The following is a 209,020-nucleotide window of genomic DNA, read 5'->3' as shown; positions in this document are numbered from 1 at the left end:
TCAGTGGTACTTCAACTCTTAACTCACACACATCCCAGTCTCCATTATGTGCTACTGTAATTACAGTACTAGTAGTGTTGGCCAATTCTACTGAAAATGGTGAAAGCCAAAATATATTAGCATCCCTGGTCATATGCATTAAGTTGACCACAGCAGGAAGTTATTAGTTGTACAATATTCAGTGATCAATGCATTCAGGTGTAAAGTTTAAGCTCTTGTAAGAGTTCCCACGGGGGTTAGGCTTCAGATTGTGTCCAGTATTTAAACAGCAGCTGCAGTGAAAGTCGTTTTCGTAGGGTTAAAATATTTACTTACTGATCCAAAAAGACCCCAATGCCTCGGGTACTAAACCAGTAGACTTTAAAAGCGGATCTAGATGCAGCGGATGGCTCTTAAAGCAAAGTGCGCAGCTCCATAATGGAGCACATCGGCTCTGCTGCTCTGCCTTGTTTCCTGGCGTAATGCTGCAGCTCGGTGTCGCTCTGTGTGAAGACCAGAGGATCACTGAACTGCAGCTGATCTCTGTGATTAATGGATGAGCTTGTGTTGTGCTTCACGTGCTGCGAACTACTCAAAGTATGAACTGTTTTAATGTCATATTTTTAATCCAGTCTGAAAGAACTGACCCGCGTGTGCATGGCTTTGAGTTTTAACATCCGGATATTGTTTATTTACCCCCGCCTTCATCCCACCCCACTGCCCCTCCTCCCCCTCTCTAACAGCTGTAGATGCTCCGTATGTGCAGCTCCTGTGTGGACACGCGCTCTGGTGTGGAAGCTCGGGAGCGTGCACGCGGCTTCATAGCGACGTCATGACGTCCCCGCTGCTGTCCTAATCTTTGCTTCCGGTGTTATGGCCGCTCGCAGAGAAGGGTGACAGTAATGTGGGAGACTAAAGAGATGGGCGCGTGTGTTTAGGCAGGTGTGTTTGGGATGGCGGTGACGCAGCTGTTCCGGCTGGTTATTTGTCGGGCGGCGGCTCGTGCGACAGTTCTCGCGCACAGGAGGTACAGCCAGGTGCGCGAGCTTGTTATTACTGCAGTACAGTACGCAGAGCTAACCATTAGCCACCAGGACATTATGTGAGCTGTCTGCTGACTACTGCAGCTGCTGTTTGTCAGATGTGGGAATGTTTAGTGCTTCGATATTTAAACTATTTGTTTATTTAAAACGTATTTCTCTGCAGAGTTCATGTCCAATATTTTCAGGTATATAAGATAAGATTTGGCACTTCATTTTTTTTTTTTTTTTTTTGGACAGCACTGTTTATGAGTGACATGGACCCAACCATGTCATCTACTTCTTTCTTCCTGCTCCCTCTCTCATTTTGGGGATGTGGTTCACTAAAAGAGTAAAGTCACAATATTCTTGACTATCTCCAAATGGATAACTTGGAGGGGGTTTGATAGTCAGTATTTCATATGTAACTTACATTTATTTATTATTTCATTAATTTTATATCAGAGTAATTAAACTTAAAAGATTGAGGCATCAGTTTACCTTAAAGGAACCATTAGGCCGAGAAAGACAACACAGATACTTTATCTCATTGCTTCATCACAATATTTATATCGGTGGATCAATATACTCTATTAGGTACACTTAAATAAAACTAATTCTGTATAATACAACAGTAACCCCTCCCTTCACAAAGGTCATAATCAGTTATTGTTGAAACTCTGAACTTCATGGTCATTTTGGAGGATGTGGTGCTGTTGAATTCAATTTTATTTGTATAGCACCAATTCATAACAGAAGTTATCTCAGGACACTTTTCAAATATCTGTGTAATATATCTCTCTATATGTCTAGCCCGTACTCCTTTATAAAATGATTTACAATTGTATTGCACCTCCTGTCCTTCACATCATTTCCATTTTAACCTTTATCTGCATCTTTCCCGTCCGGCTGCAGGTGTGCCCATCGTTATCTGAGCGACTGCAGGTCTTTGAGTCCCTCAAGGAAAAACGAGGCACTAGGAGCAGAGCTGGAGCCACAGAAACGCCCCTCCGTATACGACTGTCTGACGGCCGCACAGTGAAGGGAACAGCTGGTGTTACCACACCTCTCTTTGTCGCCCAGAGTGTCCGGTAAACAGCTAATGCGTACAGGAATGTGTTCTCATGTTTGTTTGTTTGTTTGTTTGTTTGTACTCAAGTGGTCTGTCCTTGCAGGGTGAAAGGAGCTCTGGTCAGTACAGTGAATGGGGAGCTGTGGGAGCTTGGACGGCCTCTAGAGGCAGACTGTGAACTACAACTTCTGGGGTTTGACACAGCTGAGGGTAGACAGGTAATTCCACCTTCTTCATCTTCTTCTTTTTACAATGTTTTTGTGTTCTTTCAGTTTATTTGAAATATACAATGATTGCATGTGCTTTCTAATTCACATCCTTTAAGATGGATCATAATATTCTAAAAGATTATGTCTTTTTCTTTCTTTCTTTCTTTCTTCCTTGACTTCAGTGGAAAACATCATGAGGTCAAGGAAGGAAGTATTTAGAGAGTTTCACTAGCTGTTATTTAGATGTTTTCAGGTCATTTAATTCTAATTCCTAATCCAAAAGGACTTTTCAAAACACACTTTACATCTCTCCACACACCCAACCTACTCTGTCTTTCTTAGGCAGCATGGAGGACAGGAGCGTGTGTCCTGGGCGGAGTGTTGGAGAAGGTATTTGGTGCCGAGGTTTGCAGAGAAGGAGCGTCAGAGTTCGGGCTTTACGTTGACCATCTGCTGGACAATAGGTGAGATATTCCTCTGACTGTCGCTCACACAGGACTGGAAATGTGTCCAGGTCTGTCTGGCATTGACCCACAACAATGTACTCTGTGGAAGCTGTCCAAATATAATCTGGCCTGTGGACTACTTTTACTTGTTCTTTAAGAATTATTGACCTACATAAAAAAACTTTTTTTGGATAATATTTGGCATCGGTTGCTTGGCTCTCCTTCCTTGAAGTGTGTCCGTCCTGACCTTGTTTTGTTTTTCCTCAGATGCCTTCTTTGCAACCCTGTTAACATTTATTTTATACTTCTCTGCTCTTTCACTTTTTATCTATACATTGTTCTGTGCTGCTGCATCAGTGACCCCTTTTCCCTTACAAGGTTATTAAAAGTTAATCTCATACAATCTCCATAGAGCCCCTGACCTGTTTCCTTCACCATAATCATCTTGAAGCTTGTAGTTCTTTTGTCACACACTGTGTCTCTCAGCCATAGATTCTTCTGCTTTAAATTTACCCAAATCTTCCCTTCTCACACACACTCTCTCTCTCCTACACACACACACACACACACACACACTCACTCACTCACTCACTCACTCACTCACTCACTCACTCACACACACCACACACACACACACACACACACACACACACACACACACACACACACACACACACAGCGCCCTGTCTCTGAGTGACATTGAGGAGAGATGTAAACAGGCCGCAGCCCTCAAACTTCCCCTGTCCCGACTGGAGCTGAATACAGAAGAGGTCCGAGAGCTCTTCCAGGTCAGCAATACTAATGACTCTGTTCTAACAATACACCATGACGCAAAAATATGTTCCTTGTTGGAAATTTACAACATTTAAATATGGACATAAAAGAAAGAGAACAAGAGTAAACACAGTCTTCACTATATCCAGCATCCAACTGATAGTTAATTTCTTCCACCCAAGGAAAAACAGTCTTTGTAAATCACAGCGAGATTAACAATGAACAGAATAATATAGTATCACATATCTATCATTCTGAATTGCACTGTACTTGTAGCAGCTTGTGTAACCGTGTTTATATGTGTTAGCTTTGATAACATGTGAGTAGCAGTGATATTACTCACTGTGTAGGAGTGGCACCAGTTTATAGTCTGCCTGTGATATTTACTGCTGTCTCAGTGTTTACTTACTGAGGTCAGACCACTTCCTATTGTTCTGCTGTCCACATTGAACTGTGATATACTGTATATACAATTTGTGTGTGTTCTTGTTATAGAACAGTAAGCTGAGACTGCAGCTGGTTGAGGAGCAGATGGATGGCCCTACTGTCACTGTATACAGGCATGTATTAGTACACACACACACCTGATGTGGATTTACTTGCCTTCTAACCTCTCAACAACACATGAACCCAATCCTTTCTGTGTTACTCAGGTGTGGGGACAGCATAGCGGTGTGCAACGGCCCCCTCCTCCCACACACTGGCCTCCTCAAGGTCTTCAAGATGCTCCAGGTGTGTTCATTATTCTGTTCTCTGCCTGCCTCTTTGTGGTTTTATGTTCCCATTCTGTTCTCTCCTCTTGTTTTCTTGAATTTTTATTACAAAACTGTTCCAAAATGTTCCTTGTACGTTAGCCATTTTATCCAATTTCAGCTTGTGGACTGATCCCATGAGTCCCATGCAATCCTAATACTGTTTCATCTATACTGATACTGTTACATTATAATCAAATACGATCAGATCGGTAAAAAATGTTTTCTTTGGACTTATTTGGCACCGTCCGTCCTGTGGGGCGCATGCTGGGTAAATGGAATTTCCCTCGTCTTTATTGATCCAGAGCGAGGGAGGGGTTTCCATACTGGGCTGTCAGTGGGCAGAGTGGGATTGCATGGCAGCCAGGCTGGAAATATCAGCAGCAGGATGTTGTGTTTGTCAGAGGCCAGTTTCCTGTTCTCTGCCCTTACAAACACACTGCCATCCATCAGACGTGCTGTCACCCTTCCTCTTCTGGCTGACACTCACTCTCCCTTTCTCTTTTGTCACCTCTTTGTTTCTCTCATTTTCTCCCTCCCTCTCCTCCCCAACCTCTCCTTACTCCATACCTGCAACATCCCAGCTGTCGACCGTAAACCTGGCCAATCAGACAGAGTCCTCAGGTTTGGTGCGTCTCCTAGGTGTGGCCTTTCCAGGAGAGAAGGACAAGCAGGAGTGGGAGAGGGAGCAGGAGGAGGCGAGGAGGAGGGACCACAGACGCATCGGGACGGTGAGACAAAATCTAAATCAGGAGAGATGCATAAAATGATACTGAAAAGGTTTTCCGCTCATAAATCCCCATGTATACATGTGTTTGCATAGGACCAGGAGCTGTTCTTTTTTAATGACGTGAGTCCAGGCAGTTGCTTTTTCCTGCCTAAAGGAGCCCACATCTACAACACCCTCACTGACTTCATTAAGGTAAACATACACTCTGTGCACCGTCATCGATGGCCTGCAATAATCAGACTTATTTCTATATAAGAGCAATTTAAGAAGAGCACAATTACTTAAAAACAAGACAAAATTAGGTATAATTACAGTTTGAAGCGTTCTGTTTTACTTTTAAACATCATCAGTACCAAATAAAGTTGTTAGGAAACAATAACATATAAATACCAGCTGATTGCTGTGTTGCAAAAGCTTGAAACTTCAAACACGTCTCTCTGGATTTATAGAACTATTCATTCATATTCCCATTTAAATGCTATAAATCTCCCTGATTAATGACTGAAGACACACCCTCGACATTTCATCTATTCAAGTAGAGTAAAATATGTTTTTATTTTTTTTAAGAGAAGATAGAAAAAACATGGAACTTCAAACACCGCCCTAACACCACACAGACACAAGTGTGTCTGTACTTATGATTGGAAGAGAGAGTTTACAAATTATGAAATATAATATATATATATATATATATATATAGTATAAGAAACACCAAAACAAGGATCCCAAATAGACCTGCATATGTAACTAGTGTCATTAGTTCATTCTAATAGAATAACAATCATTGTATAACCCAATAGTTTGAGTTTTGAATTAGATTGTGAACTGTTGCCTTAATTATCAGAAAGTAACAGAATAAAAAAAGAAACCCTCCACAGTTATAGCTTCCACCTTTACCCTCTGTCACATTCAGTCTCCAGTGTTAGCACTGCAGCAACCACTTAAAATGAACTGAAACTTTATAACCCTCTTTAGTGCTGCTTATGCAACTGAGTTAACTAGATTATGCAAGCTCCAACTATGACCCCATTCCTTCACTGGGTTAGAAATATAACATTGTCCATGTCAACATATTTAACACACACAGACACCACATGTACATGCATTAACCTACAGTAACAATAAACGTGCTGTGTTGATTGTATCCTGGGGATCAGCCGTCAGGATATTGCTCTTGTTAGCCTTCAGTTATTGCACTGGCAGCGGTGACCCTGTCCTGCACTCATTGTCACACACATCCTTCCTTCCTTGCATCTTGAAGAGTGAATACCGAAGGCGAGGCTTTACCGAGGTCGTCACCCCAACTCTGTACAGCACTGCATTATGGGAGCGCTCGGGACACTGGGAGCACTACAGCGAGAACATGTTCACCGTGACATCGGAGGGCTCTCAGACCTACGCTCTCAAACCCATGAACTGTCCGGCACACTGGTGAAAACACACACACACACACACACACACACACACACACACACATACAAACATACACACACCCATCCTTGTGCTGTAGTGTCTTTATTGAGACTAAACATTGACTCACTGTCTTTTCTTGTGTTTAGTCTCATGTTCGAGCAGCGTGTTCGCTCGTGGAGGGAGCTTCCTCTGCGATGGGCCGATTTTGGGGCACTGCATCGCAATGAGCTCTCCGGAGCGCTGGGAGGACTCACTCGTGTTCGAAGGTTCTGCCAGGACGATGCTCACATCTTCTGCACACCTGAGCAGGTATACTTTTTGGGTTTTTTTGCAGATTTTTTTCTTTTTTAGATCCCTGCAGACTTCTTAAGGTGCTGTAAGTGGGGTAGAAACTGCGAATGGGACACATGTGGAGCCATATTACAGTGATTAGATGGGCTGTACAAATAACTCCTGAGAAATTCCAGGAGGCCTCAGCCTGCATGAATGAAGGTCTTTGTCCTGTTCAAACATTGCACCTCCATATGTGCATCTCTGTGGCTGCATACTCTGTGTAATCCTGATCCCCTACGTATAGTGCCCTGGAACCTTCCCAAGATACTGATTGCACTCCTACAGACCTACTGCTGGCATATGGTTGATTTACAGAGATCATAGCCACATGATTATCATCACTCTGTTAGCTTCTGAAATACTAATTCGATCTCTGGAGGTCTTTACAGTGAATACATTGTCAGATTTCTTTTTTTCCACCCTGGTTGGAGTTTAAACTCCTCTCTTGGTCTCACTATTTACATTGTTGTGTCCTCTTGTTGCCCTTGTCTTCAACTTTCTGTCATTATTTCTTTCCAGCTGGAAGAAGAGATTGTGGCATGTTTGGACTTTGTGAGGCGTGTGTATCAAGTGTTTGGGTTTTCCTTCCACTGTCTCCTGTCGACACGTCCTACACCCTGCCTAGGGGAGCCTGAACAGTGGGATAATGCTGAGCAGGTAAACACACATCCACATACTTTATCATATTGTGGTTAGCCAAAATCGTTGTCCTAGAGAGTCCCAGCTGTAAGCTGGACGCAGTTAATCACAGCTATAGAAAAAAATCTTTAAACAGTACGACATGTTGTAATGATTTCCACTTAAGCAGTCAGTTACATGAGTGGTACTTTCCAACAGGGATCTGCTACATGTCGGGCTGCTGGCTAGATGTATATCTCTAAATCCCCACGGACGCCTTTTAAATTGGCACAGAGGCAATTTAAGCTGATTCAATTGAGTGTAATTGAACATTATGGTTAAAAGCTCCCACAGTTCCCTCACACACACACACACACACACACACACACACACACACACACACACACACACACATAGAAAGACATGACGGTCATAATGTGGGTTAATGTATTTACATTATCTACTACGCTTGCTTACTTACTGTACTGTAATATATACTGTGTGTGTGTGTGTGTGTGTGTGTGTGTGTGTGTGTGTGTGTGAGAGAGCAGCAGTTGGAGAGAAGTCTGCAGCAGTTTGGTGAACGTTGGGAGTTGAACCCCGGAGACGGAGCCTTCTACGGCCCAAAGGTCAGTGGGAAGGGCAACATGCAGTGAAGGAAGCAGATTTCCACACCCAAATGTAAATATTGGTTATTGTATCTGTTAACAGCAGCCAAAACATGTTGGGTCCTCCACTCACTGTATTCACTTCACTAAAAGTCACTTTAAAGAAATAGATCAGCAGTTTGGGAAATACACTTCGCTTTGTGGCAGAGAGTTGGATAAGAAGATCGATATCACTGTCATGCTTGTATGGTAAATACTAAGCTATGGCCCGCAGCCTGTTAGCTTAGCACAAAGACTGGGAACAGGGGGAAACAGCTAGCCTTTGTCCATAGATTAAACAATCGGCCTACCAGTAATTAAAAAGATTATTGAATTACACATTATATCTAGTTTGTTTAATCTGTATGTAAGTATAAAAACAACATGTTGTGATGTTACAGGGCTGCTACGAGTTACTGTAGCTTCATGTTTAATGGACAGACCTGAAGGTGGTATCAATCCTCTTATCTAACTGAGAAGGAAAACCCATAAGCGTATAGCCCAAGTTGCAAAACTATGTTCTTGGATCAGTTTATTGGTGTCATGTCACAGATTAGAGAGTGACACAGACGTCTTTGTTTTCCTTTTTCTGGCTCTGCAGAGCCAAACCTGAATGATACAGTTCACACTGTACTGGAACACCAATAAAAACAGTAATGTGATGGCTGTTTATAGAAAATGTTTAGCTACTTGTGTTTTCATGAAAGTAGAAAGTGGCTTAACTTCAGAATGATATTCAGTTTTCTTAGAGGCGATTTCATTTTCACTTTAACTCGTGCAAGAAGTCAGTAAACATCAAGAGGAAGTCAGCTTCAGGGAGACGTTACCAGATGGAGTTCATGTGGAGGCACAGAGAGAGGAGGTAGGTCAAGTCAGGGCGGGGTTGATACACACCAACACGCTCCATGAAACAAACAAACATTTCTCTGAGCCATCTAGCTAGGGTGTGTTTGCCACAGTTAGTTAGATCAGCTTCTCTCGGAAAACCCATTTTGTAACTATTCCTGTCCACAAAAATGCAGACCTTCCCCAGCAGCGTCTGCGGTGTCAGAGCTCTGAACTGAGTCATACTAACACACTCCTACACGTTTCATCATAGATTGACATCCTGATCAAAGATGCCATTGGCAGACAGCACCAGTGTGCCACAATACAGTTGGATTTCCAGCTGCCAATCAGATTTGACCTTCAGTATGTTGGGTGAGTCAGACCTTTCTGCATTTGGCTCTCAAACTTTGAAGCAATCCTACATCTGTAGTGATTTAAGTCTGCACGTTGCCAGTTTTGTAGCATAGTCTTGTCTGTTTGATAAACCCCCCGTGCTTGCTGTGTATGAGGTCTGGTAATTGCTCAAGTTAACATGGCAGAAGACTTAATGTCATTGGGACCCAATTTGATCATGAAACATTAGTTTGTTATTGAATTTATTAGTTCAGGTAAGCACGCTCCCAGTTTTTGCCTCTTATTAGTCTGCCCTACTTCCCTCGTGGTCTCCTCAGATAATACTATACTATACTATACTATAATAAAATAAGTGTTTTTGATTACTTAAAACTCTCTGATATAACTATCTATAAATATCTAACGTTGATATTTATCATGATACATAACATTTGGAAAGGGATTAAGGAACCGTTTCTGCATGAAATAACCAAAGAGGAATGTCTGTTTTTGGCTCATCCAGCAAATACTTTTACAGATCAAAGTACTTTATCACAGTGATACAAAAATGAAAAAAAAAACTGTCTTGCCCACTGATTTGCAACATTGCATCATATTAAAGCAGCACTTAGATTTGGTATTTGTTGTAATTTGGCGCCCCCAGAATGCAATACTACTGTCGTAAATATGGACACGTGCATTTGCCATGATTACTTTACTTATGGTGAAAAGTTTTCTAGTCAACACCTTTGCTAACGCAGCCACACATCAAGCAGGTGCAACAACACAAGACATTACAAACCAGCTAATGTTACTTGTCCAACAGCAAGAAGCTCAGTGTTCATCTGCAGCTTTTTATTTCAGGAGGCTCTCGCCAACAACTAAAAACCCAGTCCAGGATTTATTCTTGTCCGGTGGCCTCTTGCTCGCTTACTCTTTTACTCTTCTTAGTTTCTGCCATCAGCGTCTTCTCAGGTCTTTGCCTCTGTCATTAACCATCTCCATTGACGCTACTGAGCCTTGTTAAATCACCTTCTCGCCTCGCTCCAGTTCTGGCACGCCGCCGGTGCCACGATATATTCATATTTACACCAACTGACATTATACATCGTTATATCTTCCAGCCCTCACTCCATTGATAACCCTTTTTATCTTATTCTACCTTATTCTCAGTCGAGATGGACAGTTGCACAGGCCGGTGATGATCCACAGAGCAGTGCTTGGATCCCTGGAGAGAATGATCGCTATACTGGCTGAAAACTTTGGAGGGAAATGGTGAGAAGACGTTGGTAATCACGTGGAGTCAGACGCATTTTATCAGGCTGGTATGATACTGTAGCAGTACCCAACTCATCACCTCTCTTTTTACTTCACCCAGGCCACTGTGGTTGTCCCCAATGCAAGTCATGGTAATTCCTGTGGGGGGCAACAGTGAGTCATACGGCAAACAGGTCAGTCTATGATGAAGATTTCCTTGTGGTTCATCAAGTGTGCTTTCTTTCAGATTTTTTTTCTTGTTCATCATTATTAATTTGCTCGTCGATGTGAGAATCTCAGTAAAGATACAATCTTAAGAGAAGTGCCTCTCCTCTGTTAAGGTGGTCCAGCAGTTCCATGAAGCTGGCTTCATGGTTGATTTGAATGACGATCAGGGAGCAACCTTAAACAAGAAGATTCGCTCTGCTCAGCTGGCCCAGTACAACTACATATTTGGTAAAGATGAATAAGAGGATGAAAACTGTGGATACTTATTACACTAAAGTCTGTTAAGTTTATGACAATAACTCAAACTCCCTGTTCATTGCTATTGATGTCACCATACCCGATTATGACTAACATTTTATTATTTTGTGTTTGTGCAGTGGTGGGGGATAAGGAGAGTGAAAGTGGAACAGTAAATGTGAGGAGCAGAGGGGGTAAACAGCTGGGTAGGAGGCCAACAGAAGAGGTGCTAACATCCCTCACACAGCTACGAGACACCAGGAGCAACCAAGACGAGTTTTAATGAAAAAATCCTGGAAATAATGAGTCACTGATGTAATAGATGTCTGTTTCTACATGTTCAAGCTGTTATACCTTGGCTTTGTCTGAAGAGGTGACTACTAATATTTGTAATAAAAGTATATAAAAGATTGTCCATGTTTCTCCCTTTTTGATTTGTCTATTAATGGCCTTTGCTGATAAATAAGTCCTAAAAAGTCCAGAGACGAGATTAAAGGCTATTTTAAGATCGCTATCTGTCTAATATCAGCATTACTCAGCTACAGTTGCAATTTGTTCGCTAAAACTCGTTAAATATGCTAACCTTCTGCTTACGCAAGTCTGTGTCATGATATCAGAATAGAAAACCAGGCATACCTTTAAAAGACTGGAAGAAAGGGAGGATACAGAGGGGGATTTGACTAAAATAGGAGAGGGAGCAGCGGTGTCAGGGCTGTGTGTGTTTTCATGTGTGTTTAGTGGAAACAGCCAAGTCAAGGTAAAGGCCAAAGGGATTGGAAGTTTTTCCTTTTTTAATTGAGAGAGGGCAGCGGGATGGAAAAGACATCAGTCACAACAATGACACAGGGCGAGGGAGGTGTCAGCTCTGAGAGAATAAACTTGACTGGACAAAAGCAGCCAGCTTCGACAAAGCCGGTTGCGAAACAGGTGGAGTGGATTGTGTGTTTTAGTTCTTCCGGAGATCGTTTAGTGGGCCAGAGGGGAAAGGTGAGGCAGGTCCAGGATGAGGCCTCTGCTGTAAGCCAGGCACAGGTCACCACGGCTTGAAAAAAAGTTCAGATTTGACTAAAAGTCAGACTCACAGATGCAATTGCGGATATTAACACTGAAGAATGGAGCTTGTTAATAGAGGAAATGCCAGTAAACCCTCTTAGAGAACGGGCTGTAGCTGCCAGTAATGCTAAGTGGGGGAATCACAGAAGACCTGAGGCTCAACAGTATAACGTCGAAGTCTCAGTTCACCCAAACAATAAAAACAAAAACATGTAGGTTATTTGGGCATGCAGATATTTTTGGATATATGCCAATGGTTTTCAGTTATCCATCAGATATTCTTGTTAATAGTTAACGTAATTTTGTTTCTTCTGTTTACAGTCATGCTGGTGGGTCTGTGAGGCTGTACTTAGGCACAGCATTGCTGATAGCTAAAACACCAGCAACAAGCTGATTACCATTTTAACCATGTTAGTTTAGCATGTTAGCAAGCTCTTACTTGCTAATTAGCACGGAACACAATGTACAGCTGAGGATGGGAATGTCATTAGTTTTGCAGGTCGTAAACCAAAGTATTGGACGATTTAAAATGTTGACCTGATGATGGCGCTAGATGAAAAATCAGGAGTCCACAGTTACAATTCATCCTGAGGAGGCTTTAAATGTCTGTAACAAATATAATTGTAATCCATGCAGTAGTTGTTGAGATGTTTCACATTGAACTAAACATTTCATCCTGCTGTTGGTGCCAGAGAAAAAATTTCAGGGGATCAGAAAAAGTCAGTAAAATTCATCCTCTGGGGAGAACAAATGTTTGTACAAATTTTCACGGCAATCCATCCAGTAGTTTGTAACAAGTCTGAGTTCCTCCAGCACACAAGACACGACAGTCTGCTCACAGACAACATCCTTTTATTTATGCTTCTCACACACGCTTTAACATAAATGCTCAAACTCCTTTTACTGTGCGCCTCCTCCGGTTGCCTGCCTTCTCTGGCACATGTTGCTTAAATCCCACAGTTGTATGAGTGTGTGGGCGACTGTGTGTGTGCAGCAGCAATCTGAGGTCCAGCACTACTGTATTTGAAGGGAGAGTCTAATTAGTCAACGAGCACCATCTTCGACATTCAATCAGCTCACCTGGCACTGCTCTCAGTAGCGCTCTCCACACCTCTCTCCCTCCTGCAGCTGAATGCCAACCAAGCCCTCCTCCACATAGTTAATTGAGATATTTCAGTGGACCCACTATCATTGCTAGACTGCCAAGGAGCCATACCACTAACTAAAAATGTAGCAGCTTCATATCTGTCCAGAAAAAGTGTGAACTGGGAACACACTGTAAATAGTTTTCACTGGCAAAGAAATAGTCCCTATAGAAACTGTTCACAGAGGTGGATCTAGAGGCCTGGCATGGTGTGGCAGCTGCCAAATCCCAAATTTAACACGTTAAGTTAGATTAATTAATTTAATGATCTGCTATGGCCACATGTTAGACTAGATATGTATTTGGAAAAATTATGTTAAAATTAAACAATTAATTGATTTCTATTCATGGCTTTACTAATGTTCCCCAAAAAAGTTATTATTGAGTTAAAATATCTTCATTTGGGGGCAAATATTGATATATGTCATTGTGATTAAATCAATGTATATTTCCCATTAAAGTCTCAATGCTGACCTTTTGCCACGCCATGAATATTACTCTAGTTCCACCCCTGACTGTTCACACTGATGTGTATGGGACTTCCAGAGTAATGTGGAGACTGATTTCGGAAATAGTTGTTACTGCTGTTCATGATACAAGTGCAGGCAGGAAAAGCCAAATATATCTGCAAGTCTAGATACCACAAGAAAAAAAAATCTGTTTTTGGTATTTGGATGTATTGCCCCTTTAAGACAACACCCCTCCTTGAGAAAACAGAACTTAGTGATTTATTCTCGATATCATACCATATTAGTATTTATAGTACTCCTTGTTGCAAGCCTGTGCTCTCACTCTGCTTTAGCTTTTGTGCGAAACAAGAAGATAAAATACGGCCCAGACGGCACAGCTACCAGCCAGCATTGCACAGTAGTTGCGTAGTAATGACACAGGCCATTAACTCGGTAAACACTGAAATCTTTGCTTAATAGATAACAATATCAGGCTCCCTTTACCTCCTCACTTTCCCACTGCTACTACCCTCTACCCTTACTATCTTTTACACACACACACACACACACACACACAAAGCAATCCTTCATCCAACTGGTGGAGTCGCACAGAGTTCATAGGAAATTATTTTTTGCTAAAGGCTTTTACCAAAAAACAAAGCTGCTGTGGGGGCAGTAAATAGTATAGAGAGAGACAATGAAGAGGATTCTTTTAAAGAGGCACAGATGGATATCTACAGCAGTGTAATATAAGAGAGAAGTCCTCATGGGAAAGCCATAAAGAACTGTCTATCTATTAAAAGTTCATGGCACTGAAAAAGTACTTTCTAAATCGTCTTCCTACTATGAGTGATGTGGATCTACTGCTGGAGTTAACAACAGTTCATTTCTCATTAAAAATATCTGTATTTCCCTTTTTTTCTCTCTACTCCTTGCTCTGTGTAATGTCACATACTTATATTCAGCAAACATTTGAATCTGATGGCAGTCGGTGGTTTCTTTGGTCACCATCAATTTGTGCTGCAGTTTTCATAATTGATTAATCTGCTCATTATTTTCTTGATGAATCGTTTTACCAGTAAAATGTCAGGAAGTAGAGAAAAACGCCCTTTGTAATTTCCCAAAGCCCAAAGTGACCTCTTCAGATGTGTTTTGTCCAGTGTACAGTCCAAAAACTTGAATACATTGATGACAAAGAAAAGCATCAAATAATCACATTTCTGAAGATGGAACAGAAAAATATTTGGTGTTTTTGCTTTGATGAGCAAAATAGTTGATACATTTTTTTGTGGATCAACTAATCAATTTATCGTTGCTGCTCAAATCTGATCAAAGCAGTGCAACTACACTGCTCGAAGCCACTAAATCCTACACACTAGATGTTTTCTTTCTTTGATATTTGGTTATTTCATTTATTTGATTTAATATCTGTGTTATGGAGAAGTCCTTAAGCCTTGTAATGTCAGAGGCTTTACACTGCAATGGCAGTAGGCAGAAGAGAATTAGGTAGAAGAGGTTTTTCCCAACAGGAAACAGCAGTCGGACTCCTAAAATGCGACAGATTTTGAGATCACTGTTGTCCTGGAAGTCCAGTTTTCCTGGAGGGAGGCAGGGTGACGGTGACCCAGGCAGGGAGGCAGAGCCAAACAGGCTGGCCGGAGGAAGATAAACAGGCTGCTCTGTATTGTTCTCCTGGTATCACTGAGAAACTGTCAGCCTGACTGATTGAAGGCTCAACCTCCCAAAATAGGCCCTGCGAGGCCGAGCTGCCTTTCCCTTCCACCCTGTTATAAATAACCCCTCTGTGTGTGTGTGTGTGTGTGTGTGTGTGTGTGTGTGTGTGTGTGTGTGTGTGTGTGTGTGTTTTAGAGTAGGGGCAAGAAAGAAAGAGCTTGAGTGTGTGTGAGCAGAGAGAAATGTGATCGCTCCTGAGGCAGCCTTAGAAAGTAAAGCCACTGAAAACAATAACAGGAGGTCTGTGGGGCTCAGAGCCAAACAGTGACAGGGACTCAGCGGTCAAGAAGACCCTCCACTGACGTCTTAACACACACACACACACACACACACACACACACACACACACACACACACACTAAAGGTACACCCACACCACATCTCTCTCCAATATTCAGACTGCATGATTTCAACTCATCTGTGCATGCGCCCATGCCTTTGTGTGTTTTAAGTCGGTAATGTTTGGATAGGGGCTTGTAAATTACCACCTGAGGGAATATCACTGGATCATTTGGGCTGTTTACTTTGTTCAACAGGTGTGCCGGGGGCAAATGTTTTTCATGCAAATATATGACAGCAGTGGAGCACTAGCACTCACACACACATAAAAACACAGTTCTATGCAGCTGGGTGGGGACTCATTTGCTTGTTTACAGTGCTGAGCGACAATCAAACAAAAAAGAATTCTTTCTTTTAAATGTAAAACAGCAGAATAAAGTTGTCAGAAAGCTTTCGACTTCGACCCCAAAAACTCAGCCCACCCGCACTGCCCAGGGTTTACAGGCTCGGCTCTTATTCCCCCTTGCCAACTCCTTCTCCGTCTCTCCTTTCCTTTCCCCTCCACTCTTCTGGGTCCAGTAACTCTGCTCAGCTCGGCCCAAACTCTCAGTTTATACAGAGAGTTTTTTGGGTATGTTGCTCCTTATTTGATCTGGCTGCTCTCTCCACCCGTCAGACCGTCTCTGCTTTTAATCCGCCAGTGTGCGGTTTACACCTTTGATTTAGACGTGTGCTTGCACTTGGCTTTAGATGAATTTAAAGTAATAGATGCTCCTGCATGCACACACTCACGCTGAGCTGGTGAATGTGCCAGGACGGGGAAGTTGCACTCACAAAGGCACACAGATAACTCATAACTCAGCACAGTAGTGTACAGTCTCTGCCTGGCCTCAGTCTGCTCCCAAGTATGTCTGCTATGCTCAACACACTGCTGACCTGATTTCCTATCCTGCTCTCATCAGAGCGGGATACCTAGAGAGGAGAGAGAGCAGACATAGAGGCCAGAGAGAGAAGCTTTTCTCCAATCAAGAGCCTCTGTGTGAAAGAGGTATTCGGTTTATTGTTCTAGCCAACCTGTTGAATCGCTCTCAGGAGGGAGGAGTTTATGGGTTCAAGGGAGGGTCAGAGGTCATGTTGACTCGCAGGCCAGTTTAGTAAGCGAGGAGAATAAACCAAACCCCTTTGTAAATTTACAAATATTTACAGTTGCCATTCTCCTCCTGCAGCAACTCACTGTAAAAAGTGTTTGTATGAGGAGGAGTGAAGAGAAGAGGGCTCGGGAGGCAACCATCAGTTTTGAATTTGCTTGCATGACTTTTTGCCAACCCATGTGGAAGACGCCCATGCTCTGATATCCCATACTGCTGCTTGTGTTGTTTAAATCTCGTAGGACTCAAAAAAAGAACCAAATCAGACTCAAGAAATCATGGGGCAGTAAAGAAAAGTCAGACAGAAAACCTGAGGGTGGGACTCAAAAGACTTCCAAGATGCAAGTTAACTATTTAAAACTGACAACCGATAGCAACAAAAGTAGATTTATTTCTGCTTTTTTAACAAGAAATGCCACATTTTGGATGAGGGAAGTCAAAATTATGTGATTTTACTGGAAACTATCAGGCATGGTCATCTATCACTGCACGATTGTGGAATAAATATTAGATTATTTGCAGACCAGAAGTTATTAAAGATAACATTTATTGCTTCTTTTCCAACTATGCTGCAGCTGTAATTGAAGCCACTGTTTTTCTCCAGAGAGAGTTCATTCAGAAATTCAGCCCTACGTGATCTACTGTTCATGTAGTATATTCTTTGCATGCTGAATAAACTTTCACTCCCTTTCCCTCATTGCTGTTGCAGAAACTAGTGCAGCCTTTGGCAGTAAGATGAGGAGAGGCTGACCTCAGACTCTGACCTCAGGTTGTTTTCAGGATTCCTGCTTTTGGAGGGTACTGTAACTTAAACCTGGCTGAGGGAAGGAGAGACAGACCGGTCAGTTCGTACAAGGCTAAGGGGCTGGGGGGTTGCTGGAGTACACGGCCAAATCCTTGACGTAGATGTGGCTCGGGGCATGTTTGAAATGTTGCAGGAGTTAATCATAAAACTAAGCTCTTTTATAATTGTTTCTCTATATGATTGATGTATAATTATTTCGCCTCAATGTCTTTGTACTTTAATATTTGTGGTAGAGTTTATTTGTAGTTGCATAACTATTTAACAGAAGCACAGCTTAAGCAGTTGTTTGTGTTGTGTGTTTTGCCTGTGTGTGTTTTTTTTGTGAGTACAGAATACTTCACAACTTCATCTGGTATCTTCTAAATATTAAAAAGTTGTATCCCATTACCTAGGACATATTGTGTTTGGATTAAAAATAGATTACTTATTTTTAAGGAAGTATAACTTGGGGTTGGGGTGAGGCTGAGAGAGAGCAGGGTTAGGGTGCAAGAGACAGGTATGGGTCTCATAACTATAGTTTAAACAATATTTTTTTTATGTATGCAACTATGCACACATGAAGTAAATTGTCTGAGATATAGATTGTATTTTGTAATAAATATATTCACATAGTGTTCAGACTTCAGATAATATTCAGGGAGAATTGTTTCTATTGAGGTTGGATTACAATTCAAGAATGGCGGTCCACTGCCCGGGGGCCCCAAATACCCAGGGGGCCCGGTACTCCCCAAATTCACCTTGTTTCATTTATTATTCATTAATTTGATTAAATGCAAATTTGTGTGGGAATATGCACTACTCAGGCACAGTATCGACTGAACTGACTGGGGCCTCTCTCAGAGTCCTCCATTATTATCCAGTCTTGCGTCTCTGTTGTGTAGACATTTGGGCCCCTCTACACAACAGTTGGTTGGGGCTCATGGTATGTTTCTGCCCCCGGGGACTGCCACAGTGGACTAATCTGGATATGTTTTATATTTGCTGAGGTACATAGAATACATAGAAAGGAACTTTTGTTTGGGTTTGTTATTGTTTATTAACAAATGAATATAAAGGTAGAACAATGGCACTTTTAAGATGTTAAAGGCGCATTCCACAAATAAAGTTCAGTTTACTCATCATGAGAGTCACCATTCAACAGCTGTGTATGTCTCTGACTGAGGGTGTGAAAAGGTTGTTTTGGCTTAAGCTTGATATTTAACATAAAGCCTGTGCTACAAACTGAAGGTAGGGAAGACTAATGACAGATGCTAATGAGTTGCACTACCCTCATCATGGGAAGTCCATTTTTAGCCACCGTAGCTATGGCAACTTTGGTCCAGACTGCAACATCCCAACAACTGGGCGGACTTCCATGAACTTCATGGTCCCTAGAGGATGCATCCTACTGACTTTGGTGAACCCCTGACTTTTCCTAGCACCACCATAAGGGTGATATTTGTGTTTTTAAGTTAAAAACTATTGGATGCATTTCCATGAAATTTAGTACAGACACTGGTGGTTCCCAGAGAGCACCAGTAACATGTAGTTCAGAGTGAAATGTCTCAAAAGCTGTTGATTGGATGAATGGATGCCATTTGTTTTCTTTACAGCCTCACAGAGCTGTTATCAGGGCTGTAGACACTTATTCTTGTTGGGAGTTAACCACAACTTTGATCAGTTATCAGATTTTGTGGGTTTTTTTGGATTGTTGCCGACTAAAATGCCTGATTTCAAGGCAGCTTTACAAAAGCAAATTATAATGCGTGTTGTTGGCAATGAAAGTGAAAATTACAAAAATAGTTTTAGATTTTTAACTTGTTTCAGTGAGAATAAAATCATTTGGAAAGGGTAGATGTGACGCTTCGCACACGCTTCTCAACAACAAGAAACATGCACGTGAGTTTGGTGACTCAACGCTTTGTGCAAGAAACTACGATGATTAATAAAATTTGCTGGAAAGTTGTGGTCATTGACAGAATTGCAGGGTCGTGCATAATTGGTTAAATTTGCGTTAATTGTTGTGATCACAACCTCCTGGAGGGACTGTTTTATACCTCAACTATATAAATAATCTGAAAGTAATGCACACATTACTGGTGGCTGTCAGATCCGTCATCACTGACCGAGATCTCCATGGATGAACAGGACAGGAATTCATCATCAGCACCAGTTAATTGAAACTCAGGCTGTGATACAACACACAGTAGTCTATAACCAATCGACCATAAACATACCAGAGCGCTTATTACCCAGCTGCGTCGTTCTGCTCTATCTCTTGTGGCCCAGTGTCGCCTGTGCCAAACATGGCTGCACTGTGCCAAGCCATACCATACATGCCTATTCACACAGATATAAATCCTGTTTGTTGTTATGTGTACACATGTGGCCCAGTGGCTTCCCTGAATGGGCAACAATTGCTCTTTGTTAGAATAATTGGAACAAGGTTATTTTAGCAATTTCGTCAGCCAATTAGGGTCCAACTGAGCCGACCCTTTCTCTCTCATCTCCTTGTCTCGCCATTGACGACTGTAACTCCTCATTAGAGCGCTCCACCTATCAGTCCCCTTATCTCCCTCTTTCACCCTTTCTTAACCCTCAGTTTGCCCTTTTCTTTTTAGTCTCCTCCATAATGATCTTCCCACCTGAGTTTCATCGATGACCTGTGCTTACAGTTTCACAGAAGTTAATGTCAAACTAAAAGGCTTTTAGTGAAAAAGTATCTCTCCTTGGTTCTCTCAGCCACATCAAGACCAGACTGTAAAGATGTCAGCCGTTTTATCCTCTGGCTCTCTGCACCCTTTTTAGAGTACACACGCCCTGCTTTGATCCGGACCCTGGCACAGGATTGGTGGAATGGAGCAAATATTGACTCCATCTGAGCCAGACAAATCACTCCCCCTTCCAGCGTTCTTTCTCTTTCACTCTCCTTTACACTTGCTCGGTTCCCATCTAATCTGCCATTACCTCTTTCTCTCACATTCTCTTTCATCCCCTTTCTGCCGCTGCCTCTCTTTTCACTCCCTTTGTGTCCCCGTCTTTCAGTCTCTCTCTCTCTTCCCTACTCGAGGCTTCTCGGGCTGTCAGTACTGTTGGGTCAGGACTCTCTTCTTAGGCTCAAACCTAGTTAGCTAGTTTGGATTTCACACTGTCCAAATTAATATGTGTCACCTTGGTGTGCTGTATGGTGACCTACGTGCTACTGCCTTAAGCCTGTAACATACTTTTGTATCTGTAAGTCTTCAAACATGCACAGACAGAAGTGTGAAGACACTCATGAAGGCATGTGCTAACATACTTTTATGTAACGTTCATATGTGCTGTAGCCGGCTGGCACATTTACGAGACCAGACAGAAACAGAAAGACTAATGTTTTAACACTTTTCTACTTGAATTTAAAAATAATCCCTCTTTGTGCTTTCGCCTTGTGGTTCTTTGTTTTGCTTCCACGTTGACGCAAACCCAGTGCTACTAGACCACAGATGTGGATTCTGTGTAGTTGAGATTTGAAGTTTGGAGTTAACCTTCTACAAAGATGCATGGAAATATCTCTGTGAAGCCACGCAGGGAAAGGTATTATGGGTAACCATAAGTTGCAGAGGTTCGGAGAGGAGCTGACGTCTCCTCCTGCCAAACCCCAACAATCCAGACCTGCGCATCAAGCATGGAAGGCAGTAACGAAGCAGAAAAACAAAGTTGTATGTATAAGTATAAAAGTGCAAATAACTCAGACTAAACCCCATTCATGTTTGCCAAAGTGCAGCCCGGAGAATCATGTTCCAGCCAGAGTTCAACCAAACTGTCCAGATTAAATTTTGAGCATATAATGGCGTTAGATAAAAATTCAGGGAATCATCAAAGTTATTTGGCAACATCCTCTGGGAACCATGAATGTCTGTACCAAAATGTTTGCCAATACATCCAGGAGATATTTTATTGGACAAGTAAAAACTTTGACCTGCTGGTAGTGCCAGAGGAAAATTCAGGGGATCAGTAAAGTTAATAGGATCCATGCTCGAGGCACCGTGAATGTCTAAATTTAATGGAAATACATAAAATAGCTGTCGAGTCATTTTGTTAAAAAAACGAAAATGTCAACAAAATCTACATCCTCTGGCATCCCAGAGTTGTTGTGACATTTCAGTCTGGACTAAACTGACTGGTGTAATGGCAACACCTCCCTCCCACACAAAGACAATTATACGCATCTTTGTCGAAGCATGTTTCAGTTTGACTCCTCTCTGTCTAAGTTTGAACTGAGCTCTTCTGTTATCATTACTGGACCAGTGTTACATGAACAGAGAGGCCTGTGGTCTTCACGATAACCATCAGACAGGTCTTCATACTAGTCCCCTCTGTTTGACCTCATTAAGTCACTCGCCGTCTCGCTGCTGTCTTCATGGGAGGCGGCCTGCAGAGGTTCAACACCCGAGATCCGACCTTCTGCTGATCTGAAGAAGCCTGGAGGCCTCATTAACTTTCACAGTAAACGGGTTGCGGGCCTACTGTGTCAGGGCCTGAGGCTGGGGTGTGTGTGTATTTTCTGGAGGCAGGGTGTTATACATGCAAGAGGGTTTTTCGAGTGATATATTTCTCCCACAGGGCCCCCAGCTACTCTGATCTGCGGTGCCATTACTCAGATCAACCATCCGAGACAAATAACAGATCAGCTGCTGCATACAGACCTCCCCGGACACACACAAACATACCACATCTCTGTGTTGTGGTGACTAGTTGATACAGACATTTTACTTATCAGAGTTGTGCGGTTGGTGGTGCATGTCGGCAGGCCAAACGTAAGTTATGGCTTCTCGGGGATCCAGAGACAGAGAGATATGGAAAGAGGGAGAAGAAAGAGACAGATAGAGGGAGGGAGGAGGGGAGCAGAGGGCTATAAGTGGTCACGGACCACTGGTGGCCATGGCAATGACCTCTGGCTAATTGTAGTTACTGATAGACATGCTGCTTAGAAGTACAGAGATATCCATTTCACTAATCACACACAAAATACACACACACCCTAAGCTGCTGCATATGTGTCTATGCATGTGCGTGAACCTCTGGAATCCACCCTCGTCATGCCTTTAACATTAACTTTTTTATTTTGACAGATCAAATCTTAAGCCTGCTCTGTAATATGGTTTAAGTCTTCAGTTGTTGGTTCGCAGTGGGCTTTGAAGTCACTAATCTCCATCACCATCGCTGCGTCCACGTTGTAGGATGCCTGTCCAAGAAAAGCAGCAGCCTGGCCCTGGGACATCTCAAGTCTGTGGGCGTGTTAATATGTGTTAGACCATAACTCACTACATACCCACCCTCCCCTCCATCAGCTTCTCTCACATTTCCACCATCTCGCCTCTCTTCTCAGAGGCAGCGGGGTGGGAAATGTTAATAAGGAGGTTCAAGAAGGATCAGAAATGTCCTTGAACAAGACCAACCAACTCTGGAGGTGTTGTTATGTTGATGAGCTGTGGTCTGAACTCCCACAGGATCAGTAGTAAATCATGTTTTTCGTATCATATTATTATAACTGCCTAATTATTCCCTCATGTATCCATATTTTATCTAACTCTATTCCTCTCATGCACTGCTTTCGGCCTGTTCCCTCTTTCTTCATCCTCTATTGTCTTCACTAATCATCCCATCTCAGCTCCCTCCTCTCCTCCCTGTTTTTTTTTATGATGACGCTTATGTTGTTTTTTTTGTATTTGTCACGCACACAACCGAGCCCCTCGTGGGCTTGAAAGACACAACTGTATAACATAAACCAGATCCAGAATGCAGCTCATACATTTTAAACAATGTTACAAGAGTCCAAAAATAAAGAAAACCAATTCACATGGTTTTTCAAATCAGATTTGCAGATGTTCATGTTCACAACAAAATGTACAAATGATTTGATCATAACCTACTAAATAAATCATAAGAAAGACTTCCTCCTTTCCTTCTTTTCTCTACTTTTGAGGCAAAGTTAGCCAACTTAAACACATTAAAATGAAAGACCCTTCCAGTTTTTACTGGGTTTGTTGAAGCATTTCATAAAAGCCTGACACTGACTCTTAGATCATCATAGTACGTACAATATAAAAGAAAATTGGACTCGCTTTTCACCTCTCTCAACTCACCCAGCTCACACAAACAGTACTCTTGAAAACAATACATTTGAATAGATAGCGGGAGTAAAAAAGTTCTTATTTGCACAACTTTGTGTGAGACTTTGGTTAATATGTGTGTATATGTCCTTAATTTTGGTTGGACAAGATATTTTCAAACAATTTTTCTTCAAACTTTGATAAAAGTTTACTTAACATCCCACCAGACGTCTTTTCCAGCAGACACAAACATATCAGCCTCTTCAAAAACTGAGTAAAGCTCTTCTTCTTCTTCTTTTTCTTTTTCCCCTCTCCACCTCTGTGTCACTCTTTACCTCCCACAATCCCCTGTGGGCTGCGCTCGGTTGGCATTGTTCTGTTTTAGAAAACTGCCCTGTCTGACTGGAAAGGTTAGTGGATTGCAACCAAATAAATATTGTGTGTACAAGTTGAAATCATGCAGTTTTCACATCTGCTTCAGACCGCAACCAAGAGGAGCTCACGGCCCACACACAAACACACAAACACACACACATCCACTCAGTCATTCCTGCTCAGAAGCGGCATGTCTCCTGGGTGCACTTATCTAAAATCCAAATTGGTGGAGCATGTCTGTTTTCATGAGTTGAACTGTGATTAAACAGTTATGAGAAAACACAGCAATGTTTATATCGTTCAGAAATATCTTCTGCAAAGCATCTGCATGCTGCCAGTAAGCGCAGCAATATTTCATCCATTCAAAGTTGAAAAAATAATAATTTTCCACTTTGTTGTAGAACAATTAGTGTTTGTATTGGCACCATAGTGAACCCATAATGCTTTGTACTTCCCCAACAAAGTGTCCCTGCTGCAGATGCTGCCAGCTCAGGGCTGCTTCCGACAATGAGTAGATCATTACTACTGATCAGTGTGACCTAGTACAATGGAGCATTCTTATGTTGGATTGTGCAACTAAGAAAGCGGCTCTGAGTTATTATAGCTTAGTCAGGGCCCATAGTGGTGCGTGTGTGTGTGTGTGTGTGAGAGAGAGAGAGAGAGAGAGAGAGAGAGAGAGAGAGAGAGAGGTTCATGCGTGTGAAAGAGAGTTGTGTAATCTGTCCATTTTGTGTCTCCTGTCTCCCCTGTCTCTCTCGACCCCCCCCCCCCCGCCCCCTGGCTGCCAGGCGTCACACCAGTTTATAATAAGGACCCAAAAAAAAAGTTGTCGAGTAAACGGACTGAAAGAGAGGAAGAAAAAAAAAACGGAACCCTTCCCACTCTCCAAAAATCACGGGGAGCGACTGTGACAGGAGGAAGGGGACAGAGAAAGCGAGAGAGGGCGAGGGAGAGAGAGAGAGAGAGAGAGAGAGAGAGAGAGAGAGAGAGCTGAAGAAGCCTTCGCAGGACTTCATCACATTTCTTTCAGGACTGTACGGACCGGAACGGAACACTAACCAATCACTAGACTGGACCGATAATCAATAGCGGTGATCAGCAGCGGAGTGAGAACTATTGTGGAGACTCTTGGGGGAGCATGCGGCTCAGTTTACTATTCAGGTAAAACTTTGACTTCTACAGCTGCAACCTGCTGCCTCTCTCAGTCTGCTTGTACACAACACCACATGGGGGTGGGAGGGGGGGTGTCGCATCTTTTTCTGAGCGGGCATGGTGTTTTTAAGTTTATGATTGAGGGAGAGATTTAAAAAATGAGAGAAAAAAAGTTGTTTTGTTTTGTGGCGAAGTTTTGGCTTTTACGCACGACGTCTTCTTGTTGCGCGCTGGGCGCTGTGCAGGATATATGATAGGAATTTACCCTAGGCATCTGGGTTTAGGTTAGAGTCCCTCTCTTTCTCCTCAGGGCGGATTTTTTTTTGTGAGTTTTTCCTCCTTGTTACATTTCTCTTTTGCTCTCTCTCTCTCTCTCTCTCTCTCTCTCTCTCTCTCTCTCTTTCCCCTGTCCCCGCGGAGTTTATTCTACAATGTGCCACTGTAGCGGCCAGGGAAACGTGGACGCGGGTAGGGGGTCGTTACTTCGGCCTGAGCGGCTCTGTTGTGTCGGACTGTGCGGGACCTTTGTCTGTGTTTTTCGGGGTAGTTATGCAGTCTGGTGTGGGGAAGCTTCCAGAGACCACGGTGGTGCACCACACTGGGAAGAAGGCAGCAATTACTCTGACTACATGTGGCCTGCGGACTGGTGATTGCGGTGATGGTTTGGTTCTCGTGGCGAGCGCTGAAATGTCCATCTTAGCGAACCGTTTAGTATCATGTTCAGGCTATTTTCTTGGCAGATATGGAGATGGTATTCCACTTGTTTCCAGTACACTTGTCTCTGCAGTTTTATGGAGACTGGTGTGCTAAACCACAGTTATAGACACAACAGCTGATTTAAGGAAATTCAGATTTTCTTTAAACAACTATTTATTTGAAACAATGAATCCTAAAGGAAAAAAAATAAGGCTTCAAATGTTCAATATCAGATTAAATTACTTTTTCAGATTCATTGCACGTTCTCCTGCTGTGTGTAATGCTTCCTAAAGTAGTTTCCTGTCAAATTTAAGGGCAGCAATCCAAAATTAAAGGAGACATTCAACACCATCCCACACCATAAACCACGTCCTTTGAACATCAAACCTCAAATAAAAAGTACCTCACTGTACAAGATGATTTTGGATGTTGTGACTGATTGCGCCTGAGAGTGTGGCTGTTGTGTGTGTGTGTGTGTGTGAATACCACATCCTCAGGGTGTGTGTAGTCACAGAGAGAGGCATGCAGAGGGAAAACAGACTTGCTGTTTAAACCCATTAGTTTGTTAGTGCCTCCCAGGCTTCCCCAGATTGATTGAGATGTTTGCCTGTGAACCCTGAAGGGAAAAAGAAACTTGTGTTCAAATCCCCCCTTTGAGTCCTCAGCCACCTGTAGTGGCAAAGAAAGTGGCATAATTGGTTGCTAAAGTACAGTTAGGTCACTGGAACATTTGAGAGGGTGTTCACTCAACACGTTTAACATTGTTTTTAAACCAAATGTACATTTTGGGAAAAGATTCAAGAAAGTTAAGGACCATTGGACAGAGAATAATGAAAGTCTCTGTAAGTTCACGCAACATATACCAATTTAATGTTTAGGTCATGGAACAGTTTTTTTACAAAAGCCCTTATTCAACCTGCTGGTTCTTAAAATCGTCTAGATCTGCCACTTCTTTCACGCTCTCTGTTCCTCATTCCTCCAGGCTCTATGTGCTGTGGGGCTTTGTGGTGGTCACGACCTCCGTGACCAAGGCTGCCAAGAGGAAGGTGAGTCATTAGCTCATTATAAGTCAGATTCACAGACAACAGCATCACTATAGAGGGGTGAAAGGTTATGACAATTAAAGGACATTTTATCACAGTGTGTCTTAAAATCCCGACAAGCCCATTATTGGAGGCTGCAAATGTTCATCCTGTCCAGACTATTTGAGAAACACTGGTTAAGAAAACACAAAGAGGGAATTTAGTGCTAAAAAAGACTGTAACTTTGGAAGATAAATAGATAACTTGAATTCAGTAACACAGACTGATGAAGCCTCATATCAGCTTCAGCTGAACTTTAAAACACATTTTTGTTATAGATAACACATTGTTTTCATGAACCACTGTTAACAGTGCACCAAATCTTCAGACAGACGCAGTTAGCGACTATCTGGTGAATAAAGTAAAGCATTTAGCAGCTAATGAGGCAGATATTTCTCTCAGAAGGAGGTAGAGACCAAAACAGAGCTAAAAGAGAGTGACTATTGGACTTCCAAATGAACGATGATGTTTATGACTCTGACAAAGACACAGAAGTGTCAAAATGTTAGTCTGTTTGCACAATTAAAGGCTGTGAATTAATCAGTGTGCTCCAGTCCTCCTTTGTTCTCACCAAGTTTGCTGTCCTTGAAAGTCTAAGAAGCACCTGATTCGGCTGCATTTGGCGGAAGATTGGGTGGAGAACCCCGTTTCTTTCTGAATGATAATTTTGCTCTAACTGCAACATGTGTAAATAAGCAAATGTTTGCTAACAACTTCACCCAAAAGCTTTGTGTTTATAACTTGTTTCTGCTGCCCGCTAGTGGCCAAAAAGTCAATTGGTGCAGGTTTAAGAAGATGAAGTTCAAAGGCAACTGAAGCTCATTGACTACAACCAGTACCATTATATACTGGACTTTATAATGGTTACACATTAACACTTAAATTAATACTTAATACACAACTGTATTAAGTATTAGTCTTAGTCAATCTTTGTGTCTGACTGATGTGGGTTGAATGTAGTTGTTCTTAGTAAATTGTTGACCCTGTTAGAAGAAGAAAATATACTTTAGGCAGACAGGAGTGGAGCTGTTGATGGCCAAAACACGTCTACATTTAAGTTGTTCCTAATATTTAAAACAATTAATTTTATTTCCTCCACTTGAGACTGGTTATGGCAGGAATATGGAGAGGAGGAATAATTACAGCATTAAAAGAATTTAAAAAATACTAACCTATCCTTTAAAGGGGCCCACAGCTGGAGAGGGCTCACAGTAATACCAGCATAAAAATTTCACAGCTCCACTCCAGTCTGGTTCAGGCCTGGTGGTACAGTGTCGCAGGAGTTTAACCAGTAGCTCCAGAGGTCAGCGACGGCTGCTGCAGGGTCACTGCACGGAGCTCATTAATGGTCCCAGTTATGTGGCAGCTGTGTATTTGATGTCACTCATTACAAAACACCACACCTCCCCTTCAGAAACACACACACTCACAGTCATTAGGCCTGTCTGCCCCCCCTCATCTCTCTTACCCCTTTCCCTTTCTCCCACCCTCCCGCCATTTTACCTCAGACAGAGACAGGAACTCTTTTAATTTGGATAATACAGTATCAGAGGACACAAACACACAAGTATGCCGCGTACACCTGTCCTCTCTCTCCACAACTACGCAATATCAGTTTGTACAGTATGTTTACTTGCATATTTCTGCCCGTGTACACACACATTTACACCCTCGGAGAGAGAGAGAAGGGAGAAGTGGAGCGCAGATTTATGTTTTGGTTCTTTCTGAATGGAAACTTTTGTTCAGCTCTCATGTTTGCTGCTCTGCCAACCAGGCCAATGCTTCAGTTATGAAATGAGAGGAGAAACATTTATCTACAGCCACAGAGGAAGACATCAAAGCCTGACCTGGCACCCACATACATGCACTCACACATATATATACAAACACACATGCGAAGCCAGCTCAGCCCCCAATCTTGTCGTTTTCTGCAGCGCATTTATATGACACCAAGTCAAATGAATTTAGCCATCTGCTCATAAGCTGCTGGCAGGTGACCGAGTCTCTTCTAAGCCTGAGTGAACTATGAAAAGTTCAGGATTTATATTTTGGCCTCAGAGGAAGGAAACTCACGAGACTGCAGCTCATCAGTGAACTCAGTTACTGTGAAGAAATAAGTCCTTCCAGGGATTTTGCAATGGCAACGTTTTTGTTAAGTACTTCTTCAAAATACTGCCAAAGCTTGCAGTTTTTACCTGTTTTTTTTTTTTTTTTTTACAGCAGAGATAGAGTTACAGTGAGTTGTAGTGCACTGGAACATTCAATTAAAGTACTTTTTTAACCAGTCTAGCTTAGTTAAACTCAAAAATTGTCCCAATGCCTCTATTCTTCCTTGTTCCATACAGAGAACTGAGCCATGAGTCAGATTTTCACAAAATTAAACAAAATCAAGAACTTCTCTTAGACGTGAAGTGAAAAGAGATACCATTAGTAAAATTTTTTGATGTTTCGAAACATTGTTTTATTTAGTCTATTCTATGGTAATGTTACTAATATAAAAAGAATACGATGAAGGTACTGAGGAACAGTTAGTGCCCTCACACAGGTTACACTATGAACAGATGACAGATAGAAAAGTAGTCGGCAACAAAGTAATTTATTAACAGGAAACTGTTCCAGATGGAGAATGTCAAACAACAATTGTTGAAAAATCAAACAAATAATCAGAACATTAAGTAAAATAATTATTAGTTTCACCCCTAATAATTATTTCAATCAAGTCTCTCCTCTTGTGTGTGTGTGTGTGTGTGTGTGTGTGTGTGTGTGTGTGCAACAGGTGGCAGGCCGACGGTCCAGGCAGGTGTTTGAGGCGGAGCCTGTGGAGGGCGTGTGGTCTGTCTGGGGGGAGTGGTCCGAATGCTCTCAGACCTGTGGCGTGGGCGTCTCACAGAGGAGCAGGAAGTGTTTATCTCCTCCACCTGCCCACACCCCTCCCGTGTCCCACTCTCCACCTAACTGGGCAGGTTATTTGCCCGGGGGCATCGGAGGTCCTGTCATCTCACCTGTGCGCCCCTACTACCCTCCTCGTTACCCCGGGCAACAGTCACCTTATCACTCCCCTTCGATCCCCACCAATCACAACCCAGGACTGTCGCTGTATCGGAATACCAACGCTGGGGGAGGAGGAGGAGGAGGAGGAGGAGGAGGAGGTGGAGGAGGAGCTCCTGTACCGGGACAGGCCAATCCATCCTCACCTCTTTACCAGCCAGAATTCCCCCCAACCAATCAAGACCATGTGTCCGTTTATCGATCGCCCTACCGCGCCCCTTCACACAGCTACAACCAGCCATCACGGATCATCAGGAGACCGACCAATCCGGGAGCAGTGAGGGCTGGAGGAGGCGGGAGCAGAAGGTCGGTCTCCCCCAATCGGGAGAATTTGCCTTCGAGGAGGTGAGGAAGACTGGACAGTTATAAAGCAAACTAACCAATTAGAGCCTAGTTTATCACAGCTATATAAATATCTGCATACATGCTGATAAATAAGAGGAAAGTTCAGTAAAGATATATTTGAGGTTGTGTAGAAACAGCCGATATATAGTCAACTAAAGCGATCTCACTACACAATCCATTCAATAGTTGTTCCGGAGCTTTCAATCATATCGCACAATCATCCTAAGCTAAAGGAGTTGCCAAAATGTAGATGTTCAAATTTCCTTTTTTTGTCTGAGCAATTTAAAAATGTTTAAGACAACATCGATGAGAAGTTTTGATGGTTAAGGTTAATTTTTAATCTCAGTCATTGTATAGTTTGTCTATCAGAGAGCACTGACAAGTTAATTTTTTTTTAACTGTAAAATGTCCCACTGTCCCAATTCTTCACTAATTAAAATTTACATTTACCTTATCATTGGTGTAAAAGCCAGCATCATTCAGGCCCTAAAAACAACAATTGTTAACATTTTCTTATCGATGAAAGTGTTTTTTATTTTAAAGTCAAAGTGGATAATACATACAAACACTGATTCAATCAATGTCCTGTTAACGGAAGTTTTTACATGTCCTTTGCTAAGCACCCTGAGCTGCTCTTTTCCAGGAAAATGACTCCACCACAGAGGAAGTGAGTTTTGCCTCGCTGGCAGTAGCAACAGCGGCTTGTTTAGAATAAATAGAAGAACTCAATTGTTGAGATGAGCCACCAGACAAAGAAAAGATTTGTACCTCATCACAAAGGGGAAGGTAAAAAAAATACCGGTGCTTAGGATTCATCCAGGTGCCATTAGTTAAAGTGCTGACTCTGTTTAGGCATTAGGGAGGGTTTGTTATGATGTTTCGAGTATTGGGTGTTGGAGTTATGCCCCACTGGTATCTGCTGTTTTATGACATCATTACTTCTGGTTTTTGTCACACAAACCAGCGCTGCATTACTCTGCCCGCTCACCACAGCCTGCTGGCTCCATGTCAGTTATAATTATGCTAGAACATGAGCTTTATCTGAAATTTATTCACGTCTTTCTGTTTTCTTCATCTCTTTCACTGACTCCTTCTGTTAATATTTCCCTCTAAATACTCCCTGTTTTTCTTCATCCTGTTTTTGTCTCTTCCTCTTTCACTCGTAGGTCTTCCAACATCCGTCCAGGTCAGTTTGGGTATGGCAGGGTCCCCTTCTCTCTGCCTCTGCATCGCCCCAACCGGCAGGCTCGCCACACTGCTAATGGTACTGACACTGCGACATCGGCCTCTGGACTAGCCGTCAGTGAAGACGACGCAGAGACTACCAGGAGAGCGGAAGAAGAGGCGCGGATTGATGGAGAAGACAGGGAGGCTGGAAGGGGTGAGGAAGAGGAGAAGGGCACTGACACACCTGCTGCTGAGGAGTTGCCCACAACGACAACCACAACTGGCAACCCCCACCGTCATCATGTTGACAGACCCTTGCACACCAGTACAGAACACGGGAGGGTGAGAGATCGCTCCTCATCGTCATCTCACCTACCCAACCGCCACCGGTTTGATTGGCACTCCGTCACTGCGCCACATCCTCCCGTCCCTCCTCTCTCTCGCCCAAACTCCCCCGCCGCGGCTTCACCTTTTTCCACTTCGCTCCATCGTCCCAGCCCCGTGCACAGAGACAGGGAGCTCCACCCAGGCTTCAGCCCACAGGTCCCACCCGCCGGCAACGTCTACCCCCTACAGCACCCGCACATCCCGCACATGGGAGTCGAATCAGGCAGGGATGGAGGAAGAGGAGCTCCTCAGGTCTACAGATGCCCTGGGCCGGAGAAGGAGTTCCGCAGGTGCTTCTCACAGGTAAGATCTTTACCCATAAACCCCAGAAACAACATTAATATTCCTCTTAATTTACTGGCTTCATGCCATTTTAATAATCTCAGTAATTTACTTTAATACCAGTTCTTCAGTGTGTTTTTCCCCTGCTCACTTCTACATGTAGCCTGCAGTCATCCTTGATTTATATGCACACCATGTGCTGAAGAGAGCAGTTAGGTGACCGTAAACTGAGGAGTTGAAGGTCAGCAGAGTGTATTTGATAGGTAGATCATTCCCGAGGTCCAACACTAGCTGGTTGTCTATGAGCACTCGGATGGAAACCTACCTCTGCTACTCCATGGTGTGGGTGTATTCTGGGTCACAACCAGAATACACACCTCTGTTGTGAAGCCATACACATGCCTGTTTGCGTTCAGTATGTTCGCGACTGATTACACATATCTGTGAGCATAAATATGTGTTTGTGTGTGTGTGTGTGTGTGTCAGTAGCACAGTGTGTATCGATGTAATGTCCTGTCTGGCTCGGGGCCTGCAGTGATGATTGGGGTTGCGACCCGCTCCATAGCTCTCAGTGCAGCACAGTGCGAGCATTATCGGTAGCAAAGTGTGCGTACGTGCTGCCAAAAACAGCAGCCAGAGACACAGACAGGCGGGTCGTGTCAGATGGGCGAACTCACCCTCAATACACAGGTGAGAAACTGAGGTCGACCTTGCAGTATCTCAGGTTTCACTGAGACAGGAATTCCACACTTGATTTCACTCAATTAAATGTGAAATAGAGAGTGAATATTGTGGCTAAAGAGGATTTTACAACAACACATTGAGTTTCTAATGTCCTTCAATTAATATAATGTAAAAATTCTGTATCTAAAACTGGGGAACATTAGCCATTTTTAGGCTGCAGCTGTCCTGGCAAAACACATGTGTGACACATTTCATATATGTCAAATCAAAATCAGCTGCATCGGTATTTCACTTGGCTAGCCTGCACATTTTCCACCTTTTGCAACAGCTGCTTCAAAAATGAACAGCAGGTTTTTTACATAACCTTCCACCATCTTTGCCATTTTTCAAACAATCAATCAATTCTTGTCCCCGGAGAGAGCGACAACAGGTGGAAAGTCACAGATTTCAGCTTGAATGTATGCAAGCACAAAGATTTAACAACTTCAACTGCAGCGCGTTCCTTTGCTCAATACGTGTGAAGTATCAACATCATTTAAAGACGAGAATCATCATTTAATCAACATTTCTGGAAGCGTTCCAGTGTTAGCTAGCCAGCTAATTGACTAATTGATTACAGTCCTTCCTGATCAGTTTTAGAAATAAATCATAATTTTGCAAATTTTACTCTTATTTGGGCAAAGAGCTTGTACAGCTGTATTAAACATGTTTATAGGAACAAACTAATTTACTGTTTTGGACTGAAACTCACAACAAAAATTTTAAATAAAACCCCGGCCTAAACAATATGACCTGACATTTTTCTTGGGCTTATCAGAGTGCTATTTAAAAAACACCAAAATGCAGGGGGTGATTATTCCTGCTTGAATTTCATGAAAATCGATTAGCCATGTGTGAGATATGGCCTGTGATGGATGGAGGGGCAGATGAATAAAATAAACTGAAGGAAACTGATCCGTAATCCCTTTTAAGATTTGATCATGGGGACAAAAATACCCAGAGTGACATGTGACCGGGGTATTTATGCCAGCAGGCCACTTGTAGCAGGTCTGTTTTAAGTGAGAGCATAGGGAGAGATGATAAGATTAAAGTTAACAACTTCCACGCACACACAGACACTTGCGCATTTTCCCTCTCACACGTTATTTCCACAACTGGCTCTTTACTGAGTGGAAGTAGAGACACTTGAGTTTGGGCCCGGGTTGGCACTCTTGGGTACTTGACTTTCATCTCTTAAGATAATTTGGCAGCCTCTCTTGCCCTCTTTCATCCCCCTCTCCCTTTTTCTGTCTCTGCCCGGCTGTGTGTGATAGTCCCCATGTTAAAACAGATTTAGTAGTTGGCAGAATACTCGCCCTGTGTGTGCCAACAGTGCTAATAGCAGTCCTGTGATGGCTGAGCCTGACTCATTGGGTTACATATTTACCCAACATTAGCCTCTGCGTTAGCCTTGTTTGCTCCTGCAGTAATATTGTCAGTCCACATTTTTATAAGTCTTTTCATTGCTTAAAAATAGGTTTAAGAGCTGATGAATGCAGGACTTTGCCCAGGCTTGTATGTACTGTATATGTGTGTGTGTGTGTGTGTGTGTGTGTGTGTGTGTGTGTGTGTGTGATTAGGGGGTGAGCCAGACGGAGTGTGACACATCCTATTATCTATTAGGTGTGTTTGTCATAACACACTGCGCCTGAGGCCCATCAAAAGTGTGATTGGCTTTGTGTATGGGTGTTTGTACTGTTGCTCAGAAGCAAGTGGGGAACCAGGGGAAGGACAAAGGAGAAGAAAGGGGGCAAAAGGGGAAGTGTGTGTGTGTATGAGTGTACAAGAGTGAGGTTGTAAAGGGAAGGTGGTAAAGGAAGTGACGCAGTTAAGTAGTAGTGAAAGAGAGTACTGTTTTTAGAAAATCTGCACACAGTAGTGGGAGGGTGAGCTAAAGGGCAAGGGGGGGAAGAAAAGGTGGAGAGCGAGTGGGGGAAAAAAGAAATGGAGTTGAAGGCTGGTGAGAATGAGCGTTTAGGTGTAGTATGGGAGGACGTAGACTCTCCTGGTGCTGCAGGAGACAGAGGGAGTAAAGTGAGGGAGGGTCAGCAGCAGCAACAGGCAGAGCCAAATGGAGAGAAAAAGATTCTACAGAAAGACAAGAAGAAGTTTGTGTCAGGGGAAGAGAGGGATTCTTGGAAAAGTGAGAGAGAGCGAGAGAGAGAGAGAGAGGGGTTGTGTGTGTGTGTGTGTGTGTGTGTGTGTGTGTGTGTGTGTGTGTGTGTGTGTGTGTGTGAGCAAACGCAGAGTGTAACAAGAGGAGAAGTTATTCTGTCAGAGGGAGAGGAGGGGTGGAAAAGGTGGAATTCAAGAAGAAGCTGCCTGAAAAAAAAATAGAGAGACACACCAGCTTGAAGCAGACATTTCACAGAAAGACGCCCTCCTCTTCCTGCCCTCTCCCTTTTTCAAGTCTTTCACCCCAAATTTCAGCGATTCTCAAAGCATTACCTCTCGTCTTAGCTCGTCTTTATGTCCTCTGCAGAGCAAATATTTACCAAGACTCACTAACAGTACATGCCTCTGCAACAGCAAGTGAGGCCACATCAGAAGCGTGTGGTTTTAAGATGCATGTGGGTTAGGACATGTCCTACTCACTTTCCTGAACCCTACTTGTACCCCATACTCTTCTTCTTCTCCTCTTCTTTTTGTCCTCTTTAGTTACAGTAGGTCCCTCTACCAGCCTGTTACTACTAGTATTACAATAGTACTACAACTAGTATGATCTCAGCTGAATAGAGCAGGTTGTAGGATATGGTTAGCAGTATTACATGATTAATATACTAAGACTGGATAATCAGACTTTAAAACTGATACCGTGTCTCTTCACGGATCTATCTGTTCTTCGCTTGCGAGGAGGAAGTTGATTTAAGGAACTCAGAAATCAGTAAAACCATCTCTTGTATCGTTTTCCTCACTGTGATTTTTGTGGTTGCTATGGCCACACCAGCTGCTACGGCCAGTTGTAAAAGTTGAACCTTCACTAGAGAGGTAGCCACACCCGTTCTCCGTGTCACCGCCACTGCCGTGTTTGCACTTAATACAATGGAGGCAGCAACTGCTCGCTGTTTTAAAGCACCGTCGCTGTCCAGCTGCCAGAATACCAAAAAAGAATTGTGAAAATGTTGATGTTTTCGTCTGAATCACCTTCAGTTATCGCAGTGAGACATAAGCAGTGTCCTACAGACTTTTCTCGCTCTGGGCTTTGAGTCACAGGCTACATTCATCCCAGGAATGGTACAATGGACAATACTTACGTATATAGCACCTTTCTAGTCTTGAAATAAACAGCCCTGTGTGACCTCTTTAAATGCCTTGTTTTTCTACAACCAGCAGTCCAAAACCCAAAAATATTTAGCTTAAATTGCCATTTTGTCACTATTTTTGCTTGAAATTTTGTATTTAATTGATTATTGAAATAATAAGCGCCCATAACCAGTTTCATTGTAATTTGTTGTTTTTTAGCTTGATGTGAACCTATATAAATGTAGGATATAACATTCACATTTGAAGAAACTGACCACTTCTGACCCCAAACTTAGGCTCTTGAGTAGACATAACAGCACACTACCACTGTAGAGCACACAGTAATACTTTTGTTGAAATAAAAATGTCATTGATCTCGCTCCCGTAGCCGAAACCTGAGGAGTTTTTGTTGTACCTACTAGACACGGTAATGTGACTTCAGGCTGCTGCAGTGAGAGTCTGATGATCTAATCACAGTCTGTCATTACACAGGCGTTGTTACGCAGGAAATATATTATTACAACTACCAGCACGGAGCAACACTCTCCAGCTCTAATGAATGTGTGCAGATCCTGCCACGCTTACTGTTGTTCTCATGAAGTGACAAACAGTCCCAGATGTGTTGGTTTATAGGCCTCATGCACACACACACGCAAGCCACACTGACTCATTCAGACTGATCTGTAACTTTCTTTGCTTCAGTACTTTAACAAGTAGAGTACCTGCTTTTCTAAGAAAACCAGGTACGCCTGCTTGTTAAAGTCTGTTTATATCAGCTCCTGTGTGCTCTGAGTTTCCCTCAGATCCTTCTTTCATGTTCTCTTTTCATCCCTTTCTGCCTTTCCTTTCACTCACTTTCCACCCCGTCTGTCGTTTCTTACCCTTTTAAAATTATTTAAATGAATAGGTCTCACAACAACAGACAAATAAGAGCAAGCTGAAATGCCCCAAAACAACTGCAACCAGAGGATAATGCACACAGTTTCTGCAACAATGAGTTCAATTCACAGTGCTGGGATTTTCCAATTTAAGATTAATTATTGAAATTGTACAATTTAAGATCCATTTGCTGAAGGTTCCTGGCAGAAGAAGCAACATTACTGTAAACAGTAAAAGCTCTTTCACATAGTTCACTGCAGGCTTTGGGAACTCCTCTTCTGATAAAAATGAATGAAGAGGAAAGCTGTTCACACTTCCCTCCTCACTCTCTGTTGTTATGAAAGTATGTGTTAAATCAAGAGTTATCACTTTGCATGAAAACTCTCTGGTTTGTAGAAATATAATGTGGGTTTGTAGAGCTGCTATATGGAAACTGGAACATGGAAAGATTGTCATTTTCAGTTCCTTCGAGCAAAGTTCTGGTTTCATTTATTGATCTTGTGGTTACAGTGTGTATCAAGTGTTTTCTTTTTTCTTCTTTTTCTTTTCTTTGCGTACAACAGTTAAGCTGTTTTGAGGCTCAAACTCAAATTTCTCCTGCAGTTAATTTTCTTGCCATTCGTTCCGCGCAGCACGGGGCCTCCTCCTTCAGTCGTTGCCTGTTGTTGATAGATGAGCAGTATTTCCACTGGAGGACTCCTGACCCCCTCGGGGTCAAGGCATAGAGCTGGGTGGTGCCCCTAAAGCACCGACACACGACCTCAGTCACAAGATTAACTGGAGAATGTTAATCGGCGAGGACAAACACATATATGAGCAAACGGACACACATATATTAACATATGTCATGGATTTGTGCGCATGCATACAGTGATTAGTCCTGCCATGGGGAGCGTGTTGATTTATGGCTGCAGGGGCCGGCGGTCAGTTGCTTTGTCTGTGTAATGTTGCAGTAATGCCTGAGGAATGACCGGCCAGCCTTAACCTGTATGTGTTATTGAGGCGATGCGGCCAGCTGTGCAGGCATAGACTTGCATGGAAAACGACTGAGCATTAAGCAGGATGACGAAGACGTGTCACCTGGGCTTTCCCAACGGAAACACACGTGGTGAAAGTTTCCTCATAATCTGTCCCTCCTCAAAACTCATTAGTCTTGTCTGCGTCGGCCGGGGTGTTTGTGTTTCACTTACGTGTTATGTGTGATCAAGACCTTGGCTTGTGCGTGTTTATATGTGTGTGGTATTTGTGTGTGTGCACAGAACGAAGCTTTCAGCCCTCAGGCGGTAACCCCCTCTCCCCTCCTTCACATTGCTCCTATATATTGCATACAGACCTTTTCTCTGCCCTCCTCCCAGGTAGTAAAACACATCTATAATTTTCACAGCTCCCGTACAAAAACACTTGACTGTCTTTTTTCCACCGGCTGTGTCCACTTTTCTTTCACCTGCTTCTCTGCTGCGATCCATCTTTACCTCCATTAGTCTGCTGCTCAGTGGCTGTCAGTTTTTTTTATCTTTCACTTCAGGCTTCTTTTATGTTTATTTACCAATCACAGGCCTTTCGATGGCTTTACGTTGTTGTTTTTCCTCCTGATTGTACTTAAGGAATGAGTGAGTAGTGATTGTAGTTAAAAGGAAAACCCTGGTTATATACAACTTAGTTTACTAGTTTTAGCTTTTTCTTATTCCCAATGTATTAATTGCTAAAATATTGGAACTCAACTAGTAACATACAGATACGGATTTTAAACAAACCCCCAGGTTAGCCAAACTTATTTGGAAGAGAAAACAAAGGCAAAAAGTAAAGTGATTTCCCAGAATGTCCATTGTAAACATCCATAACAGTTTACAGACGGACTTCTTGATTCAACTTAGATCAGTTTTCTTCTGCGGAGAGGAATTATTGCCAATATTGTGTTTATGCTCACTTTCGGTTTAACCTCTAAAGTGGTTCAGATAATCTGTCTCAACTGTTGGCTTGTTTACATCCCCCCTGATTGTCTGACCGCTCGTGTTTCTTGTCCCATTGGACTTCATTGTACTGATGCAATCGCAGTGTTCACAGTCATTACTTGAGTGAGCACAATTTTATCAAACCTGATTGATTACCACGTGAAGTGTTAATGATAACCAGAACTATAAAAACAAGACCAAAGTAAGAATAGACTAGACTGCAACTTTCCTTTAATCAATATTAACCAAAAAGAAAAAGTACCCAGAGGAGTTTAAAAACACAACAAGAAGAACAACTGAACATAATTTTTGTTAATTAAGTAATCAACTTTCCAGTAGTCATTATAAGTCATGATACTCTACAAAAAGGGATGGGTTTAGTTTCTTGTTTCTTTCTGCAATTGGACTACAATACATAGCCCAGCTTTATCTGTAAAAAGTCTTGGTGACTCTGTGGTTTAGATGCATACCATATAACCGTAATATCTCTGGTACGATTCCAGTCAGGGACCTCTGTTGCATGTCAAACCCCTCTCTTCCCTCATTTCCTGTCTGTATCTCTAGTGAAACTGAAAAAATAAAGTCAAACGGTCCAAAAATAATCTAAAAAAGACATCAAGAGATATTGCAAAATTCTTAGAAATCTTCTAGTATTATCTAGGCCTGATGGCAATGTGCTTAATAACCTCTCATGAGACAAAAGTAACATTTTAAAACTCTTTTAAAAACATTGAAAAAGGGCCACAGAACTGACAACCCATAGTATGCATAGTACCCATGTATCACAATTAAATGGAACCTGAAGCTGAAACTCTACGAGATGGAACAAATCACAGTGGATAGATATCAAGGAAGTTGGAAACTTCTGCAAAGACAATGATGGAAAGTGAAATGACGTCAGGACTGTACTGAATGTATGGAATGCATGAAGTGAAAATAAAACATAGGTTTAAAAAAAACATTTAAAAAGATGTTTTTGAAAGTTGCGAAGTGATTGAGTGGTTCTGACTCTGTTTGGAGTGTACTTGTGGTTTAAGTGTCTTGATTTCATCCACAGGCCCGGGCCCATCCTCGCTGCCTTTCTCTCCTTCCATCACCACCCTATTTTAAGTATTTTGCTTCTGTAAAAGCCATCACTCTTCTTTCTCCCCATTCCTTGGCCTATTCAATAACTGCCACTCTCCCTGTCACTCCACTCCTCCCCTCTTTCTGTTCAAGCTGCCCTTTGGCGGTTATGGGCAGACCCCTAACCCTGCCCCTCATAGTAAATGAGGGAACACCAAAAGTATACCAGTCCTTACAATAACACACAAATTCTCCTCCAGAGCCATTAAAACACCAGTGAACATGACTTCTCTCTTCTGCTTTTACTCTCACTTCACCTCCCTTCCCTCCTTCCTCCATTCAGTCCATTAGCCTCCCTCTGTTTTACACACCCTTAAACTCTTTCGGGAGGAGAATCAACTCGCCCTGTAGCATTCAGACGATAACCAACGCATGAATGCATAGGCTTGACTTCTTCTTGCGTTCTCTCTTGGCATTTCACATTCCTTTTTGGTCTTTTATGGAAGCTCTTTCTTTCTTTTTAACTGTACTGTAGCATCCCAAAGCTGCACGCACACACTGTCCTTGTATGTATGGTGGTCGTTGTCTGCTCATTGTTTATGGTCTTACAGGAACACACGTGCCTTCAGAGATACACAGAAACTATCCCGTTTAAAATGGGGCCCAACGTGTTTATGTCCTGCAGAAATATTTACAACCATTACCAACCACATTTCACACACACATCCGGGCAGATTTACACGGTTACTTGGAAACATCAGGTCACATACGTGCACTGACCTTCAAGCGCCCACATTCACTCATGTATTCAGTGAACATGAAACACACTCTGGTATAAAAGGCTTAAACCAGACTATAATATATCTCCCATAAATAACACAAAAATAAGTCTGTTTCAGCCGTGTGAAACTGTGGCGGAACGTACTACATAAAGTTTCATGGGTGGTTTCACACTTCGCCAGAACAGAACCAACAGATGATCCTTATGAGTGCCTTGTGACAAGATGGCCACATGCATTCCTTCACTCACACACACAACACAAGTCAAAGTGTGAAATTTAGTGCATGCTTTGACATTTATCCATGAGAGAGTTTTAGTTGCACTTTGTCGCCGAGGCTGGTTCACATGGGAAATGTCGATGAGTGTGTGTGTGTGTGTGTGTGTGTGTGTGTGTGTGTGTGTGTATGTGTGTGTGTGTGTGTATAAACTTGACAACTCCCTTGCTCTTGTCTCTCCCAGATGAGCGTCTAGGAACTTTCCAGCTGTTTGTGACAGCTGTGTGAGTGAAGAGAGATTGGGGGGAAATAAAAAAACAAAAGAGGAACGAATCAAAGAAACAGAGGAGTGAAAGACAAGAAGATTGTGGAGCTGACAAAGATTTGAGTTGCAAGGAAATCTGAGAGCTCCGTGTGCGGCATGCAAGAGTGTGTGTGTGTGTGTGTATGTGTGTTTGAACCAGCTGTACATCAGAGGGCTGTAAACTCAGTAGGTTTTTAACCAGACAGGATGGTTGTGGCTTCCCAGAGTAATGATACCCAGTAAGCTGAGTGTGTGTGCAGTGGTGGAAGTATTCAGATGTTGTACTTTAGTAAAAGTACCATAAGTAAAGTCTTACATTCATCATGAGGGGTGCAGACGTACAATCAGTAAACTGTACTTAAAAGTTTGATATATGTTTATTTGACGCTCTCATATCTGTCTGTTGAATATGAAGCTACCGCTAGCTGCCGGTTGGCGCAGCTTAGCATAAAGACTGGTAGCAGGGGGGAACAGCTAACCTGGCTCTGTCCAACAGTAATAAAATTGGGAGCGTACCTATGTTCCCCGGGTCCTATGTTCCCCGGGTTCTATGTTCCCTGCTTTGTATGGGACCGGGGAACCCTAACCCTAACCTTAGCAGGGAACATAGGACCCGGGGAACATAGGACCCGGGGAACATAGGGATGACCCCATAAAATCCACCTACCAGCACCTCTAAAGCTCATTAATAACACCTTAGAGGTGCTTGTAGGTAGATTTTATTACCCTATTACCAGGCTAACTGTTCCACTGTAAACTGTTCTGCAGGTATTTGGTCACAAACCACTAATTTCTTGCTTTATAATCTGATGGTGGAGCTAGACAAAAAGTCACGGGATCACCAAAGTTATCAGGATTCGTCGTCTGGTACCAAATTTCACGGCAATCCATCCAATAGTTGTTGAGATGTTTCAGTCTGTACCCAGTAGTGTACTGAGTGACCTGACAGACAGCCATTGCCATATAACCCCACTATGAGCAAGGCTTAAAAGTGCAATATTGTGTCTGTGTCTGTGAGTGTGTTTGTCCCACTGGACTGGGGCAATGCTCAGTGAATTATAGTCTGTACGGTATAAACCAGCAATGTCGTTTCTGCCTGATGTTTCAGCTGTTGTTTAAGTGCAGGTATGCTAAAACTCTTTCCAGTGTACGGCTCCATAAGGACTGCTTGAGCGAGCACAAGCTGGACATGTGCTCACACACTCGCACACACACACATACACGTGCTCACACAGTCACTCACATTCTGTGGTCATGCACTGAAAGCCATGGTGGATTTATGTGAGCAGCCGCTTCCAAAAAATCTATTATTTCCATATGGTTCTAATACACTTGTTGACTGCCAAAAGAAGCACAGAGACTATGTATGTGTATGTGTGTTTGTGTATTAGAGTATGGCGTGTTTGCGCTTACCTCTATGATCTCGAATTAATTCTCCCCGTCTTTATTTGCTGTTTTTCCTCTCCTTTTACTCACAACAGTCCACTCCACCCTTTCTTCTCCAGGGACTGGGAGAGAAACAACCATCGGTTTAATAGCTGGGTGATTTCATATTACTTCAATGTGTGGCACTGCATTTTAAACTTTTCTCTCTCTGTCTCTCTGTCTCTCTGTCTCTCGTGTTTCTGTCCTCCAGGTGTGTGGAGGAGGTGCATTGGAGTCCAGAGCAGAGCAGTGTGCAGCCTTTAACACCCAAGAGTTCATGGGTCGCCTCTACAACTGGGAACCTTTCACTGAGGGTGAGGACTGAGTTAACACACACTAACACACACGGTAGTATACGGTTTAACCACACAGTGCTTCAATGTGATAATAGGCTTATGGCAAATTAAATGCTAGGAGAAGGAGGGGGGGTTAAAAAGCATCAGTAAAATGTGTGTTTAAGTGAGTTAAATGTTGCTCTGGTATGAGTGTGTGTTGGCAGGCCTCCACTGCATGCCCAACCCACCACAATCCTTCTTCTCATTGGAGCAGGCCTATGGCTCATGTAGCATCGAGGGTGGTGAGAGTCGAGAGGAAAAGAGAATGACTGGAACTCAATCTGATTTTATTCTTTGCACAAAACACTCTCCCTCCTCTCTTTTTCCTCTCATTTGTCCAACATCTCCCTTCCTCTCCTGCCAAGCTTCTCCTCCCAGCTCTGACTAAGCACACAGATTCCTACTGAGTGAGATAAAGAAAAAGAGAAAGAGAGAGAGAGAGGTGAGAGGTGATGGGATGCAAGTGTTTTGTCACGTGACCACTGGGAGCAAAGGGAGACAACGTGGCCTGTGTGTTTGTGTGCATGTCTTTATTTCTCCATACTTAATGTGTGAGTGTGTCCGTGTGTGGTGGTGTGTGTTTGTTTACTTACTTGTTAAGTGTACAATAGTTCAGCGCAGTGTGTCTATTTATCTTTGTTTTCCGATGCTGGGGGGGAAAGACAGAGGGAGAGAGAAAACACTAAACAGATATTTGAGGAATTTGATGGAGAGAATATTACAAACATGGGGATTTTTGGGAGTGAGAGAACAGAGGAGGGAGAGAGAAAGAGAGTAGAGAGGAACACAGCTGTGAGATCATATCAGCAGTATTTTTCATTAGACTTATGCGTACAAGCTGCTGTGTATGTACAGTATGAGCTCATTGGCAAGTGTGTTCGTACTGTAGATGAATTAGCTTAATGGATCTGAGATGATATGTGGAAAAATGTGTGTGCATGTATGTTTGTGTATCTGTCTGTCTGTGCATTTGTGATTGCTGTTTCAGCTGGTTGTGAGAGTGTAGAGCTACTACATTAGTCTGGTTTTAGTCTGTCTTAAAACAATACACTCAAAATTAAAAACATAGTAACCCAATAAAGATGTTAGGAAGAATAACACAGGAAAAAAACAATGTTAAAGCTGCACTAAACAATATTCTATATTAACAATTAAGCAAAAAAGATTAACGTAAAAGGTTTGCTTATAGCGATGAACCCACAGAGAAATGTAACCCAACTCTGCACTTCCACTCTGCCCTATGGAGCATTTTAGTATCTTTGGGCTAATTGTTTTGGTGTTATGGGCCTCAAATTTACAGTTTTCACTGTCACGAATCTCATTAACCGCAATTACAGAAGCAGCAAGCAACTGTTTATGGCGAAAAAGTGCCAATTAACCCGCTTTACACTACATGGTCAGCAAAGTAACTTATTTCCATATTTTAATATAATCACATAACACAACTTTTAAACTATGGAGATAAGTTAAATTAACAGTTAATGTTTTTATTCTGTGTCAAGCATCAGTTGTTTTATTTTATAACACAAAATAGTGGTTTTGGGCCTTTTCCCGAACCTGCATTAATTTCCCCCAGCAAGTCCAAAGACATGCAGGTTGAAGTGGGCGATATGGATAATATGATGGTGTATGTAATTTTGTATTGCAACAATATATTGTGTGATATCCAACATTTCCCAAAATGTACACACAGATATTAAAGAGACAGCTATGAAATGGCAAAATGGTTGCCTGCGTATATGTGTTAGCCCTGTCACAAACAGGCAACATGCCTTTAACCAAGTATGAGTTGACCACACAAAGGATAAGCGTTTACAGATAATGGATGGATTACATAATTTATTTCCATTGCTTGTTTAAAAGGTCAGAGGCAGGGGCTCTGCTGGTAGATTCCCTGCCTTGCTCAAGACAACACAGAGTGAGTACAGTTTTGAGGATGCAGGCAGATCTAGACTATGTATGCTGCACATCTGTACCAGGAGTCATCACCAGGGTATCAACTAGAGTCTAACTGTCTGCATAAACACACACCACCCCCCGTCTCTGTGTGTTTGTGAGGGGAAAAAGAGTGGGAATACTTTATTTATCCTGAATTGAGCTTCTCTTAAATTCTCTCTATCTGCTGTGCATCCTTGCCCTCTGCTCTACTCTGGCTTATTTTAAACCACCGTGACCTTGAGATCTGCTGAGAAGAGGAGAGGACTGGAGAGAGAGAGAGAGAGAGAGAGAGAGAGAGAGGGGAAGGGAGGAAAAACAGAGAACTGATAGGGGGCTAAATCATGGTTCTGCCACTAGAAAGACAAGACTTGGTCATATTACTGCAAGCCACCAAATTGCAGATGTCACCTTTTGTTGGTGTCTGTCTCTTAAACACAGTACTGTACGTGTCAAAACTATATGCAGATGACATCAGCTGTGTCAGACACACTCGATCTGCTCTGGAGCTGATCCTTTTCCACTCTGCTAAGTAAACCCTATCGCACTGTTTACTCCAGTCCGGTCCCATTGGCTACAACCCAAACCTTCATATCTAGCTTCCCATCAACACACTGGAGGCTGCGAGGACCGAGGAGTGTGTGTGTGTTTTGAATGGTGTGTTAGTCATTTCTCTCCAGCTGCACTCATCTGTTTAGGACTTTGTACGGCGCTGCAAATATTTCCCGTTAGTATTTATGTTACACTGTGCAGTCAGCTCTTGCTACTTAGTGTGCAATCTTTTGCCTCCAAGGTGACAGCCCTGTTATGTATGTACTGCACAGTGTTGTGACCTATAGTTTGGAACTTGAAGCTTAAACTGTAAAGCTGCCACTGCAGTGATAAACCACAGAAGTGATAGTCCTGATTCATATTAGTGGTAATGTTTCCTCTCACAAGCTCTGCTCTCGATAAAAGTACCACTTTAATTCTGTAAGCGCTGCACGTGCAGGTGTTGTTTTACTTGAATATTCCCTTTTTTTCAGGCCTCATCCCCTCTCTGCGCACTCATCCTCCCCTCTTCCTGTCCCAATGCCTCTCTCTTTCTCTCTCCCTGTTGAAGTTTGTTTAGACGGAGAGATAGTGGGGAAGTATATTTAGACAACATATATTCCACTGTCTGAACACTAAGCTCAGAGAGGGAGAGAGGGAGAGAGAGACAGTGGAAGAGAAAGAGAGGCCAGAGATCGAGGTGAAGAGAGAAACAGAGAAGCACAGAGAAGTAGCAAGAGACAAATGAAAGATAAAGACCAAAAATAGACTCCAAGGTGATTAGGAGTTGGAGAGTGCTCGAACATGACTTCGGGGCAAGAAGAAGAGGAGATGGAGAATGAGGGAGATGAGGAGGGAGAATACAGAGAGAGTACATGAGTGGCAACACGTATCCCACTTTTAGCTCCCCCTCTCTTTTCTGTCACTGTCTCCAGTCTAATCTCTCAAAGATAACTATGACAGACGGAAAGAGAGAACCAGGGTGGAGAGAGAGAGGGTGGGAACACTGCCTCCCTTTCTCTTTCTCTTTCTAATTTTGTACTGTATATCTGTCTCTCTGCAAGTATCAGACAGTAGCAAAAGAATCATAACACATAACTGAAGACAGAAGTTTGGCTCATTTGTATGGTAGTCATCGACAGTGACTCATGCTTAATACACGTTATTGTACTGAAGTACTAACAAGACAATTGTGTGTTAATCAAAAATAGTTACATCAATAAAATCAATTGGTAAAATCAGTAAAAGCCTAATTTTTATCCCATATTTAAATATCAAGTACTTTAAAAGAACAGTTCATTTTATAATAAATACCATCAGAGTAAAGCAGATTAAGCTAAAAATAATAATTAATACATTTTTTAAGTACTCACTGATTCCTTTTTCTAAATGGAAGCAGTTTTGGTCCCACATTATTGAAATCAGAGACAGTAAGACTGCACTCCTTTATAACTGTGCTATCTCTCATAGGCACTAGATAGTTTCCATGTATGCTGATGACACATTGTTGTATGTTGGTCAAGCACTTTCTAATGTTTTATACTATGTGCTCGGTAAGTATCGTGCAGCAGATGTTTGCCAAAGCTGAAGGACCACCACTACATTTTCAAAGTATATTTCTAAGCAAATTGATGTACTACCACTATTACTAACCTTGTGAGGCAGCTGGACACGTACAGTCATGCGAGAATCTTTCTTCTGGTTCTGTGTAACTAAACATCTGGTGCATTCAGGTTAATGCATTACCTTTATTTCTCTACAAAGTTGTGGAAGATAAACATCCAGCCTGGGTCAATTGCTTCACGTGTATAACTTCCTGACCACTTCCAGCCACTTAGTGAGATAAAATACACTCTTCAATGTCTTAACGTATTTGGTCGGACAAACAACCATAAATCAGGATTTCTAACTTGTGAAGGCACAAACCTGTACGTGGTGTTTCGGTCCAAACTGTAGTGTCTTTGGTCGAGACTCACAATGTGGCTAATCCCTGATGCTGAGGTATTTTGGAAATATACTGAAGAAGATCCATAGGCCACTTTTTGTCATTAAGATAACATTTAATTCACTCTGCCTTCCCACTGAAATACTCCTTGTGTCATTTGCACCTTATCCTTCTGTTTTGGTGGTGTCCTGCTGAAATGGAAACCAACAAAACAATGAAATGGCATATGAATAGTCCAGTTTTACAAATCCTTCTCTAATGTCTGGAGATTTGCTATTTTTAATTACGATGACCTGTCCACTGCTTTATACCTGGCAAACCATTGTTGTACTTTATTTATAGAGATTCAAGGAACTTCAGAGATTCTGTGAAAGCATATGGAGTTCCCTTGAATTCACTACATACCTTTTCCGTTCTCTCTTGGACACACAAGGGGAAACCAGGGGTCTGGTATTTGACCTTTAGTCTTTGTTCTTGGCTATCTCCTATGGTCAAGAGGTCCTTCTCTTATGAGCCTCTTGACTTTGAAGATGGTAGGGGCTTTAGGTTACCTGCTGATGATGACTTATTTGAACTTGGAGAAGAAATATTTTCATGGTAAGACAATCTTCATTGTTATTATATGAAAATTAAGTAGTAATATTAGAAATGCACTTTTATTACTTACTTTTACAAAAGAAGGGTTTATGGAGAGAAATGCCTATTTTTCAAATTACAGCAAAGACAGGATAATATGACTGTACAATTGTTTATATTCATGTAGAACTTAATAGTGGGAACATTTCTGTCTTAAGAAATATGACACCATAGTAAGAAGTCACAATTTCAGAAGCACAGCATTTGTGCTTTTAACCCTTGAACTCCCAGTGACAGAAACCCCTCCCTTCCTTCTGCAACTAAATCTATGACCCCTTACTCATACTATGAGATCATGTCTATATAGCTCTATTTCACACACACACACCAGCTCTGCCAGACGCCTTTAACCCCTGTTACACCCCCCAATCTCCAAGCTCAAAGAGCAGTGATGAACAGCGGGGCCACTCACTGTCCCTTCCTGCCTTTATCACCCGTTCCGGAAATAGCAAGCTTGGCTCAGTCCGAAGTTCAAAAATACACCTACCAACACCTCTAAAGCTCAGTAAATAACACATTTTGTATCTTGTTTGTTTAATCCTTACAGAAACAAATGTGTAAAAATTACAATTTGTGGTTTTGAAAGTTAGAGGTTTCATGTAACATCTGTGTGACGACTGATTGATATCTTCTCATAGAAATAAAGTAAATATTTCCCAAGCACCATTTAAACATGCTTATTGTATTTCACCACGTACTCGTCTTACTTTCTCTACATTTTTTGCCTTTACCCCACCCCTATTCCCTTATGAGATCCTCTGTATTCTGCACTCATCTGCCTATTCTCTCAGTACTGAAAGGCAATTTCCTCTTTTACCTTGAAGCTGTCTTCTCTTTCTCTGATTCTTCCCTTCTGTTCTCTTCCCAACTACGTGTCTCACTGCTGTGTGCGCCCGTTAGGTTCCTCTCATAAATCAAACCTTCCTCAGGCTTATGTTTACACCTCTCTTCTGGGTATGTATCTCTTGGGAAGGTGCAGCAGTGAGTGCACTCGTACATCTGAGCAGCAGGGGAAATAGCTAATCACTCTGGTGCTGTCTGACAGTCAGGGGTTATATGGCCTTGCCTCGGTTTCCTGACCACATGGAAAGATGTTCAGCGCCCAGCTGGGTCTTCTCCACACCAGGCAGACGCACAAAGAAACTAAATACAGTCATACAGGAGATTTTACACACATTTATGACAAACATATACGTTGTGCAATAATCCTTCTATCCTCTCTATGTTGCAGTTGGTGCGGACAAGCAGTGCGAGCTGACCTGCAGACCTGCCGGCTACCGTTTCTATGTTCGTCAGGCCGAGCGCGTCAGAGACGGGACTCCCTGCTTTAACGTCAGCTCAAACGATGTGTGTGTAGAAGGACGGTGTCTGGTGAGTGCATTTAAATGTGTGAGATTTTAGCTTCAAGTCGCTCCTGTCTAAACGGGGGTAGACAAAGTCCAGAACCTGGCTCTCTTAGTCTCATGTCTGGAGTCTGATTTAAACCTGGCATTCACATTCAGACTGTCTCCAATCGTTTTGTTATTACCTTACGCTGGGCCTCTTTTCTCTGTTTCCTAAGTCTCATTTACACTCTTTCTGATTTTGCAGAAATCAGACCTTCTGTTTCTGGCAGGAATCTGGCCAGCGACATTTATGGCCAGCGACGATTTACTCAAACAACGCTGAAATAAACACTGGCACTGGATGTGAAATGTCAACTAGATTGGAATTAGCTATTCCTTGCCCTGCCCCCACCCTTCTTCCCTCATCTCTCTTGTTCTCCTACCCCACGTTTTTCCCCCTCATTGTCTGACCCATCACTCACATCTTTTTCCCTGTTTTTTTCTGCCAGACCGAGGGCTGCGATGGGGTGCTGGGCTCCGGCTCTGTGATTGACAAATGTGGAGTCTGTGGTGGGCGGGAAACCTCCTGTCGAAAGGTGACTGGAAGCTTCCAAAATGCCACGGTTCCCCTTGGTTACCATAAGATCCTTGACATCCCACCCGGAGCTACATTCATTAACATCACAGAGAGACGAGCCAGTCCTAATTACCTGGGTAATGACACAAACAAAAGCACGCGCACACACAGGCAATTTAGGGTTTCTCAAATAATAGTAGTTGCAGCTCCAGTAAAAGTGAGACGTTGGCGAGAGAATTGCAGATTTGGGAATGAGATTTGGCCTATGAGTATGTGTGTGCTGGCTTAGACTAAGACTGTGAATTTTGCAGCCTCACAGACTCCGTGTGGATAAAGCCAGTATTGTTAGAGGCCAAAAGGAACTGGTGAAGTGTGTATGTGTATGTGGGAGTGTTTGTCTTGCCAGCCCCCTGTTTGGTAACGAAACAGCACTCCAAAGGTTGTGTGTGTCTGTCTGAGTCTGTGTTTGTGATCATGGGGTTTGACACTATGTAGACTAAACAAGGTCAAAATAAGAAAAGAAAACTTGACTCAAGTCTAGCTTCATTCTTCTTGTCTGCCTTTCTGACAATCCACCCCCACCCCCTATTTCTCCAGCCATGAGGAGTGGCACTGGGGCTTCAGTGGTTAATGGGCGGTGGGCTGTGGACCCTCCAGGGGAGTACCAGGCAGGAGGGACTACCTTCTCCTACACCCGACCTAGAGCACAGGCAGAGGGGGAGGAGGAGAAGGGCGAGTCCCTCAGGGCTCCAGGACCCACCACCACACAGCTACAGCTATATGTAAGTATTGGACCACAGGAAGGCATTTATTCTAACCCTGTAAGCAAACATGAACCCGAGCATGACAAAATTAAGTTAATGATAAGAATCACATACATACATGGACACACATGTATACACAGTGTTTCACATCTCTATAACATTGCCGTAAGCCCAAGGCTATGCCCCCCTGCTCTGTGTCAAGATCCTCCAGATAGCCATCATCAGCTATAGTAAAGCTAAGCCTGAGCCACATCTGACTATACAAGGCTTAATAATAACGACTCTAACCACAGGCTAAGATCTTATTAAAGAACAGGAGTCATCTGCAGCTTTGCATCCAGTAGCTACAGGGCAGGAGGGGGGTAAAAATAGCAAGCATCCACCAAAGCCGGTGGTCGATCTCCTCTGGAATCACGTGCATTTTTAAGTCTTGGGATTTTCAAATAAGACATAAAAAGACTAAAAGTCTATAACTAGCCACGCCAGTAGCACCACAAGGCTGATCATTGCACACTGGAAACAGCTAGCCTCACTCTGTACAAAGGTAACACAATTTGTCTATCAGCACCTGTAAAGCTCAATATTAAACACATTATAACTTGTTTGTTTAATCTGAAAAAACAGTGTAAAAACAACACAACACAGTTTTACAGAGGGTTACATGTATCATACATACTACATTGACATGAACTGAGGTAACAAAGCTTGGGGGACCATGAACACTTCCATCAATTTAATGTCAGTCCATCCCGTTGGTATTGAGATATGTTGCTCTGGACCATCGACAGATTGAGAGACTGATTGTATTACATTGCCGTCTCTGGCATAAAATAGCAGATCACAATGTTGTTGCCAGGGGACTCCAGCTGATTAAGTTTAGATGACCTTGACTATGTTAAGTCTTGTAAGATAGGGCACAGAGCTTCATAGTAAGAGAGACATAGTGGCAAGCATACACCCTGCTGTGGTATCCTTGAACATGACACTGATTCCCTGCAAGGGCCATAAGGGCTAAACTGTAACTCATCCTGGTCTCTAACATAAACGTAACGTAAATCTTTAAAGCTATTTAAGAGTATTTCTTATCGTTTGCTGCTTTTCACCTAGTTCTGTCTGTTCTATCACCCTGTTTTACTCTCCAGATCATTTTCCACAAGGAGAACCCAGGCATCGACTATGAGTTTTATATCCCGGTGGAGAAGAAGGAGGCAGAGAGGGAGAGGCTGACAGAGAGAGAGAGGGAGACACCCAGAGAGGCACCCAGAGAGAGGCAGAGGGAGCGAGAGCCAGGGAGGGCACCCCTTCGCAGTACGTCCATCGCACTTCTGATTTCCCTTCTTCTGTTGTGCAGCCTTGTTTTCTGCATGTTCTGTACAGTAGCATGGAGACACTGCACTCTCGACAGTCATGTTCAGCACATACTTGAATCTTGTCAGTGGCAGAACTAAACCCTAAATCAAGATCTCAGCATTCATTCTTTCCAAATTACTCAAGGAAACACCACTGCAACCCATGTCCTTGGAGAATGATTGACGTGTTTATGGATTAGGATGGGTGTGGTTGTGGGCCAAGTGGGAGGGATTATTGTGGTGTGTTTGTGTGTTTGTATATGACCTAGATGGGAGGCTATCTGGTCCACATGTTCGCTGTCATGAGACCCTGACCTCATCATGACATCATTAGCCTCTGACTCATTGCCTTCCTCCTATTCTCAACATTTCAGCATTCATGTTTTGCCTCTTTCCTCCCTCTTTATCGCTCCTCTCTGCTCCTCCTCATGTCTGTTTCCCAATCTTCGCCTCTCTCTCCCACCTTTTCCTCTCTCTAATTTGTCCATCGATTATTTTCTTCTCTTGCAGGTCCTCTTACTGTATCAGTAGAAGACCCTCCTCCTGCTCCTCCTCCTATTTCGGTCCCTTCACTTCCCTCTTCCTCCTCGTCCTCGTCCTCTGTGTTTTCTCCCCCCTCCTCGGACCGGTGGACACCTGAGAGGTCACGTCCTCGAGGCTCTGCACCCAACAGGAATGCTCGGATCCCCCCTCGCACCGACCTACCTCTGGACACTCAGCCACCGTTTGTGTGGAGGAGAGGCGGACTCACCGACTGTTCTGCTTCCTGTGGCAAAGGTTAGATTCGGATTAGCCTTGCAGATCTTCATATTTGTGTCATTTTAAATGAATTGAAATTAAATACACAAAATGATATTTATTTAGTTGGATGGTGCGATGCCTCCCTCCTCTGGTTGGTAGGTGCAAGTACAAGAACATGGAGTTTATGTCATTCTCATTGTGTGGATTTATTTATCTCTCTCTCTCTCTGTAGGTACTCAGTACCGAGTCATTCTGTGTATAGACCGCCATACAGATGAGGAAGTCCCAGACAGGAAATGTGATTCTGCAGCCAAACCTGTCCCCGAGGAGGAGCCTTGTAACACACATCCCTGCCCACCATTGTGAGTAAATACACAGTTAACTTGAAGAGATCCCCATTATATAGACCTTATAAAGATTTATATTCCGTTCCAAAACTTCAGCTCTCCAGGAAGTGAAAGTAATGCATTTTCCTACAGAAGCCAGTGCAGCTTTCACACACAAATCACACTGCAGAATCTCCTTATGTAGTCATTGCTGACTTGATGATTAGACTCTGCAAACAGATTATTATGAAAGGAAACCAGTGGATGCCAGGGAGGTACCAAAACATGCTCACTGAAATCTAAAAGCCCATCATTTTTGGATAATAGTTGACTTCATTGTCAGGATACCACTGAAGTGAGCTGACATGTGCATCTAATACTGACACACAGTCTTGGATCTTATTGAAATAGTTGTCTGAAGGCGTATAATTATGTGTTATTTCACAGCTTCTCTCTCTCTTTCTCCCTCACTGTTTCTCTCAGCTGGGAGGCCAGTTCATGGTCTGAGTGCAGCGTTTCCTGTGGCCCCGGCGTGCAGCAGAGGCAGCTCCAGTGCAGGCAGAGCTTTGGGGACCGCTCCACCATGGTCCACCCACAGCGCTGTGCCAACCTCACACCACCAGAGTCCACACAGGCGTGTGAGCTCCGCCTCTGCTCCCACTGGGAGGTCAGCTCTGACTGGAGCACGGTAGGTCAACAACACCAGTGTGTCACTGGGAAATGGATTTGCTAATGGGGGTGCAGACATGATAAAAAGAGGCCAAGTCACAGAAACAAACACAGACTGAAAGAGAGAGAGAGTGGGTGGAGTTGGGTTAAAATAAACAAAACATTTTTGTGTATGAAGTTCTTTTTATTTTTGACATGGGACTTTGAAATTATGTGGCTCTGTGATAAATTTCAATTTTAGTTCCTTCATTAGGTTACCATATAACTATTTAAGTTCTTTTCAAGTTGGAGACTGCTGTAGGCACTGTGCCATGGGCTGGGTTGCAACAAACCATTTTTTAAGATCATGGTTAATTTAAGTTTTTCTATTAATCAGCTACATATGTTGAGTGAATAAAACATTTATAATAGATAATAATAACAAAAGCACACAATTCACAACAACCAACAACTGTTCTGCAGCCAATTGCTCTTTGGGAACAAATAAAGGATTTATTGATTGATAATCAGCTGTCAGCTAGTATTTTGCCCTTTCTTTCATCTGTTTAAACTCATTATTGTGTTTCCCCTCTCCATTTGTCATAGTGCTCCGTGGACTGTGGAGTTGGGAGGAGGACAAGGAGTGTGCGCTGCCTCAGCGACGAAGGCAGCATCGTAAACGACAAGGAGTGCAACTCCAGGGCTCGCCCACAGGGAAGTGAGGAGTGCAACATGGGTCCCTGTGTGACTAACTGGTACTTCACTGACTGGTCCAACACTGTGAGTAACACACATACACAGAAGTAAAGGAAGAAACATACACAGCACTTAACAGTAATCCTCAACATGATCTTCCACTTTGTCCCTCAGTGTTCGGCACAGTGTGGCCCAGGGGTGCAGAGGAGGGAGGTGGTGTGTCTGACTCGAGGAGGGGTCAGGGAGGGTGGAAGAGGAGGGGACTGTGTTGGGGACAAACCAGCAGAGATGAAGGCCTGCAATGGGGGTCCCTGTGTGGCAACAACCATGTGGTACAGCAGCCCCTGGACACAGGTAGGATGCAGGGAAAACAGATTCAAACCTCTTAGATTCTACAATTATAGACACTTTTATTGACACATAATAACTTTATTTAATACTTTATGTAGTCCTTTGTGTTATCTTGCATTTTATTAAATTCTTTTGCGTGTTTTTATTTTGTACATAAAGGTTTTCTATGTTTGTTTAGGAGTAAAAGGGCAGTCACAAACACAGCTATTGTATTCCTTGTAACTAGTTCTTGTTATTTTTCCAGTGTAATGTCCCATGTGGGAATGGAACTCAGCGACGAGACATCATTTGTGTCCAGAAGACAGGGAATGATTTTACTGTTGCATCAGCCAGTGAGTGTGCACATCTGGACAAGCCTGTCGCGGTCCAAGAGTGTGAGATGGGAGAGTGTCAGCCGCAGTGGTTCACAACAGAGTGGAGCGCGGTGAGAGACAAAGGGATAGGAATTGAGAATTAAATGTTGGAAAGAGAATATTAGAACTGTGTTTTTTTACACTCTCTCTCTCTGCCTTTGTTCTCAGTGCTCACGTTCTTGTGGAAAAGGCTTACAAATGAGGGAGGTACGGTGTCTAACACAAGATAAAAAGCACAGCCATGACTGTGATTTGCGCCCCAAACCTGAACAGGAGCAAATCTGCAACACAATTCCCTGCAGTCCACAAGTCTCAGGTTGGTTGTGTGTGACAGTGTGACAGCGTATTCATGTGTGTTCTCGGTCATTCTCCCTACCAACCTCTCTCCTCCTCGTCTCTGTTCGCAGACGAAAACTGCCGGGACAGACGTCATAACTGCGTGATGGTGGTTCAGGCCAGGCTGTGCGTCTACTCTTACTACAAGAGCGCCTGCTGTGCCTCGTGCACCCAGAGTGCTCAGCGTGCCAAGAGGCACTGACCAGCCAATCACAGACAGCCCAGGTGTGCAAGAAGTCATGGATCAGGTCAAAAGGGCTGATGACAAGTGTGTAGAAATGGACAGCCCAGAGTAGACATAATCCCTGTGACAGCCGTCAGAAAACATTCATTTTCTATTTCCTCCTGAATCTTCAGGTAAAACACTGTGAAAGCAGCCGGTTCCTTCTTCCAGTTCTCTGCCTACTCTTTTATATTGTCTTTTTAGAACCACAAATTCCACTGAGCTTGCTTGTTTACTTTGTGCATTAGCTTTAACAGGTTCACAGTGTGTCACACAGGGCTGAGTGATGCATTTGCGATGATTTAAACTCTTTTCTATAGCTGAGAGATTGTAATGGAAGGTTCTCACTGAGGACACGGCTGTGTTTCAACAGCAAATTTAGCCTTAAAAAGAAATTCTCTCTTATATACAGGATCTTAAAACAGATGACAGATCAACCATGCATACCACTAATTATTAAAATAAATGTGCTGAACAAATAATTACCATGTATGCTAGATAAACTGTGTATACTGAATACTGTGTGCTGAAGATCTACTGGAATAGATCTGCTGTGCTTCTGTACAATGCAGATGTCTCCCACTGCGCTACAGTGGCCCAACTAAGCTAGAAGGATTTCATTAACATATCGTATGTCTTTTTTTTCTTTTTGCCAAAAATATTTCCTCAAGTGTCCTCTTATTGTGCAGTTCAGTATTTGGACAGATGAACCAAAGGTGTGGGGGTTGAGCATGGCAATAGGTGACCAAATATATCAGAGCAGGAAGAGGTGAGATTCTTCCCAAACTAGAAGGATATAAGACAAAGATGTAAACAAGCAGCACGGAGTCTGTAGAGTTCTTCAACAATGTCACTTACATACATTGTTTTAAAGAAGGCTGTTGGAGTTAAAATCCACAGCTAGTTGCAGTTGTGTTTTTACTAAACTTAAGATGATGCTGCTGCTAAAAAACAGGAAAAAAAACACAACAAAATGAAAGAAATTCTAAAAATCAAAGTATCAAGTGATGAGACTGATGTTGTTCTGTATTTTTCTTATTGTCAACAAATCACACAATGTGTTAGTCTGTCAATACTTTCTGACTTCTCAACCATGTCTACTGATGACGTAAATCTTTAGTAATTTTCTAAAACAGCTTGGAAATACGGGGAATGTGGGAGGGAGAGGAGGGACGACAGGCAGCAAAGGACTCTACCAGGGGAGCTATCAGGGAGCCCCTGGCACTGTAGTTTTACAGTTAAAAAGACGTTTTTCCTTGCTGCCGTCACCAAGTGCTTGCTCATGGTGGGAACTGTTGGGTCTCTGTAAATAATTTTATAAGGAGTACGGTCTAGACCTGCCAGATAACTTTTGTTTTGAATTGGCGCTATACAAATTAAATTGAATTGAATTGAAATAGTTTTTAGCAAATGTTTGTTAGTCAAAGAACAGAAATTAGTGCATTTGTTTGGTACTTTTATTCTGCTGCATATTCTACTACATTAGTGATTATTTATTACATCAGAATTGACTCAACAATAAACTGTTCATGTTTATCTTATTGAAGAAACACATCATCAAGTGGAACAGTTTGGCTGAATTGTATCTTTTTAATAATGTTTGGAACTAGTGGACCAGCTGTATGACACTTTGGCTGGTTTTGGTCTTTTTATGTGATTTGTTTGACAATAAGAAAAATACAGAATCTCGCCTTTAACCATGAAGTCGGTGATGACACACAGGTTTGGAGATGTAAAATGATTCACTCCTGGCTGACCTAATTTTAGTGCTCTTGTCACCATGACAGTTGTGTTGAGGTATTAAAAGAACAACTTGATGTCCTCCCTGTTTTCTCACCTCAACTCAATATATATTTTATTATCATCCATCGTCTCCTTCTTTGGAGGGGATGATGGATCTGTGATCTATGAGAGTCGGTGAAGCCAGAATTAGGAAAACCTCATGGAGACTGAGAAAGCTGCTTTCTTATAACAGTTTTTTTTTTCTAAATATGATTTAGCTCAAGATATGGATCAAATGCAATCATTCTGCTTTGACCTGAAAGTAAATATTTTGCATTCTGAGGCCGCGACCTCTGTATATGTGTGTAAGTACTTTTTAAACTTTTCTCTCTTCTGCTCTTGTAAGTTTTTACTTTTTCTCTTTTTCTCTTCCCACACCTCCCAAGAAGAAACACACACACACACACACACACACACACAAAACACCCTCCCCACTCGAGGGTGAGGAGTCTGTATATTTGTCAGATATGTTTAATATCTATAATTTCTTTGAATAAGTAGGCGCTTATGTTTTATAACTGAGTAGATCAGAAGTGTTGTTGTAGACTGCATTTATTCACATCTAACTGTCATATAACTTGTATGTACTTGTGAATTGTGGATGTTTGCGTGTGTGATGTGTCTGTATGGTTGTGTGTTTTGCGATCATGGCTTTGAATGTGTCATTCTTGTCTCTAATCCCTCATAGTAAAAATTACTTTTTATATAAAAACAAAAAAAGGATAGTAATTTATCTATTATCTAAAGAACATGTAATTTATTTTCTGTTTTAAGAAGCTGTAGCGTATTTTCTTTGTTACCACCAGAGTTTATGAGATTTATGATACACAGACTTTTTTTTATTATCATGCAAAAACAAAAAACAGTGTGGAAAAACTATTATCTCAAAGCTGCATTTTAAATAAAATTGAAACAACAGAGAAGTAAATCAGTGTCATGTTTGCTTTTGTCCAGTGAATAAGGGTGATATGGCCAGTTTCCTCCAAACGATGGCGCCGTTGAGTCTCATATACATGAATGAACAGGCCCAGTTTTCCTCAGAAATGAGTAATCTGTAGAGTAAGTGTCTCTTTTTGGTGCCAAGGTTTCGCTTACAAGCTTGACTCTGTAGTTAAATAGATTTTTTAATTAATGAATGTATTCATTTATTTAACCAGGAAGTCTCTTGACATACATTATCTGTTTTTCAAGAGTCACTTGGGCAAAATGGCACCATAAAATGATTTAGTTCAGTAGTCAGATGAGAATGCACACAGTCGATTTACAACATTCACAAACAGCACAGTTAAAATAACAGGACCTAGTCTTTCCTGAAGCATTTTTTTATATAGAATATGATGTTTCAATGTCTGATTCAAAGACAAAATTTCAAAATCAAGTTTATTGTGCAGCGTGCATAATGCAAAAAGGGTCAGATATGTCTTACTGCAGGAGTAGGAGTATGTTGAGTAGCATCCTGTGCAGTATTAAGAGCGGTGGGATTGGATGCTAAGTACCAACTGACAGGGCCATTGAGATACTGGGGTCATGAGTCTCTCAGTTATATTTTCTGTTAATATTATTTTCCAAGGTCTTCACACTGTTTCAAAGCCTTATCCACACTTCTTTAAAATTCTGCTGGAGAAATACTAATTTGTCAAGACAACCAGTGATTTTAATGTACTTCTCACCATAAAAGCAGTCACATTTAGATATATTGAGTCTGAAAATACTGGGATCTGCCTATAAAATATACATCACCATAATGGCAAAGGCCATGCCAGGATTTCCAAGGCACTTGCCTGGTGGGACTTTATCTTATGGACAATGGGAACCATTTTCATGCATTTCCAGACCTGGGATATTGAAATAAAATATTTTTTACCTTAAAGAATCTGCTATCTTTAAATAGTTAGCTGCTGCTTTCAAACAAACAGGCCTATAAAATAGACCATTCTGAAACTTTATGAATATGGTAATAGTGTTACAGCCTCCCTCGCCATTGCTCTTGCACTTGCGTGCTATATAGCCGTTTCTTGTGCATCGTGCAGGGAGGCTTAACAGCTCCGGTGGCGTGCTGCCCGCTGCCTGCACACCGTTCACATCCTCAGGGCGCAGCGGGCCTTGCGTGCCTCCTCTGCCGGTGCTGGGTTTGTAAGAGAGCCCCTAGTGTGGCGGTATACATGCAAGAGCGTGTGTGTGTGTGTGTGTGTGTGTGTGTGTGTGCTCTGTGTGTGTGTGTGGGTGGGGGGTATATATGGTGGATGAATGTGGCGGGGGATGCTGGCTTACAGAGGGCACGAGGCAAGGCAGGCAGATGGTGACCTTTTGGAGTAAATTACCATGAACCCTATGACTCTCCTTTCACTCAATCTCTCCTCCCAAGACTCTCGACACACACACACACACACACACACACACACACACACACACACGAAAGACAATAAAAAATACTGTTATCTGGTTTGTTGTGCAATAACATTGGGGGCAGGCTTGTCTTTACATATCCCAGTGAAATAGCCCAATGTCGGCCGGTTTTCCAAAGTACATGCTGTAAAGTAGGCCAACTCCAACCCCGAGCTATCTCTCCTTCTCTCTGTCACACATTTTTTTACTCTGAGTGGGTGTGAGTGTGATTTCGGGCTCGGGCGTGAACAGCTGTAGTAGTCGTGACTGTCGTGCACGACGTCGGCGGCGCGCTTCGGCTTCACGTCAAGAGGCACCGTTTCAGCACCAAGGCCAGGGCTCGCGGCTAGAACAATAGGCGGTTCCGCGCACGGTGTCGCTCTTTAGGCGACGTCTACAAATATGTCACCGGCAAACCGCCGCGTAGGAAACGAAAAATTGCGCTACAAAATTAAAATTGTCTATTTGAACGTAGCACGTATGTCGCAAAGTGGAGGAGTGGTGGTTTTAAAGGCGGTTGGGTTAGTAAACGGCAGTGTTTTGTTTTGTTCTCGCGTGAGTACGGCGAGAAAATTTGTCAACGGTTCCTGGGATTTACGTCACGGGCTAGCAACCGCTCTGGCGAGAGGAGGAGGAGGAGGAGGAGGTGGAGGTGGAGGGGGGAGGGAGGGAGAGAAAGAGAGTAGAGGAGACACCGGCATAGGACGTGAAAAGCCATCCAGCCGTTGGACGGGTGAGACGCTACGAGACAACCAGAAAATAGGAAGAATAGTTAAGTTAGAGTAGCCTCCATTAACGGTTCGGAACAACGACGGCTGTTAAACGTTAAGTTCAAACGGTTGGATGTTACCCAAGATTTAAAGCAGCTGGTTAGCCCTGCTATCACTTTGTAATTAAATAGGAATTAAAAGTGGGTTTTTTCGTGAAAAGTGAAAAAACTATAAGCTCAGTTTGACTCTGGATTTTCCTCTCTTTTTTTTTGAGAGTCGAGAGGTTGGGTTGAATTTCAGTGGGACCGGTGACAAGCTGTGATTTCTTCTTTTTTTGAGCGGGACTCACCTGCTGGGACTTCTCTCCTCCAGACTCTAGACCGGCGGCAACACGGGGCTTTTGTAAAAGAAAAAGAAAAGAAAAAGAAAGAGACACACACACAGCTGAGCCTCTGAGTATCTGAACACCAGAGGAGGAGGAGAGGGAGAGTACGGCAGGCACAAAGAGCGGAGAGCATCCAGAGAGGGGAGGAAGAGGAGGACGGGACGGGAGAGAGAGAGAGAGAGAGCGGTGAGGACAACAACGGGGACCACAACAGAGAGCATCCCTCTTTAATATCTGATCTCCCCTCCATAAGCATCATCTGAAAACGGTAAGCTTTTTATATCAATGTTTGTGTTGTTTTTGTTCTGGTGTGTATATATGTGTGTGTATATATATATATATGTGTGTGTGTGTGTGTGTGTGTGTGTATGTGTACATTGAGATGGGGGGTGGGGGGGGATCGGACAAAGAGCAAGGGAGCCCCATGACATCCGTGTGTATGCTGTAACCTACAGCTGGCTAAACAAAGAAACCGCTCTATTGCAATGATTTACCCCCAATCACGCTGTTTCTTCTCTGCTTCATGTGTAGGGATCCTGAACGCTGTTTGTCCACCATAAAGGTAATGCATGCTTATAGATATTTTAGATTTATATATATATATATATATATATATTTAATTGGGAGAAAGGGGGGTGGTGGTTGTGATGGTGGTGGGGGAAAGTCCCGTTATTGTTTTTTGATTGGCTAATTAACATTTGCATAATTGTTTTACCAGAAGCAAGTGGAGCCCTTTGTCATCAGGCATGGGCAATAAATACTCAAAATAATCACGGATATAATCTTTATATTTATTTAGATTATTGGGGCATACATTTTAAAGCACATATTTAAATAAAACATTTTTTTTTTTTAATTCTTAATTTCTGTACCCTAACAACTATAAATATCCTAATACTATAATAAATTCAATTAATCTAATATCCTAAACATAAGCTTCGGAGGGAATACTACGAATATTAGAGTTTTAAAATACAAAGTGTAGTGTAAGTAAATTTGAACTCATTATTATATACCACAGACATACCAAAAGCCACTAAATGAATATTTTTAGAATCATTATTGTGACAAGTATTGTATTATTGTCCACTTCTCCGGCTGTAACCTAAAGACTCACCCAGCATCGGTTGCTCTTCTCCAGGGATACCTGCTCCTGATCTGTTTGCCCCTCAGCCCCTGCAGTACCCAGTCGTCCTCTCCACTCTGTCCTGATGAAGGAGGCAGACGCCATCAAGCTGTTTGTGGGGCAGATTCCCCGGAATCTGGAAGAGAAGGACCTGAAGCCTATCTTCGAGCAGTTTGGCAAGATCTATGAGCTAACTGTGATTAAGGACAAATACACTGGCATGCACAAAGGTAGGTCTCGCCATTATAACACATCCTAAACCTACACAGTCAAAAAAAAAAAAAGACAGATAGATGGACAGATTGCTGGATACTAGATAGATAGATGTGTGACAGTAAGGCAGATAGATGGGTGGATTTTCCAGCGCTGAGTGTCACATGTCACCATGGAAACTGTCACACCTGCTCTCATCTCCATCGCCTGTTAACACTGCAACGTGAGCTCATGAAGAAAGCCGAACAAACTCAGCTACTACACGTACCCCGTGAATCAAAAAAGTCTGCTTGTGCCAGAATTGACTAAGAAGAGTACTATATAAAGGTGTGATGAAGTTTAAAGTTTATAATATATGGTATATAGAGTTGAGAGCTTCTTAATGGTGTCAATGATTAGGAAGCTTTAAATATAGGCAATATTGGCCCCTTCTAACAATAGGTAATAAACTGCAGCAAACACACACACACACACACCCACCCACACACACACACACACACACACACACACACACACACACTGACCTGGGGTCCTGTGTGTTATGAGCCAGATTAGGCTGTATGCTCCAATCAGTGTAATGGGCCTGTAAGCCTGGGTGACACAGGGGAAAGAATCTGTTGTTTTGAGAATCCCCACGGCCACAGTAAGCCCTTCTTAAAAGCAATGAGATGGACCATAAGATGAATGTGTGTCTGTGTGTGTGTGTCGTGTCCCTTCTCTTATGTGCTCATATGTGTCTTGTCTTTCTTTGTGTATTTTTCTTCCATCTTACGGCATTATGTTGAGTCATTCTTCACATGTACACTCTGTGTGAATGTTTCCGTCCTAATCGTCAAATCTTGTCTTCTTTACTCTGAATCTACATTAGTCTGTCTGAGATGTCACCGGGATGCTAACCTGCTGCTAATCTTGTTGTCTTAGTGCTGGTGACAGGTGTAGTAAACAGCTCTGGCCAGCCAGCTCTGCTACCTACCCCTCCCTCACACACACAGACACAGGTACAGCACATAGGAAAACAGAGGGAGTGTATTTGGAGTGATCGTGAGGCATGCATAGTGGTTGGTATAGGGCAGGAACCTGACTGTGCCCAGCCTGTAAGGCCTTGTTAGCCCTGCGCACACGTCTGTGGTGCTGTCATGTGTGCTGACTCGTGCCGTGACGTTCTGAAATGTGCCGTGCCGTGGAGTGTCCCTCTCTGCTCTAGAGTGCATCATCATGGTGTTGTTAAGCTTAGTTTGCAGTGCATGAATATATATATTTTTCCATCCCCTCGCACTGTTAGCCTATAGTCATAATTCAGGATAGGTGACAAGTAACCAGGGAAGACATCAGAACAGGAGACATTTAAATGATTTAAATGGTGTGTGACAGTGTGTGTTTTTGTAGGGGGTGATACAGAGACAGATACAGAGAATGACAAATATTAGAGCTACTCGTTGACCTTTTCTACCTTTACTCCTTCCACTTCTTCTTCCCTCTTTCTCTGTCTCTCTCTGTCTGACAGGATGTGCGTTTCTGACGTACTGTGCGAGAGAGTCTGCACTGAAAGCCCAGAGCGCTCTACACGAGCAGAAAACACTACCCGGGGTAAGTACACATCCCAAACAGACACACACACACTCCTCCCCAGACAGCACACACTTATGCAACAGTACACACAAGCTTGCACATGCATTCATATTACAAAATCCCCCTTCCCCTACCTACATACACAGACACTGCCATCTACCTTGTATACACACACACACACCACACACACACACACACACACACACACACACACACACACACACACACACACACACACACACACACAGTGGCCACACATCAGTGTATGTCTGCTATTGGAGGTTCAGCTCCCATTAGTAACACAGTGACATAACTCAGCAGCCAGCAGGCGTCTTGCTGCTAAGGACAAACACTCCCTCTCACCGGAGACACATAGGGCACTCCGTGAGCATTATCATCTCCATTTCTCTATCTTTCTCTGTCTCTCCATCTCTCTGTCGGTCCCTCCGTTACCCTCCGGTGATAGCTCCCGCCTAGAGAGTGTGTGTAATTAATGTGGCCGTTCCCCTTTGTCTCATCCCAGTCTCCCTTAGTCTCTCTTGTGAGGGATCGTGTGATGCGGCTGGGCCGGGGTAGGACACTGTTCATTATGGATGGGGCACTGCGCGAGATCTGTGTCTGTCTCGTAGGCTGTACCTCTCTGTCGCTCCCTCTCTCTATTTTCTCTCTCTGACCTGGTTTCCTCTGCAGTTAAAAACAGATTTTTTTACAGTATCTGTTTTGGAACATTTTGCATTTATACCACATTTAATTTTTTTATGCCGAAAAGTAGTGTGCACTACTACCCAGCCAAGACAGAGTGCTGTGGAAGTATAGGATGTTTTGTGGAGATGACATTTTCCTAGCCTTATCTAAACTCTGATATGCAGCAGTTATAACAGAATGGTGAATGTACCTTCACCGTCTCTGAGCCTGTCTATATCTCATTCTCTCTGTGTCGCACTGCCACTGATCAGAGTTTCAGTTCTTGCACCTTCTCTGCAAGCTGGGGTGTTGATAAGATCTCTGTGAGAAAATGGTTGGAGGAGAGCCTGAAGAAAAGACGTTGGGGGAGGGGAAATATTCTGACACACACGAACACAAATCCCTGCATACATACATATTGCAACCATGCATGCTTTCTCCATGCAGCTGGGGAATTCGTACATACACACGTACAGCATGTCAGTAATGACATTAATCCAATTAGGGCCTACTAAGGAGTCTGACCTTTCTGAAAAAAAAATCACCTCTCCACAGTCTACTGTGTCTTGTCCATCTCTCTCCCTCTCTCCCTCTCTGCTGTCCTTTGTCCTTTGACTCACCCCCCTGACTCTTTTCACTGTGTTTTACCTTCTCCTTTCCTGTTTATGACCTCGATAACAAGCTCATTGCAGGAACAGATAGTTGCATCCAGATAAATTGTGATGAATATTCTGGACACACGGAGGAAACATTTGCCGGGAGGATACTCATTAGCGGTACAGATTTACTAAAGAGCCAGCACACAACAATCAGAAGCACCACTCCCCTGAGGAAGGACTAGTGCTGAAATGAGGGTGTGGCTGTCGTGTGCTGGGTTTTCAATAAGCTTGGACTGTTAATGAGCAACATTACTGTTTCTGCGTGTGGCTTTCCTCGATTCTGAGTATCTTGCCTTCCACTTTGAGGTTTATATGGAAGAGATATCTCTGTCTCTGTCCAGTTTGAGACATAAGTCTTCAGAGTAAAGTATTCACTAGAATTTGGAAAATGATTCAATGAAGATCTTTCAGAGTTCAGTGAAATGATTGATGAATAACAGTAAATGGAAGCTATGTACCTAGTTTTCACTAGTACTTTCCTTTCTTTAAAGCACTCAATGTTTCTCACTCTTTTGGTTAATCACTCTGGTATGTTGACTACTGTATGAGTTTGATATATTATTTTAAAAGATAAATCAAAATTAAATTTCTCCAAATCATTTCAAAGCATAATTTTGGTGGTTATATTTTAGCTTGAAGGCCACTACATGGTGCAACACGTCCCCTCACTGTGTCTTCTCCCAGGTTTAGCTCTGCTATCACTTTACACTACCTGTCTATACCCTTTCTCTATCCTGTGTGTCTTCCTCCTCCTTTTTCCCCCTCTCTGCCTATTGCCTTCTGTGACAGGATTCAGGAATGATTTCAGACGACTTCTCTGTCTCTTTCACACACACACTCCCATTGTCCCGTTCTTTTCTTTCCCTTAGAATTGCTTTTTCATCTCTTCCTTATTCCTCCTTTTATCCCCCCACAACTCTTCATGCTTTCCCTCATTCTATTTTATCTTTTTTTTCCTCAAATCCCCTCTGTCCTCTGTTCAACTCCTCCCCACACATCCCCCAGTTTCTCTGCACCAGTAGAATATTACAGAATGTTCTCTTTGCTACCCCCAACCCTTTCATCGCTCGCTCCTTTTCCCTCTCTAAAATCTCTTCATGGTATCCCACTTTCATCCCCTCTTTTCCCTTCCTGCTGTCTTATACTCATTTTTTTCCCTCACTGCACACTCACGCTTCCTCCTCGGATTCTCATTTCACAGTCATTTATGGTAACCCTTCTTCTAAGTCCTCCTCTCCACGTCAGTCCCTCTCTCTCTCTCTCCGTCTCCCTCTACCACCCCCCTCGCAGTTCCTCTACCCCTCTTCTCATTTCCCCTCCTCTTGATTAGTTGACCCTTTTGACCGTTTCACACCCCCATCTCCTCCCTCTCCCCGTCATCCCGGCTCCACTTGTTAAGCTGCGTGATTAGTTTCTCACAAACTCATTTTCATAGTCAGATCGTGGGCTCACCGTGGGGCAACGGGGGCTGAGGTGTGTGTCCATGTGTGTGTGTGCATGCGAGGGTGCTTGAATCTTGGGATCGCTCTTAATTGCGGGTACTGGCAGAACGTCAGGCACCTCATACAACTTTAATAGAACTGTAGCATCACACAGTCATATAGATGTGTTTCTCTTAAACCATGGCCAAGCAATTAAAAGGCTAGGTGACAAGTCCAGTTCTACAGAGTGCTCTTGCTTCTGTCTGTCACTCACTGATGGGATTTAACGCTAATTTAACACTTCTTACCAGCCAGTAGGGGACTGAAAGGAAGGCGACAAACACACAGATGCAGAGAAACTATACCTCAAATGTCCCCTGCTAGATTCAGCACAGGCTGTAGACATATAATGAGAAAAAGGACAGAGGGATTGAGAGAAAGAGAGAGAGAGAGAGAGAGAGAGAGAGAGAGATAGAGAGAGATGAACAGATGGCCTTATCAGAGTGTCCTGCGCCTTGTGTTTAATTTGGACACAGAGAGGGAAAGAGAAGCACAGAGGGAGCACGAGATGAAGAGAGGGAGAGGAAGAGAGTTACATTATATTAGTCACAGTGGCAGAAATTTAACAGTGGAACTTCTAGCAAGTCCCACTGTAGTGCACAGATGTTTTGGTGTATTAGATGTGGTACAGAGATTCCCACTGGAATGCATCCACATAGAAGCGCTCATGTTTTAGCTGTTGCATATCAGCGCTAATTTGCAATTGAAATTTTTAATTCTCAGTCACATTGGTGTGCAGGGGTTGCTCCAAATGGGAATAATGAATAAGATATGCAACGAGGTAAATCTGTGTCATTTTTGGTTTGATGCTTAATTAAAAGCATGTCCAATATTGCTAAGTGAGTGAATAGGACAGGAAAAATTACCAGGTAAATGATACAAATAAGAATCCATCAACAGCCATCAAAAAGTTACACCCATGTATTTCATTAATATATACATTAGACACATAGGAATATATGTTGAACCATAGGCTCTTGTCTTGTTAATACAGAGGGCTGGTGGCAGTAGGCCAACAGCATGTGTCCAAGCCCAAGGTCAGAGGTCAGGGCTCAGCCTCTACTCAACAAATTCAGGGTCGCTGTATAACTTTCTCTCCAGGAGAACCATTTGAAGAACATGACACCCTACAAGTGCAATGCATTTGACAGAATACTTATCTTTGGCACTTATAATGCCTTTGGATTGAATATTATAACATCATTAGCCACTATATAACCACTATAGCCACTTTAAAATGATATTCGTTCACAATCCCTATCTTATATCATTGACAGTTTCTCTGTATTTAAGTAAAGAGGAACAGCTACATTTTGTACTCCTGATAACAAAGAGGACTTAAACTATGTACATCCAAGTTTAGTCATTTTACATTGTCATTTATTTCTAGTTGTTCTCATAGCCTTCCTCACCTCAAGGACACTCAGACACACTGCACAGAAAGATTTTGCATACTCACATAGACCTTTCAAAAACGTACAAATACACACTTGTGCTCACACACACACACTGAATTCACAGTAATCATTCATACAAAACTGTCCTTGCTTTATCCTAACCGCCCCAATCCATCCTTCCTCCCTCTCTCTCTCTCTCTGTCTCTCTCTCAGGCCACACTTAACTCGCAGCCTGTTCAGATTTTAACCTCATACCTCCCTCCCCTCTCTATCTATCCATCGCTCTATCTCTCCCAAGGCTACTGCTGCTGTATTTCCTCCCCTATCTTTCCCCTCATCTTTTCCTTTTGTTCTTTGCGGTTGATATCTCTCTCTCCATTTAATCTGCACTCTCTTCTTCCTTCGTTTATCACTCCCTTCATCTTTGTTCTACTTCAAACACAAGTGTTCGTACATAGACACATACATGTATGCAATCACACACACAAAAACACTCAAGCACATCTGTTTGGTCACGCTGGCATCCGCAGATCTCAGTGTAGGTGAAATTAAAGTGTGATAAGCAGCTTACCAGGTGTGTGTTGTCATGCTTCACTGCTCTCCAGGCAGCACTCTGCTCCCTGTTCTTTGATTAGAGCCAAACTGAAGCCTACACACACACACACACACACACACACACACACACACACACACACAATTAGTCATACACACATTGTGCTTCCCATGACACACTTCATCCCTGATGAATTATTAAAAAGGCAGTAGAAGCGCCACAGGACAAGTAGTTAACAATAACTGATACAGCAGAAGATCGATACACTTATGAAAAATATAATAAAAGTTTATAGTAGTGATATTGATTTAATGCATATGGTATGACAGCCTTAAACCAATAAATTGGAATAGTTCCAGGTTTACTGCTGGATCATGCAAACATGACAGGAGCTGTTATGTATTTTATTGAGCGTGGACCGGAGAGAGAAAGAGTGAATTCGTTATTTATGTCCTTGGCTGAAAAGGCTATATTTATTTGCATGCACAGTATGGTCTCTATATAGCTCACTAGTAATTCCTGTGTTACTAGTGAGTATTACATCACTTAATTCTTAAAGGAAAGCCAAATATGTAATAGAAAAACATTGCTTATCACATGAAAAATGACATTTTGGTTCACAATCCAAACTAGCTTGTCCCTTTAGTATGTGCAGAGGGAATGACTGTGAAGTTAGGCACCATGTTTTTATGTGTCCATCATCCAGTGCTTGTAGTTTCTGTTAATCAGATCAACTCAGGACGTGTAATGTGTGCATGTTGTCTATGTTCTGTGTGTGTTTCCATGTGGAATCTAAGATGCCTGGCAGGCAGCCTCCCTATGGGGCAAAGCTATGATGAGCAATTATCCACTAGGGCGACTTTGTAGGCTAATTTAGCATATTTATGTGGTCAGCAGCACTGTTTACTATTCCCCTTCACTGCTTACTGCTGCACTTTCAATTTAGAACAGACCCCAGCTACCTCTCTCATTCTCTCTCTCTTTCTCTCTCTCTTTCATTTTCTCTCCGTCTCTTCCTTCTTTGCCATCCCCCTGCCTCTATCTCTCCCCGCCTGATGGGGTTTGTGATGTGTATCGCTCCCCCCTCCCTTGTGCTGCTTCTCTATTTTTATCCTCACTGTGTGTGGGATGGGAAGGGAGTAGAGGGACAGGTGTAGAACCAAGTGTGTGTGTGTGTGTGTGTGTGTGTGTGTGTGTGTGTGTGTGTGTGTGTGTGTGTGTGTGTGTGTGTGTGTGTGTGTGTGTGGAGTATAGTGAGAGGAGTATAGTGAGAGGAGCCAGAGAAAGTGATACAGAGGGGTGTTGGTGTGGGGTTGTGTACAGCTAAGACCAAGGGGGATTTAGCTTGTTTGTTTTAAACAAAAGTCCCTGCCGTGTGTGTGTATGTGCGTGCGTGTGTGTGTGTGTGTGTGTGTGTGTGTGTGTGTGTGTGTGTGTGTGTGTGTGTGTGTGTGTGTGTGTGTGTGTGTGTGCGTGCGTGTGTGTGTGTGTGTGTGTGTGTGTGTGTGTGTGTGTGTGTGTGTGTGTGTGTGTGTGTGTGTGTGTGTGCTTGTATGTGTGAATGCATTTGCCCATGCAACATGGACAGAGAAAGAGTGCCTGCCTCATATTTCACCACAAAATTGAGGCAGAATCTAATCATAGCCTCATAAAAGCCTGACCCTGGAGAGCGCCTGCCTCTTTAAGGCTTGACACACGCACACACACACACACACACACACACACACACACACAGAGGAACATTTGTATCTTTGCCAGTTTCAAAATTATGTTTGTGTGGACACATGATTACCAGGTTATGTGATTGTTCACTGCCAAATCTGTGTCTCTCAGATGCTGAGCTCTAAAGTAGCCCAAAGTTAAGTTGAGTCCATATCACACACCATCTGTTTTGTAAATCCAGCCAGCTACAAAAATCTGCAGGGCCTAGTTTTCACATTCATAGAATGAAAAGAACGGTTTAGTTGCAATTATGAGTCATCATTATTGCATCCGATGCTGGCCTGATACGTGCTTTGTACTCGCAACTTAAAGCTGGATTCAAATCTTAAGTGAAGCACAGCATGGGCGGCTTTAGTGCGGCCATTTAAATCCCGGATTCACACATGGCTTACTGCAAGCTGCACACTTAAGGTGATGAATTTGGAAATCAAGGCATGTCCAGTTATAAAATCTTCATATTTAAAATGGACTTTAAAGATAGATATTACACACTGACATATTTTAATTTGAGTGATTATTGTAAGCATTCAAGGAGGGTGTCTTTCATTTATGTATTTGGGGTTTTAAAGAAGAAAACAACTGCCAGAAAGCAGAGTGTGCCAAAAAATCACTTAAATGCACTGACCTTAACAGATGCCCAGATCTCAGCATTTGCACTTGGATAGGGGTTTGATCTTTGAGTAGTGTCACTGATGTCCAGTGCCAGATGATATGACAAACATCCCTCTTTTTTTCAGTTACTGTAACATTCACCCTTTAATTTCCATTGCCAAATACAGATCTTATTGTGCTTGGGAACAGGAAAAGATTTTACATTCAACTAAAAGATGATGCAGATGTAGCATTATTTAGTGTTTGCACACCTTAAATTGGTTGAATAGCATGAGCTCAGTTAACCAGTGAAGAGGACTGCCAGATTATGTATTAGTCAGAGTTGAATCCTTGATGCAGAAATTGACAAAAAGTCTTACATGTAATGTCACACTGTTTTCTTCTTTTCTATAAATTGGCTGTTACTCAACACAAATAGGTTACTGGAAACTAGATTTCAAGTGAAACAAACAAAAAAAAAACTCTGCAATATACATTATAAAAAGTCAGGGATGACAATGGCATGTTTCATCTGTGAGATTGTTGGACTAAATCCTACATCTTGCAATCCAGACACCTTGTCTCAGCATGTAAATTTATATGTTTGACTCTGCACTGAGATGGACGTATAGAGCAGGGCCCATGCGAGGGGGACTGAATGAGTGTGTGAATTCGACTGAATGAAAAAGGGGGGGTTAAGAGTGGTGGAGGAGGGCCATGAAGAGGTTTGGCATGAATAGGGGTGTATAGACAGGGAGGGGGTAGGGTGAGACAGGGGAGGAGCAGAGGAGGTCGGGTTAGAGAGAAGGAGGAAACAAGACAAAAGTTTGCCATAATGAGCGTGGAGGAAGGGGCAGACGGGTGGTGTGTGGAAGAAAGGGGTTTTTCTGGGTGGTGGAGGAGTGGGAGGGAGTCAGGGCGCACTTCTGTCAGTTTAAACAGAGACATCTGTCAGAGGGGGCCACTGGTGTGTGTCTGCATATGTGTGTGTGTGTGCGTATATATATGTGTGTGTATGTGATTAGTCGGGCAAAGGGATGACAGGACTTTAGCTGCACCTGGGGTGTAACCTCTGCTCTGAGGTCTCCTCTCTAACCACACTTCAACCTGCTGTCAAGATAATGGCCTTTTCACAATGACCATAGGGCAAAGCTGGAGCTTTATACCACCAAATCACACTAAATAGATCACCACACTTCATAAGGCTTTTTCCAACGACAGAGGATAGGAGAATAGGACAAGAGGGTTTGTGCAGCTTTACCGTCTTTGGTTTGTTGAGTTGGGCCTAATAATGCACTTTTAAGAAGGAATGTGGGCATGTGCAGAGTAAATTGAAAGGATCTGGATTTAATTTTCTTCTTCACTTTGTGTGTATGGTTTATAGCCATAGTCCTGTGTATGGAGTGTGTGAATGAGTGTAACTCAATATGAATACTAATATGCGATACTCAAACTACTTTCTTTAAACCATGAAGGGAAATATCAACAAGTAAAGATGTTACTAACTTAGTTAGTAGAAGACAACAGCAGGATAATTTAATACAAGGATCTTACTGTCTTAGAACTGATCAGCCAAATATTTATCATGTTGGTAAGAGTTCAGCCTAACATAGGACATTTTAGAAATTGTAAGTATGCCTTTGATGTTCCCCAATGGAATAGAAACAAGGGTATTTTTACTTTTGATTAAGCCTTTATAAGAACATACAGGTAATTTGCATATTTGTCTTTCCGTGATCCTGCACTGTAACTATCTGAGCATTCAAAAATGTGTCGCTGACGCTGTAGTGAATGTAATCTCAGTGAATATGAGACTTTTGCAATCATGAATTTGTATGGCTTTACGCAGCCTTTTTAATTCACCAGCTCATTTCCCAAAGGACTTACACTCCCTAAAATAGAAAGAAGGTCCAAGTGCATAGGTCTAACAGTTATCCGCTATAGTGCTGTTGGATTATGTTGGACTAAATCCAAAGGATCAAATTTCAGTGAGTGCTCCAGTGCTGCTTGCAGAATGTTCTCATTGGGGTTTGACAAAAACAGCATAATATTATAGGGATCAACAGGGTAGTTAGTTCTGCTTTATGCATGGTTTGATACTATTACTATGGAGAGTGATAAAGACAGACAGAGAAGGAGAGAGCGAAGAGAATATGTTGATAATCCATGCTCCAGTAGAGAGGCTGATGAAGGGTTAACTGACAGATAAAGTATTGAGTGGAGGAGAAGCAGGGCAGGCTTCTCAGGTGTGAAGAATGGAATGAGAGAGACAGAGGAAGGAGGGATGAGAGCAGGGGGATGGGCCGCTCAGGAGCTTGTATTATGGTTGCAGGCCCCCGTTGCCAGGCAACGGAGCTGAGCGAGATGCCAGGTTGCTAGGTAACCTGGGGGATGCAAAGCCTAGCGTGGTGTGATAGAGAAATGAGAGAGAGATGGGTTGGAGTTGTGCTGCTGGGCTGCTCCACCTTCCCGCTCACACTCTGTTTCTCACATCTGAATGTCTTCATCCAGCTGTGAATGAGAGCCGTAAACTCATCAGGGAGCCACAGTGTTGCATTTTGATATCCTGCCAGTTTTGTTGAAATGTAAACACACTTAGTATACAGTGCAGTATATAAAAAGAACGTTCTTCATGGACTATTTGTGCACGGATGATATACGCAATAGAGCTGATATATAGATGAAACATTGATCATGTGATCATTTTGGTTATCATTTTAAGTATGTAGATAGTACATTCGTTTGTAGGGCTGCAACTGATGATCATTTTCAATATCTATACTGTACCAATTGTTTGGTTTATAGAATGCCAGCAAATGACAAAATATCTAATGTGACAGATTAAAATTTCTTGGTTTTTACAACCTACTGGCATAGAAGAAAAATGGAAAATATACATGCTTGGGATTTTTTTCTTATTATTTCTTTTTAAGTCTATTGGTAAAATTGTTGCAGATTAATTCTGAATCAACTAATTGATTTAGCTGTTTCTGAAAGAATCAGAACATTCTAGCTGAATAAATGTCCCTACCTGCATCGGATCATCATAACCATACTATTGGCTCGCTGTTGTACTATTATTTGTCTTGTGTCAGTACGTTCTAAAAACACCAGCAGTCATACCCACAATTTGGGCTTACCATCATCAAGCTATCCAAGCAGAAATATTATAATATTTAATTTGTAAATATTGCTAGGATAAAACCATGTACATGTACAACAGTAGACTTTTCTATCCATACAGTATCTTTTTTACATGATTTTGCGCTAAATGTGTTTTTAGGTAGTCCAGTAAGTGTTTTGTAGTGTTAAAAATCAAGGCTGAATTATATTAAACATTCATGTAGTTTTGTGTAAAACAATGTTTTTTAGAGAGACAAATATGTGGTGAACAGTACGGCTATTTAGCTCAATTTTGGTTTTGCCAAATCAACATAAGGGTTCACTACACTGATGATAATGAGTTTGTAGGCCTGCAGGGCATGTTACAACAATGATGGAGAAAAAAATGAGTGGGGAAGTGAATGAGAGAGAGAGAGAGAGAGGGAGAGAGAGAGGAGGGAACGGATGGAAAAAGATAAAAAAGCAGAGATGCCCGTGTCATCAGGCAGGGTGTGTGGGGGATTATGGAGTTGAGAGTGGAAAGAGGGGAATTGAGGATGGGGGAGAGGGAGAAATAATGCTAGATCGTGGAGAAGGGATAAAAATAGTTTTCCTTTCTTGTGCACTCTGGAAATGGACATCTGAAATTGTGTGGATGGAGTGTTCCAGAGGGAGATTGAAGGGGGAAGGGTGTGTGTGCATTTGCGCGTGTGTGTATGTGAGGAAGGGAGATATGAATAGAAAGTGTTTGTGTGTCTGTACAAATACACACACACACACACACACACTTTGTTGTCATGCTGTGCACCATAATCAGTTTTATATTTGTGTTTGCTGGAACATTTATGGAATATTGCCCCCCAGTGTTTCGATGGCATAAAAAAAAAAAAAAATCAAAAGCCCAAAATGATAACATTGATTCAACACCATAGTTTAATCCATGTTCCAAATTGTGTATGTGCACACACATTTACATACGCACACTTCCCGCTACCCTCATGATGTAGTGCAATGGTTTGTTCCACTGATTTTGCGTAGGAGGGGGAGGGGGTAGAATACGATTTGATTGGATAATCCAAGGATTTAATATCCCCTAATCCTGGCACAATCCTCTCTGCATTACTGCAGGGAGTAAGATTAACTGTATGTTTGTAGTATGTGTTTGTTTCTGTGTGCGCAAAAGGGCGGGTTCTCTGGGAGTGGGGAAAAGTAGTGTATACTGGGTGTGTGTCTGTGTGAGTGTGCATATGTGAGTGACATGTACTGTGTGTGTATTTGTGTTGGCACCACAGCATGCAAATGGAGCTGTGTTTGCATGCAGGGTTTGGTCATGCGTGTATGAGTGGACGTGCCTCCACTGAGTGCGAGTGGTCATGCAAGGTCACACACGATCATATATCACATATCTCGTCCTCATGCATCGCCACGCTGCTGCTCACATATATATACGAATTTCGCATTCCTCAGAGATACAGAAACTCCATCTTTCAGCGAGGACTTCTTAGTATGCACCAGGACGGTTCAAACCACGCTACATTATAAAGCCAGCTCCTTGTACGTGCGCACGTTTGCAGATGGTTACTGTTGATTAAGTCTTAATTGGAACGTGAGTAATTAGAGGATAATTTGACTTGAAAGGAGCGTGTGGCTGTTCATGTGTGTTGGAGTAAAGGAATAGAGAGAGTGAGACAGAGTGGAGTACAGTGTGACTGACTAGCAGGGACTGTACTTTATTTGCATTTTTCTCTCAGGCTCAAGGGAATTTTAATTACTCTACTACAATATAGATTCAGTTCCTTCACCTTCTCCCTCTCCTTCACTCGCTTGGAGCCAAATCACACTTACTTCTTCCTGTGGATACTGCCCACATCTCTACATTATTCTCATAAATTTTCTGTCCTGTTCATTTCCTTGTTCTCATACATTTTTACTAATGCTCAATGTTCGTTTCACCCTTGTAACATTTACTCAGAGAGAGATGGAAAAGATGTCGAGCAGGATAGGATGAAGCCAGCAAAGCGCTCTCCAGCACAAATTCTTTGTTTACCCGAAGAGCACAGCAGTCGCCCTTGGCAACCAGCATCCTTGTTTACCTACCCAGTGTGCCGTCATATGATTGCCATGACAACGAGATGGTTGCCATGCCAATTTTCCGATGCCATTGTGTTGTCTTTGTAGAAGCAGTGTGCACCTCTCACCTGCTGTCTTGTGTTGAGTTTTGCTGGTTTTTCTCCATCTCCTCGGATCCTTCCTCTCATCTGTCTTCATGTATTATTTGACATTTATATTTTGTGGTTACTTTAAATGATTAAAAGGTCAGTGCAGTTCAAACACACACACACACAGAAACTGATAAGCATCGATTGATAAACTGTAGTTTGGAATCATTAGGTGCTTCTGTTCAGTCTGTTTTACAGTCACAGAGATGAGCTTGAATAGGACTAATGAAGGAAGAAATGGAAAAGGTGATGGATGGATAGAAGGATAGATAAAGGGTTAGTGGACACAAATCTTGCTACAATCAGCCTGCTCTACAACACAGCCTAAAATCAATGAACAAGACGGGACTGATCGATGAGTTGATAGTGCAAGATGGATGACAGCGTGGATGGACAGCAATAGCACCAGGGCTGGGATATGATGGATGGATGGATCGACAGATGGATGGATGAACGGATGGATGTATGGATGGATTAACTGTGTGAAAACTGTATGGGCGGTGTGTGTGTGTGTGTGTGTGTGTGTGTGTGTGTGTGTGTGTGTTTTCTGCAAGTTTATGTTTATGCTGACAGCTTGAGTCGATAAAGGTGTGGGGTTAAAAATGTACATCACTCCTTCCTCTACAAGACCTTGTGTGTCTGTGTGTGTGTCTGTGTTTTATGTGAACGTGCGTGCAGATGTGTGTTTGCATCTATGTGGGTTTGTGTCTGACTGTGTGTGATGGCCTTGCCTTAGATCAATAGCTTTGTGGTGACAGCTAAGAGCTGATTAATCAAATGTATGGACCAGTCTCTCTCTGCTCTGCCCTCTCCTCAATTACCAGCTTCATTACATTGCCTTAACACCCCACTGGGACCTTTCTCCATTCTTCCTTCTCATCCCCTCCCTTTCCCCTCCCTCCCCACCCCTTTTGTCATCTTCGTCCCTTCCCGTCCCCTTTTCCCATCCTCTGTTCTTCCCTCTGAGTGTTTTCTCTCCTCCCTTTGAGTAACATAGATGTAAAATACATGTAATTCAGCCACTATTGCTAGAAATCACATTTTGACTGGCAGTGAGACAAGGAATTAATTAGCACATTTTACGCTTTGTCGTAGCAGAGCGAGGAACTTCAAATCTGAGCCTGACTGATAACACTGTTTACTAAAAAAAAATATAAGGTGGTTGTTTTGATTTGCGGCATTACAAAGCTTGGATTGGAAAGTCCAGGAGGACTGTGTCTAAACCACAAGCATTTTTTTTCTTTCTTATTTTTTGGCTTTGCTTTTGGTATCAATGTCACTCCCTTCTTCAACCCCCCCATCTATTTTTCTTCTCTCTCTTCCTTGCACTTCTTCGCTCTTTTCATCGCCATCGTTTTGCAGCCCTTCTCCTCCCCCACCCCATCCCTCTGGCATTAACACTCTGTCTCATTGCCTCAGTGCTATGACTAAGCACTGTGTGTGTAGTATGTTTTTGTGTGTCTTTCTGTGTGTGTGTGTGTGTGTGTGTGTGTGTGTGTGTGTGTGTGTGTGTGTGTGTGTGTGTGACAGACCTGTGTGTCTATAGATAGTGTATGCATGGAAGGGCCATTCAGAACATGTGTGTCCATGCATGCATGTATTAGCACTCGAGGCGATGGATCTCTGTAGTCGTGACATTTTTTAGACAGAGCCAGAGTCACGACTGAATCACGCCTCACTCCTCCCTCTCCTCCCTCTCTTTCTCTTTCTATTCTTTTTGAATCATCCTCTCAGGGGCAGCTTTGCTTTCATCCACCCACTCTCTGTCTCTCTGTCTCACTCCTCATGTAATGCTTCTTTTTCCAGCAATTCCATTCACTCCCTGGGTTCCTCTTGGCCTTCCACCTGCCCTTTCAGTCGGTCGAAGTCAGTCGGGCTCCCCCAGGCCTCTCTCTCTGTGTCTCTTGCTCTCCATCCTTTTATTTTTAGCTGACCTGTTCCCTTCACACACTTGTCATCTCGTTCCACTACAATATATACACCCCCCCTTCTCGCTATCTCAATCTACTCTTGTCCCTCATCTAATCCGTGGTTCTTCTGTAATCCAGATCAACTGGCCTGCATTCTTAATCTCGTCACTTCTCAATCCCCCCTCCATTCTGTGTGTGTGTGCGTGTGTCCGTGTGTGTGTGTGTAACAGAGAGAGAAATCAGAGATAGTAAGGTTGAAAGAGAGCAGCAGAGTTCAGACGCACCTGTTACCTGCTAACCTTGATTTATCAGTGATTAAAAGACACATAACCCAACCCACACACACACACACACACACACACACCATCAGAGCAGTAATTAAAGTTTCAACATTTCTTTCAAAAGAATTGTAACAAAATAATTTATTAATACAGACAATGTTCTCCAATGCTATTTAATGGAGGCCAGTTGGTCCAAATAAGTTGATGTGTTTTGTATTGTTTAATATCTTCCACTAGTTTCTCATTTTACTTGTCACTATTTTGGACTAACCAACCCTGGCACATTTACAGAAATGTTTATTCATGTGCATTGCATTATAGAATAAAATGTTTACTGTAAGTGGAATCAATCCTAAAGAGATATCCTCTGCTTAGACAAATGGAGAGAGACTTGCTTATTTTGACCATCTGTGTTGATTGTTTTTCCTCAGATGAATCGGCCAATCCAGGTGAAACCAGCTGACAGCGAGGGCAGAGGAGGTGAGACATGCACTTAAACATAGTTAAACACACACACACACACACACACACACACACACACATTCAGTAAGACAGTAAGAAGGGTAGGTGTCAAGTTGGATCAGATAGAGTAGTCAACAGGGTGTGTTTGGCGGCTTACTTGGACTCATGCTTTCAGTAAATACACACATACACACAGACACACATTCAAATCACACTCCTTCCACTCCCCTTTTGCATTACCATTCTACAGTCAATACTGCCCCCTGGTGGACAAAAATGGTAGCTTCCATAGATAGATTGTCTTATTAACAGAGATGTGACAGAAGTTGATTTTCATTTTCTTCTTTCTCTGGTCTCCAGAGGATAGGAAGTTGTTTGTGGGCATGCTTGGAAAGCAACAGAGCGATGAGGACGTCAGAAGGCTGTTCGAGCCCTTCGGCAGTATAGATGAGTGTACTGTGTTGAGAGGACCCGACGGCACCAGCAAAGGTAAATTGCGTGTAGTACATATGCTCATGCGCACACGTAAACTACCATATTTCATGTAGTTGTATTTCTTATTTAATATATATATATATATATATATATATCTGTGTGCTGTAACTGACTCTGTTTTGTTCCAGGGTGTGCTTTTGTAAAATTCCAAGGACACACTGAAGCCCAGGCTGCCATCAACAGCTTGCACGGGAGCCGCACAATGCCTGTAAGTTGCATGCATGAAATTACAAATGATTGAAAACACACACACACAGCAAGCACACGCTACATAACATCTGTATGGTCTTCCAAAGACATGTATAAAAGTCACGTTGGAGAGCTTTGGTCGGGTCCTGGCATATCCTAGCTATAGTATATCCTGGGATAGGCCTGAGTCCCATTTGACTCATCAAAGGGATTAAATGGATAGAGAAAATTAATGAATTAATAAACATGGAGCCCAGTCCCATTAACACAAAAATAAAATAACATATAAGATCACTTGTAATTGCACTTGAAACTTAACGTCTGTCGCCATCTTTCACTACACAGGGAGCGTCGTCCAGTCTGGTGGTGAAGTTCGCTGACACAGAGAAGGAGCGGGGGCTGAGGAGGATGCAGCAGGTGGCCTCCCAGCTCGGCATCTTCAGCCCCATGACCCTCAACTTCCCCGCCTACAATGCCTACACACAGGCGGTCAATGCACAGGCAAGCAGTGCACGCATGCACAAACACTCGCTGCACTACACACGTACACACACTAAGTTTGTAAGGGGAGTGCTGTGCTTATGAAAGGATGTAATAAGTTTGAAGAGGCTATCAGTGGTCTAATTGGGGGTAATGTTATTACACAGACAACAGAACATACGTCATCTGGCATTAGCTTTCCCGCAACACACAACCATTAACCCACTGACTCAGGACATAATGGCCTTGTAATTAGATCTCTATTCATCTGTTCCTCCATCACTCCCTCTCTCTGTCCCTTCCTCTCATTTTTTCTGCCTCTTTGTCTCTCTCCCTCTCTTTTTCCCATATCCATTTAACTGTCTCTTTGTCTTCTCTCTCTCTCACTCTCTCTCTCCCTCACTTTTTTCCCCTCTTCCTCCTCCCCCTCTTTTTCTCCATCCCCTTCCTCTCTCTCTGTTTCCTTCCCTGTCTACAGCTTGTCCAACAGCAGGCCCTGGTTGCCCAGTCAGCGTACTTGTCTCCTGTGGCAACAGTTGCTGCCGTACAGATGCAGCAGATGGCAGCGCTCAATGCCAACGGAATCATTGCCACACCCATTACACCCATCACGCCGTCTTCGGGTAGGCTTACACATTTTTGTTTGTATTTTGTAAGATAATTGCATTAATGATTAATCATTTTTAAATGATTTTGAAAGGGTTGGAAACAGGTTTAGTTATGTAGACGCTTTAGTGAAAGAGCTGCAATGACAGAGACTCATTATCTGGGATGTGATCCTTGTTCCTAGGAACAAACACTCCACCAACTATTGCAGCAACGCCTGTGTCAGCTCTGCCACCAATAGGAGTGAATGGTTACAGCAGTGTGCCAGCCCCCACCAATGGGCAACAAGCAACAGAAGCACTATACACCAATGGTGTTCACCCATATCAAGGTATTTTGATAAAGACACAGACGTACAGACTACTGCAATACAGACATTAAACTAAACAGGGAAAGTCCAAGATTTATTAGCACATTGCTTTTGTTTTTTCATTCTCATTGTTTTTCTATTTTCTCACTCTCCAGCTCAGAGTCCTGCAGCCTTGGACCCTCTACAGCAGGCGTATGCAGGCATGCAACACTACACAGGTTGGTGTATGGTCAGATTAAAGTGCTGACCAGATGTAATTTTGGTCTGGATTATCTAAATAACCTCTAGCTAACTGCATAGTGTACAGTATACTCTATCTGTAACAAACCATCAAAGAGCTTACAACCACAGCACTCACTGGACACAGCAGATAAGGTTTAAGAGGCACTTTACTCTGTCAAAGACAGGCGTATGAGGCATGCAAACAAAATCAGCAGGCAGCTTAAATGCTCAACAACTCAAGATGACATGTGACAAATGCTCACTATATGTATGTACTACTGGGAAAATGAGCAAATAGGAAACAAGTGTACAGACAAGTCACTAGAACAGAAGAAGAAGCTCGCTGAATGACACCTTCTCCCTGTGTGTTGGGATGGTATATATATAGATATATATAAAATGGTTTCAGAAACTTATTGAATATCACTTCTGGTTCAGTAAGACACATTTAGCCTTGTTAATAATAGATGTCAGTGTCCATTTAATTGAGTTATCAGAAATGAATATTAATGTGCAGCTAAGGAGGCAGATCATGCAGTAGGTAAAATCAGTATCCTTATTTAACCTACTGAAAATGTGGAACAAAGACGTCCATGTGTCTGCTTACAGTTTGACGTCATCATTTCAAGGGTAGAAATGTTTCAAGGGCAATTGATTGATTTAATTTTGTTACGATTTATCTGATTATACTGTGACACAACACACACATTAATGGCTTCTAATAATGTATTCATGATTCATACCTATGGAGTAATGGGGGGCTGCAATGTGTGCATACAAGACTATGATCAGCACTGTCATTGTTTAGCAGACTTACTACATTCGACTGTTAAAGTTAATAGTTTTCACCTTCAGCAGGAGACATTTCAGTTCAAACAAAATGACTCTATTGGACACTGCCATGTTGCCACCTGTTGTTTTTAACCAATCAGATTTTGTTACTGTCTCTCCCAATAGCGGCGTATCCTGCTGCCTACGGATTGGTCGGACAGCCGTTCCCCCAGCAGCCAACACTGGTTGCCCAGCAACACCAGCAGCCCCAGCAACAGCAGCAGAGAGAAGGTGATGTGACTTCCTGTCTGTCTGGGGCCACACCCCTCTCTCCAATGATCCTATTTAAAGTTGTTTATCACAAGGTTTTTACAGCCTGAGATCATTTATCACACTCTGCCTAACGTCTATGTGTGTGTATGTGTGTGTGTCTGTCTCAGGTCCAGAGGGGTGTAACATCTTCATCTACCACCTGCCTCAGGAGTTCAGTGACTCTGAGATGCTGCAGATGTTCCTGCCCTTTGGCAATGTCATCTCGGCTAAGGTGTTTGTTGACCGTGCCACCAACCAGAGCAAATGCTTCGGTGAGACACAGAGATGGGGGAGAAAGAGGGAGGGAAAGGGGAGAGCAAATGTATTAGAGAAAAGGAAGGACAAATGAAAAAGAGAGGAGGTGACTTTGTGGAGGATAAGACAGTGTGTCAGATTAAATTTTGTATCTTGCTTAAGTTGAGACAAAGGAACGGCGCTGGGCGTGGAAGAAAGGTTCAATTAAAATAACAACTCTTCTTTTTCCTTCTCTTTCAGGATTCGTGAGTTTTGACAACCCAGCCAGTGCTCAGGCCTCCATCCAGGCCATGAATGGCTTCCAGATCGGCATGAAAAGACTGAAAGTGCAGCTCAAAAGGCCCAAAGATGCCAATCGCCCGTACTGAGTGACAACTGAGAGGAGGAAGAAGAAATAAAGAGAGGTGAGGTGGTGATGGTGGGTGACACGACAAGAAGAGAAGTGAGGTGTTGTATGTTGGGGGAGCAGGAGGATGATATTAGGCTAGTGAGAGAGAAAAAAACGTGGAGAAGGTAGCGTTAGCTTTGACACTGAGATGCTAATTGGTACTGGTACAAAGTTAAAAAGCTTAACATAACATATCAGTATATATACAGTAAGTTGGGTTACTCATATGAAAGAAAGCAAATTAATCAACTCAGGAAAAGTGAAAATACTAAAATATTGTATTCCTTTTTATTTTCTTTCACAATCTTATTTATTTTCTTTCCTGCTGTTTTGATCTTTTCCTGAAACGGCAACTTACCTCACCCAAGATCCTTCAGTCCAATCATAATTCACGAGGACCCCATCGCTATGGCAATGGTTGCCTAGTGACCGATAAAGCCCCGACCCCCCCTTCCTCTCGCATTGTTGTAAGTTGATTGGTTGGCCTGTGTTTGGGTTGCTGTGGCGATTGATTGCCTGTGTTGGTTGCCCTTGGCAATTTTTGTTCTGTCACCTCGAGCAACCAGCCATGCGTTGACCTGCATGTCCTGTTGCTGTAGTGACCACAGACTGTGTTTGGTGCATTGTGACTTTATTTTGTATTGACCTGTGCACATACTGATCAATAACTGTCAATAGCCAGGACTGTACTCAGAATCAATTGATTTAATTGGATATTTGATACACTTAATTATTGAATAGTCATTTGATAAATTCAGTAGCTCGTTATTTTTTTGCAGCTTTGTTTTTGATCAGTTTCTGTAGTGTTCTGTTTGGTGTCATTATTATTTGAACAAATTGTTTGGGTAAAGTAGTGAGCGTGGGCATCTATGTGTACATATGTGTCTGTGTTACACTGTTAGCGTGTAATACAGGAGTGCATAATCCTTGTTGTACTGGTGTCTGTATAGAGAGGTTTTCCAGAGGTTTCCATAGGTGACTGGTGGAGAAATGTAGAACAGCACTAGCTTACTGCAAAACATGAAATCATTTTTGATGGGAAAAATTAACACGCCATTATGTATTTATGCAACATACAACAATGGCAGGCCATGTTGGACAAGAAATGATAATGCAGTACAGGAGATAGAAGTTTAAATATGGCTTCAAAGTGGTCCAAAACATGGGCCATACAGGTTAGGACAGAAAAGAACAGAAAAGGCTGAGTTTAATGACAAAAGCACACTAATTTTGGGCGAGCATGCATTTTGTTGAGCTGTACTCTGATAGGCTGGGTTTTATATTCCTGGATTCTGATTTGTTACACTGTTTGATGTGGCACTTTAGTTTTTTGCTCCTTTGTTTCTCTTTCTTGGTCTCTTTTACATTTTCTATCACTGCTTTTGTGGTGTTCCCTTCCTCTTCCCTTCACCGATCCCCTCCTCCTCCGGTCCCCTTATCTCCTCCTACTTGTTCCCCCTTTCTCTGTCAAAGTCCTTCTTCGCTTCTCTTCATCCCAACCTCCTCTTTCTATCTCTCTAGCTCGTGTTTTGAGGTAAAGGGTATGTGGTTGTTATGGTGGAAAACCAAGTGCCTCTTGCTTATTGGAGAACAGCCTTCAACTATAGGAATTCTGGGAGAAATATAACACAGAGAGAATAGAGGATCTCTTTAGTTTCAGGTAAATTCAGTCCTTCACAAACCCTAACCTTTACCAAAGAGAAGAAAATGTGTAGCTGCTGTCAGGCCAGTGTGTGGACGCACAGTCACATGGCAGCACACATTATAAATAAAGGATTCTGTTTCTATTTCTAGACAAACCTTTACATAACAAATCCTTGTGAATAATAAGAAGGTCTCTTATGTCTAATAGACCTATCTGATAACAACCACTATTTGAGCCCTTGAAACTGCTGCCCCTTACACCAGCCAGATTAAAATTATCACCCAGAATTTCTATACTGCAAATGCCAGAGAGTGATGCATGTCGGTAGTAGTGTTTGCTTGCCATGATCCAAGACACACGAGTGCAGCACACACTCATAAAGTCACACACATAAACACATATGCCCAGACACTGGAGCTTTACTAACACACGCACACATACGCATACCGCCAGACACACACCTCCAATCACACAAAGAACATGAATAATGGATTTTCACTGTATTGAGTTGCATGACCCAGACACTGTGTGTGTATGTGTTAAAGCACCATGATTTATTGCTGTTGAAAGACAAGAGCTTTACAACTGTGAATGATGCCTTCTTGTTTTAACTCACCACGATGAAACTGAGACAAAGACAAGCTCAGGTGCAGTTTGCTGCAAGATAGGAGTCCAAGTCATGCCTACAAGAGTTTTGTTTGATGGGAGGAGCATGTTTGACGAGATGTAAAGATCAGACAGAAACATGGAGCTCCAGTGTATTTATAACTTTGCTCTCTAACATATCCCCCCCTCCTTCTCTCTGTCCCTCTCTCCTTGTGTATGTATCACTCCCTCTACCCCCCAACTCTCCCTCCCTTCACAGGTGACCTTTCAGAGTCCAGCTGAGATGGAATCCCAGGGTTCATAGTGCTTTCAGACTGTCTGCTACCTTTGAGCGTCCGGAGAGTGCAGCCAAACACACACACACACACACACACACACACACACACATACTTACAATGACACACTCATGCACTCTAAAACACTGAACCTCAAACGGTGCAAGGCTGATATACAAATGTACATAAAGTGCACAAACACACACACACACACACACGCACACAACTGACAGTCACATACAAACACACACGGTTCACACGAGTCAGTAATCTTACCCATACAGCCAAGAGCTTGGTCTGACCATGGTCTGTGTGGAGTTTGCCAACAGGGTGTTTAGTACAGTTATATGACTCATACCAAGCATGTATGGAAGGTACTGATGAAAAATGCTGATATATCACTTCAATAGACTTTAACGTGTCTATACCATGTCTATTACATGACAAATATAGAGGGGCCGATGTTTCATAATAAAAAAAGAAAGAAAATACAAAAAAGACGACTAAATGAGTAGGTTAGAGAGACTTTGGAGAAAATCCTAATGACCTGTAAATAATTTAGTTTACAAAGAGCAGCATTTAAAAAACAATAAAAAATGCAAAAAGAATACTACTTTAGATAAACACTGAACAGGACACAGCGACATTATTATTATTATTATTATCATTATTATTATCATTATTATTATTATTATTATTACCACTAGTAACATCATCGTCCTCATAAAGGGATATTACATTCCAAATTGTAAAATGGGAAATCACTAACCTATTTTAAATTTCTACTTAGATTTTAGGTGAAACTCGGGGGAGGGGGGATTGCACTTTTATTCGGGAGGTTTTAATATTTGAGCTATTTTTTATTTATTTACTAATTTATCAATTATTTTGTTTATTGGGAGGGAAGGGATTTGAGTGGGTTGCAATATTTTGATTTTAGAATTTTCTAGAGAAAACCTTTTGAGGGCCTGTTTCTGTCAGACTCTTGCAATCGAGTAATTATAATGTATGTATTAATTATTACAGCAATTATATTTATTTCTAATTTATTGAATCCTGTTTTTGATCCACTCTCTTTTTAAGTTAAAATAAAAAGTATCATACTAAATGTCCTAATGTGATTTATTAAGCGTGTAAGTGTTTGTATGTGTGTGTGATAGAAAAAGAGAGTGAACGCAGAAATGAGAGCGCACATCCATCTTCTGACCAGAAGGGGGCGTAAGTACAGAGCATGTAACCAGAGACTGAGAGTGTTTTCACCCACATTAAGCTGATGTGCCAGGTTTGTTATCTCCTGTATTCGTTTATGGGAGTAGTCTTCTTATTTATCAGCACAATTAAATGCTGTATTGGTTTTTATCTTGGAGAACATGGCTCCAGTGAACTCTCTTCCCTCTGGGAGAAATTATTATAATCATTAAGTTATTTTTCCCTTCAGTTGATCTCGGTTCAGTTTACCAAAAGAGAAAAAATAAATTAATTTGATGTGTGCAAGTGCTCAGGCCAAAATGAATTATCGCTGAGTGTGATTATCTAATAAAACTGTATTTGACAGGGTTCACCAAATGCAGCTCACTTCCATACACATATTTCAGTAACGAGGGATCAATCTGAAGTGTGTACCAATATTGATTGAGGTCAGCAACAGACAAAAGCTTTGAGGATTAGATGTGATTCATTGTGAAGCATTTTCATTGATGGTAAATATTAATATTAAAGTAGGGCTGTCACAATGTCAGGTTTTCACTACACAATTATCTTGGCCCAAAGAGTTCATATTAATGATATTCTCACGACATTTTGTGCGTTTTGTCTCTTTTTTAATGAATTACACTGAAAATATGAATGTGGGGAGATTGTCTGTAACCATAAGTGTACAAAAGAGTCCAAAAAGAACAATTACACTGATTATGAACCACAAAGCAAGAACAGAACATCATCATATGTGTATTATTACCATGATATCAGTATTTCATTCTTTAAATATCAGTTATCGTCAGTATATTATAATAGGAGTATACAGCACCCATTTTAAAGTTTAATTCCACAACATTTCTTCAACTTTATAAAGATGATTTATGAAGCAGTTAGTGGTAAGAAACCTACTTTAATGACAAATGGTTCATGACTGACAACAGTTGGTTAATTTTTTAAAACAAATCGTGACCCTTTGCCTTCTAGAGCCACTCAAAATCTCCCATGACCCCACTGGTGGGTTGAAAACCAATGATATACTGATATAAGATCACAAAGCTTCTCTCTGGGTAGTGTCTGCTTTAGTTTTATAATGTCATATTCCAAAATATAATTTAATTCATCTGTTATTCTTTAGATGAATGTCAATTAAAGCAAGATCCAGTTGTTACCATTCAGATGACCTTGTCCCGTCTCACGTGTGCCAACAGTTACTATCGAGCTCTTTTACAGGCTGGAGGTTAGTAAGACCTTAAGTCACTATGTACATCATGTCTGCCTGTAACCCTTTACATGCTTGTTTTATAGTTCATGGGTCACAAGGAGAGGAAGATAACCTTCATTTATTCCCCAGACTCAAAAGAAGGGCATCTGCAATACAAATATCACAGAAAAACTGACTTGCAAAGGCAAACATTTGGAAACTGCTTATTATCTTTAAACAGGTCAAAGGTCACATGTTTTTGTTTTTAGATTTAGTAACGAGTATGACGCCACTGAATGTGTAACTTACCAAAACTGTAGGAGGTAATTTGAGGTAATGTTTCATCGCAAATGTAGCTGATAGATGGCTCTGAAGGTCAGTTAAATACCTAAATAAACGAATTAAATGCAGATGATTTTAAAAAAGCAGCCCCTAATTAGTATTCATATATAAATAGTCTTGTATGATTTATCACAATCAATAAACAAAATCATTTTACATGCAGCTGAAAAAATTCACAATAAATGAGTGCAGCTGCAAAATATGCTGCGTTTGCAAATAACAAGGGGGTCAAAGGTCAGCCACAGTAAAGCTAGTGCACACGCTGTGGCTCACAGTGTGAGATGTGACACACACACACACACACACACACACACAGCCGAGATAAAGAAGAGTTGTATCCTCAATGAAAGCATAAAATAACAGAAAACGGTGCGCTGTGTGTTTATAAATAAGATGTAGCAGACTACGGGGGTCTGACACCCTTTAACCCGGTTCCCGTCTGCACAAAGAAGAGGGGAAACAAAATGCGGATGTGTGTGTGTGAGAGAGAGAGAGAGAGAGAGAGAGAGGTCTGTGTCAGCCAAATGTGCTCGGACGTCATCCACGTCCCTCCCTCTCCGTTATCCCCTCACTCCTCCTCCCTCTGTCTGCTCCTCTCACACTCCGCACTCGTGCCGGGACCGACCTCCGCCTCTCCCCCGGCCAGACACCCAGACAGACCCCGCCGACTGCCGGGACACACAAGTTTAAAGAGGGGGGGGGAGAGAGAGAGAACAAGAAGTAGTTAGGGCCACGACGAGAGAGAGAAAACAGCCCGAACATTTTTTTATTTTATTTTATTTTTTTGTTGCTGTGAGAAAAAAAACTGCGGGTCGCATTGCAGCACCTCACATATTCTCCCATCTGTAGGCACTTTTTGTTGTTGTTGTTGTAGTTGTTGTTTTTACCCCACATCAGTGCTTCTATGAGGAGGAAAAACAAACTTTGTACCCTACGGAAAGATGTAAAAATCAGTCCGGATACTAAACTTGGACACTAACTGCGCCCTTCTGAGCACAACCACAGCGGGGCTGGCCACACTCAACAGGACCGTTAGGTTTTTCTTAGCTAGCAAGCGAGCGGCTAGGTGGGACCAGGACGACTTTGTGGGGAAAAGACAACATCTTTTTATTATTGTTTCTGTTCACAAGCCGCGTTTTCAGCGTCAACTACGGGGGAAAAACACCAAAGTAAGTAAAAACGCTTCACTTCCACCTCGGCAAGTAGACGTTATTCATTTGTGTGCGCGTGAGTGGGTTAACGGTGGGCGCACGCTCCGCATCCCCACTTCGCTCGGACGTCATTACGCATTCATGTACGGGTCGGTTAATTAAACATAACGGCTCTCTTTAAACGGCAGGTTAACGGTCATAAAAAACAAACAAACAACAACAAAAAAACGTTATTTAACGTTAATGGCGGCGTGGAGTTGTGACCGTTAAGCTTTTTGTTGTCTAACATGAAGACACGACGGTTGCCTCCCTGGCGTGTGGCCCACGGTGGGTCGGTTTCCCAAAGTTTGCTAACTAGCAGCAGATTACGCCACATTATCACCAACTACAGAGCTACAGGCCACTCAAACACCGCCCCGAGTTACAGACTGAAAACATACAACGTGAAGAGCCTTTTAAATTGTATCTGTTTTTTAATTATAGGGATTTGTTTCTGTTTGGGACCCCTGCTGCTGCTGCTGCTGCTGAGGGAACCATTGTGGTATTCACTTAGCTAGCCCCCTGTTTACTTCTAGTGTAGCTACATTAAAGCTAGCACGAACACCACAGTTACAGGAAAGCACCTGAATTTAAAGGGTTTAGGGATAAATTGATATAAAGTAGCTGTAAACTCATTAATCAGCGTTTACTGGAAGTCCTGAGGTGTATTATTGGAATAGTGTTTATTTTGTAACCAGTTGAGATTTGTGTATATTGCCAAGTGCACTCATTCACAGTCAAAGTTATGTAAATCTATGACATGACAATAGGCAAATACTTGTGCATATTTTGGTAAACATTGTATCCAGGTCAAAGGTTTTGTTATTCATTGGGCAAAGACCTGTGAAAGTTTCACAAGAGTGCTGAAACAATTTGAAATTGAGTTGATTAATAGATTAGTTGTGTAAGTATTAGGCAAAAATGCCAATCATTTGATTATTCCAACTTCTCAAATGTGAGGATTTGCTGCTTGTCTCTGTTAAATGTTACTGTAACTTGTATATATTTGGGTTTAAGCAAAGAAAGCAAACTATTTGGAAACATTACCATGGTCTCTGGGAAACTGTGATGACCATTTTTGACTTTTCCAGACCTCAAGGTACTAACTATCTGTGATTGACTATTAGTAAGACTAACTAAATGTTTCATTAAGAAGAGAAACCCTCTTATTGGTGCAAGTTCTGCATCCAGGTCCCACAAAACCCTTGACAGTCTAGAGGGAAAAAGCTTATTTTACGAGCTTTGGGTTTTGGTTTATCTCTACCCAATCTGGACAGAAAATAACTTCAACTATCATCTGTCAATGATTACATCTTCTACTTCTTCGGCTCAACAACGTCAAGCAGTTACCTGGACTATCTTTGCACAGCAGTACCTCAGTGTTGCCAGTGTTTGATGATCATTACCCTTCAGGGCTTCCACTCAACAGAAAGAATAGCCTCACATATATCCAGGAGCCAATCTAATTGCTTTGGGCTAGGTGACTGTACTTACTCAAAAGGGCAGAACAGGCCTGCATCTTGTCACAAGAAAAATCAGCATGACAATATCACCCTCACACCTCCTCAACAGGTCCTATTCAAATCAGCCTCCTGACTGATTGGATCGCCTCATCAATAATTCATCAGGGTCACAGATCAGTGTCAAAGGTATTGAAGTTGACTTTCTTTTAAAACACAAATGAGTGGATAACAGTGATGAAACAGATCACTACAGACCGACTGTCTGCGCCCTTGGGATGAATTTACGTTTTCTCCCACTTGCGGTACACCGTTTTATAAAATCTCTGCGTCTTGTACTTTAATAGGATTCCACTGAACAGGTTTTCAGTCAAGCAAGGATCCAGAGGAAAGTCTGAAATGTGAAGGATGTGTATGACTCACCCTCAGAAGGCATGACCTGAGTTACAGCTAATGAACCATGTGCAGAAAGCATGTCAGCTTCCTGAACTGCTGTCCCACAATACGCGCATTCAGGATTCTCACTGTGATCTACAAACCGTGGCTGCATGGTGGACCACAAGAGATGAAAGATGTCAGTACATAAGGTTGACATAGTTAATCACATACTTACATCTACTGTAATCACACTACAAGCCTTAGTGCTAAATATTATTTCTTTTGTTTGGCCGTTGATATTATTTGTTAGGTGTGGCCTATATTCCGGGGTGGTCGCAGTTCTGAAGTGACCTACATTATGACAGAGAGTGGTGTAAAAGTCTCACTAATCCAGATTGACTGTTCACACTGTGGTCGCATTACGTATCTGGTTTTGACCACATAAGAAAGTTGCTCAGGTCAGACTCCATGTGGTTTGTGCTGTTTACACTGTCATGAAATTGTCATGATTTGGGTCACTGTTAGATGTGTTTTTGGCATTGCCACAACTTGGTGGGTCTGGTGCCAGAACCTTGCACAGTTCAGTATATTTATTCAGTGTTTCCGTCAAACATTTTACTCTCATCAGCATCACAATTACAGCAAAAACAGCATATAAACTAAGGCTGTAATGAATGATTATTGTTGTTGTCAATTAGCCAGCCAAGTATTTTCTCAGTTAATAGTTCAGTCCAGAAGATGGTAAAAAATGATGACCATTATAAAATCTCCCACAGGCCAACGTGACTTATTTAACTGTATCTGACCAACAATCCAAATATATTCAGTTACTATCATATATAGTATTATATTTGCCAGTTGATTCCTTGACTAATCTTAATACTACACTGAATAACATACTAATTAAATGATTTAAAAGTGAATAGCCTTATAAGGAAAGGTGACTTATAACATCATTCTAATGGTAGGGGGAGGATGACTACTACGATATTTGAACATTTACAAACAGGTTTATCAGTGAAATGTCTAAATAGCATTGCAGGTTTACAACCTGTTTTATTGTAGCTGTTGTTCGGGGAAATCCTCCATCATATCAGCAACGGACAGCATGAATGAGAGATAATTACTACAGTGCCACTATTCGCCCAATATCCAATAGACCAAAGTGTTAAACTTTGAGCTGGGTATCATTTCAAATCTGCTAATATGATACCTGAGCCTTGGCACTGATAGCAAATTAAAACACACATATATATGTAAATATATATAACAAGAACTTTGCCTAAATACAATGTAAAGTTAGCAAGACAATCATTCAATTCAGGAAATATGTAATTACAAAAACAAGTGAGTTCCTGGCAGTTCGTTACTTGGGGCTAGAGACATATTTCAGTCAGTACACAAACACAGTACCCTGCAGATGTTGTACAGCAGTAATCCTTCCATAGCCTGTTTGTCTGCATGTGTGCATCTGTTTATCCTGTAGCTCTAAAGTGACAACAGTCAGTCCATACAATACAGTACTGTATATGAAACCTAATGTGAGCGACAGTAAAATGAAATAATTTAGGGCTGCTGACTTACTTGCTGACTCAGCCCCATTTTGACTCCAATCTTGTGACCTGTTGTAATATCAGCATGCAGTCGATGTTCTGCCCCTGACTTATTAAACCCGAGGTGCTAAAAAAACTCAGCTTTGACCTCTCATATCTCGTAGTTTATGGTGGATCCTATCTGAGCTCCCTGTAGTCTGTTAAAAAAAATAAGTCAGCTGTCAGTGATCAACTTAAGTGTGGATGGATGTGAGTAAAAGGGGTAGTTATACACACATAGATGGTATGTTATTAGTGACTCATAGTCGGAGCATATTGGTACTGTCTCGTGACTTATGTTCTTCCTGTCGACTCAGCCTCCTGTCATTCAGACAAACAAAGTATTGGGTGACTGTGAAACTCCATAAGATGTTATTCATGCATCGTGAGTGAATGGGGCATCTGGAGCGGTACGGTGGCAGTATGTTTACATTCTCCAAATATTCCTGGACTTCTGTACCAGGTTCCAGTGTGCTCTGTTTAGGCTTGCCTCTGAGGCGCGTTCCCTTCATTTCATCCTTTTTTTTGTGTGGGAAACTTCAGGTAGAGCTGAAAACAGTAACATCTGGAGCTGTACTCTGCCCGTCTGGAGCTGGATCTCTGTTTACAATCACCACATCCTTGTAATGTATATTCAAAGTGAGGGAGGGAGAGGAGACAGTTAGAGAACTTCCTTTCTCCCTCCCCTGCCAGAAGCATCCTTTATTTTTATTGGACCTTTGAAATGGTCAGAGTCTGGTCATATGATCCTGTGGGCCAATAGGAATGTGGTGTTGGGAAAGCTGTGTGGAGAAAATTAGTTTTAACATGCTGGATTCACTGGATGATCTCAACTTGTAAGCCTAAAAATATCCCCTCAAATCCGAATTTTCCTCCACATAGCAGTGAGGCAAAATATAAAGAATTGGTCCTTGCAAATTTGCAAACATTTAATCCATGATTGTTTGGTTTTGGGGGTCTGTGCGTGTGTGTTTGTTAAGCCTAATTACAGCAGATACACTTATTAACAGTTTATAGTTAGTTGTTATTAGAAGAACTAATTTATCACATGGAGGTCAACACAATCTACCGTTCCTCAGCACTTCTGCCCTTTGAACCGTCTTCATTAGTGCTCAGAGGTTCATTTAGTTATCTGTTTTTAGCTGAGATTGCACTGCTGTTTATGGAGCCCGACATGAGCACAAACATGCTGCCCAGCAGAGTTCACAAGATCTGGCATGACACGCCAGGAGAAATGAGATGTAGTAGAAGAGTTGGCGAAATGAGTGGGAAAAAATATGTCACCCTTCCCATCCACCACCACCACCACCACCTGTGCTGAGGGGGGAGAGAGAGAGAGAGAGAGAGAGAGAGAGAGATGGGAAAGCCCAGTGCTTGGCGAGCTGTGCTGTTGCAACAGGAAACGGGGGCCATGACTAACATGACATGATGTGGAAAACGGATACACTCAACCATGACACCGTCTCATGTACAGTGACAGAGGCTACAACCAATATGCAATATGTTCTAGCTTTAGGATTTACTTCATGAACGTTGGTCGGGGTCAAACCTCAGGAAAACCTTATTAAATGTGAATATTTGCCCCTTTCTCTGATAGTTGCTTTGATTAAAAGTCCTTGTCAGGGTTGTTTTACCACATTGCAACATCAAAGCGTTTCAGCTGCATATTTCAAAGAGATCTATGGGCCAAAGAGGGAATCCTCCTTGATTACTGGCAGGGAGCAGCAGGGTGGGGATTGGAGTGGAAGTGAAGCAGTTAGAGGGCTTCGGCATTTACAGCTGCAGTGGGTGGGAGGGGAGTTACTGTAGAACTGCAAGGGGACTCCAGAGACCGGAGAGCGCGGGGGCGCCCCCACTGCTCCACACATATGGATGAATCATGACTCACATCCTTCAGACGCTAGTTCCCCTTTACGCCAAACCCTTTACTGTCTTTCTCTGCCACTCCCTGAACTTAGCAGCAGAAATACTCATCTCTGTACTCTGAATAAAAAACAACTCTCGCAGCTGCTGTCGACTGTTCAGGAAAGTGCTGGTGTCGAAGGCACGACGCTCAGTTGTTGGTCTGATTTTTCCTCCCTCACGTGGGCCTCCTAAGCTCACTGCATGCTGCTGCTTGTGTTCTGTTTTATGCATTAGGAAAAAGCAGGCTTCCAGTGTGAGGGAAACAGTTGTACATCTAATTCTCTTAATTACATGGCACCAAACATTCCTAATCACAGATGCCATCCCCATGTATAAACATAGCCAGGCCTGTATAGCTGCTGCCTTTTAAAGCAAGACCCTATAGACGGAGAATTTAGGTGGAACCATGTCACCGTTTTTTTTGTTTTTCTTAAGGGTGTGGATTCTGCCTCTAGAACATGTGTATCTAGAGACTGTAGCATTATAGTCTAATAGAGCTGGTGCTGACTCCTTGTGTGTCCCGTGTTGCAGGATAATGTCGGGCCTGAGTGAGTGGTTCTGGCAGGAGCGGCTGTGGTTTCCGGAGGGCCTGGGCTGGGCCGACCTGGAGGATCGCGATGGGCGCGTGTACGCCAAAGCCTGTGACTTGTGGGTGGCACTGCCCATCGCCCTTGTATTCCTCATTGTCCGTCAGATCTTTGAAAGGTCAGTCCATTTTTCACTCTGTCTCACTCGATATCTGTGCCCCTCATCTATGTCTTTGGTTATTAATTCAAACATTTGCCTCCCTCTATATTTACACATTTTTCTCCGTCCTTCTGTCCAGTCGAACTCTTGTCTTTTTCCCTTTGACTGCTGCCTTCTCTTCCCTTTCTTTCTCCTTTAGTCCGCCCATCCTCCTCTCTCATCTTCTGACCTCTAATTACATTATTTTACTCTAGAATGCAGTTTTTATCTCTTGCTTTTGTTATTTGATATTCTCAAAGCTGTGCCCTACTTGATAATATGTAAAGCTCTTTCAAGTGACTCATATTGTTTCTCACACAAGTACACTGTTCCTTTTTCCAAGTAGTTAATCTTTTGAAAATCAGAAAATCGTGACACAGTCCACCTGTGTTTTATTGCTAATGCCAAGGAGCTCGCTTCCTCATTATTGTTTTTTTTTACTCTTACGGCCCAGCCAGTCCTGGAGTGGTAAATGATAATGCGGTGTAACTGGAGATTACAGAAATATGATAAGGCAAACAAACAAAGTGCAAATAACAGTATTATCACATTTACATATATAAACATGACATTTGGGACATTTTTAAAAGACAGTCTGCACTTTTCTGAGGCTTCATTGGTCAGTATTATTTTAGTATTAAACACTATCCTCTTGTCATCCTGACTCACATCATCCTGAACTCTTATAATTAAAGTGACTCTTTTTGTCTGTTAGCTTCATTTAATTCACATTTGGGTTTGTAAATGTAAATGTAAAAGAGTTTCCATGATTGTGCACTCTCATCTAATGCCTCTTCAATTTCTCACTTTTCTTTTCTACCTTTATTCTCTTTTTAATTTCAATAACCCTTCTGTGATGCAGGACGGTTGCTACACCCTTGGCCTCTCTGCTCGGGGTCAAAGACACAGCACGGCTCAAGGCCCCTCACAACCCCACACTGGAGTCCTACTACTGTAACATTACCAAAAACCCCACACAGGTAGATGTTTGCATACACACGCAAAAAGAGTACCGTGCTATGTGTGTTGTCAGGTGCTAAAATCTGACCTCTTTGTGCTGTTCACAGACTTCAGTAGCAAGTCTCTGCAAGCAGACTGGATATTCAGAAAGACAAGTGCAGCGATGGTTCAGGAGGCGAAGGAACCAGGACAGGCCGAGTTTGCTCAAAAAGTTTCGAGAAGCCAGGTAAAAAAACACACACACACACACACACACACACACACACACACTCACACTCACACTCACACTCACACACACACACACACACACACACACACACACACACTCACACCCTCTCTCTCTTTTAAACATATATGCGCACACTATACAACTATGGAGCAGGTTCAAACAGCTGCCCTCCCTTGCGTTCCTCCGGCTATATGAGCACATTTCTGAGGGCAAAAGTATCCCTCTATTTTTAACATGCACTCATTACAATGCCTCTCTGCTGCTACCATGCCTGTAGCCCCTGCTCTTCTCACACACACAAATCCAGCCATCCGCATACTCATTAGCACAGGGCCTCAGCAACAGGGGCTCTGTCACCACTGTTATTTTTTTGTGTGAGCATTAAGCAGAAGCTAAACCAACAGCATGATCACCTGATAATAGAAGGCTGCTGAAACCAGCTAGTGTCAGCTGGCAGGATCCACGCTGATAGACATATGATGAGTGCAGTTAGCATAATACTGTTAGCATTGCTTGTATGGATACACAGGCAAATATTCAGTGAGATGCATAAAAGACAAACACATTATTCCACCCCATATGTTCAATGTATAAATTCTCTGTAGTGATGCAACTATAGTTGCCAGTCGCTTCATTGTCATGGTCATTGTTCGACTGATCCATAAAAGCTTTTCATGTGACTTTAAGGGTCAGTTCACGCAAATTACAGGACAACACAGACCTCATTGTGATCATTTTTTCATTGGAACTGCTTTAAAATATAGAAATCGTTCATTTGATTTTGGAAACAGCCGTTGACAAAAACAGTCTTACCAGAAGGTCCACTCTGCAGCTGTTCTGGAGCTGGATGTTCTTCAGCGGACGGGATTGTTCAGTTGCTTGGGAATAATTCAGATTTTCATTTTTAATGAGCACTTTAACATTTTAGTGCAATAGTCAGGTGCCCATGTGCTTGCTGTCGTCATTTCTCCTGTTCATACTGGACGGCCTTGGGGGAACATCCACTTTGTGTTTCTCTGGATAGTGTTTCCGTACTGAGCCGTGGTGAAGGATAGTAACACCAAGTGGGAATTCTGTACTAAAAAGGCTTTTGAAAATAACTTTTTTGTCTAACATTTTTCCCCAAATGAGGACGGTGGATTTTGTCCCCCTTCACTTCCAAGCAGATGTGGCTCTGCTTTCCATGCACATTAAGGAAAGAAAGCAAAACCTTTTTCAGTGTGTATATGGGCACCAAAGTATTGTTTTAAGACGGACTTGTTGTGGCCCATAAGTTCTTAAAGTGCTCACAAACACTTCCCACATCCACATTTTCATGACGACTGGGCAACGGGCATTGTTTTTGTCACCCTATACAGTGTCACCAATAATCAGTGTTATGCAGATTAATGGCGACACTGTTGCTGATGGATTTTATAAACTTAGTTTTTAAATTATATGAGCTCAACAAATCAACTTACTTCCTTTTGTGTGATGGCAGAAATAATAGTTGTTTTGTTTTTGGTAATTTTGGTGAAGTGACCCTTTAATCTGTTTAAGATTATACATAAACCAGTCTTTAGTGGATTGATGTTCTGCGTATGATGCTTGTGACAGCGTGTGCGGATGTGCATGTGACTGCATGTTTATCACTCCCTGGTTATGGTGTGTCTTTCGCTGTGCGTGTTATGACATTTCTCTTCTGAATCAATCTATTGTTTGTGTGTACACAACAGCCTTTCTGTCTCTCTCTCCCTTATTTTCCCCACTGGTGTATCCCTCACACTGTCTCTTCTTTCTCTGTGTGTGTTCACCTTTCTGTTCTTGTGTTTCTCTATCCGTCTGTCTCTGCTGTTTCTGTGCTTTCTGTGTGAAATCCCCACTGTACACCTGGCTCTAGTGGGAATGACCCCCTCACTGTCTCTGTTACAGGATATTAACAGGGAGGATACTGTCTGACAGCTCTCATTGTCTGTCAGCATGTGTTTCGCTGTGTGTGTGTGTCTGTCTGTGCGTGTGTGTCCTGATTTGACGTTCTCAGCGTACTTCAGATTTTTCCAGGCTTCTCATTCAGCCAGCCATTTATTTTCCAACTTGTTTTCGTCCGTGTACGTGAATGTGTGCATGTGTGATGCGTTTATGTGTCTGCTGGTAGAAAATGTGTCTACTGTCTTTTCCCCATTGACTGAGTAGAAAGTGTGTTTGTATGTGTGTGTTCTCTTGCAGTTGGAGATTTACCTTTTACCTTCTTGCTTTCATTGCTGGCCTGGCCGCCCTCATCGATGTGAGTACCACCATGTTAACCTTGATCCTTCCTCCCCTCGCCACTTTATGTTCACATCCTCATTCGCCACCTGCCCTGCCATCATAACCTGATGGTTTCCATGGTAGTCTGCTCTTCTTTGCTGTGATAACCTTCACCTCTCGCACTGTCAGAGGCTCTCGCACTGTCAGAGGGGGCAGCATTGACTCATTGCCATGCTGAGTCAGTTGATATAAATACACTTGTCGAACTCTGCTGTCTCACTCACATCGCATCTCTCCTTCCAGAAACCTTGGCTGTATGACCTGAAGGAGATGTGGGAAGGCTTTCCTGTGCTGGTACGTCTCTGGGATGGCTATGTACACTGAATGCACAAATCTTAAAAAGCAAATGTGTTTTACAGAACAATAAAGCATTGATCAGGAGAATAATTGAAAGAGTAATCAATAATAATAATATAAACTGTTAGTTTTAGCCCTAGTTCCCAGTATACAATAGATTTGCGCACACATTTGTGTATGGATTTTAAAATTCAAGATCTCTTTCCTTTCCTTCAGACTCTCCTGCCATCTCAGTATTGGTACTACATGATTGAGCTGGGTTTCTACTGCTCTCTGCTCTTCAGTGTTGCTTCTGATGTCAAACGCAAAGTGAGTATAAAACAAAAGGCTTGTATGGGACAGAGGGGAAAGACACACAAAGATTACTGTAAATGGAAAAATAATATGATGTATACATATGGTAGTTTGTTTTTAATTGTTATATGGTTGGTACATAATGATCAGCTGTACACAAGAGGAAGATAAAGTCTGTTTTCACTATCTGATCAGTTTGACATTAGACTGTTGTTACACGTGTGGTTGAATGTGTGTGTTTGGACTTTGCTCAACCTGGGTCAGCTGAGCACAGTGGGGAAAATCTTGCCAAAAAGGCACAGTGTGTTCCTCCAACACAATATTATAACCAAGTTGCCTCTTAAACAGGATTTACCAGTACAAATACAGACCCACTTAAAACATGCAACACACACACACATATATATATATATATAAATACATATATTCTCAACATATTCCGTCATAACTACTTTAGCATAACTTATTCTTTTGCCATGTGTCTTTCTCTTTAGGACTTTAAGGAGCAGATCGTTCACCATGTAGCGACCATCCTCCTTATCAGTTTCTCCTGGTGTGTTAACTACATCCGTGCTGGAACTCTCATCATGCTGGTGCACGACTCCTCTGATTACTTCCTTGAGGTAAATTTCACCACAGGATCCTCACAGAACTTTAGATTCATAGTATATCCATGTTAAAGTGAAATACAGTAAAAGTTTAAACATAAATTGGACCAGTATTAATATGTTTTATGTTGATGTCAGTACCAAAAAGACAAATGCTGTTTACTTGCTGCAGTTTTGTTCACAACTGACTCAGGGAGTGCTATGAAAATGAAAGAGAAATTATGATGGCTATACACCGATGATGCACTGCCACCTTGTGGAGGAAACTACACATAACTTTGGTTATCTTTAGTGGGATAGAGGCAAACCAACTGCCATTTTCATTATTCAAATACATTTTCCATTTGTCATGAACTTTCCTATTAAACAAATTTCCTTTATCACGCTCTCTCTCTCTCTCTCTCTCTCTCTCTCTCTCTCTCTCTCTCTCTCTCTCTCTAACAGTCTGCAAAGATGTTTAACTATGCTGGGTGGCGAAATGCCTGCAACTACATCTTTATTGTGTTTGCTGCAATCTTCATTATCACTCGCCTGGTTATCTTCCCTTTCCGGTACACACACACACACACACACACACACACACACACACACACACACACACACTGTTTTAAACAATCGTTTTTTTTTGTCATATACAACTGGATATTATTTAAGTTAACATGTCCTTAATCCTCACTATCTCTGTTGCAGGATTATTTACTGTACTTGGGTTTACCCAGTGACCATCTATGAACCCTTCTTTGGCTACTACTTTTTCAATGGACTTTTGATGGTGCTGCAGTGTCTACATATCTTCTGGGCCATCCTCATCATACGCATAGCAGTCCGCTTCCTCACCAACAATGTAAGCAAACAAAGAACTCTAATGCAAAGTCAAATTCAAGCAATCACATTTTTATCATCCAGTACTGATTAAAAGGTCAAATAAAGAAATAAATTACCAGAAAATGCAAGAAAAATGTAAATGTAAAGTTGTATGTAAGTAAAATTTACATAAAACTGGAAATTTGTAGTTGGAACATTTGAAAAACTGAAATAAGTGAGGTTAAAATGAAGGTCTCAATTGTTGAAATGTTTATTTAAGTGTAGGAGCTGAGTGAAGTCGTATCAGTTGAAGTGAAAGTGCTGACGGGTGCTGAGAAGTATAAATGATGAATCAGTTGAAGTGGACGTCCTGAGGGGAAGTGATGTCAGTTTATGTATAGAAACGGATAAAAACGTGTCAACTGAAGTGTGATTGCTGAAAGCAGTTGAGTTAAAGGAGCTGAGGACCTGAGACCTGAAAGTGTCACTTCAAGTGTAAGCTTTGAAAGGAGCTGATGTCAGTTTAAGTGTAATCCTGAAACAGTTAAACCTTTTTAAAAGAGTACTTCACCGATTTAGCATTGCACTACAACATTATCCAAGATGGGTTACAGAGGGCTACAGAGTAAGCGCTCTTCTTTATAACACCAAACCCCAGATGCTGACTCAAGTGATGTAATCTGAGGCAGTTTATCAGACCTCACAGAGCACCCACTGGAGCCACAAAAGGTTTTACTTTTTTCACATACGCAGTCGTACTCCACAGTGCCTGTAAACAGGCTTTGATGTGTAAAATAGGTGGTGTCCCCCATTAAAGACAAATGAAATCAGTGGAACAGTCAGTTGACGTTACGTGTTGAAAGCGGTTGAATTGTCATTTCAAGAGTAAGATTCTGTTCATTCATCCATAAAGTCATGTACATTTAAGCACTTACATCCTTTTCATCCAGCCTCGATTACAAAACAAATGTAAATACCCAAATATTAATATATACACATATAATATAACACATACAAACTATAAATACATGCAACATAAGAATATATTCCATAAGACCTATGATCTCTTGTGCACACACACACATACACATGCACACTTTTCATGCATGCAACCGGACAGTTTGAAATTGTTCTGACACTCCCCAGAGCTCCAACACAGTGTGAGCAGATGTCTCCTTGATTAATAGTGTTCCTAAGCGGCCTCCTTTTTAAATTGTTTTTTTCTTTCCCAGGAAAAAGTGGACGACGAAAGGAGTGACAAAGACGAAACGGATGAATCAGAAGAGGACGAGGAAGAGGACGAGGATAAAAAGGACATGAAGAAAAATGGGCCGGTGCAGAACGGTCACACAGTCCACAACAACAACCACAGCAAGACAGAGTGAAAGCAAACAAGTGTCAGGACGAAAGAATGTGAGATGGACTCATATCCCTCAGTAGGGGAGCAGGAAGGGAGGGATGGAAATAAAGAGAAAGAAGAAGGGGTGTGGGTCAGGGAGGGAGGGAGGGGGCAAGTCTTTCCCTAAAAAACCAAGAACAACAGGTATCATGAAGAAATTTGACACTGTTACTTTTGCACAACACAAAAACACATTCACACACGTTCATTCGTACTTTTAGAGGGCCACAGAGATCCAGCTGATAATAAACATACACTACATTAGGCGGCATGGCTTTTTTTGCTTTGTCGTCAGAGAAAAATGTATCATTGTCAACGTATGATGTCAGTTCCAAATTTTCAAGGAGATGGGAGAAAAATGGAGAGGAACAAAGTGTGGAGAGGACACGGGAGGGAGGAGGGGTGATGCTTCTTCTACTTCAGCTTTCCTTGTTCTGTGTGCCTTAGAGCCAGCTAATGGCTGTTAAAATGCCATTTTTAAAGCTTTGTGCTTTGATTTTGTGTTGCTTTATTTCGTTGCAGCTTTTTTGTTTTCTACTAAAAAAAAAAGAACAAAAGAGATTGAAAGTGAGATTTATGAAAGTGAGACAATAGGGCATTTCTTTCCCTAATTTTCTGTCTATGCAATTACGTAAATGTTCAGCTATTGCAACGTCTTTGCACAAACATACAGTGTCTCTTATATACTGTAATAACTTGCAGTAGGACCGCGTGCCTCTGCTCTCCAATGCGGCCTGTGCCATTTATAAAGTAGTCTGCCTTGTAAGGTTTAAGGAGTAAATTTGGTGTCAGTTTTGTAAACAGTCAGCAAGAAATTCTTGCTTTCTCGTTTTAATTTCTGTTCAATTCTTAATCCAGCAGATCTGTGGGTACAATTCCTGCTTCCAAATGAAATGTCCGACCTGTTTGAGCAGTCAGGAATACCCAGAAATCACTGCAATAGAAATCACAGCTTCCTGCTAGTGTTTGACGGAGCTGAATGTTTTTTCCTCTCTCTGGTTTGGCTGAAGCTCTTTGATCAGGTTGAGTCACGCCGTTGAGGTCACCCACTGAAAACCGATGACTCAGTGAAGTCATTGCGAAGGTGGGTTGCTGTGTTGAAATCCAGGAGTTTTACTAACAGATCAACCATTTCCAGATTTTACAAAACGTGGACCAGATTTCTTCAATTCACTGCCTAGTAACCTGGGTTATGTTTGTTAACCTGGGTTAGATTTTAAGTGTTGATCTAAGTGAATGATTTTAGCTATGATTCTGTGTATGAAACGGGTTTACAGGTATTGCTGTTTTGGAGTTACGGAGGTAAAAGATATTGTAATCGATTTTTAGTTAGTTAAGTATTTTTTGAAGACTTGTGAGAAATTCATGAAATGAGTTGCAGTTTCGTTGTCATGCTTTAAAGTTTTTATTTGTATGTCAAGTGCCTTATCTGTAATGTATGGGAAGCTCTCTCTCTCTCTCTCTCTCTCTCTCTCTCTCTCTCTCTCTCTCTCCTGTCTCCTTGTCCTCTCATTTTTTTTTCCTGTCTCCACATCACAGCCTCCCTCCACTGTCTCATCCATCACTCTCCTCTGTATAAATTACCTTCCTTTAAAACTCACCCTCATTCCACCACCATGTTCTTTTTTACTAACCCAGACCAACCAGCAACCTCTCTTCCCCCGGTGACACACAACAAACAGCTGTGTCCTAATTACAGTGTTATTTTTTTTTATTTTGTATTTTTTTGTTTAATAACTAATTATTGTTATTAATAATAAAAACAAAGATCATGAATCACAGTAAAAAGCACCTTGAAGTTGTTTTTATTTATTTGTAACTGAAATCCTATTTATCCCTTGAAACTCCGTCTGACATAATGTTAAAATACTTTTTACAGAGCAGAAGTGTCATGAACACGGTCCTTCTGCAGGAATTCAACAGTGGTGGAAGAAGAATTTGGATTCTTTACTTAAGTAGAAGCAAAAGTCCTGCATTCAAAATGTATTTAAGGTATAAATATATGTAAGTATTATCAGAAAAAGATCTTTAAAGTATGAAAATAGTTACTGGTTACTTTGCATTTTACTTGTTATAGATTAAACTACAATACAGTGTGTAAGTAGTTATAGTTAGCTCCACCTCAACCAGCTACAACATTAAACACAGTAATGCATCAGTAATAATAATAATACAGTAATTAAACATAATAATCTGACCATTCTACTTCCTGTTGACTTTTTCAAGGTTTCAGTACTTTTACTTGAAGTGTTGAAACCCAGTATGTTTACTCAATGACAGTTTTGAGGTACTTTAATGTAATTTCCTGTAACCTTTTTAACTTTCACTGTACTACACTTCAGTAGTAAATGTTATGTACAGTTTACAGCTGAAGTTACAAACAGGAAATTATTTACATATAAAAAAAATATGATCACCTGATAAACCATAAGTATTGTAGTATAACACAATACTATAAAAAGCAATTAAAGGTGGCTCCACATTGACCAATTGCCATAGTCCTATAATATAACACTTTGAGAAGGGACATTCACACAATAAAACCTTTTTTTTTTAACTGATATTACTCATATAGTTGATTACTTCAGGTAACGTTTTAAAGCAAGACTTTTAGGCAGACTTGTTTTTAATGTGTTTTATTGTTTCAGTTAATTTATTTACCACTGTACCACTGTTTTACCTTAAAATAGAGTATATGTACAAAAAAAGATATTACTTTTTTTTATTATTTCTTTTATATGAACAGGGACAGTGCACAATAAAACATTAACCCTGTATATAACAAGGAGAGGTGCATTGCACTGGGTTTTAGCAAGTTGCTATTTTCCACCCGTAGTCCACTTGATTTTTTTACTAAAGTTACATTGGCAAAGATTTTAACCATATAGGACACTGGTAATTGTACATATTTAAGTTGTTCTTTAGTAACCCACATGAGGAAATTCAAGTGAAAGTGAAATTAGAGAAAAATCTTTACCTTATAAGGTAAGGTTATATGATCTCAATATTTCATCTACTAGTGCTGATATATTATAAGAATAACTTCAGTGTCTGCTGGAAGAAATCTAGTAGAGCTGTCCCTTAACTATAGGCATACTGTATGACAACTTCTAAGTCCAGCTTGTGAGACATATTAAGTAAATAACTTTTAAAAAAGAGCATAAAATGCCTCTTTTTTAAATCATTTTAACCACCAAAAAGTCACATCTGCTCAGTACAAACACATTGAGAACTAAACTTTTAGAGCTCAATGTGTTTTTAACTTTACAGACCTGCAGCTCCCTCCGCTGTGCTGCCAGCGGGGCGGAGCTAAACATGGATTTCCCAACACTTCACGTCATTTGTATGTGGCCCGTGCGGTGTCCAATAGAAACTGCAAGAAGAAAACACTTCAGACAGCTTGCGCCCCGCTAGCCCGCAACGCCATCTTAAACAGCAAGGGGGGTTTAAACCGGGAGAAAACAGGAAGAAAAGAGCAGCGGAGGAGATAAAACTGATATTTTCGTGTGTGTTTGAAATCCTTCGGGGTCGCTCTGGCACAGGACAAGTCATGGATTTGCGCGTTTGTGGCACAAAATAAAGGCGCAAACGAGAGGAGAGGCACTTGTTAGCCTGCTAGCAAGGGGGAGGGGTTGAGAGCTTTTCTTTTTTTTTTTTTTTTTTTTTTTTCCCGCAGCCGAAGTTGTTTGTTTATGTTATTCCACACGGATATGTCCTCTTCAAACCCAGGTAAAGTGCGATACAAGTCACCGAGAGATTGTAGTGTCGCAGTAGTACAGCTGTGGGTGTTTCCCTGTTAAAAGTTAAAGCGGACACATTTCTGAAGATAGCGTGACAGTGTCGGCTAGGTTAGCTCAGTGGCGAAGCTAATGCCAAAGCAATGCTAGCTGGTTGTTGCATAAGGGATAGCGGCTAGATTAGCGACACAGCTAACCCTTAAGATATCTTTTTGCTGTTGTTAAATTAGAGTAAGGTGAGAAACCCAAGTCTAAGTTAGGGCGACTATCAAGCTGCGGTTTTGCTCGCTCGGTACATATGTTTCTGTTTTAGTTAGTTAATGTTTCCCACTAGGTTTATATCTGTTGGCTAAATGTAGCTTTAACGTTAGCTTGGTGTTGTGGTTGTCTCTGCAGTCTACAAATAAGGATTAACATAGTTGACGTGGAGGTTAACTTAATGTGAAATACATAAGGTTGTGATATAAAAACCAATGTCAGTCGTGTGTGTGTGTGTGTTAATGCTAATATGGCCTGTAGGTGTAGGTTTAGTTTCTTTTTCAGGCACAATAGGAAATCACCTGTCATCTCTGCTGCATTTCGTCTCTCTGTGCCTCTGTGTTATTAATAGAGTTACCAGACCCAAATCTGGGTATGGGGGCAAGTGGGACCCAAGCAAGTGGTGGAGCTGTTGCACCAAAAGGGACCAACAAAAGAAGAGCTGTGTAAGTGTGTGTTAGTGGTACAATATGTGCTGAAATGTCAGTATTGTTATTTGTCTATTTGCTGACTGGTTTACTTTTGTTTTTGACAGTTGTGGTCAAAATCCTTCCTGAGAATGTTTGTGTGAAGCCATTCATGTGCTCTCTTCTCCTTCTTACAGGCAAGACTTTGATGATGATGATGAAGGCAACAAGTTGTTCAGGTACATTTGTCTCAGTTTGTTTCTGTTATAAAGTAAGATGAGGTGTTGTGTCAAGTGTGTGGACTGTTTGGGATAATATGGGTTATGTTTTGTGTGTTTTTTCTTCAGGTGTGACGATGACTTGGGAGGGTCCAACAATGACAAAGAGCGCTTTGCAAGGTAGGATGAACTAGGAGAAACAGATGTGTGTGGAGGGGATGTAGGGGAGCAATATTATTAATGCAACAATTACGCCCATGCTGCTCTCCCTCTCCTTTCTAAGGTTTTTTTTTCCCTCTTACACCTTTTTTTTATTTTGGTAGTCATTTTTGGGCCTGTGTTTTAGTGGGTTGGTTTCATTTCCAGGTTTTTGGAGGAAGATCAGAGTTTTGCAGATAAGGAAAAACTAGCCAGGTATGGCCTGTACCACTGTGGAAGGCTCCCTCTCCTGCTTGTATCCATATCAATATTGAATGCACGGATCAAATACTATCCTGTCTCGCTGGGACCCCAGCAAATTGTCATTTTTACACAATTAATGGTATATTTGGCCGCTTTAATGCGTTTGTTTTGGTGCTTGTCAGATGCTTCTTTGCCCCAAGCAGCTGGTTGTCTCTCTCAACCCACCACTATGTTATGTGTCACTAACTGCTATGCTGTGTGTAACTCAGGGACTTTCACTTTGGTAATCCCTTACTCTTGAGCAACTGTCCCCTGTCTTTTTCTCTCCCCACCTCTCAGGACATCTGAAGGGTCTTTCTCTTTCTGCACTGGCTCTCTTTTGTCACAACAACTGGTCTTGAAAGACCAGACTCTCTTGCTTTCTCACTGTCATTTTTATAGATCATTGACTACATGTTATTGTTTTGTGCGTCTATTATTTCTCTCACCATCTCTCATTCCAACCACTTCTTCCCAAATGGCATACTTACATTGCAACATTAACTCTAAACTCTACTCCATGTTGTCCACCTGCCCGTCTCTTTCCCCCATCTCGATCCCTTCTATCCTCTCCACCTCTGCCTCCCTCCTTTGTTCACTCGCTCCAGGGAGAATCACAGTGAGATTGAAAGGCGGAGGCGAAACAAGATGACAGCCTACATCACAGAATTGTCAGATATGGTGCCCACCTGCAGTGCACTAGCACGGAAACCAGACAAATTAACCATCCTACGAATGGCTGTGTCCCATATGAAGTCTCTGAGAGGAAGCGGCAATACCAATGCAGATGGATCGTACAAACCTTCTTTTCTGACTGACCAGGTATGAGCAACCGAGAGAGAGAAATGTAGAAATTGAGGGGTGGAATATACATTTCCTCCATTAAATCGTGTGAATGAATTCACAATGGGGAATCTTTGAGTTTTGTTGAAAGCATATTTAGAGTAGGCAACATTTCCGATAAGGCGGGTGCTTCTTGTGTTGAGAAAAAAAAGGTAATTTAATAAACAGGTCTCACAGTCGCAGTGTAGTTCACACTTTCTCAGCTCAGTGAAAATAGAAGGGAGGAGGACTGAAAGTAGCACCTTTTGCAAGTTTAGTTTTCTCACAAAGTAGATAAAGAGTTGTTGCTATATTTGCAGACTATCTTTGCTGTTGTCGGTGTAATCTAAATGTGGCCCTTGGTGAACTTGTAAATTGTTCGAAAACACACTTTGAGAATATGCAGTGACTGTAAGCGAGCCTCCATTGGCTCTGGTGAAGCTCCTTGCTGCAATTAGTGTAACTGTCACGGAGCTAACGCATGTCTGTATACACCCTGCACATTTCAACAGTGTAGACAGCAACGACAAGGTCACAAGGGGCCTAGGGATGTGGGTTCTAAATTTGGAGGAACACGAAGACTTTAAATTCGTGCTCCACGAGAGATCTATTGTTCTCACTGCTTAGCATGTTTTTGATGCCATCTGCCTATAGGAACTGAAGCACCTCATACTGGAGGCAGCTGACGGCTTCCTTTTCGTGGTGTCATGTGAGACTGGCCGCATTGTTTACGTTTCTGACTCCCTGACACCCGTCCTCAACCAGTCGCAGTCTGAATGGCTCGGCTCCTCCCTTTATGATCAGCTCCACCCAGACGACACAGAAAAGCTCAGGGAGCAGCTCTCTACTGCTGAGAATAACAACACAGGTACAAAGCATGTACAGACACTAATTATGCAGATGGTAGTCAATTTCTTGTCACTATTAATCTCAATTAATGAATTATTCTAAATCCCCTCATTACACAATACATTATTAAGTTGAATATGTCTTGTATTTACCTTTTTAAAGGGAGGATGTTGGACTTAAAGACAGGGACAGTAAAGAAGGAAGGTCAGCAGTCGTCAGCCAGAATGAGTATGGGAGCCCGTCGATCGTTCATCTGCAGAATGAGGTGGGGTTCATACTATAGTTAATGAACCAGTTAATTTTTTTATATTGATATGTCTGCCTAGATGCATAAATTGCCCATGTGGTGGCCTGTGCGTATTTGCAGGTGTGGCTCTTGTCCGGTGGAACCAATGTCCATGAACAGACTGAACTTCCTTAGGAATAGAAACAGGTGACTAAAACCAAACAGGGTTTCTTTAGCATTTTTTTATTTATTTTTTTATTGTGTTGGGATTGCTGTGCAGAGGATAAGAAAACCTGGAGTAGGGGAGTGCTTTAAATTTCTTCATTCCTCTTTCCTTCACCTCAGGAATGGTTTGGGTACAGCCAAGGAAGGGGAGCCTCAGTATGTAGTGGTCCACTGTACAGGATACATCAAGTCCTGGCCCCCTGCAGGTAAAACGAGTAGTTTTGTAAAGGTTGGCATATATAGCTATCTGTTATATTTGCATTATAATTTGGCTAGGACCTGTACATGATGCTAAATTTAGTAAATAGTTTTTATAAGTTATTCTTTGTGGCCAGTTTTAACAGTTTTTGCATGTTTGGGCTTTAGGAGTATCATTAACAGACGATGAAGCAGACAACACTCAGGGGAGTCGCTACTGTCTAGTTGCCATCGGGAGATTACAGGTATGACAGAGGCATTTTGTGCTCAGTCAACTCTCAGAGTGACAAAATAATTTTTAACTAATCATGTTTAGTTTATTATTGAGTGATATATATTTGTAAAGGAAATATATGTAAGTAAAAGAATGGAAATGTAACCTATCCACCTTAATGTCACAAATTTGTATCTCCAACAAACTGCAATAATACTTGAGCCTTATATCAACAATCAATGAATAAAATCGCTTTCACTGGAGGTGGAAGAGACGTGTTCTTTTGAGAATGCATATCTACCACATGGCAGTATTTTATGGTCACAATCTACAGTCCTATCTGAAGTGGATTGTGGCTGATGTTTGTACTGTTACTATGTGTTTGGAAATCCTTCTTTTACCTGTAAGCTGTCAATTGTAAAACATTGACAATGTTCACGACTTTTGAGTAAGACCTAGTGATAGTAGTAGTGGTGATTTTTCCACATGAAATTGAACATATAAAATATAAGTAAATGCATGCACAATGTAGCTAACGTTGGCTCTTTTTTCTCTTTTAGGTGACTTGTTGCCCAGGTGAGACAGACATCAACAGTATCAGTGTTCCAGTGGAGTTCATCTCACGCCATAACTGCCAGGGCATGTTTACCTTCATAGACCACCGCTGCATGGCCGCTGTAGGCTACCAGCCACAGGTGAGACTCACAACAGGTGGAGATGTCAGGGACTGTTTGCCCGACAACATTCCCTAACAACCTTCTTGCCACGAGATGGTGTTAATGTCTTCTGGGCTAATGGTGGTTGTATAATCTGCTGTGTGTTGCAGGAACTACTGGGGAAGAATATTCTTGAGCTCGCCCACCCCGAAGATCAGGGCTTACTGAGAGACAGCTTCCAACAGGTAGGACTGTCTGAATATGTGCAGTTTGTTAGGACTAATTTATATCTCAGTTGATTGGTCTCTTGTGTTTGTACTAGCACATTAATGTGTTTACAATGTGTTTGCGCTTAACAAGAGTACTCCACTGATTTAGCATTGCACTCTTATAACACTGTTTAAAAAGATAAGGTCCAAATTGTTGCAGCAAACAAGAGATATAGTCTGTTTTATCACACACATTCTTTTTCATCATCAAAACCCGGTGCCTACTTTACCCATAATGCTACTCTATTCTACTTTTTGATTCCAAACTTGTCTTCAGCCTCAGCCCACACTGCATCAGGTGAAATCATTTGAGAACATTTATCAGATTTAGAGAAGATCTGTCTGGAGCAACAAAGGCTTTATACAATGTTTTCCACATATACAGTTGTACTCAATACCTTTCTTAATGTGTAAAATAGGCGGAGTTCCACTTTAATTAGCCGGGTTCTTGTTGCCTTTTCACAATAATCTGATTTCTTAAATGTCCCACTTTTTAATCAGGTTAGAGTAATTAAAAAGGCGGATTCCATATATGTATTTCATATGTCACATGTCATTGCACGTGTGTATGACGAAGAATTAAAAAGAATACTACTGGTAGCAAAGACACTTTCTGATCTTGTGTCCACAGGTAGTAAAGCTGAAAGGACAGGTCCTGTCAGTGATGTTTCGATTTCGCTCCAAATCCAGAGAATGGATCTGGATGAGAACCAGCTCCTTCACCTTCCAGAACCCATTTTCAGAGGAGATTGAGTATATCATCTGTACCAATGTCAATGTCAAGTGAGTCACACACGGATTTTTACCAATACGCTGATTATGTAACATGATTACACAATAAAACACAGCACATAATGAAACCACTGACGTCTTGAAACGTGGCTGTTGTGAAAGATCCCTCGATCTGAATGCTTTGCTATCACCCTCCCCCCCAGTTCCTCTTGCACCCTTACCACAACCCCTTTTAAAAAAACCACACACTGATCACTCTCTCCCTACCTCCCACCTCTCCTCTGCACCCATCTCTTGATTGTGGGGCAGTAGAAACTCAACTCAGGATCCCCTCACTCCCATCTCCTCCCCAGGGGGTTCGCTGCCCCCCTCCCTGTGCCAGAACAGCCCAAACTGCCCTCCTGTAGTGCTCAGCCCTGGGCAGGTGGCCACCAGGTGAGACCAGGCCTGGCCTGACTATCCTCCCCCTGCATGGGAGAACAGGGGCTGCTTCTTCATGGGAGACTACTGCTGTTTCTAGCAAACTACAGTCCTTCTGTTTTTGTTTTTTTATTTCCCACTCCGGGTGATTCTTCTCTCCATTGTATTTGTCTCTGTTCTCCTGTAGTATTTGAGAAATAGTGCTGTTGTCTAATGAGGAGCATGTCTAATAGCTGTTTTCTTGTAGTTTTTTAGTGAAGTTGGTTGAAAGGGATCAACGTTTAACACACGTGATTTAGCATGTTAGTGGTATGTATTCGTATAACAGACCTTTTTCTGCTGAAGCGTGTGACTGTCTTCCTCTTCTGTCCTCGTTTCTCTTTTTATGTTGCCATGGTGACCGGTGGCGGGTTGAGTGCTATTTTGTCAGCAGGTGTTTGGGATTTCACTCAACAGTGGAGGGCATGGAAATGGAAATGAGACTATTTTAGACAGACTCCCTCACTCTCTCTCTCTCTCTTGCTTTTCCTTTTCAGGCAGTTACAGCAGCAGCAGCAGGCAGAGCTAGAGGGAGGTGGAACCAGGGACAGCCTGTATGAGGCAGGACCAATCACCCACTCACAGGTTAGTCCATGCATGAGTGTGCATGTCCAGTTTGACTGAAGCACCGATTATGCCCTGCTTCTCATGGGTCCCTTGTCCCTTTTGTCCCCTTGACTGATCAGGCCTTTTTTTGTGGAAACAGTGGCAGGATGTTGATTATTTGCTCAGCAGGAATACAGAACCGAGTTGGGAGACTTCCATTATCGCAACCTGGCTGCCTGCTGTTCATGATTTAAATTAAGTGGAACACTTTCTCTGTAGCACTTGGTTACCCAAATACATTTGAAGCCTGGAAGTATTCTCAACAAAATTCAATTGGATGTGTTTGCAAGTTCATGACTAAGTGTGTCACATTTGATCTGTTTCTCTTTCTTTGCTATGCGTGTAAGCAGAACTATACAGACAGCTAGCCTTTGAACTTTTCACTGGAAGCAATTGTGAAAATGTGGAAATTCAACAATAGTGATTACAAATCAAACAAGAGTCAGACCAGAGGTGTTGGAACACTGAATTTGCAGTGTAACAAGAGAAGTTGGTTCACAGAACTGTAAATTGTCCTCACCAGTGAAAGAATATTGTACTTCCCTATTGGAAGAAAATCATGTCAATTAATCAAACTGATGTACAGTGCAGTAAACCGTGTGCCACTAGTATGCTTAACATCAGATAAAACTCTTAAAGTGTATAAAACTAAATCTTGAATACATATTTTGCAGTTTAGGTTTTACAGTAGCAATTTGTTTTGGATCAATAATTTAGGCAACAGACGTGTATATGTGTGTAAAATTATAACGCAATATGATCATATCATCACAATAAACTTGTTCTGGCACTTATTATTGAAGATGATATTGAATTATTGCCAGTTCTTGTTGGCATTCAAATGTATTTGTGAGTGATTGTGGTTAATTTATCATACGTACCTTTCATGCACCCACAGAAATCACAAAATGTTGTAAAACCATCTATCAAAATGTGTGTGAACCCTGAACACAGTAATTAATCTACTAAATGTATACATAAAGTCTACAAGACTAAAAGTAAAATGAGTAAATTACTTAACAATTAGCCCAAAAGTACACTAACGTAGAACGTTGTATCAGCAACATATTAGCTACAAATAGCAAGTTAGCGAAATGGCTACTTTTGTTAGCATTAAACCGATTGCAGAAAAACAACTAATATCTTAAATAACAAACAACAGCCACAAAGTATTCAATTGACTTGAGTAGGGCTGCAGTTCATGGTTAATGATTAACAATGTCATTGTCAGTTCATCTGCCAATCATTTTCTCGATTTAATTGGTTGTTTTATAAAATGTTGTTTTATTAGTGTAATTGTTTAAACTCTAGACTTGAATTAACTATCACTGGTGTGTGTAGGGCCTCAGCTGAACACACTGTCAGGTTCACCTCCCTCTCAATACACTGACGCATACAGTAGGTCAATATTGTCGTTTGATTGGTAGCTTTTCATATTTTTAGTTTACTTCTTGTGTTGGAAGAACTTGGGAGTCCTACCATGATTGCAGTCTCCATCTGTTGTGAATGTCATTCAATTAACGGACATTGTATTGCAGAAACTATACAGGCATTTGATTGTGGTGCCATATTTGACAGCAGTTTGACAGCCTCAGTAAAAATTCAGGTGTACTGCTGCGTTAAGGAATCGTTAATTTCAAGCTATTTAACTTTTAGTTTGAGATGATGAATGGCCGTGATTGGAGACTCTTCACCACTAAAAGAGTTTTGGAGTGGGATCCTTGACTTATACTTTTGGTGGTCCACAGATGCCTGTGCAGCCAGTGACAGCAGCAGGGCCAGACCACAGCAAGAGCCTTGAGAAGCCAGAGCTCTACCCTTCCCTTTTCCAAGGCCCAGATCAGACCAAGGTCCTGCCCTCCACGCCCGCTCCCTCCACGCAGATCTATCCCCAAGCCAACAACTTCACTGCTGGTCGTCCCAATGATGCATACAGGTAGGAGGCAATACTTGATCTTACCAATTTCCAGGAGCTCATCCAGACACTTAGTCAGAGACTTATACAAACAACATGGCACAGAAACAAGGAGCATGTCTGTAGTTCTTATCCTGTTATTTTGATATCTGAGTTAACTAGGTTATATTGTTAACTTGGCATAACACGTCATTTTTTTCCAACCACAATCAGTAATGTTGAGATCTGAAGATAATGGGGTTGTTATCTACTGTAGATTATATACGAATAGCAACAGGGGCATTTGTGACACATTTATGTAACCTACTAGCTGGTTTGCATGTCTGGATGTTTTGGCTATCAAAGCAGAGCTTGCAGAGTCACTTTTTTTTGTACGATGTTGGATTATGTGCAACAACAGCCAAAGGCAAAACTCTCAGTTCTTTCAGTTGTGAATCTGCCACGTACTATAGTCCACATGAAGGTTATAGGAGAACAAAAGCTTCCCACTTGTGCTTTAAGTGGGCGCAGATGCTGCCTGACAAAGATTATGGTTCAGTCTGAATGTGTTCCTGAAAGCAGTTAGTGTATGTTTCAAGTAGCTATACTCACTTTTACGCTGACTTTGAATACGGATTCTTTATTTGCTTTTTAATAATGTTCTCCTAGTAGATGACAGCCCAGGTAATGGCTCTCTTTGTCTCTTCTCTCTCCCTTCACATTTGTCCACAGGCCAGTCAGTATGACTCCACAGATAACTCCACAGATGGCACAGCCAGGCCACTCAGCAGGGCAGATGCTGGCTCAGATGTCTCGTCAGAATGGAGTCCCGCACTCAGTTACCCCCTCTAGCACTGGAAACCCCCTCCACGGAGGACCAGCAGCAGGAGGAGGATGGCCTGGAGCTGGAGTTAGACCACAATTTAATAACCAGGTAAGCCAGTACAACATCATTGCCTGATTTTGTTTTGCCTTTGGTGATATTACTTAATCAATCTTCATTTACAAATCACTAACATCAATCAATAACATAGGCCCCACCTATATGCTAGTCAGTAAATTGAGTTACTCTTCCTCTATCCAGCAGGCAGCTCCTCAGGCAGCAAAGACTATGTCTCCCTCGTTTGCACCCATGGGAGGATTTGGAGGTGGCCCTTCCAACTCTTTTGGCCAGATGCCTACAGGTGCCGCTCCCACCCCAACCAGCGCTGCAAACTACTCGCCGATTAATGTGCGGGCCAACCTCAACACCAATGGTTATGGTAAGTTGTGTGCATACATGTGTGGATCTGAGTCTCTCTGTTATACCGCTGCATTCTCTCACCCCTCTGTGCTCTACCCCAGATGTCTCTCAGTCTGGGCAACAGTTCCCCTCTCGGGCAGCAGAGGCAGTGTGGCCCCAGTGGCAAGGCCAGCAGCACTCACAGAGTAATGCAGAGCAGCATCCTCATGCTCAGGGCAACCAGCAAGACATGTTTCCTGTGAGTGATACAAGCCTTATCTCTCTCTCAAGCACCTTTTTTCTGCCTTTCTCTGTCACTTAAAATAAATCTTGTTGTCTCTTTAATCTGTTGCAGGATGTGTTGTCTATGCTGGACCAGCCTGCCAACTTCAACAGCGATGACTTTGAGATTCCCATCTACCCTCCATTTAATGAGTGACCTGGTCAATACTTCTCTGCTGGTCTACCCCCTTTGTCTTCTTGACTGTTTTTGCCCTCAGTCTTTTGTATATTCAGCTCTTCTGCTCCTCTTCTCTTCCTGCTCCTGAGAGTAGCACTCTTCCCTTGCTTTGCATGGCTTAAGTTGCACTGCCACAAGCCAGTTAAAGATGGAGGGATATATCGGACAGTGGATATATAGGGGAGGAAAATCAAGGAATTGCTACTGACTAAAAGATGATTATTTTAACAATATTCCAGCCATTGTAAGAGAATTCTCTAGCTAGCACTGCCCAAAGCTCAACAACCTATGTTGTAGATATGTGATATATATCTATATATCTCTATATATCTCTATCTAAATATATATAAAAACGCACAATCACACAACCACACTTGAATACACTGCACAAAAACACTCTCTTACACTCTGGTAAACATATACAGGAAGTAAACACACACATACAAAGGCCTTTTATTCTAATATGTTCCTAGTTTTTCTCAGGCATTGATGAAGAGTGTATTTTGCTGTTTTACCCTTTTAGCATGTAGACTAATAACTCAAATCATTGATTAAAACTCTCAGGAAATTGCAGGGATATACAGCTTTGGTGATTTTTAAATTTTCCGCTGCTGCACGCGAACCACCACAGTCTGTGCTAACCTCACTCACAGTTTTAAATCCACAGCATGTCTCTGCATGTCAGCACTGCTTTCATGGAGCTCTTCTACAGTACTGAGTACGGTTTTCTATGTACATTGGTGGCCTCACCTATAAATTGAATTATTTAGTTTTTCCTCTACATGTGATTTTTTTTTTTTTTTCTTCATAGAATTATGTACAGACACAGTGTTATGATGGCTACATACTGTTTGTCTAGGTGCCCTTTGGAAATGTATCTATTTTTCTTTGCCTACATATACATATATACAGTATGCATGTGTGTATGTATGTAAAATGGATGCGTACGGTATCATTATCAACTTTAACACAGTCGTGGGGTTTCTGACTTGCTTGATATTCTTCTTTCTGTCGCCCTGCATTATGCTGTACCAGTATGGGCTTTTTGTACTCCTTTTTGTAAAAGAAATACAAAAAAGAAATCGCACAGCAATAATTAACAAGCAGGAATTGTGTACTTTTAAAGCCATTTGTTATTGCTGTCATAAATGTTGTTCTTGATTATTGTTATTTTTAAAATGGAGAAACATAGTTATGTTTGATTTTAATTAAAATGTTTCCCTGTATTTTATTATTTCAAAACTTTTGTTGACCTCTTGACCCCTCCATTGCCCTTTTCTGATTGGTATGTTATTAAAGGTTTAATCAGGGTATTCAGGATTAAAATGGAATAAACTGAGCTAAAAACAATATAAGTGACAATCCCCGCCCCCAAAGTTTTTTCCTTGTTTTTGTCTGTGTGTGTTTTGTCCTCTGTGTTTGTAACAAACAATTGGACTTGGACTGAATCTTTGCCAACCAGATCCTATCACCTGTGTTTTACAATCATTTTTTGGTAAGTTTGTATTATAGAAGAATGTTGTGGGATGAATGAAAATGCTTTTAAAATATTTAAATTTTTATTATGTAGAATTAGTTTAAATTTGACCCTTTTTATTATGGTTCTCCATTGCCTGTGTGCAACACTTGCACACTCAGGATGACGAATTCTGTAATTGTATGTAAATCGATGCTGATAATTGTCCCGTTTTCATCTTCCAGAGGGTGGTATATTGGTGATTGTGTTGTCTTTGTTATTGTTGATAACCTCTTTGTTTGCTCTGTATCCAGGTTATTTTTTTTTTTCAATGATGTGAAGTTTTATCACTCATAGAAACACAAATATATAAATATACTGTATATGTCTATGAAATGTTAAGTGAGAGAAAGAAATGTTTGTTTTTTGTATTAAATTGTTATATTGTCAAACAAGAAGCGGTTGGACTGTGTTTTGAACTGCTCACACTTCAGGTCATAGCAGGCTTTCCTCCGCAAACACTATCATTTAATCCTTAATCAAAAAGTCAGGTAAATTTCCACTCTTGTTCATGGTATCAGTTTTTACTGTAGCGGTGCACTCTACTGATCACGCTCATGCAAGAGTCATGGCTGTCTTTAATTACATCCATGCATGTATTGACTTCCTTTTCTTAACTGGTGAAGAAACAAAAGCCAACTTTGGTTTGATTGGCCAGTATCTGTTTTCCTTCCCCATTCTGTGTATCTGTGCAGACGCAGAGATCTGTGGGTACGTCCTGGGATCAGTTTCCGCCTTCATCTGTCCCTCCTCTCTATTCAGCCCGGGGGTGAAAACTGATGGAATTAATGCTCGTACTGGTCTAAGATAACTTTACAGCTATGCTCTGTTTGGGTTGCACTTGAGTGACATCTTGTGCTGTAAATCTTGTTTTGCTGGTATCTTTTTAACACACACACACACACACACCTCCCTGTGTTTCTACTCAGATCTTTTATTAGCATAGAGTCACTTTACTCTTAACGTGCGTGGATCTCTGTAGTGGCATCAGAGTACAAGCAATCTGCATTTTTTTGGGCAGGATCAGTTTCCAACCCCTCTCAAGTGGATTGCCACTAAGGCGTCATATCCTCTTTCTCTTCTTCAACCTTTTCTTTTTCCTTTCTGCATCTTCTGCATTCTATACTGTGCTTTTCCTCCACTTTTAGACTTAAAATAACCCTGTGCATGTGTGGTGGGGGGTTTGTGTCGAGGGAACTGATTGGTTCAGTATAGGCAGAGCATCTTAGTCTGCACACATTTGCTTTATGAAGCTTTTAAAACAAATTTTTCTGTTGGCCTGTCATGTGTCCATGCCCCGTACTGACCGGGGATCCAGTGACTCTTGTTAAGGTGTCATCTCCTGTAAAAGTCTCTTCTCCTGAGGTGACCAGAGAAATGCCTGGGTGTTCTAATCTCAGGAACGGCCTGATCGTTACCAAACTCCTTTATTAACTATTCATGGGGGACACAGGTGCCAAATGGGGCTCTGTGTGTCCACCAATCCATCTTATCTTTGGGAGGAGGACAGTAGGTGTCAATGTTGGGAGAAAAAAAAAGAGACCAAGACGTAGAGGAACGGATTGTTGAAGTTGGTTTCTCAGATAGAAACGATGGGTGGCTTTTAGCATCAACAGAGGAACTGGTCGACTCAATTCAGATTAAACATATACTGGATTTTGGAAAAATTCAAACATTTGTGGAACTGCTACTCCTGTAAACTATCAAGAGGAAGGTAAACAACAGCTGAGGAATAAATAGGCTTTTCTTGTTTGGATTTGTCAACATGGACCCCCCAGCCCCCCCTGTTGCCAGGTTTGAAGTGGATGTGGACCTTGGCTTCGCCCTCTTCTTCTTCTCCCTGCTCTGCTTGTTCTTGTTGGGGGCCATAGTCCGCTGCGCCCAGCTGGTGCTGGACCCTTACAGTGCTATCTCGGTCACTACACACCAGGAGGAGGAACCGGAGGAGTGACAGACCTACACATCATATAGTAATAGACAACTCATCCTCAAATGGGATAGCAAAGCAAAAAAGGAACCGCCACCAGCCAAAGAATGTTTTTAGGCTTCTCTTATGACCGAGTCGGACTGGTGAAGTTGTGTCTAAACAATATTTCCACTTTTATATAGTTTCTACCAATCTAGGTATATAAGAATTTTGTACGAAAACATGAGCAGCATCCAACAACTTCAAATCATGTAAGTATGCAATGGAGATCACAGAATATACTTACATAGTGCTGTCTATGCTTATATAAATCAAGCTATGCGTGATTAGCATGTAGTTGTTTGAAACTCATTAAAGTGTTTATATATTCATTTAGAATTGACATGACCAACTATGTCTAGACATTATTAACTTTTTTCATTCACATCCCAGAATGCAAAGTGGTCAAACATCAGAAAAGATATGTGATATTTGGCCATTTGGGCCTCGTGCTACGACGTGCAATGTGTTCATGATTTATTTATGTTTTTTTATTTTAAAATGTATAGAATATGTTTCCATGCAGACAGGCCTTTCTAGGGTCCATATACATTAATACACTAATACAAACAGCCACAGACTTGAACCACGGAGAACAGAAAGGCTGAGGCAGACTCCTGAGTTTATCACCTGTGATCTGTTCATAATACCAGAATGTATGCTGTGAAAAGCTGCTCGATAAAGAGGCAAATTCCCTCTTTTCCACAGTAACAAAGCACAGATGTTTCCAAGTTCTCAATGATGAGAATCTCTAATGTAAAACAGATGTTCTGCTCTTTCTCCCAAATTCTGTCACACAATGTTTTGGAACTTTTGCATAAACTTTCATGCAAGTTGCTTGTTATTGAACAAATTAAATAAACCTTTAACTTTAAGCATGTGTTGGTAATTCATCAGCTGTAGGTCTTTTAACAGCAGGCAGCACCATCCAGCATCCAGAGAAGAACCAGGAGAGATTAGTTTTTGCAACCCTCCTCTAAGGCAGTAGTTCTTAGTGTGAATTGAAATGAGTGATTACTACTAATTAATAGCAATTAAAAGTACTGGAAAAAAATAATGTGAAATGAGAGTCGTAGAACTGCCTGAAATACATTTTTCTTTTTCTGTCCTTCTCAGTCAGTCTGTTTTTTATTTTTCTATCAATCTATTAAAACCAATTACGTTTTTAGTGTTTAAAAAAGTTGTTAAAAACCATTGTTTCTTTAAGTTGAATGTTTTGAATGAATTAATCCTTGATATTTTACTTGACTATTCAGATCTTTCACAAACTCCATAATCATCAATTAACTAATTTCTATATGTGACTTCAGGGTGTTTTAATATCTTTTGGAAGATATAGTTTACTCTCAAAGTAGTAAATCCAACACTGGGAAGAGTTCTATTCAGTATCCATCAGAATAAAGAATGTGTTTAAAAAGGGATAATTGTTTAATTATCTCCACAGCTGATCTTAATTAAGTCCCATATAATATTGTAGTTAGAGCTTAACTGAGTTAATATGTGCTAAACCAGAAATAACAATAATTAGTGTGAACAGCATCTTGTAGTTCAGGCGCAAGGTTTTAAACACCTGCACAACCCGGGTGGGCGGAGCTCTCGTCTTTCACAGAACACAACGGCGCCCGATAACACCGCCCACTTCGGGTGCCCCGCGAAACAAAGCATGCACTCCTTGTTGTAGCTAGCCGCTAGCATTAGCTAGCTACCCTTATATTTACGAGCAGACAGGATGGAAAGCAGCGAAGGGTGAGTGAGTGTTGAGCGATGTACCCAAACGAAGTCACCGCCCGGTGTGTGTTTGAGGAGCAGCCCCGGAGGACACAGGGTTGCTCGTTTTCAAGACACCTGCATCAGTCAGTCAGCGGAGGAGACATTCCCCCATGCTAATGCTAAGCTAACGAGCTAGCCTGCTTCAGTTTGTCTCCTTTCAGCTCCTCCATGTTTGTCCTCAGTGTGTCTGATTGAAGTGTGAATGAAGTAACAGTCGGTTGAGTTAGTGGTCAGATTAAAAGAGGAAGTTATAAAGATAACGTTAATTTAACGGGTGTCTGTTACTGTCTGTTGTTGTGCTAACCTGTAGCAAACTACTCTCCCATTCAGGGTCTGGAAGCTTCTGTAAGACTACATGTAAACTGGATAATTGTTATTATTTAATGTATCTAATGTGCTACATCAGTACCAGTGTGCAGTTGTTTATTATGGTGGGGACAGCAGTTACCGTCAGCCCCTGCGTCTCTTGTGTGTTTGTGTGACTGAACAAAAGGCAGCATGTTAAAGTCTGGCTGAAATGGAAGAAGTTTGTATATGTATGCATGTGTCACCCTGTCCAGTGTGCAAGCTTTAAACCTGCACAACAAACTCCACAGTAGACGACCTCACAAGTCTGCAGTGCACGCATTGATGCACACACACACACACACACACACACACACACACACAATCCCTGTAGACCTCTATCTGCACACTGGAAACAGACTCATATGATCAGGGATTCAATAATCTTCTATATATATATCAGTATGCATTCATCATGAGTCTTTGCAGATATGTCAGCAATGGTTGGAGTCCTCATAATGGTATTAATACAGCTGTATTCCAGTATTTATGTTTGTCACAGTATGGCTAAATCACATAGAAAATATAAAACATGTTCAGAACAAGCACTTGTGTTTCACTGTTGCAGTCAGAACTAATAACAGATTTTGTTATCTGGCCAACACACTCAATTCTTACATATTTAGTTTACAGCAACACTCACCAATGTTTGATCAAATAAGTGATTAACTGACTAATTGCTTTAAGGATATTTGGAAATACCATAAAGTGATCAAATACATTAATGTTTTCCCTTTTATTCTGTTGCTAATTGACGACAACAACATAATCTGAATATTGTTAGTAAAAGTAATGCTGGAACACATAATTAGTTTTTGAACACTGCATTGAGACCCAGAATATTCACACGTTAATATGTGGAAATGATATTTACACGTCCTGTTTTTCGCTCCGAAGCATGGAGGTGGATGGCTGGGACCCCAGTCTGGAGGAAGAGTTGGGCATTTCTCTGGACGAGCTGAAGAAGTGGATTGAGGAAGCCGTGGAGAAGAGTGAGATCGTACAGAAGAAGAAGGCTCAGCTGACGGAGCTCAAGGAATGGGTGGAGCAGAAAGAAGAAGAGGAGGCGAAGACGGAGATGCTCCTCAGCGATGCCAACCAGTAAGCAGACATTACCCTTTTCCCAGAGTCTGTTTATTGTATTTATTTAGACTTGTTTTTAGTCAATGTACAGTTTTTTAAGCATAGGTAGCATGATGCTTTATTCAAAAGAAAAAAAAAAAGAGAGTGTTAGGTGAAGATAAACCTGGAAACACTATTATACTATTATTAAATACTGTTATACACCTGCATCGTGAATTAAGTCAACACACTTTGAGTGTACTTTAAGAGATCTATACAGGGTTCAAACCTGGAAAACATAAATGTAGAGACTCGTTTTCCAGTCATGCAAACACCTGGAACTTGATTAAAATAACCAAATATCCTGCAAATAATTGATGTTGTCCTGGAAAATAAAATAATATTTGAGCTGTTTTTGGCCAAATTAATGTCATAGTTAGAGAAAAACTTGTAACCTCTAGTCAGTTTAGTTGTACTACTAAAGCAAGCTAATGTAGAGTCTCCCTCAAACATTGAACACCTACTGTACCTGTAACGAACCTGAGTCACTTCATCATGAACCCTACATTATTAAAATGGAGTGATAAAACTGGGGTTAAATGTGTCAAGAGTAGGCCTAGCTGTACTTTATTTGACAGTGTCTGAGCAAGTGCTGTCATTTATTGTCAAGAAAAACTCCTGGAAAATGATTTTTTATAAAGAGCGGGAACTCTGTCCAGTCTGTTGGGATAAAGGATGCCCTGAATTTCTACAAACAGTGAAGCTTCAGTGATAGACTGTGTGCCGATGGTGACTTGCAGTGCTTGTTTTGATCTGTTGGGAGGCAGGTTGTGCTTGTAGGTCTGACTGTGTTGCTGGCCTTTTTAACTTTATGCATTATGTTTAAATTTCCTTTTGTAAACAGTGTGATCTTTTCATATTTTATGCTAAACAGAGAACAAGAGTTATGGTTGGTTGTGGGTGTAATGTGTGACAGCGGGCTGTGCTGTGGGGGACGGTCCCCAGCTGGACTCTCGCCCACATTGAGAATCTGTAAAGCTTGTTGTGCAAAACTGATTGAATATTTCTTATGGAAGGTAACACGAGGCCAGTGGTTGCTATGGATCTCAAACAGAAACTTGAATTGGCGGCCAGCTGAGACCGAATATAGTGGAGACAAAGAATTTTATACACTGGTGAAGAAATTGTATTTAAGGGGATCAGTCACAACATGGCCGATACACAACCTGCTTAGTGTTTGTGGCGATACTGATCAGCTGGACAGGATCTCTGGTTGTACAGTACTTGTTTGTGTCTCCTCCACAGGTCCATACTGGAGTGTGAGAAACTGGTGAAGGCAACCTACCATAGGAACGGTCTCGTCTACCGTGAGAGCAGCTCAGAGGATGAAGGCTGCGGAGGAGGCGTGTTGTCCTCTGAGGTCATCGAGATAGATGATGACGATGACGACGACGTCATTGCTGTTGGCTGTTGTAAGTCGCGCTGCCTTTTTTTATGAGAACAGTTACCATTCATTGCTACTGCGACATGGAAACAATCAGATTATTAAATATCTGCTCCTCTTCTGTTCTTCACAATGTTTCAGTGGTTCCTCCAAAGAAGCCCGTCACTCCTGCCAAAGACCCGGTGGTGAGAACAACAAGGATCCTTATTACATTGACTTGTATTAACACCTAAATGTTTGTTGTGGGCTGTTCTGAAGGGGAGTTTAAATCTGTTGCATTATTGCTGCTGTACTTCTATAAAACTCTTTGTGGACTTTGCTTCTTTAAATCTTAATTGTTTGAAAGCTTTGTTTCCATTATATGTAAAACTAACAAATACTGGGGGTTAAATTAGGGGTCTCAAAATCAGATTGGTTTGGGGCCACTGCTGGTATAGTCATCTCAGTATCTAATGTTCAAGTATTAAAAGAAAGAACAGCGTTCTGAAAATATTTCCATTACACAAACCAGAAACCTGATCTCCTCTTATCGACACACATTTGGGGAACCTATGACCTTTGCCATTATTTTGCACCAAATGAAATACATTTTATAGAACAGAATTTGTATTTGAAGTGGTAGTTTAAATATGAAACATAAGAAGCACAGAAATATACAGTTAGAAAACAATCCTTAGTGAACTGTATGTAGGACTACAGAATTTATTTGAATGGAAAACAGTGGTTTCAGTTGCAGGTATATGATAATAGTGCATGTTAATAATCCTTGTTGGTGTCAGTGAGCAGTAGTGAGTCACTGAGGAAGATTACACCGTTCATTGAATGCAAATGATGATAAATGTTCTTTTTTATTTATCTTTCCAGGTGAAAGAGGCCTCCGCAGCTCTGCAGAAAACCTCCCAGCAGGTGCAGAAACTGGTCCAAATGGTCAGCAAACCTTCACCAGGTGCTCCGTTGCTCCGATCTCCAACACACCCTCCATCCCAGTCAGGTGAGCTAACATCCTTACCCAGGAATTGTTACATGCATCGTATCTGTGACAAAGTATTTATATAATTCATACTAAACATATTTGTGGTCTTTCTACCCTTCAGGTATTCAGAGTTCAGCACCAGCAGTGTTTGTATCGCAGGTTCCATCTCAGTCCATGACCCAGCCGAAACCAAACATGACAGAAGATGAGCTCAGAGTCGGGATGAGCATTCTGGGAAAGAAACGCACCAAGACCTGGCACAGAGGCACCCTCGTTGCTATCAGCCCTGTCGGTGTGTGACCAGAACACTTCATTCAACATTAAATGTTTCCTGTATATATTATTATTATTATTATCTATATGTGTTCTATGCTTGAATTCTCCTGTTCTGCTGTCTTTACAACCTCTGTCTGTGTTCAGGAAACGGCATATTCAAGTATAAAGTGAAGTTTGATAAAGGAAAGAGTCTGCTGTCTGGAAATCACGTGGCTTTCGACTATAACCCCACCCTGGAGATCCTGTATGTCGGGGCTCGTGTAGTCGCCAAGTACAAGGACGGCAACCTGGTGTGGCTCTATGCTGGGATAGTAGCAGAGATGCCCAACAACAAGAACCGCATGAGGTAAAGCTAAATAAATAGAGCTAAAGAGGGAAACTATGGGTGGGGATGCTAATTGCATTTGTTTGGTTGATGTTCGAGCCCTACCAACGCTATTTAAAGGCCAATATCAATATATGAGACATACTGACAATATATCGGCTTTTTTAACACACAACATAAACATTTTTGGTTCCTCAGATTATGTTAAAGAATTTCTATCAAGATATGTAGTAAGTACACTTAGAAAATAAGTGAATCAGTCAGGCTCTAGTTAAAATATCTTTTGTTTCAGGTTTCTGATCTTCTTCGATGATGGCTATGCTTCATATGTGACACTACCTGAACTCTACCCAATTTGCCGACCATGTACGTGCCCATTTTTCTTTTTTCCCTTTCTGTTCTTGTAATCTGTCCAGCCCAAAAAATGTTTGTAGAGTATATGTAAAATTAATGAATATATCCTAACCAAGATGTTTTTTGTGCCTAAACCTAACCAAACCTTTATTAATGGAACAGTTGAATCTCTACTAATAATCTGTTTGAATGTTAGTAGTACTCTATAAAATCAATCACACAATCAAACTCTATCAAAAAAGAGGAACCAATAAAAGAGTGAGGTTATTCTTGTTTTCACAGTAAAGTGTACCTGGGAGGACATAGAGGATGCATCATGCCGCGACTTCATTGAGGAGTACATCACCGCGTATCCCAGCAGGCCTATGGTGCTCCTAAAGGTCGGACAGATCATCAAGACAGAGTGGGAGGGAACCTGGTGGAAGAGCAAAGTGGAGGAGGTGGATGGAAGCTTGGTCAAGATCCTCTTTTTGGTACGTCGGCTTAAGTAATAAAACAACTGTAGTTAGACAGCTGTTCACTGCCAACAACATCCACATTAATTTACATAAATGTGTTGTTTAATAGTTTGACAGTGCAGCAGTTGACAGAGAGTAAAGTTATTGATTCGTTTTATGTTGATCAGGATGATAAAAGGAGCGAGTGGATCTATAGAGGATCCACCAGGTTGGAGCCAATGTTCAACCTGAAGATGACCACCGCCAACACCCAGGAGAAGAAGTTGGCTGGCCAGCAGAGGACGCGACCTAACATGGGTACCATACCCACTCACACCTTTTATTTGTACCTAATTTATGTCCCGTGGAAGAGATTTGTTTTCAGCTTTGCACTGGTGTCAAAAACCCTAATCACTGTCCATTTCACTCTCCAGGGGCGTTGAGAAGTAAAGGCCCAGTAGTTCAGTACACCAGCGATGGACATGTTGGAGCCTCTCCTGTCAAGACACCGCAATCCTCACCCAGCCAGCCTTCACAGACACCACAACTTCAACAACGTCCTCCCCCTCCACAGCCACAACAAACCCCTCAGCCTCTGCGTGTTGAGTAAGTGACGTTTACTGATTGTGGTGCAACGGGCTAAATTACTTTTTACAACGTGTTTAAAACAAATACAGAAGTTCTGATGTGTAATTAGAACTACAAAATGTGGATACGTTTTACCCAGAGGTGTGTTGTCATGACAGTTTATGCTCCATGTGTAAACTGCTCTGAGCAAGTTATCTTAGTGGTTAACCTGATGTTACCCTGTGAACCACCTCTCTCTTCTCTGCCCACAATCTGTGAGGAAAAGAAACCACCACATTTGAAAGACACAGTCGACATTTCACGGATTGTGAGAGGCTCACTGCGGAGGGCGAGGTTGTTTGGAGACAGTCAACTCTCTGACGTACCCTGATGATGTTATCTATAAAAGATATACATTCTCATTTGAGGGAATTCAGTATATATGCCAGCTTCTAGGACCACAATGCCTTTATGTTCCCATTTAATCCTTTAAATCACAGAAGCTTTTTATGTGATTGCAGGTAATTCACAAAATAAAAAGGCTAGGCCTATATACAGAACACTTTTCCCATAGGAATCCAGAGGGTGATTGTTGTGGCTGACTGTCCCCATAAGAGGGCCTCTGGAAGAACATGAGGAAGATTATATCAATAGAAAGTCATTTCATAGCATCAGTGTTCAGGTATTTCATCATATCATATCTATTTGATCTGATATGTAGGCTAGCATTTATTTATTTAATTATGTATTTATTAGTTTTCATCCTGACTCTTTGCCAGGTGGCTTTCCACTGGGGTGCAGCTAGAGTTATAAATTACTCTAACATCAACAGATCTTAATTCAGGGTTTAAAGTACTCAGACACCATGTCTGATTTCACTCATAGAGCAATAAATGTATCGTACACATTAATTCATTAACGGGTACATTTATTTTAACGAGAGATGTTTTTCTCGTTAATTTACCACTTTAATCTTTAAATTTAACCTGTCGTATTTAATCATATTATAAATAAAGGTCGGTAAGAGGTAAATAGAGAGGCTACAACATGGCCACTGTAATGTAACTTATGAATGTACTCCCTGTCTTTGTTGGCTCCTGCTGTGGTGAGATTAGTCCGTTAACCTTTCTCCTCATATCCTGATATCATTATCGATTACTCTAGGGACAAACACGGAGCAACGATTATTACCATTATTATATAATTAAAGTGGGAACCGCCTCAGATTAAGCTGACACCGACTCAACTAACTCACATGTTAAATCCCCGCCGTTGTACCGTTTAACAGCAGTGTATCAGGGTTTGTTAACCCGGACTCTCCTTGATAACCCGGGTTAAATCTGAGCCGGTTTCAGCCCTCAGCTTGGTGCCGCTGTCATTCCCGACTGCAACGGTTTCGGTGTTCGCTATGGTGCCCGTTGTCATGGCAACGGAATCGTCGATGAAAATCCAAAATAATAATAATATTAATATTAATAATCCAAAACGCGACTTTTGTGTTTTTTGATCGACTTTATGAAAACATATTGTTGTCTCTATATGAGCCAGAGAGGAACAGAAAGAGGTGGGGCAAGACAGGTGGAGAGACAGGTGGAGAGAGAGAGACAATGTGTGTGTGAGGAGAAAAGAGAAGGAAAAGCAAGGTGAGCAGATTAAAGCAGTGTGTGATTAAACCCTTAAAATGAGGTGGAGAATAACATAAGTACCACTGGGTACAATATACACATATATATGTATACTCAGCAGCATGCAAACAAATGACTAATATCAGCTTATGACCCGGTTAGAGCTTCATCCTCAGTCTTATACAGACATTATAAATCTAAACTGTGACCAAAACAAACCCTGGCAAGACTGGGAGAAAAATATTTAATTCATGTTTTTGTTTTTGCTGCCGGCTGTGTTGAAAGAAAGTGGTAATTCATCTGACTTTTTCATTTAAGTGTTAACTTAACACCCTCTGAAAATGTTGTTTTTGCGAACCCCCAGTGGTTCAACCACTCACCTTGCTGCAGTAGAAGTGTGACATGTGGTTTACAGGTGCAACAAATGAAACTTCTGATCTCACCTAACCACCCTCATGCTGGCTGCGGTTAGCGGTGAAGCACATTTTAAATTTCCCGCCAGAGAGATCAGCAAAACACTGCTTTTCAACCTGGTGTTTTTGGCCATTTGGGGGCAACACAACAAACTAAAAACACAACACTGACATATTATCACTTCATAGAATTAATAAGGCAAACTGTTGTTCTTAAATTCATCTGTTTCTTGGTGACCTGATGATTTTAAGCACAATATTCACTTTTTTTATTTAGCTCTTTCAGCTCCACCAACTCCTGATGGAAATCAAAAACCATCAGCAGCTTTCACATTACACATTAGTTTGATGCTTTGTTCATGAAAAATATTAGTTATATATTAGATTAGTGGCGTTTTAAACCTAGATTATTTAAGAGGAAGTGGTGACTTTTAATGCTGACTGACTGTTTAATTCTCTCCTCTCTGTCTTCAAGCAATAAACATCAGATGGCAAAGAAGAGTACTTCTCCGTTTGTCCCCGGGGTAGGAGGCACTCATGCCTCTAAAGTCATGCAGTCTCTTTCCTCCAGTCCCAGCAACCTCCCTGGGTGAGTCCACCTGATTGTTTGGTCTAATAAGTTGTGACACAGTTAAAAAGAAAAGAAAAATGCTGTTAAAAGTGATTTAATTTAAATGTAACTGATCTTTTTCTCTTTGTTTTTCATTTGTCAAACCATAGTGTGAGAATGTTGACTGCCCAAACCACTGTTACGCCCACTTTCACTCAGACGTATCAGAGACAGCTGCCCACTCTTGCTCCTGCCCCTCCTCCTATCACCCACGCGTTGACCACAATCCCACCTCAGCCCGCATACCGAGCTCCAACAGACCGCATCTTCTACCTGACGCACACTTGTCAGCCCGCATGTCTGAATCGCGTCCGACCTGCAAAACCAGACACGCACCGAGGAAAGAACCCCCTCCTCACACCTTTACTGTACGATTTCAGACGCATGACAGGACGACGCAAAGTCAACCGCAAGGTAAATTTGAAGGAACGGCAGGTGAATTGAGAAGTGGATAAGAAGCACTAAACTACTTTCTCCCTAACCTTGAAATATAAAAAGATGCTTTGCAGTTGAACTGAATTTGTACAACACTTGTCTTCTACTTGTCCACCCCCTCAGATGTCCTTCCACGTGATCTACAAGGCCCCGTGTGGGCTTTGCTTGCGTAACATGGCAGAGATCCAGCACTACCTCTTCCAGACACGCTGTGACTTTATATTCTTAGAGATGTTCTGTCTAGACCCCTATGTGCTCGTGGACCGGCCTTTCCAGCCACAGAGGCCGATCTATTATATTCCTGACATCACTGGTGGGAAGGAGGACATCCCGCTCTCCTGCGTCAATGAGATTGATTCCACCCCGCCCCCTGATGTAGCTTACAGTAAGGAATACACTGAGATGGTAACGGGATAGATTTATTTGGGCTTGTGCTGGGATCAGACTGCACAATATTTTCTGTTTTTCAACATGATCACGGTATCAGATGTCACTGTCAGTGATTGAGTTGCATTGTGGATAATGTAGGCACCGAGTTTTGACAGTGAAGAAGAATGCGTGGAATAAAAAAAGACGTAATCTCCAGTTATACTGCACCGTTTTTTATCCTTTTTTGTAAAATCTCCATTGTGTGTGCGACTGTGCTGCAGGACTGCAATGCTAAACTGGTAGAGTAGTCTTTATTGTTTATACTGTGACTTGGCAGACTTTTATCATCCCGACCATCCCCAAATCTGTCAGGCTGGGCCAGTATTGGGCTCATATTGTGAAGTCTTGTGGCATTTGTTAGTGGGTAGATGGAAACATGGCGTTTGTACATGTGACAACTTCCAGCTGACAAAGACATTCGTCACAGCAGGGGACACATTTTAAATGGTTACAAGGAATCTCGTTGAATAGCATGAATGAAAAAACATTTCTATTTGATCTCCTAGTTTTTCAAGTTTTTATTCACTTAATTTATGTTGTTTATCTTGCTTTTAGTTTTCAGAGAGCTATTTTTGCCTTTTGCCTCCTGCTCCGTGTTATGTGCAAAAAGTGTCCATGCAGCTGCCTGTTGTTGACCCTACCTTCTCTGAACAATCCCTGTGGAAAAAGTGAATGTAAAGATATATCGCGATGCAAATATGTGAACATTCAAATCGATGAGATGGAAAAATGAATATCAGTCGTGGTATTGAGGCAACTTCTGTTTCATTTTTACAAAGAGAAGGAAACATGAATCGTTTTTGCACAGTTTGTAACCTACTGGAGAGATAAAGGGAAAATATGCTTCCTAGGTTTGTTTTTTAGTTAAAGAAAATCGGGAGAAAATCATATCATATGATATATCATATCTTGATTTGTATCTAATTGTGAATTACATCCCTGTGAATAAATTATTGATCTTCCTCTCCTTTCTTCAAGGTAAAGAACGTATTCCCGAAGATGGAGTATACATCAACACCAGTGCAGACTTCCTGGTTGGGTGTGAATGCACTGATGGCTGTCGAGACAAGTCAGTGAAGTTGCTCACCCATGACCCACCAATTATTTATGTTTCATCCAATGTTAATATTCTGAGAACGTCTTTGTGTCCTTATTACAGGTCCAAATGCTCTTGCCACCAGCTGACCCTTCAGGCCACAGGTTGTACGCCCGGGGCACAGATCAACCCAAATGCTGGATATTTGCACAAACGATTAGAGGAGTGCCTCCCGACAGGGTCAGACATTGTGCATCTCCCACTTGTGGTGTACTCTGCAGAAACACAACTCACTCTCACCCCTCATAACCTCATAAGAAGATAATTACTGTTAAGTATTACAGCTAATTTGGTTGTCTCCCCTGCTCCCTCTCTCAGGATCTACGAGTGTAATAAGCGGTGCAAATGCTGTTCTCAGATGTGCACCAACCGGTTGGTGCAGCATGGCCTGCAGGTGCGTCTCCAGCTCTTCAAGACTCAGAACAAAGGCTGGGGCATCCGCTGTCTGGATGATGTGGCCAAAGGCTCTTTTGTCTGCATTTATGCTGGTGAGGAAACAGAACAGACTTATAAGAATGGTTTCTTAAAGACAGAGGTGATGGAAATCAGTCTTCAATTTTATTCATAATAGTACAACAACGATGATGACTTGATCCCTTCTCCTTTTACCCCTTTTTGTTCCACTTCACCAGGTAAAATCTTGACAGACGACTTTGCCGATAAAGAAGGTCTGGAGATGGGCGACGAGTATTTTGCTAATCTGGACCATATAGAGAGTGTGGAGAACTTCAAGGAGGGCTATGAGAGCGAGGCTCACTGCTCGGACAGCGAGGGGAGCGGTGTGGATGTGTCGAAGATAAAAATCCAACCATCTGCTTTAGTATCAACTAACCCTGTGGGGCGACCGCCCAAGAAGGGTGAGTCCAAATCCAAAGGTGAGAGTTAAAGCTAGACTCCAATAGGACCTGGTGGCAGTGTTTGCGCTCTTGACCCGAGCTGACATTTTATCTTCCTCGATTCTCTACATGATGTTTCACATGCTTTTTGTTTTTTCTTCCTGCCACAGCCCGAAGCCCAAGCTCATCGGGGGACAGCAATGACGACGATGACAAGGATTCGAAGAGTGAAGACGAGAGTGACAGCTCGGACGACACGTTTGTGAAGGAGAACTACTACACCTCCAGCTCTGTGTGGAGGAGTTACACCACACGTGGTCAGGTCAAGGGCAACAAGGAAGGTGAGCAGGTGGCACCTTTAGGAGGTGTGTCTCAGAGGAAGACACTGCTAGTGTTCAGTTTTTATGAAAGAATAGTTTCTTATTCAAGAGTTAAATTATGAATACCACTCTCATCTCGCCTGTAAGGTAATGAAACGGTCCAGCAAACAACCCCTCCGTAAAACCACAACTTTTCTGTACAGAGCCTCTAGCTCCATATGTACAGTGCAGATATAGTGGTGTTGAGATCTTTTCTACTACATATTTCCAAAAATGTTGAATGATTGCTTTGAATAAATGTCGTGCACACATTAGACTTTGTTGGGGTCTTGGTGTGAAATTGCCTGGTTGTGTATATGTGTGTTAAATGTGTAGCCTTATCTGACCCCACTGTTGGTGTAAGATGTTAAATTAAATCAAGGCAGTAGCTGAGCAGTAGTGATGAAAAGATCTCTTCCAACGGAATATTAAGGACAACAGTTCTGCTGAATGATTAAACATTTAAATCTTTTAGAATTAAAAAAACCTTTGCTGGCTAAAACTTGTATAAATAAATACTAATAAACTTAATTTTTCAGTAAGAAAAAATAAGAAATTATAAAACATTACTTGAGACTTTTTGCACTTGTAGTTGGTCTTCTCCAGTGTGTTTGACATTTTGTGGATGAAATGGCTCATCAGTTACAACAACAATTTATAGATTGATTCATAATGACAATAATTGTTATTTGCATCCCTAATCGAAAAATCTGTCAAATTTGGAAACTTTGAAGGGTTAGTTGGGGTTTTGTGAGTCCAGTGAGTGCAAGATTTCTGTTTTGTCTTTTCACACACCTCTCTCCTTCCTGCTCCAGGGAGTCAAGACAGTAAAGATGGATTGAGTGCGTCAGCCAAAGGAACAGATGATGAGAAGCCACCGTCCATGCCAGAGGAAACGGGGAAAAGCAAAGTGGCTTCCTGGCTTACCAGCCAGGGGCTAAAGAAGGTGAGTACAGCGGAGATAAAGTAAAAATAATGTTTCATGGAACTGAGCTCTGTGTGCTCAACCTTTTTAAAATAACTGCGGTGTCTCACACATAGAAATAAAAACACAACCTTACTGCTCATAAGAAGTCTCTTCTTGGATGTATTATCTTTTGTTAGAGAATCAATAGTAAAAATGTGGCTCTTATTTTAGGAGATTCTGCATTATGATTTTCTTGCATAATGATTGATGACGCTTCCTTTTCTGTTCCTTTCCTGTCATCACAGGAATCTGGAGACAGCAAGAGGTGTGTTGGACTTTCTAAAGTGTGCTTAGATCGATATTGAGTTTTTCCTGATTTCAAACATATTTCAATTAACAACAATTCTGCAGCTCTGTGATCAGTAAAATCTCGTAAAGTTAGATTGCCATTCAGATTCAGTTTGTTTTTCTTGCAGTCAAGTGAAGTCAGAAACGGGGAAGAAGCAAGATGTGATGACTCTCTCTGACAGTGATGATGTTCAGACCATCAGCTCTGGATCTGACGACAACAAGGAGAAAGAGAAAGTCACACCGGGTTAGGAGAAGAGAGACTTGAATTAACATCACATTGATCGTGGTCTTTATGGGGTTTTGACTGTTTTCATTTTTCATTATTTTCTTTTGTGCTTGTTCCTGTTACTGCTGTTTGTGCCTCAGGTGTGACTAAGAAGCAGGTAGCAGTCAAATCTACTAGAGGCATCGCCCTGAAGTCCGGCCACGGGATGATGGTAAAAACAGGTCCTCCCGGAGGAGGTGGAGGGCCGGGAGGTCAGGGAGGAAAGACAGGACAGCAGGGACAGACTGGAGGAGGTGGGGAGAACACTCCCAAAAACACCCGTCTGTTCTTTGATGGTGAAGAGTCCTGCTACATCATTGATGCCAAGTTGGAAGGAAACCTTGGACGTTACCTCAATGTAAGTGTGTAATCTACAGGATCTTAGTGTGTAACCATTTGATGCCACTTAAATAAATTCTGTTTCTATGTATTAATTCTGTTTCTATGTATTTATCTTTGATTGTGTCCTCTCTGTATTACAGCACAGCTGTAGTCCAAACCTTTTCGTCCAGAATGTGTTTGTGGACACACACGACTTGCGGTTTCCCTGGGTGGCGTTCTTTGCCAGCAAGTGAGTTTTGAAACAAATTTTAAGCCACAGATCGTGTTATGTTGGCTTTGAGCTTTTAACAATCTCAGAAGTGTTAAAATGGGTGTTCGGACCAGAACAACAGGCAAAGAGTTGCGATGGTGGGGGCGCGCTTGTTGTTGGAGGTATCGGTGAGACAAGGAAGTATGATCCAGAAAAGATGTTTAAGGCAGCTGTAATTGATATTTTTATAATAAGAAAGTATTAAATGACAAATGTGGAAGAACTCATGAACCTGCAGACAATTATCACCTGAATCTGCAGCTCCCCCCAGCTTTACGGAGCTTTATAGTGAGTCTCAGCTCATTGTTTCGCTGTGTGGACACAAAGAACTACTGTTTAGCTGTTTTCAGAAAAAAAGACGTAAAAAACCCACAGTACACTACCTGCCCAGAACCACATGGCAAACACTGTTAGCAACTAGCTGGTGAATATAGTGAAGCATTTAGCAGCTACAGATATTTCCCTCAGGAGTTGTGAGCAGTGAATATTGTCAGGCTGTCAGGTGATCAGGAACATGACTTCAGATGAAGGATAATGTTGCTCCATAACTGCTGGATGTGTTCATATTTAAAAGTTTGCTATATCAGCTATATGTCCTTTTCTCAACTTGTTCCAGCTGCACCCAAAGAAATCAGCTTGGAATGGGAGAGATTTTTGATCTGCAGCCTCACCACTCGATGCCTCTAAATCCTACACATTGGTCCTATTAAGTTACAAAGTAATTTACCAGGAATGTGCTTTTATAAAGTTTGGCCGTTACAAGTGCCAGATCACGTTGTATTGCCCTTTTCTGTTTTACTTATCAGACGCAGCGCCCTCACTGAATTGAATGAGGGAGCTGTGTGTATATATTTTTCATGCAGTTCTGTCTGAACGCAGCCTTGAGGAACACAGCACTGCTATGTTATCCTCAGGCTCACTACTGGGTTGTGTAGAAATGTTTTATTCTCTACTGTTTTATATAAAAAATAGGTGTTTGTTAATTGTTTCATTCAGTTTAGTTAAAAGATTTTTAGCCACCGACTATGTAGTTCACGTTATTTCCAAGGTAAGTGTACGTTTCACTGTTTATAATGCTGTGAAGTTTAGTTAAATTCAAAACTAGGTCTAAATAAGCACTATTTTTAGGGTTGACAGCTCATCAGCTTTGTCTCTGTGGCTTTCACAGTCTGTCGGTGAGCTTCTTTTAATCAAGATGATTAAAGCTGAGCTGACAACAGTGATCACAGTAACCAGTGAGGGGAGCTGCACTGCCGTTGAGCTGTTTTCAGGGGAAGAATTAATGTAGTAATCAGTGCACTATATTAGCTTTACGTTAACGTATTGATGAACTCTTGTCCTGTTCTCGTGCAGGCGGATCCGGGCTGGTACAGAGCTGACCTGGGACTACAACTATGAGGTGGGCAGTGTGGAGGGGAAGGTGCTGCTCTGCTGCTGCGGATCCACTGAGTGCAGAGGAAGACTGTTGTGATCTGCTGCAACCAGCCTGGACTTCACTCCCTGTGCTGTATTTATAGGAAACTTAGAGTAGCTCTTACAACACTGTAATTTTGTGTTTTTGTTTTTTTTAAGTTGAATATGTTTATTACTGCTGTTTTGTTGCTTTTATTTTATATGACTGTGTGTTCCTCATTTTATCCATCACAATTCTTTACACTTGAATAAAATGTAATTTTCTTTAATGAATCAAAGCTCCTGCTCTTTTGTGAAAACACCATAAACACAAGGTGAAACTGTTAAATTATTATGGGAAAGAAGTTACTTTCCCAAATGCATAAAAAAAACCCTACAGTATTAATGAAATATTTAGCGTTTTGTATCATAAGATGTTTGATTGAACTTAAACATCTGCAGTTACTTTTTATTATTTGTCAGAGCTCTTATTTTGAAAGTGTGGGATCATTGTTACATGTGGTAGATTTTAACATGTAACTAATGGGACAAAGACCACACTTTATTTACAGCTGCTTTCAGTGGGACAGACCAATCAGCTTGTCTCAAACAACAATAAATAAACCGACATTCATCTCCCACCACACACACTGAAGAAAATCAGCTCTGGTGTGGACTAATATCTGTAAGTTATCGGCCTTTATCAGCCATTTTATTGATTTTCTGAAAGATTTTCGGAAATGTTTTTCTACCCGGCAGTTTTAAAGCGTCATACAGGATGTTTTTCTACAATCTGGTGAGTAAAACTGTTTTAAATCCAACTATATGTACAGTGAAATGACTTTAAAGTGGTATATGAACTGTATTATTAGCCCATTATTAACGGGGAATCTATGAAACTGCTGTGTTAGATTATTAATTATTATTATTATTATTATTATTAATTTAGACTTACATTTAGAGTCTAAACTTCAACTCTGCTGGTTTTGTTAAGTGGACGTTAAACCATCAAAAATCTTCCTAAATGCCTCCATTGTCGCTTAATAGGTACAAATACCTTGAATATAAACTCAAGCTCACTGAAATTGAATTTTATGCCCAAACCTTTATTCTCAGGGGACAGGACATTTAAACTGCTTAACAATTAAGTGGACAAACACCTTAATAATTAATGTGAAGATTGACTGAAGTTAATAAGGTTTAAGGAGGTTTAAAGGTATCAGCATTATTGTAAAGATTTCCATAGTGAAAAGTCCAACTGACGCACTATTTCTTCTTTTGTGAGTCTTTAATATCTTTAATAGATAAACTTAGACTCCGGATTGTCCACCATATAAACTGCACACAGCCCGGACTGCAGGTGCTTCAGAGGCAAAGATAACAAATATCTATAACATACACACTGTAGCCAAAACAACTAGTCTAAGCCTTTGAAGTCCTCTTTACAAAAGACTTTGAAGATGAGGTCAAAGGTTATATATATAATATATATATACATACATTATGGCAAAAAGAGCAAAGGAAAGGCTTTAAGAAAGTGTTTTTTTTTTTTCAATTAAAATGTGCTTTATTCACATTAAGACTGACCAAGGTTTACAGCGGAAATATAATAATTTAATATCCATGTCTGTCCAGACTTTGAAGGAATGATATGTTTTTTGGCTTACTAATACACTAATTCACTGTCTGACTAATTGTGAAATATTGTCGTGAATTGTTAAGTTATGGCCAAAGATGTGTTTTGTAATCTTTTGTTTCTCTACAATTGAGTCATTGTATTAATACTCTGTGTCCATTTCAGGCTGGTTGCTACAAAAGGCATCAGAGTTCCTCGCCGCGATTTCCTAAAAGTCAACGTCAAAAGCACCTGGTGAGAACTTATTTCAGCCATTGTCACATATTTATCGTCAGGCTGAACTGTGGCTGAATCTGTTCAGTTGTAATAAAGCTAATGCCCACACAGTGATGACATCATGGACTACGTGCTGGAGCAGGTCCCACCACCTCGACCTGGTCTGCCACGACCTCGCTTCTCCCTCTACCTCTCCTCCCAGCTCCAGTACGGCGTCATCCTCGTCTACCACCGACAATGTGCTATTCTCCTGGGTAAGGAAGTTCATAAATGGCTCATTAACAGACTGAAGGAAAGAGACACCGGTTGTTGACCTTGATCTTGTCTCCTTCCAGAGGAACTTCAGACCGTTGTGGGTCAGCTCCTGAAACAGAAATCGTCCCAGAAAATTGATATGGATGACCACAGCAGGTCAGAACAGCTGCTCAACATTTCACATGTTTTATCTGCATTTACAAACACAAAATAACTCCTGTTTGTTGCTTGTGGGCCTCCTGGTTTCTCTCAGACAAGCTCTGGACTTCCCGGACGCCCTGGCTCTCCTGGAGGAGACAGAAGGAGCTCCTGACCCTTTATTCGGAATGATGTACATGAAGGATACCATGCCCAGTCCCAGTACACTGATACAGGTACCCCAAGACACAAGTCAGCAGTGCAGGAGGAAGTATTCCAATTCTCTGATGAAGTATTTAAGTATAATTAGGAAAATGTACTTAGAGTACTAAAAGTAAAATTACTCAATGCAGAAAAATGTTGTTATTCTATTATATCTTTATATGCATTATTATATAATTTATTTTTATTATTATGCATTATGTGTATGTAAAATCAGGATTCTACTGTTGTAGTTATTACAATAACACTAAAGATAATTAAAAGGAAAAGCAGCAAATCCTCATGGCTGGAACCATGAAACGTCTTTGTGTGAAAAACAGTCAGTTATCAAAATAGTTAATTTTCTGTCCATCAACTAATTGATTAATCGACTAATTGAGCAGTTTAACTTCTAACAAAGCATATTTTATAACTCTTCATATGATTTGTGTCTAAAAATCTTAATCTGTAAATGAACTAAATCAATCAGAAACATTCAGTGGAGTAAAAAGTACATTATTTCCCTCCGAAATGTAATGGAGTAGAAGCAGAAAGTACTACAAGTTTGTGCTTTAGTACAGTACATGACTACATGACTACATGACTACTTGTCTTAATACACCAGAGCTTAGCAGACATTTGTAAGCTGAAGGTGAACCTGAAAATCCTCTAAATGTTTGTACTTCGAGGATAAGTGTCCTCTGCCTGTTCTGTGTCCCTCAGATGGGTCAAGAGTATCTGAGAGAAACCTCTCCTGAGCGTCCTGAACCGACCAGCCCAGCTGCTGCTGCTGCTGCTGCTGCTGCTGCTGCTGCACTAGAAAGCGGTAGGATGACTCGACATGCTGTAATGACATGAAAATAATGATCTCTGCAGGGCATTGGGGCATTGCAGCAGAAAAAATAGAATCTACTGTAGAAGAAAAATAACAGAAATGACTCTTAAGAAAATTAAAAATGTAATAAATGCCTCTTACAGAAAACAAACAATTAAACCTGTTTATAGATTATTATTATTCCTTAATGAGGGCTTAAACCAACTGATAGCACTATACACAAGACTAATTGGAAGATTTTAAAAAGGAAAGAAAAATGCACATCAAGCTGATCATTAAACTGGCATGGCAACAGTGTCATTCAACATAATCACTTTACTCATAACAGAGGTTTGTATAAGGTTTTTTGTGGCTAAAGATAACCCTGATGAGGTCATGATAGATTTTTATCAGAAAGGCGACGTTAAAATCACACACTAGTGTTACGCTTCAGTTTAATATTGGACCCAGACACAGGACACAGACAAGGAGGCAGATAAAGTTTAACAGATTTATTCAGTAATAATGAAGATGGGATGGAACAGGAGGCAGTACGGCCAACAGAGGGAGTGAAAGAGAGCCGGCTGCTGGCACGCAGACCAGGATCTTGAAGCACGAAACATACATGATCTGAGAATTGCTCCCTCTGAGGCTGAAAAACAATCTAGTGCTGAGTGGATGGAGCTGATGAGTCGATTACAGAAAGGTGTGATCAACAGACTTTTGACCGTGGTGTAGTATGATTAAAAGAAAAGTTTTAAGTCTGTTTTAAGACAATAGTCAAGTGCAAATATAAATATTGAAACAGTTTTTCTTGCTGTAATAATTCCTCTTCTTCATTCTGGTCATTAAAGGACCCATAATGCACTTTCAGTGAAGGGAGATAAAATCCAGAGTTCTCGTTCTCAAAATGTATTCAAAAGTTTATCTGACGCTAATAATAGACTTCAGCAGTCTGATAAATCAGGTGCATATCCTCCAGGGTTACAGCCTTTGTAGTATAACATTCACAGACAGTGTTTCCCTGTTAAGCGGCAGGGTGTAGATAGTAATAAAAATAGGGAATTGTGTAGTAAATAGGCTGTGAGTTTGGACTCTTGAATATATTCAAATCGGAGGCACATTAAGAAACGACCTTTTAATGTCCAGTATCAACAGGAATGATAACAGCAACCAAAACCTGTTTCAGTTTTTATATGAGGACCATGACTGTGTGAAAAGCACTTGGTATACTATTAATACTATTAAAAATATTTACAAAATTGACAAAATAATACCAACTCAAGATCTACTTGAGTAGAGCTTTTCCCATTTTTTCCATTATATTTATAGTTGTTTGAAATGGTATTTGACGAATCTACATGCCAGAAAACAATACGATACACAAAGCCTGTCCTAATTATGTGAGCTTTAATTAAATGTCAGCTTTACAGAAAGACGTATTCAAACGGGTCCAGAAATGTACAGTATGTCAGTTTATGTGCAGTGATATGCGCAGAAATACCAACAGGTCACAGGAATGTAGACAGAGCTCAGATTGTGCAGATCGAGGCAGGACTACTGAAGATCATACAGCAGAAAGATACTGTAGGTCAGGTCAGGGAAGACTGCCTTCAACAGCATCCTCCTAATTGGCTGAGGCTGATGCCGCGGTGTCAGAAAGTGTTTGTGCAGCCGGATTTTTCTCGGCAGAAGAGAACACTTTAATTGCAGCTTGATTACTTGCATCCTCTCCTGCTGGTTTCAGTGGCTCGTTGAAATAGTGGCTTCTCTTATTAATGTCGTCCATATTTTGTCCCCCAGGGATAACTGCATCTCCTGACACCATTACTCTGAGAGAGACAGAGCCAGTCACTATCCCTGTGGCAGAGGTACAGTTGTCAGAAAGAGGCTCATGCAAAGATGTTCACATTTTTGTATCAGATCTTCTACTAATCCTCACTGAGATCCATTTATCTCTTCTCTTTCTTCTTCTCTCTGCTAGTTTGAGGGTGAGGAGCTTGTCGATCAGCATCCAGATACTATTGACTTCCTCTTGGCCCAAACAGATCACTTTCCCGAAGGTGTGTAGCAAAACTAGGAGCTGTAATAAATTATTACATATTGTGGTGGTTATTACAAAATTGAGTTACACTTTTATCATGATGAAAATGTAATAATAAGGTGCATTATGTAATAACCAACCAAAATAGATGTCTTCATCTGTAAATGTCATGTTTTAACAATTAAGATAAAATAAACTTCCCAAATAAATATGACCTGTTATATTTGACTCTGATCTTAGTCTAAAGAGCCACAAAAAAGCAGTAACAAGATCATCTTGTTATCAGCTTATAGATACAGCCAATGCTCAGCTTGAAAAAAAGAATTCCAGCAGGGTCGACTACTACAATGGTTATTTGATAGGGTTCCCCTAAAAAGGCTGTCAAAAAGCAAAAAACGTATTTAAAATGTAATTTATTACAAAATGTGTGAAAATATATTACATATTGGGTTCAGGCTGTTTATTGCAAATTGCAGCAGATTGTTACAAAATGCGAGTGTTGTGATATAATGAAATAAAAATGTATTACATCCTGTCAAATTACTACCAAAGTTATTAGTTTTTTAATTTTATTTTGCTTTTCATTTTTATTTTTAACTCTGTTTCAGTTAGTTTTCCAGAGTGGGTTTACTAGTTTCAGTTTGTTTTTTATTGTTTAAATATGTTTAGTTTTTATTAGTTACAGTGTTAGTTTTAGTATCTTTTCATTATACTATGGTAAATGTTTGTAAGGGTCAAGAGATTGTGTTGAAACCCAAAAGACTAAAACTAACAACATTTCCTCTATATTTTTATTTTATTTTAGTTTTGTAAGTAGGTTATTTTTCTTTCAGTTACTAAAATGTTTTTTCCACACCACTATAACAACCTTGTTTATTACATTATACTGTGTAATTATGGGGGGTTTGAGGTGAAAAGGAAGAAGGACTCATAGTTGTGTTTTTTCTTCTTTTATCCTTTTCTAACAGATTTGGACATACCAAGAGAAGAAGTGACACCAGGGGAGGAAGAGAGGGAGATGGAAAGGGGAGGACTAGAGGGAGACCTGGAGAGAGAGAGAACAAAAGAGCTCACAGGATCCACTATTGAGTAAATGATCCAGATGCAAATGGAAACATCAGCGCACACAGATCACACACAAGTACACACTGACTGTGTTTCTACTTACCTGCGTCAGATTACAGCCGACGACGGTCTCCGGTGAAGACGCCGTGTTGTTGCCTCAGGAAGAGACAGGTCTGTCTTTGGAGATGCCCAGACCCCCCACAGACCAGCAGACCCCTGTATCTGTGCCCGTCCTCGCCTCGCCACCATCTGCTGCAGAGCAACGTGAAAGACCAACTCCAGAGTTAGAGGTGCCGGCTTATGTTTCTGTTCAAGAGACTGAACAACCTCTTTTACTAATGAGGTGTTTTAACTGACTTTATTATTGATTAATAAATGAATGTGAATGCTTTATTCATCAGTTATAAGTCATTCAGAACAATAATGGGTTGCCAGGTTTGCAGGTGTTAATGCTCTTCCACAAAGACACAATTATGATAATAATTTATAATTGATAATAATAGTTAATAAAACAACGTCTTTTGAATCTTATTCATAAAGGGCCATGAGTTTAACTTTCTGATAAACTGGCAGTTATAAATGTTAATAATTAGTTAATAAAGGTTTGTTACAAATGCCTGTATTTATAATTGTTAATATATTGTTATTAAACTGTTTTTGGTCCAGTGGTTAAAAGGTATATTTGGAGGGGTTTTTCTGATGATGAAAGAGGTAAAAAGACAAAGTAAATGTCAAAAATGAAGGAGGATAAACTGCACCAAAAGGGATTTATCACAGCCTGGCAACCCAAAAGATGTTCTTATATATGGTTTGTAACTCATCTATAACACATTATTAATTAACCATGAATAAAACCATTAATTACAACTTAAATACATGAAAGAATACCTTGTTATAAAGTGCTACCTAGACTACATTTGCTGGAGGAAGGTTCTGGAAAGTTTACTTCCCACACGCCTCCCATGTCCAGGATGTTCCCTCCCCGGAGGTGAGGACAAGGAGGAGGAAGAGGCAGCTGATCTTCTTCGACCCGGAGACGCAGATCTCCCAGGAGGTGCTGCAAGAGCAGATCGACAACCCTCATACTGAGACCAGACGTCCACTTTACCCACCGCCTTCCTCTCACAGGACGCTCCCTGCTGCTGAGCTCCTCAACAATCCCTGCACCAGTCAGTAACACACCTGCAAAGAAAACACAGCAGTGCACCGTCAGAATCCCCCCAAAACATCAGCTGAAGGCTCACAGGTGTAAATAATAAAATTAATGATGGCTGGATTCCATTTAGCTGCTTCAGTTTCAGGGTCCTTGTATTGTTCATGCTGGTTCACTGTCACACTGTCATGTCTCAGTGGGACACTTGGATGGAACTGAGCCATCGTTAATGAGCCACACAGTCCTAATCAGGTCTAATCAGGCAACGTAAGTGAAAACACCTGTGTGGGAGGACTCTGGCTGTGTTGAGGCTTTATATTGTATCTGAGTCACGGTGCATTTGAGCCTGTTGTAAAGAACAAACACAACTTCAAAGACAAAACTTGTACGTCTGTTTTTTTGAGTGGCTCTACATAAAGTAGACTATTCATCACCTGACTAATGGAAAGGATTTGTGACATATGTTGACACACCAAATTATGTCTGCTACACACACACACACACACACACACACACACACATACAGACATGTCTAAAGGTCTGCCGTCGTGTTAGCAGCTCTATGAGGCTGTACTTAGACACAGCAGTGCTTTGAGCTAAATGTTAAAGATGCCGACACGTTCACTCTTTCCTCTTCGACGTTCCTTTCACTGACAGGTCTAACGAGTGGTGGAGCGGGCACAAGAATTGATATGCAAACAGATGTTTAAGGGGGTTTCTACCTCCATTTGATCTAATGACCTAATGATGGTGCTGGATTAAAGATTAAGGAATCGTTTATTACAGTTCATCCTGAGGGGAACATGAATGGCAACCCATCCAGTAGTGGTAGTAGTCTGAACCGAAGTGGTGGAGGGACCAACAGACAGATTGACATTGCCATCTCTAGAGCTGCGAGCAAGACTAAAAATAAACCAATCAATCAATCAATCAATCAATCAATCAAACAAACATTTATAGTTAAAATATAAAGGTGGTTAATCTTCTGATAATATTTTCATTGCTATCTATAAATTGTTACATATCACCATTTCTTTTTCCACCTACTGTTTTCAAGGATGTGACTCAAATAACCTTTTCAAAAATAAACCACAAAGCTATTTTTTTATTCCCCTTGCAGTCTTGCCTGAAGAGGTTGAGTTTCTATGGAGACAGGCTGCGACCATCACGCCTCTCTCAGGCTCGAACCTGCAGGTCGGCGAGAGAGGGCCCGAGTCCACCGACTCTGAAAAGGAACTAGAGCGCGAGATGGTGGAGGCGGCCGAGGAGGCCGAAAGGAGGGAGGAGGAGAGACTTGAGCTCAGCCCCAGGGAGGTGTGGAAGCACGTTTGTGTCGCTCCTGTTCGCTCTGTGAAGCGTTTTTGTGCAGGAAGAAAATGTCACAAGATGAAAAACTAATTGTGTGTGTGAATACAGGTCCCCAGAGATGTGGCAGAATCAGAGATGTTTGATATCTCAGGTAAACTGACACTGCTGTTGTTGTCTAACTGGGGGTTGAACTTGTTGTGCTGCAGCTGCATTCAGCTAGTTAGTTAAAGCGGTTTGTGTCTTCCCTAGGGTGACGCTGAGGTCAGAGGTTGGGGTTTAGGCATGTATCACTTGTGGTTAAGGGTTAGGACAAGCCTCCAGGGAATGAATATAAACCAATGTCCTCAAATGTGTGTGTGTTTGTCCAGACCATATTTCGCTGCCACTGGAGGGCTCTGATCAACAGGAGGTGTCTCGAGAGATCTCCCCCATGCCCTCATCTGAAAGAGAAGGGTAGGTAGCAAAGAAAGATGTGTCAAGTGTGTGTGTGTGTGTGTGTGTGTGTGTGTGTGTGTGTGTGTGTGTGTGTGTGTGTGTGTGTGTGTGTGTGTGTGTGTGTGTGTGTGTGTGTGTGTGTGTGTGTGCGCGCAGTCATGCTTATATGCACACGTGTGTGTTGGCAGGTCCCTTGTCTCCAGGTCTGTTTCTACACTGCAGGACATCCCAGAGGTAGCGGACGAGTTGCTGGAAAGAGCTGCAGCAGAGTCACCTGGGTAATGACAGTGAATGCAACACCATTATTAACCAGTTCAAGGTCAGAGCTGAGAAGTTTGTTTTCCCCAGTGTTTGCATTTAGTTAAATTTGGAGATAAGATTGTGTGTGTGTGTGTGTGTGTGTGTGTGTGTGTGTGTGTGTGTGTGTGTGTGTGTGTGTGTGTGTGTGTGTGTGTGTGTGTGTGTGTGTGTATGTATGTATGTATGTATGTATGTATGTATGTATGTATGTATGTATGTATGTTGTGTGCGTGTGCGTGTGCATGTGCATGCGTGCGTGCGTGCGTGCGGCGTGCGTGCGTGCGTGCGTGCGTCGTGCGTGCGTGTGTGTATGTGTGTGTGTAGGTTGCTGCCGGAGTTGGACGAGCAAGAAATAGCACCTGTGCTGTTTCAGTCTCTTCTGCCGCCAGAGGTCGACCGCAGAACTGTCAGCAACATTTTTCAGAGGCTTCTGGGTAAGGCATCAGTTTCACTTATCATTGAATCATCCCATTACTCATGTTGAAATTGTGTTAATGCCACAGGAATCAACACCGGAGGAAGCTCTTTAATCACTATGTGGTCAGTGAGTTATGAGATCTGATTTACAGTTTAGGAGCTGAGGGACACCGCTGGCATCTGTATGATGAGGACCGATAACACACCGGGGGTTCATGTACAATAGTTCATAGAGAAAGGATTGGGTTTAAAATATAGATAATTTAACCAATTTAAGCTGTTGTAAAAGTGATATATTGTTGTGTTAATATGTGCAATCATCCTGATTTTTCCTACCTTGATCTTTTCTGTGGTCAGCTGAGCACAAAGAGGATATTTTTAACTTGGCCTGCGTGTCTCGTCTGTAGAGATTTTATCGGCCGGGAAGGTACGTGTGGAGCAGCACGAGCCTTACGGTGACATCTTGATATCACCTGGACAAGACTACGAAGAGGAGCACCTGACTGTGTGACGCGTACACCACGAGCCTCCAAAACAGACATCATTTTTCAGCCTGATAGAAACATTTTGTCCGGTTCGGACATTTCCTGTGTTCATTTCAAACAATATGATACAAAATAGTTTTAAAGTCTAATTTTTTGTTACTGATTACTTCATCAGGTTTGTTACTGGTGTGTCTAGTTGACCTGTTTGAGATTATTTGAGTTTTTAAAACATTCTTCCTGCTGTTTTATATAATTACATTTATAAAAGCGTGGTTTTACATCACCGGTGCTACTGCGACTAACACAATTGTATTAACAATGAGATTTCAGAAGAATATTTTAACAGTTTTTATTATTATTTTTTAAAAGACATTACTTCATGTTATTCTAAAAAACGTGTACATCTCTGTTCACTGTGTCCCTTCGAACATGAACTATAAAATAAAAGCTTTACGAGAGCCATGTCAGTTATTTCTGTAAAGAAAGCATGCACTGTCTATTGAAAGGTATCTGTAGCATGCAGAGCCGGACAGGTGTGGCAAAACATACTGCAGGGGTTAAGGAGGTGCAAGGAGGAGAGTAAGTTAGTTGAGTGAAACTGGATCTCCCCTCCTTCGCTCCCCCTGACCACATCTTGATTCTCCTCTGAAGACTTTCTCAGGGGGTTGTGACCAAAGTTTATTATTAGCATCTGTCTCTGCTCTCTCTTTCTCACTCTCTCTATCTGTCCTCCTCCTCCTCCTTCGTCTCATTTCTGTCCGTCACTTTCTGTTTTTGTCTGTGCTTCAGCTTTCTTGTTTCCCGTGTTTGATTTCTACTTTTTCTTTATTCCTGTTACGGTGTTTCTTCATCTGTCGTTTTTTTTGTGGCTAGACTGTGTCGTGTCTCTCCTTCACTTCTGGTTTCCGCTGACAACACTGCAGGCTATTTTTTACTTTGTTACAACTCCATGCCCTCTATTTTTTCTGTGCCATTGCTTTGATATTGTATTGTCCCGTCCTCTGTGCTTTTTCTCTCCTCAACTCCTCGTGGTCTAGTTTTTCTTCTGCTGCTTCACCTGCCTTCATTTTACCACAACCTCCCTCCATCCTTCATTCTCTTCCACTCACGCTCTTCTCGTCTCCTGAGTAGCTTTGCACTCCTGCGTAATGGGAAAGACAGAGCTGTGCTCTCTATATAAGGGTTTTCTGGACTGTATTTGCCTCTGCCTCTCTGTGAGTATCTCAGTCTCTGTGCATGCATTTGCTGTGTTCTTGTATCTGTTTCTTACAAATAATTCTGTCGCCTCTGCATCGTGGTGGACCTGCAATCATCTGCACTATGTCTTAATTTTGTCTTTAAGCTCCTCAATTGTCTTACAAGAAATCACATGCAGACTGTGTGTGTTTATAATTGTCACTTGCTCGTCTATTTCGTGGCCCTCATCCTGCAGTAAGTGCCTCCTCAGCACACACTGGGCTTCTCATATTAATAACAGTCTCAGAATGTGGATGGAAATAGAGCTCCTCCAAAGAGGCCAGAAGTCATTTGACATTTCTTATTAACCTCCTTTAGAACAAGCTTGGGTCATCAGGAGCAACTTAAATGTGTAGAAGCCTGCATTCTGGGGGATTTGTTTTTATCACGGCTGCATTAAGAGATTCTGCAGTATAATTATGTTTCCACCTTGCACTGAAGTAGTTGAACTCCACCTGTTGACTTAGTACTCTCCGATAGGATCAACCAATACACATTATCCAGCTACTTATAAAGTGTTAGGACTCAACAGCAGTTTTAAAGAACCTGTCAGTGCAGATTTGTTTGTATCTGCATGCATCAGTCTTAGCCAGGGGTAAATCCAGATCGTGATAACCTTTGACCTTTAGGACCCAGAATAAGATGCCACTCTGTTTATAGTTGGAAAGTGAATAACAGAGGCAGGCTGATCTCTGGACAGTTCTTTTCTCCTTTGCTCCACCTGTCATAAGTGTGGTTGACTTTGTTTCCAGCGGAGCAGCGATGAGGCTGCCGACGACAATGAAAGGGACACTGAGAATGGCCACCTGATCTACAAAAGTGGGGACCTCCTTGAAGACAGATGTAGGTTTCAGTTAGTTCCGAAGTGTTGGCAGCCTTCCTAACAAACTCTCCAGCTTTAATTTCGCCTCAATTTGTCTTTCAGATGAGATAGTCGACACTTTAGGTGAGGGAACTTTTGGGAAGGTGGTACAATGTTTGGACCACAGCAGGTAATTATCTTCATGGTGAAAGTTGGACCAATATGAAATACATGTTGTGTTTATTACTTTTAATAACACAGTGTTTTGACACCCAGAGGAGGAAATCAAATTGCTCTGAAGATCATTAAGAACTTGGATAAATACAGAGAAGCAGCCAAACTGGAAATCAATGTGCTGGAGAAGATCAGCGAGAGAGACCCTGACAACAAACAGTGAGTGAGCTTGTGATGATGTTTCTCTTTTTCTGTCTGAAACATTTCATCTCTGTGTTTCTTCTCCCATCAGTCACTGTGTGCAGATGCTGGACTGGTTTAACTACTATGGCCACGTGTGCATCTCTTTTGAGCTGCTGTCTCTCAGCACCTTTGACTTCTTGAAAGCAAACAACTTCCTGCCTTATCCCATTAACCAGATCCGACACATGGCCCACCAGATCTGCCACGCTGTCAGCTGTGAGTCCAACATGCATCACATTAACTGTACCATCTTTGCTTTTTTCTCTCGCACTCCTGGTTCAGTGTCAGTGGCGACAGTGAGCCGATTATTCACAGCTGTCACTGATGCAGCAGCAAACAGGCCAAGTAGATATTTAGAGGGTGACTGTTACCAGAAGATGATGCACATGTTCCATATTCACATCCCATACCAGGTTAAAGACAATTGTGATTTATGATTATTTGCATTATCAATTAATCTCTTGGTTGTTTTCTTGATTAATTGATTGAATTTAAAGGACCATTGTGTAGGATTTAGTGACATCTAGAAGTGTAGTTGCAGATTGCAACTCACTCGCTTCACCCACGCAAGTGCAAAGGAGAAACTATGGTGGCTGTGCAACTCGCAAAAAATGCGTATGGACCTCTCTAGAGCCAGTTTTAGTTTTGTCCGATCTGGGCTACTGTAGATCCATCCTCAATGGAAGGCAACTCGAGGCATCTGTAGATAAAAACAGCCCATTTTAAGGCAACAAAAACACAAAAAATCTGATGATAGGTGATTATACACTAATTAAAACATAGTTATGCATATTATATTGAACATAAGAAAATATTGATAATGAAAAATACTGATTTATGAATACTAATCCCAGTTTCCCCATTTCAATAAAATTGAAATTTCCAATAACAAATATGACAAATGTAACTGTTTTAAAATGGAAAGATCATAGTACAAAGATGTGCAATGTGCAGAGATAAAATTACAAAAGACTGAGTCAGATGTAGACACTCCCATACACTCTCATATTTATGGGAGGGGATAAGATGTTCAGCTCCCACTTGAGGTCCCGGGTGATGATCGTGTCCAAGAAGTGTTGACGGAGGAGTCACATGGAGGCGGCTGGGCTCTTCCTGGATTCTGCAATCATATCCGAAGATGAGCTCCACATTGTTCCGTCTAGGTCACTAGACGGTCAATCTCACACCTGTAGGCAAACTCATCTCCACCAGAGATGAGCCCAATGAGGGTGGTGTCGTCCTCAAACTTCAGAAGCTTGACAGCTGTACATAACAGCTACTGAGGTGCTCTTACTTACTGGTGAATTGGTCTGTATAGTGATGCAAGGTGGTGCTGAGAAAAAGAGCACATTTATGAGTTATAAATGATCAGTATGATCATTTATGATTCCCTTCTGTTTAATTTAATCAGGATTTCAGCACACAAGCTGGTTTCACAAAGGTTTCCGATAAATGTCTCATGATGTCTAACTGTTTAACCAACAGAAAACTCGACCAGATGAGGGCGTTGGCTGTCTCCTGATAAATCTTAATCTACTTTCCCTCCTCCTCCTCCCCTGCCTCTGTCTCCACTGCAGTTCTCCATGACAACAAGCTGACTCACACCGACCTGAAGCCTGAGAACATCCTCTTTGTCAACTCAGACTACTCCCTCATATACAACTCTGAGAAGGTTAGAAACGACTGCAGGCATGAGGGCTGGGGCCTTTAAGAAAATTAAGGATGTTAAATAAGCAGGGATTAATGCAGGCAGAACAGCCAGGAAGATTGCTTTGTGTTGCGCACTTGGATGCAAATTTTGCTCAGTGAACCACCCACGTGTTCCCTTTAGGTGCACATATTAATCCAGGATGACTGTGGGTTAGGTTCGCTGACCTCACAGCACAATGTGTGGCATCTTTTGAAGAAATATCATTTTTAAATTCTCCATATAATAGAAAAATTCCGTTTAAAAAAGAAAACTTGGCCATCATTCCTATCGGTAATAATAACATTGTACTCATAAGTTATTACTAAAAATATGTCTAATAGGGCACAAAACAGAGCAGTGAGACAAACATGCAGGCTTTAAACAAACCAAAATTAGCCAAACTTATTCGGAATTGAAAACTTTTCCTTTTTGCTGATTTATTGGTTAAACTTTCGTACATAAGTATGAAGCTCCAGGCAGCTGTAGTTAGCTTAGCTTAACATAAAGCCTGGAAGCTGAGGGAAAAGCTAGCTGGCTCTGTCCAAAGGTAATAAACCTGCCTACTAGCACCTTCAGTAATTACCATGTTAAATCTGATTTAATCTGTACAAAAAACACAGCATGTGTGTCATTCGTGCACATTTGATCACTAGATAGTTTGTGCAGTCTGTGTTTATTAACCCCAAACAGAATTTGCTTTTGTGTCTGAATGTCTTTCCACTGACTTGCTACAAAATTCACCTTGCATCCTGGCTGAACAGTAAAATCAAAACTAACTGGCAGCTAATGTTCCTTTTCTTTTAACACATTTGTGCATGCACAGTTTTTCTTTGGAGCTTATTACTTACTTACTGTAAATTTTAGAGCAGGCATATTGGCAGGAATGGATTGTTTTTATTAGTGTATAATCACCTGACAATAGGAATCATTGTTGTTACATTAGAATGAGCCCTTTATATCTACAGAGGGAGTCCACCATGTTTCTACAGTAACCCAGACAAACTATGTTAATAGCACATTTGCGTTTTTATTTGCAGCTACCATAGTTTTGCTAAGAATGGGAGGGTGAGACAAGATGTGTTCACTTGGTTGCAATCTGCTTCCTTACCTCTAGATGTCACTACACCCTGCACACTGAATCTTTAAATGATGAGGTTAGGTTCAGTTTTTCCTTCTGTCTTCTTTCAGAAGTGCAACGAGAGGAGAGTAAATGACACCACAGTGCGACTTGTTGACTTTGGCAGTGCCACCTTTGACCACGAACACCACTCTGCCGTCATTTCTACACGTCACTACCGAGCTCCAGAGGTCATACTGGGTAAGAGATGTTGATTTAGACTAGGGAGTAACCAGGAGCTGTCAGTCCAGTTTAGTTGTTTTTGAAGGTTTTGTCCCTCTTCTCTCTCCCACAGAGTTGGGTTGGAGTCACCCTTGTGATGTGTGGAGTATTGGCTGCATCCTGTTTGAATACTACGAAGGCTTTACATTGTACCAGGTCACCTGTGTGTTTACACTGCTTACATGCTGAAAGTAGGATGATTTTGTTAACATTTTCTTCACTTGTGCGTCTGTGTCCGCTTATAGACTCATGACAACAAGGAGCATCTTGCTATGATGGAGAGAGTTCAGGGACCAATTCCTCAGAGAATGATCCAAAGGAGCAGGTATAACACACTCCTGAACGCTGTAATTTAAGTACAAAAACGCATGAAAACAAACTTTATCTGAGGTGACATAACTTTTTTCCACAGAAAGCAGAAGTATTTCCACCGTGGGCGTCTCGACTGGAGCGAGTGCTCTAAGGCCGGACGCTACGTGAAAGCCAAATGCAAACCATTAAGGGTGCGTTGAGGCAGGTGCAAACACGAGCCAAGTACATTAACACCCTTTAACAACATGTTTCTCTTTTAATCTGTTTTTTTTTCAGAAGTACTTGTTATCACATGGAACAGAGCACCACCAGTTTTTTGGTCTCTTGGAAAGGATGCTGGAGTATGAGCCCTCAATACGCATCTCTCTTTCCTCTGCTCTGTGTCATCCCTTCTTCCTGCCCCTCCATCATCCAGGAAGGAGTCACATCTGGAGGAACAGCTGTGATATGAGCAGATGACCCTGAATAGCCACATAAAGTGGGGACCATACCAGTGTTTTTGTTTCTCAGCTTCATATCCTGTACTTCTAATTTCAATCAGGAGAGACTAATTGAAAGATGGCCTTAAAGGTGCTCCTAAATGTTACACAGGGGACCTTTAAAGAGTAAAAATACATATATTTGATATAGTAAGCACAGTAGGAAAAGTGGAAGATATACTGTATGTGAGGAGTCTTTGGCAATTAGACCCCACTGTGGTGTCATAAATTTATGGGGGTAATCATACTATGAGCCACACAGGAATATTCCCCCAATGGAGTTCAGACCCTTGTGGTGGTGAAAGAGTGAAGAATAATAGCTGGAGATGTGAGTGCAGGTGATCTGGAGCAGGATTCTTAATGAGCTCAGAGGAAGGACCCACTGGACAGGTGGCTGTGAAGACACAGGAGGTGACTGTCGGGTTGAGGTGTGTCATGTCAGTCAGACACTGACAGCTGACAGCAGCAGAGAAAGGAGGATTTGTTTGACACCAACAAGATGATTGGGTTACAGAGGTAACTGAGGTCAGCTGATTGAGTTGTAAGTGGGAAAGAAAAAACTCAAAATTATAAGAGTAAGGCAGGTCAAGGCAATTATTTTCACAGGATGTAATTTCATAAGCAGTTATGTGATTACCGTAAAATTTCTAATAATAGCCCGGGTGTTTATTTGCTTAAATCACTGAACTCCCCCTGCCTTTATTGGGGACAGGCCTCTATTTGGGACAGGCCTTTAATTCCTTTAGCACAAAACTAAACTAAACTGTAACTGCTGCTTCTCATGAGTTTTGTTCAGCAAATTTGACAACTAACATGATTATTATGATCACTTCAGAGGTTTTTTCCGTTTCTCTTGTTTACCATGTTACCGGTAAGTCAGAATGAATTAACATTTTACTTTGGTGTTGACAGTTTTCGTAAAATATAGTGAACGATTGAATGTGTGGAGAATCTATAACTGATCTAATGATGTGCAGCATGTACATATTGACAGAAGTTTAAAGTTTTAAGTTTTCTGTAGGAGATTGAAACGACTTAAAACTCACTCAAGCAGGCGACCCGGTGGGTTTTAAGAGCAAGTTTTATACATCAAGATAATTTCTATAAAATCCAGACCAGGCCTCTATTGGAGACCTGCGTTTATTTGTCAAAACGTGTAGCCACACCAGGCTTTTAAAAGAGACCTGCGTCTATTAGGGACCCTGCTCTTATTGGAAGTTTTACGGTATTTGGCCATTTTGGAAACAACCTGTGAACACAATTCTGATATTCAATTCAATTCAGTTTTATTTGTATAGCGCCAAATCATAACAGACTCTCAGGACACATTATGTCTTGAATTTAAATTGAAAATTTACACACTCAGTTGATACAGAGCATTATTAGCATTCATTTGGCCACCTGGTGAATTTAAGTTCAACATTCACTGTCTTTTAGCGCTGGTTTTGTCTCCACCAAGGGAAATATTTGGCTCTTTAGATGCTAAATTCTTCGTTATTGTCACCGTCTGTCGTTTGTTGCACACAGTAGGTTTGTAGAGATTATTTGTTCTAAAAGCAACTGCCCGGCCTGGTTGAAAACAATGCTGATAACAGTGATGAGACTTAACCACAACCAAGCCCCCACAAGGAATTTTGTGTTGATTCTGGCGACCCCTGTGGACAAACGTGGTAGTGTTTCTACTGCCTCCTTTCATTGATTTTAAGGGGAATCAGACCAAATTTGAGCCGGTGGCAGGCATTAAGAGTAACCATATAGAAATAGCCAATCCTCTTGCTGATGGTCCTGTTTGTTTATGTAGGTCATATAGAGGCATCAGTATTAAATGGACACAAACATGCCAAACCCCTGAGCATATTCATTTAAACATTGATTCTTACATGCAAGATCAACTTCAAAAAGCTGTAAAAAAAACCCAACTGTATCTCTAAAATTTAGAGGATAGATACAAAAGCTTAAGTTATATGATCATTTAAAAAATATATTTTTAGTTTTATTCTCTCAGTCACTTTTGTAATAATTTTTGTATGGAAAGACTTCTTTAGTTGTTGAATAAATTCAGTTGTTCTTTTCTCGGGTTTTCATTGAGGCCTCTCAGCTCATCAGAATACGGCCCATCCGTGTACGTCAACACACACACACATACACACACACACACACACACACACACACACACACACACACACTCCTCTTGTAACTGCCAGTTTACTCGCAGTCATCCTCTGGCATCTTGATCGAGTGCAGAGAGCATGGTCACAAGGCTGAGCGAGTGTGTGCGCTTGCCAGTTTTCCTCTTTAGCCTTGGCAGAGCTGAGAGAGACTTATTGTCAACGTATGTGTGTTTGACTGAATGAGACCTTATTTCTGCAGTGTGTGTGTGTGTGTGTGTGTGTGTGTGTGTGGGCGGGCGGTTGTGTGTACTTGTATGTGTGTATTAGTGAGGGTATGTATAAATGTGTGTGGATGATATTCTTCCTTGGCAATGCTAAAAGTAATTTTAATCTGTGAATGAGCATGAAAGATGCTAAAATTGAAAGAGACATTTTAAAACTGTGTGTGGAGATTCGATGAAGGAAAGTAAATCAATATGTCTTTGTGTGTTTGTGAATAGATTTAATCCCATTTACTTGTTGTTTGTCAGTACAGTACAAAGATTTAACTGTTGTAACACTGTCACTCACAACAGGTAGACATCAGTATATGCCCATACGTTATATAAATAGTATGTATTTTCATTTATATTTGAAATTGTATTTGACTGGTTAATTTGCTCCTCAGGACAATTGTTAAAGAGCAATAAGGAAACTTAGTCAGTGCTCTTTACAAGTGACTGCTAATCTGCAGTCCAGCCAAAAACCTACTAAAACTACACCGAAGTACTACGAGTTAGGTGTTCATTAGCACCCTGAATGAAACCCAATTTTTGGTGTAATTTATTTAAAATCATCACAACAACGACACCTGCAAGCAAGTACGCCTGGATGGAAACCAGTCACCAACTTGGGGTAATCAGGAGGCTGAGGCCGTCCCTGAATAGAGCTTAAACAGGTGGTTCAGCAGGCTGAGACCCTCCTGCAGCGCACACTGCCAGCTTCTCCTCCAGCCTTGGACCAAGAGGGTTATGGAATTTGAGTCGGTGCCAAATCGTTTCTGAATGAATCATCGTCATAGGTTCTCAGCAATAAACCTGAAATCAAAAAAACAAAAATAATTCTAGTAGGTTTCTTTCAGATTCACTCATATTTATAATCTGCTGACTAGAATGAAATATGAGATGATACATGGTTGTGTTACAAGAATAGAACTCCAAGATGGCACCTATTCATTTGAAAAGAAATGTCTCAACCAGTTATGATACAATGTGACCAGGAATTACAAAAAGTGATGAGTGTGATGTCTTGGATAGAATGACAAAAATACTGTTTTTATTTATTGCAGCTTGTCAGTCTGAATGGATGTTTTTTTGGTTTCTGTCTCTGGAGACAAAATTCATAAATATTTAAATTCCAAATAATGAAAACTGAGTAAAGTATGTATTACTAAGTTAAATAGTAATAATGTTCACATAGCACAAGAGTAAATCCCCTAATGGTCATATTTAAATCTATAACTTTGTATTAAATATTTAGCTTAGCTTTTGTTTGTGCAGAAGACACGCCTCTCGTGACTCCATGCATGAGGACGTGTCTGTGTGTGTGTGTGTGTGTGTGTGTGTGTGTGTGTGTGTGTGTGTGTGTGTGTGTGTGTGTGTGTGTGTGTGTGTGTGTGTGTGTTAATGTGTTGGTGTCAGTGTCAGTGGCTGCGTTTCACGTGTTGGACACTGATCCACTTAAGAATCCCTTAAGTGGCTCTTTTTGGTGGGCTTGCATGGAAGCTCTGGTTCTCTCTCTCTCTCTCTCTCTCTCTCTCTCTCTCACACACACACACACACACACACACACACACTAAACAGTGGATTGCTTATCAAAAATACGTTGATTATTATTTTTTGTTACTTGATCCAGCTTTGCATGCTGTAATAAATTGGAGAATATTAACATATTTCAGGTGTAGGGTCCATAACGTGCTCTACCTGTCTGTAGCTGCTGAACCAGAACCAACTCATCCTCTCACCCTTCAGTTGTAAACGCCTGCGCTTTGGATGAGTAAACTGATCCCAGATCTGTTGCTAAACATGAGCTTGAGGAGGCGTTCATCTCCTCTGGGATCTTGTTAAAGGATTAAAGCCTCCTCACCTGTCAGAATTCGAAGTGGTCTGTGTGTGTATGTGTGTGTGTGTGTGTGTGTGTGTGTGTGTGTGTGTGTGTGTGTGTGTGTGTGTGTGTGTGTGTGTGTGTGTGTGTGTGTGTGTGTGTGTGTGTGTGTGGGTGGGGCTGGGGGTGGGGGTGGGGGGTGGGGTAGGTCAGAGGTAAACAAGTGATCGAGTGATTTTAAGTGGGTTGGTTAAAGTGTTAAAGAGGGCGTGTGTGTGATGTCAATGGCAAATAGGGCATTAGAGCAGGTCATAGAGCACAAAAGTCTCTGCAGAGTCATTCAAAGACATTTAATTCAGTAGAAAATGTGCCAAAAGGACATCAGAAGAAGTGCTGGAGCAAATTCACAGAATACACATCGGTGACAGTTTACTTTAAGTCCCCATATTTAGCATTAATCAATATATAAACCTTTAGTCAAATATTTAAAACACACTATAATGAAGCTGTAAGTAGACTGAAATATTTATTTATCTATTTGTCAACAACTATAAGCCCTCCTGTTAGCACCCAGAGGAGGCTGCTGAATACACAGATAATGAATGATAATATAGTAAAACAAGCTGTATAACAATAAGTTAAGTAAACAATTGTTTAAATGGCAAACCAAATACTGCTATATAAGAGGTCTTAAAGTATAATGCTGTTTGTATTTTTCAGTTTGTCACTGTGATTACAGACACACATCTGCAAACTTTTGTGTTTTTCTTTAACAAATAATGAAAAATAAAAATAAAAGCAAATGATTAATTAAAAAAAAATGCACAGATAAGAATTATTAATGAAGAGGGAGAAAGAGGCATAAAAAGACAAACAATGATTCCTTACATGGTCTCTTAAAGGACCAGTGTGAAGTTTCAGATTAAAACTAACTGAATACCACTCGCGTCTGTATTTGACGACATGGGAATGAGAACTGTGATGTGTGTAGGAGAAACTACAGTGGCTGCAAAACTCCAGAAAAACGCAACAGGGCCAATCTGCAGTCAGAGTTTGGTTTGTCCATTCTGGGCTACTGTAGAAACATGGCGGTTCAACACGGTGGACTCTATGGGAGGCAGCAAATGTAGAACAAACCGTCTCATTCTAAGCTAATGAAAACACAACGATTCCTATACTCAGGTGATTATACACTAATGAAAACATACCTATGAATATAATATTCCATTTCTGATAATAGACCCTACTAAATGTTACACACTGGACCTTTAAACAAAACAATATTAGCTGCTGACTCAGGACTGACTCTCTCCATCCGGGTGTCTCTTTGTTTAATTTCCTCTCTCCAGATCTTCACCGCTGAATATCCAGTGAACCAAACACTGATTATGTTCTCTTAAGGAAGTGAAAAGGTGGTGGAAGTTGAATGGCCCTACCAGCTACCCCCAGCCTACTTAATTTAGAGATCATTTTCAGCATTTTAAGAGCACAAATGAGAAATATAATGACATCAGGTCTGTGAACACATCCATGTGTCACTCAACATGACATCAGCTAAAGTCTGTAAATCTTAGTCACCAACACGTGAGTCATCGGGTGCATTCGCTGCCACAGCTAACGAGATTCCCCTCATTAAGTCCTTTAAGTGGTAATCTGTATAGGAGAGTGTTGAAGAGCGAATCGGGTCTGGAGGAGGAAAGCAGAAGAAGCAGAGGCTGAAACTTGGACCACAAAACAGTACTTTTCTGCTGTGAGGGCCAAGGAGCACTGGGACAACATCTTCAGAGTCTTCTGTTGTATTTCTTCCCGTTTTCTCTGATTTGTTCTGAAAGCTTTGGAGGATTGCCTGTTGGCGGTGGATGCCATCTGGCTGGAGCTTTATCTGGGTTTTATGCTGAGAGCCTTTGGCCAACTGTGGTTGCTTGCATCGGTAAGAAAACTGTGGACTGAACAAACATGCTAATATTAGTGTGTGGATAAATAATGAGTGAAAAATAACATTATGTTTGTTCTTGTGTGGTTTCCATCTTGGTCAAGAGCACTAAGAAGTGCTTCCCTTTCCTCTAGATGACAGACACTTCATATGCATATGTAATCTTTTATAAGCAGGCGTGTGTGTGTGAGAGTGTGTTTACTAAGTCTGTGTGTCTGAGCCTTGTCTGAATGCTGTCCTTGTCCTTGGCATGTCTCAACCTGAGTTATTGCCGCCACTGGACGTGACACTGTGTGTGTCCTAACTTTGTCCTGTCAGAGCAACCCAACATGAGCGAAGGGGGAAACCATTTTATGTTCACCCGCCATCTGTCAAAGAAGTAGCAGTTTGGTCAATCCCCCCCCCCCCCCCCGTCCCATCATGGAGTCTGTGGTGAGGGTGAAGAAGTCACTGAGGAGGCCCATCAGGAAGTTGACCAGCTGTGTGTCAGGGGTGAAGGAGAGGCAGTTGTGTGCCAAACCCAGGAACAAGAGAGGCAGAGGTGGGGGAGGAAGAGGAAGAGGAGGATGCAACAGGCAGGGGAGGACCCCTAATCTCCGAACTGCCCACCCCAAAGACCCGTCGGTCATCTGCTCATACCAGGCAGACCTGGAGAAGGAGAGGCAAGTGGACACATAATGTAGAAACCGCACTGTAAAACACTTCATACGAGTTAAAGTCTTGTATTAAAAATGCTCTTTGAGTAAAAGTACATAAGTATTATCAGAAAAGTTTACTTAAAGTATTGAAAGTAAAAATACCGAATGCAGAAAAATGGTCCCTGTAGATATTAGTGTTACTGATGCAGGAATGTGTGAGCAGCGTTTTACTTCTGTAGTTGGTCAAAGGAACAAACTTTATTTATTTATTTACTGTTAGGTAGTCTCATAAATAACAATGCATTGTATTTTATAAATATGTAATTATATGTTCTCTACAGAAAATCTTAATCTGTAAAGAAACTGCCATATATGTAAATGTATATTAATATAAAGTACAATGTTTTCATCTAAAATGTAGCAGTGTAGAAGTGTAAAGTGAAATAAAATGGAAAAAGTATCTCAAAACTGTGCTTAAGTACAGTATTTGAGTAAATGTACTTAGATATGCTGCATCAATGAAAACATACTGATGGAACAAGTTGTTTTAAAAATCTGAATTTGGTGAAAACCCCTTCATTAAACAACACGTGTGCTTTCAATTCACATTGTTTTGTGTCTGTACCAGTTTCCCTTTGCATTCATTACAGGAGGCAGCTAAAATGAATTACTTTAATTCAAGTCACCTGTGCTGTGGCAGAGATATTGCTTTCATTAGATTCTGTCAGTAATATGTCAGGTGTATTTGTGTTTCGTCTGCTGTGTTTACAGGAAGCTGCGGGAAGCGATGAACGCTCAGAAGAACGCGGAGAGAGCAACTATGAGAGCTCACTTCAGGAGAAAATATCAGCTGTCTGAGGTCGGTGGAACATCCAAGCTTCACTTCAATGTGTTTCATAACAATTACTGAATTACTTTGAAAGTTACACATCTGTTTTTTAAAATTAATTTCCTGTTTTAAAGTAAACAATTGTATTATTTCAAACACATGTAAGCCACTTATAACTGTCCTATAAAGTATAATGCCATTTTCACCACAGAGTATAAAATGCTACAGCAACTTAATTCATTAAACTTAGTGTTTATATACCTGATTAACCTAAAACTGTGTAACATTCAACTGTTATTTATTACAAAAATACAAAAATCAGCATGATATTCTATCACCACGTGTATTTTGATGCAGTTTCAGCTTCAGATTGAAAAATTCTAAACTCTATGCCAACAAAGACAAAATCATACTTTACAGGTGTATATTTTCATTTGTTGTAAATATACTCGATGTTGGTGTTGCATGGGCATATAATATAATATAGACAAATAGGTCTAGTTGTTATTATTTTGACACACTTTCAGCCTTTCAACCCTCTTCTTCTTCTGGCTTTCCTTCGCGATTAGAGCTCTAAGGACACAAACCACCTGAGGTCTGTTATAGGGAAAGTGTCGCTCCCCCATGAGCTGTCGAGGATCATTCATCCTGAAACCAAAACCAAGGACAACGGCTTCAACCTGCTGAGTGCCTTCCAAGGCCTCAGCTTCGGCCCAGCGGCGCTCACAGGGAGGAAACACAGCAAGACGTCCACTTATACACCAGCAAGGGGGGACTCTTGTAAAGTCATGTGATCAATACATGATTACAGGGCCGATCGGCACACTGCCTTCTGGTTGTGTTAGTTGGTTAAAGAAATGCAGGGAGAATGCCATCATACATGATTGCTGCTCACAGACAAACAAACTGCATCATCTTACATGAACATACAAACTCAGTCCTGTTACCATGGTTACAGCATCAAAAGTAAAAGTAGAGAAATGGTCCCAGAGAGTGTTTATTATTTTATATGATTAATAGTAATGTGTATGTTGCTTTTTACAGCTCTAGATGTTTAAAGTTGAGCAAGTTTTTACTACTTTATACATTATTAATCCCCACAATGCAACATATTTTATAATATCAGCATGTGTTTGTAGCATCGCTGTCTCGTGAGAACCTAAAAAAATAACCTGTTCATGAGCTCTGAAACACAGCTCGGCTCACAGCTTTGATGATACATACATTATATTCTAGCTAATCTGAGGGTTTTTAAATAGGCTAGTTTATTTATCTTAAGAAGTAGGAGAATTTTGTCACCCCATTAAGGATCCTTTAAATCCTTCAGTTTATAAATTTCAAAGATATGTGGTTTTCACTGGAAATGAAGGGTATGAATTTACAACTTGTAACTAAAGCCTCTGAAATGTAGGGGAGTAGAAGCATAAAGTTGCATAAATTGGAAGTACAAGTACCTTGAATTTACTTGAAAAATGAATTTTAAATGTACTTCCAGCACTGCCTGTTACACACAATGACATCGTGTCATTCAGACTTTCTTTTTGTACTTATTTTTTGTCTGTTTTGTAGCAAGAATAATACAGCCAGATGGTTTAACATCTTCTATAAAATGCACTAAATGTAAGTAGGTTGATCAAACCTGTAAATGTAATGAATTCCCCGATAATAACCTTATTAATACACCAGTCAGTTAAAGTTAACTCACAAGTGATGTCAGGGTTTAACTGATAATACAATAATGATATTAATTAATAAAGGAATAACACATTTTTCTTAACCCTAATGTTACATTAGGGGTCAATATAATTATTAGATTATCATTTACATTTAGATCCTCATTTCGTTATACTCTAATTGTTATTATTTTATACTATTATATTATCTATAAGCTACTGTAGCTAGTTTCTTCTTACAGGGTTGTCTGATATAGATCCAACTGTGTGATCTATACACAAGTAAGGAACCTCAGGGTAACATTTTTATCACAAATTCACACAAGTAATGAAAGTACATTTAATACACTTATTTTATATTAATTATTAACTGTTTTTCTGTTTCTTTGTGAATAATCTGTATCACATTTGAGCCAAATTGTAATTGTAACATTTATTAACCTGATAGTTTTAAGTTATTCGTTTATTCTCTTGTTTTCATTGAGCGGATACTGTGTGTAAAAAGTCTCAAGCTGCTAATTAAATATTTTGATACAACAGGAAGCAGAAAACCTACAAACTAACAAATACACAGTTTATGAACTGTGGAAAAGAACTTCTTAAATAAAGACATGTTTGACCAGCTGGGCTCACTCTTTTTTCGGCCTGTGTGTGTGTGTGTGTGTGTGTGTGTGTGTGTGTGTGTGTGGGGTGTGTGTGTGTGTGTGTGTGTGTGTGTTTGTGTTTTAGATCAGCCTGACATTTGGGCTCTGTTGTGATACTCTTGAACTCTGTTCTTCACATCCATAAATCATCATCTGCTATCAGTTCATCAGAGCAATAGAGCACACTCAAGGATATAGGGTTGGGGATGAAGGAGGGAAATAATCAGTCTATTCACGACAGCGAGGGTTGCAACAACTCTGGATGAGATCGACAAACACATCTGGTTTGGACCATGAGGAGCATGTACATCCGAGTGACTGTGTGCATCAGAGCACAGGGCACCCGAGGGTCCAGAAATCTGCTTTGTGGTGCTGCACCACAACGAGCTCTTTGTCTGACTGCAGCAGGGACGGTGGTAGATGGAAAGTTAGAGGGGAGGAAAAGAGGTGAGAGTACGGGAGTTAGAAAGAGGGGTGTGGATGGACGGGTGCGGAGCTTTGAGGAGATCCCTCACACAGGTAGGAACGGCTGGGTCAACTTGGTGAAATTCTTCAGAGAAGATCGTTTCCGGCACCTCCACAAGCACATGGAGAGGACCTTCAACGCCCTCGGCCCCATCTACAGGTAGCAGGATAGACAGTGGGATGATGGGATAAGTGTGGCATTGCTGTTAGAATAATGAACTGCAGTATTGATCATCAAAGTGTGTTTTTGTAGCAGTAGGGCATAGAGTTTACACCATAGCCTTTATGTGTGTGTGTGTGTGTGTGTGTGTGTGTGTGTGTGTGTGTGTGTGTGTGTGTGTGTGTGTGTGTGTGTGTGTGAAGGGAGCATGTGGGCACCCAAAGCAGTGTAAACATCATGTTGCCGTCTGACATCGGTGAGCTTTTTCGCGCAGAGGGCCTGCACCCCCGACGGATGACCCTGCAGCCCTGGGCAACACACAGAGAGATACGTCAGCACAGCAAAGGAGTCTTCCTCAAGTCAGTACCACACCTCACGTTGTAGTGAAGTCCCCACTATGTATGTCATACAGTTTTAGAGTTATGACTTGGTTTAAAGTTAGGTCTATGTTCAGGGTTAGGCAGCTAGTATTACTATAGATTAGGACTCCAGTGAATGATTATGAATCTTCCCCTGAGTGGTGGAATCACGTTTCTGTGTGTGTGTTTAAGTGCATGTAATCACTTGCCATCATCATCTTGCTCATTTTTTTGGGGTCATTCAATCTGCTGTGGAACATATTCAGCTACAACCTTGTTACTGTAGCTTTTTAAAATTCTTATATGTTGAATATTAATGTGATTGTAGCATCTTTCAAACTATTCTGATGGTTTTTGTTTGTATAAAAATCAGCCAATTCCAGTAAAAATTGGTGCAGCTTGTGTTGCTTTCTTCTTTCTTGGGAAAGTCATATGACACTCAAAAGCAGCAGAAGCAGAGATATCCTGACTTTCAGTCTCTAATATAGGTCAAAATGTAAAACCACTGGATTTTAAGCTTCCCATAATTCAAATAATGGTATTGTTTCTTTTACCTGCCTACAGCTTTAAAACACCACACTCCCTGCTTGGAACACAGGCTTTCTGTTTCTAAATTTTCAGTGTTCAAGCTAAAGATGAGATAATCCTGCAGAGATCATCAGGGCTATGTTGTCAGCAGTGGTGTAGTGGTGCCTGGAGAATTGGGTATACTCCTTAATTTATGGCCCAAATTCTATTTTAAAGTGGCCCATCCAGCAAAGGATAAATGAGGTATTCCTTATTCCTTACTCCAATTGGAAATTGGGAAAATTGGACAACCAGGTCATGGATAAAATTCAGCTTGCAGAACACAATGATCAGATCAGAGAAGAAGTAGGAATACCCAATACCAACTTATACTCTGTATACCTGTGTATAACCTGCACTATATCACTGGTTGTCAGACTTTAGAAAGATCTCCAGAAACACAGGATATAAAACTGTTTTCACAGGCAAGTTCCCATTATGATGAGTGAACTGGCCTTTATGTGTAAGAGTGCCCCTTTCTGAAAGCATTTTAAAATCAATAATTTCCTTCCTCCAGATAGAAAATGTCTGGAGGGTACACAAACCAACTACAAAAAGGCCACAAAGAGACACACCTTTCAATCCCCATGAATACAAGATTGCAAGGACACGCAAAACAACTCAAAAAAGACCACAAAGAGAAACAGAATGACCACAAATGGAAACAAAACAACTACAAAATGACTACAGAGACACACATATGTTAAGACTCCGTGACAAGACTATAAAGAGGCACAAAACGACCACCATGAGTCATAAAACAACCACACAGAGATGCAAAATGACTACAAACCACATTGTTTGTGTGCTTCTGTGTCTCTGTAAGCCTGCATGTCTTTGACATCTCATAATGCCATGGTCTTAGGTTATCACAGAAATGACTGGATGGATAATGGTAAAGTTGGGTAGAGGTTAAGCATCACAGAGGAGACTTTTTACACAGAAATTGATAGAGGAACAGACTTTGACACAGCACGTCTACTTTACAAATATTTAAGCAAAACAACAGCACATCTGCTTCAGACCCAGTTTCACAATGACAGAGGAGAGGCGAAACGGGACGACTTTAATGCCTCAGTCCAAATCTTCTCTCCACAGGAACGGTGAGGAGTGGCGAGCTGACCGTCTACTGCTCAACAAGGAGGTGATGATGACTTCGGCAGTAAAGTGCTTTCTACCCCTGCTTGATGAGGTGGCGAGGGATTTCTGTCGAATGCTGCGGGTGAGAGTGGACAGGGAGGGAAGAGGCGAGGAGCGGAAACGCAGTCTCACCCTGGATCCCAGTCCTGACCTCTTCCGCTTCGCACTGGAAGGTCGGAGGTCATCATCCCCAGTGATCTGTGACATGTGGTCTATTCCTATGTGTGATTGCACAGTTTAAGTACCCATTAATTCCTGTTTTATTTACAATGAGGCCACAAAATTATGTCTGGAAAAGTGTAGAGAGGTGCAAGAAAATGAGGGTCTGATGGGGATATCCCACCACCCAACAGTCTCCTTTTCACCCAGCAATGATCGACCTTGAGGTCTGGGGAGGGCAGGGTATGGATTAATGTCTCCTACTTCATTTCATTCACCCTAACAATCAGCTTTTTTTGTTGAGTCACAAATGCTGACGTAGGCTGTGACAGTGTCTGACGTCAGAGGAATTATACAATCTGCAGGAGCATCACCTTCTTCAAATCTTCAAAAAAACAACCCCTTCCACCCTACTAATACCTCACTGCCTCCACTGTTTCTGTTCTCAGTTTAAATTATTCTCACCTCGTGTGAGAATCAAACCTCATTTTAACCCGAGGGCATATCTGTCGTTAACATATTACAGATGTAGGAGGTCAAGGAGAACATGCACCTTTAAAAATAGAAACACCAACAAAGACGATAAAAGCTGCAGCATTCTTTCACCAGGTCTGCTCCTTTCATGTGCCTATCTGCAACATGCCACATTCACAAGTGTGAATGCGTGTGTGACTCAGTGTGCTGTTCACATGCATGCATCTGTGTGTGTGTGTGTATGTGAGAGAGAAAGAGAGAAAGAGTGTGTGTAGGGGGGAGAGTTGATGACTTTGAGTCATGCTGGTTTGCTCTTAATGGACCACAGCTCTTGAAGCCAGGTGCTAAGCCAGGCTAGGAATAGACCCCCAAGAAACTCTATTCCAGTCAGTGATGTGTGGTTAATATAAAACAAGCAGGTCTGATAGGTGATGGATGTCTGGTGGAGGAGAGACAGTTCCTCCGAGACAATGTATGCGCTCAGGAAACAAAATTGTCTCTCTGAGTGGAACTGGACTGGAAAAATACAGCATATTTTCTTGCTGTCACGGAGAGAAATGTCTTTTAATGGTAACTATGTAAAAATGTATGTATTTTTTGGGCTGGTAATCCTTCAAAGTTTACATTTAAAACATAAGAATATGAGTCAGGGGGTTTTATAATCTACTTAAACCTACTACAAGGAGTTTTTCAACTGGTTATGAGTCTAAATTTCAATCTAATGCCTCTATATGACCCACATAAGCAAATGAGAGTCACCAAGCTGGATTCCGCTTTAAATCAAGATTCATGACACAAGGTGGTGGAAACACTACCACTTTCGTCCACAGGGGCCACAAGAATTAAGAAAAAATAAAAGTTCTTTGTTGCTGCTTTTAAAAACTCTCAGTGAAGCCTTTACTATTTTAACATATTTTCTTGTTTTAGCCTTTTTTACATTTTCTGAATGTTTGCTTGCTAACATCAGTTATCTCTTACCCTCCTCCCCCCTGTAGCCAGTTGCCATGTGATCTACGGGGAGCGTATTGGCCTCTTCTCCTCATCTCCCTCCATGGAGTCCCAGAAGTTTATTTGGGCAGTGGAGGAAATGCTGGCAACCACCCCTCCTCTCCTCTACCTGCCCCCTCGCCTGTTGCTCCGTGTTCGTGCCCCTCTGTGGACCAAGCACGCCAGTGCATGGGATCACATCTTCAGCCATGGTAGGATAGGAGCTAAAGGCCATCACTGGACTCTTAAGTCTAAGGGAATAATGGATCATATCACCTAGATATCTAGTTTATGTAACCCTTTTCAATCTATTTCAGTAATTCCCCTTCACTACTTTCATCTTACCTATCATCCTGTCCTGGTATTCTTCTAGCGGAGGCGAGGATCCAGAGGGGGTACCAGCGACTGTCATCCTCCAAGGGTCTAGGGTCTAAGGCTGGAGCACCAGGAGCCCAGTACACCGGGGTCCTGGGCCAACTCATGGGGAAAGGGCAGCTATCTTTGGACCTCATCAAAGCCAACATCACAGAGCTGATGGCCGGAGGGGTTGACACGGTGTGTGTGTGTGTGTGTGTGTGTTTCTGTGTTTCTGTGTTTATCTTATTTGGCTTGTGTTTATATGCCTCACCCCAACTGATTCCATGTCACCTCTCATCCCATCCTCTCTGCAGACAGCAGTGCCCCTGCAGTTTGCTCTGTTTGAGCTGGGCCGTAACCCGGAGGTGCAGGAGATGGTGAGGCAGCAGGTGAGGGCGTCATGGGCTCAGGCTGGTGGTGACCCTCAGAAAGCCCTGCAGGGGGCGCCACTACTGAAAGGCACAGTCAAGGAGATTCTCAGGTATATAATAACCAATCCTTGATTGATATAAATATGCACCATATAAGCACAATATAAATTAAAGTAATGACACAAAACAGTCTCAAGTTTTTAGATCTCTTATCTCTGTTGGTTCGAATTTTAAGAATGCAAGTTCATACTTTACCACTTATTAACTTTTCCAGAGCTTTCTACCATATCACAACATGATGGAGTTTGTTCATTTGTCCTAAAGATGGATCTGTTGACACATGAGCCCAGTTGTTGTTAGGTTAAAGCAGTTTTTAAAGTGCTTTTTAACAAACTACGGGGCTCCCATATCAATAGAGCCATCTCAATAAGCCCTGGAAAAGTTAGTAAGCGGACGTTCAGTTCGAATTAACTTTCATGCTTAAAATAATAAAAACCTTAAAAGTACATTTTGCCACTTCAACAAGCCAAGAGTTAACACAATAATGCAGGATTCAGCTGATGTGCTTTAGTGGTGCAAATTCCTAAATAACTTTACAATCAATCAACAACCTGCCGACAGGTGAATCACAGGGATCTGCAAGCTTCACTTCATGCAGCTTTCCTTTAACCTGAAGCAAAAACATCCCCTGTGCCATAAAAAAACAGGCTTCAGCTGAGGTGATAGCTATAAGGGGATAAAGACAAATTTCCTCTTCAGATCAATAGAGTACCATGAAAAAAAACAACATGCCGTGAGCTTGGGAACAGCTGTCTAAGAGTCTGTTTCCATTACAAAGTTTTTGATCAACAGATGCATCCCTCAAATGCCTAAAATAAGAACTGATTACCAGTAATTTGTAGTTTGTGTTGTGAGTGAGTCATAAGTCAAAGGCAATATCTAGAAAACATGAATCTGTTTAAGTGTGTGTTTCTGGTGTTGTTTTGGGCTGTATCAGGTTATATCCGGTGGGAACCACAGTGCAGCGATATCCCATCAAAGACATTGTTCTTCAGAATTACCACATACCTGCTGGGGTGAGTATAGCTGCACACAAACACATTCAGTGCTACAGCTGACTTCACTGCGTTTGACGGACATCAACTCTCCCCCTCAGACGATGGTCCAGGCCTGTCTTTACCCTCTGGGAAGGAGTGCAGAGGTGTTTGAGGATCCACTGCGCTTTCACCCTGGCAGGTGGGGAACCAGCAAAGAGGAAGGCCAAAGAGGAGAGGGGACAGGGTTTCGCTCCCTGGCGTTCGGGTTCGGGGCGAGGCAATGTGTCGGGAGGAGGATTGCTGAGAACGAGATGCAGCTCTTGCTCATGCATGTGAGTGACAGCAGACAAGAGAAGGGAGATGAGGATGGAGGTCAGAAAGAAAAGATGAGATGCAAGAGGAGATTTTTTATTTTTTTTGTGGAATATTGGATAATTTTACCACTTTGAGCCTTAAACAGTTATTTAAATAAAACAATGTGAGAAGTTTAGAGAGGAAATAGCTACAACTAGGCCCTGCTTTATTATAAGAGGTCACATGGCAAAAACATTGGAAACAATTGCTTTAATCTTTACCAATGCGTTTTATTTTATAAGCACATGTTTTTTAATGTATATTTTGAATCTATAAAGTAACTAGAATCTAAAGCTCTCAAATAAATGTAGAGTAGTACAATATTTCAGTGTGAATTACAGTGGGTAAAAGTATCCTAGAAGTACCACAGATTGTACTTGAGTAAATGTACTCACTTCCCACCACTACTGCTGAGTACTACATTACTGTTATCCTTCTGACTGTCTACTCCACTCTGTCTTCACGCCACCATCACCTCCTCCCTCCCCCGCCTCTTCTTCATCCTCCCTTCTCTCTCCTCCCTCTCGGTCTAGATCCTGCTGAGCTTCCATCTCAGCGTGTCGTCCTCTGAGGACATCAAAACCACATGCACCCTCATCCTGCAGCCCGAGACTCCACCAAGGATCACTTTCAGCAAGCTCTGACAGACACACAGAGAAGAGAGTCGTGCAATCAACATTTAACATGTTTAATCACACAATTCAGTGTTCATCTTCCAAACATAACCACCAGATTTATCATGATACTCACTGAAATTTATACTCAGCACCTTCATAGAGCCTAAGAACTCATAATTCTGATGAATAAAGTACAATTTTCCTCCTCCTGTTGTCTTCATTTGTGGCAAAAATGTGCAAAAGCAACATTAACACTACTGTCCGCCAGATGGCGCTAAAACGTACACCAACCCATTCATTTACATATGTCGTTACTTGTTGTCCCTCCTCACCATTCAGTCTGGGCCTGCTTCATACATCCAACAGGTTGGTGACTTTCTTTTCCAAACATCTAAACTTTATAACCTCACTTACATTCTGTGACTGTGTGCAAGGACTCTCTGCGTCGCACACCTCTTTCTCTCTACACCCTGCTCTTCATGTAACATTGTTGTTTTATTTTGTTAGATTGTTTGTTTTTCAGCTGAAAATCTTCCCTACTGTTTGTTTCTGTCGCTCCGCCAGATATTGATCACTCTACTTGTTCTTTTTCTCAATTGTTTAGCGACGAGCTCCATACAAATACTTAATTTTCTCCTGAAACAGGCAACTTACTCTCAGGTTAAAATGAAGTTCTGGATTTTAGAGGCTAAAATGTGAAAGTTTTAAAACTGCTTCATTGCCCTTTATTCTATTCAAGAGTTATTAATTTAAGTTGCGTCTAATATTATTGCACTTTGATCTTGATGCGTAAAACCGACCTTTGCCCCAGTCTGGTAATTATATGCAGTGCTATTATATCATACTAGGTGTGTGCTACACAGATCAGAGTGCTGCAGGCTAAATCTTCTCTAGTCAGCTCGGGAACAAAGGTCTGTTTGCCCTTTGGCTAACGATTTACACCCTCTGTCAGCCTGGGTCCATTCGTGACTGTGCATAGATACAACTCTGCACAATGCAACTCCATGCACCGTGCTTAGAGACCCACTTTAAGTAAACTGTGTCACTGAGTGGAAGACACATCATCTCTATGTGTCACCTGTTCTGTCAAAGTCTCACAATTATATAACGTCAACCAGCTATCACTGAGACATGACCTGGTTTGTGTGTTTTAGAATAAAGTGCTGCAGTGGGTGAAAGCAAAAATGATGTACTGATAGAGACTTTTTCAAAGGTTCAGAAACTCTCTGTCATCAAGATCTTCAATCTGAATCTGCAGTAGACTAATTAAACTTCTTTAGTATATAATTTAGTAAATCCGGGAGAGGTTCCACTTTCTAATAAGTCATCCTTTGTTGTAGCTCTAACCAATGGCTTATGATTAGTAGTTGATCAATAATTTACTATACTTTATAGATCAGATAATAAAAACTACTTTTGTGTTGCCAGATTGCAATTTATGTTTATTGTGTTAAATTATGACACTTTCTTTTGTCTTTTTATTTCATCATGTGAATTCCTCCAATGGACTGTTTGACCTTTGACCTTGTGAAGGCCATCTGGACCAAAATTAATCTATTAATAACTTTTTTTACTCCTATTTCTGACATTATCTTTATTGGTGATTTACTTGCTTTTACTTTTGGTGTCTTAGAAAGGAAGAAACTCTAAAACTTTAGAATCTGGCAACCTAAACATTGTTCTTCATAAGGCTTTTAAGTGATTTGGATTGAACATGACAAATAAGAACAGAACAATAGGGTTACGAAAAATATATTTTTGGTAAAACTCCTGAAAATGGTTGATTGTTTCTCTGTCGATCGACTAATTTAGTTTAGAATCATGTGGAAAGAACTGCAGAGATTTTCTGTGTCTGGTTTGGGGTAAATGGTGTGTCAAACTCAGGGTTAGGAGTTACATAATGTGCATCGATGCAGCATAGACAAGTATCAATTTGTACTGTAGTGCACCCTGATAGTTTAGTGTCATCACTGGGCTATTGACATCAAGTTTTTTTTCCATTTTTAGCATCCTCATGGCCCAGTCAGGCTGAGCCACCTACGCTAATTCATCCAAAATCATCCCTCTGTTGCAACCAGTGGCCTCGCTCCAAATGGTGTGAGTGGGAGGAGAGACGAGGGGGCAGCAGAGGGGTCAGAGGGTAAAAATGAAGGAAAGAGACTGAACTAGGCTGTTCACTAGAACTAGAGAATGACAAGTGCCCAACCTCAGCACAGACAAGAAGAGGACAGACAGAGGAGGAAATAAAAAAAAAATTAATGACTCCAGTCGACTAAAATAAATAAATAACAGAGGAGGCACAGTGCAGTAAATTTGGATCTTATTAAAGAAATTGATGGTTTTGTCAAAATGGGTAAGTGGACCGCTGATTTTCTTTTGTGTTGTGGGTGTGTCAGCATGGTTAAAAATCCAGAGATGACTGTTTAGTGGTTGATTTACCTTGATTAATTGTTAAATTGCAAGGACAAAACAGATTAGTATGCAGTGATTTAGTTGTATGTATTAGATATAATCTTTTAACAATATCTGTGTTTATATTACTCGGTTGCCCATTTTTACCTTTTTGCTCAGAAAATACACCACTGCATCGTTTTTCAGATGCTTTTGAACTTTAAGTGCAGAGTCATAGTTGGACAAACATCTGATTGCAGGCACACACACTGACCTGCTATGTGCAGGAATGTGACCCTCTGCAAACAGGTAATTCCTGGTACAATTTGGCCTCACCCATCACCTGGTTCATCTTTCTTACTTAAAGCTGTGCACTGACTGATATTTTGCAACTCTCTTTGGCCTAATGCCTGCTTTATTTATAGTCAGCCTTCCAGTAACAGGTACCTGTGTGTGTGTGTGTGTGTGTGTGTGTGTGTGTGTGTGTGTGTGTGTGTGTGTGTGTGTGTGTGTGTGTGTGTGTGTGTGTGTTTCCATGTGTTCCAAGTGTCAGAGGAGGATCTCAGTGGGACACGTAATGATGTGTGCAGCAGCGCGGCAGAACTGGGTCACAGGGAGGTGGAGAAAGAGGGAGAGAGGGATAAAAAGACATGAAGAGAAAGAGAGAGAAAACACTGACAGCTACCAAATCCACAGGATAGAGGATCGGGGTGCATGTTCACAGTTTCTGGCAAAACCTCAAGTCAATTTTGATCAGGGAGTTTCCTCTGCTGACTCTCTGCATGTCTGTTCACCACAGCAGGTTTTAAATTATAGCACACAATTAATACACAGCACTGTGAGAGGCAAAAATAACAAATTAACAAGAAAAACTTAACAAATAATCCAGTTTTCTTCCTCCCATCTTCCTCACCCTCCTCACTCCATCCTTCTTCCTTACCTCCTCACTCCTCTTGTGCCGTTAGCAGCGACCTTGTCTGTCAGGTCCTCCTCTCGTCCTCCTCCTCTCTGGTCTTTACTCTCTCCTCCCCTGTGGTGGCAGAAATTGCAGGCTTGACTGACTGTGACATATTTTCAAATGGATGCCATTGTACTGGCTCAAAGCCGTCAGCCAGGTAGACTACAATGCTTTGCATGAGAGACATGGGCTCCATTCACTGGCTTTTACTCTCAGGTTTTGCAGGCACTAGTGACAGTTGGAGTCTCTGGGATAGGGTGTTGACAGGCAATATGTACTAGTATCATCCCAGTTTGAGTACAAATTTAAGATTTCAAGAGGGGAAAGGTGAGCTAAAATGTGTTTGTTTGATTGTATTTTGTCAGATTGTTGACTTATTAGTACACAAACAATAATCTTAACTATCAGATAACTTAATTATTTTATTCTAAAGCTGCTCTAATCAATAGTATTGTAATAATGGCTCAAATGACTGTATAATGTGAAAGGGATTCCTCATAGTGATACAGCCTCAGATAATTATCACCTCAGAGTTTCCTTCTGCTTTATGCAGCTGTAAAGCATCTTTCAGCTCATTGTTTTTAATGTCGAACAAACACCACAGAGGAGGCAGGAAGGTAGTGTCTAGCTGGTGAACATTGTAAGAGCCAAAATTTAATTTTTGTTATTGTGGTTATAGAAATATGTAAATATAATTTAATTTTTAAACTTTAAATTTTTTTAAATTACAATCATTTTCTTTCAATAAATGTTGGCATTTGGACTGTGAAATTCTCTCGAGTTATTGGTATTGTGAAATAATCCTATGCAGCCACCGCTGGAATCTAAAGCTACAAACACAGTGGAGCATTTAGCAGCTAAACAGCCTCATATGTCTCACAGCAGTTAGCTGAAGGGGAGTGAATACTGGACTTAGATTCATCAGGTGGTCGGAAACACGACTCCAGACACATGCTAGTGTTGCTCCAAGTGTGCTGGATGTGTAATAGGCGACTGTTTGCTAACACGCTAGCCATCATAGCTTCATAAGCAAATGTCCATGTTGTGTTACAAATTGCTGAGCTAATACTCAATTAATGAGGGTTTAACAAGCATAAGTTAAAAATGTGCATCATATTACAATTGTTGCTTTTCACACACTCATCCTTTCATTTGTCATTTGCTTGTGGTTTTCAAGATGGAGAAGAACATTGAGCTCCTATACTGACAGGCTGGACAACAGGGCTGCAACCAAAGATTATTTATTATTATTAATATTTTTATAATTGAGTGATTGATCACAATTTCCCAGAGCCCAAAGTGACGTCTTCACTCCTCATTTACTATTATAAATGACATAAATGACAGTTGGCAGCCAATTTTCGTTCAATTAACTAATCAATTAACTGACTTACCGTCACAGCTCTACTGGACAACAATAAAAATGCAGTCAAATCAGTCTTCTTTCAGTTTCAGTATCTCTTCTGAGAATGCAACACATCTCAGTTTACCTTCAGTAGAGAGGGAGATCATTTTTATTAAACTGCCTGTGAAACAACCATTTCCTTCCTTTCAGTTGTCTGAAATACAGTCTTCTTTATATCAAAGGATTGTGTGGTGCGGAGTCCCCAGTGCTTCAAATGTCACCCGACAGCCCTTTTATCTCCGCTATTTGGGGTTATTATCAGCCTTCTTGCCTCCTTTTGTTGCTTGTCAAAGAATATCCGCTGAACTGCAGTGTTTTCTTTTCATACTACCGACTTGTATGTAAATCTCGATAACCCCTCCCTGAGGTTAATGTCAGGTCAGTATTCACATACTAAGTATGCTTCCTGTGCTGTGACTATACATTCACATTCTGTGGTGGTAAGCTGCTATTTTTATCTCCACTCTTCACTTTTAACACTTACTAGAAGTGCTGTTATTCTGGTTCATCATTAACACAGAAATGACACACTTTTTTCCTCATGAGGTGTTTAGTTCATTTGTATTCGCAGGTGGAGTTGGCAGGAGAGTTTTTAATGACTGGCTTCACCCCGCTGACAATATTTCTCTGTCACTATAGCTCGCATCAGGCGCTACTCAGAGGCGATGACACTGCCGGACTCTTTCATCCAACGCCAGCAGCTGGATGCCAGCATGGCTGACACCTTCCTGGAGCATCTCTGTCTGCTGGACATCGACCAGGAGCCAATCACAGCACGCAACACCAGTATAATCTGCACCATTGGTGAGTGTGACAACCGGCCGCAGACAGAGAGTCTCAGTTTCAAGTTTGTTTTCTGGCAACTGTTATATGTCATCGCTGGCAGTCAGCTCCTGGGTGCTGGGTGGCCCTCAGTGTGTTGGCAGGATTAGATTCTTGGCTGTAGCACTGTGGAGCTCTCTCTGCTCTTCTTCTGCCCAGAAAAATAGGAATTAATTAGAAGGAAATACAGTATACAAATTGCTTCTTAGTTCTTGCAGAGCTCTGAGTCTCTGGATATCGTCGTATTGCAGGTATTTCTTAACTACTTACTGAAGGACTTGTCTCCAACTGTTTGACTAGCAGTAAATTACACCAACATGGTTAATTTCATTGTGCGACTGCAGCTTTTTATATCATAACATATCAGGAAAATATCAGGAAGTAGTGAAAATAATTTACATAACACAAGTTGATATATTCAAATTACTCCAAAACCCAAAGTTTACTTTACAGAAAAGCAGTAAATTGTCACATTTGAGAAGCTGGAATCAGTTTATTTTTATTGAAAATTATTTAAAACTCAAATTTGACACAGCAGCATAGGCGAAAATGTACAATAAAGAATACTGAGTAAAAATATTATAAAGATATAATATAAAATATAATATATAAAGACGATAATTAGAAATATATACACTCTGTGCATTATGCAAATAAGAGATATGGAGTGCTTATCAGAGTTGTTTCTGTCAATCAAATCGTTTTACTGTCAAATGTCTTTCTCTTCTGGTCCTTTCAGGTCCTGCATCCCGATCAGTCCCCAAACTTCAAGAGATGGTCAAGGCAGGAATGAATATTGCTCGTCTAAATTTCTCACATGGCTCACATGAAGTATGTTTACCAGTAGCACACGTGTTTCTCTGTGTCCCAATTACAGTACTTATGCACACATGTTTTGGTCTTTTCTTCAGTCATGTATTGATTATCTGTCTTTCTCCCTCCCTGTGTTTGTCAGTACCACGGCGAAACCATCAAAAACATCAGAGAGGCAGTGGAGACGGTAACCCCTGACCCCTTGTATTATCGTCCGGTTGCCATCGCCTTGGATACGAAGGGTCCGGAGATCCGCACTGGATTAGTGAAAGGGGTAAACATGTTATGCTGCATCTGTCAAACAGTCTAATCAAGCAGTCACAGGCAGTCAGGTGTAAGAGGAGCTGAAAATATGTCGACCTGCTTTGTATCATCTTGTGTTACTGTTACCTCAGCGACTGTTGGCGTTTTGTGTTGCTCTTTGTGTTGCTGTTGCATGCTGTCTGCTTTGCTGAACAAATAACTCCAAGCTGTTGGAAACCTCGTCATGCCTTGATTAGCTTACAAAATGATCTGCGTGACGTACAAGCTGCACACTGGTTCTTGCTTGTTGTGCCTCTTGTAAAGTCTGTTTAGCAGCTTAATTGAAGGATAAAATAGAGTTATTAACACGTGTGTTTTACACAAATGTGCATTTATATTTTATGTTATATATTATCTTTTATATGATATTCTTACCAGCTAATTCTAATTTCTCTGTCATTTCTTGCATGTTTTAGCAACTGACATTTTACATGAACAGGAAGAATGTCGACAAATAGATGACAGGAAGGATGACACACACTATAAAACACAATCAACCAAAAGTTAGATAATAACAGTAGACATGAACAAATGAATGAGCAATTGACATATTTTTGGGACAATTATAGCCCTGTACAGTTGACATCTGTCATGTTATCATCTTCTTTGGCTCTCACAACCTCTGATGTGAATTATTCAGCCACAAGTATCATAACACACACTAGATTGTTGAAGTTCAGCATGGGTTTAGACGACCTGTAGAGTTGACTCAAGCAGGTTTCAGGTCAGACGGGTGTGGTTTTGCAACAGCAAACAGAGGAACATTCTCTGTGCGGATGAGAAAGTCAAATATTTGATCTTTGTTTGGTTTTTTTCCATGAGCACCATGCTCACCAACAGATAGAGGTACATCAAAGCACTATAGATGACCACATCAGAACCTGGAGGGTTGCCATATAAGTCAGACATGCCAGAAGAGAAACATATTTATTTCGAATAATAGCAGAGAAGATTTTGAGTGATTTCTTGGTCTTTATGTTTAAGGTAAACAATTTGCAGAACAATTTGTATGTCATGCAAACACAGGAGCTTAAAATTAGATATTAGATATATCTGTTGGCTGATATTTATCCAATAGAGTGCAATTTACAATTCTGTGGCAAAAAAGAGAGAAGAAGCAGCTCTCAGCATTGTCAACTAAAAGTGGTTGACTATGTTTATGTTAAATTATTTAACATGTTAAAGAATATTTAACTGAAATATTCTTTAATAAAGCAATTTATTTAAGAAAGCAGCATTTTGAGTTACTTTGCATAGTCGTTTCAGTGCCCACTATATCGGCCGCCATATCTGTAATATTTGAATGTCTCCCCTCTGAAATCAGTATCACGTGGGCCTCAAAAATTACGTATCAGTCGGGCTCTACTTAAAATAATACTTCTAAAAAAAGAGATGATTTCCTTGAAACAACTAGTGATTACAAATATGTGATAACTCCTTCGCTGCATTTGAGAAGTGTGTTGACATTAAATGGTATTTAATGCATTGCTTTTTTAAATAATTACCTATTTGAGTCATTAGTTGTCCCTCAAGTGGACCTTGCTTTTAAAAATGTGTCGATAATAGAGAGACAATAATGGTGTTTACTTAAAAGCAGCGTTACTGTGTGTGTGTGTGTGTGTGTGTGTGTGTGTGTGTGTGTGTGTGTGTGTGTGTGTGTGTGTGTGTGTGTGTGTGTGTGTGTGTGTGTGTGTGTGTGTGTGTGTGTGTGTGTGTGTGTGTGTAGAAAGTAGAGGAGGAGGTGGAGCTGACAAAGGGCAGTCATGTCCGTGTGGTGACAGCAGAGAGTGACAAAGACAAGACAGACGGGAAGATCATCTGGGTGGACTATCCTAGTCTGCCCAAAGTCCTCAAGAAGGGAGGCATTATCTACATTGATGACGGCCTCATTGGACTCAAAGTGCAAGAAATAGGTAATAAATATTAAACTGACTTTAACAAACCCAGAGTGTTAACAAACAGTTTAGTTCTTATTTTCTTGTTTAATTATATATATTTGAGCAATTTTGCTAAATGATAAATACAAAAATCATTGAGAAAACAACAATACTAATAGGGAAAAAAGACCCACACATTTGCACATATGCATATCCACATATATGTAAGCATACACATGTACATACACAAATGCCTACATACCTGCTAGATTCCTGGCTTCCATTATTATACACATAGCATTTTACTCATTATACCAATGCACAATGTCCTACTTGTCTCATATTTTATTGCTGCACTACATCAGTTCATAGAGACCACAAATCATAATGATCGGGCCTGTCTGTCATTCTCAATGAGAGTTTTTCTAACCTTGCCTAGCTGAATAACCTTCAGAGTCATGAAAACATGATTCCCCTGGAGTCCTTCTGTCTCATAACAAAATCTACTTCCCCACCATTATAGTAGTAATGTAGTTTGGATCATATCTAAGGCTCTGCAGTATATATATTATAATTAGTGGGTCGCTCAGTACATACCGCCTGATTGAAATCACAATTATAACTTCAGAAATCCCAGATACATTTATGGACCTTCCTCTAATTAGTCCGAACTAAAGGGGGTCCTCAGAGTATGTGCATACATTTTCCTTTAGATCTTTGATATTTCCAGGAATCTGCATTAGAGACAAAACCTTTCTCCAAATTTAATAAACATTGTTTCCTTCAAGGAGATCCACTAGAGTTAAAACTCCTTTCTCAACTCAATCTTTACAAAGAAATGTATCCTCAATTCACAACTCTGAGGATAATTTAATTGACCTCTTATTTTCTTCAACTCCTCCTGCAGGCCCTGACTGGGTGGATACTGTGGTGGAGGCCAGTGGCGTGCTGTGCAGCCGCAAAGGCGTCAACCTCCCTGGCTGCGACCTTATCGCCCTGCAGGCGGTCAGCGAGCGTGACGAGGCTGATCTGAGGTTTGGGGTGGCCCAGGGCGTAGACATGGTGTTCGCCAGCTTCATCCGCTCCGCTAAGGATGTCAGAGACGTGCGGCGAGTTCTGGGGCCCCACGGGCGAGATATCAAAGTGATCAGCAAGGTGGAAAGCCGGCAAGGCGTTCAGAAGTGAGTAAAGGAATATGCTATAAATAAATCCATTAAGGCACAGTTATTTTGAGGGATACAGTAGCTGGAGGCATTGAAATTTTCATAATGAGGCTGTGACAGGACTTATAAACCACCCTGTGGACAGCCAGCTGTTGGTGATGGATGGACATATGTCAGCTCTGGATTTTACACATCTATGAGAAGCGATCTGTGTGGCTGTCTGTGAGTTATAGCTGCCACTTAATATATCTGACACAATTTATTTTACAGCTCTCTCATCTCCATTACTTATCTCTTGCTGTCTCCTACTGTTCGCTCTTTAACTACGCTTCCAATTTAAATGGGATTTTTTTGATCAATGAAAAAGATTAAATTGTACAGGATTATGTTGCTCTGTATCAACATTGGGCGTGACGAGTCACATCTCCAGCAGCTGTATTTGAATTGTCTTTTAATCTGCATCCTAATTATATGTCCCTGCTGCTCGTTTACATTGCTCACACATGTATTTGGATTTCATCCAGATGATGTAGGATTTAGATCATGATGTGACTCTATGCTCAGTATGCTTTCTAGATCCAGCAGCGGTGTGCAGAATCCTGTTTTTGCAGATATAGACCTGGACAAGGCACAGAAACATCATTATTTTGTTCCTCTTTGCCTCCCTCATCCCTCCTCACTCCTCCTTTTGTTCTCTTTTCCAACTCCTTGTTTTTTTTTATTATACCGAACTCTCCCTCTGAATCTCTGTCAGTTTTGAGGAGATCCTAGCTGAGAGCGATGGCGTGATGGTTGCCAGGGGTGACCTGGGGATCGAGATCCCGGCGGAGAAAGTCTTCATCGCCCAGAAGATGATGATTGGACGCTGCAACTCTGCCGGCAAGCCTGTTATCTGTGCCACACAGGTCAGGGACACAGGCACATACACAAACACACGCTAGAAATGATCAAATATGCAGATTTAGACTCTTAACTACAGTGTTATCCAATCAAACGTCAAATGGGTCCAAGTAAACTAACATTAAAACCTAACAGGCACACATTAACCTTGCACTCCTACGTAATGTACTCACACAAACACACACTCACTTGTCCAATAAATTCATCCTCAAAGACACATTTCCTCTCTTTCACACCCCTCTCCCTTTATACACACACACACACACACACACACACACACACACACACACACAGAGGCTCCCGCAGACATTTTGAGTCACAGTGCTGTATCTTGTTTCTGCTACAGCTCCTGACTTAGAGTGACAGTGTTATAGCGGGTTTTGCTAGTCAAGACCCGAGCCCACAAACAACATCCACACACATACACTAATCAGCATTAGCAGCAGCTTCTTAGCTACTACAAAAGTGCGGTCTCTACGGCAATGCTGCGAGCAATTTTATTTTCCAACCGTCTGCTGTGCTTATTGACTCATAATACTGAGTCTCCAGCACGCCAATAATGATCTCGCAAACTCATACTCGCCTGCCTTAGTCTAAACGATCTCTCATTTCTCCTCCACTACTGTCCATCCATCCAGAAAGCCATTAGCTCCTCTCTTCATTGTCTCCCTAAAGCCTGTGTGCCTTACATTACTTTCTCATCTAGGACAAAAATTGACATACAAAGTGGCTTATTTTTGATGGATTCATTGATCTAATCCCTTCACAGTCTTGTCATGGAGACATTTTGGTTGTGGTTAAAAGACTAATGTGAAGCTGATGTTCTGTGTGTGTGTGTGTGTGTGTGTGTGTGTGTGTGTGTGTGTGTGTGTGTGTGTGTGTGTGTGTGTGTGTGTGTAGAGATGCTGGAAAGCATGGTGGCCCACCCACGACCAACCAGAGCAGAGGGCAGTGACGTCGCCAATGCCGTACTGGATGGAGCCGACTGTGTAATGTTATCTGGGGAGACCGCCAAGGGACTGTTTCCTGTGGAGGCAGTCGCAATGATGCACTCGGTGCGTGTTTCTGTGTGTGCATGATGTCCACTCTATTACATCTGACTTAGTGCCCTCTGATAACCCTCTCCCCCTCTGTCCCCCACCCCACACACACACACACTCCCTTGTCTGTCGTTGTCTCTTAGATCTGCAGGGAGGCAGAGGCGGCCATTTTCCACCAGCAGCTGTTTGAGGAGTTGCGTCGCCTCACTCCTCTCTCCTCTGACCCCACAGAGGTCACAGCCATTGGAGCTGTAGAGTCCTCCTTCAAATGCTGTGCTGGGGCCATCATAGTCCTCACCACCAGTGGCAGGTGTGTGTCCCAAACATTGTGTGGTTACGGTATAGTTAAAGAGTTAGTTTGAGATTTTGGGAAATATTTATTATTCAATTTAAGAATTAAGAGGATTGATACCACTCTCATATCTGTAGATTTAGCGTTGTGTTGGCATAGCATAGAGTTAGCTTAGCTTAGCACAAACACTGGAAATTGGCTTTGTCCAAATGTAACCAAATCCGCCAACTAGCTCTTAATTGTACAGATATGAGAGTGGTATCAATCTTCTCATCTTATTTTTAAGATTGTGTGAACACCCCGACATCCACACCCTAACCCTCCACCTCTTTACATACAGGACCCACCACTTCCTGCATTACCGTGCAACGGTGGTGCTGAGTCATCTTAAAAGCATGCACATATAGACTCATTCATGAAAGAGTTACACCTTGGTAAACATATCACTCAGTTTTTTAGTTTCTCTTCTTCCCCCTGGACAGACATACATGCTCTATAAAGGTTGGAGCAACAGATGTTATGAATATTTTCAGCTTTCACATCCTTTGGGTAGAGTTTAACATTGACTATAATGCTTATTGTGTTCTGACTGCTTGCAAAATTAAGATTACTCTGCACACATGCACACACACACACACACACACACATATAGATATACTACACATTTGAATGCATATTTTTAAATCACCACATAGGCCTATTTCTATATATACACAGGCACCACATATAGAGGGTAACAAATTAAAGGAAAAACACTTGAGTGGAGAAGCATAATAAGTGCAAATTGTTCCGTTCTATCTTCCTATATTACTCTATAAAGACGCTGAGCAGACCCTGATGACCTTGATTTTGGATCAAGATTGCAAGGAAACAGTGATGCTATCAACTCTGTGAGGCTGTGCTCAGGCTTAGCAGTGCTTTGAGCTAAATGTTAATGTCTATGTGTCACGTCATCTCAGTGTCCCTTGTATTTTGTTATACATGCTGTATGGTGAAAATATGTCAGAAATTGGAAGAAATAGGGGACAATTGTGACCCTGGGAGGAAACCAAAAATGCAGGAGTCTCCCGGGGGAAATCTGGAGGGAAGGCAAATATGCACTTAAGTCACTCTAAATAACCTATCTGTACATGGAATTGCTGTTCACATGTGCCGATATTGATGATATATTTTCGCTCCTTCTCACTATCCTTCTTTCCTGATTGTCTCTCCAGGGCTGCACATCTCCTGTCCAGGTACCGCCCTCGCTGTCCTATTATTGCCGTCACCAGAACCCCTCAGGTACAGTCTGCCTATGTGTACCAGCCGTGCATTTGTCTTCCGAGAACCACAACTTAATTGTTGATGACTCACACTTTTCAAAACTGAACAATGTGTGATATAGTCAGTATTTACTCTCACAGTCATTGTTGTTGTAAATAGTGACAGCGCTAAAGATGTCTCAGATTGGTCCCACTGACTGTATTTATGTGTGATGTTTTACTGGAGTGTGTTTCTACAGAGCGTACAGTTATTTTAAAAAGTGTTCAGAGCACAAAATGTGTCACAAACAGTTTTTAAAGTAGATCACGTTTACCCTTGATTTTAAAGTCCTGTGGAGTTAATCCATATAAGAGCCCCCTCCACATGCTATATGCTCCATATGGAGGTCAGAGGAGTCAGATTCAGAGGAGTACATCTGGACCTGGTGTGGACACATTCAGCTCAGTGGATGGCTGCTTCCATGGGAGCTTGACCCTCTGACCCTACTTATGACAACACACATCTCAGATCACAGGGGGGTCTGGAGAAGTTCAGCGAGAGCAAGCTCTCTTTTGCAGGAGTGCCCTGTTGATATACAAATAATAAGTGAGATAAGAAGTAGTCACAATAAAATACAACAATAGAAAAAATAAATAATTAAAACAATAATGCAAATATATAAATAAATATAAATTAAAACATTCACATTAGAAATAAAACAAAAAATAATGGCTACAAGAGACAAATAAATGATAACAGAGACAAAATTATCACCTCTAACATTTGCATTTAACTGTTGGAAGTATATTTATTATATTCTTATATTTGCCCACTTTTGTCCACCTTTATCATATCCTCAGTGCCGGTGATATTTGTGGCTGGAGGCTTTATGTTTTTGGGTTGTCACTCCACCTCGAGGGAATTTCTTCCAACAGGATAAACTGATTAGATTTTAGTGGTCAAAGGTCAAAGACCACTGTGACCTCACAAAACATGTTTTAACTGGAGACATGATTTGACCTTGGATTGGCCCAATGGTTAAAGGTCATTGTGGCCTCAAATTAGGTTTTTAGCCATAATTTAAGACTGAAATGAGCAATTCTAGATTTCACACACATGTTGACTCAGACGACACCTAAACAATAACTTTCCTCAGTGCGTCCTCTGTCTTTCATTCACTGACACAGTCTGAATTTAAAGCGTCATCAGAATCACATGACTGCAGACAACATATTGAGCGCTAATGTTGATCAGAGAGTGAGTCAGTGAGTTTCACCTACAGCTCATAGAGAGACTTTGCCTCTAAAAATACCAAGAGAAAACAAAACCTATGTAACTAAACTCTATAAGAATTTAACTTTACAGTTATTAAGTACATGTGTACCTGTTTAGCCAGTACATCTATAATCCTAATAATCCAAAAATGTATATTAACTGGATGTATCATCAATATAATGATATTTTTTCCAAAGAATACACTTAATACCATTTATTAAATTACTTCACTACATGTATTATATCAGTCTGGACAGACATGCATGCAAACTGCAACTTGAGTATTATTTAACTAACGTCTAAATGTACAAATTTCTAACATTGTTGGGAACCAGGAGCCTGTTCTCACAATTTCATATGTTTTTTCTCAGAAAAGGTTTGCACAGCATTTATATGACATAAATGAATGTATGTAAACTGAAACCACGTCGTTTTCTTAAATAAAACAAATCAAAAGCATTACTAGAATACTTCTAAAAAAAAAAAAAAATTAACTATTCCGAACATAACTTTATTAACAAGACGTTTTTATGCTCTCTATATAATGAACCTATGAAATCTTCCTATTATTTTAACAGATGTGTAATAGGATAATAAATTATGTCCTTGTCCTGAGGGAGGAAAGGTCATGAGATCATAAAGATCAGAAGGGTGTAACTCCTTGTAACATGGATGTGTTTAAACCATGACATCGTATGCAAATGTGATATTTTGGCCTGATGGTGTTAATGGAGAAAAGTGTCCAAAATGTAAAGGATTATTCTTCTGGGGAGCATGAATATCCATTTTAAATCACATGATGTGTATTTATTGTTTAGAAGTGGATGGTTTGGCTGCTGGTGGTGCTAGAGGAAAGGTCAGGGGTTCACCAAAAATATTGACATATTGAATATTGTCAGTGGATTTAAAGTAAGTCTGGCCTTTAGATTTTTAGATAACCTTTGGACCAAAATGTCAGTTAAATTGGCCTCAATGTGGCATTAGATCAATGTCCCAACCCGAGGGTCACAAGAAAACCTTATATCCTCTTATATAACTATATACCTCTGTTACACTAAACAGTTATATTTTTCTTTTAAATTTTCTCTCACTTTTTCTGTCTTTGTGAAATACTGGATACTTACACATCTATAAAACCCATTCAATTGAAACAATCTGAGATGAACTAATTTCACAAAAAATCAGAAGAAGTACTCTTTACTGACATAATTAAGTATTAAAACCACAGTATAGAAATACTTTGTTACAAGTGAAAGTCCTGCATTCAAAACTTTACTTACGTGAAAGTACAAAAGTAAAAACATGAATACATACATACCAAAAGTAGTACTCATTATGCAGATTGACCCATTTCATAATAACATTCTGTCTGTGTGCTCATTTTAGTATGTTCTGCTTCTGAAATTCTGAAGTTTTATATTTATCTATGATAATACATAATCATTTATTTGACTATAATTTGAATTGTTAAGCAAAAAGTTCTTGAATAAATAAATGTAGTGGAGTAAAAAGTACAATATTTGCCTCTGAGATGTAGTGGAGTAGAAATATAGAGTACCTCAAACTTGTACTGAAGTACACCTCTTAAAGTAAATCTACTTAGTTATTTTCCACCACAGCAAACAGTTCGTAGTTATTTAAAACTCTGAAGTGATCGCTGAGCAGCTTTTGTCTACTCTGTCGTCTCCCTTAGGTGGCCCGTCAGTCTCAGCTGTTAAGAGGAGTGTTTCCTGTCCTCTTCTATCCTCTGCCTGCTCCCGTCTGGGCCGATGATGTAGACAACAGGGTCAACTTCGGCATGGATATAGGTCAGTGTGTGTGAGCTGTGTGTGTGTGTCTGTATGTATCCCTCCATTAGTCTGCTTATTTGTATGCTATGATACTGTCTTACTCACACACCCTCCTGTGTTTCTCTCCGTCTGCCTCCACAGGGAAAGCGAGAGGATTCTTCAAGTCAGGCGACATGGTGATTGTGGTGACAGGCTGGATCCCAGGGTCCGGTCACACTAACATTATGAGGGCAGTCAGTGTCCCCTGACAACCTGACCTTACTCAACTCTATATCTGACTGACATGCAGCCTCTACAACGTAGAAATGTAATGGAAAAACCTGGGAACCACCGCTTTAAATAAAAGAATAAACACTGTCACTAATAGATTTATTGGCAGTATCATCATTGTTCTAGAAACTCAAGGAAACACCTGCCACCACAACTGCTCTGACGAATGCTGAATTTGTGTTTAATGTGTCTTGAAAGCGATGACTCCCTCCAAATAAAACTTGAATCATTAACTTTAAGCTTCTCTAATTGAGCCGTCAAGCCTCTTATTTTCATCTCTCTTATTTGTGGGAGTAATATTGAATTGAATATGAATATTGTCTCTTTGTCTGCCATTGTTGAGGAATATCATTATTGGTAGCCTTCATAGAATCCGGAGATAAGGCTTTTATTCCTGTCCATAGTTCTGAGCTTATCTCTGTTACGACGCAATTCTTTTGGCTATTATAAGCAGTGCCGGGAGATGCGAGATGACAGGTATTGAACTACAGTCTTTTGTCCACTGAGATGACCCAGATGCCGACATCTGCCCACTGTTCTCTCATAAACTAATTATATCTGCTCCTGTGTGGGGCTTTCTCATGTCTGATGATCCTTTATGTGACGTCCTCATCTTTCTCCTGCAGACTTTCTCCTTCCTCCCTTAGATTACCTTTTCTCTTTCTGTCCATAATACCCATATAGTGAGCTTATTGAGCATGTTGGTCACGGGTGTTTAAAACAATTTATCTTTCCAAACGCACAGAGACGACCAATTTAAAGCACTTAGAGAATTAAGATCCTTAATAAAGTAAAGATAACAATGGCACACTGTGAAAATACTCTGTTACTAGTAAAAGTCCTTCTTTCAAAACCTGACTTTACAGTTAAGGTAAAAGTAAATATATAAATATTATAGCAAATAGCTAAATGTACTTATCAAAAGTAAAAGTAGCCATTATCTGGTCCCTGTCAGTGTTATATATAATGTTTTTGGATCAATATTACTGCTTAATGTGTATGTTGCATTGTGCTTATTTATAGTTTAATCTACAGCAATGCAACATATTCTATAAAATCAATGTATGTAACTGTAACTGTAACTGTTTTCAGCATTTTCCCAGTAATCCAAAGAGAGTTTTATTCTCTCAACCCATAAAGAAACACTTAATCCTTCAGTGTATCTGACCAAAAAATCTAATTCAAAATCATCACATTTAGACATACATAGTTTTTACTAGACAGGAAGGGCGTGTAAATAGTAATCTGCAAAGAAATATTCACTACTTGAGTAAACATACTTAGTTACTTTCCATGACTGTTATTTTATTCATTTTCAGCTCTCAACAGGTCACACATTACTAATTATGTATTTACAGAAAACTAGCCTGACATTTGTTGTCTTTGTAAAATAATTATTATATATCACCTCAGGGTAAAATAAAATGATCACTTATGAACCAGACATTTTTCTCTGTGACTTGTCACCGTTGTTACATGGACTCGCTCTTTTTCCGAGATTTTTTTTCCCGAGGTTTCATCATCACTCTCTCCATCACGCGCTGCCTCGCTGTATTGGTGAGAGAGGATGACGCGCGACCTGTACCTGCGAGGGATTGCGTGCGTCTTGCGCCGGCCGGGCATGCGGCCTTCGGGGACGGATGATGGGGATGCGGATGCCATGGCAACAGGCCGATTAGATCCAGACCTTTATATGCACATTTATTTATTTAATATTTCATTTGCATGCGCTGCGCGCTACCGTGGACGTGCCGGCTCGACCTCTGAGTGTTGAGTCAGAGTGAGAAGTGAATTTTCAGCTTTCAACTGGACTCAATCGGCTCTGAACTGTATATGAATGAGCAGCCGCCTTCAACGCTCAACAAGTTGTTTTATTTTTAAGGAGGCTTTTGAATTCATCAGAGCGCACCGTTTCATCTTGGAGGAGCGTATTCTTTAAAATATAGAGCCTGTTCGGAGAGGGGAGAGGACACCGCCGTATCCCTGTAGTCTGGACACAATGTCATTGAAAGTCGGCAGAAGTGGGAATAGATAGCAGCGGCTGCTGATGAGAGAACACACGATTTCAGGCGTCAGACTCTGAACACCTGACCAACTTAATCCCGACATCAGTTTAACAAACCAGCCCTGTTGTAGACTGGGGTTTCTCTCCTCTGGCTGTCTGAGCGCTTGAATCACGGGCAGGCAACATTTCGGCGCGCCTTCCATCATGATGAGCGCTTTACCCGCTCGGATACTGACAATGACAACGTGCCGCCGATTACGGGAATAAATGGGATAGATTTGGGGTAAATTGCCTTGTTTCTGCCGTCTTGTGTGTCCCTGTCGTTGTGTTTTTTGTGTGCGTGTTTCTGGTGCGAGTCAGAATGATTCAGTGCGCCTCGGAGTGTGAGCGCCTGTGTGTGCCTATTATGTGCGTCCCTTATGTCCATTAACAACCAATCCCTCCTGACAGAGGATCAACTGTCCTTGTCATTCATCCGCGGATGAATGTTCCCCACCTTACCGCTCCAATCATCTCGTAGGCTATATAATGATATATGCAGGAAATAGCCAAATTGGGTGAGCAGCCTGGACATATAGGCTTCACAGACAAGACACCGACGGCCAATGAGTGGCGAGCTCCGTTATCTACAAAAGACCGGGAATCCGGTGCCAACATGACCGGCGTCGGAGCGTTGAGGGCGGCTGTGGAGAGGAGAGGGAGGGCCTCGGGGGGAGAGCGACGTTTCAAGGACGAGGAAGGAGGAATGATACAGAAACATCTGTAAGGACAAAAGAGACTCTTTAAGACAAGAGCAAAAGTGAAGCTGCTGGCGTCACACCGGCAGGCTGAGAGATTTAATGTCTGGATGGGGCTTTTTCCAAGGGCACTGAGGTAAGCATGGCCACATCGGCGGAGAGAGGGCGGAGGTGTGAGCTGTCGGCTCCAGGAGAATGACTAGGGATACAGAGACCACTTTTCTTTAGCTTCTTTAATTTAACATTCAGATTGACATTGACAGTCTCACCTATGTACTCCAGACAGGTCAATCACACTAAACAATAGTTTTCTTGAAGAGGTGGGAGTTACAGGTTATATTCACCCTCCCCTCACCCTCCTCCTCCCTGAGCTGGGATGGATGGAGTGGCTGGAGGTGTGGGTACCCCCAGCAGCGGCGGGGGGTCTGGGGGCGATAGCCTCCCCAGACGTAATGGAGGGGACTCGAAGAGGCGCAGTAAGGGCAGCCTGCCCTCCCCAGGCTACAGGCTGTCCCAGGCCTCACTAGAAGGGGAAAGGGGCTCCTTCGGGGGAGACAGCACTTCATTAGGTGGACGCGGCCGTCGCCTCTCCATCATGAGCTCCTCCACCAGAGATGGCCTTCCCTTCCGCACAGCAGGCACCCCAACCACCCCAGTGCCCCTGCCACCTCCACCACCCGCCTCCTCTGCCACAGCCCATCCTCCACCACGCTCAGTGGGCTTTGCCTCGTCCCGAGCTGCCCTAGCCTCCACCTCCTCCACTGGGACTGGAGTGATGGTGGTGGCCACCGGCCTAGAGACCACCACCACCACGACCTGCAACACCACTGCAGCAGGGACCCCTGATATGATGGGTCAGATCGGATTGGGTGGCTTTGGCATGGGGCTGGACGGAGAGGACTACAGCACCTCCAACCAGAGCACCTTCATCCAGAGACAGTTTGGAGCCATGCTTCAGCCGGGGGTCAACAAGTTCAGCCTGCGCATGTTTGGATCCCACAAAGCTGTGGCACTGGAGCAGGAAAGACTGAAATCAGCAGGGGCGTGGATCATACATCCCTACAGTGACTTTAGGTATGCAGTCATACTCACACACACAACTAGCCTCCACAGCATGCATCTAGTTACACTGATGTCGGCTTGCAAAATAAATGTCACTTGTAGCACATAAAAATAATGTTCTTTCACTAGAAATAAGGATCAAAGCAAGCTGGAATTGTGCTCACTTTAGGGAGCATACTTGAAGCATAATAATGGACACTTAAGTAAAGAGAGGAACAGGGAAAGAGAAACAGATCATACATTCAGCAGCCGCTTCAGTTGTTAACAGGGAGAAAGAGGAGGACAACTGGGAGGAGAGACACATGCAAGAGGCTAAATATATATATCTGGGGACACACCAGAAGTGTATAGGAAGTGATGTGAGGGTTAGAGTGGATTCAATGGAAGTCTCTGGAGGAAACAGGCTATAGTGGCAGAGGATGTATAAAAGGTTGAAAGACAGAATGATAAGAGGGGAGTGGATGAAAAGTCTCTGGAGGCTCGATGAAGCCAGAGGGAGATGTGTTTATGGAAAGGGCAGTGTGTAGGTGACAAGGACTCCAGGATAGACACCATGCAGCGATAGTAGGTGTCCATTTGTGAAACAGTGAGAGGATAAATACTAGACTCATTGTAACCTGCTTTTTGCATAAGAAATAGTTTTCACAATTAGAGGGAGACAGAGGTGAACAAATAAAAATTAGGAGGATAAATTTAGCAAAGAGGCGTTCAGATGCCAATCAGGGAGCAGTGAGAGATGCTTACCATGTCAATTAGTTAAAATGTTAAGTATGTGAACAGTGGATGAACCCGGCACAGCACTCCCTATTGGTGACTCCATGCAAGGATTTATTAGAATCATTATGTTTTGAGGCTGTTCATGTTTGGTTTTCCTTGAATGAAAGACGAACAGAGTAAACGTTCCACTGGTTTTTTGAATGGAGGTGAGTACGTGAGGGGAAATTTTGTGAATGCCTGCCCTTGTGCCTTATACACACACGGCCAAATTGCATGCGCCCTCAAATACTTCTTTTAATATGTCATATTATTTTACAACTGACATGTCAAAAATCATTGGACGTGGTTTGTTAGAGGCTTTGCATGAACACACTCCTAAAAAATGCAGGTGGACAGAAGAGGGAGGGACCGCATCTGTAATCTCCAGACAGACTGCAGCAACAATGGATGACTTGATCCCCAAGGCTCCTGGCCCACTTTTGTCTCATCACCCACACACACACACACATACACACACACACACGCCGGGTCGTTTTGTATTGTCTGTCAATTTGATGATCACTCACAAGTGCTGCTTATGAGTCTGCACACAGGAGATACGGTGAATGAGGTCAGTGAGGGGTGGAGGGAAGGATGGATGAAGGGGTGTGGATGTATGAACGGCCCGTTGAATCTTAGTCCCGCCTGCGCTTTATGGATATACATGCGAGATATCTAATGATGGTAATAGTCCTAATTATCCAGTCAGAGAATCACAATTGAATTTTGATCAATTATGTATGACATCCTTAAATTATGCAAGTTGAGTATGCATTATACATAATTCAGTCATCTAACTTTTCAGTTAAGTACCTGTAGTCTGGAGCGATGTCTGAGCAGGAACTTTCTGAGGCCAGAGCGAGAGAGAAAAAAGACAATCAGATTACTTCTAAAGCCCCATTTATGTGTTTTTTCCCTGGTGACCTTGAGCACAAAGGTCTGTGTGTATACTTGCAGTAATATGTATTCTTGTGTGTGTGGTCTGCCTTTATTGAGTCTGCTGATAAGCTCTCCCACCCTTCACCTCATTAAGAAAAGAAGTGTTGCTGCTGCACCTATAAGAATACATAATGAGAACACTTGAAAACAGAAAAACAGGCAGTTTGACTGTCAACACAGATGAGTCGTGTTGAAACAGGGTAGGTGGCGTTACACATATAGTAGCAGAGATTTATTATATAATAGCTGGTTTGCTGTTGTGCTTGTTTGTTTGTATGTCTGTCAAGATGATGGGTGGAAACTTGCTCAGAACTGACATCTGGCCAACCGTGAACAGGGAACCAATCAGAGGCCGCTCAAGAGACATTTGGCCTCAATTACAGTAGAATTAGTGTTTGGTTTGACAGCTGAGCAGGTAGATGCAGGTCAGTTCTCCTCCAGCACCTGCTCATGTTCAAAATGGCATTCTGATGAGGCCATGGAGAAAAGCTTTGATTGCATTTGCAATTCCTATTTGCGCATATGAGAGAGGCTGTGTGTGTGCGTAGATGTATACCTGCATGCACCACACACAATACATGACCCAGTGTGGCTTCAGTCCACAATTGAGAGATCAGAAATCAGGCCTTGTCTGGTTTTTATCCCGACATGGCAAACCTTCACATCGTTCTTGGTTTGGATCTGACGTACTCTCTTGTCTGTTTTATTGTTCTCATTTGTTTGAGCTCAAACCAGCTGCCACATCTCAGTGACTACAGCAAAATCTAGTACAGGGAGACTGATTGATGCGCAGTGACATGCTCAATGTCATCTATTACGTTACTCAGCAAGCTAAAATGTTACTGCTGCATGCTGCTGAGGTTAGATTAACGCTCATTTAAATCTATGCAAGCTATCTGAGAGGAGAGCATTGCAACAGTGCACCTCACTGTCTGTGTGCGTATGTGGTAATAGACTGAGATGTACTATATAGAGTAGGGCAGTGGAGGTAAGTACTCAGAGCCTTTATTTAAATAAAAGTAGAACAATGTAAAAATACTCCATCAAGTAGTTAAGTAGTTTAGATCAGCAGATGTTTAATGGGGAAGAAAATAAGAAAATATTTATTTCTGCTACAGTATAATATTAAGTAGTAATAAGGTTGTTTCTTTACTGTTGCGGTAAAATAAATGTGGTGAAACTAAGTGGAGTAGAATTATAAAGTAGCATGAAATTAAAGTACCTCAAAAACTACATAAAGCCCCAATGAGGAACTTTCATTTTGTGTTGATTCTGTGGTTGTATCTCCACCTCCTCACTGATTTAAAGGAGAATCGGACAGAATCCAACCGCAGGTATTAAGAATAACTACATAGAAATAGGCAATACTCTCGCTGATGGTCTTGTTTGTTTATGTAGGTCACTGAGACTGAGACAGTTAAAAACTCCTTGTACTTTCCACCATTATAATACATATTACATATAGTATTATTTTTTTCATTAATCTGCCTATTATTTTATACATTAATCAAATAATCAGTTTAATCAGTAGTGTAAATTCCAGCTTATACATTCAAATGATTTGTTTTGTCTGAGCAACAATATAAAACTCAAAGATATCCAGTTTAATATCATATGAGTCTAAGGAAACTAGAAAAAAAGCAAGCTATAGAGAAGTCATTTTCAGGCTTTCTAAAAACTAATTTAAAGTGATTCACTGATCATCAAAATTGACAAATTTCTTCTAATTACTTAGGAGACTAATTGTTTCAACTCTGGTACAACACATAATAGCAAAAGCAAAAGTTAATGCATCATTATAATAGATATTCTAAACTCCATCAGAACATGAAGTACCACTGTAAAGTACCAGATTTTTGATAATATTTTGTGTACCGACTGACAGCCTCAGTGTAATATGATGTGATTTACAGAACTGTTTCCTATAATCAGAGTTAACAAAGTGTGTCCTCGAGGTCAGGAATAAATCTCCAGTCCAGTCACAACAGTTACAGAGTCGCTGTGTTGCTGTAAATAATCTCCGTATTTACTGCCAGTGATTATGAAGTGAAGTGACAAAGTCAGGGAGAAATGTGTGTAGCAGAGTGATGACTCATACTTAATCTTCATCAGTCTAGCAGTAGCATCACACCATGAGGTTGTGTTACTAAATTAGCGCTCAATAGCAATCGACCACAGAGCTTTCAGTGTACTTTCTTGCGGAAAGAGAGAATGTGAGTGTGTGTAGAAAGAGAGAGGGAGGATGCAAGAAGAGGCGGGTCACTGATATTGGTTAAGGTGATGGATGATGGGATTAGGAGGATGAAGACAGAAAGATGACAGGAATCATCTCCAGATGATTACATCGCCTCTTCTGTCATACTTTAATCACTTGCGGCATCCAAATGATATGACTGATTCCCCCATAATTTTATGAGAGGACTACGTCATCCAGTAATACCCTCCAGCATGAAATACAGATTACTGATCATTTGCCTCCCTCTCTGTCTGTCTGTCTGTCTGTCTGTCTGTCTGTCTGAGTTCTGCTTTGCTTCATGGAGAGATAAAGGATGTAACTACATGTTGCCATGGCATTTGCAATGGATGTAACTGTCTTAAGGGAAACATTCATATGTCCCACTGCTGGACTTTAGGCTACAATGAAGAATTTGCACTTATTCTCGTCCTGGATGATCCCCAAGTTATTGTACTCACCGTCTAACTCAGGGGAATGTAACAAAGGGGAGACTATATATAGGAATGATTTAACAGAAGAATATATATATATATATATGAGGAAATGAAATATAAAAATGATTAACTGAAAGTAAAGATGGTGTCAGTGAAAGGGGACGAGAGAGACTAGCAACTAAAATCGTGCTGGAGAGGCTGTGGGACTGTGAAAGCAAATCATTATCATGTGTTTTGGGAATGTTCTGGGATTTGCAGCTACTGGAAGACAGTCAGGGATAGCATGGAGCGTTGTAAAAAATTACACACATATTTGGAATAATGCTAATTGCCTGTAGGAAATGTCAAGGACCAGCTGCTTTAGAAGACTTGTTTAATTTGATGCAGGACATTTTCAGACTGAAGACAGACATATTTGATAAATAGATTGAGTAAATGTAGAATATAACTTTTTTTTCCCCTGATATCTTTCAGGAGCTGTTTCACCACCACCCACGATTTATTTAGTTTTTTCCAATAGTGAGCAGCTCCTCCATTTTGTTCTTGCATTGGATTCTGGCATTTTGTTGCTGGTCACATTGCTTTTTCAGGGTGACCAGACTACATGCTACTAAAAACCCGGTTAGAACAGATTCAGGACAGACGACAACAAACCAGTATTCAGAATACCGGGACTGAAGCAGCTAAAAGGAACTCACCCCATCATTTAATTCTGTTATTTATGCCTGTGCTTTGCAGTTAAAAAGACCTTTGGGGCAAATATATAAATTTAAGAACATAAGAAAATAAAAGAACAACCATATAGACATATTCACATCAGGACAGAAAACAATAAAACACAGTTGAACAACACTGTCTTTTTCTGTCTAGATTCTACTGGGACCTGTTGATGTTAATGTTGATGATGGGGAACTTAATCATCCTGCCAGTGGGCATCACTTTCTTTAGAGAGGAGAACACTCCCTCGTGGATCATCTTCAACGTGGTCTCGGACACTCTCTTCATGGTCGACTTGGTTCTCAACTTCAGGACCGGCATCATCAAGGAAGACAACACTGAGATACTGCTGGACCCCAGGTCAGTAGGTGCATGTGTGCATTGTGTTTGAGTCTTTTATGTCAAGGGTGGGGACACTGAAGGATCGTGGGAGTTGTTGTCTTCACCACCACTGCCGTTATTGCAGTCAGCTTCTCCCGGTTAGGATTCCTTCAGTGTTCAGTGTTCATAAGGTTTTGGGAGCTGATTTATTCGCACAGGTCTCTTCCTCTCCGAAACAAACAGACTCTGTGAATAAAAATTAAAATTCAGGGTTTCTCCGAAAAACAACATCCCTGACAGCCTTCAAGCAGCCATAAGATCAATAATCCTTCATCCATTTTAAATATATAGTTAACAACGACCAAGATCTAAAAAGTGTATCGTAAAAATGTGGCCTAAAACTGGTTATGACAACAACGCTGATGCATGTGTAAAGGGGATATGGACATGAATTTATTGAAAGGATAGCTCCTTGAGATGCAGCATCTCATCTTCGAGCGGGTCCTAAGGACACAAATACAGAACAAAACACATATAAACAAAGAACAGGATTACATAACAAACATTCAGTGCAAATACACAGATAAAGACAGTTGCTCACCCTTTCCCCACCCTCAGTTGTTAAACAAGAAAAACTGACAAAAAACAAAAGGTTAGAGACAGTGACCTGGATAATAAAATCAGAAGTACTGAAGGTTATTAAGTTAACAAAAATTAAAAACATAAACAAGTTGTTTTCAGATGAGAAAATAAAGATGTCCTGGAACAGCAGAAAGAAATAATGGATCTCAAAGAAAGTGGAAGTATTATTATTTTATTATATTGGGCTGCAACCAGTCAAGTGAATAATAAATAAATAAATCTACATAAAGAGTTGTATACAGTATTAAGTAGCTTGAGATAGGTATCCGTAGTGTTTTGATAGACACCATTGACAGGAGACTGGTGAAACGCACCGGAGTAAAATCACTAATATAACTAACTAATTAAGTGCACAACACAACAAGATATAGAATGTAGTTCTAGTGTTTATGGACATTTTAATGCAGAAATGTTACATATTATATAATTTCACTAACAAAGACCACACCAATGAACGTATGGAATTTAGAAAGGTTTATTGCACATAATGAATAAATATAAACCAATGTGGTGTACTGTAGGAGTGATGAATGGATAGGGAAACCTTTCTAAATTCCATACGTTCATTGGTGTGGTCTTTGTTAGTTAGGTTGAGGGATAAAGGGATGAGGGTTGGGGGACGAAAGGTTAAGGGGTGGAGGGATGAGGGTCGAGGGTTGAGGGATGAAGGGATGAGGGATGAAGCGAAGAAGGGATGAGAGTTCAGGGATGAAGGGTTGAAGGTTGAGGGATGAAGGTTGAGGAATGTAGGGGTATCAGAAGGAAGGATGGGGGATGAACGGATGGAAGATAGGTGGGTTTGTTGGTGGATGGATGAATGGATGGAGGGGTTCAGCGAGATGGTAAGAGGGAACTGAGTCGGTTGTGGGACTCTGAGTGGGGGAGCCGTCTCTTCGTATCTCTTGTAGAGACCCCCAGTGGTTCCTGTATTTGGATTATAGAGACGGGGAAAAAAGGAAAGAAAGGGTTCGAGGGGGAGGGATGTGGAAATTGAGTTGAGGATGGAGTGAACGGATAAGGAGTACCTAAGTACGTTTTGAGCGGAAATGAGATGAGTTCAGGACGTGGTCTTTGTTCCCGAACCTAGTTATAAAAGTTCATTCAACCCTGTATATGAAAAAGGTGAAAATACACACTGCTATGTTATTCTCTTGATAGCATCAATTTAACATGGATGTTCGTCAAAAATATACAGTGTGACCCTCCCGACAGTTTTCTGCCTGTAGGTAGCCCTCTCTCTCAAAAAGGTTGGGAACCACTGGTCCAGAATATCAACACAGCAGCTCTGTCACCATGAATTTAAATTTGCTCTTCTGGCCATCTGCTGGGTGTGTGTTCAAACAATCCATGTCTGACATGTGAAAAGGTGATGTGCAGCCAGTGGCAGAGCTTTGTTCATGTTCCAGTTCTGTTCCTGTTGAATATTGATGAGAATCATTTTCCGCCAGCCAAATGTTGGAATCACTTCCACAAAGCTTGATTGCCAACTTACCAGTGACACTGGTCTTCAATCCTACTTTAACTTAAGGGCGATTCGCCAGAACTACCTGAAGAGCTGGTTCCTCGTGGACTTTGTGTCATCCATCCCAGTGGACTACATCTTCCTGATGGTGGACAGTCTCGACACCGAGGTCTACAGGACAGCCAGGGCACTGCGCATCGTCCGCTTCACCAAAATCCTAAGCCTGCTTCGGCTGCTCCGCTTGTCTAGACTCATCCGCTACATCCACCAGTGGGAGGAGGTGAGAAACAGAGACCAGGAAACAGAGCCTGGAGGGAAAGAGATATTTTTGTGAAAGCAGTAGTTCAAAACTTGTTTAATATGTAAGGCATGACTCATCACAATTTTTTTTAGGGTCTAATCCAACCCATTTTTAACACCATGCCGATGAGCTGGAAAAAAAGGCCTATTTATATTTCATTTTGAACAATTCTGAAATAAAATCCTCATAAAAAGGTCAACTGCCGACTCCACCCATTATTTATTACCCACTTGCATCCATATTTTCTGCTCCTCCTCAGATCTTCCATATGACCTATGACCTTGCCAGTGCCATGGTAAGGATAGTTAACCTGATCGGTATGATGCTGTTGCTGTGCCACTGGGATGGCTGTCTGCAGTTCCTGGTCCCCATGCTGCAGGATTTCCCTCCTGACTGCTGGGTTTCCAAAAACCTGATGGTGGTGAGTCTCTAACCATCAGCATGTGTTATTTTCAAATATGTTACAGTGAATGATTTTATTGTGCAGAGAACAAAAAAAGAACATGTCATTCAGTTTGAGTTGAATGAAACACACAAAGGACTATCTCAGCTTGTTTGAACAGTGTGCACAATATTTACTTCAGATGAATGCAAATCAGAGATCCAGAGAGGCTCGGTTTTGGTATCTGTGTGTGTGCAGAGTGAGGGTGTTTATGAGATCTGACATTGTTTGCTCCCTATCTGTGTTAATTGGCTCATGCCGCGACATGTCCAGTCGGAATAAGATTGACTAGCATCATCAAAAAAAATAAAAAGCATTTCCAATTAAAAACCTCAACAGAGATCAGGTGGAGCAGTCGAAAGCCTAGGGACCTGCAAGAGATTTCGTCACGTGCACGCAGGCATACGGACGTGGACGCAAATGAATGCACACAGATACACAGCTGTATGAATAGCTGACTCATGTCTCAGTGGTTGCCTGGGTGACTGTTGCTAAGGAGGCGGATGCTGGGATTTTCCCCAGAGAAAGTCCCCTCATCCGTTAGACCATTAATATCTTAGTATAATTGGACTCACACACAAAACCTAAAACAGAAGGGCCCCCCACACACACACACACACACACTAACATAGTGTGTTTTTTTATTTGTAGTCGAAATGTATTGAATAATGCATGTTGTGATTTGGTTGTCTGTGTGGTTTTAAAGGTTCTGGAGCCGCTCTGTTTTGAAGCAGAGTGGGTTTTGACACTTAAATTGCTCTGCTGTTATAAGTTATGATCTTAGCTGTATGTTCTTTAGTGGTGTGGCTGAGTGCCTCTGAGGGGAAAAAGCTCCTGTGACCTGACTAAAATAAGAACAGTTCAATATTGCAGCGCCTTTTAATTACTCTTGAAGCTTCCCTTACTCCTCCTGTCACCCTTTCTGTCTGTCTCCCACTCACAGAATGACACATGGGGTATTCAGTACTCCTATGCTCTATTCAAAGCCATGAGCCACATGTTGTGTATCGGGTATGGTGCCCAGGCTCCAGAAGGGATGACTGATGTGTGGCTCACCATGCTCAGTATGATCGTAGGTGCCACCTGCTACGCCATGTTCATCGGCCACGCCACAGCTCTCATCCAGTCATTGGACTCCTCGCGACGACAGTACCAGGAAAAGGTGACACATGATGCTCATCCATCTGTTAAGGCGTCCATCTCTCCCGCTATACTTTTTATAGTTTAGCCATTAAACTTATTCAATCAATTTCTGTCTTGGGCTGCAACTTACTTTTAGTCTATAAAAGGTCAGTAAAAAATGCTCTCACAACTTCCCAGAGCCCATGGAGACCTTTAAATGGAGATTTTTAAATGTCTTGTTTTGTCTGGCCAATCATATTAACATATTATAAATAATAATATTTCTGAAGCTAAAACCAGTGAAGGTTTGGCATTTTGGCTTTATAAATGACAAAAACACATTTCTCCTACCTTGATATATTTCTTTTTTCCTGACCTCTCTCAAATTATTCCTTTTTCTTGTGAAATACTGGATTTATTTCCACTAACAGTTTGAGATGGGGAAATCATTTTATTCAAACTGTTTGCAACCTACTATTGCAGATAGTGCCCTCACTGTCATTTTGTTTTTGAATGTCCTAATTCTGAGTGTAAAACATATTCACATTTATATTCATGTACTAGGAGTACACAATTTTTAAAAATATTATCAAAATCCCAATATGGCCAAGTGTAATATGCAAATCGCAATACCTGTAATGTTTTGATAAAGGTAAAATGTGTAACAGATGATGATGATGTTCCCATCATCATGATTTTAATTGGGTTTTTTTTTGTGAAAATTCAATTTGTGATTCAAAAATGATAAATTCCACATAATCATGAATTGCAATCACAATATCTGTCAAAATAATTGTAAAAAAAAAATACTATATTCAGTAGTTCTCTCAACAATTCCCATAATGAAAGGAAAAAATTGTGTCCATTTACAGCGTTGCAACATCAGCCAGTGATGATGCAAAATGATTCAAACACAAGTTTCTAAAATCTTAATATATATAGGCCTATATATTGAGTGTCTGCTATATATGGAGTAGTGAATGAGGGAGTGATTTCAGGTGCATGGGTCACACAGAGAAGTTGCTTTATTTTAAGCAGAGGCCTTATCAATATTAATTATGTTCTTTTCTTTTAAAGTGAATGTTTTGAAGACCCCTGACCAGTGTATGTGTGTGCTTGTGTGTTATTGCAGTACAAGCAGGTGGAGCAGTACATGTCGTTCCATAAGCTTCCTGCAGATGTTCGGCAAAAGATCCACGAGTACTATGAGCACCGCTTCCAGGGTAAAATGTTTGATGAGGAGAACATCCTGGGAGAACTCAGCGAGCCACTCAAAGAGGTAATAAACACCCAAACACCACGCCTACAATTAAAAAAACACAAATGTTCAGTCCTCTAGCAAATCTGTCTTCCTTCACTTCTCTCCTTGTCTCTTCATTTCTCTTTGTCTAGGAGATAGTGAGCTTCAACTGTCGCAGCCTGGTGGCTAACATGCCACTGTTTGCCAATGCTGATCCCAACTTTGTGACTGCTGTGCTGATCAAGCTCCGCTTTGAGGTGTTTCAGCCTTCAGACTTCATCATCCGTGAAGGCACAGTTGGGCGGAAGATGTACTTCATCCAGCATGGACGAGTCAGTGTGCTGACCCGTGGTAACAAGGAAACCAAGCTAAGCGATGGGTCTTACTTTGGAGGTGAGAACATGCAGAGTTGTGTACAAAGGTATGGGGAAAGAAAGTACTTACATGTTTGTGCACAAGTAGGGTTAATTAATCTCACTGCCTATTGTCTCTTTCCTCTTTTCTCCTGCTTCCATTGTCTCTCCTCCCACATTCAGAGATCTGTTTGTTGACTCGTGGACGGCGGACAGCCAGTGTCCGTGCAGATACATATTGTCGTCTGTACTCTCTCAGTGTGGACAGCTTTAACGAGGTGCTGGAGGAACACCCGATGATGCGGCGTGCATTTGAAACTGTTGCTGTTGACCGACTGGACCGTATCGGTAAAGTGTAGATCTTCTGATTGAATACATTTCACCATCTTATTTATGCAATGCTTTGCTATTTTCCATCCAGCTTTTAATTCTCCAATGACCTTGCCAAATATTCGTAGCATCAAATTCTTCTAAATTTCTCAGGCACTTTGTCCTTAGCTGAAAGGTCAGAACTCATCTGCGAAAACAAGTAAAAGCTGAAATAATAAAGGATGAGCAGTGTTCTCAGTAAAGAACAGAAAAACCTTGAGGCTAAAACCTCAGATGTCTGCTATGTGTTGAGCAGACAACTTAGCCTTCCACAAAGTACAGGTTTTTTACTCATTTACGCCTTTCCTTTCTGGTATTTAATATCTCAGATTTTGTCGCTTTATATTTTCCTCTACAGGCAGGAAAAACTCCATGCTCCTGCGTAAGTCATCCCAGGGTGGTTCTCTGGGGGGCAGTATGGGTCGTGGTGGAGGTCGGGGTGGAGGTCCAGGAGCCGGAGGAGGCTTGGCAGCAGGCAGTCTGGGTTCCTGTGACAGCATGCTGGTGCAGCAGATTGTCAAACACGACAGCATGCCGGCCATGCAAGAAGCCATTGCAGCTGCTGCTGCAGGAAGAGGCGGAGTCATGGGAGGAAGTGGCACAGTGTCTCCTCGGCCACGCCCGGTCATCTGGGCACCACTGGTCCATGCCCCCCTGCAAACTGCAGCTGCCACCAGTAATGTAGCCATCGCCCTCATGCACCAGCAGCAGCAACAACAGCAGCAGCTCCAGCACTTGCAGCAGCATGCACTTGGTGGTACTTTCTTCCTGCCCTCCCCTCTTGTCTCTCCCTCTCCCTCCTCCTCTTTCCCTCTGTCTCCTCCTCGTGCTCCTGTGTTACAGCCCCTCCGCCCCTCTGTGAGCTCACTCATCGGAATGATGACGATGGGAGGGATGGGTGGTTTGTCCCCAAGAGGTTTTCCTGCCTCTCCCTCAACCATGGGCCCTCCTGGTGGGGTGACATCACCCCCTATTGCTAAAACTCCGCCCACACAAGCCTCCTCTGTCCCGACTTCCATCCAACAAGGAAGGACTCTTCATTACAGCCTCCGCCTCCAGGCTGATCATCCCTCTGTGATTGCTGGATCACTTGTAACCCCAACTCCACCCCTCCACAAGGTCGCTACCACCAACCCCCCTGCTGCTTCTGGTGCCCCGTTAGATGGCAACACTTCTGTCACGGGCCAGCAGGGAGCAAAAGAAGCTTTGTTACGTCACGGAGGAAGCAGCTCTCAGTGTCTCCCAGCGCTGGGCAGACTCACCCAGGAGGCCAGGCTGCTGTCGGCCTCACAACCCACTCTGCCTCACCGCTCCTGGGCTGGAGTGCAGCCACACCCGCCTCTCCACCGCAAGGCCTCTGGTGGCAATTTGCTGCCGGCTCCTTTCTTGGCAGGGCAGTTAGCCAGGGGAAGCAGTGCGGGCATGCTGACCTCTAACGTTCCAGTACAGTTGGTGACAAATATACCGTTTAATGTGCAAACACAAGTACAGGCCACAGTTCCTATTCAGCCCACAGCCACATACACACAGTCTGTACCCACACCTACAGCTGCACACATGCCTTCTGTAGCTTCTTTGCCATCTTCCTCCCCTCCAAAGCTGACTCCGCTTTCCTCTGCCACCCCTTCACCTGTACCCACCCCCTCATCTCCTACACCTATACTCTCCCAGCCACCACGTCCTAAACCAATCCCAATGACCGCCTCTCGTTCCTTCTCTCCTCCTCCTCCTTGCTCCACCCCTCCTTCAGCGGGAACACACCCGCTGTCGCTCTCATCAACTCCTCGTCCCAAACCGCTCCATACACCCTCTCCCCGCTCATCATCTCCCTCTCCCTCCTCCACACCGCCTCCATCTTCTGTTTCTGCCCCTGTTCCCCTACCTCAAACTTATGGGCACAAGTCATCTCTCACCTCCTCTTCTCCCCCTTCCTCCTTGGTAACCTCTTTACCACCGCATCCCCAGAGCCCCCGAGCCAAGGCATCCAACACACCTCCCTCTGCCTCTCCACTGTCTGGCCCCAGTCCTGCACCAACCTCAATCCCCTCTACAATACCGACTCCCACTCAGACTACCCGCACCCGCACTTCTACCCCCTCCCAAACGCCTGCACTTACACCTGTTACTCCTACTCAGACCTTTACTCCTTCACCTTCCCCCTCTCCCATCCCTGTTACACCTGTCCCCTCCTGTAGTAAGTCCCAGAGTCCAATGCCTTCTGTCTCCAGCTCAGCCAAAGGCCCTACCTCGAGCCAGATCCCAAAACAGGCCTCACCTCTAACCCCAACTCAAACTGCATCCCCCACCCCAGCTAGCACTAGCTTTACAACTAAAGTAACTTTCTCAGTTCATCCTGTGAAGCAAACCCCTCTTGTTGTAACTCAAAGCCCCACTTCAGGCTCCGGTCATTCCACCAAAACAACCCCATCCTCAACAACGTTGAAGAGCTCCACTAACCCCTCCTCTCTGACTACGACCCCTTCCTCTACCATCACCTCTCCTAGTATCCAGTCTGCCTCTGCTCATCCCCCAAAACAAATGCCATCCACCACAGCTGCCCCTGCCCACTCATCAAAACTCAATACAACCTCTACCCCTGCCCAGACCTCTCAGGCATCCACCACTACACCCACCCAGTCAGCACATGCAGCCACCCCTGCCAACACCACCTCCCCTAAAGTTGGGAAAAAGGACCCTCAGCTGCCACTGGCCAGAAAAGACTCAGAGGGACTAAGACACAAACTGCCCGCCAACATGTAAAAAAGATCAAGAAGAAAATCTTAAAGGACTTGTAGCCGTTACTGATTAGCGGAGCCATGGATATACAGAGTTGTGTCAGAGTTGGCACCAGACGTCCATTGATCTCATGTGGACAGGTACATCTTGTTTGCATTCATTCTAGGATGTGATTGTCTTAGAACATCAGGTGTTCATGTGACTCTCAACCAAGCCACTGATGGAGGATACAGACTCTTTATGGGCCTGTTGAGTTGTAGGTGCAGGCAATGGTTTGAGTAAAAGAAAAACCATCCAAATGTATACATACATATCTGTGTTAGTGTTTGTTGGAGCAAGCAGGGGAGCTGAAGTGGAAACAGTAAAATGGGATGGAAGCAATAGCTGAGAGTCAGAAAAAAAAGGTAGTATATGTGAAAAGTCTCCATTTTCTTGACAATGGAAACAGCAATACATGTGAAACATTGAAGACTCTCCTAATGTGACAGGAAATGACCTTGACAATAATAATAAATGTGACAAAATAATAATCTTCCTGATGTTGGGAAGTAAGTCTACTGTGATGTCAGTTTTAAATGCAGGCAATAGTACAGACACTTCCTGGTTTCCAGCTCCAACCCCCTCTTGCTTCCCATTCTGCACCAAAGTGTAATATTTTCTCATCTGAATAATAATAATTATAAGGATATAGAGTTTAAAAATCACTGTAAAGTCGATACTCATATGAATTTGAATAATTAGGAGCAGTCCACTGGTAGTTTTGTTGTCCCAGGTGTGTGGTGTTTAGTTTTTAAACAAAGACAAAACTTTTTAACCTACATGTTCACTCTGACGACTTCTGTAAATTGTGTTTTTTGTGTGACAAACAATCCTGCTCTGCTCTGCTGTGCTGACTTGATTTTGTTCCGCCCGGCTCCCTGTACTGTGAATACGTGCCTCTCTGTGGGTCTGTTGTACGCTTCCTCGCTCCTCAGCCTCTGAGTCTTTCATCTGTTGTCTGTCTCGCTGCCTTTCATCTGATTTCACAGCTCTGGTCGCTAACTGTTTCTGTGACGCTCACAGACTCTCTCCCTATCTCTCGGTTTGCCCGACACTTTGCTCTCTGCTGCCATCAGCCTCATGTTCAGTTTGCTCCTCCTTCTGTTGCCCTACGACATTGTTTCAGCACCATTTCCAGTGATGTTTGATGTTTTGTGTGGGTAGCAACAAGACATTTCTGTCTTAACCCCTGATACCATGTTGCCTAGACTATATATTAAAGGACCAAATGTTTTATTTTTTATTTATCACAGCTTTAGCTTTTAAACAGGAAAAAAAATAGCTAATTATGCTGTCACAATGAAGATTCTGAGCGTGGTGTGGAAGATAATGATGATTATTGACAACCATGATGGTGACGATGGTGATTATGATGATGGTGTATATCTGGATGTAAGAATAAAGCGGATTTAGATATCATCTTGTTGAGTGTGTTGAGGCATGAGCTCATTTGCGTGCCGTGTATGTGTGTTTCTGTTTCTGTTAATTCAACTCAAACTTGGATGTTGATGACTTTGATCATTTATTTATAAATTGAGTTTCTTTTACTTTAGTTTGAAACTGTTTGATTTCAGAAGCCTTTACATTTTTCTGGAGATTTAACACCATAACTAGCCATCCCCCAAACACCACTATAACCACTAAACAAACTGACAATGTAAATAAATTAAGAAATTTGGGGTTTCTCAACTTATAGTGTCTCTCACTTTCAACAGTTTTCATCAGGACTGTTTCTTCAGTAAAAATGAACTGTTTACAGTCAGGTTTGTTGTTGTAGAGACATTTTGCTGTTGAATCATTTAGATGTAATTTTTCAATGCCGTAACCAGGATTTTAAAAATCAAAGCATTCCCAACCACCTTTAGAAAGTTTTGACCTAAAACCAAAAACATGGTCTTTTAGACTTTTTATGTTTAATCTATTCTCTTAACTGTTCAATTATACTTTACGTGAATGTTATTTTTCCAACATTAATGTACATTAATTGACAGAAAGAAAAATTTGGAGAGAACCACAGAACCACCATAGAGCGGTGGAAGTTGTATTAAGATCCTTAAAGAACTACTGTTACACATATTTGTATGAGTTTTGTTCACTTTTCTTTGTGAAAACTGGTTCATGTTACCTCTTTATAGGCCTTGATTAGTACTTTCTAAAATGTGACAAGGGAACCCAATTAGACACTCCTTTATTATAAGGGGTCAGAAGTAAAAAAAAAAAAAGACAGATAGGTGATAAAGGTAAATTAATCTGAATGGATGGAATAGGATCTCTTTGGGAAGTTTAAAACATAAAAAGATTTAAACAAACAACAAATTATTACTTTTTTATGTTTCTATTTAATTAAACTATGAATTTAAAGGACCAGTTTGTAGAATTTTGTGAAATCTAGTGGTGAAGTTGCAGATTGCAACTAACTGAACACCTTTCACATCTGTATTTGATGACCTGGGAGTGAGAACTGGATGTGAAGTGTGTAGGAGAAACTATGGTGGCAGCAAAACTTGCAGTTTTGGTTTGTCCATTCTGGGCTACTGTAGAAACATGGTGGTTCAACGTGGTGGACTCTATGGAAGGCGATCTGCAGCATCTGTAGATAAAACGTCTCATCCTGAGGTAACAAGGACACAATGATTCCTATATTCAAGTGATTATCCACTAACGAAAACATACCTATGAATATTATATTTAATTTCTGCCAATAGATCCTCCTAAATGTTACACACTGGACCTTTAAAAGTAACTATAGCTGTCAAATACACGTAGGGAGTAAAAACTACAACATATTGAAAATAAAAATACTTCAGAATTCTCCTTATGTAGTATTATGTAGTAAGTATTTGACTAATTGTTTACTTTCCACTACTGCAATTTGAGTAAGGATTAGTTGTTTCTGTAATTTGAGTGAAATTATCCTTTAAATTGTTTAATTTTACTTTGGATACCAGGATTCAGAGCACCACTTGAGACTGGACTTGGACTTGGACTTGGACATGGCCGCAGTGACTGTGAGTCGTGCTTTCTGTGGATCTGGGACTCGAGAGGTTTGGTGACTCAACTTCAACACTGTTGTGTGTTAAAATAACTTCTCGTGTGAGCGACGAGTTGAATGGTTAAGAACTGTTCTGCTCTGCTTCAGCCTCCCGGTCCTGGCTTTGCTGCTGCTGCTCCTGGATCCCCAACCCTAATCCTGTACCTCTCAGCAGAGGGCAGACACACTCACATCCAAGGTTAAGCTTGTGAATGTGGGGACACTTAAATCTCTTCTCCTCTTGCCTGGAACTCAATGAATATCCGCCTCCATGAGAGCAGATTACAGTCTCACTGATACACCTGCCTTCTCTTCCTGTAACTTTCCCTCCCTCACACACATTTATTTTACCTCTCCTCTCTCATTAATGTCCAAGTGGTTTTTAACAGCCATTCAGCCCATGTGGGCGACAATGAGAGATTTATCGTTCACCTCTACAAGTTAAGGGGCATTAACATATTGGATATACACTTGTTATTATTTGCACACTGTTTGAATAGCCCCCGCTGAGTCTCACAAAGCAGCATAAATGTGTCAGTAAGAGGATGATTGCCTTGTAGCTGTGAATATTTGAGGGGTTTTGCTCTGCTGTTTGCGAATTATGCTGACATATTTAATTAGGGGAGAGAAGATAGGCTGTATGCTGTATTTCAAACCATGTTTATACATTTCTACAGTGCACAAATAGAGGGGTTTTGTAATGGAGGACTCAGTGAAGCAGACACAGTCAGGCCTGCATAGTGACCACTAGATGGCGATAACACTTTATTAATCCCACAAACACAGCAGGAGGAAGGAGCATCTTAGAAATATATTGCTTAAGTATGTATCTCCACAGTCACATGAGAGAACAGGAGGGCCGGTTAAATTATGGGAAGACTGAATGTGAAGAGGAGAGGCCACAGTGGAGCGAGGAGACTGAGTGGAAAAGGTTAATGATGGCAGACCAGCCTGGATTACCAGCCATGAATAGAGGTGGGGGGATAAACAGGTCTGTAATTGCTGCCTGTCATTCTGGCTCTGAAATAGATTCAGAGGAAAGTCTTTACTCGCTGGAAACAAACTACACTGGGAGTTTCAGGGGCTAAAAACTCACAATAATGAGTATTTTATAATTCATCACACAGCAGTGTTGCATTAAATAGTAATAGCAACAGTCAGTGTGTATTTGTTCTGCAAATGTAATTACTAAAGT

The 209,020-nt window shown here is 41.6% G+C and overlaps 13 protein-coding genes across 28 annotated transcripts; all 13 read left to right on the top strand.

Moving 5' to 3' along the window:
- The first annotated feature begins 828 nt into the window (after positions 1-828).
- Positions 829-11,287, top strand: tars2 (threonyl-tRNA synthetase 2, mitochondrial). The gene is made up of 18 exons (XM_051407563.1): positions 829-1,016; positions 1,914-2,089; positions 2,174-2,288; positions 2,622-2,743; positions 3,405-3,513; positions 3,995-4,059; positions 4,153-4,231; positions 4,836-4,982; positions 5,075-5,173; positions 6,243-6,412; positions 6,541-6,703; positions 7,247-7,384; positions 7,897-7,974; positions 9,092-9,192; positions 10,327-10,428; positions 10,532-10,604; positions 10,752-10,866; positions 11,016-11,287. Exons 1-18 carry the CDS (start codon positions 933-935, stop codon positions 11,156-11,158), a joined length of 2,079 nt encoding a protein of 692 aa, XP_051263523.1. The 5' UTR covers positions 829-932; the 3' UTR covers positions 11,159-11,287.
- A 13,456-nt stretch (positions 11,288-24,743) lies between these two features.
- adamtsl4 (ADAMTS-like 4) lies at positions 24,744-58,460 on the top strand. Its single transcript, XM_051407560.1, has 17 exons — positions 24,744-25,094; positions 26,764-26,827; positions 29,640-30,256; positions 31,423-32,113; positions 42,891-42,993; positions 49,293-49,432; positions 49,896-50,100; positions 50,561-50,745; positions 51,870-52,035; positions 52,587-52,853; positions 53,050-53,179; positions 53,627-53,831; positions 54,398-54,571; positions 54,662-54,841; positions 55,083-55,262; positions 55,360-55,507; positions 55,599-58,460. Exons 1-17 carry the CDS (start codon positions 25,072-25,074, stop codon positions 55,727-55,729), a joined length of 3,609 nt encoding a protein of 1,202 aa, XP_051263520.1. The 5' UTR covers positions 24,744-25,071; the 3' UTR covers positions 55,730-58,460.
- A 2,138-nt stretch (positions 58,461-60,598) lies between these two features.
- LOC127367586 (CUGBP Elav-like family member 3) lies at positions 60,599-86,643 on the top strand. 2 transcript variants are annotated; one of them, XM_051407565.1, is made up of 15 exons: positions 60,599-61,280; positions 61,544-61,574; positions 62,154-62,368; positions 63,856-63,938; positions 78,951-78,999; positions 79,342-79,470; positions 79,605-79,684; positions 80,011-80,166; positions 80,624-80,768; positions 80,963-81,082; positions 81,217-81,279; positions 82,241-82,345; positions 82,495-82,638; positions 82,862-83,025; positions 85,520-86,643. In XM_051407565.1, the coding sequence occupies exons 3-14, from the start codon at positions 62,224-62,226 to the stop codon at positions 82,987-82,989; spliced, it is 1,347 nt and encodes a 448-aa protein (XP_051263525.1). In that variant the 5' UTR covers positions 60,599-61,280; positions 61,544-61,574; positions 62,154-62,223; the 3' UTR covers positions 82,990-83,025; positions 85,520-86,643. The 2 variants fall into 2 exon arrangements, with proteins under 2 accessions (XP_051263525.1, XP_051263524.1); XM_051407564.1 differs by having other exon boundaries at positions 60,600-61,280; positions 80,936-81,082.
- A 2,220-nt stretch (positions 86,644-88,863) lies between these two features.
- On the top strand, positions 88,864-104,194 carry cers2b (ceramide synthase 2b). Its single transcript, XM_051407566.1, has 11 exons — positions 88,864-89,444; positions 95,332-95,505; positions 96,389-96,506; positions 96,594-96,712; positions 98,921-98,978; positions 99,245-99,295; positions 99,515-99,607; positions 100,087-100,215; positions 100,645-100,751; positions 100,891-101,044; positions 102,237-104,194. Exons 2-11 carry the CDS (start codon positions 95,336-95,338, stop codon positions 102,387-102,389), a joined length of 1,152 nt encoding a protein of 383 aa, XP_051263526.1. The 5' UTR covers positions 88,864-89,444; positions 95,332-95,335; the 3' UTR covers positions 102,390-104,194.
- Positions 104,195-105,786: 1,592 nt separating this feature from the next.
- arnt (aryl hydrocarbon receptor nuclear translocator) lies at positions 105,787-118,210 on the top strand. Of its 6 annotated transcripts, none has more exons than XM_051406341.1 (21): positions 105,787-106,132; positions 106,751-106,844; positions 107,003-107,044; positions 107,153-107,203; positions 107,390-107,437; positions 108,073-108,286; positions 108,941-109,154; positions 109,298-109,400; positions 109,503-109,568; positions 109,707-109,792; positions 109,953-110,029; positions 110,559-110,693; positions 110,825-110,899; positions 111,555-111,706; positions 111,968-112,090; positions 112,612-112,699; positions 114,469-114,656; positions 115,347-115,548; positions 115,699-115,876; positions 115,959-116,095; positions 116,192-118,210. In XM_051406341.1, the coding sequence occupies exons 1-21, from the start codon at positions 106,096-106,098 to the stop codon at positions 116,273-116,275; spliced, it is 2,394 nt and encodes a 797-aa protein (XP_051262301.1). In that variant the 5' UTR covers positions 105,787-106,095; the 3' UTR covers positions 116,276-118,210. The 6 variants fall into 6 exon arrangements, with proteins under 6 accessions (XP_051262301.1, XP_051262300.1, XP_051262303.1 ...); XM_051406340.1 differs by having other exon boundaries at positions 111,965-112,090; XM_051406343.1 differs by lacking the exon at positions 107,390-107,437 and having other exon boundaries at positions 105,788-106,132.
- Positions 118,211-118,666: 456 nt separating this feature from the next.
- Positions 118,667-120,570, top strand: LOC127366916 (cortexin domain containing 2-like). Its single transcript, XM_051406346.1, has one exon. The coding sequence runs from the start codon at positions 119,578-119,580 to the stop codon at positions 119,761-119,763; it is 186 nt and encodes a 61-aa protein (XP_051262306.1). The 5' UTR covers positions 118,667-119,577; the 3' UTR covers positions 119,764-120,570.
- An 840-nt stretch (positions 120,571-121,410) lies between these two features.
- Positions 121,411-136,940, top strand: setdb1b (SET domain bifurcated histone lysine methyltransferase 1b). 5 transcript variants are annotated; one of them, XM_051406882.1, is made up of 25 exons: positions 121,411-121,524; positions 122,791-122,994; positions 124,261-124,427; positions 124,541-124,584; positions 125,264-125,390; positions 125,494-125,664; positions 125,793-125,994; positions 126,266-126,339; positions 126,610-126,800; positions 126,953-127,082; positions 127,199-127,370; positions 129,845-129,958; positions 130,090-130,393; positions 130,538-130,799; positions 131,822-131,912; positions 132,003-132,119; positions 132,258-132,427; positions 132,572-132,796; positions 132,946-133,116; positions 133,950-134,080; positions 134,347-134,366; positions 134,518-134,636; positions 134,759-135,015; positions 135,140-135,228; positions 136,603-136,940. In XM_051406882.1, exons 1-25 carry the CDS (start codon positions 121,508-121,510, stop codon positions 136,718-136,720), a joined length of 3,687 nt encoding a protein of 1,228 aa, XP_051262842.1. In that variant the 5' UTR covers positions 121,411-121,507; the 3' UTR covers positions 136,721-136,940. The 5 variants fall into 5 exon arrangements, with proteins under 5 accessions (XP_051262842.1, XP_051262839.1, XP_051262838.1 ...); XM_051406879.1 differs by having other exon boundaries at positions 132,572-132,814; XM_051406878.1 differs by lacking the exon at positions 121,411-121,524 and adding an exon at positions 121,531-121,631.
- A 1,161-nt stretch (positions 136,941-138,101) lies between these two features.
- LOC127367337 (meiotic recombination protein REC8 homolog) lies at positions 138,102-147,566 on the top strand. The gene is made up of 17 exons (XM_051407099.1): positions 138,102-138,106; positions 138,443-138,511; positions 138,605-138,747; positions 138,829-138,904; positions 139,002-139,122; positions 139,811-139,913; positions 141,705-141,772; positions 141,886-141,964; positions 142,914-143,034; positions 143,123-143,300; positions 143,981-144,179; positions 145,284-145,477; positions 145,580-145,622; positions 145,840-145,924; positions 146,095-146,184; positions 146,531-146,640; positions 147,031-147,566. The coding sequence occupies exons 1-17, from the start codon at positions 138,102-138,104 to the stop codon at positions 147,132-147,134; spliced, it is 1,788 nt and encodes a 595-aa protein (XP_051263059.1). The 3' UTR covers positions 147,135-147,566.
- A 245-nt stretch (positions 147,567-147,811) lies between these two features.
- On the top strand, positions 147,812-155,454 carry clk2b (CDC-like kinase 2b). The gene is made up of 11 exons (XM_051407449.1): positions 147,812-148,322; positions 149,097-149,187; positions 149,270-149,336; positions 149,423-149,539; positions 149,613-149,779; positions 151,141-151,235; positions 152,442-152,571; positions 152,666-152,748; positions 152,838-152,917; positions 153,005-153,095; positions 153,181-155,454. The coding sequence occupies exons 1-11, from the start codon at positions 148,257-148,259 to the stop codon at positions 153,361-153,363; spliced, it is 1,170 nt and encodes a 389-aa protein (XP_051263409.1). The 5' UTR covers positions 147,812-148,256; the 3' UTR covers positions 153,364-155,454.
- Positions 155,455-159,212: 3,758 nt separating this feature from the next.
- On the top strand, positions 159,213-162,689 carry LOC127367280 (complexin-3-like). 3 transcript variants are annotated; one of them, XM_051407018.1, is made up of 4 exons: positions 159,213-159,506; positions 159,828-160,171; positions 160,919-161,006; positions 161,546-162,689. In XM_051407018.1, exons 2-4 carry the CDS (start codon positions 159,930-159,932, stop codon positions 161,768-161,770), a joined length of 555 nt encoding a protein of 184 aa, XP_051262978.1. In that variant the 5' UTR covers positions 159,213-159,506; positions 159,828-159,929; the 3' UTR covers positions 161,771-162,689. The 3 variants fall into 3 exon arrangements, with proteins under 3 accessions (XP_051262978.1, XP_051262981.1, XP_051262979.1); XM_051407021.1 differs by having other exon boundaries at positions 159,626-160,171; XM_051407019.1 differs by having other exon boundaries at positions 159,614-160,171.
- Positions 162,690-163,495: 806 nt separating this feature from the next.
- LOC127367279 (cytochrome P450 11B, mitochondrial) lies at positions 163,496-170,546 on the top strand. The gene is made up of 9 exons (XM_051407017.1): positions 163,496-163,918; positions 164,122-164,277; positions 165,943-166,157; positions 167,613-167,816; positions 167,978-168,159; positions 168,276-168,442; positions 169,330-169,408; positions 169,489-169,701; positions 170,257-170,546. The coding sequence occupies exons 1-9, from the start codon at positions 163,587-163,589 to the stop codon at positions 170,365-170,367; spliced, it is 1,659 nt and encodes a 552-aa protein (XP_051262977.1). The 5' UTR covers positions 163,496-163,586; the 3' UTR covers positions 170,368-170,546.
- Positions 170,547-170,623: 77 nt separating this feature from the next.
- On the top strand, positions 170,624-187,120 carry pklr (pyruvate kinase L/R). Of its 4 annotated transcripts, none has more exons than XM_051407013.1 (13): positions 170,631-170,706; positions 172,348-172,437; positions 175,734-175,898; positions 176,656-176,747; positions 176,872-177,003; positions 178,759-178,945; positions 179,817-180,090; positions 180,827-180,977; positions 181,875-182,027; positions 182,156-182,322; positions 183,519-183,585; positions 186,515-186,629; positions 186,753-187,120. In XM_051407013.1, exons 1-13 carry the CDS (start codon positions 170,646-170,648, stop codon positions 186,857-186,859), a joined length of 1,761 nt encoding a protein of 586 aa, XP_051262973.1. In that variant the 5' UTR covers positions 170,631-170,645; the 3' UTR covers positions 186,860-187,120. The 4 variants fall into 4 exon arrangements, with proteins under 4 accessions (XP_051262975.1, XP_051262973.1, XP_051262974.1 ...); XM_051407014.1 differs by lacking the exons at positions 170,631-170,706; positions 172,348-172,437 and adding exons at positions 172,491-172,693; positions 172,992-173,040; XM_051407015.1 differs by lacking the exon at positions 172,348-172,437 and having other exon boundaries at positions 170,624-170,706.
- Positions 187,121-188,456: 1,336 nt separating this feature from the next.
- LOC127367224 (potassium/sodium hyperpolarization-activated cyclic nucleotide-gated channel 2-like) lies at positions 188,457-206,213 on the top strand. Its single transcript, XM_051406904.1, has 9 exons — positions 188,457-190,697; positions 195,921-196,127; positions 198,259-198,472; positions 198,753-198,914; positions 199,879-200,097; positions 201,190-201,336; positions 201,450-201,690; positions 201,834-201,998; positions 202,378-206,213. Exons 1-9 carry the CDS (start codon positions 190,000-190,002, stop codon positions 204,777-204,779), a joined length of 4,455 nt encoding a protein of 1,484 aa, XP_051262864.1. The 5' UTR covers positions 188,457-189,999; the 3' UTR covers positions 204,780-206,213.
- Positions 206,214-209,020: the final 2,807 nt, after the last annotated feature.

Source organism: Dicentrarchus labrax, unplaced genomic scaffold (genome assembly GCF_905237075.1).
Source record: "Dicentrarchus labrax unplaced genomic scaffold, dlabrax2021, whole genome shotgun sequence".
Classification (NCBI taxonomy): Eukaryota; Metazoa; Chordata; class Actinopteri; family Moronidae; genus Dicentrarchus; species Dicentrarchus labrax.
This window is presented reverse-complemented; position numbering and strand designations above follow the sequence as displayed.

Excerpts from the sequence above, each read along its gene's own strand:
- setdb1b (XM_051406877.1), top strand. The coding sequence starts at position 121,543 with ATGTACCCAAACGAAGTCACCGCCCGGTGTGTGTTTGAGGAGCAGCCC. Across the intron at positions 130,394-130,537 it reads GACGCAAAGTCAACCGCAAG|ATGTCCTTCCACGTGATCTA; the intron begins GTAAATTTGAAG and ends CCACCCCCTCAG. Across the intron at positions 134,367-134,517 it reads GAATCTGGAGACAGCAAGAG|TCAAGTGAAGTCAGAAACGG; the intron begins GTGTGTTGGACT and ends TTTTTCTTGCAG.
- arnt (XM_051406340.1), top strand. The coding sequence starts at position 106,096 with ATGTTATTCCACACGGATATGTCCTCTTCAAACCCAG. Across the intron at positions 107,045-107,152 it reads GAAGGCAACAAGTTGTTCAG|GTGTGACGATGACTTGGGAG; the intron begins GTACATTTGTCT and ends TTTTTTCTTCAG. Across the intron at positions 107,438-108,072 it reads GATAAGGAAAAACTAGCCAG|GGAGAATCACAGTGAGATTG; the intron begins GTATGGCCTGTA and ends CACTCGCTCCAG.
- adamtsl4 (XM_051407560.1), top strand. The coding sequence starts at position 25,072 with ATGCGGCTCAGTTTACTATTCAG. Across the intron at positions 32,114-42,890 it reads TCCGCAGGTGCTTCTCACAG|GTGTGTGGAGGAGGTGCATT; the intron begins GTAAGATCTTTA and ends TCTGTCCTCCAG. Across the intron at positions 50,746-51,869 it reads CCACACAGCTACAGCTATAT|ATCATTTTCCACAAGGAGAA; the intron begins GTAAGTATTGGA and ends TTTACTCTCCAG.
- pklr (XM_051407013.1), top strand. The coding sequence starts at position 170,646 with ATGTCGTTACTTGTTGTCCCTCCTCACCATTCAGTCTGGGCCTGCTTC. Across the intron at positions 182,323-183,518 it reads GTCCTCACCACCAGTGGCAG|GGCTGCACATCTCCTGTCCA; the intron begins GTGTGTGTCCCA and ends TTGTCTCTCCAG. Across the intron at positions 183,586-186,514 it reads CCGTCACCAGAACCCCTCAG|GTGGCCCGTCAGTCTCAGCT; the intron begins GTACAGTCTGCC and ends CGTCTCCCTTAG.
- LOC127367586 (XM_051407564.1), top strand. The coding sequence starts at position 62,224 with ATGAAGGAGGCAGACGCCATCAAGCTGTTTGTGGGGCAGATTCCCCGG. Across the intron at positions 62,369-63,855 it reads ATACACTGGCATGCACAAAG|GATGTGCGTTTCTGACGTAC; the intron begins GTAGGTCTCGCC and ends TCTGTCTGACAG. Across the intron at positions 82,346-82,494 it reads GCAACAGCAGCAGAGAGAAG|GTCCAGAGGGGTGTAACATC; the intron begins GTGATGTGACTT and ends TGTCTGTCTCAG.
- LOC127367280 (XM_051407018.1), top strand. The coding sequence starts at position 159,930 with ATGGAGTCTGTGGTGAGGGTGAAGAAGTCACTGAGGAGGCCCATCAGG. Across the intron at positions 160,172-160,918 it reads GCAGACCTGGAGAAGGAGAG|GAAGCTGCGGGAAGCGATGA; the intron begins GCAAGTGGACAC and ends CTGTGTTTACAG. Across the intron at positions 161,007-161,545 it reads GAAAATATCAGCTGTCTGAG|AGCTCTAAGGACACAAACCA; the intron begins GTCGGTGGAACA and ends CTTCGCGATTAG.
- LOC127367224 (XM_051406904.1), top strand. The coding sequence starts at position 190,000 with ATGGATGGAGTGGCTGGAGGTGTGGGTACCCCCAGCAGCGGCGGGGGG. Across the intron at positions 198,915-199,878 it reads TTTCCAAAAACCTGATGGTG|AATGACACATGGGGTATTCA; the intron begins GTGAGTCTCTAA and ends TCCCACTCACAG. Across the intron at positions 201,337-201,449 it reads TCAGCGAGCCACTCAAAGAG|GAGATAGTGAGCTTCAACTG; the intron begins GTAATAAACACC and ends CTCTTTGTCTAG.
- cers2b (XM_051407566.1), top strand. The coding sequence starts at position 95,336 with ATGTCGGGCCTGAGTGAGTGGTTCTGGCAGGAGCGGCTGTGGTTTCCG. Across the intron at positions 96,713-98,920 it reads AAAAAGTTTCGAGAAGCCAG|TTGGAGATTTACCTTTTACC; the intron begins GTAAAAAAACAC and ends GTTCTCTTGCAG. Across the intron at positions 101,045-102,236 it reads TCCGCTTCCTCACCAACAAT|GAAAAAGTGGACGACGAAAG; the intron begins GTAAGCAAACAA and ends TTTCTTTCCCAG.
- LOC127367279 (XM_051407017.1), top strand. The coding sequence starts at position 163,587 with ATGAGGAGCATGTACATCCGAGTGACTGTGTGCATCAGAGCACAGGGC. Across the intron at positions 163,919-164,121 it reads GCCCTCGGCCCCATCTACAG|GGAGCATGTGGGCACCCAAA; the intron begins GTAGCAGGATAG and ends GTGTGTGTGAAG. Across the intron at positions 168,160-168,275 it reads TGGCCGGAGGGGTTGACACG|ACAGCAGTGCCCCTGCAGTT; the intron begins GTGTGTGTGTGT and ends TCCTCTCTGCAG.
- LOC127367337 (XM_051407099.1), top strand. Across the intron at positions 138,748-138,828 it reads ACAATGTGCTATTCTCCTGG|AGGAACTTCAGACCGTTGTG; the intron begins GTAAGGAAGTTC and ends GTCTCCTTCCAG. Across the intron at positions 141,965-142,913 it reads AACAGATCACTTTCCCGAAG|ATTTGGACATACCAAGAGAA; the intron begins GTGTGTAGCAAA and ends CTTTTCTAACAG.
- tars2 (XM_051407563.1), top strand. The coding sequence starts at position 933 with ATGGCGGTGACGCAGCTGTTCCGGCTGGTTATTTGTCGGGCGGCGGCT. Across the intron at positions 4,983-5,074 it reads ACCACAGACGCATCGGGACG|GACCAGGAGCTGTTCTTTTT; the intron begins GTGAGACAAAAT and ends GTGTTTGCATAG. Across the intron at positions 6,704-7,246 it reads TCTTCTGCACACCTGAGCAG|CTGGAAGAAGAGATTGTGGC; the intron begins GTATACTTTTTG and ends ATTTCTTTCCAG.
- LOC127366916 (XM_051406346.1), top strand. The coding sequence starts at position 119,578 with ATGGACCCCCCAGCCCCCCCTGTTGCCAGGTTTGAAGTGGATGTGGAC.
- clk2b (XM_051407449.1), top strand. The coding sequence starts at position 148,257 with ATGGGAAAGACAGAGCTGTGCTCTCTATATAAGGGTTTTCTGGACTGT. Across the intron at positions 149,188-149,269 it reads GGACCTCCTTGAAGACAGAT|ATGAGATAGTCGACACTTTA; the intron begins GTAGGTTTCAGT and ends TTTGTCTTTCAG. Across the intron at positions 149,540-149,612 it reads AGAGACCCTGACAACAAACA|TCACTGTGTGCAGATGCTGG; the intron begins GTGAGTGAGCTT and ends TTCTCCCATCAG.